We start from the raw sequence: 288358 nt of genomic DNA, 5'->3' as shown, positions 1-288358 counted from the left end.
TTATATCACTTACATATCCCTTCAATACATCTATCGGGGCGGATACTGAGATATTGTTTTCAATTTTATATCTTTTTTCTAGGTAGTTCATATAATTATATAGTTATATCAAGATATTATTTTGTACCTTTAATTTCTTAAAGGCTATTTTATCCAACCAGATTAAAACAATTGAATCTACATTTTTCGATAGTCGTTCTATGTTTACCCAAGATTTTTGTTCCGAGTCTTTAAACTTTGAATTAATTAAGTGCATAATCATAATTGCATTGTGTCTCATTATTAAATCAGGAAAAGATACCCCTCCTTCATTTTGTCTACGGCTTAACATTTGGTGTGATGTTCTTGGCTTTTTAGATCCCCAGACAAATTTCAGGAAGGTATCATGAAACTCAAGCAGTATTTTTTTTGGTATCTTCATTGGGATTGATCTCATTAAGTATTCAAGTTTGGGTAATACATCATCTTTAATAACACTTATTCTCCCCATCCATGAAATATATAGAGGTTTCCATATAGATAATATATTTTTTATATCCTGAAGAAGAGGTAGATAATATATCTCAATAATTTTGTTCCAATTAAAACCCAATCTAACTCCCAAATATTCAATAAATTCAGGTGACCACTTACATTTATACTTCTCTTTTAAAATATTGAGATCCGATTCTAAGATGTTATAATACAGAACAAGAGATTTTGACATATTGATTTTATAGTTTGAAAATAGGCTAAATTGATCAATACACGTAATTACTGCTGGGATAGATGTATTAGGTGAGGATAATGTGAGAATTACATCATCAGCATATAGAGAGATCTTATATTGTGAAGCTGCAATGTTAATTCCCTGTATCTCTTTTGTTTGTCTGATCAATGCGGCCAGTGGTTCTATGGTGAGAATATACAGCATTGGAGCCAATGGGCATCCTTGTCTCGTCCCATTGTTTATCATAAATCCTTTAGAATTCAATCCCCCACCACATACATTTGCCGATGGTAATTTATATAAACTCATTATTCGATCATAAAAAATATCTTGTATACCAAAAGTTGTTAAGACCTCCGACATGAATTCCCAGCTAACCCTATCGAAGGCCTTTTCGGCATCTAAAGCAGCAAAGACTGCAAGATCATTATCTCTGTTTATTTTTTGTATCAGATTCAATATTTTACGAATATTGTCACTTCCGCTCCTTTTAGGCACAAAACCTGTTTGATCTAGATAAATTAGGCTGGGTATTATATGTTTCATTCTTTCCGCTAAGATCTTAGAATATAGCTTAATGTCAATATTTACAAGAGAAATTGGACGATAATTGCTAACATAGTTCGGGTCTTTACCTGGCTTAAGGATTGGAATTATATTAGTTTGCAACATTTCTCTAGGAAATTTCGTCTGATTACCAATTCCATTAAATAGTTTATTTAATATTAAAAGAACCGAGCCCCCAAATCTCTTAAAAAACAATGGAGTAAACCCATGCCTGGAGGCCTGGAGCTTTACCTGTTTTTAGTTCCTTGATATTCCTCTCTATCTCTTCGTTAGTTATGGGAGCATTTAATCCTGCTAGTGCTGTACTATCCACCCTTGGGAGTTTAATCTTCTTCAGAAAATCTCTGATGTCGGATGCTGATACCTTAGGAGTATTCAAATTATATAAAGATTTATAGTATTCTTCAAAAGCGTTACTAATTGATTCGGGTGATAAACTTACCTCATTTCCTACGACTATTTTCTTGATTAGAGAAAGATTTTTCTTAGATTTTAATTTATTTGAAAATGCTTTCCCGACTCTATTATCTGCGTAATACCATGTTTGATTTAATTTCAAAATAGCATTTGATGTTTTAATTTCTAATCTCTTTTTTATTTCGTTTTGGAGATCATTTATTTTTTGTATGTTATATTCTGTTACCTTCTTTTTGTTCTCTTTTTCTAATAGTGCTAAAGAAATATATAAATCCTGTAATAGTTTACCCATCTTTCTCTTTTGTCGAATCCCAATTTTAATTAGAACTCCTCTTATATAACATTTAAATGTACACCTTAACCCCTTAAGGACACATGACATGTCTGACACGTCATGATTCCCTTTTATTCCAGAAGTTTGGTCCTTAAGGGGATAGAGTGCCTATATTTACCTCCCCGTTATCGTTATTTTCAAAAAATTCATCAACTGTGATTTGCAGGAATTTAAGATTCTCTTCTGATTTCAATATAGCTTCATCTAATCTCCATTGAGGTCTATTTGCCCCTTTATTTTTCTCATTTATCTCCAAGGTTATTGGGGCATGATCTGACCAAGTAATAACTTCTATCTTAGAATTTACAAACATTCCTAAATTATAGGCATCCGTAATAAATAAATCAATTCTTGAATAAACCTTATAAACCAGTGGCGTACACATGACCTATGGGGCCCCGGTGCGAAAATTGATCCGTGGGCCCCCCCGCACGCTTACTCTGCGCAGGCAGGGGGCCGCAACACATGGCGGCGGGCACCTGGTCGCAGGGGTTGCAGGGTTGCGACCCCTGCGACCCCGGTATGTACACCAGTGCATGCAGATGCACACACACTTAAAGGACCACTACAGACACCCAGATCACATCAGCTCAATGAAGTGGTCTGGGTGTCAGGTCCCTCTAGTTTTAACCCTGCAGCTAAAAGCATAGCAGTTTCAGAGAAACTGCTATGTTTCACGGAGGGTTAATCCAGCCTCTAGCGGCTGTCTCACTGACAGCCGCTAGAGGAGCTTCCGCGATTCTAAGACACTGAACGTCCATAGGAAAGCATTGAGTAATGCTTTCCTATGGGCGGTTTGAATGCGCGCACGGCTCTTGCCGTGCATGCGCATTCGGAGCTGAGCGGCGGAGGGAACCCCAGCGCCAAGGGAGTCCAGCGCTGGAGAAAGGTAAGTGCTGAAGACACACACACACTCTCACGAACAGACGCATACACACTAGCTAACAGACACACACATTTACGGACAGAGACACACTTAGCGACAGACATACATATACACTCTCACTGACAAACACACACTCACTAACAGACATCAAACAGACTCACTAACACAAACACACTCAGTAACAGACACACACAGTAACACACTCACTGACACTCACTAGCAGACACACACTCACTGACACTAACACACACACTAACACTCACAGTAACACTAACACACACAGTAACACACACACTAACAGTCTAACACTCACAGTAACAGTAACACACACAGTAACACTAACACACACACTAACACACAGTAACACTAACACACACACTAACACTCACAGTAACACTCACATTAACACTCACAGTAACACTCACAGTAACACTAACACACACAGTAACACACACACTAACAGTCTAACACTCACAGTAACAGTAACACTCACAGTAACACTAACACACACACTAACACACAGAGTAACACTAACACACACACTAACACTCAGAGTAACACTAACACTCAGAGTAACACTAACACTCAGAGTAACACTAACACACACAGTAACACTAACACTCACAGTAACACTAACACTCACAGTAACACACACAAACACTAACACACACACACACTAACACATTTTTTTTTTTAAATTTAAACCCCTCAGCCTCCTTACCTTTTGGAGTGCTGAGGGGATTCCCTGGGGTCCAGTGGTGCTGCTGGGCTCCTGGGGGGCCGGTCACCCGGCGGGCAGGCAGGCTGGCCGGTGCGCGAGGGAGCACTCTCCCCTGAGTGCCTTCTCTTCAGCTCCCTCGCGCGCCGCGTACTGATACCGGCGCCGGAAGATGACGTCATCTTCCGGTATCAGTGCGGTGCGCGAGGGAGCTGAAGAGGAAGCACTCAGGGGAGAGTGATCCCTTGCGCACCGGCCAGCCTGACTGCCCGCCGGGTGTAAGCAGGGCCAGCCTTGGGGGGCCCGGAGGTGGCCGGCTCCTGGGCCCCCCAGGAGAAGAGGCTGGCCCAGAGCATACATACCGGGTCGCAGGGGCGGCCGGTCCGCCTGGTGGGCCGGGCCCGGTCGCAGCCGCGACCCCTGCGACCCTGGTATGTACGCCACTGTTATAAACCTTAGAAAAGAAAGAGTAATCTCTTTCTCTAGGATGATGCACCCTCCATATATCATAATAATTAAATTCAGACAGGAGAGCTTGAAATTTTTAAATTTTCTTCCTGTCCCCTTGGTTTTTATTGTTCATTAACTGTTTTTTTGTTCTATCTATTTTATCATCTGGGGCCACATTCATGTCTCCCGCTATTAATAATCTTCCTTTTTGTATTTTAAGAATATTTGAAAAAACCTTCCTAAAATTTTTTTGGGAGTATACATTTGGGGCATAGATATTTACTAGTGTGTACGTTATGTCATTAATCTTGCAAATAATTATAATATATCTACCTTCGGTATCCTTTTGTTCTAGTATCAGATCAAATTTTAATCGTGCAGCTTTCAATATGGCAACCCCTCTCTTCTTTTTTTTTGTCTTGTCTGGATTCGAAAACAAGTGGAAATTTTGCATATCTCCATCTTCCATATCTCCATCTTCCAATGTGTCTCTTGTGTAAAACAAACATCTATATTTCCATTTATTAATGAGTTATATAAGCAACCCCTTTTCTGAGGTGAGTTTAAACCCTGGGAGTTTATTGAGAGCACCTTAATCGTCACAATTGACGATGGGTGCTATATTCTTATCAGAGGCGGCCCAGGCCATTACCCCTCTCCCAAACCGACAGCGTTCTTCCTTCATCCCAAACATACATACTAAAACTTTCAAACCAATTGAATCCATGCCTAGTCTATACTAAGCAATTTCCTAGCAAAAAAAATAAGGATTCAAAACAAAGTAACAAATAAAAAAAAGAGTTTCTCAGCTAGATACAGTTGCTGGCGCGATGAGGAGCTAAGAGCTAATTTAACATGCATGTGATGAGTATGTAAATCAGGTGAATATATTAATATGTCGTCCAAGTACACTATTATGAATTTGTGTATGTACTCACGTAGGACATCATTAATAAATTCTTGAAAAACTGCCGGGGCGTTACAAAGACCAAAGGGCATCACAGTATATTCGTAATGACCACTCCTGGTATTGAATGCGGTCTTCCATTCATGATCCTTTTTGATACGTATGAGATTGTAAGCATCCCTAAGATCCAATTTAGTAAACACCATGGCATGTTTAAGCCTATAAAATAGTTCCGTGATCAAAGGTATGGGGTACGCATTTTTGACGGTGATTTTATTAAGGCCCCTATAGTCAATACAAGGTCTTAAATCGCCATCTTTCTTGGATACAAAGAAGAAACCAGCCCCTGCCGGAGAAGAGGATCTTCTTATAAATCCCTTTTGTAACGATTCTTTAATATATTCCTCCATAACAAGATTTTCTTGAGGAGACAAAGGATACACTCTCTCTTTGGGAGGTATAGCACCAGGTAGCAGATTAATAGCACAGTCGTAGGGTCTGTGAGGTGACAACTTTTCAGCCTCCCTTTTATCAAAAACAGATTTAAGAGACAAGTACTGAGGAGGTATAACAGTAGACACAGGAGGAATATTAGTAGAATTCAAAGGGGTGATTTTAACAATACAAGACTCTTGGCAAGCATCACTCCAAGATACTATTTGTCCTGACACCCAGTCAATAGTGGGATTATGAGTACGCAACCAAGGACACCCTAACACGAGGTGAGAGGAAGGAGAAGTAATGATCTGAAACCGAATGGTTTCTGAGTGTAACACCCCTGTAGACATATGCAATGGTTCAGTTTCATGTGTGATAACTGGGGAGCATAATGGTCTACCATCTATGGCCTCAACGGCCAAGGGTGTCTTCTTCTCTCTAGTGGGTATGTTATTTTCCTTAACAAAACCGTATAACAAAATCTATAAAGTTTTCGGCCGCACCGGAATCAACCAGGGCTAGTATATTCCCTGCTATGCAGGGAAACAGGGAGAAGCAATTTATTAAGAGGCAAATGTGAGGACTCTGATGTCACACCCAAGGCCTGTCCCCTATACGGTCTAAGGTGCGATAGTTTTCCGGACGCACGGGACATTCTTGTCTCATATGGCCCCTCCTACCGCAATAAAGGCAAAGTCCCTCTTTTCTCCTATATAGTTTTTCAGCATCAGTAAGTTTAGCAACCCCTAACTGCATGGGTTCTTCCTCTGACCCTTTAGATCCCTCAGGAGTTTCAGCTCTAGGTGAATTAAAGGAAACAAAGCGTCTATTTCTAGACTTGGTATATAGCCTGTCACGAATCCTGTTATCTATATCGATGAGATAGTCGATAAGGTCCTCTAAGGGTACAGGATTAGCTGCTACCTCATCCAACATAGTTTTAGATAGGCCTTCCATGAACGCAGTAGTAAGCCCATTGTTAGTCCAATCTACCTGTGAAGCAAGGGTACGGAACTGAATAGCATAATCAGCTACAGACTTAGATCCTTGCTTAATTCTCATTAACGCCCTGGCGGCATTTTTTGACCTTTTAGTCGTGTCAAATGTTCTACGAAAAGCCGTGAGGAAGCTATTGAAATCATGTACCATAGGTCCATTAGCCTCCCAAATAGGATTTGCCCACTCAAGTGCTTTATCAGTAAGCTGGTGCATAATAAAACCCACCTTAGATCTATCAGTGGGAAATGAACATGGATACATCTCAAAGTGGAATTCCACTTGATTAAGGAATCCCCTGCATGTCTTAGCATCCCCTCCATACCTAGGTGGAGGGGTTAGATGTGCTGAAGCATTAGGCATATTAGCTGTGTCTGGTACAGGGGTTACAGGAGGAGCTGGTACAGGTACCGGAGCTGTTCTGGACAAAAGTGTCTGGATGGCTTGAGCCATCTGATCCATACGGTGATCCTGTTCTGCAAATCTAGCCTCATGAGTGTCCATCTGTTGTCCTAAACCTGCGGGGTCCATGGCCCTATCGTAATGTCACGGTAATATACCCCAACACGCAAGAATAGTCCAGATAGTCTAGAGGCAAGAAAACAAGATACATCTTACTGGACCTTAGAATGGCCGGACTAGACGAGGACAAGAAAAGACAGAGTCCAGAACAAGCCGAGGTCAAGGGGACAGAGAGACAGCGTAAACTAGAACAAGCCAAGGACTGGTACACAGGAGAGCAAACCGGCGGACAAGACAAGCAAGGATAAAGAGAAAGCAGAGTCAGGAACAAAGCCAAGATCCAGCACCAAAAAAACAACTAAACGATACAAGCACTAAAGGGAACTGAACAGAAACCACGATAGGGCAAGGTACTAAGGAACAGGTGAGTATAAATACCCTAGACTTCACTTTGATTGGCCCCTGTCATATCCACGCCCTCAAAACGTGAGTGTATAGGGAATGTGGCATGACAGGGGCCAATGGGAGACCGTTTCAAATTTCGGCTCCCACTGTCCCTTTAAGAGCGCGCCCGAGACACGCGGCGCGCTCTTAGAGTCAGGCGGGACACGTGACCGCTTCTCGCGGTCACTGCCCGCCTTCCTGATTTCGCAGTCGGATGAGCCGCGCGCAGCTTGTGCAGAAGCAGGACCGCGCGGCGAGAACAGAGGACCCCGGCCGGCCCCTGGAGAGGGTAAGTACCGCTACAGAGGTTCAGTATGGGAGTCCAGCACAATATGAGTGTAGGTGATTATTATGTCGGTGATTTCACGCCCCGCGGCGTCCGGGATCTCATTGTGCCCTCATCCGATTCCTAGCTTAGGGGGAGGCTGCAAAGCTCTCAGTAGGTGATTCCCAACTGGTGGAGTTTCGCCGGTGCGGAGTGCTGCTTATGTGCTTTCACCACACTGCGACTTGGTCTGCCGCTGTTTGGAGTCGCCATCCTGAGATGCTGTGGGAGTCAGTGCCCCAGCACCATGGGCCTTGTTATGATTTCCCGCTGCAGCATGTCCCGTGCGCCCTAAATGGCCAGCGCTCCGGTAACTTCTTGATGTCTGCCTCATTTGTACAGAGCAGGCACATTGCATGAAAGCCTTGAAGTTGCGGCAGCATCTTGTGAACAGGTATTGAGCTTTAGATCTTCGGGGTAGGCTGGTGTAGATGTTTGGTTGCCATTAGCGGTGTGCCCCCCCCCCCCCCGCCTTCTGCTGCAGTGAGCGGGTTTGGTGCTGACTTAGAGGAGTGCATGGGAGTTTGGCCCGGAAGGCGGGCTGGTGCATGCCGGGCTGCTGGGTTGGCGACCTGGCTGTGGTCAGTTCACACGTTTGCTTAGGCTGTTGCTTAGCCTCCAGATTTGCCCAAAAGTTGGCGAAGTGATAGTCCAGTAAGGCTAAGAATAAGTCGATGTAGGCCTCGGCTGAGGGAACGTCTGCAGCCATCTCACTATTGCTCGCGTGGCGCTTTTCAACGCTAAGTACAGGAGGTTTGGTGTGTGTTCTCCTGGGACCGGGATGACCCCCACCAGTCCAAAAGGGGGGGCGGGAGTGGGAGGTGCAGAAGTCCGCTTGACAAGTCGTATTTAGCTCCCGGAGAGCGGCCGTTCCTCTGTCACCAGAAGTGCTTGTAGGCTGCACCGAGTGTCAGCGTGGCTGCACCGAGTGTCAGCGTGGCTGCACCGAGTGTCAGCGTGGCGGCACCAACTGCCCTCAATTTTGGTGTCAATCGATTTGTCCTGATCTCTGCTGTGCTGTTTGCTGTATTTTGCGGTATGAACTGCTGGCTTAATTTATGAGGAGTTTTGTCGTGTCGAGCCCAGGAGCTCATGAATCATGCTTCCTTTCAGCCCGCCAGTCAGGCTCCGCCCCCGAATGGTGATGTCTTGAGTAGCCGCTTGATTTCTTTTTCTCTACTGATGCTGTCGGAGAGATTTCCAGCACTGAAACTAGCTTACACCATGCTAGCAAGCCGCAGGCCGGAAGGGCAAAACTGCATTTCACTGCTTCATTGAGATGCTTATTTGTGCAGTATAAATGCCTATTTTATTTACAAATTTGTGCTACACAAGGGTAGTAAGGAAGTATGACGAAATAGCAGTGAAAATATGCCTAACAGCAGATTTTGGGGACACTAGTGAACTATCCCCAACAATCATAGCACGACACGTCATTAGATGCTCTAGCACAGGGGTAGCAGAGGGGGGGGTCAACCTGGTCCCTACCGCCCACTACCAGGTGGTTGGTGATTTCAGGTGGGCGGTGGAGGGTTCTGCAGAAAATGCCCAGTGGGCCTTGATGGCTGTGGATCAAGGCCGGCAGGGGAGATGCATTCATCTCCCCTGCCGGCTCATGAATTAGGTTGGTCAGAGCATTGCCACGTGTTACCATGGCAATGCTCCGATACACTGCTGTTCTCGCAGGAGGACAGGAGAATCAGCCTGCAGCTGGAGGAGCTGCAGGCTAAAGTGAACATGCCAGCACTGGACCACCATGGCTTGCAGCATTATGTCCCCCCTCCCTAGCAAAAGGTAAGAAGAATGGAGGAGGGGTAGACATTAAGATACATTTTCACATCTCACACACCTACACATCTCAAAGACCCTATGCTCCCTTCACACACAAACAAATACTACACTCCTCACACACCCTCCACTTCTCACACACACTGCCCCCTCACACACATGCACAGCACCCTTCACACACACTGCACCCTTCACACACAAACTACACACACTACACCCTTCACACACAGCACCTCAAAGACACACATAAAAAGTAGAATAGAAAATAGAAAACAAAAAGATACATTTAAGCACATATTTAAAAAACAAAAACAAAAAAACAACAACTCCTTTTCTAAACAAAATAAAAATGTTTGTAAAAAATTGCACTTGCGCACTAAAATTAGTTACTGCAGCACTGGTGGGTGGTAAATTTTACCATCAACAAAGATACAAAAGTGGGTGGTAGGTATTAAAAGGTTGACTACCCCTGCTCGAGTACTATGTTTGGAGAACTAGGACCCTGCAGGGAGCACTTAACACTAAAATGACTGGCAGGGAGCCTTGTATGTATTCACACCAGGCTGACCTGCCAGTAATCTGGACGGATACAACTCCCTTTATGGGTGGGTCCACACGTTTTGGGCGGAGCCAGTGACACAATCACATCACTAGCCCACCCCCTTTATTCCCCTCCCACTAGCCTCCTGATTCTGGGAAGGCTGATGCTGGGAGGTATGTGACTAGCAGGAAAAAGTGATGAGGCACCTGTCTCCTCTTCTTCCAGCAAAGCCCTCGGCTCAATAGGGAAGCCTCAGGCTTGACTATGGTAACAGGCTGGATCAGCCTATTGCTAGGAACTGTGTGTTCCTTTAAAAAAAATTTTTGTAAAACATTTTCATTGAAATTGTTTCCGATGAGAAGGACAATAAAGCGTTGCACAATAAATGACAACTGAATTCCAGACTAATAATGCAAAACTATAGCACCGACGAAGATTTTCCTTGCAAGGGGGTGAGGGAGCAGATGGGAAAGGGGACGGGAGAGAAACATGTACAGGAGACAGATAGCTAGTAAACACCCACTATTCCAACCATACACTAAAATAGCCCAAGATACAATTGTTTAGTCCTGTCCTAGCGGTTAATATCAACTGTTCTAGATAAAATGATAAAGAGTATAGTCTAGTAGGCAAAGAACAAACGTAAGATGAGAAACATTTAATAAATATGTATCCAGCAAATAATACTTAAAAATAAGATGATATCTTATACATACAATATATATCCGGTTTTGATACAGATTATTAGAGGTTAACAGGCATCCTCGCACAGGCAAAACAGTAGACTAAAACATTGTGTACTCCTTCACCTGACATCTTAATGTGTTACTCTCACATCAATGTCCTATTCTCTGGGGAGATGTCCAGGGAACCCACCACAGTGGGTAAATGCCATTGGAGGTCGTCTATATGAGCAGAATTGCATCAAGCGTCCAGAGAACTCTACTCAACGTCTGCCAGTAATAGATTATATAGTAATAGAATTTTAAGCGCATAATACACTTTTCTAATGATAACCAATAACCTAATATATTATGAAATGTTTGTGTATGAGCAAAATGTATAACACAAACAACACACCCACTTGATTTCTACAAGAAATGTTAACTAATAATTTCTTGTTAGTCAATTACAGTAGCTAAAGAACAAATAAGCACTGCAAAGAAACATTAACTTGCAAAATCTATAACATAACAAATTTATATTTGTGTACCTGAAATGTCTATTTAGATTTACCATCAAAAACAGGCACACTGCAATGTCTATATGGAACATAGTTTAATGACACGCCTTTCACCTATTATCATTAATGTAACCATAGACGTGATATAAACGTACCATTTTAAATTTTTTGTTGGCCATATCATAATTGGCTGGTTGAGCTCAACATCTTGAGATTAACACAGGTGCGTAGTGTGGGTTGTCAGCACCCGGGGCAAGGCAAGTAATTTGCGCCCCCTAACCCGTGGATTTTAGCACTCGAGTCTCTTCCACTAGATTAGTTAAAGAAACCCTTACCCCCCAAGCACATGTATTGTTTGTTATGAAAATACTTATGTAATTAAAGTAAAATGCATCTAAATACAAGTTTATTTTCCAACACTTTATTGAGTGCGAACATGCATTACACATTCTCCACATTTTCAGCAGGTCTATGAATACAAATATACAAATGTAGTAACCTAGCATGGGCCATGCTATTATATGTCGTCTCACAACCATCGTAAACGACAAAAAATATCAAGAACAAAAACTAAACATCATAATGTTTATTCACCTTCATGCCTATTGCCTTACTCTTTCAGCAAAAAAAATAAAAAAAAATGAAAGGTTGCTAGACTTATGTTGAGCTGGAGCAGCTACATATGGATCGAAATCTGTCTCGTCACTGTTGAACCAACCAAACTTCAATCCATCTGGTCAGCTCAACATGCCAGTCTTGACCTGCAGACCGGGAACATCCCAAAGAAACTTCAGTTTGGGAGATGCTCTGCCTCTGCTAGCACTACACAGCCAGCCCACTGAGCCCAGTACTACTCCAGTCAGTCCTGACTCCTACCTTTTTTTTCACCGGCTGTCCCGGACCCGATCACAGCAGTCAGCAGGCTAGGTTTTCTCCTCCAGGTCCTCCTAGGTTTTCCTCCTGCAGCGTCTGTCACCACTGGCTCCCTCTCTCCTCTCTGGCCTGTGTCACCTGCCGCCGCTGCCAGCTTCTTCTTGCTGCTGCCTGGGCTGGTCTGGTGTGGTTCTCTCCCGCGCTCATCGCTGCGCTGGGTGGCCGCTGCACTGTCCCTCCCCCAGATAGTCCCTCGCTCTCTCTTCGCACCCACCGCACCGCACGCCTGGCACCCCCCCCCCTCCACAGTTGGCGGCGACCCGACACAGCCAGCACTGCAGAGAGAGTGAGTGAGCCAGGCAGGGGCAGAGAGCTGCGAGTGCGAGCGCGCCCCCCCAGATGTTGCGCCCGGTGCGGCCGCCCCCCCCTGCACCCTCCACGCTACGCCTCTGGATTAACATTCTCTGACTTTGATAACTGTTGTTATCATACAAAAGTCAGAAATCTTTTTTGAGGGGTTACCAATGCCGGATTGTAATGTGAGCGAGGGGCTTAATATTTCAAGTCTTAGACTACTAGTCAGGTTTTATAGTCAAGTCAAACTTGTAGGGTCCATGTAGCACTCACCAGAGGTGAATTTCTATTTGCCACGGCTACATTTTCACTCACCAATGGCTATTGGTGAGTGGGAATTTTGAGCCCTGTTTAGGCTATGGTCCATTACATTATGCCTTGCTTTACTACAACTGAAATACCTACCATAAGAACTTTAATTCAATTATTTTATTTATAAAAAGGTGAAACGGTCATGAGAGCAAACAAATACTTAGTTTTCTGTGTATAGCGTGGCTTCCAATGTTAATTTTGGGCGGCAAATTTCAATTTAGTTTTAGTCATAGTCTTTAGTTGATAGCCCTGTTCTTGGATTCAACAGTGGTTTAAAGAAAGAGTGTGGAGATTAATAAGTAATAAAAATATTCAAATTGGACAAACGTAATAGGTAGAATCCCTTAATGCTCAAGTCTCTGCCACTTAGGAGTTAAAGCACTCGTTTCTGTTCATGCCACCATAGCTACACTTCCACTGGCTGTGACTCATACCCTCCATGAAAAAAAAAATCAATCAGATGTTAACTTACTTTAGTTTTTATCTCCTGCACCGTAAATTGAACTTTAATCCCACGCAGGAGGTTCCTGCAGGGTCTAGTTGACTATTAACTGTACAGGAGATAAGAACTTCTAGATTAAATCTCTTTTCAGAAGGTGTTTAGGAAGGCTGTGAGGTCACATGTAGGGAGGTGTGATTAAGACTGCATAAAAAAAAAATCTATCTATTGAAGTAGTTCCCAACCTTTTTTGACTTGAGTACCCGTTGGCAGACCATTTCCATAACTTGTTCCCCCATATTAGCAAAATGTTTGTAATTAATATAGTTGCTATTATTTCAAATGTATACGTTTTTCTCTGCCCAATTTCCCATTTTCTCTGCCTGCTCTTCTTCTGACAGTGGGTGTGGGAGTGTAACAGTGTGAGGGCAGTGTGTGGGAGGGTGACATTGTGGGTGGGGGGCAATGTGTGTGGAAAGGTGACATTGTGAGGAGGCAGTGTGTGGGAGAAGTATAATGTGGGAGGGCATGTGACAGTGTGGGGGAGGTGGGTGACAGAGCATGGGGGCAGTGTGTGGAGAGGGTGTCAGTGTGGGGTGACAGTGTGTGGAAAGGGGATTGTGGGGGGACAGTATGTGGGGAGGGCAGTTGGGGGACAGTGTGTGGGGAGGAGGGCAGTGTGGAAGGAGAATAGGTGACAGTGTGTGGGGGAAGTGTTTCGGGAGGGTGACAGTGTGGGGAGGACAGGTGACAGTATGTGGGAGGTTTACAGTGTGTGTGGATGTTGGGGAGGTTTATGACAGTGTGATGGGGGTGACTATGTGGATGTGCGTGACATTGTGGAAGGAGGACAGGTGAAATAGGAGGGAGCAGTGTGTGGGGAGGGTGACAGTGTGGGGGTAACAGTGTGAGGAGGGCAGAGGGCAGTCTGGGAGAGGGCAGGTGACAGTGTGGGAAGGGGGGATATGACAGTGTGTGGGAAGGAGGGTGACACTGTGAGGTGGAGGGGACAGACATTGTGTGGAGGACGTGTGACAGTTTGGGAAGACGGTGGCAGTGTGGGGGTAGCGTGTGGGAAGAGGACAGGTGTCAGAGGGAGACAGCGGTGAGGGAGGCAGTGACAGTGTGGAAGGGTGGTAGTGGGGAGGGGGCAATGACAGTGTGGAAAGGAAACAGTGGGGTAGCGGGGAGTGACAGTGTGGGAGGATGACAATAGGGAGGGGGTAATGACAGGACTGAGTGACAGTGGACTGAGGCAGTATCAGTGTGGGAGGGAGACAGTGGTGAGGGGGCAATGGCAGTGTGTAAGCATTACAGTGAGGAAGGAGCAGAGGTAGTGTGGGAGGGAGGGAGGCAGTGTCAGCGTGGAAGGGGGGCAATGGCAGTGTGGGAGAGTGACAGTAGGGAGGGGGGAAATGGCAGTGTTGGAGAGTGACAGTGGGGAGAAGGCAGTGGCAGTGTGGAAGGGAGACAGGGGGAGTGTGGGAGGGGACAGTGGCAGTGTGGGAGGATGACAGTAGGGAGGGGGGCTGTGGCAGTGTGACAGTGTGGAAAGGTCACAGACATACAGATTCAGACACTCACACAGACATACAGCTTCAGATACTCACACATAATTACAGATTCAGACACTCACACAGACATACAGATTCAGACACTCACAAAGACATATAGAGATTCAGACACTCACATACATACATACAGATTCAGACACTTACACATACATACAGATTCAGACACTCACACATACACAGACATATAGATTCAGACACTCATACATATTCAGACTCTCACACATACATACAGATTCAGACACTCACACATAATATACATACATACATACATACACACAAATTCAGACACTCACAGACATACAGATTCAGACACTCACACAGACATACATACAGATTCAGACACTCACACATAACATACATACACATTCACATTCAGACACTCACACATACATACAGATTCAGACACTAACACGTGCATACATACAGATGCAGACACTCACACATACATACAGATTCAGACACTCACACTGACATACAGATTCAGACACTCATACATACATACAGATTCAGACACTCACACATAACATACATACAGATTCAGACACTCACACATAAAATACACATTCAGACACTCACATACATACAGATTCAGACACTCACACATGCATACATACATACATACATACATATTCAGACACTCACACAGACATACATACAGATTCAGACACTCACACATGCATACATACATACATACATACATATTCAGACACTCACACAGACATACATACAGATTCAGACACTCGCATGTACATACATACATACATACAGATTCAGACATTCACACATAACATACATACATACAGATTCAGACACTCGCCCAGACATACATACAGATTCAGATACTCACACATAACATACATACATACACATTCAGACACTCACATACATACACATTCAGACACTCACATACATATTGTGATAAAGTGAAGGCAGAGAGGCCTTTTAACCCCAGGGGAAGTACGTGTAGTTTGTGTGTTGCACAACACAAAGCTATGTTTAGTTATGGGCCCCTGGGGTGGAGCATTTGGAGAGAAGGGTGGGCCAATGCTCCACTCCACATTTTAGTGGTTTTCTTGGGAGACATAGATCCCGGCCAGGGTTTTTTGGACTGTCTCCAATCCACTGCTCAGCTGCAGATAATCAGCTGTAGCAGTGGGAATAAACCACTCCCTGCTAGGCAGGTACAGGGGGGATTGCTGGCTTCCTCCCATGAAGCAGGTAGGAGAGAGGCTGTTCTCTCCAGTGAGAGAGTCAAGGAGACTAAGCACTAGGAGTGCAGAAAGGAAGCAGTCAAGGCTGGCTTGGAGCACTGGGAGTGCAGGAGGAAGCAGTCAAGGCTGGCTTGGAGCACTTGGAGTGCAGGAGGAAGCAGTCAAGGCTGGCTTGGAGCACTGGGAGTGGAGAAAGGAAAGCAACAGGCTAGCTAGCAGAGTGTTGCTATCTAATAAGGTTGGTGCGATATGTTTTTGTTAGTTTAACCCTGATAGAGAGGGAAAAGTGAGTCAGTGCTCAGACGAGCTAGGTTTTTGTTTAAAGGGGAAACCTGTTATATTTATGTTTTAGTTGTGTTGCTGTGTGGACTTTATGCCAATAAAATTGCCTGGATTATATGAAAACCAAAGGACTGTGCCTGTTGTTTACCCTAGAGGACCGTGCTACCTGCTGACAAGGATCACAATATTCAGACACTCACACATGCATACATACAGATTCAGACACTAACACATGCATACATACAGATTCAGACACTCACACAGACATACAGATTCGGACACTCACACATACATACACATACATACATACATACAGATTCAGACACTCACACAGACATACAGATTCATTGCAGACACTCACACATACATACAGATTCAGACACTCATACATGCATACATACATACAGGTTAAGATTTTAGCCAAAAGTGTTTAAATATAATCACATAGGATATTTATAAAAAAATAGGGCACCACAATCACAGTGGTGTGACAATAATTGCCATTTAGATGATGAATCCATATATAGGAGGAAAAAAAATATATATGATCATAGTATAGTAATTTATTAACCACAAATAATTTTATAAAATAGTTAAAATCACACTCACAAAAAAACATGGCACAATTAGAAAAAACTCCTAAATTGTGCAAAAGATCTTATAAGCCACTAGCTGGGCTAAGTTCCCTTGTGTAGCCTATGGTATGTATGTCCTGGCATCAATAGTCTCACTTTCTCAAATTTCCAGTTAATGAGGGTCCATAAAAGAGTTCCTTTGATGGAGGTAAAGGCTGTGCAAATCCTTTCTGGGGAACAGCTTAAACGGTTGTTGCTCAACGCGCGACGGCTTCTGTGGGTGGCCAGGGCTGCAGATAGCGCGTAGCGAATGGCAAGGGAACAGGTGGGCCGCCAGGGTCGCACCTTGGTAGCTATGGCCGGCTGCGGTGAGCAGGCGGACCACGGGGGTTGCGCCTTGCATGGAACGAGAGACGGGCCGAGGGGCCGGCGGCGGTCGTGCTCGACCTTGAGGAGGTCACGCAGTAGTAGGTCCCCGAGACCCGAATGGGATTCCTTTGGTGTCAGGGAATGATGGCTCATCGGAGTCAGGTATCGATGAGTCCCGGGGGTGTCTAGTAGCTCCTCTGGGGGGGGCGCAGCGCAGGCCTCGTCATGGCCCAGTCGTAGCCGTAGCGTGGCTCCTTGGTCCCTGGTTGGCCAATACCGTGGGCGGACTCCAGTCCGGCGATCTCAGGGTGTGACGAGGAGGGTGAGTACGGAAAAGTGCAATCGCAGAGGAATTCTCCTTCTTGTTCCAGGTCCTCCAGCGAGTCAGCCCACAAAGACGTCCGGCACCGGGGGGTTCCCCCGGTTGGAGTGAAGAGTCTGGTTGTTTCCCCTTCTAATCCTCTGGATCCTCAAGTAAAGCCCCAGGGCCATTGCAGGCGGAGGGCTTGGTCGGTGAGTCTAACAATGCACAGTCACTGAGCTTACTATCCTCTTTATGACACATTATTGACTCTTGGGGCAAAGAGGGGGCTCCTCAGGCTCATGCGGGACAGGTCTGGGCAGCAGAGGGGACTTCGTAAGCGGGTACAGGGTCTGGGGCGCCGGGTACGGCAGGGACGGTCGCAGACGATGCTGGGGCTCGGACGTCAGGATCGGTAGCCGTCAGGGACGGGGTGCTGGTGCCGGTCGACTCGATGAGTGACAAGGTGAGTTGACAGGTGGTATCCCTGATGCAGCTCGGCAGAATGCCTACGTCTCATTAGCAGGCCCCTTAGGAGTACATCTGAAGCAGGACATCAAGGAGCACATCTGGAAGGGTGAGTTTGTGGAGGTCTTCGCGCTGTTGCCTCTGGAGGACTATATTGACCTTAAGAAGGAGGACAAAAAAGATGCGAAGAAGGACGAGGAGGAGAAGAAAAAACGGTATCGCAAGATACCTAAGTCCTTTGGGAACTGTCTGCGCACCTTTTGTATTCTCACCAGCGTTATTGGCGAAAGGTCCTCTGGAATCTGCTTGTCTCTGTTTTGCTACCTGCACGGGGTTTGGGAGGCATATAGAGGCATGGCCTGGTGGAAGTATGATGAGCAATTCCGCCAGCGTCTCGTGGCCAACCTTGGCATGCGGTGGGACCAGATGGACCTGCCGTTATGGATGAAGCTCATGATGGCCCAAAAAGCATCGCCCTTTAAGCAGGCGGCCGGCACGGGGGGCCAGTCCCCTGCATCGGCTTCCCACAAGAAGGGTTTCTGCTGGCTCTTCAATGAAGGCCAGTGCAAATGGGGAGCAAGTTGCAAATACAAGCACAAATGCTCCGGCTGCGGAGGGGGACATGGTCTCCACCGATGTTTTAAGAAAGGAAGAGCGCGGCTCTGCTGGGGATGGGCCCGCTGCCCAGGGGGTGAAATTCAGTGAGACTCACTGCGATGCTGCCGTGGCTAAACCTTTACGGTAATAAGAAAGACGCTGGGTTGTTGGCCATGATTTTCCGGGAAGGGTTCGCTATCCCTTTTCGGGACAGGGAGGCTACGACGACTTATCAAAATCTGAAGTCAGTGGGGGATTCCCAGAACGTGGTCCACGAAAAACTGTTCAAGGAGGTCCAGTTGGGTCAGATGGCGGGGCATTTTGAGGACGCCCCCTTGTCCAACCTACGGGTGTCAACCTTGGAGGTGGTCCCCAAGAAAGAGGTGGGGAAGTACCACCTCATCCATCACCTATCTTACCCCAAAGGGGCATCTGTCAATGATTACATTACCAGGGAGCTGAGCTCATTCGACCAAGCGTCATTTGACCAAGCGGTCGAGTTGGTTAAAGGGGCCGGTGGGCACTGATGGCCAATGTGGATATTGAAGCAGCGTTACGGTTGTTACCTGTGCACCCAGCGAGTCATCAACTGCTGGGTTGCTTCTTTGAAGGGCGGTACTTTGTAAACCTTTGCCTTCCCATGGGTTGCTCCATTTCTTGCTCGTACTTCGAGAAGTTTAGCTCGTTCCTGGAATGGGTGGTGAAGTGGGAATCTGGTAGCCAGGCAGTGGTACACTACCTGGATGAGTTCTTATGTGGGGGCCTGGCTGAGTCCCCAACTTGAACTTGTTGCTACTTGCTGAGGACAATCGAGTGGGTGGCCAGCACGTTTGGGGTGCTGCTGGCAGCAGACAAGACGGAGGGCCCGTCCACCTGTTTAAGTTTCCCCGGGCTGTAAATCGACTCCCAGTTAGGGGAATGCCGTCTCCCCTTGGCGAAACTCGTGGGGTTGCGGGAGGCGGTAGCGGCAGTTGCGGAAAGTCACATTGAAGGAGCTGCAATTGCTTATTGGCAAGCTCAATTTCGCGTGTCAATTCGTTCCCATGGGGCGGATATTCAGACGGAGCCTTGCCAGGGCTATGGCTGGGGTGCGGATGCCGCATCACTTTGTGCGCGTGTCATCGTCAATGAGGGCAGACCTGGGAGTTTGGGACACGTTCCTGGAGCATTTCAATGGCATGGTGTTCTTCAGGCGGGAGGCAGTGTCAGCTGCCAAACTGGAGCTGTTCACCGACGCCTCGCGTAGCGTGGGATGCATGGGAACGGTAGCTGGAGGGTTTGGATAGGGTCGTGGCAGGTGGCACTGAGCTGGATGCGTTGCTTTGGGAAACATTCCGACTGCTTAGCAGGGGGTCCTCCCTGGCGGTAGTGGATAGGCACATGGCTGCGCTGGCATTCTGGTTTAATTTGCGCGGGTGTGTAGACTTCACTAAGCACTTTGTGATAAGGCAAGTGCTTAAAGGTTTACGGAAAGACAACACGAACCGGGATGCCGGTTTCCATCGCGCTCCTGGAAAGTTGGTGAGTTCACTCGGTGACATCTGTTTCAACGCATATGAAACAGGGTTATTCAAAGTGGTCTTTTTGTTGGCCTACTTCGGCGCTTTCTGGATAGGAGAGCTGGTCAGTGCTAACAGGGCGTGCCAAGGGGGGATATTGCTCTTGGATGTTCGGTTGGAGATCACTCGGGTGGAGATCTACCTTGCCCGGTCTAAAACTGACGTCAAAGGAAATGGCGTTGAAGTAGTGCTGCATGCGTTTCCGGGATCCCCATTGTGCCCGGTAGCTAGTACATCTCGATATTTGTCCCAGCGGCCGAAGAATGGCGGTTCGTTTTTATTACACATGGATGGTTCCTCACTCTCCCGTTTCCAGTTCCTCAGGGTCTTTCGGATAGGGCTTAGCAGGTTGGCCTCCGGCTGAGCCAGTTCGGGACACACTCGTTCAGGATAGGGGCTGCGATGGAGGCTACATGGTTGGGACTGGGGGATGAGCTTGTTAAAAAGATCGGTAGGTGGGAATCGGTCCGGTTCTGGTCTTACGTTTGCCTTGACAAACTGATGTGAGGGTTGGCTTGGGGGGGGTGCAGCTTGGGTGACGGTGCCTAGGCTGACATGTTTCTCTTGTTCCCGTAGATCAAGTCGCTTGGATCGTGGGCTATTCCTTCATATTCTGGGCCAAAAGGAGAGCTGCAGCTCATTTTCTGGGTTAGCAGCTGGGCTTCCCTGAGAACCGGATGAGGTTGCTCTGGTTTGGCTACAGGTGGCAGGAGGTTTGCAGTGAGGTGTATAGGATGGTGGCGGGTGGTAGAAGACCGGGTCTGCTGGTCTTACACGCAGGTGGCAATGACCTCAGGCTTATCCCGCTGCGTCTCTTGGTTAAGCGGATGAAGCAGGAATGAATCAGATTAGGGCGAGGGTCCCTGGGGTACAGCTGGTCTGGTCGGAAATGGTTCCCCGGCTCCGTTGGCGGCATGCTCGGCACCTGGCAGCTGTTGATCTCTGCTGGGCTAAGGTGAACAGGTTGATGGCTAGCTTTATCAGGAAGGTGGGGGGTTGGTGATCCGGCACAGGGAGATGGAGGAGAGGTTAGCGGGCTATTTCTCCCCCGACGGGGTCCATCTCAGGGATGTAGGGTGGGACCTGTTTAATTTAGGATTGTATACCCCTACCCGGTAAAATTGATCAATGCTGGTACGTTACATGTTATATTATATGATTGTTATATATTGGAAATGTATTATGTGGTGGGTCATTGCCTTGATGTAAATATGGGAAAGATGATACGAGGTTGGGGGTGTGGTAGGTAATGACCCTTATATATATAATTGTAAATCATAACTAGTATCATTATTATCTTTATTATCATTAAAGCTGTTGACTGTTTGACCCATACCTCTAAGTGTCCGTGTCTTATTGGGTGGGTTGGGTTTAAGTAGATATCCTTCCCCTTGCCCATATGGCGACATGCACCTGTCATGAATAAGGTAATAAAAGGTGTTAATTATGTATGATATTGTCTCAGAGGGGATATGATACAATGTACTAATGTATTCAGTGACCAGTACAAACAGATTCATCAGAAGATCGCAGATTTATTATTTTTTTATTTTTTAAAATCTTTATTTTTGCAATGGCAGATCGTATGGTAAAGTAACATTTTTAGGCTTATGCAAAAGCCATATGATAGTACATATGTCAATTATATATTACTGAAAGGAAAAGACAGTAGAGAGTTATTTTGTTGAGGTTTTTCTTCCTGTTGTTGTGGTTGACATGGTTGCTCTCTGCCAGATTAGTTTTTTGTTGTCAAAGGAGAACAATAACCGAAAACAAACAAGCAAATAACCTTGTGGAGTGTTGCTTTCAACATGTTGTGTTGGAGTGGGGTTGTGTTTGTTGCAGTGGTGTTCAAGGGCTTTGTTAGCTCTTTTTATCGTGGGGTGTGATCAGAATCTGAGTGTGTTGAGTTGGTAGAGCAATGAAAGAGTGGTTATGTAGTCGGCGGTACATGTCAGAATGACATTTTGTACTGGAAGTCATACAAATTTAGCTGCTTTACTACATTTAACAGATTTGCTTTAGGTATGTTTATCTAGTCACCGTGTGCTCTTTATGTCTACCTTGCTTTGATTGTTCTGCATCCCCTAAATCTATATAGGTTTGCCTTTCACCCCTCCCTCCCCTCAGATTTTTGCAACGTCAATAACTATTTACAATTACCGGTCCACTGGACATCCCCACCCCCCAGGAGCCGTGTATAGGTTTATGGATAAGTGGCACTGGGCAGCACGCCCAATGGATCCATTCCCGCCACCAACTAGGTCGAGAACCATGCCATGTACTCCAAAGTTGCTCTAACTCTAGATTGGAAGGAGGTGTCAAGCGCAGAAACGTACCATTTCCATGTGAGAAAAAACAATTTCACCAGAAGTTCCTTGTTGGTTAGGGTATGAAGCCATTCCATTTTAAAAAGGAACTTACGTTTGGTTAAGAATAAAGTGAGTGTTGGACTGCCCGGCTGGTTCCAAACCTGAAGAATGGTTTTGCGGCCCACCGCGGCTATGATCATAGAGAAGCGTCTCTTAGATATGGGGTCACCGCGTACAGGTCCCAACAGTAGGAAACTGGGATTTAATGGTATGGGCGTCATGTTGTTGTTCGTTAAGTATTGTTTAACCTCTCTCCAGGAAGTCTGGATCATGGGACACTCCCACAGACAGTAATACATATCTGATTTGTTGTGGGTGCATTTAAAGCAGGTAGAGGAGTCCTTCCTTGCCATGAGATGCAGTCGATGTGGCGTGAAGTATGCGTAGTGTGTGGTTTTCTGGAACATGTCTCGATACGAAACCATGGGGAGTAGTTGACTTTGAGTGTTGTGTGAGACCTGTTTTTAGTGTGTTCCAATCGGGTGTGTATCGTAGAAGGGCATAGAGGGTAGAGATGGAGTAAAATGCTGGGTTTGTGGTACATAAAAGACGATCCAGAGAGTTACTCCAGTCGGAGGGCGTGAGGCGTTTACTGACTTTGTGAAAATAGTGTCGTACTTGAAAGTATGCGTACCAGGGTATGGGAAGGTCCGGGAAGCGCCCCCTGAGGCACCCCATGTTGAGAAATTTGTTTGTGTCAAAATCTACAAAGGAACTGAGAGACCCGAGACCCCGCCTTGACCACATTGTGAATGGGTATGTGCTGGATCCGTCCTGGAACCCGGGGTTCCGAAACAGGGGTAGGTGTATGGAGCATAGCGGACTTGCCCCCAAGCTGGCCCGAGCCATCTTCCAGGCTTTAGTCGTGACAGCCAAGAGAGGGTTTGACAGAATGTCATCCGAAAGTAGGTTGTGTGGTGTGTGTAGGAGCATTGGCAGGGAATACGGCTGCGCCAGAAAGGATTCCAGGGCTAGGTCTGAGTATCGTGACTGTGATTGGATCCAATCGAGCTCATGCCGGAGTTGAGCCGCCATATTGTATTCACTGGCATTTGGGAGATTAAGTCCTCCATTGCATTTGGTTTGGTAGATTTATCTTTTTAAAGAAAATAATGTGGGATGACAAATAGTTGATCCAAGGAGACATCTGACTGACATTTTAAGCACAGGAAGGATTTTCTGGAATCTCTTTTATGTGACTGTGCAACTACATGTTATAGTGTGTAAAAAAAATCACTAACCCATTGTACAAATCTACTTATCAGCAATTCATCTTTTTGCAATTCCAGGAATTAACTCAAGAGTCAGCATCTTTTCTTGATAAACGTTTCAGCAGCTGGATTGTGGAAAGTCAAGCAGATTATGCTGGTAAGAGCAATGACTTCCACCCTTATGGTATTTATATTGGTCAGTACACAAATTTATTTTACTCTGTTTTTGAGACAGGCCTAAGATGCCAATCACTTCCGAGCACAGATTCACAAGAGGAGGCTGAACTCACCTATGTCGTACCACATCCACTGCTTCAGCTCAGCATATCTTCCTCTAGTAGTGAGTACCAGAATTTCCTCACTGCCTACAGATCTGTCATATACAGGGCCAGACTGGGGCTTATTACTTTGAAGAGAGATTACATAGCAACATAATACGTATACGTATTTTTTCCCCCTAAAGGTTAGGGTAAGGTCATTAGTATTAGAAAGCAAGGTATTATTATATATGATGTATTGATTTATATTGTGTTTCTAATACTTAGCAACAAGGCCCAAAATGTATTCCAATTGAAGGTGCTAAACACATATTATGCATTTCTCACATTACAAAATATTTATATTGTAAAAAACAATGAAAATTATTAGTACCTTTGATTGTGGTGCTTTTTTCCATCTTAGCCTTCCAAATAACACCATCATTGTTTTTACTGTATTTATCAAAAAAAATGTATGACACATTAGAAGGGAGCCACAACTATCGATCTCCTATATCAAATTAAGTTCAAAAGATTTTTAACCTGGAGTTTGAAATGGTATTGTAGAAAAGGAGATTTTTACAAAATTAAAAATTGTACTTAATGCAGGACAAGTACGGTATGTTATATCCTAAGTTACCACTAGAGGCAGCACAAAAGCAAAGACTTGTTCTAGCTTATTCTGGATATAACACTCTTTACACTACATAGTTCACAACCAGCAGAGGACAAAGAATGATAAATAAGGACAAGCATATAAAAAAATTAAAAAATAATATCAAATCCTACAAATATGAAATTATGGCCTACAAATACCAGAATATTTTGAATGCAATAGATGGTCAGAGAAGGGAATTGTGGTTCAGCAACATCGTGGGGTCCAGAGATGTCTGGTGTGGGATAAGGGTAAGGGGGCAATCCACACCACAGCTTAGAACCAAGAAAGCAAATCAAAATATTTCATAATCCTGTACATTTATTTGAGACCAATGTAATACATTGATAAATGGAATGATTTACCATAATAATAGAAAACTTTTGCATGCCTGTATGAATTACATGATTGAATTTTAGTATTTGCTGAATTGCTTGCATTCACCCCTATCATACACAAGGAAGTTCTTGTTCAGGTGTTTATTTACCTCACCAACTATTGTAACGCTCTTCATAATGCCCAAACTGACCCTTACAGCAAGCATGTGGCCCACAATGAATATATTTGCGACCCACCTGCCCTGGGACCACTGTGTGCTGTGGCTGCGACCAGCCGCAAGATAGGAAAGCTATTTCCTGTCTTATTCTTGTCTTCCCTCCCACGGCCACAAGAGGGCAAAGTGTCTGTCTGTCTGCAGAGCAGGTCAGGCACTCCCCCTTCCCTCCTGCTCACAGTGCCAGAGTAGCCTGCTCACAGTGGCCTGCTTGCAGAGTAGAGCTGGAACTGGAGGATGGTTGGATCATCTTAAGGTAGGGAAAGAGGGGGTTGGGGGACCTTCCTATGTAGTTGGGCAGGGGGGGGGGGGGGGGGGGGGCAATGTATTAATTAGTGGAGGGTGGAGGCCAGTGTATTAAATTGGGGGAGGGAATGGGCACTGTGATAATTTGGGGAGGGGGCAAGTGTTTTAATTTGGAGAGGGAGAGGGCCAGTGTGTTAATTTGAGGAAGGGAGTGGGCAGTGTATTAATTTGAGGGAGGCAGGGGGACAGTGTATTAAATTGGGGAGAGAATGGGGCAGTGTATTAGAGTGGTAGGAGGGGGGCAGGGTGTTAAATTGGGCGGTAGGGTAATGTATTCATTTGGGGAGGGAGTTTATTAATTTGAGGGAGGGGGCAGTGTATGAAATTGGGGAGGGGGCAGTGTATTTGAGAGAGGGAGGGAGCAGTGTATTAATTTTGAGGAAGGAATGTGCACTAAATTTATTTTTTGAATGTATTTTATGTGTATACAGTTTTCTGTTGAGAACACTATAATCAAGAATGACCCAAAGGTGCTATTTAATTAATATAATCACGTATTGCCATTCCAGTCCACGTGCATATGCCATTTAATAAACTGCAGGAACATACACTTATTTGCTCTAGATAAATAAATTTTCTTGAGCTCTCTTAAAATAGGCTTTTGGAATGGATAAGGCATCTAAACCAGAGAGAGTGATTTGTCAATCCCAAAATGCAGATAAGTTGTGATTCTCTCCATATATGACCCTTGAATATATCACAGTGGGCTGGGACCAGACAAATATACATTATTTGAATTACTCATGTTTACATCCTTATGAAAGTTGAACACTTGTAAATGTAAAGGCTTGTTTATTTTTATTCAAGAGCATTTATAAAAAAAGATATGACATTTAAACGCAGCAAGCGCCCCCAACAACAACCTTGGCACACCAAGCTGACTCGATATCTCCAAAAATGCTCTAGAACTGCTAAACGCTGTTGCGTCTGACTTTCTCCACTATAAATTTATGTTGCGCTCATACAGCTTGGATCTTTCCTCTGCAAAAGTAATATACTTCAATACCCTCATAACCACACTCTCCCATGAACCCAAACGACTATTTCACACATTTAACTCTCTTCTTCGCCCTTTTGTTCCTCCTCCACCTACTAACTTGACCGCCTTAGCAGCGGCGTACATACCGCAGTCGCAGGGGTTGCAGCTGCGACCGGGCCTTGTACAGGCCTGCTGCCACATTTTGCGGCCCCGTCCGCATATGGAGGGGTCAATCGGGTGGCCCATGCTGTCAGGGCCACCCGATGGACATGGATTGTAAGGGGGCCCGGTCTGCGCTGGGCGCATCAGAGCTAGGAGGAAGTGACTGCACGTCAATCCTCCCAGCTATCAGAGCCCGCGCGGGAGGGAGGAGGAGGAGGAGGGAGTCAGAGTGGGAACTCTGACTCCCATCAGGCTGAGCCCCCACTGGACCCCAGGGAAAGTAACAAGGTAGGAAACATTTTGTGTATGTGTGTGTTTCTCTGTATGTATGTGTGTGTGTCTGTGTGTCTGTATGTATGTGTGTGTGTGTGTCTGTATGTATGTGTGTGTGTGTGTGTGTGTGTGTGTGTGTGTGTCTGTGTCTCTGTATGTACGTGTGCGTCTCTGTATGTGTGTGTGTCTATGTATGCAGTGGCGTACACACAATCCATGGGGCACCATATGTATGTGTCTGTGTCTATGTATGTGTGTGTGTCTGTGTCTCTGTATGTATGTGTCAGGGGGGATGGGGTGGCACGGATCGGGGGAGAGAGGGGAGGCCCACGGATCAGTTTCGCACCGGGGCCCCATGGATTGTGTGTACGCCACTGCGCCTTAGACTTTGCAACTCACTACACTGACATGATCTCTACAATCAGGGAAGAGATCTCTCATCTTTCTTCTTTCCCTTACAATACTTCCCCTAATCGCAATAACGGAAGAGGTTTCTGCTCTGCTCCAGTCCTCCTGCCCCACCACCTGCTCTCTAGATCCAATTCCCTTGCATCTCATCCGTACTCTGTCTTCTTTTCTTTCTCTACCCCTCACTAAAATTCTCAATCTCTCTCTCTCTCCTCTGGCATATTTCCATCGCCCTTTAAACATGCAACAATAACCCCAATTCTAAAGTCCAACCTTGACCCTAACTCCCTGTCCAACTACAGTCCTTGCCTTTTACACCCAAGATCCTTGAAAGAGTTGTATATGCAAGACTGACAGACTTCCTCGAGTCCAATTATCTGCTAGACCCGCTTCAGTCTGGTTTCCGCGCTAAGCACTCCATAGAAACGGCACTGACCAAAGTATCCAATGATCTACTCGCTGCAAAATCTCATGGTCACTACTATTCAAGTTCTCCTTGACCTTTCTGCGGCTTTTGACACTGTTGATCATCAACAGCTTCTTCTCATCCTCCGCAATATCGGTCTACAAGATATTGCTCTCTCCTGGAGCTCCTCCTACCTCTCCCATCGCTCTTTCAGTGTTTCTTTCTCTGTCTCTACTTCTTCTCCCCAACTCCTCTCTGTTGGTGTCCCCCAAGGTTCAGTCCTTGGTCCCCTACTGTTCTCAATCTGTCAGGATCGGGACAGGGATCCAACACGCAGAGTACAAAGAGTGGAAAGGTACGTATACCGGGCCTTAGAATGGCCGGACTAACGTACCGAGAGTAATAGAGAATAGTCAGAGACAAGCCGAGGTCGAGGGAACGGGAAGACAGATAAGCGAGAGACAAGCCGGGTCAAGGGAGAACAGAGAAGCAGGGTAGTACAACAAGCCGAGTCAAAACCAAATAGAGTAAACAAGAATACCAGAGCACTGAGTGACTAGACAAGCTAGAACCACGACAGGGCAATGAGCTGAAGAGAGAAGTAAGCTTAAATACCCTGGCTCTGGATGGTAATCACGCCTCTGACAAGTACCGATTGGATATCGGACACTTGAGTGACAGGTCGCTCGTGATAGCGTCATGACGTCACGTATTGAGCGTCCTGCTAGAAAAGGACGTGGATTCCTCGCGGCCGGTGTTTAAGTGACTGGATGAACCGCGAGGAACGAAGGAAACAGCTCGCCTGGACGGGCAAACCACCAAATCTCTACCTCCCTTAGAGGTAGAGGCCTCAGGTACCCTGACACAATCTACAGGTATACTGCCTCCCTTGGTAAACTCATTAACTCCTTTGGCTTCCAATATCATTTCTATGTGGATGACACTCAAATCTATCTGTCCTCTCCTGATCTCTCCCCATCCCTCTTGCCTAGTGTCTCTGACTGCTTCTCTGCTATTTCTAACTAGATGGCTGCCCTCTCCTTCACACCTCATGTTCAGTCTACCGCCAAATCCTGCTGCTTCCATCTCAAAATCATTGCGCACATCTGACCCTACTTAACACCAGATACGACTAAGGTGCTGGTCCATTCCACTGTCCTCTCACGCCTTGACTACTTTAACCCCTTAAGGACCAAAGTTCTGGAATAAAAGGGAATCATGACGTGTCAGACATGTCATGTGTCCTTAAGGGGTTAATCTGCTTCTCAGTGGTCTTATGCTGCTTATTACTACTACATAATGATGCTCCCACCTTTCTATCCTCCATAATACACAAGTATGTCCCGTCTAGGCCCTTATGCTCTGCTGAAGACTTACGTCTTCTGTCCGTACTCCTACCTCTGATGCTCGCCTTCAAGACTTCTCGAGGGCTACACTATTCCTGTGGAACTCACTTACCTCCTCTGTTAGATGCTCACCCAGTCTCCACTCCTTCAAAAAATCATTAAAAACTCACTTCTTCATGAAAGCGTATAAATTAAGCTGTTAATAGCTTCCGACTGATTCCTCTCTTGTAACTGTCATTAGTCTAATACTTCCCTTACCTTTTGTGTCACTTTACCCCACTCCCTCTACCATGTAAGCTCATTGAGCTGTTCCTGTGTGTCCAACTTGTCTGGTTACAACTACATGTCTGTTCGTCCACCCATTGTAAAGCGCTGTGGAATTTGTTGGTGCTATATAAATAATAACAATAATAACATGTAAAATACAATTAATCTCATTACCTGTGTACCTAATACCTTTTTAAATGTTGTCTGTATAACACCAGATTTAATTATACCTGTTCTTTTAAATCTATAAATGTTTATATAAACATTAAACATTTAATTACATGGTAATTGTGCTCATATATAGCAATTATCAGAAATGAATTGCATTCAAAAAATTAAATGGTTGTTCAAAGCAAGGGGATTTCTGTTTGAAGCCAAGTCAGTTAAAGGTCTCAAATGTGTATAACAAAGTGTTAGAGAAGATCTAACAAGAACATTCTTATAATTAGGTCAATTTTCTGACTTAACTAGAATGGTAGTTAATTAACCAAATGTGTGTAACTGCTGTGAGGCACACAGACTGGGCCCATACACCCTTCCCTAATTGTATTCCCTCTACATTTATCTTAACATCTTAAACTTTTGCAAACCATTTCACCGATATCATCAGTTTTCCTTTACTGGTTGACATTTTGTACTTTCATTCATCCTCATTTGTCCCATACCTTCTTCATAGCATTCTCTTTCATTGTATATCTTCAACAACCATCAATCATTCCAGATTCCATTAATCTCTCCTATATCTCTATTTACTTAATTTCATTTTCCCTAATATATTTTGTCCTTCTATCCCTTAATTCATCTACAATCACTTTGTGACTCACCTTTTTTCAGTCCATCTTTCCTTAATTTAACATCCCTTCCGTTCTATGCTTTCTTATCCCCTTAAAGCAGTGTTCCCCAACCCCCGGGCCGCGGACCGGTACCGGTCCGTGGATCAAACGGTACCGGGCCGCCCAGGGGTGTGGGGTGTGCGAGCCTGCCGGCTAATGCAGGGCTGGCATTGCCCAAGTGCCAGCCCTGCAATGTGCCTGCGGACCGGAGGGGAGATCTGAGATCTCCCTCCCCGGTCTGCAGGCACATTGCTGGCAGCCGGCAGGGGAGTGAGAGAGGACCCGGAAGCTCTTACCTGCAGCTCCTCCGGGTCCTCCTCTCGCGAGATTTGGAGCGTTGCCGCGGTAACCACGGCAACGCTCCAAATCTCGCGAGAGTGAACTCTAGCCCTGTAACTGGGCTAGAGTTCACCTCACCACCACCGGACCACCAGGGAATCCCCACCGGACCACCAGGGACTAAGAAATGTCCCCCCTCCTCCCAGTAAAGGTAAGAAGGGAGGGGGGACATGAATATATTAATTTTAATTAAATAAATTTAAAAAAAGCCTCCTTACGCCCCATACACACACTGCCCACACACACACACTACACACACTGCCCCACAAACACTGCCCCATACACACTACAAACACTGCCCCATGCACACACTACACACATTGCCCCACAAACACTGCCCCCATGCACACACTACACACACTGCCCCATACACACACTACACACACTGCCCCACAAACACTGCCCCATACACACTACACACATTGCCCCACAAACACTGCCCCATACACACTACACACATTGCCCCACAAACACTGCCCCCATGCACACACTACACACACTGCCCCACAAACACTGCCCCATACACACACTACACACATTGCCCCATACACACACTACATACACTGCCCCACAAACACTGTCCCCATACACACACTGCCCCACAAACACTGCCCCATACACACACTACACACATTGCCCCATACACACACTACAAACACTGCCCCATACACAGACTGCACACACTGCCCCACAAACACTGCCCCATAAACACACTACACACACTGCCCCATACACACACTGCCCCATACACACACTGCCCCATACACACACTACACACACTGCCCCATACACACACTACACACACTGCCCCATACACACACTACACACACTGCCCCACAAACACTGCCCCCATACACACACTGCCCCACAAACATTTCCCCCATACACACACTACACACACTGCCCCACAAACACTGCCCCATAAACACACTACACACATTGCCCCATACACACACTGCCCCATACACACACTGCCCCATACACACACTACACACACTGCCCCATACACACACTACACACACTGCCCCACAAACACTGCCCCCATACACACACTGCACACACTGCCCCACAAACATTTCCCCCATACACACACTACACACACTGCCCCACAAACACTGCCCCCCACACACACACTGCAACTCTCACACACACTGCCACCCTCACATACACACTGCACCGCTCACACACACATACACACAATTTTGAGTCTATGTCTTTATGTGACTGTGTTTGTGATTTTCTGACTATGTATGTGTCTGCGTGTTTTTTTTAATATATGTGACTTTGGTTTTTTTTTGTCTTATTAAATCAAAACAAGCGGGCCACGGAAAAATTATCAAATGTTTACCGGTCCGCGGCGATAAAAAGGTTGGGGAGCACTGCCTTAAAGGACCAAGCTTTTGGAATAAAAGGGAATCATGACATGGCTAACAGCGCATGGCTGGGCTTAGCTCAATAACAGGGGTTTCTGGTGGCAGCCTCCTGAAAATTAACCCTCTCCCTAGTCAATATTAATAATCACATAGGCCTGCAGTTTACTTCCCAAAAACTGGAAGTCCTTATTTCTTTGAAATTATACCCTCCCAAACTAAATTACCACATTTCTTTGCAATGTACCCCTTTCTCCTCAATTCACATCATAATATAGCTTCCCATAGAAATTGGGTCAATTAACCACTTCCAGGTTTCCTGTGTGCACCCTTTTAAAAGCTTTTCCAGCTAATTTTGCTCGACACTTACAGAGTAACAGTCACACAACACTCACTCACAGACACAGACACACTGTCACAGAGGAACATAAATTCATAGAGATATGCGTAACAATTGTAGATTATGCTAACGTAGTGTACAGATAATCTTAATTTTAATAATGACAGGAGGCTTCCTATTTTGCATAAACTTTCTTTACTTTATGCCTCCAGCAGCACAAGTCAATCAATCAAATGAAAAAAGTTTTAACCAATCAGAGTCCAGCACATACAGTATATAAGTCCCTGACAGGCTCTCCATTTCCTCTTTCTTTGATGTATCCATGTCTGGAGAAAAAACTTCCGAAGCTGTGTTGAAGAACTTGAACAGTAGAACTTGATAACTTGCGGTATAAACTGTGAATACTTGGAATCGGTGTCCGCTTTACCGTGCGATGTTAACCATCGTGTGATCACCGTGTGATGTCAAGCTGAAAAACATAGAAACAAATGAAAAGTTGTGGAAGACAACTGTTGGCCATACTCCACATCTTCTTTAAACTGTCCACATGAAAATTTACAGTATATGTGTATTGTTGAATAATGTAAACCTGAGCCTATCGTATGATACAATTATAATCTGAGAGTGTTGTGTCAATAAGTTATTGTCATGTCAAAAGTCCTTTGGTTCCGTTTTTACCGTCTTCTACAGTATGTGTCCCTCGAGTAGATACTTACCGGTGGACACCCCGGCATCCTCCCAAGAGTATAGGGCGGGAGAGAAAGTGGAGGGAAAATACTCGCCTCCTGTCATTATTAAAATTAAGATTATCTGTACACTACGTTAGCATAATCTACAATTTTATTACATGACAGGAGGCTTCCTATTTTGCATTTTTAACGCTGTGGTAAAAACGCAAAGGACGTGTGCGATGATTGGCGAAAGTAGAATACCCTGAAGGTACTTTCTCGTGTCCAATCCGCAGTACGTAAAATATCAGTCAAAGAGGCTCCCGTCAAAAGGGCTCTAGATGCCGCTGCCCCCCTTACTGAATGGGCCCCAAAACTAGTGTCAATTCCCGCTAATAATAACCATCTAATCCACCTGGTTAGTGTAGTTGTAGTAACCGGTTTGTGAGGTTTGGTGTATGAGACTAATAAGTGTCCGGATCTCGAAGCCCGTAGGGGCGCCGTGACCTCAACATACCTAAGTAGTGTATCGACGACACAAAGACAAAGAACCGCCAGAAAAAAGGGATAGGACACGGATTTGGAATCCGTCTTTGTCCTGCGTGAAATCAAAAACGTAACACCGACGGGGGTTATGGAGAAACCATCTATGTCGAATGCCCGAATATCCGAAACCCGACGGAATGATACTAAGCATAATAACAAAGTGAGTTTGGCTGTCAATTGTCTGAGTGATAGGGCCGAGTTATCAGGCCAGTCTCTAATGAAACGAATAACCACGTCTACATCCCATAGACGTTGATATTTCGGAGCTGGTGGTCTGGCTAATTTTATGCCCCTTAAAAGTCTGCACACTAATGCGTCTTGTCCCACTGGGGTATCATTGACAGGGATGTGCGCCGCTGAGATAGCGGAGCGAGTAACATTAATCGATCTGTATGATTTTCCGTTGGAGAAAAGGTGTGAAAGGAAATTTAATATGGTTGAGACAGGTGCTGTAAAGGGATCGAGACCCCGTCCCAAACACCAGCTGTCCCAAACGTTCCATGCTGCCATGTAGCTCCGTCGTGTACCCGGAGCCCATGAATCCCATAGGAGGTCTTTAGTCGTTTGCGATAGATCTGGGACTGTCCAGGATCCCCTGAAAGAGTCCAGACTGTTAATTCTAGACGGTCCTGCATTATCAGTGGATGCGGTTCCGCACCCGGGTTCGTGAGAATCGTTGGAAAAGTTGGTAGTACTAGTGGATGGTCCTGTGACAATGCCAATAGGTCCGGGAACCACGCTTGGCTTCTCCATAGTGGTGTCACTAGAATCAACGATGTTTTGGACATCCGAATTTTGTGTAGTACCCTTGCTATCATGGAAAAGGGTGGGAAAGCGTATGCTCCTACCGATGGCCAGCGTTGTAGGAACGCGTCTACCGCTTCGCTCTGCGGATCCGGTAGCCAGCTGTAATACCTTGGTAGTTGTGCATTCGTGCGTGATGCGAAAAGGTCTATGTGGAGCGGACCCCTGAGTGTTCTCACCATGTCGAAGATCGCTGTATTCAGCTGCCAAGCGCTGTTGTCCCGCCAGTGACGTGAAAACCAGTCCGCTGTGAGATTGTTGAGACCTGGTAAGTATTCCGCTCTGAGTGTTATATTGCGTGGAAGACAAAACTGATATATGTCCTTGGTGGCCTCTGTCAAGGCCCGTGACCTGGCTCCCCCCAGGTGATTCACGTACTGAACCGCCGATATGTTGTCCATACGCAGAAGTATGCAACAATCGGACATGTTCTTGGCTAGGCTATGGATAGCAAAGGAACCGGCTATCAGTTCCAGGCAGTTGATGTGAAGTTGTTTTTCTTCTTCCGACCATGGTCCCCCTGTGGATGCGTGTGCGCAGTGGGCTCCCCAACCCCATAGGCTGGCGTCCGATTCCACGACGTAATCCGGGTTCGGACCGAAGATGGCCCTGCCGTTCCAAGCTTCCATGTGGAGGAGCCACCAACGGAGTTCCGTCCGTACCTCCGCAGTCAGTTCGATTTCCTGATCGTATGAGTGTCCCCGTCTGAGATGAAGAGCTTTCAGCCTCTGCATGGCCCGGTAGTGAAGGGGTCCCGGGAAGATCGCTTGTATGGAAGATGACAGCAGACCTACTATTCTGGCCAGAAGCCTCAGAGAGACCGTGTCTCTTCTCAGAAAACATCTTATCTCTTTCCGGATGTTCGCGATCTTCGCCTTGGGAAGACGCAGCGTGCATGACACTGAGTCTATCTCGAATCCGAGGAACTGAACAGTCCTTGACGGGGAGAGTGATGACTTCTCTTTGTTCACTATGAAGCCTAAAGATTCCAGAAAGTGTATTACCAATTTCGTTTGAGATCGAAGTCTGGATTCGCTCTCACAGAATATCAAAATGTCGTCTAGGTAAATTAGGCACCGAGTACCCAAAGTCCGTAAATGTGCCACTGCCGGCTTGAGTAGTTTTGTGAAGCACCACGGAGCGGAACTGAGTCCGAACGGGAGACATGTGAATTGACATGTTCGATCTTTCCAGTGGAAGCACAGGAATGGCCGGCTGGATTGGGCCATCGGGACTGACAGATAGGCGTCTTTTAAATCCAAGCGGGTGAACCAGTCATGATCCAGTAGTAGATCCCGGAGGAGATGGATGCCTTCCATTTTGAAATGTCTGTAGGCTACGAATGCATTGAGTTCTCGCAGATTGATGACGGGTCGGTAGTCCCCCGTCTTTTTCTGAACAACAAACATATTGCTGATGAATCCCGCGTCGTCCGACCGCTCCGACAGCGAATTCGACCGCTCCTTTGAGGAATAAGGTTCGAATCTCTTCGTCTATGAGTTTGGCGTGTTCCGTCGATGTTCTTATCGGTTGTGGATGGCGTGTCTGGAAAGGAGTGTCCGTAAAATCTATCTCGTAGCCCTTGACCGTACTTAGGATCCAGGCGTCTGAGGAAATCTTTTCCCAAGTCTGTGAAAAAAGAGACAATCTGTCAGCAGTTAAATGAGAAAGGCAATGAACTGGTGTTTGAGTGCTCACCTGAGTTGATGCGCCCGCGACCACGGGTGCGTGCCCCTCTGGGGTGGAAGGTGCCTCTGGTAAACGGTGGTCTTGATGGGAAGAAAGCTTGCAACGTTTGGGTTCTGGGGCCTGTTGGCCAGAAGTGGCTGGTGGCTCGGCCCCGTTGGCGACCAGCCCTGCCGAAAACCCCTCTGTATGTTGAGGGTTTACGGAAAACTTGTTTGATCGAAGTTTGAGCTTTGCTTAGAGTGGTGAAGAGGTTCACGTGTTTCTTCAATTCGCCAATGAAAGGTTCCCCAAACAATTGGCCGTTGGCTTGCGGGCCCAGTTCCTTTTTCCCCAGTTCCAGCAGTTTAGAGTCCATTTTTAGCAGGGCGGCCTTGCGTTCCTTCCGTGCAGAGGGCTGCGTTGGCATTGCCCAACATGCAGATCGCCCGTTGAGCCCATTCCCTGATTGCATGGGCGTCAAGAGTACTACCCCCAGTGAGGGCGTCATCGGCCAGATACAACATCTTTGCTAGTGGTCCTAGCATGTCTAAAAGCTTATCCTGAGACGCTTTAAGGCCCTTCTCGATGCCTTTGCGTGGATCACGGCCCGCTCGTGACATGAACAATACTACTGTAGCGTCGAATTCTGGGGTATGGGCAATCTTGTCCGGAAGTATGGGTCTCGGACACTTGGCCTTCAGTCTTGCGCGTACTTCTCTTTCCATTGGCTGCCGCAGCCAAAAATTAATAAATTGGGCCAAGTGGTCCGGGAGGCCCCACTCTGATGACCTTGGGTGGCGTATAGTGCGTGGGTCAAACATCGGCGTGCCCTGGGGGTCCAGGAACATACCCTCTTCAGATTCGTCTGTACGGAATCGGGGTTTCCTCTGCCCGTGACGGGTATCTTTGTCTTCATCTGGGTCCGACCCAGAGTCGTCTTGGCGTGCCCGCCAGTCTTCCTCCTCGGACGGTGAATCCTCCACCTTCCATTCATCCATAACCTCTAGTGTCTGAGGTGGGTTATGTTCTTCCTCATCGGAAGATGATAGTGGAAGGGTATAAGGGTCTTGGCGTTCCGCCTGGCGGCTCCTTTTTAGTGGAGCTTTGCCCTTCGATTTCCGTGGGGCTGGTCTATTACCTTTCCAATGTCTCTTGGATGAAACCAGGACCTCTGTAGACCGTTCCAGGTCTTTAGTCTCAGGATCCTCGCCTGAGTTATGGGACCATAATTTGGTTATAGCCTTTTCCATGGAGGCCGCAACTGCGGAGTTAATCATTGACTGAAAGTCGGGTTGTGTGGGTTGAGAGGATTCGCTCATGGTGCCACGGTCTGTCTGTGGGAGATAGGACAGGGTCAGTTACCGAAATACTGAGTAAACGGTAATGAGTATAGTGGCCTTCCACTTACGACTGGGGTTCCCCAGTGTATGAGAATGGACCCAAGCGGTTCGTAGACCGGTCCTGCAATTGTTGCACCGCTGGCTGCAATTATGGGCTGGTGAGGGGGTCACCCTCTGTGAGACCGGGATAAGCGGTCATAAATGACAGGTGAATTAGTTCAGCCTGTGTCGTCCAATAATGAGTTTGTAGGACGTGTCCCAATAATGGCAGCCCAATATAAATATTTTATTGTATATTTTGCCTCCGTTGTCTGGAGGATTGTTACGGGTCACCTGAGTCGTAATGTGGAGGGTGCCGGTGTCAATATCTGCAGCTTATGTATAGGGGGGTCACCCCAATGATTGTACAGCTTGGTGCAGTGTCAGCACACGCCTGGGGGTCACCCAGTGCAGGGGGGTCACCCCTATAATAATAATAAGTGTGCTAGTGGGGGGTCACCCCACTCAGAGGGGTCACCTCTGGAGAGTACACTTCTGCTGAGAAAGTCAGAGTGCCTCTTTAAATTGTATATTTAATTATTGTATTTCCACAGTTGACTGTTCCTTTAAATCCAAAAATCGGAGTATGTCTCTTTAAATTGTATGTTTAATATGCAATTCTTATATCCACAGATTGTTTCAACGTTGGAATCCACACTTTAGGTAAGTATTTGTTGCTTATGGTTGGCTGGGTGTAATGGGAATAAATGGCCGACCGTTTGAATGACGGTTTGCCAAACACAAGATGGCCGACTTGGATCTCGCGGTCTTCCGCGGGATCCAAGATGGCCACCGTTCGCGCCAAAAAAAAGCTGAGCGATCGTGGCCGCCAGCTACAGCGCTAGGAGTCTGATCTCCGCACTCCCACCTCCCCACACGAATCCCCCCCCCCCCCTTCCAGAGGCAATCTTAGCACTTGGGATTAAGCGCGATCGCGGTAGCTACCCGCGGTCGCGCAGAGAAATGAAGGAAACCGGGAGGGGAGTGGCAGGGAGGGAAAGCAGGGGAAAAAACTGTGAGTAAGGGAAAACTAACCTATGAGAAAAACGAAATACGTTTAATCCCCAGATAAAAACTAAGAAGAAAGTAATCAATGTGTAAATAAAAAGTATTGAATAGTAAAAGATATAATTAAAATAGTATAACTATCTAGAAAAAACTCAATCTAATAAACTAGAAAAAATGATTAGACACTTATGAAATAATAAGAGCTATTGTTTAAATAAAATATGAATAATAGCAATAGGATATGAATAAATAGTAGAACTAGCAGAAAAAAATCAATACTCTGACCTGTGCCTTGGCTGGAGCAGCAAAGAAAGAGGAAATGGAGAGCCTGTCAGGGACTTATATACTGTATGTGCTGGACTCTGATTGGTTAAAACTTTTTTCATTTGATTGATTGACTTGTGCTGTTGGAGGCATAAAGTAAAGAAAGTTTATGCAAAATAGGAAGCCTCCTGTCAAAATTACATACAAACATATTCAGTGTGGCAGGATGGCCGGGCTCTTCACAATAAACTTCAAGTGCAACAGTCAGGATAAAATAGTACTGCAGTTTGTTGTCACTTTCCACAATTTATACAAGGTTGTGCTCTCCCACAAAATAAAACAAAAAGAAAATAAATCCTACTCCAACTTGGAGACTTACTAAACAACAGTATTACTAACTATCCAACTGGCCAGCTAATCTAGTTCCCAGTTTTAAACAAGATGAAATACAGCACTTTTAGCAGGTTTCACACAGTACCTTTTTCTCAGAGTCTCAGAGTCTCAGGCTTAACTACCTCCTCTCTCTCAGCTGTTAGACTCCCTGATGTCTTCAGAGGCTAACCTTTTAAAACCCTAGGGCTGGTTAATTACATTCACCTGGTTGATAACATTCAAGGGGTGACTCCCCCCAATTAACCCCATCATGCTGGGAATAGAGATCGCTCTCTGACCTTGCCACATCAGTTACAGTCAAATAAAATCACAATCAGAAATATTTTCATACACATACACATTTACAGTGATACCTACACACTCACAGACATACACCTACAGTTACATTAATAGATGCTCAAAATCACACAAACACACAGACGCAGACTTACAATTACGCATGCAGGACATGCACACTCACAGTCAGAAATGTATACTCTGACACACACAGACAACTCACTTTTCCAGACCCAGATACCCACTCACTTTTCCAGACCCAGATACCCACTCACTTTTCCAGACCCAGATACCCACTCACTTTTCCAGACCCAGATACCCACTCACTTTCACAGACCCAGATACCCACTCACATTCACAGACCCAGATACTCACTCACAGTCAATCATGGAGACACAACATAGGTGATCCACCCTCAGTACTTTTAGCTCCTCATGCACACTGAGCTCCTGTTGCTTAGAGCTACTAATTATTTTCTGCTCCATAGTACACCTCACTGTACCAAGCTTCCCCCTGGATAGTTAAGGAAGGGGGAGCATAACTGTTGCCCACAGTAGATGGACTGGATTAAAAGTTGCAACAATGTTTTAAGTTATGGAAGATTTTGATATGGAGCAGAGGGAGCAGTTGAGGGACCCTGACTGAAGTTTTCTTCCCTGACTGAAGTTTTTCTATTCTGTGCCTGAAAAAAAAAAAGGAATAGTAGCACCTTTTCGCTGCTGACAGGCTGTTCAGACTACCACTAGCATCATGGCCACCCCATCCAAGGATTCTCTCGTCACGATCGCCAACATCTTGTCGGACTGTTATCCAGACAAAGCGCCTGCTTTGTTAGGTTATCTGGATTTAATTTGGGCGTGTACAAGAAATATGGGGACAAATCTGGTTCCGTTATGACCAGCAGTTCCGTCAGAAGATGTCAGCCAGATGGGACTTGGAGTGCAGGACGGTAGTTTGTGGCTACTGCTGATGACACCGCGTCGCCCGTCCCCCATTCAAGGAGCAGCTGGGGCTTAGAGTGGTGTGTGTCGGCAGGACAGCGTAAAGGAGTTTGTTGGCTCTTTAAAGAGAGCCACTGGAGGTGTTATTGCTCCTGCAGATTCTGGCACAAGTGCTCCCATTGTGGCGAAGCGAACCCAGCCGTTAGATGTTTCAAGAGAGGTAAGGCTGGTACTAAGTCCGGTAAGGATGACATTCCTCGATCGGAGGACGCCGGTGAGCGCCGCAAGGATGCCCCCATGGCTTGACCGGTACCCTAGGCGCCGTGAAGCAGAGACTTTACTTGACAGGTTTTCTGTGGGTTTTTGGATTCCCTTTGTACATTCTAAATTGCCGTCTTTTGCGGCTAATTTGCATTCTGTTGTGGGAAAACAAAATATCTTGGCTGAGAAATTGGACAAGGAACTTGGTTTGGGGCGCATGGCGGGCCCTTTCAACAATCTCCCGTTTCCCAACTTATGGGTCTCCCCCCTGGGCTTCGTGCCCAAAAAGGAACCCGAGATTTTCCGTCTCATTCACCAACTGTCGTACCCGTCGGGCAGGTCAGTGAATGATGACATCGACAGGAGGTTTCTAGAGTTCATTATGCCTCCTTTAACAGTGTTTTAGATCAAACCAAGTGTTGTTTGCTTGAGTATCTACCCCCTGTCCAGATTGTTTGAAACAAGATGCATGCATGCAGAGGTAAATCACACTAAGACACAAGTTTGCCATTTAATGAAAAACTTCGGAATGTTTTAATCAGTGGGGGGGCTGCGAGCCCCTTATAAAGGCAGAAATACATCATATGCAGAAAGCAAGATAACAGAGAGAATACATCTTTAATTGGTCAAGTGTTAAGTGTCTTATCTAATGCACTACCTCCAAAGTGTGATGTCACCATCATCCTGGGTGCGGCTCTCTGGACGGAGACGCCATCCTAATACATGACATTCTTTGCATTCTTTGGTCGATGGGAGGGGGTGCTCTAGCAGCCATTTTGAACAACTACTGATTACAGGCATACACAGTAAATAGACATTTTACTAACATTAATTTCTATCCACAACAACAGAGCACTAGAATTGGTTCGGGAGGTGGGGTTGGGGGTCCTTCTCGTGAAGTCTGACATTGCTTGTTCCCAGTCCACCCACACTGTTTCCACTTGCTGGGTTTTCAGCTTCGGGGAAGTTATTTCTTTGACAGGTGTTTGCCCATGTGCTGCGCCATTTCTTGTGCCTACTTTGTAATGATTGCAACATTGTTGGAATGGGTGGTTTCTCAGGTGGCGGGTCTGTCGTCCTTGACCCACTACCTGGATGATTTTTTGTTTGTCGGTACAAGGGAGTCAGAGAGCGGCTCTCAGTTGTTGATGGCCTTTCAGCGAGTTTCAGTGCAGTTTGGTGTTTCGGTGGCGGAGAGTAAGACGGTGGGACCGACGGATAAACTTACATATCTTGGTATTGAAATAGATTCCGGCAAGGTGGTATTTCGACTGCCTGATGACAAGCTACGGGAGTTGCTGTGGATGGTTGATCTGGCTAAGGGTTCCAAGAAGGTTCAGCTACGGCAATTACAGTCATTGTTGGGGCATTTGAACTTTGCTTGTCGGGTTCTCTCTATGGGTAGAGCTTTCTGTCGGCAATTGTCCCTCGCCACAGTCGGGCACTTTATATGCATTACAAGATGGCACAAGGAGGATCTGCAGGAGTGCCTTCTTGGGTGCGTACAACAGATAGTCTTGCTGGCTGCGTCTTGCAGTGGCTAACAGTAAATTGGATCTGTTCACTGGGGTTCTATTGGGTTTGGCACGTATTTTCAAGGTCATTGGTGTGCGGCGTCATGTCCCCTGAGTGGCGTGGATCTGAGCTAACTGGTAACCTTACGTTCCTGGAGTTATTCCCCATTGTGGTCACAGTTGAATTGTGGGGATTAGACTTCACGAACAGAAAGGTAATTGTTCACACGGACAACATAGGTGTGGTTCATGTGATCAATCGGTGGGACCTTGTTTAAGACGTCTGAGGCCCTTGATATGGGGATCCTTGTCACAGGTGACGAGGAAGGCATATAGCGTAGTCTGTGTTCGTTGGTGGGCACTAGTTAGGGCCCAGGAGTTTTCTTCTGAGGCGGGTAGGTTGTCGATGATGCTTGCTTTACTGGAATCTTTGTGTGCCAACGGTAAGTCTGCAGCAGTGGCCGAACGGTCTTGGTCTGCTCTCTCATTTCTGTTCCATTTTTTAGGCTGGATGGATGTTTCCAAGGCTTTTTGCATTGCACAGACGTTAAAGGGCTGGAAAAGGGGTCACAGTCCTGACTGACGTCGTCCCGTCTCGGGGGCTATCATGATTCAGATGTTAGAGTTTCTACCACAGGTGTACAAGGTGTTACTATTTCGGGTGGCTTTCTTTCTGTGCTCTTCAGCTCCCTTCGTATTGGGAAACTGGTAGCGCCTAGAGCCGCTTCTCTAGCTGCATTGCTGCTCTCTGACGTCTCGTTCTACGCTCAAGGAGTTCTGTCGGGTATCCACCATTCCAAGACAGATCAGGCAGGTATGGGTGCTCAGGTTTCGTATTGGCTTTTCAGGAGGGCCATTCTGCCCAGGTCTTCTGCTCTGGGAGTACCTGGGGGTCCGAGGAGGTCAGGTTGGTTCTCTGTCAGTTCATCGGAATGGTTTGCCCTTAACCCGTTATCAATTCTCCAGTATTCTTTGGAAATGTATCAGTGGGACGGGCGGTGACCCCAGGCAATACTCCTCACATTCATTTCGGATTGGTGCAGCTACTCAGGCCAGTTTACTGGGGCTTTCGACCGAAGCGCTAAAACGGCTAGGGTGTTGGGAATCGGGACAGTTTCAGCTGTATGTACGTCCACACTTGTTGTAAGGTTCAAGGTGGGTATATTAATGTTCTAACAAGTGTTGTTTGTTTTGTAGGACCAGTTACGCGATACGTTTGGATTGTGGGACATTCATATATATACTGGGCTGCCAAGAGGGCGGAGGATAGAGTGTATGGCTGCAATTTGGGGTTCCCGTATCATTCAGTTAGGGTACGTTGGCGGAGGTTGAGGGGTTTGTGTTTGGACCAGCTGTATGCAGAATGCGCAATGCTTAGCCACTGTGTTTCGGGTCCAGTGACCCTGGTATTACATGCGGGCGGGAATGACATCGGGCGACGGTGGTCAGTCGACCTCGTTCATGCTGTGCGACATTATATAGCGTGCTGCTTTGCACTGTTTAGAGGTCTAACACTAATTTGGTCGCAAATTGTCCCAACACCGGTTTGGAGATTAAGTGGTAATGGTAAGGCCTTAGAGCTCTGCAAGCGTAAAATCAATATGACTATATTCCGGTTTGTCAGGAGTCTCGGTGAGGTGGTAGTTAGACACCTTGAACTGGAAGGTGATAACTAACGTCATACAGAGATATGGGGTTCATTTAACGCCAATTGGTTTATACCTTTTTAATATTGGATTGCTGCCTTGCATAGAGGTCGTGCTGTCGGCGGGGGGGAAGGGAGGCGCTACGTCGGAGAGCATAGCGGCGATAGGGCAGCATCATGGTGGCGGGTTCTCTGGACGGAGCAGTTAATGGAAGAAGTATGGAAAAGTGGTATCTGGGGAGACGACAGTTTGCACAGGGCTGATTGCTAGTGATAGCTGTGCTGGGTTCTTGGAAAATGTAATGAAGAACTGTCTGTTGGGCTCTCACCCAACAGCTGACAGGTTTTATAATGTTAATAAAGCTGTGGCCGTTGCCCTTATCCACTTAAAAAGGTGCCCATTGTGTTATTGGGGGCAACGGTGGGAGGTGTAAATGGGTCAGCAGTCATGTAGTATTGTGTTGTGGCAGCTCCTACCCAGGGCCACCATCAGGGGGTGACAACCATAACGGTTGTCATGGGCTGGGGGGCCCGGCCGCCCGGGCCCCACGTGTAGCGGCGGAACTGCCGCCAGTGCAGTTCCACTGGGGCCCGCACGCTGATGGGTGGCCCACGCACTTAGGGCCACCCGATGGGCCCTATATCCGCCATTGGGTGGCCCACGCACTTAGGGCCACCCGATGGGCCCTATATCTTCAGGGGCCCGGTCAGCGCTGTGGTATAGCGCGACCAGCCCCTTTAAAAAAACAAAAAAAACGCAGCCGCAGCAAGTGCTGCTGGGAGGAAGTGGTCACTTCCTCCCAGCTCACTCCGCGTATGTCTGTATATATGTATGTCTGTTATTATGTATGAATGTATATCTGTATGTCATTATGTATATCATTATGTATGTCTGTATGTATGTATGTGTATGCATGTATGTAATTATGTATGCATTTATGTCTGTCACTATGTGTATATATATGTATGTCTGTCAGTATGTATGTCATTATGTATGTATGTATGTATGCAAGTATCAATGTATGTCTGTATGCATGTATGTTTGTCAGTATGTATGTATATATGTCTGTCAGTATGTATGTCTGTATGTATGTATATATGAATGTATGTATGTCAGTATCAATGTATGTCTGCATGTCATTATGAACGTATGTCTGTATGTATGTATGTCGGTGTCTGTATGTATGTCAGTGTGTATGTATGTGTCTGTATGTCCTCATGCAAGTGTGTCTGTATGTATGTTAGTATGTGTCTGTCTGTCACTATGAATTCCTGTGTGTCTGTATATGTGTGTATGTCTCAGTATGTGTGTGTCACTATGTATGCCTATATGCGTGTATGTCTGTTTCAGTATGTGTCTGTTAGTGTGCGTCTGTGTCCTTTTGTATCAGGGTGTGTTTGTATCTGTGTGTGTATTCCTATGGGCGGGATTTGGAGGCGGACCCTGTGGGCAGGATTGGAGGCGGGCCCCAGACCCTGAGCTGAGTTAGGGGCCCCAAAATTTCTGGTGGCAGCCCTGCTCCTACCTGTAGTAGATGGAGCCATCCTTCAGAGTGGAAGCTTGTTTCCCACTCCTTCGTGGTCTAATGACATATGCCATGTTATGGGAGGACTGATTTAGAACAAGGGGCAGAGCTTTGCAGACAGCAGACAATTAAACTTCTGCAGGGCTGTTACAATGCCTCAGGGAGGTCCTGCAGCATCCAGGCTTCCATAGTGTGTCTCCATAGCAGCAGCTCTGCTCTTCAAAACAGCGGCAGTGTGTGAGTTGTGAGGGGCGGCTGCTGTGGGCTTAGGGTAGCTGCTAGTTGCATCTTTTACTAAAGTAGTGCCCAATAACTGTGTACGGCCAGAAATATTTACAAATCCAAGTCTCTGGCCAGGTGCCAGAGATTTGCATTTTTGTGGCACCCTAAGGCGGCTGCTTGTGCCGCCTTATGGATGCGCCAGCCCTGCTTACAGTGCTGGTGTGTGTCTGTGTTTGCAAAGGGGCAGAAGGACATATAGTGCAAGGAATACAGATTTGTATTACTAGCACTATAGTATTCCTTTAAGCATATAGTTCAGATACATAAAAATTTGCTGCAAATATGGCGTGCCTAGCAGGGCAAGTATCACTGACAGAAACTGATGAGCAACATATATTGAAATTGCCACCCTGTTGTATGTGGACGTCAAATGGTACAGGTAGTAGTTAAATGGTTATTCTAACCACCATGACTTGGGCTAGTTGCACCCCCTGATCCAGGCTACCGAATGTCAATTATGTGCATAACATACATCAGTTTTCAGCACACACTACATGTTGGCTGAAAACAGATGTATACAAGGGGTGTATTGACTGCAAGGGGAAGGGTTTTCTCCCCAAAAAATTGCTAGATTGAAAAAAAAACAAAAAACCCAAAAAACAGCTTTGCTCTGACAGTGAAACGGTCCAATAACACTTTAGGCTTCTTTATGAGATCTGTGATTACAGGCATACCCCACTTTTAAGTACACAATGGGACCAGAGCATGTATGTAAAACGAAAATGTACTCAAATTGAAGCAATACCTTTTTTTTTACTTCCCAATGCATGTACTGCATTGCAATAGTCATTTACAGGCATAACTGATATAAATAATGCATTGATAACTAAAATAAATTTCAATGATCAGTCTTAAGTTCCTCAGGGAACCATTAGTACTGTACAGTAATACTGTAATGTGTTAGGGCTACTCTTACATTTTATTGTTTAATGACTATCTGGAGGTGGTTATGTCTATCTGGAGTTCTCCCATTGAACTTCCTAAATAGAATTCACAATGATACTTTTCTTAGGGTCATGTTGAAAGCTTTTGCATTCAAAAATATTGTCAATTTCTGTGTCCTTCAGGAATATCCAAAATGTATTCAGAAGTGAATGTACACTGTTTGTATAAATCAAAAAGCCTTATACTGTACATTGTTTTATTTCACATGTCTCTCATTCGACAGCTAAGGAAAGTTTGTAATGAGCTGTGACTCAATTCGAGAATGACTAAGCGGGGTATGCCTGTATACTGCACGAGGCCGTGGCTGATGTCACGAGCGGGTGTTGGGTTAGTCATGTGAATCAGGAATCCCGCAGCATATAAATTCTACATACTACAGGGCACCATTTTCATGTACTGCCAATCAACATAATGAAATTATGTTTAATCAGGAAAACATGGTAGATCTGGCACGTTTAATAAATTAAACGGACACCATAGGCACTGTATCTGCTTCATCTTGTTAAACTGGTTCTAGTGTCGTTGAGCCTGCCACAACGTCAATGTACCCCATCTTTGGCAGGTCCTACTCTCACAGCCTAATGTCTGGGGTACATTGACGTTGTGGCAGGCTTATGCAATGTATGATCATATAATGTAACTAAATCCCCGTTATTTTTTTGCCTAGATTAGGTATTTTTAAAAAAACTTTTAAAAACTAATAAAATCTGTCAACATTGAAGTTGCTGTTTAGTAGATAGGAGAGTGTGCTGGATCTTGTGTATTGTTTATATATATATATAAAGAGAAAAAACTGTAAATCTGACACAGTCCTGAAAATATAAACGAGAAAACTTACACCAAGGTGCTTCTCTGCGCTGAATATGTAGAAAATAATGGAGATGAGAGCACTCAATGGATTTTCAAAGTGAAAAAGTATATTTAAATGTTGCCAATTCGGATCAATGTTTCGACCAAACAGGTCTTTATCAAGATGTTCATCTATATATATGAGTTATTGCAAATTGAATTTACTAGAAATCAGAATTTAGTAAAGACCCCATGTGTGTTTGCATTTCTACAGGACTCATTACTATAACACTTACTGAACATAAGAGTTCTACAGCAGTAAAAGTATCATATCACATCATCATTTACCTACTATCCTTCATTACTCTGTACCTCTTTCCATATTGTCCCATTCTACAGTGGTGTCCTTTTCTCCCACACTTTCTGTCCTTCTGTACACATTTCCCCCCTTAACTTTTGTACCTTTTCTCATTTAACCCTCCCACACCTTCAACTTTGTACATATTCTCCCCACACACTTTCTCCATATTCTCTCACCTCCAACTTCTGTCCCTTTTCTCATATACCCCCTTCCCCCGACTTTCTACATAATGCACACACAATCTGCCCCTCTTTCCCTTTCCCTTTCCCTTATTAACAATTTAAAATAAAGTGATGCTCTGCCTACCTGCCCTGGTGGTAGTGTGGCCAAGCTGCATGTGACTGATGGTCCTAGCAGGATCTCAGTGCTGTTTGGCGCCACCTGCTGGTAGGAGGTAGCAGTGATATAATATAAAGTCTGTCCCTGCTCCTATTGCAGCTCAGGCACGAGTGAAAAGTCCTGAGAAGGACTCTGACTCCCATGCTGCTGGGCTGTTCAGTGTGGGCAATAGCCCTGTTGCCTGCGCTCCCCCCTTCCCGATCCCCAGATCGATTTGATGGCCTCTGCCAATAATACTCATATTCCCATATATTTATCTCTGCTTCCAGATCCTCTATCAGGAGGACAAGATGCCATATCTCAACAATGGGAATTTGATCCGTGGTATGCATTCCCTCCCCTACCAATGATACTTAAAGGGACACTCCAGGCACCCAGACCACTTCTGCTCATTGGAGTGGTCTGGGTGCCAACTCCCACTACCCTTAACCCTGCAAGTCTAATTATTGCAGTTTTTCAAGAACTGCAATAATTACATTGCAGGGTTAACTCCACCTCTAGTGGCTCTCTACTAGACAGCCACTAGAGGTCACTTCCTAGTTTCTAGCACAGGAAACCTGTGCTAGAGCGTCGCTGGACGTCCTCACGCTGTGTGAGGACCTCCAGCGTCGCTCAAAATCCCATAGGAAAGCATTGAAATGATTTTTCAATGCTTTCTTATGGGGAGACGTAATGCGCATGCGCGGCATTTCCACGCATGCGCATTAGGTCTCCTCGGCCGGTGGGCGAGATCACTCTCGCCCACCGGCCGACGCAATCACAAGGAGGAGCGTCGCGGAGGAGGAGACAGCGGCGAGGGACATCGCCGCTGCCTCAGGTAAGTCACTGAAGGGGTTTTCACCCCTTCAGTAACCGGGGATTGGTGGGTGTGAGGGAGAGGGACCCTCCAGTGCCAGAAAAACGGATCGTTTTTCTGGCACTGGAGTTTCCTTTTAAGACTATTAAAGAAAATGTGTAAGAAGGTTTATCACCATCAGTTTTGCCAAGAAGTCCTTGGTTCCCTCTCTTGAACAGTACGAGTTTGGACCATCCTTGGCCACTTCCTTGGAGACCAGATTTACTGATTCAAGGGCTGGCAGTTCACCCCAACCCCAACCGAACTTGGGGGCCTGGCTCTTCAGAGGGAAAGACTCTTAAATCAATGATTATCTGAAGCTGTAATAGAAACTCTTAAAATACAGAAATAAGTCCACATCAGCATGGTACCATATGATTAGGGAAACTTTCCGATCATCGGCCAAGAATAATTCCATTGACTTCCTTCATCCTAATAATAATAATCATATCTTGAATTTCCTTCCTTCAGGATTGGAAAAAGGATTGAGTCTTAGTACTCTGAAAGTACAATCATCAGCTCTATGTAATGTTTTGTGGGCCTCAGATCCCCTAATTAGGAGATTTTACAAAGCTGTTTCTAAATTAAGAAGTGACCTTCTCCTATCTATCAATTCCTTTGCAGAGTGCAAACCACATGTAGAAGAAAATGTATTTTTGTAAAATGTACCTTTATTTTTGTTTCTCCAACAAGTTCACACACATCTCTGTAAAACAAAATATTAAAGGGACACCAAAGTCAACCAGACTACTTCATCTCAGGGGAGTGGTCTGGGTGCAATTGCCCTAACCTTTTGACCCTGCAATGTAACTTATTGCAGGAAAAAAACCATCTCTAGTGACTCTCAGTATGGCAGCCACTAGAGTTGGTTCATCTGCACAGAGAAAAAAAAATGGTCATGTGATGTACAAGCACCTATAGGAAAGAATTGAGTAAAATACTTTACTACAGGGAAGGTATAATGCGCGCACTGCTGAGCATTGTATTGGTCCATCATGGAGAAGGCCGTGCTTCCTCTGTATCATCATGAAAGGCAGAAAGGTAAAATGTATTGAGGGAGCCTCAGTTATGGAAAAAAGTAAAAACTTTAAGTAAAACTTATTTTATTCATTTTTGTTGGGAAGAGCGTCAGAACTGGTCGATGGAGGAATGGAAGAAGATTGCCCGATCTGAAGAATCATGTTTAATTTTTGATCGGGTTAATGTAATGGCTGGGTGTATTTTCTTTTACCTGGGGAAGAGATGGCAGCAGGATACACTACAGGAAAAAAAAAAAGCAGGCCAGCGGAGGCAATGTTATGCTCTACTCAATATTCTGCTGGGAAATCTGGGCAACAAATCTGATCCATTGAGGCCCACCTCACAACTTGCAGAACTTAAAGGATCTGCTGCTACTGTCCTGGTGTTAGATCAATTAAATCATATTGCCTCAAAGCAGTTTTAGTAGCATGAGGGTGGTTTTAATGTAACTGATCAGTGTATGTGAATGACAGCCATATGCACGCACCTTTAGTTGAACAGGTTGAATCTGACAGTTCGCCTCTATGGTTTTTCCTGCTTCACTACCTGCATGTAGTAGTGACATAATCAACTTGACAAAGATCAACCTCAGCGTCATCAGTTTAAAAAAAAAAAAAAAAAAGGATGTGTGGGGATAGAATTAGTAGGAGCTGCTTTTTCACAAGTCTTCCTTACTTAGTAGAATGTACATAACAATAACTCGTAAATGGACACTATATGCACTCAGAACACTTCAGCTCATTGAAGTGGTCTATGTGCAGTGTCTCTGTCCCACTTAGCGCTTCAATGTAAAACAGCGGTACGAATACAGCCTCTAGTGGCTCTCTACCAGAAAGAATGTTACTTGAGTTTTCCATGAACTGACACTGGATGTCTTCAAGCATGGCACGTGAACATCCAGCGTTTGCTATTTCCCCATAGAAAAAGAATAGATTCAATGCTTTCATATGGGGAGACCTAATGCGTGCGGCATTCGCCAAGGATGCGCCTTAGCACACCTTGTTGAGTGACTGAGGAAGCAGAGCCGTGACCTAGCGCCAAGGGATATCAGGGTGGGGGTCAGTTAAGTAAACAAAGCATTTTTAACCTTTTATTCACCGCGGTGGGAGGGCAGAGCTATTGTGCCATTAATACAGCTTTGTACTCCTGGCACCATTGTATTGCTATATATATATGTTTATATATAAATGTTTTTGATTCACTCTATCCTGAGGAAGGTCCCTTTGTGGACGAAGCGTTGATTCTTTTGATACATGGAATAAAACCGATTTTTCAAGTTTAATACCACAAGTCCGTGAGTGCAGACTCTATTTCTCTTCAATTTTGTACAACTTTATATCCCTAAAGAGACTGGCAACCGGCAATTCAAACCTCTGCACTGCAGCAGTACGTCGTTTAAGCGTGAGTGCAAGGATATACACATTGTGGATATATAGATTCCATTTAGGAATACTATTGTAAAACACTATTTGACGTATCAGTTGTCCTCTAACCTTTGATTTCATTCACAGCTTTATCTACTCATGGAGAGTCAGTTGTACTTATGGTCCCTCATTCAAGTCTTTGATGTGTCCTCATCTATTCCCTTAACGTCCATGCGACTAAATGTTATCTTCAGGGTGTGATAAGATTTTTTTTAAATAGACATGTTTGGTCAATTCGCTCCTTCTTTGCCACCGAATTGTGCGTGTATGGAGGCCTAGGTTATAGTCAGAGTAATAGAACTGCACCTTAAACCAGCCCACAAAGATACTGTTTCTTACAAGCACTTCTAGTGATTTGCATGTAGAAAAAACTGCTGGGGTTCAGTACTAGTGCTGTGTGTTTTAAAATCAGAAGTTAGTTTTTAAAGTGTGTTGATTGCTTACATAGAACTGTTATGTGGGTTTCAAATATCAGTAATTCACAGATGTAAGTGCCCAAACACTGCCAGAAGCAAGCAAAATAAGACTGCTTCATGCAGCACTCACCAGTAAAATTAGTCTTTGCTTCAGTTCTCACTTAAAAATAAATCAAGATTTTCTTTCAAAACCAAATGGTTCATAAATATTACTTCTTGCATTATTTCAATGTTGTCATGTAAGCAGTTTAAAAGAGTGGACTCCTAAGCTTGGGAGTTAAAACCCACAAATGGGTAAACCCAGGTATGAACAGCCACATCTTATTCACCAGGTCCTCTATAAGTTGTTTAATGCAATTACAATGCTTTTAGAAAAACAATGTTTGCCCGTTCAACCCTTACGGTTCTGCCAATAATAAAACCTCCTTACGTGTCAGGACAGTTCTGCTTAAAAGGAAACTCGAATTTCAATGCTTTCCTATGGGGATTTGAGCAACGCTGGAGGTCCTAACACAGCATGAGGACGCCCAGCGATGCTCTAGCAAAGGTTTCCTGTGCTAGAAACCAGTAAGTGACCTCTAGTGGCTGTCTACTAGACAGCCACTAGAGGAGGAGTTAACCCTGCACAGTAGTTATTGCAGTTTATAAAAAAACTGTAATAATAACACTTGCAGGGTTAGGAGTAGTGGGATTTGGCACCCAGACCACTCCAATGAGCAGAAGGGGTCTGGGTGCCTGGAGTGTCCCTTTAAGGGCTCCCATCCTAGGTTTGCTCACTTATCCTGCTCTCAGGGACACCAGAAAGCCCAGCATGAGTATATCATTACACATACTCATGTTGTGCAAAATTAACGACTGTCATGCCATTAATGGCTGGCTAGGAAAGCTGCACTGCTGACCCACCCCCTTTTTCAGGCATACCGGACTCCTTGTGGCACACCCAATCTCCATTCATGTATCCCAGTGTCAGGAGGTATATGATGAGGCCTTGTTTAAACAGCAATTGCATACCATCTCAAATGTTTTCCAGTTCTGGATTCTTGCTTTTAATGTAACATTTCCCCCCACTCGCTGTGTTTTGTCTTCATAGCCGAAAGCACTTTGGAATGTGCCCAGAACATGCCCATGGATTGGCTAAATTACAAGGATCACTTCTCAGCTCCTACAGAAATGGGAGTAAACAACTCTACACAAGATGCTGTAAACAGTGGTGCTTTCTTCGTAGAGATCTCTGCACAATCAGTAAGATCATGTATTCTTTTAATAAATTATCACTTTCTTCACTATTCACCTAAAAACTTTCCCATTCCAGTGCAACTCCATAAAGGAAAGGACATGTACAATTTTTCCAACTCATGCTGATGGCTCAAGCTTCAGCTACATCTATCACAGCCCAAGCAGGGAGATGACAGACACGCTTTATGATTTCAGGTGAGTAGAAGTCTTACCACAGTTCATTTTTAAAAATGTAGGATGCTCCTGTGGGCCAACAGACCAACCTTTAGAAAACTACCACTGGACTGCACTTTAATTATAACTTTTTTTCCCCCTTTCTTTTAGGTACCCAGCTGACATGACCCAATGGGCAATAGAGTATCTCAAATAAGAGGTGCACCACTTCAGTTCTGGGAGGAGGGGCTTAATACAAAACTAGCAAATGCTGTAAATCCTGCCAGTGTTTTTAAGCAAGATTAAAGGCTATTTAACTTTATTGCCATGGCAGTTATCCTTAAAGCCTGTGGAAGATCACCAGCAGTTTAAAGATCTCACTTGTTTTAACTTGTTTTTTTTAGTTGGATACGTCAAAACTCACTGACTGCAAGATTGTTGTGCAGGGTTAAAGACAAAGTCAACTATTAACATAACTGACATTTTCCTCTGTTAGCTAGCCCATATTTCTTCAATGGTTACTGAATGTATTTTTCTTGGATGGGAATAATAACCAAAATACAGTGTGATGCACTCTAGAATCAACCTGGTTTACCCATTACAGCAAAGGAAGCGTTAATACCAATAGAACTATTTTTTCCCCCCAAAATCATGATTGTGGGAGAGGGCAGAGAAAACAAAAGTTGATTAAAAAATAAATATATATATTTGAGCAATGAAAGAACAAGCTGAAAATGAACATATTTCATTTAATATACCCAGTTATTGAAGATAAAATCCCAAAAATACTATACATCGCAAAAATAAAAAAAAAATATCACACTAGCAGCTTGTTATGGAACACATAGTGGAAGTGCATTACAGCTTTAGAAGGGGTACTATGTATAAAATATAAAAGCAGACAACTTGGAACACCTTCAACTTCAGATGTTGCATGGCTCTGTCAAATATATATATAAAAAAAAATGAACCTTGTATGGAAGAAGTTGGTCTCATTGACTAGACATATAGGCTTCTTTCCTTTAGCATTTAAAATAAATGTAAAACCGGAAATACATAGGCTGTATCTGAACTGTACAAATGCAGGCATCCATGATGTGAAAGTTTCCTTTGTTGTTTTTAAATTTCGGTATGTTGTAAGTGTAGGCATGTCTACAAATATTTAGAGTTTTAATATGGCCAGCAACTAGGCAAATTCCTAATTTGTATTAAAAATTCACTTAAATGTTGCACAACCTTGGGGAATCTAACCAGCACAATGGAAATGAAAGGGCTCTCCAAAAATGGTCTTCAAGTGCAACTATGCTTTAACCCATTCAAAATAACCCATCAGTGTATAGAATGTATAAGTATATTAAAAATATGTGAAATTGTACAAATTCACCAACTTTAAAGTCAACACTAATTAAAACGGGATGCATCCATCCACATACGTGGATTGCACGTCATCTTAAGAGAACTCTAATCCCGCAGATCAGCAGTATTGTAAATGACAGACAAGCACATCTTGGAATCCATGTTAAAGAGAGACTGAGGAAAGGCCAACAACTTCAGGTTATTCTCACTTTATATGGAGTTCTCGGTGCTAACCGATAGATGGCTAAAACCTCTGCACCAACTAATCATGCTGGATAGTCCATTAGGTAATGAAATGTATAAAAAAAACAAAACCCCTTTCAAAAGCAAAGTAAGCATTTATCTTATTACGGTTTCAGTGGCAGTATACTTCACCCTTTACGGTCAATATACATGAAGTATATTGTATTAACATACAGTTAAATGTACAAATTTACAAAAGCATTTTTTTCTTGCACCATACATTTTCAAAACCTGCCCTACTTGATCTATGCAAATTCTTAATTGCCTTTAAGGCACACCATATCAAATTAACATACCCGGAACACCTGCACAAATTGTTAAGAGTCTCACACGCACTTTCCAGACAAAGATAAAACTAACGCAGAATTTTATTCTTCTTATATCCACTTCATTTATAATAATAAAAAAAAATAAAATAAGGAGGGGGAAAAATAAAATAAAAAATGTTTATTGGGAAAAGGAGGAATAGTAACCCCATTTGTGCCATTATAGGAAAACTATCCTAAGTAAATGGCAGGTAGAGGGTTAACAGGGGAAGGGACCCTCATTGCACAAACTGCTCACAAGTAATAAGATGTTCATATTCTGTAAATCTACATCCACAGAGAATGGAGGGGGCAAAATAGAAGGGCAGGAAATAGATTTACAGGGGCAAGGATGCCAATGGTATTTGGAAGCAAAGAGAGCTTCCAGATTCCTTTGGAAGGAGCGTATCCCATTCCCCTTTATTTTGACCAACCTCTCACATGTGGAAGAACCAACATGTTCCACTTCGCTGCCGTACAATTGTACAGAACTTTACACCTTTAACTCTGTCTGTGCTGGACAGGCCTGAAGCAGTCAGGTGATGGGGATATGGGCACAAACAGTATTCGGTCAACGTCTTCCTCCCCTATCTCTGACTGGTGTACTCCTGCTACGGCTCCTGCTGTGTCTCTTGGGATCCCGACGTTCTCTCTCACGGACACGTTCCCTGCTGTGCTCTCTCCTTTTTTCCCGTTCAGCCTCACGTGCTCTGTCTCTGCTACGCTCAGCTTCTTTTTCCCGCTCTTTAGCACGCTCTTTCCTCTCCTCTTCCTCCTGTTCCTCTAGCTCTTTGCGTCGCTTTTCACGAGCCTTTGTGCGTTCCGCTTGGTCAGCAACCCTTTTCATAACCTGCATTAAATATTTTGTATTATCAAGCTTATAGCGCCAAATTACCGAGACACAGAGCCACAACTTTTGTGTACCTACCTGATCATCTGTAAGAGGCAGCCAATATATACAGGGAGCAGCTTTGGTTTTGTGGAACAAATCATCCAGAAGTTTTGCCGGAGGTTCCTCCTGAACTTTCTCTGCAAGTGTTTGGGGGGGGAAAATATTGTTTTTTTACATAATGTAATAGATATATTTGTCTATATGTATCTTTGCTACAGGGGAAGTACTATGAAGAGAACCCATTTCATAGTTCACTCATTAATAATTCTATACATCGTGCACTCAAAACACTCCCTAGCAGTTACCTTTCTTCTCATTTTTCTTCTCCTTTGATTTGGCATGCTCTTTGCGCCTGCGGTCTCGAGATCGTGACCTAGGACCTTCACGAATTTTGTCTCTGTCCCATTCCCTTTCTGAACGAGTTCTCTCCCGCCTCTCCATTTCTCTTTCTCTCTCTGCCCATTGTTCTCGTACTCCTCGTTCATGTTCTCTGTGCTCACTTCTTGAAGTAGGAACATGTGCATGGGAGTGAGCGTGAGGAGGCTCTTCTAATTTTGGTTCTGGAGGTCTTTCCACAAGAAGTCCCCTGTGGAAATCCAACTTTAAAAAATAAAAAAAAGAAGTTAGGATAGGGGATGGGCGAAAACCACAAAAAAACAACAACAACAACTTAAGCACTGTAAAGCCCTCCTCCCTTTTGTCAAGCACAGACTTTCAAATAGAGAATCCTTCAAGTTGCACATGCATGTGACTGGCCAGTAACACAGCACATACAGAATTATATGAATGGTGAAGTGCCAAGATCAGTCTAGTCCCACACTGCTATATTTCAAAACAAGTGAGAGAGGAAATACTCACGGCTGACAGCTTAGATGTACCAAAGGTGTTTTAGAAAAGTGAAAGATTCCCTTGAGTTTGAAACTTAACACAAGCCTGCAGGTACAGGCAATTTAACCCCAAGTAAAACCCCCTTTTTTGTCTTTCCTATGAATAACATTACATTTTTGTGACAATTTCTGTTCTGTTAAAGAATAGGTTTTCGTACAAATATTTCACATAACTTTATTCATGTACATTTTAATGTTACTGTGCCACCATCATATAACAAAAATATTGCTTTTTCTCTGCTCAAACTCAAATTTTAAAAATCAAGCTTCAATAACGTGTAGTGAAAAATAATAGTGGGCATTTATATAGTGCCAAATTACAGGAACAATAAGTTAAAGAGGACTCTGCTCAAACAAGCAAAAAAATGTACATCAATTAGAATTTTTTACAAAAATGTTTTAATCCATATGAATGTCATTTGGCTTACAGGCAACATGTTGGACCTTCTTGTATCAAAGTATTTACATATAACCAAATATGTACATAGTTGTTCAGTGTAGAATAAACCGTTATTTGCCATTACCTCATCTTGCTCCGCAAAATCCACAGAGAGAAATTTGGGGTTTGACTGGGGCCACTTCACACCATGAAGAGAGTTCCTTGTGGCAACTGCTTCTTCCACTGTGGAGTACTACCAGAGTAAGCAAGAGTGGGAAAAAATTAGATACTGGTATAGCGGTCAAAGGGAAGTAGATAAAAATAAGCAATATCAGCGCCCTAACCAGACATCCTGTTTGCAGCTGTCCCGCATAGGGGCCGCACGGAGTGGTTCCCAATACTGGAACGGGCCCATCCACGCTAGGAACCGCTACTGCCAGTTAATGGCTTACTGACCAACACTGAGTAAGAGAGGAGTACAGATCCGAGCGGCCCATAACACTTTCCCTTGCTCCTGGTGGGTCATAGGATCACACAACAACCCATGGCTCAGGAGCTGAGCCTTACAGTCACCTTACATTATTTAGTTCTTGCTTATACTTGTCTGAATAGTTCATGATCTGTATGTAATTTTACCCAATGAAGTGCCTCAGTTTGGTACCTCTAAGAGTACATTGGTTAATGTAATGGCCCTTAGTGGCCACAATGCCAATAAAATGAACCAGACAGGGAAACAACAAAGGAAGATAAGGAAGGAAGTGGAAAAAGGGAGAGGGAAGAGGAGAGTGAGGACAGACAGTATAGAATGGGGAACAGGAATGAATATGAGAAAAGGGGGAAAAGGAGGAAAGACAAGAGGAATGGAAAGACAACCATACTGATTGGAGACCTGCGCGTCTTCCTTTATTGGCTTTACCTTGCGGTTTTTAAAGGTCAATAACGGTTTCATTAACATGAAAAAGGAAAGAAACAAAAAGGGAGGGAGAATATGGACAAGGAACAAAAGGGAAAGGAAAGAAAAAAGTTCATGTTAAAAGCCCCGTAACTGAATTGCGACACCAGATAAAATGATATAGCCTGATGACTGTATGCTGCGTATAAGAATGTACAGATGTTTCGTGACTAAGTGTCCCTGTTTAACTATTCCTGATATTCTGCACCCAGTTTGAGACCTGCAAATCTTATGTTCCAACTTGGGAGACCTGCAAATTTACTATATAATTTCCCTATGAGACCTGCGTGTCTTACTGTTTTGATCTATGCAACTGAATAAGAAATTTCCTATAAAAAAAAAGTTATTTAGAAAAAAAAAATATATATATTTTTAAAAAGCTAAAAAAAAGCTATATCAGGGTCTGTAAGAAGAGACACGTTAAAGAATATTAAACAAAAATTTAGAAGCCGGTAGGAACTGGTAGAATAGTGGCATACAAACAATATTCTTACCGTGGTATAACAATGGGATTTAATTTTGTCAATCCAGAAATTTTCTTCCACCAACGTACCAGTGCGAGCAAGTAACTCTTTCAGTTGCCCCAAAGTGAAAGGTCGAACCTGTCAAAATAGAGTGTTTAAAGCACAGTATCAAGATCCGTGATTTTAGAATGGAGTGGTTCCGTTTTAGACTTCGTATCTTTATTAACCCATTTTTGCTACAAAATAAAATTTTGCTGCACAAGAAGGTTTAAATAAATAAAATTAAAAACGATTTAAAATAAATAAAGTACAGACTTACTACATATTTCACAAACAGCTAAATTGAAAAAAATGCTAAAAATTCTACGGTCTCCTCTGAAAAATAAATTGAGTTTACAGATCCAGCATAAAAATCTAGGGTGCAGAAGATATTTCATAGATTCCATGATACATTATCAACCACTTAATCAATTAGCAATCTACGATAGAGGTACAGTATAACATCAAGTGGAGAAGAAAAAAAAAAAAAAAAAAAAAAACAACTGCATCAATAAAAAAAAAAAATAAAGAAGTTTAAAAATTGTTTTGACTTTAGTACAATCTAGCCAAACTCTCAGTTTATAATGAATTTTGTACATTGGGTCATAAGACTTCTCTCCCAAACATTCCATAAAGCAATGCATCCCAATAAAGTGAACAATAGCTTTAAAGGACCACTATAGCGCCAGGAAAAAACAAACTCGTTTTCCTGGCACTATAGTGTTAATAGGTCCCCTTACACTGAGCTCTAGGGGGAGGAAGGGGTTAAATCACTTCCCTTTCTCCAGCGACGGGCTCCCTCGGCACTGGGGACTCTCCTCCTCCTTCCGACGTCATCGGCTGAATGCACATGCGCGGCCAGAGCCACGTACACATTCAGTCAGTCCATGGGAAAGCATTCTCAATGCTTTCCTATGGACTCTGGCGTCTTCTCACTGAAAATCAGTGAGAAGCGCCTCAAGCGGCTGTCAGTGAGACAGCCACTAGAGGCTGGATTAACCCATATGTAAACATAGCAGTTTCTCTGAAACTGCTATGTTTACAGCAGGCAGGGTTAACCCTAGATGGACCTGGCAGCCAGACCACTTCATTGAGCTGAAGTGGTCTGGGTGCCTATAGTGGTCCTTTAAGCGCTCTTTGATTCATCACTTGAGAATGAGTGTCATTCTGACAAATAGCTGCACTCAATTGAGATAACCAATATCAGACGTTGAAAGTCTGCTGCAGTACATTAACATTTTAGCAGTGGCTGTGACATTTTATGCAGGCGTACCAAGTTACAGATGTGAACGATGCAGCTGACTTTACGACGGGGTGGTGAAGGTAGCTGTGACTGTGTTCTAACAGGATCATCGATAGTGATAGAGACTCCAGTCTTTTGCTGACTTATAGATCTTCTCAGAAGAGTATCTCCCAATGTGACTACCAAAACAAAAAAATAGTTGGTTAAGATAAATTGCAGAAATCTCTAAAAGCATGAAATATACATTTGCTGAATAGCTCTGCATATTATGTTTTTTTTCTCACCTCTGACCTCTGCTCGAGCTGGACTTTCCAGAGGTGGCTTTTTTACTTCTTGTTCAATTGGTGGAGTAACTTCTGTCTCCATTGGAGGAGCTTCTATTTCTGCAGTAGCAGCTTCTTCCTCCTCCTCCTCCTCCTCCTCCTCCTTCTCTTCTGGCTCCTGGCCATTCTCCTGGACCTCTGCTGGTACCACCTTCAAATCAAAGTAATTGCATCAAATGTATAACAATATCAAAAACATGTGTGGCCTGCATACTACTTTGAACGGAATAACCACTGTACCTGTGTTACTGTCCTGCATATTTTAAGACCTTTGTCATGGGAGTTGTCATCTCCATTCCGTTCTACTTCATCTTCTGAAATGTGTGTGTCTTCTGCATGAAGATCCACCACTGCCTCCTGCTTGATTTCTTTTATCTCTGGGATAAGACTCTGGTAAAGGGAGAGAAGTTTTTCGGGTATATGAATCAAGTCCGTTATTCTTGTGCAAGTGGGGGCACACAGTACCTTGGTCCTCACTGGCCACATTTTGCTGTTCCGTGACCAACCAGATAAGCCGCTTAAAATTAACCGTTTCATGCACAGACGGAATATTACCAACAAGGGAAACTGGATGATAGACCCGAATAGGTCCTCAACACAACCCTGCTGGTCAAAAACACCTAGTCTCAAGTATACCTTTTAATTGTGCTGGAATTTCAATGAAATACAAATACAGCCAACAAATTTAACAAGCATTCTTATGAAAAAAAAATTTCAAGAGTGTTAGCGCCACTTTAAATCTTTTAGTTGTCCCACTCCGTTATAAAACAAAAAAATACCAAAAAAAAAAAAAATCTTTCTAAAACTGTCATTTTCTATGAAAAATATTTTATTTATAAATAACAGAACACCCCCAGGCTGTCAAACCGCTAGGAAAGTTTCTTCCTGCTTCTGTTATCTCCTCTGAGCCACCGAAAATAGCACATGTGCTCTACTTGAGCGTGCCTGCCTCCACCTCATACCTCCTCCCAGAGTGGAGTGGTCCTTTTATAAAACTGAAATGTAAAAGTAGGTATACAAAAAAGAGATACAAATTACAGGATATTAGGGATCGACTGATTATCGGTCTGGCCGATATGAATTTTCAGCGAGATCAGTATCAGCCTATAAAGATACCGATTTTGCAATAGTGGCAGAGCTTAGCCTGGTAATTGTGGGGTAAGCTTGGAGTTCATGCGCCCCATCTTATCTACCCCATACTCCCTAGCAACCCCAGCTCCTTATCTACCCCAGATTCCAACCCACATACACACACACACACACACACACACACACACACACACATTCTTGAAAACCTAAAAAAATTCTGACTGGCATATATATATGTTGTGCATTTACCTTAATAAAAAAATTTTAAAAAATAAAGTTTTGCTAGAACAAAATAATAAACATGTTCAGTTAACCGTAGATTTGTTTAGAAAGAATTTATTTTTTCAAAACGGTAAATATAGAGAATATCAGTATCGGTAAGTTATCGGCTATCGGTCTAAAAGTTCACAGCTTAATCAGTATCTGCTCAAAAATGTAATATACACATACATATAGATAAATTATCCGTCGATCCCTACAGGATATACAAAGAAAAGTATTTCGGACTGACAGTATCACATCTATACAACATATTCTAACTACATACCTTCAAAGACTCTGTTGAAATACTAATAGAGGGCTTTTTCTGTGTGGTGGCTGTACTAGCTCCCCAGCGCCTGCGTCTAGCTGGGTGAACACCCTCATTTTCACTGTTTGTGGTAGATGCTGGTGAAGACTGCTTGGGACATTTAGTGGCAGCTGGAAGGAGAGAAAAGGTTTAATACCAAAGACACCACATCTTCCCAAATCTGCAAAGATGGAACCCTACTCAAAATTGTGATAACATTTAACAATAGAGTAGCAGTGCATAGATTCTGCCATCTATTGCTTACAACGTAGATTAATTTTTTTATCCTTTGGCAACACAAAGCAATCCTATTCTCTATAATAAAAAAATATATATATATATAAAAAGTGTTACTTACATATAACAGAGATCTTCCTCTTGAAAGTTCGTGGTGCAGATGTACTCTAAAAAGGAGGGTGGGAAAGGGTAGACAGACAAAAGGGAGGGGGTGGTGGTAGTAATACAGCACCCCATGGGAGAAAGAACAGTTGTTAGCAAATTTAATATGGGAACCATCAAATAAAATAAAAAATAAAAAAAATAGGGGGAACACAAAATAAAGAGGGAACTAAAACCTTTAAAGTCCATGTTAACAAGCAGATTATAGAACAGTGGGAAGAGGCATGTACTCGCACATTAGTAAAAGAATGCTGAAGCTGCAGCAATGTGTAGGGAAACATACCAAAAATACTAGCTTAGCCCATCAAGAAAAAAAATACACAAATACAAGAAATTGTATATACCGTTTATTAATGGTCTTGAGGATGCGTGTATTGTGACATGGCCTTTTGTAAAGATATACTTAAAAAAAAAAAAAAAAAAAAAAAAAAAGCCCTACTGTATTGGTCAGGAAAACCTACATTTTTTTTTTTTTTTTTAAACAATCGCTACAGTACATTAACTCTTAAAGGACAAATAACTGTCTAAGTGTTATCTCACATATATATTATTATTATTCTTATTATTCTTATTATAGCCAAATTTGCCACCCTAACTCCTCCCACAGTTTTTACACTACATAGACAAAAATATACCAAAACGTGCAGATTGTTCCCGATCGGATTGCTATTACTTTGTGGAACGTTTCGCCGAATGGTTCACGGAATATGGTCGTTCTTGTGGCGAAATTTGTCCCATAGGAATGAATGGCAAAGCTAGAGTGGGAGCTGGCAAAAGCTGAAAAATCAGGACATGATTTCTAAACTGCCACCACTCCCTCATTTTCAGGCCCACCTACACAAATCTTATATCAAAACGTTCAGCTATCCCTGCTGCCACTAGAAATGCCCACGGCTAAGCCATAGTCCTGATAGTTTTCACAATATGACCATTTGTTTGCAACTCACGCCTTCCATTGACATTCATTGAAACTCCACTCTGCAAAGCTCACATTTGAAGGGCAATTTCTAAACTGCGACTGTGCCTTCATTGTTAATATCTCAGAGACATAATATACATCAAAAAGTAGGTCTGGGTCTTGTGATTCTCACAATATAAAGCTCTTCACTGTAGGATTTATAGTTTTACAAATATGACCGTTTGAAGATGGCAACCGCAAAAATACTCTGACCTGTGCCAGCCTGCAGCAGCAAGTGATGTCAAGACAAAGCCTTTTACACCTGCTAATGTTTTTATAACTGTATGTTTTAATGTAACTGTGAAGCACTTTGGGCAACAACATTGCAATTAAATGTGCTATATAAATAAATAATAACAGTTACTCCGCGCACTCCAGTTGTAGACTACTGGTGGAGGCAAGAAAACTTCACAATTTCCCCAGAAATTGTAGCTTTTCTAGTTCCAATATATTCTTTCATGGTGTATTTAAAAAAGGAATGGCTAGTTGTATTGTGTTCTTTTGAAAATCCACAATTCTCCAAAACACACATGAAACAACACAGGGTTGTCTTTATGGACCAGATTATGCTTCTTTCCCCCCCCCCTTAAATCTGAACGCATAAGTAATGGCAATTATGATTTGCAACAAGCAACACAAATGACCATAGCCAGGACACAAAATACATCTTCAATGTGCCCTGTATCTATAGGTATTTGATCTCTATGAAATGTAAAAGTAAGGTTGCACAAGTAGCCGTTGCAGATTATTTTTCAAAGGGTTGTAAACGCATACAAAATATGCAAGTAGGCGACACTGCACATTCAACAAAAGGTTAAATGCAGAGCACACATTTTGGGAATAAATATTCAGAGCAAATGCAAAAACAAGAAAAGATTCAATTGACCTGCTCACAAATGCCAAAGACTGTCTACATTTGTTGGTTTCACAAATGCAAATAGTCTGACGTGGAAATCGTGATTTGAATTTCTTTTAAACAAAGATTTAGCTATAGCTTTACTAAAAATATGACTAAATGGGAACATCAGGTCAAACTAGTCGTTTCTAACATTTTCAGTAGAACACATTTTAGCATTGCCAAAATGAACCCACTGTAACAGACAGGACTGAAAAAAAAAATAAAGGATACAGGAAAGTAAAGCCTGTAAGTAAACATTAAATGCTGACTGTTGAAAATTCATAAACGTTTCAACACAACCCAAAACAAGTATCATAGGGACTGATTTGTCTTATAGTAAAGCTAACAATGACAAAATAAATAAATGTGGAGCTCCGCTGTAAACGTTTGTGCAATCCCAGCAGCAGTTTTCAAGCATTGTTTTGCTCATTGCACAACACAATCTATGCTTCTTTAGTCTTTTGGGATCCTACAGGGACCTTAGTGTTGAACGAGCATGTGCGAGTCAGCTTCAGGTAAGTAAGCCTTACACCACACCCTGCAGCCATAGGACCCTAAGCGGAGATGTTACCGTCAGTGGTATTTGCAATATAATTATATAAAAAGGTTTTTTGATCCAGAGGAACGTCCTCAAGTAGGTCTGAAACGTTGATCTTTTTTAAAATGAAACTACAATAAAGAATTGAATTTTAATTCCACTGGATAATTCCAAGCCCTGGCTTTTACACCCAGCTTTGAATGAATGTACAGCCTAAATGCAGGGATTTCAAAATATATTTATATATTATATAAATACAATTTTAGATAGATCTGCTTTAAAACATGCCTCATTACCACATCAAATTAGCCATTTAGGTAACCTGCACTCTTTTTAAAAAACAACTTTTGGACTGTAATTTAATCATATGAGGTGCTGACTATTCACTCCTTAGAAAGCTGGAACCACACCCACTTAGAGACACAAAGCATGCGAACCATTACAGCTTAAGCAAGGTAAACTGTCTTTTCTGAGATAAACTGGTTCCCAAGGCCATGTCTAGTGGCTCCAAGTGTGGTTGTGCACTCTGAAGATGCATTGCAAGTATATATTGATGAAGATTATCCAGGGAAAAAGTGATGGCTTTGGCTAGACTGGCACACCAAGGGATACAAGGAAAGTAAGTTGTCTTTCTTCTACTGATAGTCTACCTCTAGACTGTAAGCTCGTTTGAGCAGGGTCCTCTTCAACCTATTGTTGCTGTAAGTTTCTGTAATTGTCTCATTTATTAATCCTCCCCCCCTCTTATAATATCGTAAAGCACTATGGAATATGTTGGAGCTATATAAATGCCGATAATCATAAGTAGTTGAGAAAGCACTGTAGCATTAGAAGTACATGTATGCCTCAATGTTGGGCCTCACAGTTTTACTAAATTAGTTTTTTTTCCATAATTGAGCACTGCTCGCATTACTGATGTCAGAGAACATCACAACAGGTGTCCATAAGTGTGCATGATAAATTGTAATACATTAACAAATGTATAAGAGGCCTAGGAGTCTGAGCATGCTGTGCAGTCTCTCAGAAGTGGAAATCATTTTACACTTTAAGGTGTTCATTAACCAATATGTAACATATATATAATTTCCAAACAGTAGCTGAAAGGTCCCGGAGATTCTCTACTCATTTCAATAGATCAATATATACATATAGGGGTATATACAAGAAAAGACAATTGTGTTGGTGAAAACTGCCAATGAGTATTCGCACTCCTTCGACTTTGAAAAATAGTTTCAATTCTCCAACTTGGTGGATTTCACTTCCAGACAAATAAGAAAAGCAAGCACTTCTATACAAGTAAAAACAAAAGTTTATTAAAGTGTTACTGTAACTCTTTCACCCCTTCCTTTAAATTTATAAAGCCCTGTAAAATGATGTCCATCATGTGATTTCTTATCCGTTCAGTGCCACTGAGGCACCTCTAGTGGCTGTCAGTATGATTCTTAAACATTATTTTACATTGCATGGTTAGGACAGGCCCACTGCACCCAAGTCACTACTAAAATGAAGTGCCCTGGGTGACTTTAGCTTTCCTTTAATTGAATAGGGGAAGAGGACTTAAAGGGACACTATAGTCACAACAACTTTAGCTTAATGAAGCAGTTTTGATGTATAGATCATGCCCCTGCAGTCTCTAAATTATCTGCCATTTAGGAGTTAAGTCACTTTGTTTATGAACCCTAGTCACACCTCCCTGCACGTTCCATAAACACTTCATGTAAAGAGCCATCTAATGTTTATCCTTCATTTAGATTAAATTTAGGTTTAATTTAGATTTATTTTTTTATCCCTTGCTAAGTCAATAGCTTGCTAGACCCTGCAAGGGCATCCTGTATGTGATTAAAGTTCAATTTACAGAGCAAGATATAAAATTGCTTAAGGTAAATTACATGTGATTAAAAGTGAAACCAGTCAGAGCCAGGGAAGGTGTGGCAAGCACTCTATAAACAGAAACAAAGTAATTTAACGCCTAAATGGTAGTGGATTGAGCAGTGAAACCTGAGAGGCATGACCTACACACCAAAACTGCTTCATTAAGCTAAAGTTGTTTAGGTGACTAGTGTTCCTTTAAATGAAAGCAGGGAGGAGAGATGCAAGCCAGGGAGGAGCTCATTAGGCTCGTTGCAAGCATACTGGCAAAAAGCAGAAAGGCTACACATACACGCTCCTACCACCATGACCACTTCTAAAAACAGAAGTAGTCAAAGTGGTTGAAGTTACCCTTTAACCCCTTAAGGACCAAACTTCAGGGAATAAAAGGGAATCATGACATGTCACACATGTCATGTGTCCTTAAGGGGTTAAAGGACCACTCTAGGCACCCAGACCACTTCAGCTTAATGAAGTGGTCTGGGTGCCAGGTCCAGCTAGGTTTAACCCTTTTTTATATAAACATAGCAGTTTCAGAGAAACTGCTATGTTTATATAAGGGTTAAGCCAGCCTCTAAATCCTCTAGTGGCTGTCTCACTGACAGCCGCTAGAGGCGCTTGCGTGATTCTCACTGTGAAAATCACAGTGAGAGCACGCAAGCGTCCATAGGAAAGCATTGTAAATGCTTTCCTATGCGACCGGCTGAATGTGCGCGCAGCTCTTGCCGCACATGCGCATTCAGTCGAAAGGGAGGATCGGAGGCGGAGAGCTCCCCGCCCGGCGCTGGAATAAAAGGTAAGTTTTAACCCTTTCCTCTCCCCAGAGCCGGGCGGGAGGGGGGAAAAACTAGTATGTTTTCCTGGCACTATAGTGGTCCTTTAATTTACATTTAACCAAATATAAATTAGCATTTCCACTGCTGGATGAGGGAACCGAAAAGTGAACAGTGTTTTAGACACCATCATCCAGTAATAAGGTTTTGTTTTTTTCTTAAATGTATTCTAATTATATTTTTTATTATACATAAGTGGTGCTTTTCCTTTTCTTATTGGTGCCACCAAACTGGAGGAAAATTTAGAACTATTTATCAAGCCGGGAAGAGTGAAAATACTCATAGGAGGCTATAATACACCACATTTCATATATAAACTGCTATGAACTGAAACTGCATACTGATAAGCTAGCAAAGCAAAAATGAAGGAAATCAGAAAAATCAAGACAAGAATAACGAAGGTGGGTTTTAGGTAAGCGAATAGACATAAAATTATTAATTTGCGACCAACGCCTTCACTGCCAATGTTCTATATGCTGCTTTTCTCTTAGGGAAAATGTGCCATTTTTTTTGTAAACGCCTGCACTTACCACTGGTCTTACATCCCTTTTAAATGAGTAAAACGCTTTCTCAGATAGCTAAAAGGGAGCCTGGACATATACTATTAATAAAGGGAAAAAAAATAAAAATTAGGTGGGGTGGGGGACGGACACATACCATAACGAAAAAAAAAGTAGCGGATTAGCAAACTGCTACCCAAGGCTGGATATTTTTTTTTTTTTTTTTTATTAGAGAGCATCTATTGATTCCAACAAATGTACCTGTAGGATTGTATTCTTTCAAATGAAATAGCACTCCCACCTGGGAATTCCAATTAATGCCTCACTTACAAAAGTGCAGGGATTTAACAATAAAACTGGTACACTTCCCTTCAAAATAGGATTTCTTTAAAAAAAAAAAAAGTGGAGGGTAGAAACAGAAAAAAAAAAAGCTAAGGAGAGAAATTGAAATAGATAAAAAGAAACCAACGATTAATCAGAGGAGTGATGAAGTGTCCTGGTACCCTGTGTGTCTCTCCCACGTGGCTCGGGAGTGGCCAGCCGGTGCCCCTCCTTATTTTGGATTTAGTTTTGTCGTGTGTTTGAAAGGTGAGATGGGAAGTGGTGAGCGGTGAGGAGGGTGGGTAAGGGGGGCCGCCCCATTAAAATCCATGACTGATGCAATAAAGTCTGGTAATAGTTCAGAAGGAGTTTAGACTTTCAGATAGGCCCTCTCAGCCAGCCATTGCAAGTTCCCCATGTAGTAAATATTGCTGAGGGGCAGTAGGGTATATGCAACAAACCGCAGGTCTGCAGTGAAGATTAACAATGGAGTATAAATTCACAAAATGTCTCTTAGTACCATGAGATTCTGAAACCAAAATGTATGATGTAACTTTCAAGTGTGATGATTGAACAAGTACTTTATTTTCTCCAACAATCTGATAATGTTCTTTTGTAAGGCAGACAAGAGTCCTGGGGCTGTACTTGTGCTTGTATATGAACTACATTACTTTTTTCATAAACAATCTGTAGAACAGTCCAGCATACATCATAATAGAAATGAGTATTAAACCGAAGAGCAGTCCCCTCTTAATACTTTCAGTAACACAGTAGAGAGCAGTAATGTCCTGTTTTCACCACTGACACGTTTCTTGTGGGTAAATTCAGTGTGTAGAGTGAATTCAGTGTGGTGAACCATTTTATACGAGTCTTTTAACATTCCACAGAAAGGTGCATGTGGTACGATAATGCAGCGTTTTGCCAGTTAAAGGAGTATTATGGTGTCCAAGTGCGCAGTCATTCACTACTTGATCCATAAACCTCATAGAAAGGCCCATTCTCATTTGAAAGTTCACAATTGGCTACTCTTCAGTACTGTAGGCCCTTTTGGTCAGTCTCTTTTCCAAGGCGGAAAGGCATTTAGTCGGATGTGACAAAATGCCACTTAGAATACCAGTTAGGAGTAAGCTCGCTGGGATAGGATGCCCACTCAGCCATCATTTCTGCTCATGGCAGCATCTGTCCGGCACCCTCGGGGCTGCCTGGGTAAAGCTGGGCTCTGACTGAGTGTTGCTGTGCCTGTCAGTCCGGCATGGTAATGTTGGATGCGCTGGGGCGATGGGACAGGAGTCTTTACGGAGGAAGGAACGGCACACACTTATACAGGCTTCGCTGGTGGACAAGGGAGGTGGGAAAGAGCAGGGAGCACCTTATAACACCATCTCCCCCCTCATATATAAAATACAAAAAAATGTGGAAACATCCCTTCCTTATCTGCCTGTCCCATTGTTAGCAGTGTGTGTTAAGATAAATATTGCACTACACATGAGTCTTATCACATTGGGCCTTGTTTAGGATAATCTAGGGCCATGATAAAGGTGCATGTAAGCAGTCATAAAATGAATGCCAATCCCAAAATCTGTTCTTTACCCTCCCTGTCTTTGCATTTCATGTCAAGGACCACACCTCTGAATCATGTAGTTTACCACCTAGCCAACAAGAACAATTTAATGATCACAATTGAGCACTTTGTGGCACACTTGCAACCTAGCCCCTACAAAAGCCCATTAGACCCCCCCCCCCCCCCCCCACACACAAGCAGGCCTATTAGACGACCCCCCCCCCCACACACAGGCCGGCCTATTAGACCCCCCCCCACACACGCAGGCCTATTAGACCCCCCCCCACACACACACGCAGGCCTATTAGACGACTCCCCCCCCCCCCACACAGGCCGGCCTATTAGACCCCCCCCCACGCCTATTAGACGACCCCCCCCCCACACACACAGGCCGGCCTATTAGACCCCCCCCACACACGCAGGCCTATTAGACGACCCCCCTCCCACACAGGCCGGCCTATTAGACCCCCCCACACACACACGCAGGCCTATTAGACCCCCCCCCACACACACACGCAGGCCTATTAGACGACTCCCCCCCCCCCCCCCACACAGGCCGGCCTATTAGACCCCCCCCCACGCCTATTAGACGACCCCCCCCCCCCCACACACACAGGCCGGCCTATTAGACCCCCCCACACACACACACAGGCCTATTAGACGACTCCCCCCCCCCCACAGGCCTATTAGACGACCCCCCCCCACACACGCAGGCCTATTAGACGACCCCCCCCCCCACACGCAGGCCTATTAGACGACCCCCCCCCCCACACGCAGGCCTATTAGCCTCTCTCCCCCCTCCCCCCACAGGCCTATTAGCCTCTCTCCCCCCTCCCCCCCACAGGCCTATTGGCCTCTCTCCCCCCTCCCCCCCACAGGCCTATTGGCCTCTCTCCCCCCTCCCCCCCACAGGCCTATTGGCCTCTCTCCCCCCTCCCCCCCACAGGCCTATTGGCCTCTCTCCCCCCTCCCCCCCACAGGCCTATTGGCCTCTCTCCCCCCTCCCCCCCACAGGCCTATTGGCCTCTCTCCCCCCTCCCCCCCCACAGGCCTATTGGCCTCTCTCCCCCCTCCCCCCCACAGGCCTATTGGCCTCTCTCCCCCCTCCCCCCCACAGGCCTATTGGCCTCTCTCCCCCCTCCCCCCCACAGGCCTATTGGCCTCTCTCCCCCCTCCCCCCCACAGGCCTATTGGCCTCTCTCCCCCCTCCCCCCCACAGGCCTATTAGCCTCTCTCCCCCCTCCCCCCCACAGGCCTATAAGACCCACCCTTCCCAGAGAGGCCTATTATTAGAACCTCCTCCCAGGTATAGGCCTATATAAGCCCCAGATTTCACCTTATGAGCATTAAGCCACTATTCTGTGCCATATCAACAATCTCATTCACCCAGTGGACATGTAAACCGTTTACACTTATGAAAATAAAAAAGTTCTAATACTAATAAGCATATCCTTGTTAGTGTTAAATAAGTACAATTAAGAGAGGTGAGAGATCCTGTACAGGAAATGCCCCTTTTCTGTCTGACTATTGGTTTCACTTGGTATCCCATGAAAATGAAGAATGGGGTACATATAACACTTACCTCTTTTTTGTCATCTGCCTCACCGGAGTCATCTGAAGGTTGGGGAGGCACAGCTTCCTGGGGATCTCCCTCGGTCTGATTCTCCGCTGGTTCCATCACAGCATCTTCACTCTCTGGCACACTGCAATATTAGAGAATAATGATTGTATGGTGCTGTACAGGCCCAACAAGCACACGGAGTTATGTCGCCGCAGGATTCAGATTGTCATTAAAGATCACAAAAATATATATTTTTTAAAATGCCCCTTACTAGAAATTCAGCAACCACACCAAAATGGAGTTAGTGTTATTTCACTTAATCTACTAACGTGCTACCTTTACCCTGGGAAATATCCTCAGAAATACTACATCCTGCCATTTTGGGGGTGGCGTGAGACTACCATACCACAATCCTGCCACATCAAGCAATCCCGAAGCAGGAACATCAACCGCTCAGGGATGGATCGCACTTCCTTCCGCTGGCCGTTAGCAGTAAGAGGTCACACCGAGCAATGGGCCGAGCCCAGCTCACACTCCATCCCGGGCACACACCGAGCAATGGGCCGAGCTCCCTTCCCCGCCCCCCGCCCGGTATCTCGGCCTAGTACGGCCAGCTCCCCGCCGGCCGGCCGACACACACACACATTGCGGCACATCCAGCCCCCTCCCGCTTATCACATGGCCGACTAACAAAGCCGCCTCTGCTCCTCTCTGCCGCCACAGGAAGAGAAGGGGAGAGGCGCAGGGCGCCCGAACCATGAGCACTACCCAAACGGAATCCTCTTACCAGTCTTTGTTTTCTGACAACATTTCCCTGGCAGCCGGCTGAAAGGAAAAAAGGAGGGGGAGAGGAGGAGGGAGACAGAGAGGGAGGCTTGGAGGTCGTACGGCGGCGGGAGGGGGAAGGAGAGGAGGCAGGGTGGGAGCCCGGGGAGGACAAGCAGAGCGGGCGGTACGGGGAGAGCTGGGATGGAGCGCGGGGCTCTGGCCTGGTCTCCTGTCCGGAGAACGCCGATGCTCGCTCAGTCTGCGACAGGGAAACCGCACTCAATCACGCTCTGCGGCCATCTTGTAATTACCCAGAAGCCCTCGGTGCAGGGCGGGGAGAGGGGAGCTCCCAGAGGTAGAGCGGGGAGGGGGAGGGGAAAGCAGGAGGCGCTGCTCACATTACAGTACGGACACCGAGCCTAACCCCGCCGTGTCAGAGTACACACACAGTACACACGGCATCGGCCGGCCGCACGCACAATGGGCGACAAACACGGCGGACACATAAACAACGACCGCAGAGCTCAATGTGGAGCCATCACCATGGAGATACGTGGAATGTTCTTGCGGATTCCATTGGTTTCCGTGGTGATAGCTCCACGTTTACATATTTGCGACACCGAATCTGTGTTCCTTCAATATTTAATTAATTGCACAATTAAAGCCTAAAAAGTAACTCATATCGGATTAAACAGATGGCTGCACCATTGTCACATTATAGAAAGGCGTTTCCCTAATAAATGTCACACATTGCAAGCTCAGGGCTGCGACTTTCGAAATCCAGCCACAAACCAAATAAACACTCATATGTATGCTTGCCAGCCTGTGACGGTGATATTTTCTCACCATACACTCTGGGCACCATAACAACCTACAGGTAATTTGAATAAAGTTGTTATGGTTCAAGGAGTTACCCACCCAAATGGTTTAACCTTAAATTGTCTGCCACAGTCTGGGGTTTGACGTACGTATATTTCTCAAGCCTCTGACTCCAATGGAAGATGAGAAGACTGATTGCGGTAAGACCGGAACATCTTCATACCATAACAACTTCATTCTGATGAAGTTGTGCTGAATGGAGTATTTCTTTAAAATTGAAATCACAAAATTGAAGTTAAAATAGTCAAGCTTTGAGTAGAGGAAAGTTTGGGAGAATTTTTTTTTTTTTTTTAAATTGGCTCTTTAAACAACTCAATTAAGTTGAAAATTGGGGCCGGAGACCCTGATCATCCCTTCCCTTAGGTGGCTAAACCACCGTTTTCTCTTGCGACCCATTTACTGATAAGGAAGGATTGAAGCTGATCACGGCCCTACTTTTCCTTTTATAAAAAAATATATACTTTTTATTTCGACTTTTAAGCCACCCAGACCATTTCTGCCCACTGGAGAAGTGGCTACTAAAAAAGACTGGACATACACCATTTGCAATACATTGGGTTCCCTACTTTTGCAAATTGTATGCCATCATGGGGATAATTCTCATTCCTGGGCTACCATACGGTCTCAAAGGCAAACATTACCAAACCGGCAAATTTCAACGTGATAAATGAAATGCATGCCTTATATTTGACTCTAACTTTCCAAAACACAATAAAACCTATACATGGGGAGTACTGTTATACTTGGGAGACTAAACTGAATACCAACATTAGTGTTTCCAAACAGTAAAACTTATTACAACAATATCGTTCGTAAAAGTGCCGTTCATGTGTGAAAATGGGAAAAAAGTCACTTTTACTAAAAATATAATCGTTGTAATACAATTTACCCTTTTGAAACACTAATATATGTGTTCAACGAAGTCTCCCGAGTAAAACAGTGCCCCCCATGTACAGGTTTTAAGGGGTCTTGGAAAATTACAGGGTTAAATAGTGCTTGCGAATTACATCCGCTGTAATACAATGTCACACTTTCTGCCTGGGTTGTCAGGCATGTCAATCAAATTTTTATTAATAAAATCACATCATTATGCTAAAAGATTACTTAAATATACGCGTAGAATTTTAATATATATACATATATGTATTTCAATTCTACGTGTATACTTGTGTAATCATTAATGTAATTATATATATATATATATATATATATATATAATTACATTATTTGTATTTTATATTAAGATAGAATGACATTCTATATATATCTGAGTGTATTTTGTTATACAGTTAGAATGAAATTACATATGTATGCATAATTTATTTTAATTTAAAAAAAATAATTTTATATTTTATTTATTCATTATTGTAATTATACATATATATATATATATATATAAAATATATATCATATATAGGTAACTTCATTCTAAGTGTATTTTAATACTAATATATGTACTTATATTAACATTAAAATACACTGCGTATGACGTTGCATATATATAAGACTAACACACACACACACTATTTTAAACATGTTTAATTATTTTGTTTTACACTACCCACCAGCAGGGGGACTGACAGCCCAGACAGTCCCCCTGCAGGCAGATCCACAGCCAGCTATAGGGGGCCATGTGATCGCTCTTTGAGAGCAATCACATGGCCCCCGGGCCTGATTTGCCGTGGGAGGGCTACCTGGGCAGTCACGCAGTCTTCCCAAAATGGATCGTGGCGGAGGTAAGTCCACCGGAGCTCCTGGGGTAGAAAGGCGTTACGGCGTTCTATGCCACCGCAACGGCTTTAAAACCCATTATGATGGGGACGGCATAGAACGCCGTAACAGCGTTAAAGTTCAAAAGGCAGAATTAGAAATAAAATGTATAGTTTTTTTTTGTTTTTTTTTATTTAGCTATGGTTTTTCTATTTTATCCTAAGTTTTACCATACAAGTTGTAAATGTAAATGGGCAGGTTTTAAAATGTTATGGCAAAATACCCAAAGTGAAAACATGGCTGCCACGTGAATAACTATAGTTTGACTAATTTGGCCTAAAATTTGAAATTCACTTTTCTTTTCTGACAAGTCACACTTTAGTGCCTAATCCAGTTTATGCTTGCCTGAAATATTTGTTGCAAGTTGTTCACCAATAGCTAGAAGTCCACTACTTAATGTAAGCCAATCTTTTGACAGGAGTAAAAAAAAAATATGTGGTCTATCGGGAAAGTAACTAGCCACGTAATATGAAAAAGAGAGACACTTATTGAAGATACAAGAAACATTCTACATAGGACAATGACGCCTCAGACCCCTTCAAAGTAAGCACCATGGGACCTCACACAGTTCTCTCAATATCTCTTCCACTGTTGAAAACACTCTGCAAAATCCTTTGTTAGAATCACCATTAGCTGTCTTGTCGTATTTACCTGAATCATTTGATCAGGTGATTTTCACAGTGAGAAGACGCTGCCGTCCATAGGAAAGCATTGAGAAATGCTTTCCTATGGACTGATTGCGCGCGCGGCTCTTGCCGCACATGTGCATTCGGCGGATGACGTTGGAAGAGGGAGGAGAGTCCCCAGCACCGAGGGAGCCTGGCGCCGGAGAAAGGTAAGTGTTTAACCCCTCTTGAGTCCAGCGGGAGGGGGGCCATGAGGGTGGGGGGGACCTATTAACACTATAGTGACTCGTTTTCGTGGCACTATAGTGGTTCTTTAAAATACCATGCATAACTTGGAAAATAGAAATGTCTTAATTTCTCACACTTAAAACTTTATTCCTATTAAATAGAGTTCCAAATGTAAATATTTGATGTGAAATGAAATCCCTATTTCTCCTTATGGTTGAACAGACAAAGCTCAAATTTTAGGCTTTGCTTTGGTCATTACTTGTACATTTGCATCTGCCCTTAAGGGGATAAAGGGACACTATAGCGTTAGGAATACAAACCTTTGCTATGTTATCAGCCACTTTTGCAAAATACAGGTAGACAAGCATTTATCGGATTTTAGCAATGCCTGGCGCCAGGGTATGCAGTAGATGCACTGGGACCATCTGATCAAAAGTGCAATAGGAAGCCAATGGTAAAGTGACAGCTGCAGTTCACTGCTCAAATTATCCCCTTTAGCAACCACATCTTTGGAGCTAATAACAATGAAAAATTAATAAGCGCTGCATGCTGCTCTACAGTAGGTTTGCATTTCTGATGCGAACTGAATTTCATGCAAAAGGAGAAAAAAAAAAGTTTTTCATAAAAAGCTAATGCCAGCAGTTTTTTCCACTATTTGCTCTTCATTAATCTGACACTTTAAATAAAAAAAAAATTAAAAAAGTGTTTTTTTTAATGACTTTATGTCCACTGAAATATTAGTTAGATTGTAGAATAACTAAATACAGATAATGGAAACAAGCATGTCTTAAATAATCCATCCACCTTTTCATCCAATTACTGCAGACTTAATAGTAATAAGTGTTTAGAAGTGGATAGTAATGAATAGCTATTCAAATGTTTTGAAAGCACATCCTGGGGCACAGATATGATTTACAGTACTCATTTTTGTCTGCATTCAGAGGTTGAAAGGCTGGGCAGACCCGGCAGGGAATAGAACATATAAGTCCTAAGGTGTGATGCAGCATGCACATTAGGTCTTAAATTTTCTTACTAGAATCTTTTAGCATAAACCTTTTTTCCCACCCCTATGTCCTTGTGCTATCAATTTTAAAATATGTGTTTATTTGGGTTTTCATAGGGACAATGTTTTATTTTATGTAGACGTAAAATCTCTTCTGAAATGTTTAAGTATGGTACTGTATATATGTATGGTACCATATGGAGGGAGAGAGAGACTTCCCCTACCATAATTAAAAAAAACAGTGGTAGTTTCATTTTATTTTGCCTCCAAGCTAAAATAATGGCAGCAGCTGAAAGACAAAAGGCTGAATAAACCGTGAACAGTGTAATATTAAAGGGGTTCTGGAGATAGTTAGATACCATTTAACCATCAGTCTTATTAGTGTCTGATTACATTATATTTAGAACATATTCTTGGCGTTTTTCAAGCTACTTCAATTGCTTTTGTTTGGTTTGTTCATTGGAAGCAGCTAAAAGTCTGTAAAATTTGACAATAAATCTGATCATCAATGGGGGTTAAATAATTTTGATTGCAACTGTATGTATGTGTATATTTGGTAGATCAGAGAGTAACATCAGGATCAAGCTCATCTGCACCAACAGAATTGGCTTGCGGAGTTCCACAAGGATCCATCTCGTCTCCCATGCGATTTGCAATTTACTTGCTACCACTAGGGGACATAATCAGGCAACATGTCCTAAGATATCACCTGCTATGCTGATGACACACAACTCTACTTCTCCTTTGCTCCAGATACTACAGACCCAAAATGCCACATCAACAGTTTCTTAGCAGACCTCATAGAATGGATGAATGCTAGTTGGCTAAAAGTGAACCCGGACAAAACAGAGTTACTCTTGGTGAGGGGACCCTGGGCAACAAAAATATCCCATTATCACCCAACTGGCCTGGACCTTGGAGGCTCTGAACTCATTAGTTCATCAGAGGTACAAAACATCAGAGTGCTGATTGACACCGAACTATCACCTAAACGGCAGATTTCCTCCGTAATAAAATCTGCCTACTTTCATCTGAAGAACATAGCCAGGATACAACACTTAATTCCACCGGATGATATACCAACATTAATCCATGCATTTGTATCCTCTCGGCTATATTACTGCAATGTACTTTACTTGGGCCTCCTAGAAAAATAACTCCATCCTTCAGACAGTACAAAATGCAGCAGCCAGACTAGTGACCAATCAAACTTGCTCCTGCCACATAACACCTGTTCTCCATTCCCTGCATTGGCTTCCAATTAAATGCCAAATCCTGCCACTTCCATCTTAAAAACATTGCGCGTATCCGCCCCTACTTAACTCCAGATGCGGCTAAGGTCCTGGTCCATGCCATTGTCTTCTCTCGCCTTGACTACTGCAATCCGCTTCTCAGTTGTCTTACATGTTTCAAACTTGCCCCACTGCAGTCTATAATGAATGCGGCGGCGAGGCTCATTTTCCTGTCCGTCCGCACCTCCCACGACTCACCCTTCTGTCAGTCCCTGCATTGGCTTCCCGTAAGATGTAGGGCTCAACATAAAATTTAGTTTTTTGCTTTCAAATCTCAACATAATGCTACTCCCACTTATCTATCTTCCCTAATACACAAATATGTCCCGTCTAGGCACCTGCGTCTATACTCTGTTTGTACTCCCACCTCTGATGCTCGCCTTCAAGACTTCTCTAGGGCTGCACCGTTCCTGTGGAAATCCCTTCCCTTTTCCATTAGATGCTCACCTAGTCTCCACTCCTTTAAAAAAAAAAAAAAAAAAATCATTAAAAACTTACTTTTTCACAAAAGTATATAAATTAAAATGTTAATGACTCCAAACCCCCACACTAAGTCTTTATTGAATACTATTCCACTTCCCTAATACTTCCCTTACATTTTGTGGCACTTTTCCTTACTCCCTCTAGCATGTAAGCTCATTGAGCAGGGCCCTCAACCCCTCTGTTTCTGTGCGTCAAACTTGTCTGGTTACAATTAGTCCACCCATTGTAAAGCGCTACGGAATTTGTTGGCGCTATATAAAAATAATTAATGGAAAACATTTTAAAATTGGCCTGCTGACCTCCAAAGCCTTAAACAATCAAGGCCCTCAGTACCTGAAAGAGACCCTCACACCCAATATTCCATCTCGTTCACTTCGGTCAGCCAGCAAATCCCTCCCGTCTGTGCCTAGAATAAAGACAAACTCAGGTTCCAGGCCATTCAGCCACACTGCCCCGACCTTCTGGAACTCTTTACCGTGCTCCGAGAGGCACCGTCCTTACAGATTTAAAAAAAAAAAAAAAAAAAATCTAAAGATCATCAGGACCATCAGAAACTCTTAACTTTTATGTTTGTATATTTGTAAAATACTTTGAGTCTTAACAGGAGAAAAGTGCTATAAAAATCGCTATATATATCTCCTGATGAAAGTCCGGATGAGAACAGAAACGTTAATACTGTAAAGTTACTGAACTGTTGAATAAAGTTTGCAAATTAAGAAGACCAGTGAGTGCATATGCATAGAAAATAGTAAGTCTGGCACTCAATCCTCAAATAGTGAACAAAAAAAACTTACACCAAGGTGCTGCTCTTCGCTGAGTATATGAAATATAACAAAGATGAGGGCCCTCAGTGGATTTCCAAATCCGATAAGTGTATTTAGAATGTTGCCAATATGGATCAACGTTTCGACCAAACAGGTCTTTATCATGTCAAAAGCAAATTACAGTAATAGGCATATTAGGCCATTTGGTTACCAGGCATCAAGGCACATGTTTAACCATTACTGCCCATTTTGTTTAATTATTAACGGTTTTAAGCCACCAATAGCTAGGTAAAACTTTAAAGTAGTTGTTAAACTGGTAGCAGAACTAGTAGTAATATGGGCATATATCGACTCGTAAAAGCGGCGCTGCAAATAAAAAAGGTATAACGGAGTATAAAATATTCTGAGAAAATTAGGAGTACAAGCAGAATGGAATCAGCAAGGAGGACAGATTACAGGCCCTAATGTTACAAACCCGATATGTTTATAAGGTATAGATGTAGAGGAACAGTTGAGTAGACAACCAAACTATCTATCCAAGAGGCCCCTGAAATAATTATACAGCACGCCGGTATCTAAAGGAACAATGAACTAAAAAAAAAAAAAAAAAAATAATATGTGCCTGTATTGCGGTTGCTCTTTTTAGGAGGAAAGATAGCCAACATTTGTCAAGGAAAGTTCTGATATCCGAACCCACTTCAGCCGATACCCTCCAAGGGCAGAGTACAGTCCCGTATTTGAAGGGAATATTTCATGCCCAATAGCAGGTAGATGCTGTATCTTACTGAGGCGGTGGAACAGGCCCATGAGGTAGTATGACAGCACTGGATCTTGAGGTCTCATTCTCCCAATGAGGCTCAGGGCACTTCTCCTGAACGCCATTGCCTGAACTAGCTTGGTACACAGCCTTCTCCACTGTAGCATGTACTGCCCTGGGTCTCCAAGGTCGAGCCTGACCAGGCATTAATGCTGCCTGGTCCCTAGAGGTGGATTTGGAGGGGAGACACCAGTTTGCCTCTGCAGGTAATCGATGCCTCAACTTCACCCAAAATTCTGTAAGGTCATGTCCAGCTTGGACAAAGCAGGACAGTTTCCAATGCCGGAATACAGTGAGCACAAGTTCCTTCGACTCAGTTGTGCAGTAGCACCACTAAGCCCCCTGAGTACAGACTAGGATCACCCCCACTGTCCCAAAGGCGGGACAGGGCACTAGCTAGCATTCTGGACAACTCTGGTCGTTGCGGGACAGAGGGGTGGATCGGCTGCCTCTCCCATCCTCTGGATTTACCAGGCTATAAATCAATGCGTCAATTTTCCATGAACGTGTCCTCACAACACAATTGTATCTGGTAGTGTGCTAGGTATAGTCTACAGGTGATTCTATGTCCAACTAAAGCTTAGTGGAGCTCCAATCAGCCTAGAGGCTATGAAAACGTATATGCAAATCCGGAGCACTCTTAGGACACTGCATGGCTGACATGACTCACTTATCTTTTTTTTTTTCCGCTTAACCCCTTAAGGACTGGACTTTTTTTGCGATGTTGTACATTTGCGACCAGGCATCTTTTTGACACTTTTGTGGTGTTTGTGTTTAGCTGTAATTTTCCGCTCTCTCATTTACTGTTCCCATACAAATTATATATTGTTTTTTTCAGGACAAAAGGGGCTTTCTTTACATACCATTATTTATATAATCTCATCTAATTTAATTTAAAAAAAATGAAAAAATATGATGAAAAATTGAAAAAAATACACGTTTTTTGAATTTTATGTGAAAAATCTTTTACTCATCTACAAAAGCGAATGAAAAAAACTGCTAAATAGATTCAAAATTTTGTCCTGAGTTTAAAAATACCCAGTGTTTACATGCTTTTTGCTACTTTTTTGCATGTTATAGGGCTATAAGTACAAGTAGGATATTGCGGTTTCAAAACATACATTTTTAAAATGTATCAATAGTGACATTGTAACACTATTATCTGTCATAAATTGCTAAATAACACCCCACATGTACATATTTTTTTAAAAGTAGACAACCCAGGGTATTCAATATGGGGTATGTCCAGACTTTTTTAGTAGCCACTTAGTCGCAAACACTGGCCAAAGTTAGCGTTCATATTTGTTTGTGTGTGAAAAAAGTAAAAAACTAAATTGAACGCTAATTTTGGCCAGTGTTTGTGACTAAGTGGTTACTAAAAAAGACTGGACATACCCCATTTGCAATACCTTGGGTTGTCTTCTTTTGCAAATGGTATGCCATCATGGGGGTAATTCTCATTCCTGGGCTACCATACGCTCTCAAAGGCAACCTAACCAACCTGGCCATTTTCAATGTAAAATATTTGACCGATATATTTGACCCTGTAACTTTCAAAAACGCTATAAAACCTGTACATGGGGGGTCCTGTTCTACTCAGGAGACTTTGCTGAACACAAATATTAGTGTTTCTAAACTGGAAAATGTATCACAACAATTATATCATCAGTAAAAGTGCTGTTTGTGTGTGAAAAAATTCACTTTCACTGACAATATCATCGCTGTGATATGTTTTACTGTTTTGAATCACTAATATTTGTGTTCAGCGAAGTCTCCCGAGTAAAACAGTACCCCCCATGTACATGTTTTAGGGTGTCGTAGAACGTTACAGGGTAAAATACAGTGATAGCAAATTAAATTCTCTGGTCTTTCGGCCTGGGTTGGCAGGCAGGTCCCTTAAATTGCAATCAATAAAATAACTTAATTATGTAAAAATATTACCTAAATACGCACGTAGAATTTAAATATATATGCATATTTATATATTTGAAGTCTACGTGTATATTTATATAATTATTTATGTAATTTTGTATATCGACATATGAATAGTTCGCATTCTTTTTATTTATTTAAATATACATAGATATATATACAATTTCATTCTAAGTGTATTTTGATATAAATATATATATATTAATATCAAAATACAGTTAGAATAAAATTTCGTATAGATATATAATTTTTTTTCAATTTTTTATTATTATTTTTAATTTTTTTAATTTAATTTAAATTATTTATTATTCGTATTTTATAATAATATATATATACAATATATATAGTTATTATATATATTATATATATACGTGTGCAAATTAATTATAAGTGTATTTTTATATTAATATATGTACATATTAATATAAAAATACACTTAGCATGACATTATATATATGATATATAGACATATATTATATAGGTATAATATATGTCTATATATCATATATATACACATATATAATAATATATTTTTTTTTATTAACTATAACTATTTTTTTTTTATGATTTTACACATGCAGGGAGACTGCCTGTCAGCACAGACAGTCCCCCTGCAGGCAGAGACATGGACACCTATTGTGACCATGTGGTCGCCCTGTTGGGCGATCACATGGCCCCAGGGGTCCTAAACCGCCATGGGGAGACTGTCTGGGCTGCAGGCAGTCTCCCCACACCGGGAGCACCGCCGATCGCCGCCGGGGGAACGACGGCGATCGGGTAAGTACATTTTAAATTTAGGACGGTTCAGGACCGTCGTCGGTCGGCAACGCAAAAATGCCGATGACGGTCCTGAACCGTCCTGCGTCCTCAAGGGGTTAATGATTGAAAAAATATTTGGTGGTTTAACTTTAATTTGTAAAGCAGCAAAATTAAGAAACCGTCTGAACGGAGCTTAAAGGGTAACATCAATACCATAACCACTTCAGTGTTTCCAATTGGCCATGACGCTTGGGGTCTGCATGTGTAGCGTTTCACTATGATATTTTATTTTACTGCCATGGGTGTAAATCCATCTCAGGCAGTGTAAATAGCTTACCCAGAACAAGTGTGACTATTTCTGCACATTAATTAATTGGCTAAGAGTGATCAGCTGACACTGTTAGTGAATGAGTGGATGGATATGCAGAAGCCAGATACTAGTCAGCAGCCACACCTGGAAGTTTGACGCCTGGCAGGACCCAAGTAAGTGGCAAATCGTTGCTAAATGGGGAATGGTGCAAAGTACTCCTGAAGTCATAACCACTACAGTTGACTGGTGGTTATGATGCTTGAAGTAACACTTTAAAGTCTTACTGTCGATTTGGGGGCCGTATTCTTCAGCATGTGTGTGTAAAAAAAAAAAAAAAAAGAAAGAAAATTCACGAACATCAGGAGATTAAGATGGAGAATGTAATTAGATCTCTGGATGATTCCTATGTTTAAGTAACCCTGTGTCCATTGTGGGTGCAGGGTGTGTGTGTGTAATGTGGTTGTTTGGGGTTAAATGTTAGTGTGTTCTCTTGTCTTACTAATGCTTGCAATCAACTAGGTGGATTTGGCTGTGGAGCCTGTAGAGCGCCACCTGTTGGTTGCAAGGATCTAACAATGGTTATATGCACTACCTGAATAGTAAAGCTTGCTAATTTCCATATTCGGGTAGTTTCGCATATTGCCAATTCTGCAGGCAGGAAAACTATTTTGTGTTTAATACGGTCTTCCCCACCCGTTTCTAAATATGTTGTTATAATTTCCTGTATGTTTTCTGACATGTTTTGGTTATTTGTATTTTATTAAGTTTGTCACAGCAAGCTTTATGGGACTAATCCCAAGTAAAACTAAAGCTTTGTTCCTTTTGCAACTTGTGTCATGTGTGGATTTTTAGGGATAGTGACAGAGTATTTGGACCAGTTTGTTGGCTGAAGCCCTGGGATAAGTCAAGAGAGCTAGCTGAGAGCCGCAAGTGACTTTGTAAAGGCAATAACAAACACTGTAAGTAGAGCTGCAGAGGAATAGGCAGAGGGGATGATACTTGCCTGGAAGAAAGGCTGGGATGGAATAGACAGAGGGGACGATACCTTCCTGGAAGGAGAACTGGGGCGGAATGGGCACAGGGGGCAATACCGGTCCTGGAAGGAGAGCTTTAGCCAGGTCGGGTGGAAGAGCTCCTGAGAGACCCTAGTCAAGCTTCGGTGACTGGGGTGGAAGCGTTCCAAGGTCCCTGCAAGTGGCTATGAAGTGGACTGGGTGGTGGTACTCTATCGGAGTACAGGAGCTCTGTTACAAAGATTTCCAAGCCTTTGCCAATTTTTTTTGTCTAGATACAATATATCGTCTGGAAATAGGAGTGTTAACAAACCCTTAAAATTGGGAGTGATGTATATCCATCTACCTACCTCAAATCCTCAGATTGTAACTGGTTTGTGTAGGGCCTCCCTCATCCTTTACTAGAATTGTAAAACACTGCAAAATGTGTTGGTACTATAGTTACAGTTCTCCATGTAAGAATTCTAAACTAATAAAAAAAAATGAAAGATAGATAATTGTGTACAACAAGCATGTCAAACTCAAAGTCTAGCATGGGCCACATAAACAAGGTTTAAGTTTATGTGGGCCGCAAAAAAATAAACCAACTTAAGTTTACTGAAAAGTACAGTATATATATATATATAAAAAAAGCACCCCCTCTACTAAACCCCAGTCCTCCCGCTTTACTAAATCACAGCACCCCCCCTCTAGCTAAATGGCACCGTCCGCAACCTGTGCTAAATCTGATCCTCCCGCTACTTTTTGAAACCCTGTGAAGGTGGAGCATGTCGATGTCACGTCGGAATGTGACGTGGCGTTGCGTGCCTCCATGCACATCCAGGTACTCCACTGTCCAGTCGCAGCCAATGCAACACTGACACACACACACACTTCTTTTTTGCTCCCTACCTTTGGGAGCCGATGTGGGGCCTCTCCCTGGGGTCTAGTGGGGATCTTCTATCTGCTCCTCACTGCTTCCTCACGCGCAGCTTAGTGATGCCAGGTGCCGGAATATGACTTCATATTCCGGTGCCCGGCTTTACTACAGACGGCGTGCGCGAGGGAGCAGTGAGGAGCAGGAACACTGAGCTCCCTCGCTGGCCATCCTCCCCAGCCGGGTAAGTTTTATCAGAGTAGGCACCTGCAATGTGGAGAAAGCAGCTGCCTACTCTGCTTTAACAACAAGGCATGTACTCGCGGCTCGCCAGGGCCGCAAAGAGGTCCATTGTGGGCCGCGAGTTTCACATGCTTGATGTATAACAAATGTTGATTTTTAAACACTATATTGGTCACTCTTAAAAAGAAAAAACACCGTTGAGAACTTTTGTATCTGTATAGCCGAGAGATGCGGTTTGTTGCTACACATAGGCCAGTCCATAACCAGAAAGAGACGGCACTAATCGTGAGCCTCCCGGGTCTGGTGTGTGGATTTTGATCTCCGATAAACATCAGTAGGGGATTGATGGAACAATCAGTTCTTACCGCAGCCAAAAGTTCCGCTAATGAAAGAAAGAGTGGAACTACTTAAAAAACACAAACAGTAACTACACTGCCATCAGTTTATATACATCCACGTTATAATTATTGGTGTGCATATATAATTCTAATAACATTTTCAGTGGTTTACAAAGGGTGTGCATCTACATATATCAAAAGAAAGTCCTTTCAAGTGTCATAAGTGGCTTACATCAAGCATCAACAGCTCCTAAGGCAGTAAATATATGATGATTCATAAATATATATTACATAATCATTTGACTTCTGAGTGGTTAAACATTTATTTTTTTACCTGCTGCACATTGTTTAGTGCAACTAGTCTTTGCTTGTCATGGTGTTAAGCAATATTGGATGGGGTGGGTGTTACAATACTGTTATCTCCCTCCCTCTCTGTGAATGTGTCTTCAAGGTGACACATTTTTAAAGTGCAATAAATGAAAATCTTTATACTCGTTTGCATTTCTGCAAGCACAATGTATGATTGAAATGTAATGCTCTTGAATATAAACCTTAGTTGTGTGTACGACACGTACACTTTAGACAATATAATATGTGGTTGCACTGAACAAGATAGGGAAATCAAAGTCGAAGAAAAGCATATTAAAATGACAATTACGTGTTGTCTTAATTATTATTTTAATATATATATATATATATAGCGCCAGCCAATTCCGTAGCGCTGTACAATAGGTGGACTAACAGACACGTAATTGTTACCAGACAAATGGACGCGCAGGAACAGAGGGATTTAGTGCCCTGCTCAATGAGCTTACATGCTAAAGGGATCTGCTGCAACACTAAGAATCACATACTGAAAAGGCTTACACGGCAGGCTTAGGTATCTTGGAGGAAGATATATTTCAAAGGAAAGTATACAAACAGGCCATTATTAGGTTCCATGACCATCTGGGACTTGAGTCGAAAGGAAAATGCCATAACCCCATCTCTAACAAAGATGCAATGCCTCTGTATATAAAAATGCTGTGGTTGGAAAACGAATTACAGATATTTGGACAAAGTTCTTAATGAAAAGAGGTCAGCATGCACATTCATTGGTTTTGATGAAGACTGCTCCACATGACTCCAATAATCAGCAACTGCCCGAATCTGGAATTTTGTTTGCCTGGCCCTATCAATGGCAGCATCATTATGGGTATTATCCCTGCCCCCTACACATATTGAACAGAATAAATTATAGGGCCCTCATTCCATTTGTTTTTTTTCCTGTTCACACTCCTGGGACAGGCAGCATTTGCTATTTATTTATTTTTAGTTTATCTATAGAGTTTTGGTTTCATGCTCAGAGGAGTTCAGTTTCTCTCTCATGGAAGCCTAGGATACGGTGACTGGGGCACCCCCTAAGCGACCAGGGTGGCAACGACAGCTGTATTGACCTGCAGGGCAGCAGCTTTTGAGCGACCTTGATCACTCCTTCCAAATGTTTAAAATGAAGGGCAACATAGTGTAGGCATTGCCACCTCTTCTTATTCTGCTACAGTCTTCATTTTGGCTGGCTTCTTTGGCATTTTGCGAACCCACCATTTAGTTGGGAGTCCAAATTTATCTTCTTGTCTTTCCAGTCCATTTGCTCATGTGCTCGGGGATCGAAGATATTATACCCTACGTCACTTACGGTAGTCTTTTTATTTCCCCAAAAAATTTAGTTACAATGGCATGTTTTGATTTGTTAAAGTAACAGTTACTATAACTTTGAATTTTCTTCTGTAGTTGTCTGATCTGTGAATCTGGACATTTTTGTGATCAAGTTTAATCCATTTTTCTTGTTCTAAATTTATTATATTTTCCTCTTTTACTTGTTTATTTCATTCTGTTTTCGTCTTCTAAATAGGACTTCTATTTCTCTGGATAGAAATAGGTCACAATCTGGAGGGTTGGGGTAAGCAGTTATGTCAATTTCTTATTCCTCATTTGAATTAGAAGAGTACTTATCACGTAGCGCTGTATATACATTTCCCATACTTAACAAAAGCCTCAGGTGCAACAAATGTGTGCAAGTCTTTAGAAAGCGGATGCAACCCCCCCACACCCCCACAAATTATACCTTAATTTAAGAACGTGTTTGCCACTACATGGATGTTTGCTTGTAGTGCTAAACACTGTATCTGGTTATTTGATTTATAAATATATCTACCTCTCTGACAGTTAGCTTTCTAAACAATTGCACACATTTTGCCAGTGTGCCACGCTTTGTCAGTTTTTGTGATTGCCCACTTTTTTTTTTTTTTGTCATACTCATTTATGATTTATAAGTGATACTTACACAGTGGTAATGTTTTTTTTGAAGTCTTGCTCTCTAGCATGGCTGGTCTTCTTTAGATTTTATATTTCTCTTGTATTAGTCCAGCCATGCATTCACCCTCCGCTTCTCCAGATGTCTTGAGCATTATTATACAACTGTTTCACAGGGGATCAGTAAAGGTGCAGTAAAGGTGCAGTAAAGGTGGTCAAGCACCGAAATGGCCCAAGACCTCTGATATATCTGATCGGCTGTAGGATTTCTTATTAGAGGAAGACAATTCCTCTACATTTGAAGGTATAGATTCATAATTCGATGAAGAACTTTCCAATCCTGTGGAATCATTGGATCAAAAGATAATTGATCAGCTAAAAGCTGCTGTCAAAGGATGCCTTAGTTTGCAATAGCCTCAGCAAGAGGAGCCTTCCTCTAGCAGGCATTTTGCGGACCTACATAGGGGAGTAAAACTTAAATAAAAAGAATAATTTTTTTTTACAATGCCGCCATTGTCCACTTGGCAAGGAAACCATCATTACCCGTTGATGATGCAGGTTCCCTTTAGGACCCTATGTATAGGAGAATAGATTTAAACCGCTCTAAAGCCTACATTGCGGCTGGTCTTCATCCTTCAGATGCTCCTGACATCGGTCACAAGAGCCCTATGCGTATGGTTGGCGAGATTGGAGAAGGACATTTCAGGTACATCAAGACCTCCTAGATTCCCTTAACATTTCCAAACTAGCTTTTGCACAAAGGTCTCAGTTGACCTGGTGAAATCTATTTCTCATAATAAGGTCCTTTCTGTTGCTGCCAGGAGAGCTTTATGGCTTAGGTCTTGGGGAGCGGATGTGGCATCTAGGAATAGTTTGTGTATCTTGCCTTTTCAAGGACATGTGCTTTTTGGTAAATACCTAGATGAGAGCATATTTAAAAAAAAAAGCAAACAAAACAACAAAACACTTTGAAAGGTAGAAAGGTGTCACATTCGCGGCCGGTACTCACCTGTACTAGGTCGCCCGTGATGCCCAGTCTGCAGCAGTCATACTGCCCGGGGCTGCTGCATCCCAGTCAGCATCCTATGGACCTCAATTGCCTTGGATTTTAAAGCCCCATTACTATCACTGATCCGACAAAATCCTGTTGTCAACCTCAGGATCTCTGTGAATCGTGCTTGTAAGGGATAGCTGTTATTGCACCTGAGTTCCAGGACTGAACATGAGTGAGTTATTACAAATGCTTCCGTACAGCTCATCCATCTGACAGGCATTCCTTTAGGCTCCTTCTTTAGAGACAACCATCAATACCACACAGAAACAATTTTCAAGCTCTCAACCCTGGAAACCTGGACAGTAATCGTCCAAGCCCAATTGTCTCAAGACTTCAAATTCCATTTGTGCTGGAAGACAGTTCTGATGGGTTCGCAGACCAACCTCGGGTGGGTGCTGGGCAAGGCTACTCATTTTTGCAGAGGTTTGGACACTGTCCGTACAGTATTCCTGAATACTGAAGATTCTCCTGCAAGGTTGTTTCCTGTAATTCCTGCGTCAACCTCGAGATAGGTTTCTCTATATCCCTCTTCCTCAAAATCTTGAGATGAATGCAACCTTGCGCTGCGTTCGCCTCCTCTATTCTTCACCAAGGAGTCAATACAATGGTACCTTCTCAACAATGTGACATGGGATTCTATTCCAGGATCTTTTTAACAACACCAGTGGTTAATTGTATCTTCACAACTTTTCTGAACATCTGAAGTTTGAAAGTGGAATCAACATCGTCCATAATCAAGGTGGTTTCTCCAGACAACTGGATGCTTTCAGAAGATCTCAAGGATGCTTATTGTCACATTGCAAAGTCAAGATCATCACCATCTTCTCTGGCTCACCACAGAATATCATCTCTTTCATTTCCAGGGCCTTCCGTTCAGTTTAATTACAGCTCTTTAAAGAACATTTTTGAAAATCCTCATAAGCATGAAGAGGGAGAGGTTTTTCACTACCCGGACAATATGCTGTTTCTGCCAGGGAGTCACCCTACACTTCTGAGTTGGTTCTGCAAGACCCTGGATGACTGATCAATTGGAAGGACAGTCAGCTCAATCCCTCTCAAAGTTTGATCTACCTGGAAGCAGAATTCAACACTATCACTGCTAATGTGTCCCTGTTCAAGGAGAGGGGCCTCCATCTTTAGGGAAAGATAAAGAGTCTGTTCCCTTTCAGCAGTATTTCTGTGAGAGAATTTATGAGTTTGTTGGGGTCTCTTTCACTTTTCATTGTATTGACGAAATGGGTTCAGTGAAACATGAGAGAGTTGCAATAATGGTTTCTGGATCATTTCCACCAAGACTTCATCTTAAAAAGCAAGGCAAAACATTTTACATCTTGCTTGGATGAATACCAAAGGCAAAACTTCCTATTAAAAAAAGTTACTGCTACTCTCTAAATGTGACTGTTTAATATTATAACAAAATAATAATAACAATAATAATAATAATAATCACTGTTTTGTGCGCATATTTACCACTATAGAGCACAATCTAATATGCATTAAAGTTTGTCCATTTAAACCATGTCCTAGGTTTGCTTGAGAAATCCTAGGTGCCCGGTTGCCATGGCAACTAGGAATTTTGTCCTGTCCTGGGACTTTGTCAGCCCGTACCTTCCGAGGTGGGCGGCTGATGGAGCTGTACTCTTCAAGCTATTCTTGCTCTGCTCCTTCGCGCCCTATTATGATGCCAGGAGTCGCAATATGACGTCACTCCAGCAGTGGCATCATAAACAGCGGACAAGGGAGCAAAGCAAGAAGAGCTTGAAGATTACAGGATCAAAGCAGCTCCAGTGGACTCCACTGTGTCTGTCAGTGTACGTGCGTGTGTGTCTGTCAATGAGTGTGTTTGTTTAGCTTACAGGCCCCCCTCCGATCACATGGGAAAGGTGTTTCTTCCTGACTACTGTCCCCGACTCCATATCTGAGATGGATGTCATCTGGCGTGTTGCTGAGGGCAATGACATGGCTGCTGCCAGCAGAACAAATTCCATGGAGATGTCAGCGCATGTATGTATTTTGATACACCTTAAATTATTTTTAATTGTGAAGTCATTTATTCATTCTCTATTTGCTATGGGTATATGCTGAAAGAGGCCACTGCCATCAGGTGACACCAGTGCAATGAAAGGGGGTACGTGGTCTGCAACAATGTCTAGGTAGGTAGTGTGTGTCAAAGTAACAACCATATGAATGCCTGGATCCAAGTTTTCATAGCTGAAAAATCGCCCAGAGCATAACACTGCCTCCACTGGCCTGTCTTCTTCCCATAGTGCATAATGCTACCAACCCTCCCCAGATAAATGACATACAAGCATCCGGACATCCCTCTAGCTCCTGGCCACCACCATAAAAGTGGGCATGTCACCCTGGGGTCTCAACAGAAAATGCAAAGGCCCCACAAGTGAGAGAGCAAAAACCAAGAAAGTTATGGTAAGGAAAATTTGTGATTAAAATCCCCTTCCAACTGAAGTCAGTGGATAGTCAATACATTATTAAACACAGATCTGCACACCAGTCAAGCCATAAGACTTGCTTTTCCCACAGAAATCTCTAATGTGCATTGACGTTACTACTGCAAAGGATTCTGGGTGGGAATATGCAAATTAGTTCAACATGGATTCCTTTGAGTTTGTGTTTGCTGTATACAACAGCTTTGAAACATAACCCAGGAAGAGATGCAAAGCCAATGAACCACCAATGGACAGCTGTTTGGTTGTTAATGCAACTCATCAGCATGAGGTTGGTTACTGGCTTGGCGTTATTTTCCCCCACCATAACTTTCTTATATATAGCATTACTTACGAAGCAAAAACCAAGAAAGTTATGGTGGGAAAAAATAACGCCAAGCGTAATATAAATATATCTTTGTATCATTGTCTTTAAAGATCTGCAAGCTAAATATCAAAATCTTTTGCCATACACCAGCTTGGACACAGCAAAGGAAAGGATAGAGACAACTTATGAACACGGCTTGTGCGATCATTGCACACAACCTGGTTCACTGTGACTCGGCTACTGATGGCAGTTCTAGCAATTGTTTGTTAGGAGTCGGACAGCTGTTGGGAGATAAAGTACATATCCAATAAAATGCTCCTGTTTTGGGAGGGATCTTTTTGGAGGTTATATATATTTTTTTTTTTTAATGCATTAAATAAAAAAATAAAAAACAGGGAGCATTTTTTGTTTCCTTTTAACTAACCAGTGATGTAGAAGTAAAAGATAATTGTATTATATAAAAACATTTTCATGTTTCTCCCCCCCTCTTATTCTCTGATACGTACAGCAAATATTTACTACTCCCTGTAAGAATGGTGTCTTCTTCCTCTCTTTTTATCCCTCCTACCATAATCACACCTATGTACTATCTGCTGAAATGTTGCTTTATACCCTGTATCATAACAAGTCTGAGCTGTATGCATCCTTTTGTTCAGAAACGTGTCAGATTTCATACATGGGAGGGTCTCCACAAAGCTTGTAATTCAAAAATTCTGTTAGTGCCATTGCTTACAGAATCCTTAATCATAGCTTGGAGGTCATACTGCATTTCTTTTTGTAAGAGTGGATACTGCACAGAGAAGACAAATCAACAACAGGTTAAATAACAGATTCACTAATATGATGTAAACCTGAGTGTGACTGCTCCACCATTTCTTACATAGGCAATGACCTCATCTCCAGTGGCACCTGTTTTCACTTACACATTGCTGTCTCCAGGGTTCTGCTCCTCTTCCACCTCCTGCTCATCAGGGATCTGATTTTTTTGGTCTTGATCTTCAGACTCTGGCTCTAGTCTTATTCTTTTAGCTTGTTCCTGACACCGGAGATATATTATATGGGGTAAAAGTAGCAATGGGGAAAATGTGAGAATTCCAAGAGGTAAATGAGTTGTAAGAAGGATTAAGAATGGAGAGAGAGAGAGAGAGAGACATTTAGTTCAGAATGTTATTTGGTATTTACAAGTTATCTACAAGTGTCATAATGCAAAACAACCATGTACTACAGGTAAACATGAGCCGTATCTTCTATGACAGTTAGTACAAACATGACAAGGTCTCTTCAAGCTATGATACATAGCGTATAGTGTGTATAATAGAAAATAATTTAATTGAGAGGTTCTTAAGACATCCGAAACCATATTACTATATGATACATTATTTTATCCTAGCACACAGACCACCATTAACACATCCATACACAAACCAAAAAAATAAGCATTCACACTGCTACAGATTTGTGGGTTGCAGATGTCTAGCAGTTCTTGCATGTCTGTGGCATGGCAGTGGGAACTGAATTAACAATTCTATGCATGAATTCTATAACACGCTATAGGAACTATTTGATGTTATTAACGGAGTGTGTAGAAATATATGCTTTTTTCCCCAGAAACATTGGTTACCAAGCACTACTTGTTTGAAAAACCATAGAATGTATTACTCACTAGTTCTTCAGATTCATTTGAGGGGTCATGAAACCGCCTGCGATCTCTATGGTCTGGTAGGGCTGTCGAATCCCATCGGCTTAATGTGCTTCGCTGCGGATGTACAATCTTTGAGTAATGAGGTGGAGAGGTATTTGGTAAGGGTGCCAATGCTTCTACAAAAGAAGTGTCTAGAGTTCTGGGAGGCTGGGAGTCTACAGCATCAACACTGGGAGGACTTCTGCATGAAGTTACCTTGAAGATTTGATGTGCGAAAAAGCAAAGAGACATATGTAAGAAATATGTAACATTGGATCAGTTCAAATCACACTTAAAAATAGAGAAAAAAGTCAGCTATGCTTTCAATTTGTTTACTTAAACTGCCAATATTTAACATACACGTTTTCTATATATTTTGGAAATATACACATTTAAAATGTAAACATGCATATTAGTTTATCATTTCCGCTGATATGTTTTACACACACACACACACATTATATATATATATATATATATATATATATATATATATATATATATATATATATATATATATAAAAATTGCTGCCCGTATCCATGGCAGCACAGTAATGGGTAGCTCCTCCCTATCCCCAATTAGACAGGAACCTAATTAAAACAGAAGGTATAAGTAACCCCTCCTACCCATCCCACCCGTAACCAATAATTTTCAGACATTTTCTTTGGGTACATTTGAGTTGGTCAATTTGAAAATGATGCAATAGTGGGCAATCAGTTTTTCAAGTCCTTGTGAGGTGTGTGTGTTGTTAATTTGCATTCATATTTTGGAAATCTTGTGTACTTCTTTCACTCACTTGGTTGTTGCTTGGGTATTACCCATGGTTGTGCTGCCATGCATATGGCCAAGAAAAATGAATATTTATTTCTATTTACCAGAATTTTCTTTTCCTGGTCATAGGCCATGGCAGCACAAAGATCCCGCCCTGGGATGTTGCTGGAAACAAGACTGAGGGTAGGAGAGGTAGGAGGGGTTACTTATACCTTCTGTTTATTAGGTTCCTGTCTAAGGAGGAGCTACCCATAGTTGTGCTGCCATGGCCTATGACCAGGAAAAGAAAATTACGGTAAATAGGAAATACATTTTCCTTTACATACATATACATTAAAACAAAACAGTATATTTTGTGCATAAATTATGTGTTGAACGTTGATATGATAATATGATTGGTCACATTTATTTCTGTTACAGGGCCTATAGTAGTTTTACAGTTCCTCTATATTTACACTGAGGGTGAAAACCTTTTATAATCCTACTTGTGTATTACCTTAGTCACTCCATTAAATCTAACCACCACTTATTTTATATCCCTAGATTAGTTAATCTAGTCTTTCACACTATTAGAAGACAGAGAGAGTAATAATAATAAAAAAGGAAAACAATAGTATACTATACCAGAGTCCCTTTTCCCTGTACCCCAGATAGGGGTAGAAGGGGAAGGGAGTCCGGCATTATCATAAAACTCCCCTCATTTTATATTAACCTGTAACCATAATTGCAGACCTTGTACTTCTTTAAAAGTTTCAGTTTTCTCTCTGTAAGTCAGTCATAGTCCCACAGGGAATATAGTACATTGTGAGACGTTTTTCCTGGCCATTCTTGTGCTTTTGGATAGATCATTAAATATTTTTTTTTTTTTTTTCAATTTGAATTTTATTGAAATTATTTTGCAGTAAACATCTTTACCATATTATGGGTAAGGTAATTAAGCACTGATGTAGTGGCACATTTGACTGTATACGTCATAAAGAACAATTTACAAGACATTGTGAAGGTACGTGAGGCATAGGTATGCACAATAAAAACAATATGAATGGGTGATGAAAATCTGGAAATATCCTAAATACAGGAAAACTTGGTGGGAATAGTTCTGTGTCTAGGCATACATCCGTCGATATGAGCCCGGGCGCCTGGGAAGGTTCAGCAGGCTTCAATAGCTCTTTGTGTTGATCCCGCTTGGTTTCTGGTATGTGAGTCTCTGAACTTTGAATTGTCCGTCTACATGTCGCGGTTTGCTTGAGCTGGTGTCCTTGCCCTTCATTGTGGGTTGTGTCTGTTTGGCCGGTGAGAGCAATCTTTGCCGGGACTCAGGGGTGCCGCTGGCCGTGGGCTCTCTGTTTCTCTTGGGTGACTCTACTTGCGTCTCTTCAGCGGTTGTTCGTGTACGAGGTGGGAACCCAAGTTTCTGCAACAGGGGCACAGGATCGTCTGCTGACGTCAGTGTTGTAGTTGCGTCTCCACTGGTCACTACCAGTGATCCCCCCTGCCCCCAGCGGTACCTTATGGAGTGTTCTCTTAGTTTTCTGGCGGTTGAGGCCAGCTTCCTCCTTTCCATTAGAGCAGAGAACGGTATGTCCGCATATATTGAGACCATTTGGCCCTTATGTTGTACCGGTCCCCCCTCCCTGGATCGTTTCATAATCGCTGTTTTTACTGAGATATCTCTGGATACGGCTATTATATCTCTAGGCGCGTTGCTTGGAGCCGCAGCAGACTTCCTCACTCTGAATGCTGAGCTTATGGTATGTTGTGCAGGGGTGTCTGTGATGCCCATAGTGTTTGTTAGGTCTCTTACAAAGGTAAGTATCATCTCATCCGGTATCTCTTCTGAGACGCCTCTGAGACGCAGATTTTTTTGTCTGTGGCGTGTTTCTAGTGTGGTCACTGCTTGGGTCAGTTGTTGTACCTGGGAGGAGAGGCTTTCCAGTCTGCTGTCTGTGGATTGTATGTGTTGAGCTCTGGATGCCTCTCTGTCCTCCATTTCCTGCACCCTGTGACGGATCATCCCTATTTCCGCCTGGGCTGCCTGTAGGTCCTCCTTCCAGACCTTCCTGAGGTCGGTCAGCAGCCTCCTGATGTCTCCTTTCGTGGAGGGTGTCTCATCCTCGTCGGCCTCAGATAGGCTAGACTCCGCTCTGGAGCATGGCGAGCTCGGCGGGTCTTCCTCCTCCTGGGAGGCCTCTGAAGGCTCCGGCGTCCCCTGCTCCTCCGGCGCCATTTTGGTCTGGCGCTGTGCCTGCGGCCTCTCGAAGGAAAGCCGAATATCTTGCTGCCGGGGAGCTTCTTGCTGGTGAGTTCTTTTATTTTTGCGCCCCATCGTCACTATGTGTTGGGGGTATCGTTTCTATTTTCGGGATCGCTATTTTCGCGGCTCTTTGTCGTTTTTTCTCACCGGCCCTTACGGAGCTCAAAGGAGACACGTCTGCTTGCTCGCTCTGTAGGCCACGCCCCCAGATCATTAAATATTTTAATTGCTTCATATTTTGAATCATTAACGTAATAACTTCTTGTTTGAATCTATGTGAGTGTAAACATGCAATTACATCTTTCGGGGCGTGTGCTGGAATATTACTGGCATTTGGAATTCTATGGATCCTTTCAGTACAGTATGCTCCATTACCCTGTTGTACACCCCAAAATTTGAAAAATTATTTTAAATAGTTGTCTAAATTTCCTGGTGTCACTTCTTGAATTCCTCTTATTCTGATGTTATTTCTCCTCGCCCTATCTCGCTGTCAATGATTTTGGCTTCTATTGTAGCTACTTTCTTTGCCATGCTCAATATTTTTTCCTCCTGTGCACCATATAGTACTACTGAATGTTCAATTTTATCTTCCAATACACTCACTTTTGTTGTTATTTTAGATATCTCCATCTTAACCCCTTAAGGACCAAACTTCTGGAATAAAAGGGAATCATGACATGTCACACATGTCATGTGTCCTTAAGGGGTTAAAGTCATCCACCATTAATTGCCTTTCCTTCTTTATATTTTCTAGCTGTGCTTGCAAACATGCATTTAAGAATTATTTTCCAGGGGGCATGTCCTGGATCTTGGCGATAGCAGTCGCATGTGCTGCTAGCTCCGAAGAAAACGACCCTCAAAACAAGCAACTAGCCCAAAATAACACAGGGAACAAGGCGTGGCCATAGGACTGCCTTACCCCCGCAAAGAATATGTCACACCACAAGGGGAAAAGGCACGCTGAACGGGCCGAAAAGGCAAACTTCTTCGGAGTGAAACAGGGCCTAGCAAAGGCCATGCACCTGGAAGATAGCCAAGATGGCGCAGAGGAAGACTCGGATCAGGCCCGAGATCCTCAGTCTCCAGCCACAGCGCTCACACCTGCGCTCATACAGACCATGTTTGACGACATGGCCGCCAAACTCCAAGGCACCCTCCAAAAATCGTTCAGAGACCTCAGACAGTTGGGCAAGAGAACAGCTGACCTCGAGGCCAACTGGCTGATATGGAGGAGCAACCTCTGCCTGAGAGGCGTTCCTGAGTCAGTCTCCGCGCCAGACTTGCAAGCCTACGCCACGGAGCTCTTTCACTGGCACCGGACTTCCCAATCGATTTGCTCCTCATGGATCGCATTCACAGAGTGGCGAAACCTCAATTCCTCCTGGCCGAAACCCCACGGGAACGTGCTCCTGAAATTGCATCATCACGCAAAAGACCTGGTGCTGAGGGCGAGCCGAACCAAGAAGGACCTGCTGCAAGAGTTTCACCCAGTGCGGATCTTCGGGGATCTCTCCGCTGCCACACACCTCAGGAAGACCTTTGCAACCACTTTCTTCTTGGTAGTTCACGCAGGACAGAAGCTATTGGCTTTACCCCCACACACTCCTTAAGTGCTCACGCCATATAATGGCTTTGTTTCTTATGTTTTTATTTCATGATTGTTCTAAATTGCTGTTTGTAATTACATATGTTTTATTCTTCATATGTTGGCATCAACCCATACCACAGGGGACTGGAGGTACTTTACTGTCTGCTCCAACGCACACCATATACCTCACCCCGGCCAAGCGTAACAAAGTAGAGGCCCAATGAAACCCTCAATGAAACCCAATGAAAGCTTATCTCGTGGAGATACAACTGCCACACCTACCCCCCCCCCCCCCCAACAAAGATCGGACCTCGCAGCCCCAATCACCACTGCCGAGTTGGCACGCACAATACAATCCCTGCCCTCTGGCAAATCATCAGGCCCAGACGGTTTCCCAAACACATACTATAAAAAATTCCAGATAACTCTGATACCACACCTAACAGACGTATTCAATGAAGCACTCAGAACCAAGCGACCACATTAAATTTTACTAGCCCACATAGTTACATTGCCGAAACCCGGCAAACCCCTCACTAGCCCACAAAATGTCAGACCCATTTCACTCTTGAATTCAGACGCAAAACTCTTTGATAAAATATTTGCTCTCAGACTAGGGAACATACTGCCTACCCTCACACACGACGATCAAGTGGGTTTTACCAAGGGGCGACAAGGATCAGACAACACGAGAAAGGTACTTGACATTCTACACGAGGAAGGTACTTTAATTCCTCGGGACTCTTTCTCTCGTTAGACGCGGAGAAAGCGTTCGACCACCTAAACGGGACGTTCTTAGAGGAAGTATTGAAAAAATTCCACATGTCTGACACGTTTATGTCGGTAAAAGATGCACTATAAGCCAAACCAGCAGCTCCCGTACTCAACGCAGGCTTTATATTGGAGCAATTTACGATAACAAATGGGACAACAGGGTTGCCCGTTGTCACCATTGTTGTACGTGTTGGCCCTAGAACCACTGGCGCAAATGATCCGGACCCACACTGCTATACACGGAATAGTAATCGGCGACCAGGAATATAAGGCGAACCTCTTTGCAGATGACATTTTACTTACACTCACACAACCACATTTCTCACTCCTGAACCTCATGGCCCTAATAGACACATACGGTAACCAAGCGTACTTCAAACTCAATGTTACTAAAACGCAAGCCATGTGCATAGGGATGGACAAACATATGGTAAACACGATCAAAGCCAACTTTCACTTCGATTGGAGGGAGGAATACATTACATTCTTAGGGATTAACATCACCAAAACTCCTAACAAACTGTTCCAACACAATTACACCAAGCTGTTGCAAGACTTTACTCGCACTTTCCAAGCATGGGAAAACAACTTCCTGTCATGGCATGGCCGCATAGCTGCATTAAAAATTATGCTATTACCCAAATACCACTACTTAATACGCAAACTACAAATATCTCACCCACGGTCCTACCTCAACACTTTACAGAAAAAGTATTATAAAGTTTGCCTGGGCAGGCAAAAAGCCCAGAGTGGCAGCCCGCATTCTCCACCGACAAATATCCCGGGGAGGTCTCAACCTACCGGATGTGAAGTTGTACTACAAAGCGGCATTAATCTCATCTATAATCACGGCACACGCCACACACGAAATACCCCAATGGGTTCCATTGAAAGCACACGGTACATGCTCTAAAGGCCTTAAATACATATTTTGGACTCCTAAATCCACCAGACCCCTCTGGCCGGATATGTTAGATAGCACCAAACTACTCCTCCATACATGGGATTCAATGCAGAGCAGTATATACACCGGGCACCACCACTCCCTGGCCACCCCGCTATACAGCGTTCACTTATGCAACCCCTCCTTCAATTACAAGGCCTGGCACAGTGGCGGCTGCATACACGTGGCAGACCTATACGAGGGCTCCTCCTGGAGAGCCTTTCCAGACCTTCGAGCTAAATACCAATTACCACACAACACCATTTTCTCATACCTCCAACTCAAGTCTTACTTGCAAACGACGACGTAAACTTTATCTTCCCTCACGCTCAGCACCGTAGAATCCCTATGCCTCACTACACAGAAACGACAAAAACCTTTCTCCGCAGTGTACCGGGCGCTCCTTAACACACAGCAGGACCCAACAAACACCTACATGGAGGCATGGCACAAAGAGTTGGGCAAATAATTTACTAGAGAGCAATGGCAGGAGGCATATACAGCACACACAGCATGCATGACACATTTCGAACTCGCACGCAAACTGCAATACAGATGGTACCTGGTCCCGACAAGACTGGCACACATGTACCCAGGTGCGTCGAACAAATGCTGGAGATGTCTCACAGCGGGGGGTACCATGTACCACATCTGGTGGCAATGTCCACAAATACAAGCTTACTGGGAAATAGGTCAAGATATTACATATCAAATACTAAGATCCTGCACACCAAACAGATACCGATCATAGAGCGTAAACTCCTATTCCACATTATCATAGCTGCAAACACTTTAATAGCCAGAAAATGGAAAACAACGCTTGCCCCTACAAAAACTGAAATCACAACCAACTGGAGGTATGAACTGATGGCAAACCTCCAAATTAGGGCAAGTAGTGCTACCAAGATAGTGGGAGATAGATGGCAGAGACAGTGGGCAGCACAGACGTAAGCGATAACTGAGGTGGCGGGCGCTGAACTTCCTCCATCAACACCCCATACAGCATAAGCACCCAGCTCCATCCAGGTGTTCTCCAAAACATCTTAGTATGCCATAAACACATGTGCTGAATGTGCTACACGGGGTATAGCAGGGCTAGACTATAGTCCATCCGGCCTTTCCCAATGAATGCCCCCTCGCTCCATAGAATGCCCCCTCACACTAGGGACAAGACCAATAGCGCAGCTACAAGGGCTCTACTTGACACCACAAACACATTTAGATTCTCTGACCACAGTCACCACCCTCTGAGAGGAAGCTAACTGTAGAAAAACAGATCATGCGATGAGAGTATTGCCGGCATATGGACTAACGTTACGTTATGTTATAACCCTATACCCTTTTCTTTTCTGTAACCCTACCCTCCCCAAGTTCATAATTGTGTTGCTGAAACTTGGAATACTGGATGTACACTGTTGTGTCGAAACGAGGAAACCGTGTTCACATTGTACTGTGCATGTAACAAAGTCTAACTTGTAAACGTATACTGGACAATTTTGTCTGCATACTATGCAGCCACCCCCTACCCCTTCTTCATTCTGTACCCCAAAATGAATAAAAATGGTCAAATTGAAAATAAAAATAATTTTCCAATAAATTGTGAATCTCTCGTAGAACTCTCCATCCATTCTTTCTTGTTATTCCTCTGTGTTAAGGACTGTGACTTGTCCTCATTGTAAATCTCTATTTCATGTATGCTTACTCTCTTCTGCATTTTCTCTTTATCTTGGGGTGAAAAATGGTTTGACAATCGTTTCTCAATTTTCTGGTGTAGCTTCTTTTTCTCTTCTATTTCCCTGCGTGGAATCACTTTTCTTGGTTGCCATTACCATACAGCCATTTGTATAACACTTCTAGAGAGTAAAAAAAAAAAATATATATAATTTTTTTTTCTTATCTCTTCCTTAATCTCCAGCGTAGCAGCCAAGATCCACAGGTATTTATCCAAATATCTGCCCTCGATTTCTTTTTGCTTGACTTCTTTCGTTTTTCAAGAATTCTTATATCATCTTGTATTAAGCAGCATTCGAGTAGACAATATTACTTCACTACAAACCCACACTTTTTGAAGTAATTTGAAGTAGTTTGATGTAATATCTAGCTTCCACTACGACTTTTATACAATATCAAATGCCCCAGTTATAAGCTTTTTGCCCTTACTGGGCTATAGAAGAAGTCTTGAGTGTCCTACTTTATCAGAATCCAAATACAGCGTGTGCAGAGTACATCTTAACACTTTTGTGTAATTTATATGGACCTTTACACTTGTTTTTTTCATTAAGATGGTCTCATTAGATTAATCTCTCCTTTGGGCCGTATATACTGTGAAACTCTCCATGCTCTGCAATCTTCCAAAATGCCTGCAGTATATTACATAGTTACATAGCTGAAAAGAGACTTGCGTCCATCAAGTTCAGCCTTCCTCACATTTGTTTTTTGCTGTTGATCCAAAAGAAGGGGAAAAAAAAGCACAATTTTGCAACAAGCTAGGAAAAAAATTCCTTCTTGAGCCCAGAATGGCAGTCAAGTTTATCCTTGGATCAAGCAGTTATTACCCTACTGTATATTGTCTCTCCTTTTCCCACAATATCCACCAGATGCAAGTAAATTTTATATTAGGGCTACATAAGCAACCCTAAATCTGCCGTTGTAAAACCTCACTTTATATCAGGCAATTTTTCGACAAACTGAATTATATTCTTTAACCCCTTAAAGCGGCACTGTCATGCCGAATTCCGTTTTTTTTTTAACCCCCCTCCCGCCTCAACTACATCCAATCGACCCCCTAGTCATCCCCAAATGCCCCTATGCCCCCCACATTACCTATTTTTTATTCTTTATTTTCTGCCCGATCTTTATTCAGGGCGCCGCCATCTTTGTGTGGGTAGGTGAAGTCCCTGTGGGACACGTCATCTGCCCACACTAGATAGCCCTGAGATTCCCGCACATGCCCAGTGAAACACCTGGACATGCGAACGGGAATTTCACCTATTCATTCATTCATCAGACAGACGAATGAATGAATAGAAAAAATCAGACGAACAAACTAACACTGAGTATCAGTGTTAGTTTGTTCGTTCAGTTTATTACAAGGAGGGAGCTACCGGCGTGCAGCTCCCTCCTTGTAATATGTAACTATAGAAGCGGCAGGGAGCAGAGCTCCCCACCACTTCATAAGCCCCCCAGGTCCCCCCCTCACTCTATGGGGGTCAATATGACCCCCATAATAGCACAAGGGAGATTAAAATCTCCCCAATGCCCCTACTCGCTATATCGCGAGTAGGGGCATGTCCACTAAACAGTGAGCAGCCTGTGGCTGCTCACTGTAAAAAAAAAAAAAAAAAAAAAAAAAAAAGGGTAATAAGGGGGGGACGGGGGGCCTACTGTCCTCCCCCTCCGGCCCCCACCCCTGGACGGCGGGTGGGGGCCATAATGGGAATGAGGGGGGACCTACTGTCCTCCCCTCAGGCCCCCACCCCTGGGCGGCGGGTGGGGGCCATAATAGTAATAAGGGGGGGGGGGACCTACTGTCCTCCACCCCCCGGCCCCCACCCCTGGGCGGCGGGTGGGGGCCATAATAGTAATAGGGGGGGGGGACCTACTGTCCTCCACCCCCCGGCCCCCACCCCTGGGCGGCGGGTGGGGGCCCTAATGGAAAAAAGGGGGGGGGGACCTACTGTCCTCCCCCCCGGCCCCCACCCCTGGGCGGCGGGTGGGGGCCATAATAGTAATAAGGGGGGGGGGGGCTACTGTCCTCCAGCCCCCGGCCCCCACCCCTGGGCGGCGGGTGGGGGCCCTAATGGAAAAAAGGGGGGGGGGACCTATTGTCCTCCCCCCCGGCCCCCACCCCTGGGCGGCGGGTGGGGGCCATAATAGTAATAAGGGGGGGGACCTACTGTCCTCCAGCCCCCGGCCCCCACCCCTGGGCGGCGGGTGGGGGCCCTAATGGAAAAAAGGGGGGGGGGACCTACTGTCCACCCCCCGGCCCCCACCCCTGGGCGGCGGGTGGGGGCCATAATAGTAATAAGGGGGGGGGGGGATCTACTGTCCTTCCCCCCCCCCCCGGCCCCCACCCCTGGGTGGCGGGTGGGGGCCATAACGATAATGGGGGGGGACCTACTGTCCTCCCCCCGCCCCCACCCCTGGGCGGCGGGTGGGGGCACTAAGTAAATTCCCCCCCCCCCCCTCAAGGTGACTAGGGGTGCCCAAGCCCCTAGTCACCCACCCCCCACCCAAATAAAAAATGCCCCTACCTACCCCCCTCGCCCTAAAAAATAGTGAGGGGGGAATAAAATTGCTAACCTGTAAAGTAAAATTAAACTTACCATTCGACGTCTTCTTTTTTCTAAAATCTTCATTTTTCAGCCCCAAAAAAGGCCAAATAAAAAACCATCATAGCCGTCGAACTAAAAATAAAATAAAAAACCCGAGCGCAAAAAAAAAAACCCGACGAAAAAGAAAAAACCCGAGCGCACAAAAAAATAATCCATCTTCACCCATGGAGGGCTCCGCGCAGACTGAGCTCCGCAGGGCGGGGCAAGGCTTATAAAGCCTTGCCCCGCCCTGCAATTAGCCTAAGAACACTCTGATTGGTGGGTTTAAGCCAATCAGAGTGCTCTTTGTCATTTTACAAGCGTGGGAAAGTTCTTTGGAATTTTCCCACGCTTGTAAAATGACACAGAGCACTGTGATTGGATGGCTTGAAATCCATCCAATCACAGTGCTCTGTGTCATTTTACAAGCGTGGGAAAATTCCAAAGAACTTTCCCACGCTTGTAAAATGACACAGAGCACTGTGATTGGATGGATTTCAAGCCATCCAATCACAGTGCTCTGTGTCATTTTACAAGCGTGGGAAAATTCCAAAGAACTTTCCCACGCTTGTAAAATGACACAGAGCACTGTGATTGGATGGATTTCAAGCCATCCAATCACAGTGCTCTGTGTCATTTTACAAGCGTGGGAAAATTCCAAAGAACTTTCCCACGCTTGTAAAATGACAAAGAGCACTCTGATTGGCTTAAACCCACCAATCAGAGTGTTCTTAGGCTAATTGCAGGGCGGGGCAAGGCTTTATAAGCCTTGCCCCGCCCTGCGGAGCTCAGTCTGCGCGGAGCCCTCCATGGGTGAAGATGGATTATTTTTTTGTGCGCTCGGGTTTTTTCTTTTTCGTCGGGTTTTTTTTTTTGCGCTCGGGTTTTTTATTTTATTTTTAGTTCGACGGCTATGATGGTTTTTTATTTGGCCTTTTTTGGGGCTGAAAAATGAAGATTTTAGAAAAAAGAAGACGTCGAATGGTAAGTTTAATTTTACTTTACAGGTTAGCAATTTTATTCCCCCCTCACTATTTTTTAGGGTGAGGGGGGTAGGTAGGGGCATTTTTTATTTGGGTGGGGGGTGGGTGACTAGGGGCTTGGGCACCCCTAGTCACCTTGATGGGGGGGGGGGGGAATTTACTTAGTGCCCCCACCCGCCGCCCAGGGGTGGGGGCGGGGGGAGGACAGTAGGTCCCCCCCCCCCCATTATCGTTATGGCCCCCACCCGCCGCCCAGGGGTGGGGGCCGGGGGGGAGGACAGTAGGTCCCCCCCCCCTTTTTTCCATTAGGGCCCCCACCCGCCGCCCAGGGGTGGGGGCCGGGGGCTGGAGGACAGTAGGTCCCCCCCCCTTATTACTATTATGGCCCCCACCCGCCGCCCAGGGGTGGGGGCCGGGGGGGAGGACAGTAGGTCCCCCCCCCCTTTTTTCCATTAGGGCCCCCACCCGCCGCCCAGGGGTGGGGGCCGGGGGCTGGAGGACAGTAGGTCCCCCCCCCTTATTACTATTATGGCCCCCACCCGCCGCCCAGGGGTGGGGGCCGGGGGGGGGAGGACAGTAGGTCCCCCCCCCCCTATTACTATTATGGCCCCCACCCGCCGCCCAGGGGTGGGGGCCGGGGGGTGGAGGACAGTAGGTCCCCCCCCCCCTTATTACTATTATGGCCCCCACCCGCCGCCCAGGGGTGGGGGCCGGGGGGGAGGACAGTAGGTCCCCCCCCCTTTATTACTATTATGGCCCCCACCCGCCGGCAAGGGGTGGGGGCCGGGGGGGAGGACAGTAGGTCCCCCCCCCCCTACTACTATTATGGCCCCCACCCGCCGCCCAGGGGTGGGGGCCGGGGGGGAGGACAGTAGGTCCCCCCCCCCTCATTATCTTTATGGCCCCCACCCACCGCTCAGGGGTGGGGGCCGGGGGGGGGGGGGGACAATAGGTCTCCCTCCCTTATTTTACTTTACGGCCCCCACCCGTCATTTAGGGGTGGGGGGCAATATTTTTTTTATTTTTTTTCTACAGTGAGCAGCCACAGGCTGCTCACTGCTTACTAGACATGCCCCTACTCGCGGTATAGCGAGTAGGGGCATATTATTTACTAATACCAAGTCATTTTTACTTGGTGTTAGTAAATTTGGCTGAAAGACCAATTCAGGTCTTTCAGCCTTTTAGTAGATAGCTCCCTGATACCGTGGGAATTAGGGAGTTATCTACTAAGCGGCTGCAAGATGCAGCCACAGCAATGAATAGGATCGGAGTTTCATTCATTTGAATGAAATTCCGATCCGAACAAAGTACCGAATTGCATCCTAACACCAATGGAGAAACAGTGCTCATTCTGTTAGGATGCAATTCGGCAGTTTTGCCGGCGTTCTGTCTAAGTGACAGGACTTTCGGCAATACTGACAGGAAGTATTGTGGGAACTGGGAGGAAAGCTAGGGATCATGGGAAAATTGCTCTGACCAGCGGAAATGAAGCACACTTTGCTCCTCCGCTGGTCAGAGCTGGTCAAGCGGAGGAATCCCATAAGACAAAGAGTCCCTACTTTGTCTTATGGTTTTAAAGAAAACTAAAGAAGACAGGAAGAAAAGAATAACAGATCCTGAGAGAGGGGGAGAAGAGGAAGAGATTGAGGAAAGGTAAGTTCGGCATGACAGTGCCGCTTTAAGGACAGAGCTTCGGAAGCTTGTCTTTCACTTTGTGACAACGGCATTTTTTGCTGTTTGCGTTCAACTGCAATTTGCATTTGACTAATTTATTGCACCGACGCATATTATATACCGTTTTTTAAAGGACAGAAAGGGCTTTCATTTGATGTAACATATATATATATATATATATATATATATATACACATGCTTATTTATTATAAAAAAAATACAGAAAAATGCAAAAAAAATGAAAAAATTTGATTATTTTTTTTTACAGTTTTTGCAATAATAATGTGTGCCTAATTAGTGCAGGTTAAGGAAAGTAATTAAAAATAAATTCATTTAGTTGTTCTGATTTACAGAATATATAATGTGTCTGTGATTTTCATTTTTTTTTGGTAGTTACAGGTCACAAAGCACAAGGAGTAAAATAAACTTAATATGGAGCGATTTTAGAATTTGGTATGTTTGTCTTGTAAGCTTTATAGCCATAAAAGAAAACAAAATTGCCACACAAAAGTATATATTTATATAAAGTAGACACCACAGGCTATTTACCTAAGGTTGTTTTGACACTTTCTACGTAGCCATTTTACCGACAACCTCTGCTAAATATTGGAGTAAAATTGTGTTTTTTGGGGGTTTTCGCACACAAACTTATAACAAAGAACTTCTCATGTGTATTTTGTAAAGTTGGTGTGTGCTATTCCTGTACAAAGTTTTATTATGTGTTCAGTTACTTCTGCTGAGTACAACGGTACCCCCATTGTATGTCTTTGGCACTATTTCGTGAAGCTACAGTGCCATATAGGAGACCTGTCCTTTTCAGTATTCCCAGTAGAATTTTGAGAGACGGATTTAATGAGCCTATGCTTCCATTTGAGGTATTATAACAGTTTGACTGTTCAAAAAACCCCCACAAAGGCCTACCATTTGTAAAAGTAGACATCCCAGGGTATCTCATAAGGTGCATATTGTGCCTTAACATGCCCCCATTTTTTTACCATTACATGACAAAGTATGTGGTAAAAAATAATTTTGTGCATTTTTTACATACGGATTGCATTTTTGCTGGGCATTTTGTATATTTCATATGTGCCACTAAATTCAAACCCCCCAAATTATGCTCAACTAAGTCTTCTGAGTAAAAGGACACCCCCATTGTATGTCTATGGCACTATTTCGTGAAGCTACAGTGCCATATAGGAGACCAAGCCATATCAGTTTTTACCGAACTTTGAATTTTGACGCGGGCCTAAGTGCAATTTCCAAGCATCTTCGTAGGTTTTAAATTCAAACTACCCCACAAAGGCCTACCATTTCTTAACCCCTTAAGGACACATGACATGTCTGACACGTCATGATTCCATTTTATTCCAGAAGTTTGGTCCTTAAGGGGTTAAAGAACACACCCCAGGGTATTTCAAAAGGCATATTTTGAACCTTAGCGTGGGATCATTTTTCCGCTAGCGTGTACCAGGTGTAGTGGTAATAAGCGTTTTTTTCTGCCTTTTTGACACACAAAGTGAGTTTGCACAGTATATTTTGCAAACCATATGTGTACTACCACTGTATAATACTTCATATGTTGCTGAGCTATGTCTGCTGAGTACAAAAATACCCCCGTATGTACCTTTGCCAGGTATATGTGGACATCGGAGGGGCACATTTGGGACACAGCCATTCCATTTTTTTTCAAACTTTGCATTTTTACGCTGTGCCCATGTCCCATTTTAGAGTATTTTACCAGGCTATATAATCCAAATACCCCATAAAGCCATACCATTTCTTAAAGAAGACATCCCAGGGTATTTCAAAAGGCATATTTTGAACCTTAGCGTGGGATCATTTTTCCGCTAGCTTGTACCAGGTGTAGTGGTAATAAGCGTTTTTTCTGCCTTTTTGACACACAAAGTGAGTTTGCACAGTATATTTTGCAAACCTTATGTGTACTACCACTGTATAATACTTCATATGTTGCTCAGCTATGTCTGCTGAGTACAAAAATACCCCCGTATGTACCTTTGCCAGGTATATGTGGACATCGGAGGGGCACATTTGGGACACAGCCATTTCATTTTTTTTCAAACTTTGCATTTTTACGCTGTGCCCATGTCCCATTTTAGAGTATTCTACCAGGCTATATAAACCAAATACCCCATAAAGCCATACCATTTCTTAAAGAAGACATCCCCGGGTATTTTAAAAGGCATATTTTGAACCTTAGCGTGGGATCATTTTTCCGCTAGCTTGTACCAGGTGTAGTGGTAATGAGCGTTATTAAATGTATTTTTTTACTTTTTAAAACTTTTTTTACTTTTTAAAACTATTTTTTAAACTTTTGTTTTGCTTATTAATTTTTTTAAAGTTTCCTAAACTTTCGTAAAACTTTTTTTTACAGATTTAACATTTTTCTAAGCTTTTTTTACGTTAACCCCTAACTAGCAGTAAGCAGCACTAACAGTAAATTCCCCATTTTCCCATAACTCCCACCCACCCCAGCTAGCAAAATATTTAATTATACAATATTTAAATTAGTTAATTAAATAAATTATCCCCTGAGGGTTAAAAAATAAATAAAAGTTAATCGTCAGGGGTTAAAAAAAAATTTGATCACAGTATAATACTGTGATCTGTATTTTGATCACTGTAGGCAGTGATCGACTGGCAGGGAAGGGGTTAATATTTGGACTGGGTAAAGGGTTTATTTTTTTACATTTTTTACTTAAACGTTATTAAAACTTTTTTTAACTTAATTTTTTAACTTTTTAAAGCTTATTTTTAATTTTTTTTTAACGTTAACCCCTAGTTAGCCTAATACTAAATCCCCCAATTCCCCACTAACTTCCACCCTCCCCAGCTAGCTAAATTTATAACTTTAAAAAATTTAAATTAATTAATAAAATAAATTTAACTCCTGAGGGTTAAAAAAAAAATAATTAACCCTCAGGGGGTTAAAAAAAAATCAGATCATAGTAAAATGTAATCCCTGCCAATTGATCACTGTAGTCAGTGATCAATCGGCAGGGAAGGGGTTAATTTTATATTAAAATGGGTAAAGGAGGGGTAAAGGGGGGTGGGATTTTAATTTAATTTTATTGTTTTGTCACCAGGGGGCAGGATCACTGAAGATCCGGCTCCCTGCACTTCACACAGAACCAGGAAGTGCAGGGAGGCCGAGGTGAGTATAGAGAGCACATGTGCCCGCTCTGGCATGCTGTCAGAGCGGGCACATGTACTCTGACAGCCCGATCCGGTGCTCCCGGTCTGCCTCTAATGCAGAGGCAGACCGGAGCACCATTAACCCCACGATCGCCGCGATTGCGGCGATCTGGGGTTAATTTTAACGGGTGACGGACGAGGTCCGTCACTCGTCGTTAAGGCAATCCCCTGAGTGACGGACCTCGTCCGTCACTCGTCGTTAAGGGGTTAACGGCTCTCACAGACCGATCTCTTGTGTTGTAATTATCTATTGAATCTTTGTCATTAGGAATCAAATAATTGAACACTTAGCCTTAAAGGGACACTATAGTCACCAGAACAACTACAGCTTATTAAATTTGTTTTGGTGAGTAGAATCATTACCTTCAGGCTTTTTGCTGTAAACAGTCTTTTTATAGAAAATGCAGTGTTTACATTACAGCCTAGTGATAACTTCACTGGACACTCCTCAGATGGCTTTTAGAGATCCTTCCTGGATAATGGCTGCCTAAAATGCATCCAAACATTCAGAATCTCCTCCCTCTGCATGCAGACACTGAACTTTTCTCATAGAGATTATTTTGATTCAATTCATCTCGATGAGGAGATGCTGATCTGCCTCTGTCAGTCTCAGCTATTCCTATGGGGAGGCATTGTGATTGAATCAGGCCACCACTTCTGCTGATGTCAGCAGACTGCTTGTTTTTCTGAGGCAAACAGCATGCAGATCTACAGCTTTAGGCTTGAATACAGTAAGATTTTGCTATATTTATGGAGGCATGAGGGGCCCAGGGGGACTAGATGGTGGTGTTAACACTATGGGGTCAGGAATACAAGTTTAATGGTTTTAAAAAAAAAAAAAAATCAATTTCTTGCAGTGTTTACTTCAATTTCAGGGCATTTGCACTAAGAAGCAGCAGCAGCAGCATATGAAGATTATTTCTCAATAGTGCAAATATATACTTGCATTTCGTTGAGGTTTATTTTTTGAATTAGTTTCTCTTAACCGCATGTAGCGTTCTTCCCTCCGTCCTCCTTTATCCTCCACCGGGTCTGCTTAATTTTCCAGCTGCAATGAAATTATTCAGTATCTTCAGCCGCTTGCGTTGATCTACCAGTGCTGTTGTGCTCAGTTTGTCACACGCCAGAGTCACCCTAATCAGCATACTGTATCTCGCGCCTTTTCTACACCGTGCTTCCACGGCTGTTACCCCTCACCACCCGCGGGACGTGACCGGCATGCGTCGCCACCTCCCCCCAGCCTATAGTAGCTTTAAGGTCTGGATAGAATTCACTTTAAAGTCAGGGTTCTAGAATTTATGTTGCCCAACACCGTGGCAGGTAATTTTTGTTTCCTTTAGTCTGGGCAAGCTTCAGGGCCAAGGTAGGGAGCATGTGGTTTGTACTTCTGGAAGGTGCAGGTCACTTAAAAGCAAACCTATTATGGAAAAGTCTACTTACAACGGGCCCCAAATAAGATATAGATCACAAAGATATCTGGTAAATTCAACGTAAAATATGGAGATATACTCACCTCACCTCTGTTTAAGCACCGCCATCTTTAAAGCTTTGTGGGTATTACTCTACATGTAACACTGATGATATGTTTTTCTCACACTCTATACATTTGCCAGCAAAACTGCTAGCACAACTTATAAATGAAATATCATGCTTTTCAAAAACGTTGCTGTATTTATCATATATTAATTTGTATGCACTATATGTACGAATGTAGCTGTACTAAACATATATACAATTGTGCACGCAATTTAGAAACATATTTCTTGCTCACCAATTCCTTCAAGATTTTGTTTAGTTTTTTTTCCTTCTCAATGATTCAGAAATATTGAAATGCATCTGATACTTTTGTAAGGCAGTGGGATCAATTGAAAATTTGAACTACACATACCAAATTTCCAAGATAAAATAGTCAAGTGGGGAACACAAGTTTACCAAGAGAGAAACAAAGTAAGAATAAGACCAAATCAGAGGGGTGGATGTCTAGATAAGAGTTTCCAATACAAGTGTTTTAGACATCTTTGGATGGGGGTTTGACAGCAATATTCAGTGTTGCATTATCTAACTAAAATATCTACTTGCAATGGGGTGCCATGGTAATTTAATTTATTCATCTATAAAAAACACATTTATATATTATTTCTCAAAGTGGCAATCTGATTTTGCAAAAATTACAGGGGGAGGCTAAAAAGATTTGCTAGGGCGTCTCACCTTGTCACTGTGGGAAGAAGAAGATCTTGATGAAGAAGAGGATGAACGAGATTTCCTTTTGCGATTTTCAGAAGAAGATTTTGAGTAAGAACTATTTCTGGAGCGAGATGATGAGGAAGAGTGTGATAACCGGGAAGAGGATGAGGAAGACGATGAAGAGGAAGAAGAGGAGGAGGAAGATCTCCTTCGCGGAGGATCTCGCACTATATCCTCTGGCTCCTCCTCTTCTTTTTTCTGCTGCTCCATAACTCTTGCCACCTCTTTCTCTTCATCAGGTCGTAAATCAGCAGTTGTTGGATGAACCGGAGAATATTTGGTCTCACATTCTCTACTATGATATTCTGCAGACATGTCTATCAGTGCCTCATGTACTGCAACTGTGTCCTTTCTTTCTGGGCTCTTACAAATGTGTCCTGATTCGTCAGCAGCATGAACCCAATTAGTTTTGGTAAATTCCTCTGTTGACGTTTGTTTTGCTGAATTTTCAATTAGTTCTACATTTGAAGTCTGCTCTTCTTCTGAAACTGTTGCAGAATTACTAATTGTGTTTTTTTCGTCTGTATGAGCAAGGCTGTGAATTGAACTTTTGGGAGATTTTAAATCCTGTAAATCCTGTAAACTTGATTCAAATTTTATATTTTGGGTTTCTTGTGTATTGCCTGATGGAGACACACAGCTGACAATCATTTCTTGTGCCTCTTCCAATCTCTGAGTTCCACTGCAGTCTTCAGGGGTGACTAAGGGAATTCTTTCTTCTAGTAATACAAGGTCAGTGGGTTCTCTGCAGTCAAATTCACAGGCTTCCTTGGCAATCAAAGATGTAATTTTCTCTGATATTACAAGCTCAGATTTTTCACTCTTGTTTGATGCATCTGTGTCTTGGACAGCTAAAGAGATCTCCTCCGATATTACACATCCAGTGGGTTCCCCCTTCTCTAATTTGCAGGGTTCCTGGACAAATAAAGGGGTACTTTCCTCAGATATTACAAGTCCACTGGCCTCTACCGTAGGGTGTTCATGTAGTCCCTGAACATCTAAAGAGGACCTCTCCTGTGACATTACAAGTTCAGTAGGGTGCTGGTTTACTGTCAATATCTCTGAGGCATGTGTTTCTAAATGTTCTCCATATTCTCCTGAGCATTTATGGTCTTCTTTCTGGACTTCAGAATGATCTGGGGCAGCTACAAAAACATCTGGGGCAATTGTGTTGACAGCCAAAGTGACATCTTGGATTGCTGTTGCATTTTTCTCTAATAATACATATTCACTTTGCAGCTGGTTGTCTTTAGCAATCTTCAAGGCCAACATTTCACTACATTCCTCTAGAGCACATTGATCCTCAGTTTTCTCTAATTCTGAGATTTCCTTGTCAGCTACCAAATCGTCTCTAATTATAGAGATAACCTGGGTTAAAGCTGTGCTCTCTTTTGGCACTGTGAGTTGTGCTTGGTCCTGCTTTTCTTTTGCAAACTCAGAACTCTGCATTTCAGAGCATTCTGTGTTTCCTTCTAATTTTAAGGCATCCTGGGCGATTACGGGTATATTTATTTTTTGACCCAATATAAAGGTATTTTCATCTATTGAAGTTGTTCTCTCTTTTGATACTGCAAGATGAGCAGCCTCCTGCTCATCTGCTGTGATCTCCAAACCCTGCAATGCACAGTGTTCTGGAAAATTGGCAGGGCATTCTTCGTTTTTTTTTAATTCTAATTCTTTCTGGGCAGTTACAGAGGACTCTTGACTATGTAGAGAGATGTCCTGAACAGCTGAAGTGGTTCCCTCTGCTGATATTGCTAGCGGAGAAGGCTCCAGCTCATCTTTAGTGGTATCCAAATCCATCAATTCAGAAGATTCTTGTAATTTTGTATTGAGTTCTTTATGTTTCTCTAATTCTGATATCTTTTCAAAAGTTACAGGGATGTCTGCATCTTGACTAACCAGAGTGAAATCCTGCACAACTGAAATTGGCCTCTCCTCCGACACTGCAAGCTGTGCATGCTGCTTTTCATTATTAGTGATTTCAAATGCCTGCATTTCAGAACGTTCATGCAAATCTCCAGAGCATACTTTGATTCCCTTTAATTCTAAAGCTTCCTGGGCGGTTAAGGGCAAATCTATTTTCTGACAACTTTGAGAAGAATCCTGAGGATTTGAAGTTATCCTCTCCTTTGACACTGTAAGTTGTGCTGGCTCCAGCGCATCTGTAGTGACTTTTATACCATATATATCAGAATGTTCTTGCAAAATAGGAGTGCAGTCTTTAATTTTGTCCAATTCTAAACGTTCCTGGGGGACTGTTAATGGAAAGTCAGTTTTGTGAAGAAGGTGAGAGAGATGCTCAATTGCCGACGTTGTCCTTTCATATGATACTGCAGGTTCCGCGGGCTCCTGCTTGTCAGTAGGAGGCTCCAAGTCAAGCACTTCAGAATATTTTTGGAAGTCTGGTGCATGGAGTTCACTTTTCTTTATGAAAACTTCCTGTGATGTAACAGGGACATTAGGTGAAGGGGCCTCCTTTGACACTGCAAAAAACGCTTGCTCATCTTTAGGGATCTCTGAGTCCTGCACGTCAGATATTTCTTGTAACTCTGAAGAAAATGTTTTGTTTGTTTTCTCTAGTTCCGATGCTTCCTGAACCTTCATAGTGATGTCCATTTTTTTAACCACTTGAGGGATACCTTGGAGAGCCGAAAGACTAATCTCTTCTGATTCTGCAAGTAGAACGTGTTCTGTTTTTACTGCAGTGACGTCTGACCCCACCATTTCAGAATGTTGAAGATCTGTAGAATCCTCCCCTTTCTCCAGTTTTAAAGCATCCTGGGCAGTTGTAGGTAAGGCATGTTTCCCAGGTTCAGTGGATTCCGGAGTTTCTGCATTTGTTTCTGAAATAAATATTACAGAATGTTCTTGCTTGTTTGTGCAGCATTCTGTCTCAGTCTTCTCCATTTCTGAATCGTCATGGACAACTACAGGTATGTTGGCTTTGTGAGCAGTTAGAAAAGTATCTTCTGATATATCAGTTTCAGCAGTTCTTGTCACATCCTTTGAACCATCTGCTACTGGATAACGTATCAGAGAGACATCATCTGAATTATCTAGCAAAATGGACAAATTTGATATGGTATGTTCAACTTTCTGACTTAAATTAGGCATATTCTGGACTTTTGCGGTTATAGGAAGAGTTTCAGTGATAAGGGATTTTCCATTTTCATGTATCACCAATTCAGAAGCTGTCAGAGAATCTTCATTAGTCTCTTGAACAGTAATAAATGCTCCATCTTTTTCAGGCTCTCCTTGTGCAACTAGGTTAGAAGTTTCAGGGGTGAAAGTAGGAATCATAGCAGTTTCTGTTATAGGAACAGATTCCTCAGTTGTTACAGGACTTGTATCTTTCAATGCCAATAGGTTTGGATCTTCTTGTAAAACTGGTGGGGTTTCTAAATCTTTTTTTATTACAGATTCTTCATATGGGGACACAAATGCAGAAGCATTTTGGGATTCCACATTTTCTTCCAGAGTTTTGTTACTTTGATTTGCTATTGTAGGTTCAGAGTCTTCATTAGAACAGGTTTCTTTATGAGGAGACAATGCAACTTCTGAAGTAACATTCAATACAGCTTCTTTGACACTTTCAGAGGTTCCATAATCGAATGCCATTAATGGCTCCTTTTCTAAAACATCCCTGTTCTTTTCAGACCTCACCAATGTTTGTGTTTCAAGGACATCTGATGAGACTGTTGTTTCTGATTTAAGTTCTGCTGCTTTCTGTATCTCCATAAAAGTCTTACCTTCAGAGGGACTTACAGTTACTACAGATGGCTGTTCCTCCTTTAACTTGTCCAGCAAGACTATGTCATCTTTTGTTCTATGATCAGGGAGAGAATGCATGCTGATGGGACTTTTTACCTCGAATATCTCTTGAACAGATACACATGAAACACCTGTTTTTTCTATTAGTTCACTGGAATCCAGAACAATTGTGTCTGCACCTGCAACCTTCAAATTGCCAGCCTCTGGGACTTCCAGTGGAGATGTCACTTTTGCTTCAGCTGTTTGTAGAGGTGTTTCCACTTCCCCGTGTGTTCCTATTTTTAGCTTTTTCAATTTAGAGAAACTGTGTAAGCGTCTCTGAGAAACAACTTTAAGTGGCTTTTGGCAGACTTCTGGTGCTGACTTTTCAGGTTTGCTTTGAAGAGATACATCTTGTGTGGATGTTGCTGTATCAGACTCTGATTGATCATTAGATCCCACTGATCTCCTAATCTTTAATTGTCTAATTTTTGGTATGCCTGTTGGACAAACTGGAGAAATTACTTTTTCAACTTCAGAGGAACCATCATCATCAGTAATAGTCATGGACATTCGTTTTGACTGTACAACCTCAGGTGAGGCAGAAACATCTAAAGACAGGCTATCTTTTTGGGCACATGTATGAGATTCTGGGTCTTTTTTCTCCAATATGGACATGGCCTGTACACCTCTTCCTGATGACTTTTCAATTATATGCAAGCTCTGTTCTCCCAAAGCTGTCCTCCCTTCAGGTTTTGCCCGAACTGGAGGCCTCATTAAAACCAAAGACCTTGCCTTTACATCTTTAGAGCTTACACCTCCTATTATGTTCACAGCAATCCCATCTTTTTCAGCACTTTTAGGAAGGTCCTGCAGCTTGCATTTCTGGCTTTTTTCAGTTTCTTTGTGCCAACTGGCAGTTTGACGGATTACAAGAGATGAATCTGATGGCTTATGAACTGGCTGATCTGAACCACTATCTGCCTTCTCTCTGGGTTGACGTCCCCACTTCTGAGGAGACCTGTGAACCCGTGAGCTATCAGTTTGGAAAGTCTTACGTGAAACTGCTTTCTCAGGTACAGAGATCTGTTTTTCAGCAGACATATGAGGTTTGATACCTTCATGAGAAAGCAGGGGGGGAACACGCTGTTCAGGTACTTCTTCCACACTCTGTGAAGCAGATTTTGATTTTGTTTCTGTTAACTCAGGAGGTGAAGGGGAACGCTTGACTATAGGTGATTTTTTGTGCTGTTGAGGGGTGGTTGCTCTTGTAGATCTTCGTCTTTTGGGAATCTCTTCCTCCTCTTTAACCAATTTAGTCTCCCTGTCTTCCTCAATCCCTTCTTCCTCTGCTCCCACCTCTTCTGCTTCTTTTGTAGATTGTGCATCTCCTTTAGACCTGCGCATCCTTGTGGAGGTTCTGCGTGGTTCTTGTTCCTGTGGTGGCTCTACGAACACAGCAGGTGGCTTCGGTATTTTAGTCTGTAACAAGAGTACATTGAACACTGTGAAACTCAAAGGGACACTCCATTACATTTAAGAAAAAGCAGTAGACATTCAATGAAAACATGCATGCATTATTCAACTATGGCTATATCTAAAAGTAGAAAAATGGGATATACCTAGACCTATAAAATAAAGAAAGAATACGCTCATAGGGGATTAACGTAAATTCACAAATGGCCCCTTATTTATATGTTACACTCACAAAATGGAAGTGATTTTCAGGCTCATCAATTTAGTGGATTCTCACGAATTCCTCATGGTTGGTATTACATGTAAAAGATAAAAAATATCATAGTACAGTACTGTCATGAAGTAAAAATCAGCTTTAATGGTTGCACTTACAATATAAAAGAAGTAAAAAGGCCCATCAGTACAAATCTGTGTGTCCCATCAGTGCTGAATAGGAAGATTCTTGCAGAAATGTGGGAAGGAAAAGCAAATAAAAATGAAATAAAATTTTGTAATTTTGTAATTTTATTTCAATTTTATTTCATTTTTATTTGCTTTTCCTGCCCACATTTCTGCAAAAATCTTCCTATTCAACACTGATGGGACACACAGATTTGTACTGATGGGCCTTTTTACTTCTTTTATATTGTAAGTGCAACCATTAAAGCTGATTTTTACTTCATGACAGTACTGTACTATGATATTTTTACCTTTTACATGCAATACCAACCATGAGGAATTTGTGAGAATCCACTAAATTGATGAGCCTGAAAATCACTTGCATTTTGTGAGTGTAGGTATATCCCATTTTTCTATATATATTGAGGATTGAGAGGAATCATTTGCTATACCTGACTAAAAAGGAAGTAATTATTCTGTTTATTTGCACTGCACCTGGGTGGTCTAAATTTGTATTTCTATATCTAAAAGTAGCTTGCAAGTAGCTTGCAAAAGTTGCAATCTCTCATCTACAGACTTTGCTAGCCCACCCCTTTTTACCCGAAACCCGGTCGTTCTGTGTCTATCCAATCACAGATTCCCAATGCAGCTTAATAAGTAGCCTCTGCAAAGCAAGTGTTTTAGGCAATTGCTGCCTCTTGAGTTTAGCACCCCTGAGATAAACTACCAGGAAGAAACATGGCAGGATATTTGATTGATAGCTTGGGCAAAGCATTGAGATTGGTATTGGGCAACACTTCTGATAATGTCAGCCAAGCAGGCAGATCAGAGGAAGAGCAGGCAACAGCAGACTGAAGCAAAGGTAAGATTATACAATATTTAGGGAGGGCAAGAGGGACCAGGGTGGCTAGATGAGGTTTTAATACTATAGGGTCAGGAATACACATTTGTGTTTCTGATCCTATAGTGTTCCTTTAAGCTTTAAAAATTGGTGAATGGTCATAATCACTTACCTGCTTTACTCGAGATGATCTTCTCTCACGCTTTGTAGGAAGCTCTTCCTCCGAATCATCTTGCTCTTCCAAAACTGGCTGACATTTTTCTGAAACCGTGGAGGAGGGAAGGATTAAAAAAGGAGAAAGCAATGTATGTCATACCTTCTTAAAATCCAACCTATTACTTAAAGAACCACTATGTTTGCTTGCTTTGCTCCTCAAAACACATTGTTTTACGAACACACAAGGGGTGCAGACATTACTAGATATGCACCCATTGCTCTTAACATAACACTAATCTTTGTACTCTACCACCTCTGATTTTGACTTTGGCATAGGCAAGTTTCCCCCATATAAAACATTTCTTACTTTTGGCATCTACCACCTACTTGATTCATTTGGAACATCACTTTGAGACACAGGCCACTTGGCAATGAAAACAACAAAGTACTATTTTTTTAATGTTCAAAGTTATTTGGATGGATCCCCAAAATAGCAAACCCGGTTTGCCGGAAAAAGGACAACTGTCATGAAATTTTCACTTTTATTCTAAAAATATAATTTTGAAATGAATGAAATAGTGAGTTTTTAAAAAGATGTATACTGATTTTTTTTAGTAAATTTCAAACTCTGCTGTTATCTGACCAGCTTTCCTTCTGGTGTGATTGTTCTGTATAAGACTGCAGCTGGAGGTATATTAGATTGAGCAGCAGATGGTCAGAGAACACTAGACCTAACATGGCTGCTCAGCCACATAAAAAGTGACCTTTTCAACAGAAAAAAAAAAATCGGTATACGTAATTTACTATTTATTTTTTCGTAAATTCTTTTTATTGATTTAATTTTTTTTTTTTTTTATATACAAACTGGTTCTAACATAGAACCAAATACATACAATCCAACAAACAATAGTATGCCAGTTTGTCAACATTAATAAAGAGCATTTGTAGAACAATAAGGCAGAATTTTACGACATACCAAATACAACATACTACACATAGAGAACAAACATATATGGTCAAAGAAGTCCACAATATACTAAACGTATGAAAATCCTATAACGGGAATCATTATTTATAGAGATAGTAGGATATATAGTACACGCATTTAAGACAGATCTAATTAAACATGGTAAGGTGTCTGTTGGATAGGTACAAGACTGTCCTGCTATCTATCCTGAGGACGTATAATCAGCCAGTCAATAATTTGCAACGCTTATCAACAGTAATATATGGGAATAAGTATTCTATAGATGAGAACTTCCCAAAAAATTATAAAAAAAACTGTAAAAACGGCAAAATCAAATTAGTCATGGAGCCCAAAATTAGCATACCATTACTATATTGTTCCAATATAATGGACCGTTCTTTATATAAGCAACGATTTACTAAGTTATAGTTCAAAATAGTTTCTCAAAAACATTTAATATTGTTGATGAGATTTGAGAAAGATTCAAGGTATCTACGATTGTCATAAGTGTTGGTAAGGATCAAGCCCTTCTCCATCTCTAGTTGTTTCAAAAGTTGGTTTTTGAGATGTTCTTTAGTTGGTATATCCGTTTTTTTCCCCCAATTTCTAGCAATTAGGGTCTTAAGGCAGTTGCCATAAGGCAGTGGATTATGAAATTGTCTACCTTCCTGATATCTTCCCTTTTAAATAAATGCAATTTACGCCTTTTTCTCAAGTGTTATCCCTACTATTTTGTTAATTAGATCGAAGGCGAAGTTCCAGAATATCCTAATTCTGGGGCAGCTCCACCAAATATGGATCATTGAGCAGTCTAACTGAAAACATCGCCAACAATTCTGGGGATTTGAGATATCTTGGTTAATCTTATTGGAACCATGTACCATCTATAAGTAACTTTTATATGAGTCTCCAAAATGTTCAGGCAATGAACATATTTTTTAACATTTACAAACGACTGACACCAATTTTTATTGCTAAATATTTCTACTACTTCAATAGAGCTTTAGGAATATCTGGACCTCCCTTCAGTTTTATTAGTTCTAATGCCACCAAGTACATGTTCTTCGACACAGCGCCCCAAATTTTTTTTCTCAATAAAATGCCCAAGTCTCCTTCCAGGCTTAACATGTGCTCTCTTAAAAAACTCTTAATAAGTAGATAATTAAATATTTCCTTGGAGGGTAGATTTAATAAGTTATTTAAGTCATCATACCTTTTCATGTGATAATCTAAGTAAAAGTCCTTAATAGGGAAAATTTAATCTTTATACCAATTTTTCAAATCTATTTCAGAACTAATTAATTACAAAGATTTCATAGTAACATAGTCATAGATTATATTACTAATGTTTAACTTTTTCTTTATATTTTTCCATTCTTTGAGTGTCTGGAAGAGAATTAAGGAAGAATGTTCTGTTATATTAGAGAATTTGGTGTTCTTACTAACTTCTCTCCATAGGAGTGGTTCTAAATTGTCTGAACCCAGTCTATATGCTTCTATTTTGTACCATGCTTGTTCTTTAAATTCGATTAGTTGGAGTTTACTGGCATGTACAATCATGTTAGCCTGGTACGTTTGCAAAATTAACGGATTAACCCATACCCGCCATGATAACCCTTTCTCGATAGAGTGTAAGAATTAATTCTTGGTCTTTTACCTCTCCAAATATAAATTTGTAATGCTGCTCTGTATCATATTCAGCCAATGTGTGGAGATTGGGAAAGGAAGTATGCGGAATAGGTATGCCCATTTGGGTATAATGTAAGCTTTTATGGTATTTATCCTACCCCACCACAAGATCTCGTGAACTCTCCATACTTCAATAGACTATTAGTCTCTTTCAGTAATCTTAAAAAATTAATCTCCATGGTCCGTCTAGGATCTGCAGATATCACAATGCCCAGGTATGTAAACGCCTTTTCTGTCCATCTAAAATCAAAATCCTTTGGATAAACAATCCCATGTGATGATTAATACAGACAAAAAAATACACAAACAAGCAAAAAGATTTAGTAATATATGTAAATTATATAATCTCTGTGACCCATGGCGTATTTACAATCCTTACGAGAGAGATTATACTCATTATGCAAATGTACGGGGGCGGAGCTTGACTGCCATGCGGACCAGACGTGCTCAGCAAGAGCTCCCGCGTCTGGGCCCGAATTTGGGGGACTAATCCCGGTTTCCCATCCAAATCGTCTCCTGCAAGCAACTCTCTTGTTCACGGGTCGATGCTGCATCCGGGGGTGTCCGTCACGTGCACCTCCCTAACCGGCTTGCCCGATTTGAGAATTGCGGCCTACTCGAGCTGGAGCCGTGGGGAGACGGCCGCTTCCCCGGCTCAGAGGAGGATCGGGAGGTCCCCACCTAACACTACCCCCTCCCCCCCCCTGGACCGGCGGGGGTTATCCCGGTCCCCACCGACCTGCCCCCTGTACACAGCCTGGAACCAAGCGGCTTGCTCAGCACAAACCCCAACCGCTACACAGGCCCTCAAAATGCCGAGCAGACTCACTGGGCATAAACTTCAGCAGCAGGCCCCCGCTTACCTGCCAAACATCGATGTCATCCAGCTACGCATTGCTGCAGCATTTGACCGCTTCTGGGCCCAACTACAGGCTCACCTTCCGGAGACAACCCGAAGCGGGAAACTGTACACAGCTCGATGCAGTGCAGAGAAGTGCAGGAGGGGAACAGGAGGTGGAGCGCCCCCACATCGCAACGCTACCACCATCAACAAGGGAAAGCACAGCGTCGAAGCACCCCCCCCCCAACTGACCGCTATACGAAGAAGCACAGCCCGACAAAAAAGCGCACATACACTGGCGTCAAGAAACACAGGGGAGGAATTCCCGATCACCAGCCTCAACGCTGCAGGACCGGCTACCACCACGCTCGTGGGCTGAGAGCTCTAAGGAGAAGTGCTCAGGTACCTACCACGTGTCATCAGGGGGGCCACCACACCATCACCTATCGGGGCGCAGCCGGCAGCAACAGGGAGAACAAGGGCAGCACTCAACACACACTGGCTCTGTGGGAGACCTGGACCCAGAGTTGTGGTCATCAGCATCAAGCTGAACATCGGCCCGGCAGTGGGACTACCGTGGTGAGGGTGGGGGTAGGGTGATCCACATGTGCGGGACTCGGACTCATGCCATCCTTATCCCTCACCATTCCTCACAACACGGCTTGAATATTCCTTTCTTTTATTATCTCCCCTAGGGATGCAAGTTTTAGTTCTTGTTTACTTTAGCAGATAAAAGTATGTGCCTGCCTTTCATGATATCCAATGTGCTCCCCCCAGCTCGGGTAGCCAAGAAAGCGGTCTACTCCTTACTTTCGCCAACTGAAGTAGAGCTTAATTACTAGCATGCAGGACCTTAGTTATTGCAATCACCAACCAATAGAATGGGAATGCTATACATAGGTTTACTTACTGCAACCACTACTGTACACCTGATGTTAGCTCACACAGTCAGTGAACTTATTAATGACGCAACGAATATCTACTCATGTATGTATAGATTTATCACTCTGTCAGTGCTACTCAGGTACTTCCAAGTGCCACATATAAACTACTCCCCTGTCTAGATAGTAAAGCGATGCTACTCTGTTATGTTATGTTATGTTATGGAAACACTTAAGCAATGCAAGTATACACTGTCAAAATCCTTACAAAAAAAAAAGTGCTTGACCTACTATGTACCTCTATATTAATCTGTTGTTAACACGCTGGAGGACTGCCTTTGGGGTACCTCACAAGCGAATGTCCTAAACTTATGCACTACAAAAATAAAGAATAAAAAAAAAAAAAAAATCATTTTCAAGGATAGACCTATGTTTAACCAATCCAAATTCTTTAAAAACTATCCACACAGTTAGGATTGAGCAAAATCCTTGGGCAGATCATAGCTCCATTATTATGGAAATAGGCACTGCTCCCTATCCTGGAATCTCCACGTGGAGACTCAATAATTTACTAATTGAAAACGAGAAGAATAGAAATGACCTAGAGTCTCTAATAACCCATTTTTTGAGGAGAATTGCCCCCAGGATACCTCTTGTTCGACTAATTGGTGTACACAAAAAGCAGTAACGAGAGGTTACCTGATTAAAATGATAATTAACTATAATAGTATTGTAATGATCTAAAGGTGGTGAAAAAACGGGCAATCCTTTTACATTTTTATAACCTAATGTCAAGCTATGAATGAAAATGGGCAACCCCCCACTATTTGTTAATTATAACAGTATAGTAATGATCTAAAGGTGGTGAAAAAACGGGTAATTCTATTACACTTTTATACCCTAATGTCAAGAGGAATGGGAACTGTGGGTCTGACCTACTATTATCTACTACTTCTATGTATAGAAACATTGATATAGTCCTGGACGATCATTAGTTGTCCCTCATCAAGATGTTTTATTAGATAGGACTATAATACTCAATTTGCCTAAAGGAACAACCAGAGATAGTTATTGTTATCAATGCAAAACAATTTAAGATTCAATGATGTTCACCCTAAACAATATGGCCTCCCCGTTTACTAAATCTCGGCCCATACTGAAGTAACAATATGCACAATTACTATGTACTTTTTTCTTCTTTACTCCTGACTGATGATTACTAGCTGGGAGTGATCTATCTTTCAGTCTGAAAGTATGAATGAATGTGTGAAAGATGTATTTATTTTATTAGTAAGTCAGTCAAAGTACGCTTTATGATGTATTTTTTTACGATATTCTTTATAACAGGACAATACATTTGTGATTTGAATATGATGTAAACTAAAACTAAAACCCACAAATGCTTTTGATACGTTTAACGAATATCATCTAATATACTGGCTGACTGTACAAAACAAAATTATTAAATAAAGATGATTAAAACAAAAAAATAGATAAAATCAAAATCTTTTCTCAGAGACTGTAGGTTGATGCTTCGAATATTAATAGCGAGAGCTATTGTTTTGTTCATATTAAGTCTATAATTAGAAACTCTACTGTATTTTGCAAATTCTTGCATTAAATTTAATAGGGAAGTTTCTGGGTCAGTGGTGGATATTAATATATCATCTGCATACAGACAGATCTTCAATTCTCCATCCGGCACTCCTACTCCCCTGATCTTAGTATTGTGTCTAATATTGCTAGCCAATGGTTCTATAGATAGAACATACAGCAACGGAGAAAGTGGGCAACCCTGCCTTGTGCCGTTTGTAATATTAAACCAATTAAACTGAGCACATCTCGGCCCAATATCCTGGCCAAGGGAGAACCGAGTACAGTGCTCCCAGTGCCCCTAACATCCAACCCTCAAAACCAAAATGGGTAAGAGTACCTCTTAAAAAATTCCCATCTGGGGGAACGACCCAAGACAGAACACGAGTGGCACCCCTGTTAGGGACTAGACATACTACCACGGACCCAGATAACGTATCTGGATACTCTACACCGCTGCAGGACTCCATCCCCCCTACCCCTCCCCCCCCCCTCCCCGCCTTACTTTTACATAACTTTCTTTTCTGCCTTTTTACTCATATACTCTACTTCCTACTCCTCTTAATTCTATTTCTGTATACTCTTGGAGATAACATCAATTATAATATGCTAAGCAAAAGTAGGTTATAAACCTACCTAGACACTATACACTATCTAAAGCCCACATTCGAGGCTGAAAAAATGTGACACATTTATTGATTTTTCGTTGTTGATTAAACATATTGATGGTAAAGCGCTTACAAGCTTTATATGATACTATTCAGTTATTGTTTATTTTGGGGGGAGAAAAAAAACCTTGACACAGAGACAAGAGGACCTACAGCTACACAGCTTACTGTTTATATTCTGGAAAAGCACAAGTTGGCCAGAACCGAGATTACTTGGGCTTCTGCGTAAGCCATGATGCAACAGTGTATATTCATGTTGGCGTAAGCCATTTTGCAACTGTGATTTACTTATGTCAGTGAAAGCCGTAAGGCAACTGCATTCACCTAAGCTCTGTCAAGTGAAAAATAAAGAAATTAAAAAAAAAAAAAAAAAAATTCCCATCTGACCCTGTCGAAGGCCTTTTCTGCATCCACCGACAGGGTCAGAAGGGACGTTCCCGAGCCATGTGCCCAGTCCAGGATGTCCAACATCGGGTGTTATTACATGACTGTCTTCCCATCAAAAATCCAATCTGGTTTGCATGAACTATTGAGGGCAATATTTTTTTCATTCTTTCTGTCAATATTGCAGCGTATAATTTGACATCTACGTTAACTAAAGAAATAGGGTGATAATTAGCTATATCGGTGGGAGATTTACCTTGCTGGAGAATTGGAATAATGTGTGCTCTTAGTAGGTCTTGCGAGGCACGGCCTCTAGCTGCAATTTAATTTAAAGTAGATGTTAATATCGGGAGAATATGTTTTTAAAAAACTTTAAAGAGGGGGGCGGGGCCTGGACGCAGAGCCGAGCGGGCGCGGGTCAGAGCTGCTCCCGCTCCAAATGCCAAATCTGCTGGTTAAAAAGCCTCAAAACGACTCCAAATCTCATCAAATGGGCCACCAACGAAGAGCTGCTGACAAGGGCTACGCGTTGGTGCCAAATACCAGGCACCGACTGCAGAACACCCAGCAACGCAACCCGAGGCCTACAAGCATGGCCGGCGTGGAGGAGGCGGCCGCTCCCCCGCCGCCAGCGACGGCTTACAGAAAGAGACTGGGCCCACGTTCCCCCCCCTATGGACCGGCGGGGGTTATCCCGGTCCCAGCTGCCCATTACCTGCTGCCAAGCGACGACGGGGTAACCCGAAAACGACTGACACTCTGTGCAGCCGTGGACAAGATGGCGGACTCTGCACGGACCCCCACCACACCGGACCTACTGGAGCCGCTAGAGGTCCGCCTTGACAAGCTATTCACAGCCTTCTGGAAGAGGCTCGAGAGCAGACCACAAACCGCGAAACCGCCACCTGACCCACCTTGCCCTCCCCACTACGCACCAAGCTTGATCAGCCGGCAGGCTCATGTGACACACTCCGACGAGAGGCGGAGGAGACGGGTGAAGCCCAGGGCACGTGGGCCATGCAAGCAGAGGAACAGGGGCTGCCACCAAGCACCCACCCGCAGACCTGGGGGCACTACCTGCCTTCCCCTAAAAGGAATCCGCTGGGCTACAACGGGACCACCGAAGCGAGACACCGTGAAACAGGCACCGGAACAGAATGCTGGCAGGAGGAACGCCTTACCGCCGCAGGGCAACTGGGTTCCTGCACGCAACACCGGCCTCTATGCAACACTGGCTGCTCTATCCACCGACTACCTCGTCTGCCCTCACTCCCAGCGCACATGTCCAGCCTCCAGGGAAGGGGTTGGGTGACCGAGACGGACTCTAGTCTCCAGCTGGCTAAGGACAGTGTCCCCCCCTCTGCGGGCATAAGCTGAGTAAACTGTCGACCACTCTATAACAAAGCATATCTGTATTTTGTTCTTTTTTGTTTCTTCACAAAGTTAGACACAAGCCTGCTATCCTAATGCTACGGTTATTGTATATGCTATACTGTATCCTAATTACCATCTTATACCCTATACTCTATGTTACAGAATACTACTTTCTACTATAAAGCGTACTCCCTCGCAAGTTAGACATATTTTTGCCATTATGAAACCGCAGTTGTCACATTAACATGACCCAGTGGCACTTTTATTTTATTTTATTTTATGACTCTACCTATGTGTAACTGCCCATTAAGGGAAGCCTGGACCGTAATTGCTTACTAAGCAAGTCTGTCTACAGCCTCACTTAGGTAATGTACAACTAGACCTAATCAACAGGGCTTTCTTGTACTCCACGCTTAGTTCCACGAAGGTTTGGCAGACCTATCAGTAGAGGCAATATCGGTTAGACAAGCCACACTATTTACTTCAGCCACCATTACATGTTTAAGTATCCTGGGTAATATAGCGGTAATTGCTTGCGATTAAATGGCTACTACCCTACACGCAATCGAACTGAATGTTCCTATTATAAACTTGTTAATATATAAAAATGTGCTCATTATACTACTGCTCCTAATGTAATGCTTGAAAAACGCTTGAGGATTGCTGTTGGGGCACCACAAGCTTGTATGTCTTAATCACTATGCACACCAAAAATAAAGAATTTAAAAAAAAAAAAAAACTTTAAAGAGATTGGAATAACCATCCGGGCCAAGAGTTTTTCTGTTTTCTAACTTATTTACTACATATTCTACTTCTTCTGCGGATATGTTTTTATTTAAACTTTCCCTCTGACCTGGCTAAATTTGGGGTATAATTGAGTTTTTCAAATAATTCTCTATCTCAGATTTAGCAGGATAAGAATTTAAATTATATAAATTGGCGTAGAAGGATCTAAAGCTACTAGCTAGCTCTTCTGGCTTAAAGATATTTTTACCTCTATCAGGCAGTTTGAGATTTTCTTTTCTAAGTTACGTTTCTTTAATTTATTTGTTAGCATTGAATCAACTCTTATAATATAATCTAATATTGAGCTTATTTAAATAGCGTTCTATTCTTTCTGCGATCTGTTTATTTATCTTATCTTGGCATTCCTTACGAAGAATGGCTCTGATGAGTAATTAGTTTCATTAGTTATAGATAGATTAAAAAATTTGATCTATAAATCAGCCAGGTTAGTATCTCTATTTCTATTCTGTTGACTTGCTAATTTAATCCAATAACCTCTTATAGCTGTCAGATAAAGAACAACCCTGGAAGGAAATGGATTAGATCCATCCGCCAGTGTTGTGGTGGTTATAGGATACAATGGGGCATAACCCCTGGAGATATAGAGAAAAATAGTACTACTGGTTGGCAACTCGGAAACGAATTGCCCTCCAAGTAGACCTTATATCCTTATATTACAAAAAGGCTTGTACTGCAGGTGCCCACTAAGGGGAGTCTTTGCATGCAGGTAGCCAGAAAACAAAAAACTCTTTAATAGTCCCTCTTGAGGAAAAAGAAAAAAATATATGTACAAGTGTAGATTAAAAAATAATAAGGACCTAGTGGGGTAGAGTAATAACTGTGCCTGGCTTTACTATAAAGAACACATAAACTGTGGAGATATTAATGTGGCTTCAAAGGTATGCCAAATATTTCACTAGAATAGTTGTATCAAAAAGACCGAGGGTACAGAGTATGCAGCAAACAGTTGCTAAACCATCAGGTTATATTTTGTATCTAATAATGGAGGATACAGTATATGCACCCTGAAATGCAAGATACAAACACAAAAGTACCTAGTATGTCTTCAAATATACTTGAATGAATATCACTTATTAGGTAAGAAATAGGTACAGTTGTGAGGGGTATTAACCTGGAGATAGCTTAGTGGCTGCAGATTACAGTGCAATTCAAAGTTTAGGATGAATGAAGAAATACCCTTAAATGCCATAAACTTATATCCCATGCATAAAGCACATATTGATTCTTGAGGCAAAAGGTATATGGAAACCCATACTAAATCACGAAGAAAAGCATAGTAATAAAATATGTAGCAATATGTAACAAGATGCCTAAACAGCTAAATGTGATTTGGGGGTAGGAGTCCCTAGCATCTTGTACATATCTTATACATATATACTTAAACAGTCTTTAGCAGTGCTCAGGATCGTAGGAATATCAAAACCCCAGAATTGTCCGAACATATTGTTTAGGGTGAACATCATTGAATCTTGTCAAGAGCTCTTGACAAAGGCGATCTGTATCGCCGAAACGCGCGTTGAGCAGCTCACATAGAGCGGATTATTCTATTTTAAATTTTCTTGTTTGGACAATTCTGGGGTTTTGATATTCCTACGATCCTGAGCACTGCTAAAGACTGTTTAAGTATATATGTATAAGATATGTACAAGATGCTAGGGACTCCTACCCCCAAATCACATTTAGCTGTTTAGGCATCTTGTGACATATTGCTACATATTTTATTACTATGCTTTTCTTCGTGATTTAGTATGGGTTTCCATATACCTTTTGCCTCAAGAATCAATATGTGCTTTATGCATGGGATATAAGTTTATGGCATTTAAGGGTATTTCTTCATTCATCCTAAACTTTGAATTGCACTGTAATCTGCAGCCACTAAGCTATCTCCAGGTTAATACCCCTCACAACTGTACCTATTTCTTACCTAATAAGTGATATTCATTCAAGTATATTTGAAGACATACTAGGTACTTTTGTGTTTGTATCTTGCATTTCAGGGTGCATATACTGTATCCTCCATTATTAGATACAAAATATAACCTGATGGTTTAGCAACTGTTTGCTGCATACTCTGTACCCTCGGTCTTTTTGATACAACTATTCTAGTGGAATATTTGGCATACCTTTGAAGCCACATTAATATCTCCACAGTTTATGTGTTCTTTATAGTAAAGCCAGGCGCAGTTATTACTCTACCCCACTAGGTCCTTATTATTTTTTAATCTACACTTGTACATATATTTTTTTCTTTTTCCTCAAGAGGGACTATTAAAGAGTTTTTTGTTTTCTGGCTACCTGCATGCAAAGACTCCCCTTAGTGGGCACCTGCAGTACAAGCCTTTTTGTAATATAAGGATATAAGGTCTACTTGGAGGGCAATTCGTTTCCGAGTTGCCAACCAGTAGTACTATTTTTCTCTTATAGCTGTCTTTAACACCTTAAGGACAAATGACATGTGTGACATGTTATGACTCCCTTTTATTCCAGAAGTTTGGTCCTTATGGGGTTAAAGAACACCATAGACACTCTTTAGATATGTCTTCGGATGTATTTTCTTTAAAAAATAAGTCAGAAAATTTCTCAATATGCTCTATGTTAGTCTTATTTTTCAAAAGAGTGTCGTCTAACCTCCACATCGGGGGAGTCCTGCTTTGTATCTCTAGCACATCAGCCATCACCATATCATGATCTGACCAGGTATTCTCTTTGATTAAGATTGACAGAATTGCTTTTGAAAACTTAGGTCTCCCATAATCATATCAATTCTAGCCACAGAGTTGTGAGGGATAGATCTATGAGTAAAGTTCTTACCATTAGGATGGGCTAACCTCCAACAATCGAACAAGTTATATTTCTTAATCACTCTGTTCAGCAAGCTGCCTGTTTCAACAAGTTCTTGTCTATCTGCTGCACTGGGTCTAGCTGCGTGTCCATAGAGGTATCAAGAATGCAATTAAAATCTCCTGCAATCACCAGTCTCCCTTTCTTAACCTGTTTTATTAATTTTAGAATTTTTACCAGGGTTTTAATCGGGTCTCTATTGGGTAAATAAACATTGACCAGTGTATAATCGACCCACTAATATAATAAACCTCCCATCTGAATCTAAATGCTCATATTGACATTCAAAATTAACATATTTAGAGAAAATAATCAAAACCCCACATTTTTTTCCCCTGCAAAGAGGCAGAATAAATTAATGGATATTTTTTATAGTGCCACAATTGTTTAGAGTCAGTTATCCAGTGGGTTTCCTGGATGAAACCCAACTGGATTTTCTCTTTAATTAAAGTATCATACAGAAAGCCTCCTTTAACATGGGAATTGAGACCTTGTGCATTGATAGAGATCAATCTAACCATATCCAACTCTTTCTCTTTTGGGGTCCATGACCATAACAAAGACACAAATAACAACCATATAACATGTCAATAAACCTATCACATCCATACTAATTCGAAAACTTGGATAATCTACCATGATCCAAGTTCTGGGTACCCTACAGGAACCCACAGGGAGGGGTTATCATCTCGGAGAGTAGGTGAAGAGATAAATAATAAAAGGGTATCAAAAGGAGAGAGAGACAGAGGAAAAAAAAACATTACTGAATCTTAATCTTTACCATCAATATAAATCTTGTTCATTAGGATTGACCGGGTAGTAGATAGGTTATGTGTTAACGCACCATACATGCAATTCCTTATATTAAACACTCCTTTAGTGTTCTTTTAATACTTCTACATATAAAAAATAATAATAATTTAATGAATCTTAACCAACCTAAATTATTGACCGAATTCTGCTTCCCTTTCTTTGCAATATCTATGTGATTTAACTTTATGTTCATGTGTGCAAGTATCCCACAATATCTGGTAGTACCTAGTGTTCTTCTAGTTCAATTTCTAAGACTATTAATATAGTGCTTGTTAAGTCTAAAGTTTCTTCTAACAGTGTCCATGCACCCTAGGAATTTGAGAGCACTTTCCCTGTCATTTTCCTTAAAATTAACTGGGTAGTGAATAGGATATGTAGTAATATACCATACGAGCAATTCCTTATATTAAACATCCTTTTACTTCTCCTTTAGTGTCCCTTTAATAATTCTATAATCTTAAAAAAAAAAAAAAATTCAAATTTTATTTCTTCAAGCAGGGGAAGACGGTCGCAAATAGACTTCTTCTTTGTCTTGTTAGGTAAGATACATCCATTAACACTCTAATTGCTTTAAACTTGTCATCAGATATGTTCATCTTCTTTGCTGTTTAGAAGATCTGAGATCTGAATTCAAATGATTGGAATGCTGCAATTACATCTAGAGGATATTTCTGATCTAATTTGCTTCGACAAAGCCTGTGGTAACGAGTCATCTTTGCGTCATATTGTTCTATTGGGATCCCCAAACACATGAAAAATTCCTTTAAATATTCCTGTAGTTGGATGTCTGTTATTTCTTCTGGAATATTTCTAAATCTTAAATTCAATCTTCTGGATCTGTCTTCTAAGTCGCAGAGTTTATCTTCCATTTCTTTGATTTTAACAGTCATCTTATTTTGTGATTCCTTAATCTCTTGCAACTGAAAATCTCTTGCTTCCTCTCTCTTCCATGTTTTTGGATGCTCATAATGTATTACATTTAATGAAACTTAATTATATTCTTTCAAATGTTTAAAAAATTATCAGAAGTAAATATGTGATGATAGTTGTCAGCGAATCGGCTCTCCAACTCACAATCTAAATTATTGTTCTCATTCTTTCCATGCAAAATCACGCGGTTTACAGTTAGGTTAATATAGGAAAGCTGACTATAGTAAAGTTGGAGAAATTCTCCAAATCAACTATGTATGCCTATACTTCTTTAGTTAATAAACCCCACACCTTTATGTGTGGCATCAGCAACAACTATCATCTCTCCACAACAGCAGGCAGCCTCAGTTACAAAACAGTTTGTGGTATTAGACTCTCGTGCCTGTAGTGTTTCCGTAAGTATCTTTTATTTTTAATTATTTTTTTTACGTAATTTTAAATCTATAACACATTAAATAAATAGGGGTATTAAAGAAAAACTTGAAATATAAATATATATATATTTATTTTCATATTCAAGTTTTTCTTTTGTTACACCACAATACAGTTTGTCTTTTTATTTTACTTGCAGAGCAGAGAGATTAGTGTATTTTGTCAGAAGAGAAGTAAAGGTCCATAAAAACTGCTCCTAATGAGTGCAGACACACACACACACACACACACACACACGTTTTTTTGGACCTTTACTTCTCTTCTGACAAAATACACTAATCTCTCTGCAAGTAAAATGAAAAGACAGTATTGTGGTGTAACAAATTTGTTAGAAGAAGGCTGCATTTGGATTGCAATGTCAGGTGTGGGTAATTCCTATCACCTGACAACCGGGACATGCAGTTCCGAGCAGCTTTTTGGTGCATTTAGCCCTCCCATGAGCAACCAACAAGGAGGACAAGGAGTGTGTGGTCAAACCACAGTAATTGCTCCTTCGCTGTCTGGTGCACACTGTGCACTGCATAGGATAAGACACTATTCACTAAGCTCTAAATTTTCACAAATTATATTTAAATGGAAAAATTGAGGTGAAAGTTTGTGACTGTAGCAGAGCTGGAGATTTTTTTTCAAGATCTCCAAATCTATCTTTGATTTCTATCTTTAATTCAGGAAAATTCATAGTTTGGTGAAAAACCACGTCAATGTCTAGGTTTCTATCCAGAAATCTCAATCTGAAATTATTTTATCATGATGGATAAGTATGAGTGGGTACTTTGTTCCCTTGGAAAATAATTTATTTTTTAAAATGTCCCTCCTGTGTGTGATACATGCCCATAAGGTTTATAAATATATGTCATCTTTACTGTTTCCCATTACGTTTGTATATTCGTGCATACATACTTGGTGTGCGCTTTGTCATTTCAACTTCTGGAATCTTCAGAACAGAGCGGAGAAGATCAGGAGGCTCTGGGACAATGTCAGTGTGCATCACTTCATCTTCTGACTCAGGCGTATGTTCTATAAAATAATATGCAATATATAATGCACACTTAACACAATGCAAACAAACACAGCCAGATTACAATGAGAATTGGACTTAAACCTAGGGGCAGAGGTGGCAGTCACTTTATTATTATTATGTCAGGACCCTAAAAAACAAACAAAAAAAAAACAAAACACACTGCAGTGCTCTACTTACAACAACCCCTGTAGGGGGATACTTGAATTTTAAATTTAAATTAACAAGAGCCTGTCAGGCACAAGTTAAATTAAACATTGCACTAATTTTTCAAGAACTTAACATGGATTGGCTGAAAATACAGTGAACCTCACAATAGCACTCCATGATGAATCATCCGTGATTGTGGCCCCAGGATTGGTCAGAAACAAGCTCACCAGATATTGTGTTTGCCGCACTCAGACTCGCTGAATTTCACATGCACGATTAACTGAATGAGCCAATGTTGTCCAAACACATTTGGTCACTGAGCTGCTTGGTCATTCTGGCATTTGCAGAATAGAGCTTTCATGCTTTTGTTTTGGAGGAAATTACAGAAAACTAATTTTTGGTCATTTTGCGATTCTTCTGAAACCAAATGCAAATGTCGAATAGCTTTGTCAATTCACCACAATTCCCAGTTTAGCGACTTACCTTCTTTACAGTATATGCCTAACTCAGCATGCATATCACACAATGCCTGCCACATGCAATGACCAGTAGGTGAATAACAAGAGTGTATGCTGTAAGCAGGGCCAGATTAAGAGCCAAGTGGGCCCGGTGCTGACAATTATGATGGGCCTAATTACGGAATCTTATCGACCAAAAACACTAAAGCAGCCCTACCTCCCAAGCATCATGTATCTGATGGAGATGGTGTTGGAGGGAAACTCAAAGGATGCAGCTATAAGAAAACACATACTCTATGCTAATCTCTGTATCTAATTTATGCTTTCATTCCCCCCAAAAAGGGGGTATGTCTGTCCAACGGATTACAGTGTCAGTGTCCCCATGTCGCCCAGTCCCCTAGTCTCCCAGTGTCTGTGTCCCCATTTCTCCCAGTGTCCCCATGTCTTAGTGTGTCCTGTGTCACTTGGATACTAGGGGACACTGAGAGACATGGGGACACTGACACTTGAGGACACTGCGAGACATGGGGGGACTGAGACACTTGGGGACACTGGGAGACATGGGGGCACTTGTGGATACATACATGGGGACACTGGGAGACATGGAGACACAGACATTTGGGGACACTTGGAGAAATGGGGTCACAGACACTAGGGACACAGAGACATGGGGACACAGACACTGGGAGACATGGGGACACAGACATTTGGGGAAACTAAGACACTAGGGACACTGGCTGGGAGGCATGGGGACACAGACACTTGGGGACACTGGGAGACATGGGGGCACTTGTGGACATAGATATGGGGACACTGACACTGGGAGACATGGGGGCACTTGTGGACATAGATATGGGGACACTGACACTGGGAGACATGGGGACACATACACTAGGGACACTGGCTGGAAAACATAGGGACATTGGGAGACATGGGGGTACTGAGACACTGGGAGACATGGGGACACAGACATTTGGGGACACTGGGAGACAAGACGACACTGGGAGACATGGGGACACAGAGACATGGGGACACAGAGACATGGGGACACAGAGACATGGGGACACAGAGACATGGGGACACAGAGACATGGGGACACAGAGACATGGGGACACAGAGACATGGGGACACAGAGACACTAGGGACACGGAGACACAGAGACACAGAGACACGGAGACACAGAGACATGGAGACACAGAGACATGGAGACACAGAGACATGGAGACACAGAGACATGGAGACACAGAGACATGGAGACACAGAGACATGGAGACATGGAGACACAGACATTTGGGGACACTGGGAGAAATGGGGTCACAGACACTAGGGACACAGAGACATGGGGACACAGACACTGGGAAAACTAAGACACTAGGACCACTGGCTGGAAGGCATGGGGACACAGACACTTGGGGACACTGGGAGACATGGGGGCACTTGTGGACATAGATATGGGGACACTGGGAGACATGGGGACACTAGGGACACAGACACTGGGAAACATGGGGACACAGACACTAGGGACACTGGCTGGGAGACATAGGGACACTGGGAGACATGGGGGTACTGAGACACTGGCTGGGAGACATGTGGACACTGGGAGACATGGGGGTACTGAGACACTGGCTGGGAGACATGTGGACACTGGGAGACAAGACGACACTGGGGACACAGAGACATGGGGACACACTGAGCTTTAGTCTGTCTCTGCAGGCTGGGAGTTGCTGTCTGGACTCTCTGTGCTGTGTAGCTGCTCCTCTGCGGATCAGTGAGTAGAGAGAGGCAGGGATATGCTGTAACTTCCTATCCCTGCCTCTCTCCATATACAGTGACCCCTACTGGCCGGTGCTGGTATTGCAGAGTAATCTCCATTTACACTGAGAAAAATATTTGCATTTGTATGTCCGGTATTACTGCAATACCATCAAGGCCAGGCAGCCTCAGATACCGGCTGTGCCTTAAAATACCAGTCAGGTGGCTAACCTAAGAGTAGAAAAAAGAGAGGAATACCACGGAATGGATCAAATCCAAACCTGGATTCCTAAGGGGTTACTGAGATATCACGGGGCATGAACCCCAAATTTGGTACAGAGAAAAAGACTGGAGTGAAATAGTGGCACCAATAGAGATGACACAGTTGGGCGACTATTCCACAGATTGATATCTCAAAATTTCAGTTAAAAATAATCATGGGATATACCCTTTAATTAGCCGCTTACGGACAAAACATACATACAGTGAAATAATGGTGAAGAACACTCGTGTAAACTAAAGGTGAATTAAAACCTGGGTGGATGCAATTTGGATGTTCCCCTGTAGTAGTGAGGGTGGTAGAGACAAAATATATATCTGAGAAAAAGTATTAATATATATAATACGGTATATAGTATAGTCTCTATTTGGTCTGCTTGGCACCCAAAACTAGCATGTATAGAGGACTTGGTACAAATCCCAGCTGTTGAACGTGTCAGTTCCTTTCTATAGACTAAATTAATTTAGAATAGTGAGGGACAAAATACACACAATCTCTATATCGTAAATGGTCCGTCCGAATAACGGTTAATTAAATAGAGTCTATAGTAGGTTTAGGAAGGTTGTACACTAGAGAGTGTCACTCGAAATGTACAGTATCGTGGTAGTACATACGAAACTGTTCAGTCAGTAGGGGCAGAAGTCAGTATCCATTAATCTATACCCAACTTTAGTGGATAGCAGATAGGGTCGTTTTCACCAGGTGTTGCCAGGTAAATAATGTCTCTGAGTCATAGTCTAGTAGTCTACATAGAGTAGGGGTAACCTCATCCCGACTAATCTTTATGGTTGATTTGGTCAGGATGTAGTTTATTGTACCCTGCTAGGCAGCTGATGGTACAATAAATATCTGTGGAACTTGTGCGTGGCGCACCTGTATAGGGAGTCTCCCCAGGAGGTCAACACACAATACCGGATATAAGTGTGTGGATCAACCGGTCCAGTTGCTGTATATGCTTAGTAGAGCTTAGATAGGACTGTTACTCTAAGGTAGCCTGCCATTATATAACACAGGAGACTGAGAGTGTAGATCAGCCGGTCTAGTTCCTAAGTGCACTTATTAGAGCTTAGTTTAGCTGTAAAATCAAGGTAGCCCTCCGTTCTCTAGTGCAGGAGGGTAGTCCAGCTAGCCACAATGGTATCACACTTAGATCTGACTCCTGAGAATATTAAGTAGGTAAACTGCTGCTTCACGGCAGCCTAGCGTAATGTCTGTCCCATATGCTACCTAGCTGACTCAAAGGATTCAAACTGAATAATAGACTTCCCCCAAATCAAGTAGAGCCTAATGCATCCCCCAGTATTAAAATAAAGTACGGCAACAAACGCTCGACGCGCGTTGACAAAGGCGTGTGAGCACGCCGAAACGCGCGTTTGTTGCCGTACTTTATTTTAATACTGGGGGATGCATTAGGCTCTACTTGATTTGGGGGAAGTCTATTATTCAGTTTGAATCCTTTGAGTCAGCTAGGTAGCATATGGGACAGACATTACGCTAGGCTGCCGTGAAGCAGCAGTTTACCTACTTAATATTCTCAGGAGTCAGATCTAAGTGTGATACCATTGTGGCTAGCTGGACTACCCTCCTGCACTAGAGAACGGAGGGCTACCTTGATTTTACAGCTAAACTAAGCTCTAATAAGTGCACTTAGGAACTAGACCGGCTGATCTACACTCTCAGTCTCCTGTGTTATATAATGGCAGGCTACCTTAGAGTAACAGTCCTATCTAAGCTCTACTAAGCATATACAGCAACTGGACCGGTTGATCCACACACTTATATCCGGTATTGTGTGTTGACCTCCTGGGGAGACTCCCTATACAGGTGCGCCACGCACAAGTTCCACAGATATTTCTTGTACCATCAGCTGCCTAGCAGGGTACAATAAACTACATCCTGACCAAATCAACCATAAAGATTAGTCGGGATGAGGTTACCCCTACTCTATGTAGACTACTAGACTATGACTCAGAGACATTATTTACCTGGCAACACCTGGTGAAAACGACCCTATCTGCTATCCACTAAAGTTGGGTATAGATTAATGGATACTGACTTCTGCCCCTACTGACTGAACAGTTTCGTATGTACTACCACGATACTGTACATTTCGAGTGACACTCTCGTGTACAACCTTCCTAAACCTACTATAGACTATTTAATTAACCGTTATTCGGACGGACCATTTACGATATTGAGATTGTGTGTATTTTGTCCCTCACTATTCTAAATTAATTTAGAGTCTATAGAAAGGAACTGACACGTTCAACAGCCGGGATTTGTACCAAGTCCTCTATACATGCTAGTTTTGGGTGCCAAGCAGACCAAATAGAGACTATACTATATACCGTATTATATATATTAATACTTTTTCTCAGATATATATTTTGTCTCTACCACCCTCACTACTACAGGGGAACATCCAAATTGCATCCACCCAGGTTTTAATTCACCTTTAGTTTACACGAGTGTTCTTCACCATTATTTCACTGTATGTATGTTTTGTCCGTAAGCGGCTAATTAAAGGGTATATCCCATGATTATTTTTAACTGAAATTTTGAGATATCAATCTGTGGAATAGTCGCCCAACTGTGTCATCTCTATTGGTGCCACTATTTCACTCCAGTCTTTTTCTCTAACCTAAGAGTAGTGTGTAAAAAAAAAAAAAAAAAAATAGGCTTTGGATGCAAAGCAAGATTTATTTTTAAATGGGCCTATTTCATGGGCCTGGGCCTGGAGCTACAGCTCCATCAGCCCCTATGTTAATCCGGCCCTGGCTGTAAGCAGAGAATACTTAAAGGGACACTAGAGACACCCAAACCATTTCATGTAATTGAAGTGGTCTGGGTGCAATGTCCCTGATTCCTTAACCCTAAAATGTAAAACATTGAAGGGTTAAGACTGCCTCTAGTGGTCATTAGAGACACTTCCTGCAGTTTCATGGAGTTTAACTTCATGAAACGACGCTGGATGTCCTCACTCTATGCAATGCTTTCCTATGGGAAAGGCCTAATTGGGTTCCGACCTTGCGCTGATGTCAGATGAAATGGAGATAGAGCCCATTGTTCAGTAACAGTGAACCCCTCTTACAATTAGCTAAGAGTTCTCATAAAATGTTAAGAAGTACAATGGTAAATACCAGCACATGTAAGAACATAAAGGGATAGTATAAGCTCCCTCGGCCTCCCACATTCCCCAGGGCCCCCCCCCCCCCCCCCATTAGTGAATAAAGGTATAAAACGCCTTTATTTTCTTACCTGATCCAAGCGCCATTGTCGCGGCTCAGCCTCCTCCAGACTTAGTGCTGCAATGTAAACATTACAGTGTATCTGGAACTGCTATGTTTTACATTGCAGCACTAAGTGCAACAGGGGCACTGCACTCAGACCACTTCAATAAGCTTAAGTGGTCTGAGTGCATATAGTGTCTTTTTAATACATTGTTACATAGTAACCTCTTTAGCAACATTATTTTACGTGTGGGAGGGCTGTGGCACACAGTGAAGGAGTTTAGCATGCGTGGGATAGGCATAAGGCCAGGGACTAATTACAGTATTTCGAAAATTGGGTAGACTAAATGGGCCGAATGGTTCTTATCTGCCGTCACATTCTATGTTTCTATAATGTTAGATCCACAAACATAAAATGCGTTTTCTCTCAAAATTTAATCTAGTCATACCTTCCGTTTCAACTGCCTCTCGGGCTTCTCTCTCTAGACGCTGTCGAAGGAGCTCCTGCTGTTTCTCTAGGTACTGCTTGATAAAACTGTTTTGTCCCATTTCCTCTCCCATCTGTAGAAAAAGCAAAGACATTAACATCAAGGCCTTTTATTTGTCCACAGTAGGTTTCATATTGGAACATATCCACAATCTTTAACCCCTTAAGGACCAAACTTCTGGAATAAAAGGGAATCATGACATGTCACACATGTCATGTGTCCTTAAGGGGTTAAAGCATCCAGAGAGCCACACTGACCAACTGTTATAAAAAGAAAAGTTACTTTCATCTCTTCGGCAGGTATAGTGCAGTACAGATTATATTAAAGACACCCTTTGACATCAAACAGTAGTTTTAAGGGGAAAAAAAAAACTAAATAAACAAACACCCACAAACAGGGCTCTTTGCACTTTTGCTGGGACTCACCTAATTGGATGGAAATTACAAACTTGGTACACAGGGGTTAGCTAATGGCACTCTAAGAAAGGGATATTCTCTGGTATTTGCGGCTGTCCACTAGACATTTTTAAACTTTTTTTTCCCTTCACTGAACACTAGGAAATTGCTACTTAAACGTACAATACAAGTGAAAAAGAGAGCGCATAAAATAAATTAAACTGCGTCTTTGCAGGTAGGCTGTTAAATTAAACAGCTCACTTAAGCTATACCATCCATACATAAAGTGGCAAAGTGCAGAAAATTGTACCTAAGGTACACAATAAATACCAGCAGCAGAAACAAAGAGAGTTTCCCAAATCCTTTAGATACAGTATAGATACATGATGTCAGTGCTTAGTGAATATCCCCCTTTAAAAAGTCATATAGGGGTATACAGGTTAAAGGATATTAAAATTAACTAAAACAAATGAAACAAAAAATTGTCTTTTGATGAAACTTGAATGATAGTATCCAAAGATAATCGAAGTCAGTACGTCACTTGTGGGGAATGTGGTCTAGATCTTGTTTTTATCAATGTAGAACCACATAGTGTGCTGGGTATACCTTAAAAGCAAGAAAACAAAATATAGTGTAACACTGTATGTGATAACACTGTATGTTTAATGCCCCAGTACAAAAAATACCCCCCCAAATAAGGAACTCTTACAGGATAGAAATGTGGTACTTATCTCTAAGGACCACAATGTCAGCTCTTTATACAACAGCTTCTCCCAGGATAGCAAAGGGGATACCGGTTCTCCAGAGGAGGAAGCGTCTGCCTCGTGCACAAAGGCAGGCTGTCCATGGTCTTGTAGCGGAGGAACGCTAAAGGTAAGTCCAGCTAGATGCTGGAGTCCTTTCAGAGATGGCAAGTTGTAGAGCTTGAAGTCAGACACCTTCAACACGTTTCACCCTTCTTCTGTGGGCTTTTTCAAGATAGACCTGTGTCTTTTCTCCATTCAAATGGGTAAAGTGTTCTCAGGGCTGCGAGCTGAGAGCGGGTTGTGTTCAGGGGTATTGGGTTTTCGCCACATTGTTTTTATAGTAAGAGACTTGACTGTAGCCGAGGAGCAAGTTTAGAAAGGTTTGGGAGGGAGTCAGTGGGATTTGTTAGGAAGGGGAGGATATCATCAGCAAATACCGCTATTTTTGGGAGCTTATCGGGGAGGGGACGCCAGCAATTTGGCGGTCTTCCTTGATTTTGTGGATTAGAGGTTCCAGCGCCAAGATGAAGATGAGGGGTGAAAGTGGGCATCCCTGCCGCGTGCCATTTGTCAGGGCAAAGCGTCTGGAAGTGAAACCTGAGCTCATTACCGTGGCTTTGGGAAGGAGTAGAGGGAGATAAGGCCATAACTTTTGCCGAAAGTTGAATCTAGGGAGGACTTCAGTCATGAAGCCCCAATGGAGCCTGTCAAAGGCCTTCTCCGCATCTAAGGCCAGCATTAGGCCCTAATTCTTGTCTATATTCATGAGTTCCATTATGTCTAGTGCTCGTCTGGTGTTGTCATCTACTTGGCGTCCCGGGAAAAAGTTTGACTGTACAGGGGAGATAAGTTTACAGAGTAAGGAGCAGATTCTGTTTGCAAGGACTTTGGCGAACAGGTTTGTGTCCGCATTGAGTAACGATATCGGGCGGTAATTTGCACAGGAGTCCGTGGGCTTGCCCGGTTTGGGGATTGTAACTATGGTGGCCTCTGGCACTTCTGGGGGCATATGACCAGTCTTCATGATGTGGTTAAATAGGGCAGTCAGATGAGGGAGCAGTTGGTCCTCGAAGACTTTATAATAGTGAGTGGAGTAACCATCGGGGCATGGGGCTTTGTGCCTCGGAGTGCCTTTCAGTGCCTTTGAGATCTCTCCTGCTAGGATTGGTCTGTTTAGTGTCATGACTTGGTCGCTGGAGATCTGGGGGAGGTCTACCCCCTCCAGGAAAGTGGTTATGTCAGGAAGGTTAGGTTGGTGTTGGGAGGGGTCTGTGGAGAGGTTGTACAGCTTTTCATAAAACTTCGCAAACTCATCCACTATCGCCTTAGGATTAACTATTTTTGTTCCAGCACTATCCCTGACATATGGAATTTTCGTCTGGGAGGTTTTCTCTTTGAGTTGGGAGGCTAACAGCTGTCCCACTCTGTTCCCCTGCCTATAGTAATATAGTAATCGCTCAACTTGTTGCATCTGTAAGGCTTCCAAAGTGGTCCTAATTTTGTGCACTGCCTGTCTACAGGGCTCAGTGGGTGAGGCCTTGTGTTTTTCTTCGGCCAGCTTTACTGAGAAGTGAGGTGCTTTTTTCTGAGAGTTGACGCCGTAGTTTTGCGCCATTTTTGATCAGTACTTCCTCGCATCTCCACCTTATGGGCAAGCCACGTCGTGGTTATGGTCGTATCAGTGTACTGGTTATCCACAAAATAGTTTGCTAGAGATCTCATCTCTACAGGACCCAGTTTTGGGGATAACATTATCACAACAACCTAAAGTCATTTACAAAAAGAACAAAATTTTTAAAGATATGCTAGCCCCTAGCTACGCTCTAAAGTCCACCAATCAAAATGCTTCGAATACATCAGGATCCTTTAGAGGATGCAACACATGTAAAGCTTGCACCACCAGTCTTGTATTTAGAACAAATTCTTACTTTGGTTACAGTACAGGAGAAAAGTTTAATATTAAGTTGGATATTGGTTGCCACACGGACTTTGTCGTTTATTTACTGCAGTGTCCGTGTGGCAAGCGGTATGTAGGTCGCACTAAAAGGGTTCTAAAGATAAGGTTTATGGAACATCTTAATAATATTAAAAAGAAGCTCGAGACCCATTCTGTGCCCACCCACTGTAATGCTTGTCCCCTGTTCTCTTTTTCTAACTTTAAGTGTGTGGGAATCGAAAGAGTATTACCCTATTGGAGGGGAGGAGATAGACTCAAGAAATTAGCACAACGCAAAACATTCTGGATACATAAACTCCAGACTCTTCATCCAAAGGGACTTAACCATGATATAGATCTCATGTGTTTCCTCGATTAGTTCTTCCTCTTGTCCCACAGCAGTGCCTTTGTAGGAGGGATTTTCTTCTCTTTTTTCTCTCTTATATTTTTTTATAATTTCTAATAATTTTTCATACATTCTTATACGATATTTCCCATCAATTATTGTTATTATTTTTTATTAGAGGTTTTTGCAATTTACAAGTGATCTTGATTGTTGCCTTCCAAACATGGGATATCTATATATTGTCAGATGAATTTACATTATTATACATTTTCAGGAACAGGTTTATTGAGGATATATAAAAGATAGATAGATACCACTAGATCATTAAGACACACCGTTTGTAGCATTTCACATTATAAATGATATGATTAATTCATTTATAATATATGAAACACGTGAACATACAGGATCAGAAAATAAATTCATATAAATTAATTCACACCCAAAATTAATTTAGAAATATTATTCATATTAAGGTGTGAATATAGATAATTTTTCAAATAAATCTTTAAATAGATAAACACTAAATATGAACAGCACTCCACGTGATTGATGGTTGCCTATCAATTTGGCATCACTGATTACTATTATTATTTTGGAGTACACATTTAATATGATTATTTGAGTTGTAAGACAACTCACCTATTGGGTTTATTTAGTTAAACATTTAATGTCACATTAAAGAGTCTATAACACTGATAATATATATGGAGTACATCTATTTTCATATTAAAATATTGTAATAATAAAGGGTTAATTGAGATTTTCATGTATCTAATTATAGCAATAAGGTATTAGGGAAGTAATAATTTGGTTAATGTATTTTGTGTTCTATAAGTCTGACTACTTAGATCTATAACTAATCTTTTTTGTTAGGAGATCGTTTGTTATAACATGTCCTAGTTTCATTTTTGATTAACATTAGGATCGCCATATTCTGGGCGACCTCTAGGTGGCAATATATACAATGGTCTCTCATTTTTGAGCTGGAACGCATAGGGCAGTGGAACGCGGAAGTGCAAACGGATTTCTACTTCCGGTTTCCGGTTCCACCGTTTTGCACCAAGAACGACCGTCAGAACACCTACTCCACACCTGAACAGGATCGCTGGATACTCCACAACTGAATGTGATCAAGGAATCAAGGGTAACTCCCACCAGATCCACCTATGAACTAAGGGTCCAGCCCTATTTATAGAGACTCACTGGGGGGGATAATACTGTATGCATTTCTGTATTGACTGCTTTTAATTATTATATTATTTGTTTTTGGTCCCTGAGGAAGTTCCTTTGCATAGGAACGAAACGCGTAGGACCTCCCTTTTGTTTTAATCTTATTTAATGTGGCTAATATATATAGCCTTTTTTCTATAATAAATTTGCATATTTATTTTACTCTACCTATATTGGAGTCTCATTCCATACTTTGGTCCGCTTGGAGTTCCAGTGGAGAGTGGAGGCGTTTAGCTGCACAAGTTTATCGGGGCAGGCACCTTTTTTGGCACATTATTCACTTTGATCCTGTGAGCGCATTATTATATCAGCGCATTATTATTTATTTTGCTGTATCACACTATGTATCTTTTTCTGTTCCTGTTTTAGATTATGTACAGCCGAATCTCATTTTCCTCTGTGTCTATGTATATCTCATCTCTGCTGCCTGTGCAGTACGGTCTATAAGGGACTCGTTGAGTCATCACCTTCTCCGTCCCCGAACCGGATGAAGTGTGGTGAATAAGGACCGAAGGGGGGCGTGGTCGGACTAGGTTATAGGGGCAATGGTGACCTTGTCTAGTGTATATAGGGATTTCACATCTACCAGGCACATGTCTATACGGGAATATTGGTTGTAGACTTTGGAGTAAAATGTATAGTCCATAGTGGCTGGTATCGCCAAGTATCGTGTAGGCCATGCAGGTGGAAGAGGACTGAAAGTGTCACCTAGGTGAGTGGTTCGGGGGGTGGAAACCTTGGACTACGGATCTGTCAAGGTCAGGGTCCAACACACAGTTGAAGTCTCCGCATATGAGCGCTTGTCCTTGTTTTAGTCTGTCAAGTTTTTTCAGTGCTTTCCTAATAAGTCGTATTGGTTGGTATTGAGGGCATATAGGTTTGCTATGGTCACCTGGGTGTCATTAAGTAGTCCCACCAGAATTAGAAGTCTGCCATCATTGCGCTTATACACATTTGAAATGCCAGTCAGAGTGAAACAATATAGTAACACCTCTCGTTTTGTTAGGTGTTAGGGCATGGTACGCCATTGGATAGGTGGCTGAAGAGAATTTAGTGTTTTTTTTTACAGAGTGGGTCTCCTGTATGCAAGCTACTGAAGCGTGCAGTGCGTGTAACTGGGCAGGGCCAACCTGCGCTTCTGCGGAGTGTTTAAACCATGGGCATTGAGGGACACCATGTTAAATCGAATCATCTTGGTAAGGTCGGGGGGACCCTGGGATCCACCCAGGCGGCAGCATCCTTCCAGACTCCGCCTCCGCATTGTGATAGTGGGATTTTTGTCTCTAGGTTTCCCGGTACGCCCAAGTCAGCATGTGTAGAGCAGATTTTGCAACAGTAATAATGAAAATAGTTAACATAACCAAAGTGTGTATATATATATATATATATATATCAAAAAGCTAAAGAGCATTGTGTGGAGTGGTACAGAACATGTCCTTATAGGGGAGATGCCAATATTGGTCACTTTAAGGGCCTTCTCGGTGTCGAGGTGGTAAGTCCTCTGTTCCCAGCAGGGGAGTAAACTTGTTTGTTAGGCAACTGCACCCAGTCTGTCTCAGCGCCCCACACGAGGGTATGGAATGAGTAGATGGAGGTTTCCCTCTGCCAAGTGCTACGGGTGGGCTGTCCAAGCCGCCCATTCAGGAGGAGAAGTTTTATGGTGGCTGTAAAGGGGCAGTTAAGCTCAAGGGTAGGGTGGCCAGGGTGCAGGGGAGCATCGCCGTGCAAGGCTAGGTGTATGAGTAAGTGTAGCGTTTGAGTGTACTTATGTGGGGGCTATAAGCACCTTGTGCTTGTGCCCTTATGTACACGGAGGTCGATCATCATATGGGGTCTTGGAGGACGTACAGATTGGTTTGGGCAGTCCAAGGCGGGATAGCAGTGTGAGCTTTCAGGATGTCATTTGTTACTTGACTTTGGTCCATTCCTGGGCCACTCTCCTCGGGGAGGCAGGGTCAACTGTTGTCTGCTTCTCAGGATCCGCCATTTTCTCCATAAGCGGTTTTGGTCTGCTTCTATTCTATGGCTTTTCTCCATCATTGCATCATTAGCCAGACAGAGTTCATCTGCCTTCTCTTCCAGAGCGTTCACACGTGTTCCCACTTCCAGCATTTCTTTGCGGAGGTCAGTGACCGCTGTTTGGAAGTCAGCTTTCATGGATGTGTGCAGCTCCTGGAGCATGGCTGCCAGCCGTCTCTCTGACACAGAGATCCCTGTGGGTGCTTGTCTCGTGTCAGTGTCCGATCCTGCGTCTGAATTGTGCGTAGGCGAGTGGGAGCCACTGCTATCTTCTTCTGACCGCAGCCTGTCTCATTTTCCCTGGCGGAAAAAAAAAATCAGAGGCTCATTGGGCTTTTGGGGGTGCCATTGAGAATAGGAGAGTTCCCTTTGTCTTGGGCACTTTTTTGGGACGGTGTTGTTCCGTTTGTCGCTGTTTTAGCCGCTTGTTAGGCCTTTGCGATCACGGAGCTCTTACAACATGCGACCGCTCCATTGGATTGGAAGTCGTTTCAGCATGTTTTGAGGACTTTTATTTAGACCATGCTTTTGAGGCTGAAGATTGATCTTCAAGCAAAACATCAACACATAAGTATGAAGTGTTTATTTTTTAAATTAAACTATATCACGCTCCACTACCCAATAGTTATTTGGAGGTAGGATGTATTTATAGTACAATGAATTGGGAAAATTATTATTGGAGTAAGGATTGGTGGTTAGTTTCTGCTTTCATGTTTTTGCTCCTAAAGTGGGTAGTCCTTTATGGGGCAGAGGGATTGGGCATGCTCTGGCCCTTTAGCCATTACAACAGGAAACAGAGCATCTCGTGATTTGTCTGTTATGGTAGGGGACTTTGGTAACCACAAGTTAGTTATTGCTTTTCACTCCACCACCAAGCAAGTGGACAAAGAGTATTTCGTAGGGCCACTACCATTTTGCACTTTTAAAAGCGTCATTATTATGGGATACTGCTCCCCCAAGCTGTATTGCTTTATGGGTATGGAGTGCTCCTTTAAAAAATTACTCCAAGCACTATGGCCATTTCAGTGACTGGAGACATTTTATATTGCTGACAGAGGGTGTATCTCCACCAGAGGAAGTGTAATTAGTATGTTATTAGCCAGTCTGGGAACAAAGGTTTTGTGCATATCCATTGCATAGTGTGTCATTCATTGGCTGAGAGTGCGCAGATGATGCTTTAAGCCAACGAATGGCTGGTGGGATCGTCATTTGGCTTTTGCAATTCAGCAGAAGCCAGATGCGTGTCACCCAGCGTCAGAGAAGGCTTGGTGCCCAGGTGGACCCAGGTAAGAGGGCAAACCATTGCAGTTCAGGTTTTTAAAGATATTTTACTTAACCATTTAATTTAAGGAAATTAACAAACATTGGCGTTTAAGCAAATACAAGAATATGTATGTTATATAATTGTATTTTAGTTAAATAAAAACAATTTAAATTGTTCTCCACTTATGATAACTTATTAAAACCGTAGACAGTGCACCTTGTAATGATGTCATCTTTATTTATGCATTTTGATTGGTACACAACAAATCAGTTCTGATATAACTGTTAAACTAATCTGAAAAGTTATTATTCTAAACATGAAATCTTCATCTGGTTGCAAATATTAAAATTATATCCTTCAGCAAGAATGAGTTTTTACAAATCATGAATTAAATCAAATGAATCCTGCATATGCACACACGGTGACCATTTACAGGATTACCCCACAGTAAATCAGATTAACGGTCCCTATGAGCACCATCTTTTGCTGGATGCAGTATAGAGGTATGAAAAAATGTAATAGCCGATATCAATATCCTTTAAGGTATAACTTCAAGTACATTATGGGGAAATCAATACCCGAGAAGGCATGTTTTAGATTGTTAATTTCCTCAAGAGGATTTTTATGGCAGAGGGAGTTATTTACTAAACAGCAGACTGCAATGAATCAAAATCTGATTTTCTAAATTACAAAAAGATAAAATAAAAAATCTTTAACTAAGTTTTATTCTACCAATTCAGTTAAATGCAGTCAAATGCTGCCAAACGTAAATGGAGATAATATGCAATGGTTTTGAACTAGTTGTTAAAGGTACAGTGAGGAAATAATGTAGGACATGTTAAGAAAAGGTAGAATAATAACTCTAAAATGAGGAGAAAATACATTTAAATCTAAATATAAACAAGCATGAAAATTAAATCAAAACATAAGGAAAATAAGCATAGGACTAAAATAAAAATACATTTTTTAATTGATTAGGCCCACATAATGATCAGTGTTATCACTTTTAACGGTCAAACTCAATCATTGATCCGGTCACTTGCAACCTCTTAAAGATACAACAAAAAACATCAGTTCAGTCCATTGTTAATAAAGGACTTCGCTACTGCAACTACTCTAGTTGGGATTATTGAGAAGGCTGACTTTAGGGGTGTGCATAACACATGGCTGCAAAGATTGCACACACAGAACTTTCCAACTGACCTACATGCATTATAGGATGCCACCAGGGTGAACACCCACCTCTGTTAACGGTAAGTATATCTCCCTATAAGGTCCCCTTTCACATAAGTGGACAGGTCACCTTGTGGGAATCTTTGGCTGATCATTGCAGGAAAGGTATAAAGGTATAATTTGGCTTTACTGTGAAGCTTCATACAGAGTGCCTGAAGGCCTACGGCTGCCCTGTTTAGGGCACTTACTCTGCTCAAGTGCAGTCCATGCAAAATACTATTGCTAAAAAAAAAAAAAACCCACATAAATCATGACATAAAAAATATAATTCTGCCCTCATTACATGTTCCCCAGCACAACCTTAAGGCACCATCCCTTGACTTGAAGTGCTGATACTTTGGTTAGACCCCAAACAAAAACTAGTGTACAGTTGAGAAGCAAATTGCAAGTTTATAGACAAAACCAGGCAAAACTGAATATTCTTAAAACTCTCAACGATATTCTATTGCAGGGGTAGGCAACCTTTTAGCAGCACTGTGCCGATATAGTATTGTGATGTCCCGTAGCGTGCCGATCCTATTTTTTTTAAATTGAGGTGTGTATGTTCTCGTATTCTGCTTGTGTTATTTATACTGCAGTTGCTTTGTATCGTTGTATTTGTGCGTATATGAGCTATTATATTGTATATGTTCAGGAGTAGTTTGTGGTATCGTTTATGATACATATGAATGTGGGCTGTGTATGGGGGCTGCTTGTGGAATTGTGTGTGTGGATGGATAAGTCACATTGTGTGTTTGGTAGTGTGTGTATGTGTGGGGGTTGTTTGGGGTATTGCATGTGAGAGGCTGCATGTGGGGTTGTGTGCATGTATGTGGATTGTTAGCGGGTTACGTTTATGCGGATTGTGTGTGGGCTGTTCGTTTATTTGTATGAGGGGAGGGTTATTGTGCATTTCTGTGTATATCTAGCAGTGTGGGTGGCTTCCCTGGGATCCAGTGGGGACCAGGCTGGCCAGGTACAGGTCAAGGACAGGAGCTGCAACAGCAGCTGCGGGCTGCTCTACTACAGTGTGGATTCCCATTTACAAGTGCTGAGAGGAAGTGATATGAGATAGTTATCTGAGATCACTTCCTCTACATAATGCAATGCATAAATTGAGGATTGTCCTTCACCACCTTTTCGGATTAGCAGATATCTGAAGTTTCACTGGGACTCCTGATAGGCCAGAGCCTGTTTGGCTCTAGCAGCCATGAGGGCCGTGCAAAGACACCTTGAGTGCCGTGCATGGCACTAGTGGCGTAGGTTGCCTACCCCTGTTCTATTGTTTTGTATACCATTGGTTATAGATTTGGCATGCTATCTTATCCTCCTCACAAACGGTATCTTCATCTGCACCACCACTAGTGTAGCACCTTGCTCAAATACATTATAATAATAGCCTTCCAGCTGAAGTGGTAGAGGTTAACACAGTAAAAGAGTTTAAGCATGCGTGGGATAGGCATAAGGCTATCATACAGGGAGTGCAGAATTATTAGGCAAGTTGTATTTTTGAGGATTAATTTTATTATTGAACAACAACCATGTTCTCAATGAACCCAAAAAACTCATTAATATCAAAGCTGAATATTTTTGAAAGTAGTTTTTAGTTTGTTTTTAGTTTTAGCTATTTTAGGGGGATATATGTGTGTGCAGGTGACTATTACTGTGCATAATTATTAGGCAACTTAACAAAAAACAAATATATACCCATTTCAATTATTTATTTTTACCAGTGAAACCAATATAACATCTCAACATTCACAAATATACATTTCTGACATTCAAAAACAAAACAAAAACAAATCAGTGACCAATATAGCCACCTTTCTTTGCAAGGACACTCAAAAGCCTGCCATCCATGGCTTCTGTCAGTGTTTTGATCTGTTCACCATCAACATTGCGTGCAGAAGCAACCACAGCCTCCCAGACACTGTTCAGAGAGGTGTACTGTTTTCCCTCCTTGTAAATCTCACATTTGATGATGGACCACAGGTTCTCAATGGGGTTCAGATCAGGTGAACAAGGAGGCCATGTCATTAGATTTTCTTCTTTTATACCCTTTCTTGCCAGCCACGCTGTGGAGTACTTGGACGCGTGTGATGGAGCATTGTCCTGCATGAAAATCATGTTTTTCTTGAAGGATGCAGACTTCTTCCTGTACCACTGCTTGAAGAAGGTGTCTTCCAGAAACTGGCAGTAGGACTGGGAGTTGAGCTTGACTCCATCCTCAACCCTAAAAGGCCCCACAAGCTCATCTTTGATGATACCAGCCCAAACCAGTACTCCACCTCCACCTTGCTGGCGTCTGAGTCGGACTGGAGCTCTCTGCCCTTTACCAATCCAGCCACGGTCCCATCCATCTGGCCCATCAAGACTCACTCTCATTTCATCAGTCCATAAAACCTTAGAAAAATCAGTCTTGAGATATTTCTTGGCCCAGTCTTGACGTTTCAGTTTGTGTGTCTTGTTCAGTGGTGGTCGTCTTTCAGCCTTTCTTACCTTGGCCATGTCTCTGAGTATTGCACACCTTGGGCTTTTGGGAACTCCAGTGATGTTGCTCTAAAATATGGCCAAACTGGTGGCAAGTGGCATCTTGGCAGCTGCACGCTTGACTTTTCTCAGTTCATGGGCAGTTATTTTGCGCCTTGGTTTTTCCACACGCTTCTTGCGACCCTGTTGACTATTTTGAATGAAACGCTTGATTGTTCGATGATCACGCTTCAGAAGCTTTGCAATTTTAAGAGTGCTGCATCCCTCTGCAAGATATCTCACTATTTTTGACTTTTCTGAGCCTGTCAAGTCCTTCTTTTGACCCATTTTGCCAAAGGAAAGGAAGTTGCCTAATAATTATGCACACCTGATATAGGGTGTTGATGTCATTAGACCACACCCCTTCTCATTACAGAGATGCACATCACCTAATATGCTTAATTGGTAGTAGGCTTTCGAGCCTATACAGCTTGGAGTAAGACAACATGCATAAAGAGGATGATGTGGTCAAAATACAAATTTGCCTAATAATTCTGTACTCCCTGTAACTATGAAATAAGGCCAGGGACTAATGAAAGAGTTTAAAATATTGGGCAGACTAGATGGGCCAAATGGTTCTTATCTGCCATCACATTCTAGGTTTCTAGAATATGCTAGAACTAGTTCCCTAGTTATAAATCCAGAGATCTGTGAATAACAGGTATTTTCATACATGTATAAACAAAACAAAAGAAGAAACAAGTAGTCTTCTCATTACAGTAACACATACAATGACTTCTCCACACACAAAAAATAAATAAATAAAACCACGCTGCTCCAAGAAGAAAGATGCATATGTACCTGAGAATTGGGCTGGTATCCAGTGTGGGGAGTAGAGTGCTTCTGGAGGTTCTCCAGCATGAGAGCCTAAAAACGGGATAAGAGCAAAAAAACAAAACAAAAAAAAAGTCTATTATTGACAACGAAAATGTTTTGCAAAAAACTTTTGGCTTGAAACTATTTTCAAAAAGATGTTATTCCTTTTTAAATATGCAAGAGAAAGAATTAAACACACATACACACTTTTTTTTTCTATAAAGTCACTTTCATTTATCAAGAACTCATAAAAAACACATATTGATTCAAATAGCATTTTAAACAAGCACTTTAAAATACTTTGCTAAAAAATCCCAAAGGATAGATAGACCACAAAGCAGTGTCAGTCTTATAAAATGTATTATCCCAGTTTGTAACTACATCGTCATTATTTTACCCAAGAGAGGTGATTTTATAAACTTTATAATCTTCAATGTCAGTTTACAATGGCATGCTCTCCATTTTTTTAGTGTGTGTGCACAAAAACAAGTAGTAGTACAGAAACATGTAGGGACCTAGTAGCAACAATTAAAATGTGGTTTGCGCATATACAAAATTTAGAGAAAGATCAACAGATTATTAAAATCTGTTATTTGAAATGGTCATTCCTTTGAAAACTTTGAAAACACTGCACATACAGAAATTAACCCTTAGCTGCTGGAGGTTTAACTACACCTGTGGTGGCGTCATCAGCCAGCCCCAGAACTAGACTCTCAGACAAGAATGGCGACCACTAAACCCACACCAGTTTGTGAGGCGCTAAGATGAGGAATGTGGAGCAAATGACTGCCATAACAGACATCGGCCTGATACAGGAACAAACCCTTGATGTTGCCTGAGCGAAGAGCTCAACAGACCCAAGTAAGTCCCCTATAGTGATCCTCACTGTCACAACTTTCAGTCAGTGTTTTCAACCCTGAGAGAGTCACGGGATAGAAGCTGTTGATGTCTACGAAAATACAATCTCACAAAATCTATTTTTTAGAGGACCTGTCCAGATTGAACGTCTTTGGCAGAGGGGAATGAGACAACACACGACACAGGCCTCTTATTTAATTTGATGTGGGCACTCGTAAAGGGTAGGAGATCAGTTCCTTCTCCCACCAGAATGGCCAACTAGGTATCAGCGTTCCGCAGCTGCAGGACATAGTCCAAAGTAGGCAGGGCTCAATAGCATAAATGGAGCCTCAATGGACTCTGAAGTATACAGGTATCGCAAGAAGGTAACGAATCCACGAGAGAGAGGGAGAGATATCAAAATACACGGAAAACAAAAAACATATATATATATTGCAAATGGGGTATGTCCAGTCTTTTTAGTAGTCACTTAGTCACAAACACAAACACTGGCCAAAATTGGCATTCAAATTATTTTTTTTTGCATTTTTCACACACAAATATTAACACTAAATTTGGCCAGTGTTTGTTACCAAGTGGCTACTAAAAGAGACTGGACATACCCCATTTGCAATAATTTGGGTGGTCTACTATTGCAAATAGTATGCCATCATGGGGCTAATTCTCATTCCTGGGCTTCCATACGGTCTCAAAGGCAACGTAACCAATCTGACAAATTTCAATGTAAAAAAAAAAAATTAAAAATGTATCATGCTATATTTGACCCTGTAACTTCCCAAAACACCATAAAACCTGTACATAGGGGGTACGGTTTTACATGTGAGACAATCGCTGAATACAAATGTGTATTTTATTGCACTAAAAGCAAACAGTATTATGACATTCACAGTTAAAATGTCACGTAGAACTAAAATATTTTTTTTTAACATTTCTTATTTTCTATGATTTTTTTATATTTTATTCATATTAAATTATGGTTCATTCCTAAATATTTGATGTTAAATTAAAGCCCTGTTTCCCCTGAATAAAATGATACATATTAAATGTGGGTGCATATAATATGAAAGAGATGATCAGACATATAGCTCAAATTCAAGGTTTTGTTTTCATCACAACGTGTACATTTGGCTCAGTCCTTAAGGAGTTAAAAGTGAATCTTTTGTGAATATTTCTTTTTTTCCTGTTTTTAAATTATTATAATCAAAACCATGAACAAATGTGTTTACACCCACCCCACCTTAATATAGTATTCATATAAAAAAAAGTTGTGCTATGCATGAATGTTGTGTATAAGAAGAAGAAAAAATAATAAGAAAAAAACAAAGCCCCGTCTATCACTTAAAAAAATTATATACAATATGTACATGTGCATTTAACCCCTTCAGGACGGGTGACGGACAAGATCCGTCATCCTGGGGATACCCTTAACGACGTGCGACGGACCTCGTCCGTCACGCGGTAAAATGAACCCCAGATCGACGCAATCGCGGAGTTAATGGTGCTCCGGTCTGCCTCTGTATTAAGCAGACCGGAAGCACCGGATCGGGCTGTCCCAGCACATGTGCTCACTCTGACAGCATGTCAGAGCGAGCACATGTGCTCAGTATACTCACCTTCCGCCTCCCTGCACTTCCGGGTTCACTGTGAAGTGCAGGGAGACGGATCAGTGCTGATCCTGCCCCCTGTGTAAAAAATAAATAAAGTTTTAATAAAATCCCACCCCCCTTTACCCATTTTAATAAAAAAATTAACCCCTTCCCTGCCAATTGATCACTGACTACAGTGATCAATTGGCAGGGATTACATTTTACTGTCATCTTATTTTTTTAAAAAAAATGTATTTTATTAATTAGTTTAAATATTTTAAAATTATATATTTAGCCAACTGGGGTGGGTGGAAGTTAGTGGGGAATTTGGGGATTTGGAGTTAGGCTAACTAGGGGTTAACGTTAAGCTTTAAAAAATTAAGTTTTTAAAAAAAAAGTTTTAATAACGTTTAAGTAAAAAATACAAAAAGACACCCCCCTTTACCCAGTCCAAATAAAAATTAACCCCTTCCCTGCCAGTCGATCACTGCCTACAGTGATCAAAATACAGATCACAGTATTATAAAAAAAAGTTTTAAGAAAGTTTAAAAATAATAATAAGCAAAACAAAAGTTTAAAAACTAGTTTTAAAAAGTTTAAAAAAGTAAAAAAATACATTAAAAAAATGCTCATTACCACTACACCTGGAACAAACTAGAGAAAAAATGATCCCACGCTAAGGTTCAAAATATGCCTTTTGAATTACCCCAGGGTGTATTCTTTAATAAATAGTATGTGTTTGGGGGGGGGGGGGGGGAGTTTCAATAACCAACCATCTAAACTACTCCAAAATGGAACATGGACACAGCGTAAAACTTCAAAGTTAGAAAAAAACGGAATGGCTGCGTCTCAAATGTGCCCCTTCAACATCCACATATACCTGGCAAAGGTACATACAGGGGTATTGCTGTACTCAGACGACAAAGCTGAGCAACATATGAAGTAGTATACAGTCATAGCACACATAAGGTTTGCAAAATATACTGCGCAAACTCACTTTGTGTGTCAAAAAGGCAGAAAAAATGCTTATTACCACTACACTTGGTACAAGCTAGCGGAAAAATGATCCCATGCTAAGGTTCAAAATATGCCTTTTGAAATACCCTGGGATGTCTTCTTTAAGAAATGGTATGGCTTTATGGTGTATTTTGATTATATAGCCTGGTAAAATACTCTAAAATGGGACATGGGCACAGCGCAAAAATGTAAAGTTTGAAAAAAATGGAATGGCTATGTCCCAAATGTGCCCCTCCAATGTCCACATATACCTGGCAAAGGTACATACGGGGGTATTGCTGTACTCAGCCGACATAGCTGAGCAACATATGAAGTATTATACAGTCGTAACACACATGGTTTGCAAAATATACTGTGAAAACTCACTTTGTGTGTCAAAAAGGCAGAAAAAAACGCTTATTACCACTACACTTGGTACAAGCTAGCGGAAAAATGATCCCACGCTACGGTTCAAAATATGCCTTTTGAAATACCCTGGGATGTGTTCTTTAACCCCTTAAGGACACATGACATGTGTGACATGTCATGATTCCCTTTTATTCCAGCAGTTTGGTCCTTAAGGGGTTAAAGGACCACTCTAGGCACCCAGACCACTTCAGCTTAATGAAGTGGTATGGGTGCCAGGTCCAGCTAGGGTTAACTAATTTTTTTATAAACATAGCAGTTTCAGAGAAACTGCTATGTTTATCAATTAGTTAAGCCTTCCCCTTTTTCCTCTAGTGGCTGTCTCATTGACAGCCGCTAGAGGCGCTTGTGTGATTCTCACTGTGAAAATCACAGTGAGAGCACGCAAGCGTCCATAGGAAAGCATTATGAATGCTTTCCTATGCGACCGGCTGAATGCGCGCGCAGCTCTTGCCGCGCGTGCGCATTCAGCCGACGGGGAGGATCGGAGGCGGAGAGGAGGAGTAGAGCGGGGAGCTCTAGCTGGAAAAAGGTAAGTTTTAACCCTTTCCCCCTTTCCAGAGCCGGGCGGGAGGGGGTCCCTGAGGGTGGGGGCACCCTCAGGGCACTCTAGTGCCAGGAAAACGAGTATGCTTTCCTGGCACTAGAGTGGTCCTTTAAGAAATGGTATGCCTTTATGGTGTAGTTGTAATATGTAGCCTGCTCAAGTGCTCCAAAGTGGAACACGGACACATTAAAACCCTCCATGAAAATTCACACTTAAAAACGTAAACTTGTCACGTCTCTTTTACAGCACTGTAACTTCACAAAATATTGCCAAAGACTTAGCTGAGCATAATTTGTGGGGTTTGAACTTAGTGGTACATATGAAATATACAAAATGCCCAGCAAAAATGTAATCCGTATGTAAAAAATGCCCAAAATAATTTACCACATACTTCGGCATATATTGGTGAAAAAATGGGGGCATGTTAAGGCACAATATGCACCATATGAGATACCCTGGAGTGTCTACTTTTACAAATGGTAGGCCTTTGTGGATTTTTTTTTGAACAGTCAAACTGCTATAATACCCCAAATGGAAACATCCGTCTCTCAAAATTCAGCTGTGAATACTGAAAAGGACAGGTCTCATATATGGCACTGTAGCTTCACGAAATAGTGCCAAAGACATACAAAGGGGGTGTCATTTTACTCAGCAGATGTAACTGAACACAAACTAAAACTTTGTACAGGAATAGCACACACCTTTGTTATAAGTTTGTGTGCCAAAAACGAAAAAAACTAAAATTTTCGCCAATATTTAGCAGAGGTTGGCGGTGAAATGACTACATAGAAAGTGTCAAAACAACCTTAGGTAAATAGCCTGTGATGTGTACTTTATATAAATATATACTTTTGTGTGGCAATTTCTTTTTCTTTCATGGCTATTAAGCTTACAAGACAAACATACCAAATTCTAAAATTGCTCCACATTAAAAGTTTATTTTACTCCTTGTGCTTTGTGACCTGTAACTACAAAAAAAATCTTAAAATCCCAGACACATTATATATTCTGTAAATCAGAACAACTAAATGAATTTATTTTTAATTGCTTTCTTTAACCTGCACTAATTATGCACACATTATTATTGCAAAAACTGTAAAAAAATAAATATTTTTTTTTGCATTTTTTTGCTAATAAATAAGTATATATATATATATATATATATATATATATATATATATATAACATCAAATTAAAGCCCTTTCTGTCCTTTAAAAAACAGTATATCATATGTGTCGGTGCAATAAACTAGAGAGATGCAAATTGCAGTTGAACGCAAACAGCAAGAAAATGCAAAGATTGCTTGTGTCATTAAGCATAAGACAAGCTTCTGAAGCTGTGTCCTTAAAGGGTTAATGGGCAAGAACAGCAGTACAAATAAACATGCAAACAAGGCCTCGGTTATGAATTTTTGGAAAACACTTGGTCACTATGTGGTTAACTGTCTCAGGGTAAAACAGAGACTTGATACGGTGCCAAAAAAACATTATGTAACATGGAAAATTTACAAAGGAGATTCACAATAGGAATTGCATTGCTGCACTGAAAACATTAGAAATGGCCTTGGAATAAATAAATCGTATATACTCGAGTATAAGCCGACCCGAATATAAGCAGAGGCCCCTAATTTTACCATAAAAAACTGGGAAAACGTATTGACTAGAGTATAAGACTAGGGTGGGAAATGCAGCAGCTACTGGTAAATTTCTAAATAAAATTCGATCCTAAAAAAATTATATTAATTGAATATTTATTTACAGTGTGTATGAAAACAGTGTGGGTATGAGAATGCAGTGTGTGTGTATGAGTGCAGTGTGTGTGTGTGTGTGATGCAGAGTGTGATGCAGAGCCTTGGTGGGGGGTTATTTTTTATTATTATTTTAATATTGTTTTATGTTTCATTAATATTTTTTTTATTATTATTTTTTTATTTATTTTATTTTATTATAATTATTATTTATATATATTCATTTTTTCGTCCCCCCTCCCTGCTTCCTAGCTGGCCAGGGAGGGGGGCTCTCACTCCCTGGTGGTCCAGTGGCATTGGTAGTTCAGTGGGGGGAAGAGGGGGACTGGCAGGGAGCACTTACCTCTCCTGCAGCTCCTGTCAGCTCCCTCCTCCTCCGCGCCGGTCCGGTCAGCTCCCCTGTCAGCTCACAGTGTAAGTCTCGCAGCCGCACTATGACCCCGCGGCTCTAGCGAGACTTACACTGGGAGCTGACAGAGGTGCTGAACGGACCGGCGCGGAGGAGAAGGAAGCTGACAGGAGCTGCAGGAGAGGTAAGTAAGAGCTCTGCAGCCCCCACAGCCCCCAGTCTGTATCATGGCAATGTAAATGTACAGTGACTCGAGTATAAGACGATGTTGGGGTTTTTCAGCACAAAAAATGTGCTGAAAAACTCGGCTTATACGGTAGTTACTACAATGGAAGAAGAAATAAAAACAACAAAAACATAATACACTGGTTTCAATGAAAGTAAATGTCTATAATATATTCACAATTTGTGAAAAGCTATAAACTTTAAAAGACTTTAAAAACAGATCTAAGCATTATTTACAGTACCGATGCTTCATTTTAAGCCTTATCCACAAGGGAACAATAGTGGGAGTATCCCAAAACAGACAGCCTAACATTGTTAAGTGCTAAGACTTTAGTGTATTTACAAACGTTTCCCTGGGGGTTGTTTGACTATGAAAGGGAGCGGCACATTCAAAAGTGAAATTTTCAATACATAGGCAATCTTTTATAAATCGAGTAAACATAACTTCTTGACATTCATGTACACGTGATCAAAACAAAAACAAAATCTGGAATTTGACTGTAGGTCTGTTCAATCGTAATTCACCTCTTTCATATTAAGGGACCCACACACTTTTTATATATATCATTTTATTCAGGGGAAACAGGGCTTTCATTTAACATCAAACATTTAGGTATGAAACAATTAAATATGGATAAAATATGAAAAATGGGAGAAAATAAGATTTTTTTTAATAGTTCTAATAGACAAACAAACAAAGGGATGGGACTGCTCCCTTTGTTTGTTTGCCTTTCTTATTTATTTCAAGGACACGTGAGGAAGTCCTTGCTTGAGATTGCTGCCCTTTGTACCTCTTTCTGATATATTAGCGCTGACTCTATTCTCTGTTTTTTGCGAATAGTAGACAACCCAAGGCATGTATGTCCAGTCTTTTTTAGTAGCCACTTTGTCACAAACACTGGCGAGTTCCCCCCCCCCCCCCCCCACATTTTTCAGGCAGCAGGGGGACTACCTGTAATTAAAGGCACACCCCCTGCTGGCACTGTTGTGGACAGCTATGCCGTCCATGTGATCATGATGTCCTCGCAAAGACTTCGCAATCACATGGCCCAGGAGGGCCAGAACGGAAGCAGGAGGACTCCCTGGGATGCCAGTTGAGCCCTGACCCTACAGTGCTCCTTTAAAAGGGACACTCCAGGCACCCAGAACACTTCTGCCCTTTGGAGTGGTCTGGGTGCCAACTCCCACTACCCTTAGCCCTGCAAGTGTAGTTATTGCAGTTTTTATAAACTGCAATAATTACATTGCAGGGTTAACTCCTCCTCTAGTGGCTGTCTACTAGACAGCCACTAGAGGGCACTTCCGGGATTCTAGCACAGGTTTTCTGTGCTAGAGCGTCGCTGGACGTCCTCACGCTGTGTGAGGACCTCCAGCGTCGCTAAAATCCTCATAGTAAAGCATTGAAAAGCATTTTCAATGCTTTCCTATTGAGTGGTCTAATGCACCCATGCGCATTAGGTCTCCCCCGCTGGCGGGCATGATCAGTCTCCTACGCCAGCTGACGTGATGAAGGGGAGCAGAGGAAGAAGCAGTGACGTGGGACATATCGCTGCCTCTGGCAAGTCACTGAAGGGTTTTTGACCCCTTCAGCAACCGGGGATGGGAGGTGGGAGAGAGAGGGGACCTGCAGTGCCAGGAAAACTGATTGTTTTCATGGCACTGGAGAGTCCCTTTAAGATTGTGGTGAGTTTCCCCAACATTCACACTTAAAAAGAATATATACAAAAGCCGTCCAGCAGCAATTCCTTCTGGTTTCCAGATACTTGGGGGTCTCAGCTCCGCCTCCTGATGACATCTTATGTGGCGCGTTTTGCCCACTAAACTTTAAGAAATTGCAGTTCTTACAGTGCAAGGTTAATTCCTCCTCTTGCAGCTGTCATACTGACAGGGTCCCAATGCTCCTCTATGAGAAGAGGTCAGCAGTGTCAAGGTAGTAGTAGTAAGTGACCGGAATACTATGTTAGGAATACATATTGGTTTCCCCCATGAGAAAAAAATAAGTATTAAAAAGTTACTTTTAAATGGCATTCAGAATTAATGCAGGCATGCTTTTTTTTTGTTGTGAGTGTTATATGCAAGATATATAGATTCCCAATAAGAATGTGTGCTCGGTTGTCCTATCCAAAAAAATTGAATGTTTTTAATTGCTTCAGTCAAGAAACATATCGACATTTCAGGCTGTTCACCAGATTGATCAAGATTAATTAACTAAATGTTGATCTGCTGCTTGTTGGCTTAAATTATTAGTTTATTTTGGAAACTCCTCATAGCTCCACCATGACCTATTTATTTTTCTTAGATATTAAAGGGACACTATAGTCACCTGAACAACTTTAGCTTAATGAAGCAGTGTTGGTGTATAGAACATGCCCCTGCAGCCTCACTGCTCAATCCTCTGCCATTTAGGAGTTAAATCCCTTTGTTTATGAACCCTAGTCACACCTCACTGCATGTGACTTGCACAGCCTTCCATAAACACTTCCTGTAAAGAGAGCCCTATTTAGGCTCTCTTTATTGCAAGTTCTGTTTAATTAAGATTTTCTTATCCCCTGCTATGTTAATACCTTGCTAGACCCTGCAAGAGCCTCCTGTATGTGATTAAAGTTCAATTTAGAGATTGAGATACAGTTATTTAAGGTAAAATACATCTGTTTGAAAGTGAAACCAGTTTTGTTTTTCATGCAGGCTCTGTCAATCATAGCCAGGGGAGGTGTGGCTACGACTGCATGAACAGAAACAAAGTGATTTAACTCCTAAATGACAGTGAATTGATCAGTGAAATTGCAGGGGAATGATCTATACACTAAAACTGCTTAATTTAGCTAAAGTAATTTAGGTGACTATAGTGTTCCTTTAAGGAAATAAACATAACTAAAATTAAGAAAATAGACTCACCCCAGGTGACTTGTATGACTGGCGGCGTCTAGCCGACCTCAGTGCGCATGTGTAATGTGTAACTGGCTCCAGCCGTGTATAAGACGGAAGCCGTGACTGTCCAAAAACTATTAGGCATAGAAACCGCCCGGGCGCGATATGCGCATGTGCATACCTGTCTTTACATCAACAGCCGGCAGACGCATAATATTACGTGCCGGGGACGGGGAGTGTTTACTCACAGTGATTGTTGTCATGGCGAATGTGGCGAAACCAACCTCGCCACTGGGCCCTGGAGAAGCCTGTTTGCTAGCCTCCTACCTACTGACTATGGCCCCTGGGTTATTTGGGGCATATTGTACTTTATATGGCGGCTACTGGCCCTTTAAGCACAGTGAATGGTATTTTATTGTACTGCTGCTGGCCCTTTAAGAACTGTCTGGGGACATATTGAGACTTTGGGTAACAATACCCTTTAAGACTATGGCCCCTGAAAACGTATGGACTTTTATTTGGTGTGTATGGCCCTTTAAGAACCGGCTGGGGACATCTTGTAACTTTGGTGAACAATGTCCCTTTAAGACTATGTCCCCAGACCTGTAAAATAACTTGTTCCTGGCTTTCCCCCACTTGGTTCAGTAAATAGGGCTTACTGAACCAAGTACCACACAGGCGGACCACCCAGAAGTTAAAGTGTGCAGGCAATTTACCTCCCAGGCTGTGAGGTTACTGCAGGTTAATTGCCGAGCGCTGGGTGGCCGCCATTCGGCATCCGAACACGTGGCGGCGGCCATTTTGGTCATTCGAATGCGGTCAGCGGTGTATGTTAAAGATTCTGTGGAACTAAAATCGGCTACACATTCTGCCGAACACCGCTGACCCTTACCTTCTTCCATACTGAACTTGCAGCTCCAGAGACTAAGTCCCGTTCGAAATGGGACTTAGTCATTTTTTCGCATGAAATTGACCGACCGCACAGCCCAAATCTATGGAACTGTTTTGGGCAGGAAATTGTGCTTGCGGTCGGTCATAAAGGACTTCCAGCTAACTTTTGATCCACTGGAGGGATTTGGCTGATTTTTGGAAGTGTTTATGTTTGATGTATGCTGAGTCTGAATATGCAACTTTTATTGAAATTGGATGTATGGTTTTAAAGTTACAGTGTGTATGTGAAAACTGTATTTTTATTGTATGTAATAATTGGTTTAACTGTTTATCTGAGGGGAGGGAATGTGTGGGTTGCACCAGATGTGTGATTGGTGATTTTATGCCTCCCCCTGGGTGTGGCTTGTAAGTGTACAAGTGTAATAAAAGCCAGGCTGGATGAGCCAGTGCAGAGTTCCTGTTTTACCCTCAAAGTGATGTGTCGTCTCATTATTGGGGGAAGGATTTAATGTATGCTGTTCCAGTTGACTGCTAGGAGTACAAGCCTATTCGTATGGTTCCTATTCAATGGTCTACAGCATTCATACGCTTGGGAGAATTTAAAGGTTTCTCGGATTCGGTGATTATGGTGTCTGCCAGAGTGCTTGGAGTCCTCAGGAAGCACTAGGAGCATCCATTAACGGAGGTACCTGGTCGGGGTGCCAGGTGATCCGTTACAGCGACCTCGCCATGGCAACCAATGCCTTAGAAAAAAGTGCCGTGCCTGTGAAAATGCATCACGTGGAGCAACCCGAAGTGGTCTACGGCGGTCAGGCAGGGGGAGGAGGGTGGGGTATTGCAGCGATGCCTCAACATCGAGGCATCGCTGCAATACCATTAGAGCTGCTGGAAGCGATCATGATCGCTTCCAGCGCTCTCTTTCCCTGCAGACATTATCAGGTATGTCCGCGGTCCTTAAAGACCGTTTTTTTGTCAGACGTACCTGATACGTCTGAGGTCACTAAGGGCTTAAAGGAGCTCACTGTACAAACTTCAATAGTTTGAAAAACAGATAAGAAACGTTTTTCATAAGCTAACATTCTGATCAATAGCTAACTTCATTATGTTCTGCTAGAGTATATCCTATAAAACGAATAATTACTTTTTGATGTTGGCAGTTAAGAAAAGTAAGGAACACAAGAATTAAAAACCCACATTTACGTATTAAAGAAAACAATGGTAAGGAGTTCAATCAGGTGGAGTTCAATCAGGAAAAAGGTAATATTTGGATTCTGTATGACTTTTACTCATGAGTAAAATAACTACAGTTAGGACTAATTTTCACTGGCCACTTAACAGTGACAGTGACAAGTAACTGGACATTTATAGCCCAGATTAGGAGACTATGGTTCCAGTCATAATGAAATAGAAAGGTTACAACATTCACATAAGGAGACATTCTCAAATAATAATTGCATGAGCTGCCAGATGCAGATACCAGCTCTGTAAACAAAGCAACCAGTCTATGATCATGTAAATATTAATTTAATGCCTTTGTAATAAAGGCAGACTCTTGGATAAATCAAGCAGATACCAGACGCAAAATGTGATATCTAAAAATTATACAGTGAATGTCAAACCCTTTTAAATTAAAGGCTTAGTTGCTGGGTTTTTGTTTTTTTACGTTTTTGTTCTTTAAACTCTTGGTCTGAGTTGGCTTAGAAGAAGGAATAATAAGAAAACAAAAACAGTACAAATACTGTCTGTCCCCCCCTCCCAGCCCCTACAAGTTTGTCTGTCTCCCCCTCCCAGCCCCTACAAGTTTGTCTGTCTCCCCCCTCCCAGCCCCTACAGGTCTGTCTGTCTCCCCCCCCCCTCCCAGCCCCTACAGGTCTGTCTGTCTCCCCCCCCCTCCCAGCCCCTACAGGTCTGTCTGTCTCCCCCCCCCCTCCCAGCCCCTACAGGTCTGTCTGTCTCCCCCCCCTCCCAGCCCCTACAGGTCTGTCTGTCTCCCCCCCCCTCCCAGCCCCTACAGGTCTGTCTGTCTCCCCCCCCCCCCCTCCAAGCCCCTACAGGTCTGTCTGTCTCCCCCCCCCCTCCAAGCCCCTACAGGTCTGTCTGTCTCCCCCCCCCCCTCCCAGCCCCTACAGGTCTGTCTCCCCCCCCCCCTCCCAGCCCCTACAGGTCTGTCTCCCCCCCCCTCCCAGCCCCTACAGGTCTGTCTCCACCCCCCCTCCCAGCTCCTACAGGTCTGTCTCCACCCCCCCTCCCAGCCCCTACAGGTCTGTCTCCACCCCCCCCCCCATCCCAGCCCCTACAGGTCTGTCTCCACCCCCCCCTCCCAGCCCCTACAGGTCTGTCTCCACCCCCCCCCTCCCAGCCCCTACAGGTCTGTCTCCACCCCCCCCCTCCCAGCCCCTACAGGTCTGTCTCCACCCCCCCCCTCCCAGCCCCTACAGGTCTGTCTCCACCCCCCCCCTCCCAGCCCCTACAGGTCTGTCTCCACCCCCCCCCCTCCCAGCCCCTACAGGTCTGTCTCCACCCCCCCCCCTCCCAGCCCCTACAGGTCTGTCTCCACCCCCCCCCCCTCCCAGCCCCTACAGGTCTGTCTCCACCCCCCCCTCCCAGCCCCTACAGGTCTGTCTCCACCCCCCCTCCCAGCCCCTACAGGTCTGTCTCCACCCCCCCCTCCCAGCCCCTACAGGTCTGTCTCCACCCCCCTCCCAGCCCCTACAGGTCTGTCTCCACCCCCCCCTCCCAGCCCCTACAGGTCTGTCTCCACCCCCCCCTCCCAGCCCCTACAGGTCTGTCTCCCCCCCCTCCCAGCCCCTACAGGTCTGTCTCCACCCCCCTCCCAGCCCCTACAGGTCTGTCTCCACCCCCCCCTCCCAGCCCCTACAGGTCTGTCTCCACCCCCCCCTCCCAGCCCCTACAGGTCTGTCTCCACCCCCCCCCCAGCCCCTACAGGTCTGTCTCCACCCCCCCCTCCCAGCCCCTACAGGTCTGTCTCCACCCCCCCCTCCCAGCCCCTACAGGTCTGTCTCCACCCCCCCCTCCCAGCCCCTACAGGTCTGTCTCCACCCCCCCCTCCCAGCCCCTACAGGTCTGTCTCCACCCCCCCCTCCCAGCCCCTACAGGTCTGTCTCCACCCCCCCTCCCAGCCCCTACAGGTCTGTCTCCACCCCCCCCTCCCAGCCCCTACAGGTCTGTCTCCACCCCCCCTCCAAGCCCCTACAGGTCTGTCTCCACCCCCCCCTCCAGATCTGTCTGTCCCCCCCCTCCCAGCCCCTACAAGTTTGTCTGTCTCCCCCCTCCCAGCCCCTACAAGTTTGTCTGTCTCCCCCCCCCCCCCTCCCAGCCCCTACAGGTCTGTCTGTCTCCCCCCTCCCAGCCCCTACAGGTCTGTCTGTCTCCCCCCCCCCCCCTCCCAGCCCCTACAGGTCTGTCTGTCTCCCCCCCCCTCCCAGCCCCTACAGGTCTGTCTGTCTCCCCCCCCCCTCCCAGCCCCTACAGGTCTGTCTGTCTCCCCCCCCCTCCCAGTCTGTCTGTCTCCCCCCCTCCCAGCCCCTACAGGTCTGTCTGTCTCCCCCCCCCTCCCAGCCCCTACAGGTCTGTCTGTCTCCCCCCCCCTCCCAGCCCCTACAGGTCTGTCTGTCTCCCCCCCCCTCCCAGCCCCTACAGGTCTGTCTGTCTCCCCCCCCCTCCCAGCCCCTACAGGTCTGTCTGTCTCCCCCCCCCAGCCCCTACAGGTCTGTCTGTCTCCCCCCCCCAGCCCCTACAGGTCTGTCTGTCTCCCCCCCTCCCAGCCCCTACAGGTCTGTCTGTCTCCCCCCCCCCTCCCAGCCCCTACAGGTCTGTCTGTCTCCCCCCCCCTCCCAGCCCCTACAGGTCTGTCTGTCTCCCCCCCCCTCCCAGCCCCTACAGGTCTGTCTGTCTCCCCCCCCTCCAGTCTGTCTGTCTCCCCCCCCCTCCCAGCCCCTACAGGTCTGTCTGTCTCCCCCCCCCCAGCCCCTACAGGTCTGTCTGTCTCCCCCCCCCAGCCCCTACAGGTCTGTCTGTCTCCCCCCCCCTCCCCAGCCCCTACAGGTCTGTCTGTCTCCCCCCCCCCCTCCCAGCCCCTACAGGTCTGTCTGTCTCCCCCCCCCCAGCCCCTACAGGTCTGTCTGTCTCCCCCCCCCTCCCAGCCCCTACAGGTCTGTCTGTCTCCCCCCCTCCCAGCCCCTACAGGTCTGTCTGTCTCCCCCCCCCTCCCAGCCCCTACAGGTCTGTCTGTCTCCCCCCCCCTCCCAGCCCCTACAGGTCTGTCTGTCTCCCCCCCCCCTCCCAGCCCCTACAGGTCTGTCTGTCTCCCCCCCCTCCCAGCCCCTACAGGTCTGTCTGTCTCCCCCCCTCCCAGCCTCTACATGTCTGTCTGTCTCCCCCCCTCCCAGCCTCTACATGTCTGTCTGTCTCCCCCCCCTCCCAGCCCCTACAGGTCTGTCTGTTTCCCCCCCCCCTCAGGTCTCTCCCCCACCCCTGTCTCTCTTTTGCCCCTCCACCAACACCTTTGTCTATTGGTGTACTCCAAGCCCCTGTCTGTCATGTCTGCCCCTTGCCCAACACTTTTGTGTCGCTGTATCCCCCCAAGCCCCTGTCTCTTTTTCTCCCTCCCCCCCCCCCAGCCCCTCTGCTCCTGTCTGTCTCCCACCCAGCCCCTCTATTCTCACCTTTCTCTTGTAGCATGGCCGAGCCGCCTGTAACCTCTCCCCCTTCTGACAGGAAGCAGTTCTGTGCTCTCAGTGAGTACTTCCTGTCAGATAAGGGAGAGGTAACAGAGTTCCTCTACAGTCTACACCATTCTGCGGCCCAGCCATGCTACATGCTGTGACCTGCAGGGGGGAAGCGCTTTGCTTCCTTTGCAAATGGACCCCCCTGGAGCAAGGACCTTGCAAGCTGCATAAAATCCTTTGGAGGCCCGCATGTTATGCAGACCTGTTCTAGCAAATACTGTCCAGTGTTGAATACACATATAGACAAGGTTCTTTCACTTTGGTTACAGTAATGGGCTGTTACCAACTGACATCTGACATATGGCACACTTAATTGGCTAAAGCAAGTAATATTGTCAGCATGCATTTACAACAGTAAAACTGCATATAGCTTCATAAATACACATCCATTTTGCCCCATTTTGGCAGCCACTGAAACTTACATTTATTTTTTTTATTAATGAGGCAAGAGTAAATTAGTGTTTAGTCTCAAATTCAGACAGTTGGAATGTCTGTTAGCTACAATTAGACACTATTCCTATGAGCAACAGGTTTTCTACACAACCGTGGGACAGATAAAAGTAACTCCCCCAAAAATTAAAAAACAAATGGAGCAATAAACAAATTATTTACAACTATGAATTATTTAACCCCTTAAGGACAGAGACAATTTTACAAGTTCTGACCAAAACCTAGAATGTTTATTCAACCATAATTTACCTCTTTCATATTAAGTGCACACTCATTTATTATATATATTTTTGCTCAGAAATAGAGTTTTAATTTCACAAATATTTATATATGTAACAATTTAATATGAATAAAATCAAATTGTAATTTTCTTTTTTCCCCTCAAGTTCTGCATTTCAATTTAGCGGTCAGTCATAATACTGTTAGCTTTCACTGCAATAAAATACATCTATGTGTATGCTGTGGTGTCCCCCAAGTACAAATATGCCTTCATGTACAGGTATTATGGAAAATTACAGGGTCAAATATACGGCTTGCCCATTTCAGTTTTTACACAGTGAAGTTTTCCAGATCGATTAGCTGGGTCTGTGTTGCCTTCGAGATCATATGGCAGCCCAGGAATGAGAATCACAATAGCATACCATTTGCAAAAAGTAGACAATCAAGGGTATTCAAAGTGTGGTATATGTCCAGTCATTTTTAGTAGTCACAAACCCTGGCCAAAATTAGTGCTCATGTTTCTTTTTTGGTACATTTTTCACGCCAAAAAAAATGCATTTTCACTGATGATATCATTATACACGTGTAAACAACAGTACCTGCATGCACAGGTGTTGTTGGGTTTTGGAAAGTCACAGGGCCAAATATATTAAAGGATCATTATAGGGTCAGAAACACAAACATCTATTCCTGACCCTATAGTGTTAAAACCACCATCTAGCACCCCTTACTGTATTCAAGCCTGAAAGGGACACTATAGTCACCTGAACAACTTTAGCTTAATGAAGCAGTGTTGGTGTATAGAACATGCCCCTGCAGCCTCACTGCTCAATCCTCTGCCATTTAGGAGTTAAATCCCTTTGTTTATGAACCCTAGTCACACCTCCCTGCTGACTGGCACAGCCTTCCATAAACACTTCCTGTAAAGAGAGCCCTATTTAGGCTCTTTATTGCAAGTTCTGTTTAATTAAGATTTTCTTATCCCCTGGTATGTTAATAGCTTGCTAGACCCTGCAAGAGCCTCCTGTATGTGAATAAAGTTAAATTTAGAGATTGAGATACATTTATTTAAGGTAAAATACATAGCCTCCTGTATGTGATTAAAGTTCAATTTAGAGATTGAGATACACTTATTTAAGGTAAAATACATCTGTTTGAAAGTGAAACCAGTTTTTTTTTCATGCAGGCTCTGTCAATCATAGCAAGGGGAGGTGTGGCTAGGGCTGCATAAACAGAAACAAAGTGGCTAGGGCTGCATAAACAGAAACAAAGTGATTTAACTCCTAAATGACAGTGAAATTGCAGGGGAATGATCTATACACTAAAACTGCTTTATTTAGCTAAAGTAATTTAGGTGACTATAGTGTTCCTTGAAGCTGTAACTCTGCATGCTGTTAGACTCAGAAAAACAAGCAGTCTGCTGACATCATCAGAAGTGGTGGCCTGATCCAATCACAGTGCTTTCCCATAGGATTGGCTGAGACTGACAAGGAGGCAGATCAGGGGCAGAGCCGCATGATTCAAACACAGCCCTGGTCAATCAGCATCTCCTCATAGAGATTAATTGAATCAATCAATCTCTTTTCAAATAATTTTTATTAAAGTTTTACATATTTGTATAACAACAAGAATATAAACATTGTATTGGGGGTAGGAAGGGAAGGGGAACTTGGAAAGAATCAATCAATCTCTATGAGGAAAGTTCAGTGTCTGCATGCAGAGGGAGGATATACTGAATGTTTGGATGCATTTTAGGCAGCCATGACCCAGGAAGGATCTCTAACAGCCATCTGAGGAGTGGCCAGTGAAGTTATCACTAGGCTGTAATGTAAACACTGCATTTTCCCTGAAAAGACAGTGTTTACAGCAAAAAGCCTGAAGGTAATGAATCTACTCACCAGAACAAATGCAATAAGCTCTAGTTGTTCTGGTGACTATAGTGTCCCTTTAAATGCCCATTTCAAATTAGAATTTTTTTTATTTTTTTTTAAGTGATTTTCTGGGCCTGTCACATAATATTTCCACTAATATGACATACCTTTTTCGAAAATAGGAAACCCAGAATATTTCAAATGGCGTATTTTGAGATGTTTCGTCTAGCCACTTTATCACACATTTAGTGGTTATAATCTTTTATGTGTTTTTTCCCCTACACATAAATTCACACATTTAATAATCCTGATATGAGTTAGTGTAGTAAAGACTCAATATTTTTGCTCAGCATTGTATCACCATTAGTTTTCCTCCATGTACCGATTTTCCAGTTTTTTGGAGGATGTCACAGGGCCAAATATTTTAGATACCCTTTTCAACTTGTACATTTTACAAGGTGATTTTTTTCGGCCTATGTCTCCTTTGAGGCAATGTGGCAGCCCAGGCAAAAAAAAAAATTACCCCAATAATGGCATGCCATTTTTAAGTGTATGCAACCCCGGATATTCCAAAGGCTGTAATTTGAGTTGTTTGGTGTAGCCACTTTATATCCAATACCGGCCCCATTTAGTGGTCATATGTTTTTTTTGTTGTTTTTTTTTAACCACACACATGAATTCTTTTGTCACAGGATATTTTTAAATCTTAATAGTAAAACAATGAGTCAGTATTTTTATTACACATTGTCCAATATAAGCATCCCCCACATACGTTTTTTTTCAGGGTTTGTTTTTTTTGTAAGTCACAGGGCCAAATATATTAGATGCTATTTTCAACTTGTACATTTCACAAAGTGAATATTCTGCCTTTAACCCCTTAAGGACCAAACTTCTGAAATAAAAGGGAATCATGACATGTCACACATGTCATGTGTCCTTAAGGGGTTAAAGGGAAACTCCAGTGCCAGGAAAACGATCCGTTTTCCTGGCACTGGAGGGTCCCTCTCCCTCCCACCCCCCAATCCCCAGTTGCTGAAGGGGTGAAAACCCCTTCAGTGACTTACCAGAGGCAGCGTCAGGTCCCACGTCGCTGCTTCCTCCTCCCCCGCCGCTCCTCCTTCTGCTTACGTCGGCCGGTGGGCGAGACTGATCTCGCCCGCCGGCCGAGGAGACCTAACGCGCGGCAATGCCGCGCATGCGCATTAGCACACCCCATAGGAAAGCATTGAAAATTAATTTCAATGCTTCCCTATGGGGAATAGAGCGACGCCGGAGGTCCTCACACAGCGTGAGGACGTCCAGCGACGCTCTAGCACAGAAAACCTGTGCTATGAAGCAGGAAGTTCCCTCTAGTGGCTGTCTAATAGACAGCCACTAGGGGAGGACTTAACCCTGCAAGGTAATTATTGCAGTTTAAAAAAAACTGCAATAATTACACTTGCAGGGTTAAGGGTAGTGGGAGTTGGCACCCAGACCACTCCAATGGGCAGAAGTGGTCTGGGTGCCTGGAGTGTCCCTTTAAAAGAACATGGCACCCTAAGAAAGAAAATTGCCCACATGATGGCATACCATTTTAACAAGTATTTTAAACGTAGTATTTTGAGTCGTTAGGTGCAGCCACTTTATAATGACTAGGCTAAATGTAAAGAGTGACAAGTCAAGGTCAAGGAAATCCAGAAATCAGAGTAGCCGATATAACAAGCTAATAAGTCAGTACAGGCAGTTAAAGCGTAATCAGGACAAGCCGAGGTCAGAAATCCAGAAAAAGAACAAATAGACTGAAAAAGTCCCATACGAAATGATTCAATAGTTCAGCTCTGTATGGTAGACATTGAAACATGCCGTTATGCATAGGGCAGGTAGAGATGGACATGAAGGGCTGTAATAACTTCACTAATTTCTTATAGTTTCTCAAAACTTTCTCTGCTGTGACTTAACAAGGAGAGGAAAGGTATTGGAAAGAAAAGTGCTTACAACAAAGTAATTTGACATCTGGTCCTGAAGGGAGAGGAGTGGGGGTCTGGGAAAATAAAACATTGAACAAAATTTTTAACAAAATCAAGACATGGGTATGGCATTCCTATGGCTGCATTTGTATACAGCACATAGGAATTGAAAATGGCAGTCTTGCTTAAATATATTGCAATTTTCATGTACCAGGTCTTACTTTTTCGGTTCACTAGAGAAGGCTGTAAAGCTTGATCAGCCAAGTCTATTCCCCACTCTTTGCTGTAGTCTATAAAGCACTTTGGTTTTTCCAGCTGCTTAGTTCTTCCTCTGAGAGACACTGTCACTGTACTTCCATTGTGCATTGTAGACAGCATGTATGCATCTTTATCTTGAACCAAAGGGCCAGCACCTCATTCTGGCATGAAGAGATGTAGAGCTGAAGAGAATCATCTACTGCTTCTCCCGCTTATCAGAGTTTGGGGAAACCTCTGCATGTCTTACGCACTGTGCCACATGCTAGGTTTTGAAACAAAATACATTTTTAACTAAATCAATACTGGTATACTAGTTATCAACCCATAGATGACAACCCTTATTTAACAAGGGAAGAATCAGATACCACATAATCTTGCCATTTGTGCCCAAAGAATCAGGACATGTGGTTCAAGATGGCTATCCTTCCATTGATAAATCCAAAATACCCATGTATAGCCAGTAGTGGATTCACATATTTTATAAAATGTGATGCCATATTGTGACTGCTTTGAGGGGATCTATTGTTTGAAAACCAGTCTACCTCAAATTCCATAAGTATTCACCTATATAAATGGTTTCTTCTAGGATGTAATTTTGGGAAATATTGCAAAAGTAAACTACTTCAACACCCTCATAAGCACACTGTCACATCAACCCAAACACCTGTTTCACACTTTTGATGCTCTTCTTCGCCCTGTGACTCCCCCTCCTTCCACCACCTTGTCCGCCACAAACTCCGCATCTCACTTCACTGAGAAGATCTTTACAATCAGGAAAAAGATCTCTAATCTCTCTCCTACCCCTATCAATACAACACCCAACCCCACTCCCCCTGACATCCTATGTTCATTTGCACCTGCTACAGCACAAGAGGTTTCTACTCTGCTCCTGTCCTCCCGCTCCACCACCTGCTCCCTCGATCCTATTCCCTCGCATCTCATCCGCACTTTGTCTCCCTCTCTTGCTCTTCCCCTCGCTAACATCTTCAATCTCTCCCTTTCTTCTGGCACATTTCCCTCGCCCTTCAAATATGCAACCGTAACCCCGATTCTGAACAAGCCCAACCTTGATCCCAACTCCCCATCCAACTACCGCCCTATCTCGCTACTGCCATTTGCCTCCAAGATCCTCGAGAGAGTTGTGTACGCCAGATTGACTGACTTTCTTGAATCCAACGCTCTGCTTGACCCCCTTCAGTCTGGATTCCATGCTGGTCACTCTGTCGAAACTGCTGTGACCAAAGTATCCAATGACTTAATTGCTGCTAAATCTCGCGACCAATACTCTATCCTAATCCTTCTTGATCTTTCTGCCGCCTTTGACACTGTTGATTATCAACAGCTTCTTCACATTCTCCGTAACTTTGGTCTACGGGATACTGCTCTGTCCTGGTGCTCCTCCTACCTCTCCCAGCGCTCTTTCAGTGTTTCTTTCTCTGGCACTGCCTCTTCTCCCCAAGTTCTTCCAGTTAGATATAGGGCCCAATTCAAAATTCTGGCACTTGCTTACAAATCTCTACATAATGCTGCTCCAACATACCTATCCTCCCTCTTACACAAGTATGTCCCGTCGAGACCCCTGCGCTCAGCCCAAGACCTACGCCTATCCTCTGCCCAGATCCCCACCTCTGATGCTCGCCTTCAAGACTTCTCCAGGGCTGCACCTCTTCTGTGGAACTCCCTTCCCTCCTCAATCCGACTTTCACCCAGCCTCCACGCCTTCAAAAAAATATTTGAAAACTCACTTCTTCATTAAAGCGTATCACTGTCAGCAGGTTTCTCATCCCCCACCCCATGACTCCTTTCCTGCAAATGTCAAAAATGACATACCAAGCACTCAATAAACCCTTCTCTAGCAAACTATTTAATTCCCCTACTCTAACCCTTTGTGTAACTATACCCCACTCCCTCTAGCATGTAAGCTCATCGAGCAGGGCCCTCAACCCCCTCTGTTCCTGTACGTCCAGTGGTCTGATCTCAATTAGGTGTCTGTTAGTCCACCCATTGTACAGCGCTACGGAATTTGTTGGAAAGAACACTATGGGACGAGGGGGGGGGGGGGGGGAGAGAAGGAAAGAACACTATGGGACGAGGGGGGGGGGAGAAGGAAAGAACACTATGGGACGAGGGTGGGGGAGAAGGAAAGAACACTATGGGACGAGGGGGGGGAGAAGGAAAGAACACTATGGGACGAGGGGGGGGAGAAGGAAAGAACACTATGGGACGAGGGGGGGAGAAGGAAAGAACACTATGGGACGAGGGGGGGAGAAGGAAAGAACACTATGGGACGACGGGGGGGAGAAGGAAAGAACACTATGGGACGAGGGGGGGGAGAAGGAAAGAACACTATGGGACGAGGGGGGGGAGAAGGAAAGAACACTATGGGACGACGGGGGGGGAGAAGGAAAGAACACTATGGGACAACGGGGGGAGAAGGAAAGAACACTATGGGACAACGGGGGGGGAGAAGGAAAGAACACTATGGGACGAGGGGGGGAGAAGGAAAGAACAATATGGGACGAGGGGGGGAGGAAAGAACACTATGGGACGAGGGGGGGGAGAAGGAAAGAACACTAGGGGACGAGGGGGGAGAAGGAAAGAACACTAGGGGACGAGGGGGGAGAAGGAAAGAACACTAGGGGACGAGGGGGGGAGAAGGAAAGAACACTATGGGACGAGGGAGGGGAGAAGGAAAGAACACTATGGGACGAGGGGGGGGAGAAGGAAAGAACACTATGGGACGAGGGTGGGAGAAGGAAAGAACACTATGGGACGAGGGGGGGAGAAGGAAAGAACACTATGGGACGAGGGGGGAGAAGGAAAGAACACTATGGGACGAGGGGGGGAGAAGGAAAGAACACTATGGGACAAGGGGGAGGAAAGAACACTATGGGACGAGGGGGGAGGAAAGAACACTATGGGACGAGGGGGGGAGGAAATAACACTATGGGACGAGGGGGGGAGGAAATAACACTATGGGACAGGGGAGAGGGGATGGGAGAAGGAAAGAACACCATGGAATAGGGGAGGGGGGGAAAGAAGGAAAGAAAACTGGAGAGGGGAGGAAAGAACACTGGGGGCAGGGGAGGGTGAAAGAACACTATGGAAAAGGGGAGGAGGAGGAGAGAGAGGAACATTAAGGTACAGGGGAGGGAAGGGAAAAGGAACACTGGGGTAGAGGGGGGACCACTAAAAGACATGGGAGAGGAACATTAAGGTGAATAGGGGGGAGGTAAGAGACAGGTAAAGCGAGGGGGGCAGGGGAAATAGTTCCTACTGCACATATTTACACACACTGCATCCACTACACAAACACACACACACTGCATTTACGAATCAAATACTCACAAACACAAATATTCTTGAAAACATAAAACAAATCTGACTGGCATGTATATCTTGTGCCACTTAAAAAAAAAAAAAAAAAAAAAAAAGATTTGCAATAAAAAAAATTAAATAATAATCATGTTCAGTTAACAGTAGATTTGTGTAGAAATTCTCTTTTTTTTCAAAACGGTAAATGTACAGAATATCAGTAAACTATCGGCCTGAAAGTTCCCAGATTATCGGTATCGGCTCTAAAGCGAAAAATTTCACAGCGAAAAATTGAAATTAATAAATGAAGACAACTTCCGGTAGTAGCTGGAAGCTGCTGTCCGCTTCCAAATATCCTTTCAGGTGGTTTTCAAACAAACATTCATTGAATTACATTAATTAAATGTTGGATTGCACTAAATCCACCATAAGGAAGTGCTTTTATGAACGACAGTTTGAAACCAGAAACAAGGGGGTGCCTCTAGAATGTAGGTTTTCATTAAAATTTATGTTGCAAAATGTATGCATGTGCCTCCTGCATATGCAAATACATACAGTACTGCATAATTTTCTATCTGGTGCAGTCTTGCAATGAGGTGCCTGGAATACCCCTCAATTAATCCCACTCCAAACTATTTGCTGTTTTATAGACAAACGAAAGGGCTATACCACTTTCAGCAGTGTATGGTGCCTATGCCACGTCAAATAGTTAAAAATATGAGTAATTATTTTGCATCAACCTGAGATTAAGGCTTCTATATTTTTTGCATGAAGCGTTGGAGTTACACTATGAAGATTTCAAGTGATCCAGTACTTCTAGGGATTAAAATTGTTGGATGAATTCTACATATGCGTAGACCAAACATACGCAAGGTGCTTAATGATAACATAACTTCAAGCCATAACAGATATATGACAAAACATCTATAGGCGGGTAAGCGGCATCACAGGGAGAAGGCAGATTGTCTATACAGAAACTGTGGAATTTGGAGAAAGAGTGAAGCCGTCAAGCCAAGTACTTTCCCAACCGTTTTATCCCATGTGCTGTTTGCGAATTGTCTTATGAGAAGAGTTCACAAATAAATAAATAAATGTTCAAGTTTTTCCATTTGTATTTTGTATAGAATAAATGTTTTGGCTTTATTATGATATTGGTACTACCAGCCTTTCTGTTTTCATATATATCGGTGAACATCACTGGAATCACCAGGCATACGTAGGGCGTTCCCCTCTCTCATTATGCCTGCCAACACAGAGCTGGTATCTTAGGCTCTAGACCAAATGAGCAAAAGTTCATAGGGATGCAACTGTTTTGTAAAATGTGTGTCTATGCTATTTATTTTTATTATTTATATTTACTTAAATTTAGATGCACCTTGAATACATAAGTGTCTATACAGGATGAATTTAGACACATATTTATTTTACTGACCTTTATAAAACGCCAACATATTCCGCAGCTCTCCATATTTTGTTTATTTTAAGTGCAGCACAGTTTTTGTTTAAATAGTTACGGTATGTACACGTTTGTGTAATAGTGCATGCGCTGGCTGTACCAGATTTCCTATAAGCGCCAAGCTCACTTTTGGTGGTTTATTTTATCATAAAGGATGGGGGTTACACTATGCAACTTTCAAGGGAACTAGTACTTCTATAGATGAAAATGTTTGGATAAATTCTATATATGCAGGCCAGGCTAGCTTAGTTTTCAATTCGACTATGTTTGGTCTAAAATTTGAATTTATCTTTGTAGAACTATGCATTCTTACTTGATCTTGCACAATCTAGACAAACTTCTCTCAAAACATGTTACTGCAATTGAGCAATGCAGGGCAAAAGCAAAACAAGAGCACCTTTACTATAGTCTACAAGCAGCAATAAAACACAGATACTTCAAACACTTGTTCAGCCAATGTCAGCAATTCACCTGCAATAGATAAAAACTCAGTCTTCCAGCATAATAGCAACATAAGATACACACCTGTCTTGAGAGCTATTAATGAGGCCATATTAAATATTGCATCTCCTGTACATTTCATTTCTCATTACAGTCAATCTGTCAAACTGTATACTCCATTTCCATTGATCATCTGTTGACTGTTGAACATTATAACTGTACAAGAACTTCACTGCACAACTGTTCTCTAATTCTACAACACAGACAATATGTAATTAACCAAGAAACCGTGTGTGTGTGTGTATATATATATATATATATATATATATATATATATATATATATATATTTACTGCAGTCTCCAAGCTACTATTTATACATACACATAAAATTTGTACCAGGGCTCTCTCTGTGAATAAACCGATACACAAGGAGTTACAGCATATTTCACAGTATAGTACTAGGAATCTGGGAAAGCTTATAGCAATTATTCATTACTGGCTTACATTCAAATAATTTCTACTCTACAGGTTGTACCAGTCTCTAATTAACTGAAGGAGAGAGAATAGAGTATCTTTATGGTAATCCGGCTATCCAACCTCGCTGCGCGGCCAGGTTACGCTGAGCCGGCTATCCAGCCTCGATCCGCGGCCAGGATACGCTGAGCCGGCTATCCAGCCTCGCTCCGCGGCCAGGTTACGCTGTGCCGGCTATCCAGCCTCGCTCCGCGGCCAGGTTACGCTGTGCCGGCTATCCAGCCTCGCTCCGCGGCCAGGTTACGCTGAGCCGGCTATCCAGCCTCGCTGCGCGGCCAGGTTACGCTGAGCCGGCTATCCAGCCTCGCTGCGCGGCCAGGTTACGCTGAGCCGGCTATCCAGCCTCGCTGCGCGGCCAGGTTACGCTGAGCCGGCTATCCAGCCTCGCTGCGCGGCCAGGTTACGCTGAGACGGCTATCCAGCCTCGCTGCGCGGCCAGGTTACGCTGAGCCGGCTATCCAGCCTCGCTGCGCGGCCAGGTTACGCTGAGCCGGCTATCCAGCCTCGCTGCGCGGCCAGGTTACGCTGAGCCGGCTATCCAGCCTCGCTCCGCGGCCAGGTTACGCTGAGCCGGCTATCCAGCCTCGCTCCGCGGCCAGGTTACGCTGAGCCGGCTATCCAGCCTCGCTCCGCGGCCAGGTTACGCTGAGCCGGCTATCCAGCCTCGCTCCGCGGCCAGGTTACGCTGAGCCGGCTATCCAGCCTCGCTGCGCGGCCAGGTTACGCTGAGCCGGCTATCCAGCCTCGCTGCGCGGCCAGGTTACGCTGAGCCGGCTATCCAGCCTCGCTGCGCGGCCAGGTTACGCTGAGCCGGCTATCCAGCCTCGCTGCGCGGCCAGGTTACGCTGAGCCGGCTATCCAGCCTCGCTCCGCGGCCAGGTTACGCTGAGCCGGCTATCCAGCCTCGCTGCGCGGCCAGGTTACGCTGAGCCGGCTATCCAGCCTCGCTGCCCGTCCAGGTTACGCTGAGCCGGCTATCCAGCCTCGCTCCGCGGCCAGGTTACGCTGAGCCGGCTATCCAGCCTCGCTGCGCGGCCAGGTTACGCTGAGCCGGCTATCCAGCCTCGCTGCCCGTCCAGGTTACGCTGAGCCGGCTATCCAGCCTCACTCCGCGGCCAGGTAATGCTAAGCATTGCTAGTCAGTTTAACACAGCGCCGTGCTTGTTGTGACGTTGGCAAGCAGTGTGCCCGGGGTTTAAGGTTTACAAACACTCGGAGCAGGCCTCACAATGTAAACACGGCCGGGAGCCCACTGACACACAGAGCATGTCTGACACGGCAGGGGGCGCTCACACTGCACGGGGGGAAGGAGGGGGACTGTTTATTGGTAACACATATTAGACGAATTAGCGCCCGCTGAGGCCCAGTGTGAGCGCGCGGACGGCGCCAGGGTGGGCGGGGTCTCGGTGTGTGTACGCGCGCTCGTAACGGACGCAAAGCGGGAAAGCGACCTCCTCGGACAGGTGTGCGCATGCTCAGTGCCCGGCCGTGGCTGTCTGCGCATGCGCGGTCTGGCTCCACCGATAGGAAGAGGAGGGGGAGCGGGAGCGCGCGCGCGGAGAGCTTGTTGTGGGGAGTGCGCGTTTCCGCGGTATGTGCCGTTATACCGCGGGCGGGAGGACAAAGCAACTCTCAGGCCCACTTACCCCTTTAAGGCGCTTCATAAGGGTACTCTTTTGGCCGCTTTTAGCTAGTCCTCGCTCCTCCAGTGCCGCCCTCAAATCGGTGACCCGTAGGCTGTCCAGCGGCCTCCCGTCCAGCGTCACGTCCTCCAGCTCCGCCATAATTCGTGCCTCGGATCCCCACTAACAGGGGGGAGAGCAAGACACCGGCTGCGGGGCGCTATACGACCGAGCTCGGCCGATTCCGCTGCGTGACGTCAGCCTCGGGCACTTCCGCCTCTGTGCTCGGGTACAGTCGGAAAATCTCTTCTATTTCCTACTCCTTCCTTCAACGTCACGTTCGGCTTACTGTACAGGCCACGCCCAGCTGCCCGGGGCGACTCGTGTGTTTCCGGATCTCCAGGAGGCTCGGGAAGTATTTGCTTCTAGCGACATCAAGTGGACATTGCTGGAGCTGCACCTGTGTAAGACTCAAGTAAACATCTCCATATCCCAGATTATTGTCAGGACACCATTTTAACATTGTCCCAGTGTAAACCGCTTAAGGCAATTATCGTTTACACTAGGTTTAACAACCAAGTGTTACTTTACAAGAAATTCAGATGAGCTGCTAATAATTGCATGCACACTGTGGTTACAAGCTCACCCTAATTTCATACAGCCCCCTTTTTATATCAGGGAATAGTTTGGTTCGTTAATTTCATACCTAGAGTTCTGGAATCTCGACAGCATTTTTCATTTGCTACACATTAGTATGTTCCAGAAAAAGATGCCCAAACGAGTATAGGTTGCTAACCTGCCAGGAGTAAAGTTTGTGCATGTTGTTTAATATAATAAAGCATGGTAAAAGTGTACTAAAGCACAGTTTTACTGAATACAATTGTTTAATCACATTCCAATAGTGTGCATTGACAGTGATTATACATCAAAGTGTATATGTTGCTTAGTTAATCTTTACTCTGAAATATTACTGAAGAACATGCTTACCCTGGTTATTTTATTTAAAAATAAATAAACTGCATAATGTGGTTATAAACCTTTATAGACGTATTCACTAAACTGTTTGTAAGTGATTTAGTGAAATATTTATTCACCAAATTACGTTATTTGCTTGGGTACCGTTTTTATGTTTAAGTTCAAATAAGCCAGTTATGTTTCTATATCTTCTCGTTTTTCCCCTTGAACTTGCGATTATCTGGTCCAGTGTTTGGTGAATGTTTTTTTCGATTTGTTCATAATGAGTAGAGTACCTGCAATTATTTGAGGCTTTGCACACATCCATATTTTTAAAGAATGTGTTAACGCAATGTTGACCCCATTGCCGTCGTTATGCGGTTATTTATTTGGTAAACTGTACATTGTCAGAAATCGAACAGGGGATTGCACAATGTAGGCCGGTATAATATGTGAAAAAATACTCACCGGCTATTTTATTAAAGTGTGAATATCAAATAATGCATAGCTGTTGACCTATAGCACTTTTCCAGTTCAGCTTTCTATTTCTATTGAAGTCCTAAATCAAGGCAGACTACTGACCGTTTTGAACTTAAAATGTGCTCGTTCTAGTGCAATGTTTGCTCACAAACACATCTGTGAGCAATGATTTAGGTTGAAACTGTAAAATACAACAAAAACTGTGTTACATCAGGACATAAACACACAGGAAGTATCCTCCACCTTCATGCTGTTATTTAGTGTCCTTGTTTAACCCCTGCACAGTCATTGATTGTATTTAGTCCTCCAGGGCTTTCTTTCTAATTAACACATTCTGCAACAGCCTTAACTGAGCGTTTTCTTTCACCTCAAGGATTTTGTTTTTTAGAGGTGTAGTTTTCGATCTCTTTAGCATTTGAATAAAAACCTGTGGTTCTCATGTTACTGTCACTCCCACATTTGTTGCAAACAGAGAATGGCAGAACACAGCCATTGTGTTTACCTTGGCAGTATCGTGTAAGCAATTCTGCCCCAGTGATTACTTGTTACTTCTGTGTCAGAGCAGTCTAATGGTGATATAAATGCATATATACAGCTGCAGTGCTTTATCCAACCTGTACTAGATTAAAGGAGTAGCCTAGAGTCCATCAATGCCCGTACTACAACATAAGGTAAGATGTCAAACCGTTTTAGCATGGTTTGACAACTTATGTGAGGCCCTCCAGGCACATACCCCGCATCTGATGTTCCCCAGCAGGAAAAGGTAAAATGTGTCTTTAGACCAAATCAGCGCCAATGGTCCATGTCTCTGTATATTGGTTGGTTTGTGCACCTTAACCTGATGGAGATATCTTGCTGCTCTGTTCAATACGGGGTATGGTAAATATACCTCTTTGTGTTTTGTAGACATCTTTAACATTACACCAGCAAAAAAGCACTATGGTGGAGAACGTTAAAAAAAAAAAAAGTATCTAATTAAGTGTTTTGTTTTATTGGTGACTCCAAGCACCAAGACCATTTCAAATACTTTAAGTGGTTATAGTGCCTGGAGTCTGTATCTCCAGCATTTCTATATGAAACACTGCACTCAGAGTTTAAAGGAGCACTATAGGGTCAGGGACGCAAACATGTATTCCTGACCCTATAGGGTTAAAACCACCATATAGCCACCCCAGTCTCCTTGTGCATCCCTAAATATAGTAAATCTTACTTGTATTCAAGTCTGCAGCTGCATGCTTTGTGTCTGTTTCCTTTAGACCTGCCCGCTGACATCAGCATTAGTGGAAGCCTGATCCAGTCACAATGCTTCCCCATAGGATTGGCTGAGACTGCTAAAGAGGCAGATCAGAGGCAGAGCCAGCACAATTCAAACAGAGCCCTGGCCAATCAGCATCTCCTCATAGAGATGAATTGAATCAATGAATCTCTATGAGGAAAGTTCAGTGTCTGAATGTTTGGATGCATTTCAGGCAGCCATGACCCAGGAAGGATCTCTAACCACCATCTGAGGAGTGGCCAGTGGAGTTATCCCAAGGCTGTAATGTAAACACTGAATTTTCTCTGAAAAGACAGTGTTTACAGCAAAAAGACTGAATGTGTTGCTCCATCACTGCCTGTGTCATTGGGGTGTCATCAGCTAGACTGGAATTAGAGTTTTGAGCTGGTTAATGTCAATGATGTGCAACTTGCATTGTACAGAATGGCATTCATTGTCTGAGAGCAGTCAGCTGACATTCTCAGCCAATGAATGACAATGGTATCAGCTTCCCACCCTGCATCGCCAAACCACCAAAGTAGCTTTGGCATCTGGCAGGGACCCAGATAACAACGCAAAGAATTGCTGAACAGTTCACCCCATTATTGGGGAACTGGACCAGGGTACTATTCATATCATAACCAGTACAGCAGGCTGTAGTGGTATGATGCTTTGAGTAACCCTTTAAGAGATTTTAAAGCGAAACTGAGAAATTATTCCACCGAATATAACAGTGAAAATTACCTGTAAGTTATGTTGGCCTTTTTCATATAGTGCTGTTTTCTTTTCTTTTTATGTTAATAATTAAGCAAACATCCTATTCCTGTTAAGTCCAGGCACAACTGGAGCAAACATTTAAACGAGGAGGAGAAATATAAATATTTTTCTACAGTAAAAATAGGTTTCTACATTTTAATTTTCACACGATATACATTTGTATGTGTTAAACATAGGAGAAAATTAAACATATATTAAAAGGAATGTACACACCACTTTCACTTAAAGTAGATACATGGACACCCAGGTAGGACTCCTTTTTACTAGGGATCGTCAGATTATCGGTCTGGCCGATATTCGGTATTTTTAGCAATATCTGTATCTGCAAATAGAGATACTGATATTGCCAATAATACATACCAGGACCGCCGGGCCCATGACAAGCCTGGTGGTCCTGGGGGGCCCCAGCAATTGCTTACTTACCTTCCCTTCAGCTCCCCTGTGTAAATCTCGCGAGTTGCCATGGTTACCATGGCAACGCTCCGAGTGGCACGCTGGCCGCGAGATTTACACAGGGGAGCTGAAGGGAGCTGCTGGGAAGGTAAGTAAGCCTTGCTGGTCCCCCAATGCACAGTCCATGCCCCCGGACCACCAGGAAATGACATAACCCCCTCCCTGGCCAAGAAACAAGCAGGGAGGGGGAAATAAAAAAACATATATTTTAATATTTAATTAAAAAAAAAAAATGCCTCCCCTCCCTGCTTGTTTACACAAATTACACAAATTATATACCTACAGAAACACACACACTCACACACACACTCTGCATTACATAAACACACTACACAAATACACTGCTTTCACTATACACATACTACACAAATACAGTGCATTCACTATACACACACTACACAAACACACTCTGCATTCATTATATACAAACACACACACTTTGCATTCATTATATACACACCTCTCACAAAAAAATTTTGTTAATTGTTTGGGTACCTTAATAGACACGGTGTTCTGTTTTCTAATTATATGGTCATTTAACGCAGGGATAGCGCAAGGTTGCCCTGTCAACTAGAAATTTTGTCCTGGTGCCTGGTTGACAGCCCGTTCAGCGGCTGCGGAATCAACCTTCCCGCACCGCGGCAACTGGCTAAGGGATAATGAAGGTGGCAAGTGTGCTCTGCTCCCTCACACATCTTGTAGTGATGCCAGGATACGATGTCACTCTGACCTGGACATCATTGAATGGAGCAAAGCAAGAAGATCTTTTAAATTACAGTGGCCACACTGGACCCCAGGGAAAGGATCCATTCAAGCTCTCCCAAAGTTGGGAGTCTGGGTGGATTTAAATGAAAACCAAATAATAATTTGTGAGTGTTTCAGTGAGTGTGTGTGTATGTCAGCGAATATGTATCGGTCAGAGAGTGTCAAATCTATGAATATGTGTCTCTGCCAGTGTGTGTGTGTGGCAAATTGGTCTTGCAAATAGTTACATATTCTGTCTATAACTGTTCCCGAGTCCTTCTCCACACGGCAGCCACAAGTATCACATATGTAACCTTATTTTATTTTTTTGTGTGTGTGTGTGTATGTATTTACATACATAAACACTGATCAGCCACAGCATTAAAACCTCCTACCTAATATCGTGTAGGTTCCCCTTGTGTTGCCAAAATAGCTCTGATGCATTGAGGCATGGACTCCACAAGACCTCTGAACATGTCCTGTGGTATCTGGCATCAAGACATTAGCAGCATATCCTTCAATTCCTGCAAGTTGTGAGGAGTGGCCTCCATGGATTGGATTTGTTATTACAACACATCACACAGATGCTCAATCAGATTAAGAGCTGGAGATAGAGGCACTGGAACTCTGTCGTGTTCCTCAAATTCCTGAACAATTTTTCAGTGTGTCAGGGTGCATTATCCTGCTGAAGGAGGCCATTGCCAGCCGGGAACACCATTGACATGAAGGGGTGTACGTGGTCTGTAACAATGTCTATGTAGGTGCTACGTGTCAAAGTAAAATCCTCATAAATGCCAGGAACCTGGGTTTCCCAGCAGCACATTTGTTGTCCTAAGCATAACACTGCCTCCGCCAACCTGCCTTCTTCCCATAGTGCATCCTGCTGTCACCTCTTCCCCAGGTAACAACACACCAAAATGTAATTCATCAGACCATGTACCCTTCTTCCATTGCATCATTGTCCAGTTCTGATGCTCACATCCCCATTGAAGGCGCTTTCAGCGGTGGACATGGGCTCTCTGACCAGTCTGATTTATTCACTTGCTGCCTAATGCCCAATACCCTTGACAGATTATTATTATTATTATTATTATTTTATTATTTATATAGCGCCAACAAATTCCGTAGCGCTGTACAATGGGTGGACTAACAGACACATAATTGAGATCAGACCACTGGACGTACAGGAACAGAGGGGGTTGAGGGATGCCATTGTAACGACATAATGAATGTTATTAACTTTACCTGTCAGTGGTTTTAATTTTGTTGCTGATCAGTGTATATTACTTTACATCATTTGACACATGATCATTAAAGAAACACTCCAAAACTTTAACCCCTTAAAAGTCACCATAACCATTTAATCTAATTTAATTGTTTATAGTGCCTAGAGTCCCCAGGCATTGCTGCCTCCCCTCTCATTTAGTGCTGAACCATGTTAGGTCAATTTAACAATAAATTAGTGTCCCTGGCCACCCATAGACGGGGCCCTTTCTGGAGGTGTGGCTAAGGCAGAGCTGACAAACCTTGTAGTCATACACTTAATACCATAGACATATTATACATAGATGCCGCATTGACCGCTACTGGTGCTGATGAGCCGCGGGGCCGCCATCTTGGATCGGTCACCCGTTCTACTCAGTGAACACGGAGAATGGAGCAACAGCAGCTGAGCGGACACTAACCACCGAGCATACCCACGTCCACACTGCGGGACATGGCCATTGAAAACCGGCTGGTGAGAGTCAGCAGAGATCGGGGAGTTGGGGTGCAGCTGGAAGAGATACTTGTTATATAAAGGGCATGACAGGGGTACTGTAAGTGGAATGATGGGGCATGACAAGGAGTACTGTAAGTGGGATGATGGAAGGGGATATAGTAAGTGGGATGATGGAGGGGCATGGCAGGGGTACAGTAAGTGATGATGGAGGGGCATGGCAGGGGTGCTTTGTTCACTGCAAATCACTTTGAAATGACTTATTTATGTACTCAGAGCATGTGTTCTATATATACATTTCAAGGTCCTACTATCAAGTTTTCACTAACATTGTTTTGTACCAGTATTCATTAATTTACACAACTAGAAGTACACATAGACATATATATTTTAGGGTACATGGGTACAAGGGTACATGGTCTGATGAAATATTTTATATATGTCTATGGAAGTACGACCGGCCCAAAATGGCGCCCGCATTTCTCGACCACCAGAGGTCAGTGCGGCGTCTATGTATAATATGTCAATGCTTAATACAGTCAGTTGGAGTTCTGATAGGCTAAAGCAGTCAGCTGACGCTAAACCAATCACAACTGCCCATTGCTGCTTAAGCTAATACTTCACCAGAATGCTTGGTTGTATAGGGAGAGGTATTAGCAGTAGAAAGAGGGAAGTGCTCATGCCATTGTACAGAACACTGGTAAGACCTCACTTGGAGTACTGTACACAGTACTGGAGACCATATCTTCAGAAGGATATTGATACCTTAGAGAGAGTTCAAAGAAGGGCTACTAAACTGGTTCATGGATTGCAGGATAAAACTTACCAGGAAAGGTTAAAGGATCTTAACATGTATAGCTTGGTGGAAAGACGAGACAGGGGGGATATGATAGAAACATTTAAATACATAAAGGGAATCAACACAGTAAAGGAGGAGACTATATTTAAAAGAAGAAAAACTACCACAACAAGAGGACATAGTCTAAAATTAGAGGGACAAAGGTTTAAAAATAATATCAGGAAGTATTACTTTACTGAGAGGGTAGTGGATGCATGGAATAGCCTTCCAGCTGAAGTGGTAGAGGTTAACACAGTAAAGGAGTTTAAGCATGCGTGGGATAGGCATAAGGCTATCCTAACTATAAGATAATGCCAGGGACTAATGAAAGTATTTAGAAAACTGGGCAGACTAGATGGGCCGAATGGTTCTTATCTGCCGTCACATTCTATGTTTCTATCTTTAGCAAAAGCAGCAGGGGCATATTTTAATGCATTTAGCATTAATATATGAAAACATAAAAATGTTTTAATGCTGAATTAAATCCTGGTACCAGAGGATTCCAAACCCTAAAACTAGTTTAATGAGATGAAGCAGATCTAGTGTCAATTTAACCCCTTCAGGACGGAGTCAATAGTGCACGTTCTGATCTAAACAAAAACTGGAATTTGCGCAAATGTCTGTTCAACCGTAATTCACCGCTGTCACATTAAGTGCAGCCAGACTTATTATATATCATTTTGTTCGGGAGAAACAGGGCTTTAATTTATCATTAACTATTCATATGGAACATAATTTATTATGAATAAAATTGTAAAAAAATGTGTGAAAATAAGATTTTTTTTTTAAACTTTTTATTTCCGTCTGACATTTTAGCTGTGAATGTCATAATACTGTTTTACTGAGAAAAAAAAATGCACATATTTGTAATCAGCGATGTTTCACGAGTACAACAGTACCCCCCCCCCCCCCATTAACAGGTTTTATGGTGTTTTGGAAAGTTACAGGTTCAAATATAGAACGTTCCATTTTCAAATTGAAATTTGCCAGATTAGTAATGTTACCTTTGAGACGGTGTGGTAGCCCAGGAATGAAAATTACCCCCATAATGGCATACCATTTGAAAAAGTAGACCAGTCAAGGCATTGAAAGTGGGGTATGTTTAGTCTTTTTTAGTAGCCACTTAGTCACAAACACTGGCCAAAGTTAGCATTCATATTTGTTTTTGTGTGAAAAAAACATAAAACTAATATTTGGCCAGTGTTTGTGACTAAGTGGCTACTAAGACTGGACATACCCCACTTGCAATACCTTGGGTTGTCTACTTTTGCAAATGGTATGCCATCATGGTGGTAATTCTCATTCCTGGGCTACCATACGCGCTCAAAGACAACATAACCAATCTGGCAAACTTCAATGTCAGAAAAATTAAATGCAAGCCTTATATGTGACTCTCTAACTTTCCAAAACACCATAAAACCTGTACATGGGGGGTACTGTTATTTTCGGGAGACTTCACTAAACACAAATATTAGTGTTTTAAAACAGTAAAACATATTACAACAATAATATAGTCCATAAAAGTGCCGATCGTTTGTAAACAACAATGCAAAAAACGTCACTTTTACTTAAAATATCGTTGTAATACAATTTACCAGTTTGAAACACTAATATTTGAGTTCAGCAAAGTCTCCTGAGTAAAACAGTACCCCCTATGTACAGGTTTTATGGTGTCTTGGAGAGTTACAGGGTCAAATATAGTGCTTGCGAACAGTGGCGTACACATGACCCATGGGGCCCCGGTGCGAAAATTGATCAGTGGGCCCCCCATCCCCCGCGCTTACTCTGCGCGGGCCGGGGCCGCAACACATGGTGGCGGGCACCTGGTCGCAGGGGTTGCAGTGCTGTGACCTCTGCGACCGCGGTATGTACTCCAGTGCATGCAGATGCACACACACTTAAAGGACCACTACAGACACCCAGATCACATCAGCTCAATGAAGTGGTCTGGGTGTAAGGTCCCTCTAGTTTTAACCCTGCAGCTGAAACCATAGCAGTTTCAGAGAAACTGCTATGTTTCACTGAGGGTTAATCCAGCCTCTAGTGGCTGTCTCACTGACAGCCGCTAGAGGCGCTTCCGCGATTCTAAGACACTGAACGTCCATAGGAAAGCATTGAGTAATGCTTTCCTATGGGCGGTTTAAATGCGTGTGCGGCTCTTGCCGCAATGCGCATTTGGAGCTGAGAGGCGGAGGGATCCCCAGCGCCATGGGAGTCCGGCGCTGGAGAAAGGTAAGTGCTGAAGACACACACACACACACACTCTCACGAACAGACGCATACACACTAGCTAACAGACACACACATTTAATGACAGAGACACACTCAGCGACATACATACACACTCACTTACAAAACACTCTCACAGACACACACACACACTCACACTCACACACTAACACTCACACACTAACACTCACACACTATCACACACACACTAACACTCACACACTATCACACACACACTAACACTCACACACTAACACTATCACACACACACTAACATTCACTTTTTTTAACTTAATCCCCCCAGCCTCCTTACCTTTTGGAGTGCTGAGGGGATTCCCTGGGGTCCAGTGGTGCTGCTGGGCTCCTGGGGGCCAGCCTCTTCTCCTGGGGGGCCCAAGAGCCGGCCACCTCAGGGCCCTCCGAGGCTGGCCCTGCTGTCACCCCACGGCCGGTCCTGCGGGCGCGCGAGGCAGCATTCTCCCCTGAGTGCTTCCTCTTCAGCTCCCTCGCGCGCCGCGTAGGGATGCCGGCGCCGGAAGATGACGTCATCTTCCGGCTCCGGTATCAGTGCGGTGCGCGAGGGAGCTGAAGAGGAAGCACTCAGGGGAGAATGCTGCCTCGCGCGCCCGCAGGACCGGCCGTGGGGTGACAGCAGGGCCAGCCTCGGGGGGCCCTGAGGTGGCCGGCTCTTGAGCCCCCCAGGAGAAGAGGCTGGCCCAATAGGTACATACCGGGTCGCAGGGGCGGCCGGGCCCCCTGGTGGGCCGGGCCCGGTCGCAGCCGCGACCCCTGCGACCCTGGTATGTACGCCACTGCTTGCGAATTAAATTCTCTGCACTTTCTCCCTGTGTTGTCAGGCATGTCAATCAAATTTTAATTAATCAAATCACATAATTATGTTAAAAGATTACTTAAATATACATGTAGAATTTTAATATATATGCATTTATAGGTATTTAAATTCTACGTGTATACTAATGTAATCTTTTATGTAATTATATGTATGTGTGTGTGTATATATATATATATATAATATTTGCGGTTATTTGTATTTTATATATAGATTGTCATTCTAAGTGTATTTTGTTACCAATATATATATATATATAAATAACAAAATACAGTTAGAATGAAATTACATATGAATATATAATTTAGATTACATTTTGTTTCAATATTTTATTTATTTTATTTATTATTGTAATTATACGTGTGTGTGTGTGTGTGTGTGTGTGTGTGTGTGTGTGTGTATATATATATATATATATATATTGTGTGTGTGTGTATATATATATATATATTGTGTGTGTGTATATATGTGTGTATATATATATATATATATATTGTGTGTGTGTATATATATGTGTGTATATATATATATATATTGTGTGTGTGTATATATGTATGTATATATATATATATATATATATATATATGTATGTGTGTATATATATATATAATGTAACGTCATTCTATGTACTGGTGGACGCATTTGCTCAAGCAGCAGTGATCGGCTTAAAGTGTCAGTTGAGGTGCTTAGACTATCACTGGCTGCCCATAATAAGTAATGCTTCAGAACTGTGAGTATTTCCGTGAAGCGTTAGTCGCGATGGGTGCCCAGTAATAGGCTGAGAGCTCTGTTGAAACTCTAAGCCTATCGCTGGTGCTCGAGCAAACTCTTCCACATTTGCTGAACACTACATGAATGGAAACTGGAACAGTTGACTCTGCATTAAACTGTGAAAATTGTTTAATTGAAATAAGTCTCCATATAATATATGCTGATTTGCTTCTATTATGGATGAAATTTGAAATTAGCTTTAAATTCCTACCAATGCTCAGTTCATGAATAACCCTGTCAATGCCATGCATTTCCTTCTGCTATACTGATGAGTGTTCTAATGGCAATGTATTTTACTACTGAAACAAAGTTTCATTGTAATGTTCCCCACATTTCTATTAGTACTTCATAACAAGTAATTGTTCCTTGAACTGGTGAATATTTCCCTTTGCATTATTTATGGGATATTTTACAGAATGTGTATGACTTGTAGCAAGTTTATACAGTTGAAAATGTTATCACTGTATTATGCTTGACTAATTAGCTGATATTTTTAGTTATTGTTCAACTTTTACTCCGATATAACCACTGTTGCTTATTTTCAGAGTATTTGAGTATTTCTGAAGTTATTTCAGAACTGCTTTTGCATTGACAATCTATCATTTGTTTCAGATAATGTCAGAGGAGGATAACCCCATCTCGTACATCCCTTCTCAGGAAATGCGCTGTGTTCTGCATTGGTTCTCAGGGTGGTCAGAGCCTCAGCGTAGTCGCTTCATGGAAGACCTGCTTTGCAAGGCTGTTCCTGGAAAACTATTCCTTCTACTAGAAGGACTGAACTCACTGCAGCTAAATGCTCCACCACCCAGTCTCTTTCAGTGTCAGATGAAGCTCTGGGATCAATGGTTCCAGGGCTGGGATGAGGATGAGAGGAATGCGTTCTTGCACCGTCTTGAGCTTCAGGAACCTGCGTTTGTAGCCAAATTCTACCAGGAAGTGGCAGGAACTGTGGGCAAGGACTGAGAGAAGAGCAGCCAGGAACAGAGATTGTGGCTCTTGGGAGGAATAATGGTTAGTGTGAGCAAAATATCAGCCAGCTGTGTTTGCAGAGAGTTTATGTACTAATATATTACTTGATTTGTGCATATTTCTCATTAAACCAAGGTCAGAAATTTATTTAGTGTCGATTATTACACTACATAAGAGTTTTTTGCACTTCGAAATAGTTTTTCACAGCTGGCTAAAAGGGAACTATAACAATATCTAGTAATCTATTCTGCAGTGCAGAACCCTCCCTTAACTACGTGTAATGGTTTTGAAAGTACCATATATGGAATAACTCCTGCTTGCCTTGATTATTTCCTTATGTACTATATATATCATATCCACAAGAAAGGCTGCACTTTACTGTCTTCTTTAAAATTCAAAACTCTTTTATTACGTATACATTAAAAAAGATCAACGTTTCAGCCCCATGTTGGGATTTCCTCAGGATCAAAAAAAGGACATATGTGGATATTCTATGTGAACCAGCCAGTAGACTTTGGCACCCGGCATTTACCAAAACAGCGTTAGTGCAAGAATTGTGTGTGTGTATATAATTTTTTTTTGTATTATTTTTTTTTTTGGTAATACTTTGTACTCGTTATACAAATGAACTTTGTAGCGGAATTAATTTAAATAAGCAACAATATTCTTTCCTATGCCATACAACGACACCAAGGTGTTCCCTTCTGTTGTTTCGGAATATCTTCTTCATCTACAACCTGAGATTGATAAATATCATGCACTATCAGAGATTGCTTCTTGTGTCTTTTCCATGCGAGCATGAGAATAAATATTATGGGGAAAAGTGCACCTAAACAGGCCCATGTCAGATAAGTATTTGTATCCACATTTGGATTTAAGGTGGGGCAACTGTGGTCCAAAATCCTGAAAAAGAAGAAATAATGGAAACTGTTGTGAGCTATGTGATGATTTTTGTAAACTGGTTCAATGTGGTTTTACATACGATTTCAAATAAGCAAACAACCAGTTAAACAAAATGTTAAATGACAAAAACATATTTCAGAAAAAGTTTGTCTCTGTAAAAAAAAGAAAGGGGGAAAAAAAAGGTGAGTTTTGGTGAGACTGTAAACAAATACAAGACATTACATTGGACAATAACGATATGTTTGTGTTGATATCTGACCTGATGAGAACTGTTGAAAATTGAGATGAATTGTACATTATGGATGGAGTTCCAGAACAGGCTAGTTTGAGCAGAGCTAAATGAGATGGTGTATCTAAATTATGTCCAGGGCAGTCTTCAGAACCCACAGTTGTTATAAAGAAAGAGAAGACTAGATCTGTCCTTGGAGTGCCTTGTAGGAGACATCTGTAGAAACAAAATATTGTTTTTCAACTTTGCACCTCCACTTGCAAAATATTCTCTTTAAAGAGATACTTTTTTTTTTTTTGTAGTGCAATGGCATAACAGTGCAACATTATAGCACAATATGCTAGAAAAGCAAAAAAGATGGTAAATATTGCAAACTTCACAAAACTGTAAATCTGCACATTTTGAAATAAATGAAGTACGGTAGTGTACATAAACAGCAAAGTGTCTAAATAACCAAAGAGAGTAAATAAAGACATTAATCTACGCAATGTTTCAGAATAAAGATACATTAACCACAGGGAAGCTTCCCAAAATCAGCAGGAGAATAACTGAATACATGCTACATGAGGTACCAATATCAAGCCAGCTTGCTCAAGGATATGAGACCGTCATCCTAAGCCCAGGCTAGGTAAAATGCAAGGATTTACACAGGATTACCACAACAAGGCAGGTTTATCAGGCTTAGGACAGCATCCACGCCAACCCAGAGCACAATCAGGGACTAACACCAGTCCTCCATGGACCTGGCAAGGCAATGTGGACCGTTCCATCCCCTTTGGGGATGTGCAAAGGGACCCTGGCATATCCTGTTGTTTGTTGTCTTCTGCATATGTGGGCGGATGTATTGAGGGCTTTGCCTGTATGACTTTCGGCCTAGGTCTTTGCGTGCCTCGTTTTTGCCCTGTACAGGCCCCAATAATCCTCTTCCAAGCCGCATGTTGGTGCATGCTCCAAAGGGTAAATAACAGGTTTGAAGAGGTCTTGGTGCAAAGACCGCTCATCTCAAAACTTGTCTCTGATGTGATCAAAGGTTGATAATATTGCAGCCATAGATAGGCCATGTTGCAGGGCTTTTGGCTGAGTGGCCAACAATCAACCGCTGTCCCCAACGGCATCTTGTGATCTGAACGGGCTAACAGCCTCCTCGGGGGGGTCAGGGATAATTCCCACTGGTCTGCGATTGGAAAGAGGACCAAGGCCAGTCAGGGATCAAGCAACTGCAGAAGATCGGCTACCTCCTCCACCTCAGATTCTCCCCTAGACTTCAAGGTAGTCTGATAAGATCCCTACCCACCAGCAAGGCTCAGACCAAACACCCGACAGAGTGCTCCCCAGGAAGTATACATTTTAGAGGAAAATAAGACTAAGAATGTAGATTTACAAGAAAAATTATAGGCTTAGTCTGAGGAGCTCCAACCATGTGCAACTAACTCGGGTTGGCTATCAGACCACACCACCCCAAGAGATACATTTTAATTCACCAATTTACAAACATGATTTCTGGAAATGTTGAAGCTATGCACTGCTCTTCCTTCTCTTTTAAATATTTAAAGTGATGCTCCAAGCAACAAAAACGTATTACATATGTTATGGTGCAAGGATTTCCCTGTTCATTTCTACCTTCATTACTTACAATATAGTTGGTGAAATTAAGTTGAGTCAAAAGGTAAGGTAAGTAAAGTTTAGTTTTTCAAATTACATATATCAGTTGTTATAACAAAGTAACAAGTAGTGAAATGTACCAATCTACCACAATAAAGTGTGGTGCCTTGACAGAAGTCAAGTGAAATAAAAGTAATATAAAATCATAACAGACCAGATTACTAAAATGTTCCAGTCAAAGACACCTTGGCGAACACTAAAGAAACTGGGGAGGTGGCAAGTGAGGAAAAATACAGATTAAGGAGCAGTGCACACAAGAAGGTTTACATTTTTCAAGGCTACTTAAAATCGCCCCCTCCTCCCCATTTTATTTTTTTCTGAGGAGAGGAAAGATAAGCATGAGAAGGAAAACATAAAGTAAATAAAAGTATTGAAAAGAAGTGGTGAGGCAGACTTGTGCTCTTGTTTCCATTTACACTTTCACACACAGGGCACACAATGTATGTCATGTATATTTCCTACACTTGACCAGCTCAAGTTGGTCAGATAAATTTTCCCCACAATACTCACCCTTACCTCTGTGATCTTGCGAGGCCGCTTTCACTATTCCCGACATTCGGTACTTTTAGGTCGGTTTGAAATTTTATTCGAATGAATGAAATTTCGGTCCGATCCGTGCTGCGGCTACATCTTGCAGCCACTTAGTAGATGGCTCCCTAATACCGTGAGAATTAGGGAGCTATCTACTAAAAGGCTGAAAGGCCAAGATTGGTCTTTCAGCCAACTTTACTAATACTATGTAAAGATTACTTAGTATTCGTAATTAATCTGCCCCTACTCGCTATATTGCGAGTAGGGGCATGTCTAGTAAACAGTGAGCAGCCTGTTGCTCACTGTTGTAAAAAATAAATAAAGCACCCCCACCCCCAATAAATGGCCCCATTGTGGGGCATCTATTAACTAGCGTGGGGGTGTACATAGTGTCTGGCTGGTGGGGCCCTAAATGACCCCCCCAGCCCCCATCCATGAGTGGCGGGAGGGCCCTAAATGATAATGGGGAGGGTTCCTATTGTCCGGCCCCCATCCGTCGCCAATAAGAGTGTTCTGATGGGTAAATAGTGTGCTTTACCGCTCATGGGTGGGTGCCGGGGGGGAGGACAATAGGTCTTCCCCCACCCCCATCATTGTCTTTTAGTGCCCCCACCCGCCGCTCATGGTTGGGGGTATGACACTATGTCCCCCGCTAGTTAATAGATGCCCCACCATGAAGGCTAGTTACTTTTTAAACGGTGAGCAGCCATGACAGTGCCTCTTTAAATGTGATATTCAGATTGAATTCTCACATCTGTAATAAACTGTGTGGTTAATTTTTTTAAAGTGGCAGATAGAGGTCCCCACGGGAACATTCTGGTGATTACTTTTACAGCTGTACACCACTTTTCGTAGGATACGTTTGTAAATATCTTCTCTACATGCAACTCTTACCTTCTAATGCCTGCCTTTTGAGCAATGACCACCAGAACCTCTTCCTTTAATTGCATTGTCTCCTCAGGTCTCCCTTTCATACTTTTAGCAATAATCACCTGCACGTTGAGTTTTGGACCTGAGATAAACTTGGTTTCCTCTTTTACTGCCGCAGTTGATACAAGAGGAGAACTTCCAGTAGATACTGGTAAAAGTAAGTGATTGAATCCCATACATAGTCTGCCTAATGGGCAATGCAGGAAACCATCAAAACCTGCTACCTGTGGAAACAATAATATTTTTTTAGGTCATTGAACATTTTGGGGTTTCAGTTGTCTTTCAACAATTTTCTCAATTACAGTTATCAAACAAGCCAACCTAATGGAATATATCCCTTGAGCTAATGGAAGCTCCTGCTTAGGAGCTTCTGGCTCTCTGACTGAAGTAGTGCCTGAAAGGATTGGCTCCCATCAGAATCCAAGTAAGAACTAAAAACATTCTAAAATTGGTTGACTGCTTACAGCGGGTGAGATGTTGAGTATAAATTCACCCTTTTTGAGTGTAATATGGGCCGTCCAGGCTTGCACAGGTGCATAACTTAGTCAGGCTAGTGTGTAGAAATGATAAGTCCTGTGTTGTTTAAATGTTTGAGAACATAGCACACGCATTTATCGATCAGTCTTAACAATTTCGTTGCAAAACAAATCTTTTTCTTGGACATTATTACAGTACACACATCTACATACTTTATATGTTGTTGCATCTTTTTTACCAATTCACTTTTGTGTTTTTTCAGTTTATATCGCCTTACATATTTTCATCTTTTTCTTTTATCCTATGGTCTTAAACTTTTTATCGTTCTGTAACACAACTATAAAATATTTGTTCAATTTACAGCCAACCAACATTTTATAAGAAATGTTTTTTTTCTACAGTTTACATTTTGACAGTCTGAACTCTGAGGCTGGTATAGATTACATATTATTTACTAATTATGTGTGACATTAAAATCTGGTTAGGATTTAGAGAGCCATCTCTGGGGCGGACATCAGCACTTGTACATGCTGATACACATGATAAATGATGCTGTGTAGTATGCGCCATTTTTATGCTACATAAGGAAATTCAATCCATTATTAGAAGAGGAATCCCAAAAGAACTGTCTGGAGTTCCTCCTCCATCACATAAATACTACATGATGGACATGGATCCAGTGATTCTAAAACTCCTACTACCTGGATATTTCAGTTAAAAGGGCAAAAGAATACATCTAAAAATACATAATGCAAAGCTGAGTGTACAAACACTGAACTTCAAGTGTCTTACTGATGATCTCTGTTGTAGTTTGCACCTACATAATGACCAATCAAAAGTTCAAAATTGAATATTTTCTCTACACATCTGGCTGGAGCACTGCAGAGAAGAAATTTTATTGTCCAATGATGTGCCACCACATCGTTGACTGTGCATTATTCCTTGTTGCATGATAAGTTATAGCTTTTATTACTTTCACATTTTAGAGAGAGAGCATGAAACACGGTCTGTTTGTTATGTTAATTGTTCTACAGTGATTAACATATTTTCAATATTCCATTTCTGCTTTTTACAGTAATGTTTTCCCCTCCCGCGGGTGCGATCTATATAATTTTAATGAGTTTGCTGCAAAAATTATACAAGAGCCTAATGAGTATACGAGAGAAGGTGATTAATTAGCATGTCTGCCACCTATGCAACTAACAGTGAGTTTTGCATTTTTACATGTGCATTTTCTGTGCAGTTTTGGTTAAATAAAAACTACAATGATTATTATTCTAATATATGCACTCTTATTTCAATTTTCCTCTAAAAGCTCTTTACAATAGTCAATATGTTAGTGAATAGAATAGTAAAAATCATTATAATGTCCATTTAAAATTATTTATATTTTTGTTGAGTCTTTAAAGGCTGATTTGTTTGGCAGGCTTAATGTTAGTTAATAGTTCATTATGCCATCTTGGTTTATTCACCTGTATCCATTCTCCAGGTGGACAGTCTGTCCACTCTGAGCCTTGAACTTTGACCTGGAAACTGTTTGGAGCCATGCACCGATGTAGATAGCAGCGACCTTTGACCTTTGTCTGGCGTGCTCCCTGTAACATAAGTCAGAAGCTGTGTGTGAATGGCATTGTATGGGTCAGTGTTATTCCATATTGTTGTTCCTGTGTTCAGTGATGACAAAAGACTACAACAACATTTTAATTTTCTTACTTCCTTTGTCAGATTGGAGAAGAAGCAGCGACTGTTCTGGTCATATATCTGTTCTTGTGCCCTTTCTTTTTGTGGGAGCCAACATTCACCCTGCAATAAAATGGTTTAATTATAGAGCAGTCACATGGTACAGGAAATGATTGCATACAGTTGGGGTTACTATAATATATAATGGTGTGGATGAGCAAGGTACTCACTCCACTTGAGAGAGGCTTGTATATTCGACATCCTTCTAGGAATGAATCAGTGGAGCAGACACCTTTGTCCAAGTGCAGATGATGGCAGCCAATCTCACTGAGGGTAGAGTGATGGTGTTAAAATAGGTCTATAGGACATGTAGTATATCTGAGACAGTGCCCACAATTACCTTCCTGTGCAGAAGAATCCAGTAGAGGTATCATTACATTTGGTGGGAAGGCCAAACGAATGACCAGCCCCTGGAAGAGAGAAGAGGAGACAGTTTTCAATTTACTGTAGAAGGAAGGAAGGAAGGAAGTTTAAAGGGACACTGTAGGCACCCAGGCCACTTCAGCTCATTGAAGTGATCTGGGTGCTGTGTCCCTTTTGCACTTAGTACTGCAATAGAAAACTTTGCAGTTCCAGAGAACTGCAATGTTTACATTGCAGCTCTAAGTCTGCCCACAGTGGCTGTCTACCAGATAGCAACTAAAGGGCTTCCGGAATCGCAATGGACCTCTGGTCCGTAATCTGACGCTGGACATCCTCACGCTCTGCATGAGGACCTCCAGCGTCAGATTTTTTTCCCACATAGGAAAGCATTGATTTAATGCTTTCCTATAGGGAGGTCTAATGCGTGCGCATTTGCCGCGTATCTGTATTAGAGCCCGCTCATTACGTGAAGGAGGAGGGGGCAGAGGGAGCTTTGACTCGGCGCTGGGATAAGGTAACTAAATAAAGGGTTTTTAACCCTTTAGTTACCAGGTAGGAGGGAGCGCGAGGGAGGGGGGAGGCAGAGGGATTGGTAGTGCCAGGAAAACAGCTTTGTATTCCTGGCACTAGAGTATTCTTTTATAGGACAGCCAATACCTCAAAACTAGTTTTGTATATAATAAATAACCCTTTCATTAACTATTGAAAGGAAATAGATTTATGTAAAAAAATTAGGAAAAACTCCTCTATACCTTTAGTATTTGGTTGCAGTGATCTGAGTCATTGAGAAGCACCAGGGGCTCAGAGAGCTCTTAAAATCATCTGCACCTCAGATGTAGACTACAACGCTCCCCCAATGAAGTGAGGGGGCGCAGAGCCAATCAAGGAAACCTTTTCACTTCCCTGCCAACTCAGCGCCCCCTCACAAACCAAGCAGGCTATACGTGGCTGCTTATTATGAGTAATAGAGCCCTGGAAACAACAAATGAACAGCAAGGAATAATCTTGCAAAGCACATCAGATGCTGCCAGTAAGATGCTCATCGCAAAAGTCAGATTTAGGAAGGGACTAACAACCTTCATTTTAAAGCGTGTTCCAGCCAAGGTATCTCTAGTTCCCCTCCCACACGGACATTTGTTTTCTCTTAACATTCCTTTTTTAAAGTTTATCAGGTCCCTCTTTGTTTCAAATAGTTTTCACTAAAGGATTTGTAAACATTTCTCTGCACTGCCATATTAAAGTTTCTAAAATAGCGGCGCCTGAACATTTGACCTATTGCAATTACCTGGTCGTGTAAAATAATGCGCATGCCCAACACACTAGCGGCTTCCACCAACCTCAGTGTTGATTCTCGTGATTGTGCAAGGGCCAACACAGAGGATCAGTGGTGTGCCGCTTCACGAAGTGATGCAACATTGTAGGAGGTGAGTATACACACAAAGCTCCACCCTCTATCAAAATTTTTAAACTAGTTACAAATAAGGAAAGTATATTCTCTTTAAACGCATAAATGTCAACTGAAGACAGAAGCAGAACTGTTTACCAGGCAATGCCTCATGAGAAAGCATTTAGCAAATCTGTAGAATTAATAAGGTGAAAGCCTCGCAGGGTCACAAAGGGGGGTAGAGTGTCTTAGAAGTTGTTATGAATCTGTCTTTGTCTTGTTTGTTAGTGCACTTTCTGCCATGTTAAATAAGACTTTCTCACCTTTTCCCCACACCAGCTGATCAATGATGTTTGTATTGACACCATACCATCCCATGTCTTTGAAGGCAGCCAGTGTGATAATATCCAGGTGTGTGAGATGAGGTGGGCTGAGTGAAGCTGTCAGGGTGGACCCTTGTAGGACCCGTGCCTCCCAGTGCGAAGAAGCAGAATGTGGGAAGTCCTGCAGGACAAAACAGCAAACTATGACAACCACACAATAAACTGTACTATTCACTGGATATTCTTTAGAAATCAGAACGTTAAGTTCTTTAAGTAACTATATTCATGTATGCTATAGCTCAGTGAAACGATACTGGCTTATACCTCTTTACAGATATTGTCTCCTATTCTATTTCTAGAAATGGGTTGCTCTGCTATATTACAATTGGCATATGCATCACAAATGTTTTATAATGCAGGAATGGGTCATGAAGCTAACACTATATATGTAATTTGGGTCTCTGAGAAAAAATCCACCAATCTATATAAACTGAATATGCCTTGTTGGTTGACATGGACCTTTCATTTATTTATCACCTTATTCTCAAGTGGGGCACCCACACGTCCACCACCCAGGTGTTCTCCCATTTTACGCATAACTGTAGGAGTGTAAATCCGGAATTGGCCATTCTCATCTGTATTTGCAACGCGGGAACGAGATGAGCAAATATCTCCTGTGTAAGAGGGGAAAACAGAAGAAAGATTTCTTGTTAAGGATAGAACAGTGCTACGATGTGATGGTTATTAGAATTGATTAAAGGTCTTGTTTAGATGGTTGTTGTTAGGCGTTTTAATAAGAATAGGGATGATGTAATATAGTATGTAAATACAAGTAAAACTTGTTTGGCTAATCTATTATGTCCATTTACTAGTATCTCAATTTGGCAATTGGCAGTCTCTTTTGAACAGGATTGCCTCATGCATACACAATGGAGGCTTAAGGGGTTTCATTGAGACAAAATTTATACTCCAAATTAAAGAGTATAAAATCATGGATACCTAGGATTGGTAGACATGCATGTAACAAGACAACCCTCCTAAGCAGGGATTTATTGAACAAGCTCAGTATTCCAAGTGAAAATCTGATGGCTTAATTGATTGAAAGATGTCAGCTACTTCCTAATCTGGTTATAACCCAGGGACAAAGTGAGTATTTTCGGGTTTTATGTGTAATTAATTATATAATGCATTACAAATTCCATCGTTAAGTTCAACTTGAATCTTACCTATAACATGAACCACTCTTTGAAAGAAAATAGGTCACTTGATAGGATGAAAGTTAAGATATCACTGGTGGTATGCAAAAGATTGTAGAAAAACAGATTGCACTAGACTAGTAGATTAGCAATGGTTGGTCTTACCTATGTCATAAAGATCACAGTCTATCCAACGCGAAAATAGATTTCTGGAGAATCCAAGAGCATGGAGTAACTCATGGAGAGAAACCTATGATGGGGGAAATTGAGGGTAAAAGAATTATAGATGTGGACATGGACAATTATAGAAAACATTGGAGCAGATGAGAAAATAATTTAGGACAGTGCACATTCAGTGAGTTTTGTGTATGTGATCTTACTTGCACAACATGACTGTGTTGATATCCTTCTTCTTTCAAATGTTCTGGACAAAACACAATGATTCCAGCAAGAGGGCGTCCAAAGGGGTCCAGTTGACAGTAGGAAGCGTAGGCAATGACTGAAGACTTAAATTTGATACGTAACATAGAAATGTGTAAGTTTCCATTGTAAAATAGCAACTTTAGTATTCAATATTTGTAACCTTTTATCTTGAAACCTCAGTATTGAATATATATAAGTATTGTACATGGTAAACCTTATTACTGGATCATAAATCCAATAACCAATATCATTAGCTTTAACCCCTTAAGGACCAAACTTCTGGAATAAAAGGGAATCATAACATGTCACACATGTCATGTGTCCTTAAGGGGTTAAGTAAATAAAAATTGAAGTGCGTGGTTAATATATTTAGATGACTACCCATGCAAGGATGCATCACAGAACATTTTGCATATGCACATATATTTACAACTTTGGCTTCATGTTTTTGTCCCATGCATACATTTTGCCAAAGAAGTGTGGTACTCCACCCCTACCCCCCCCCCCCCCCCCTTTTATTTCCACCGATTATAGTCCTGCAACATGAAATTAAAATTCCTTTATTTTGGATTTTATCATTTAAATTACACATCTTGTACATCACTGGTTCAAAATATTTTTTTAATTGTGATATCATGAAGACCAAGGATTCATCAAAACTAGTTTGATAAAAAAACATCAATCAGGATTATGTAATGAAAAAAAAAAATTAAACCCAAACTTTAAAAAACATCCCCTAAAGCACATTAAAATACACTCTTAAAGGGGCTTGATGGGCCCATGTGATGCTGCTTTTATTCTGTGCACAAAAAAATAAAGAATGTAAAATACACTCTTAAAAACAAACGGAAAGAATATGACACAAATTGGGGATCATGCTACCATTCTGCGTGCTGTAAGATGACAATTTTGCACAGAATATACATTAGCCATCCTAAAAATCTGTTCTGAGCTGGCTAATGACTTTGCCAGAGGTGGGGGTCAGTGGTGGGGGATGGGGGGGTGGGGAGAGGGGGCAACTAAGTGGTTAATCTCTGCATGTGCAGTGTTTAAAAGCAAAACACAGCACATATCGACTCCGCAGGATTTATTTTATAAGAAAATAATGAGTGTGTTGTAAACAGTGCACCTATAGATTAGGAAAACAAATCAGAGCTATCAATATTAATATAGTTTCAATCATTTCTGCTATGTGTGTACATCGAGTTTCTTGGTGATGACAACTCATATATATTAAAGTAGTTCACACATCATTACCAAATTGCTCTACACTTCCACACCTTTGGATTTCTAGCTTCCTTCTTAGCAGCAATGTGTGGGGGGAAAAATAACCAGTCTCATTTATGTAGAGAACAGCAGTAATATGTTCTTTACTATTTGCTCACTTGTGTGGGTGCTATTTTAGTGGTTCCTTATTGCTTGGACATGTACATAATATTTTCCTACTACCTAAATTACATTACAAGTTTCTAATAAAGGTGTTTTGAAGAATTTGGTAACTTAAATAACCTACTACCATGTAAAAATGCTTGTATTCCTGTCACAAAAAGTTAGTTGCCATGGTTAATTTAGACTATTATTATTAATATGTTATTATTTATATAGCGCCAACAATCCGCAGCGCTTTACAGTGGGTGGACGAACAAACATGTAGTTGTAACCAGACAAGTTGGACACACAGGAACAGAGCCCTGCTCAATGAGCTTACATGCTAGAGGGAGTGGGGTAAAGTGACACAAAAGGTAAGGATAGTATTAGACTAATGACAGTTCAAGGGAGGAATCAGTCAGGAGCTATTAACAGTTTAATTGATACGCTTTTATGAAGAAGTGGGTTTTAAATGATTTTTTGAAGGAGTGGAGACTGGTTGAGCATCTAACGGAGGAGGGAAGGTGCAGCCCTCAAGAAGTCTTGAAGGCGAGCATCAGAGGTGGGAGCACGGACAGAAGATAGACGTAAATCTTCAGCAGAGCGTAAGGGCCTAGATGGGACATACTTGTGTATTAGGGAGGATAGATAGGTGGGAGCAGCATTATGTAGAGATTTGAAAGCAAGAACCAGCATTTTAAATTAAGCCCTCTATCTTACAGGAAGCCAATGTAGGGACTGACAGAAGGGTGAGGTGCGGGCAGACAGGAAGATGAGCCTTGCCACCGCATTAATTATGGACTGTAACGGCGCAAGTTGGGAGCATGTAAGACCACTGATATTAGAATACAACATTTCTAATACATCAAATTACTAGATTTACAGAGGTCGATTCCTTCCCACATGGCAATTTCATAGTGAAACAGTTTAACTTTGTTTGAATTACAAGAGTAGAAATTATTTATGTACAGAACCAGTGGATATGTATTTTACAACTTCTAAAAAGAAATATCTACAACTATAAGAAAAAATTGAGCATAGAGTAGTATTGTATGTACACAAATTTATAGCTTGTGGATTATTGCACTCACAAAAATAATTTACTTCTGGGCATATTTCTCAAGACTGGGTACATAGATTCTTCAGCCTTCTCCCAATGAACTGAGCACATAAAACTAGAAGGGGCAAACACATAGTGCAGGATTGCCAAATACGAAAACACACTTTAATATCAATTTCACTTACAGGATAACAAGTGGATAAAGGCACATCAAAATAATCAGTCATCAAAAGCTCCAACCCCACGGTCCAGGAGAACCAGGCACAGGAATTACACTTTTCTTTTCAAAAGAATAAAAAAATAATGTACCCAAAATCACATAAAAAATATAAAATGAAATAGAAATTGCAGCCCTCGCGTTTTGTCCGATTCATTCAAAAATCTTCAGGGGAAATAAAAAGTCACTCCTTTTCAAAAATGACCAGCACATTTTTTTATATTTATTTTTTGACTGCAGTTTAATTTTCAGGGTCAATTTATATTAAAATGTGTTTTCGTATTTGCATGTGTTTGTGTATTTTCTAGTTTTATGTGCTCGGTTCTTTGGGAGAATGCTGAATTATGGGAGATGTGCCTACAAGTCAATAAATATTTTATAGTGTGTGGTGTGTGTACGTGTACATACAATACTGCTCTATTTTGTCTTATATTTGTAGATGTTTTGTGGTTGTACTTATGTTATGAAGATTTAGAGTCTTGATATATTACATTGGAAGGTGTATAAAGGTAAATTATTATAATCCCTCCACACGCTTTCTCACTGGGGGTATGAGTGTCTTACATATTTTACAACTTCTCCAATCTGATTTCCTTAGTTCACATCCATATTATATATGAAGGTGCATTTCCATTTTTTTTTGCAATAATTTAGCATCCCTTTTAAATAAGCCTTCGACCTATTATGTTAAATACTATTGGCATTTACAAACCAATGCTTTAATACATTGTTTACTAACCTGTGTTGCACATTTTTCTGTTTGCGCCACTCTGACATACAGCAGGAAGTCTGTACCTGGAATTCCTGCTCCATCTGGAGTTACAACACTTGGCTCCTGACCCAACTCTAGCCACACTTCAAATCCTCGTAGGTGAGAATCAGGTATCTAGGAAACAAATGGTCCAGTTAGTTACAAGATGGCAGAAGAGACCACTGAATTCTAAATCTTATTTTGCGTCACACTTACTATGATATCTAAGCAGGTTTCTCCCCGATAAGACTTATTTAAAGATCCACACCTGGGGATACAAAAACAGTTTTTTAAAGAGGCAAACATAATGTAATATTAAAAAAAAAAAATGAAATCATGATACATTTACTCACTTGTTATAGTTTGGAAGTGTACTATTTCGCCAGACAGAATGACAGAATTTCTCAATATCTCTGTTCAGCAGAAGTGGTCCTTCTACCCTATGCACTACAAAAGACAAAGAAATGTCTCGATTATGGGATTTAATGAATAAACTGAAATTCGGTTACCAATATTTACTCAAAAATATGCAAGTTGGGGATTGTATATTTTTAAATATTTTTTAGTACCCACTGTTTAGTAAAAACATAACTACTACAACATTTATAGTAGTACATGTCCCTGGGTGCTCACAATGAATCCTGCTCCTCAATACCAAGTAACTTAGAAACCCTCTGCCCTGCCTTCATGCTGAGTTCTGTAAATAATTAGTTACACTTATAATTAGCACTTCTTTATTACTACAGTCATATTTACTCTTATTTAATCCTGGGCCCTGGAATCTCTTACCTGAGAGCACACTGGAAACAGTCCTGGTGACGTCTAAGATAGCCTTTTGCAATTTATTGCTCTCGGCTGGAGTAAGCAGGACACTTTCTCCTTGAAGGTACCATGGGGTGATTCTAAGAGGAAGGAAAGGGGTGCGGTGGACATCACGGATATGTAAGTGAGAGGCATGGGGAGGGATAATTGGAGGGGACACCACTACAGTCTCTCTCTGAACAGAGTCATGAATGCAGACAGAAGAACAGAAGCCTGTAATTACAGTCAAACTCAGCGCGTACAACCAGCCTGGAAACTGCATAAAGATAGTTCTGATGACAGACAAATGTCTCTGCATTCCAAGAAAGCAAAACTGTGTCTGTTGAAATTTGCTGAGCTTTTTGTTAGGGGCAAGTCCATTAATGCACAGCTACATATCACACCGTCCAATCAAGTGACATTCACACCTTACTGCCTGCCACTATCTCCTGTGCTGAATTAAAAGAGAGTTGTTAAACTGGTTTCTGTATCCCAGGAAGTTAATAATCAAAAGAGAGATAGATGAGCAGAGGGTTTGCAAGAGCAGACAGCGTGACAGAGAGACGGGGGAGGTACCCCCCCTTCCTGTGAACATTTAATCTAACTGGATAAACAACACGCAGGTTTATTTTTTATTTTTTTCTTTGCTTTCATCCCAAACTGTGAGGCCCTGTGTGAGACAAATTAGTGCACCCTTTCCAAGAGTACACCTCTTCTGTTAGCCTGATGCAAATGTGTGCACACACACTCACTCAGATACACACATACAAAAACATTTTGGACTTATGGACCCCCCCCTCTCCCTCTCTTTAGCTGTCCTGGGGGAAGGGGAGAGATACTCCGTGGAGTTCCTGGTTTCTAGTGTTTGGGGAACAGGAGAACTGTGCACCAGGCAACCAGGCTTCTCTCCTTCTCCTTGGTTTTACAAGGGCTCATTAGGCAGGCAGCAGGTGTTAGGATATGACCTCATACCTAGGCAACTGCTGCTATTCCCAGTGTAACTCTATAGCATAGGTACCAAAAAGGTAGATCATCTGATTTAGAACTACAACTCCTTTAATGCTTTGCATGTCGTTAGATTGACAAAGCATCTTGGAAGCTGTAGTTTTACACCTACTCAATAGTGTATAAGTGATAATAACGCGTCCTGCACAGTTCACACTGCAGTCTCATTTCCTGGGCAGCTAGATATGCAAGTGAGAGAGCCAACCCATTGTGAAACTCTCATAGCTCCCAATAGTCTAAGGTTATACATGATGGTCCTGATTTTAGTGTCCTGTCCGGCAATCCCAGGTTTGTTCTCTGCATCCCAGGTTTGGTCTCGTCACTCCAAATTACAGTGACATACGTCCTTTTTAAAATATTTTGCCGGCCTTATTTCTGGTGGACACTTATGTAACAAACCACCTGACACCCCGACTGGGCACCTCCGTCAACGGATTCTTCCTAGCGGACGCCGAGGACTATAACCACGGCACCAGACACCATCAGCACCGCAGACTCCGCAACCGCTGTAGCTTAACAGGAAACTCGACGTCTTCCTCCCACCCTGGACCAACCGCTGACATCCAGGACCATGTGGGAAAGATCTCTCCTCCAGGAGAGCGTAACAGGAACAGCTCTTACAAGAGCTAGTGATTATCCAAGGGAGTATAACGAGTATAGCAATCCCTGGTAGTGATATAGCAGCTCTTTACAATAAGAGACAGAACTCAGTATTGAGGGTGAAGAGGTCTTAGATGAACAAACAGACGAACCAGAGGATAGATTTATAACCCAGAGACAGATGATCTGTCACAACTTACCTCACCTGTGATAAAAGCCTTATCACTGGCAAGCCTCCTATAGGCCCACTCACCTACATTGAAATTTCATTAACAGTCCGCTCAGATGCAAGAACAACTGTGCACATTGCCAAACCAATATTATCTATAACCTTTAAATGCACTTAACCCCTTAAGGACACATGATGGAAAAATTCCGTGATGATTCCCTTTTATTCCAGAAGTTGTGTCCTTAAGGGGTTAAAGGGGAACTGTCACTCTCCAGGATTTTTTTTTATTTTATTTACCTTTCCATATATTAAATATGTATTGTGTGAGGTTTGAAATACATACTGCTTTGTAATGGAACTGGAATCTTAGCTCCCTGTCAATCACCAAATTCTGTCCTTTGCTGGCAGTCAGCATAGAACACGTAGACCGAAGAGGAGAAATTAAGCAATTCAGAGTACCCATGATGACCTCTGTCCACCGCCAAAAGCACATTCAAAGGGGATGTGAGCACCAGAACTGGACCATGGAGCAATGGAAGAAGGTAGCCTGGTCTGATGAAACACATTTTCTTTTAGACCAGGTGGATGTTCCGGTATATGTGCGTTGCTTACCTGGGGAAGAGACAGCAGGATAAACTATGGGAAGAAGCCAGGCTGACCCCTCTCCAAACATAGCGCTTATGATTGTGACCATAAAGCTCTATTTTGGTCTTGTCACTCCAAATTACAGTGTGCCAGAAGCTGTAAGGCATGTCAAGGTGTTGTCGGGCATGTTGTAACCAGGCTTTTCTGTGGTATTGGCGCAGTAAAGGCTTCTTTCTGGCAAGTCAACCATGCAGCTCATTTTTATTCAAGTATCGTCTTATTGTGCTCCTTGAAACAACCACGCCGTATTTTTCCAGAGCAGCCTGTATTTCTCATGAGGCTATCTGTGGGTTTTTCTTTGTATCCCGAACAATTCTTCTGGTAGTTGTGGCTGAATTCTTTCTTGGTCTACCTGACAATGGCTTGTTATTAAGAGATCCCCAAATGTTCCACTTCTTAATAAGTGATTGAACAGTACTGACTGGCATTTTCAAGGCTTTGAATATCTTTTTATATCCATAGTATATTAATGATACTATACATAATGTAATAGCAAACCTAAATCAATTGTACCAGTAAATTAGAAATGCATCTACTTTTCAGCTGACTTTTTTTCTTGTTCTGTTTTGTGATTTTTGTTAAAACTATGTATATCTAATTACCTATATAAAAGTAAATATGCAAGATTTTTTTGGGGTTGAAACTGTTGTAATCCTCTTTAAATATATTGTGTTTTGTTAAAATTTTAAAACATTACTTTTTTTCTGTAAAATGTTTTTCACACAAACCATAATAACTCCTCTCTATTGCCAATATTTGTTTCTACTCTTGAACTTTAATCCCTCATCTTTAAAGATTACTTTAACTTGTGTGTGGTGAATCTTAGTTTGTTAAACCAAGTAATGTGGTGAACCCTTTGACCCTTTTAAATACCCACTACAATTTTAGCATCCAAAGGACAAAATTAAATAAGGAAGCAGGGTCAAATCCCAATACATGCCCAGGTGCTAAAAACTACAATCTTCTTTAGATCTTGTTAGATTTAAAAGACAGAAGCTGGAACGGGTTCAATTATGAAAAAAAAAAAAAAAAAAGAGTATAGAGATGGCTGTTCCACAGAGATACAATATTTCTTCTCAGATGGCAGCTACTATAAAAAGCAATTGGGACATACTACAGAGAGTCCACTTCTAATTTGCTACAATTGTTTTGGTACATATGAATCAACATGCCTTTCTTAACGGCATACTGAATAATACTGTTAGATTTGTTTTATAAATATATGCCTGTGTTACTATGCCGAACATTAGACATGTGCAATTAGTTTTGGGCCAAATTTAAATTTGGCTGAATTTCGGACATTCGGATGCTTCCGAATTGCCGAAGTTCCGAATTGCTGAAGTGCCGAAGTGTCGAATTTCGGAAGTGCTGAACCGAATTGCAGAATTTCGGAAGTGCCAAAGTGCTTCGGATTTCTAAAAAAAGTGGCAAAACAGGAGAGGGAGGAAAAATTAAGGGAATGATGACAGGAATCTGACCCAAACCCTAACCCTACTCCTAACCATATTTCTACCTCTAACCCTACCCCTTAACCCTGCCCCTAACCTTACTCCTAACCTAACCCTTCCCCTATTCCTACCCCCCAGGCTTAGGTTAGGGATAGGGGTAGAGGTTAGGGGATAGGTTAAGGGTAGTGGTAGGGTTAGGGGTAGGGTTGGGGTTGAGATTAGGTTAGGGGTAGGGTTGGGGTTAGGGGTTAGGTTAAGGGTAGTTGTAGGGCTAGGGTTTGGGTTAGGTTAGGGGTGGGGTCAGGATTAGGGGTTTGGTTTAGAGGTGTCAGGATCGGGACAGGGATCCAACACGCAAAGTACAAACAGGTACAGGATACGTATACCGGTCCTTAGAATGGCCGGGCTAACGTACAGAGAGTATAGAGAATGGTCAGAGACAAGCCGAGGTCGAGGGAACGAGAAGACAGGTAAGCGAGGAACAAGCCGGGTCAAGGATAACGGAGGTAAACTGAGTAAGGAAACAAGCCGGGTCGAAACCAAAAGGATAACTGAGAAACACCAGAGCACTGTGTGACTAGACAGGCTAGAACCACGACAGGGCAATGAGCAACAGGGCGAAGTAGTTTAAATACCCTGGCTTGGAAGGATAGACACGCCTCCGACGAAACCTGATTAGTCTGTCTCGGACTGAGTGACAGGTCGTTCCGGATTGGCGTGATGACGTCGGCCTCCGGGCACCATGCTACAAAAGGAAGAGACTCCCTCGCGGCCGGCGTTTGTGTGACCGGGTCGACCGCGAGGAACAGAAGAAACATGGCGTCCGGACGGATGAACGTCTAAGTCTCTACCTCTCTCGGAGGTAGAGACTTCAGGTACCCTGACAGTACCCCCCCCCCTCAGATACGCCCACCGGGCGGAAAGAACCGGGACGAGATGGAAAGCGAGAGTGATACGCCCTGCGGAGACGAGGAGCATGAACATCCTCCTGAGGTACCCAACTCCTCTCCTCAGGACCGTATCCCTTCCAATCGACCAGATATTGTACTTTCCCCCGGGAGATACGAGAATCAATAATAGAGTTAACCTCATACTCCTCCTGACCCTCCACCTGAACAGGACAAGGAGGGGCTGTTGTGGAGGAGAACCTGTTACAAATAAGAGGTTTCAGCAACGACACATGAAACGAGTTAGGGATGCGTAAGGTATCAGGAAGAGCTAGACGATACGCAACTGGATTGATACGAGACAACACCCTGTAAGGTCCAATATAACGGGGAGCGAACTTCATGGAGGGCACCTTTAAACGGATGTTCCTCGTGCTCAACCATACCCTATCACCCGGAACAAAGAGCGGAGCCGCCCTTCTACGTTTATCAGCATGTTTCTTAACCAGCATAGAATTGTGCGTAAGGATTTGCCGAGTTTGATCCCACAACTTCCTCAAATTAGCAACATGAACATCAACCGACGGCACCCCCTGGGAAGGAGAAGCCGAAGGAAGAATAGACGGGTGAAAGCCATAATTCATGAAGAAGGGGCTTGAATGAGTAGAATCGCAAACGAGATTGTTGTGTGCGAACTCAGCCCAAGGAATCAAACCGACCCAATCATCCTGGTGTTCGGAAACAAAACATCGCAAATATTGTTCAATTTTCTGGTTGGTACGTTCAGCAGCTCCATTAGACTGAGGGTGATAGGCAGAAGAAAAGTTCAATTTGATACCAAGTTGCGAACAGAAGGACCTCCAAAAACGGGAAATAAATTGGGAACCTCTGTCAGACACAATTTGAGAGGGTATCCCATGTAGGCGAAAAATCTCCCTAGCGAATATCTCGGCCAATTCGGGAGAAGATGGAAGTTTAGGCAGAGGAATGAAGTGTGCCATCTTAGTGAATCTGTCAACCACGGTGAGGATAACAGTCTGTTTTTTAGAGATAGGTAGATCGACAATAAAGTCCATGGCCAAGCAGGACCACGGCTTCTCTGGAACTTCTAAGGGGTGCAGGAATCCACAAGGAAGCGTATGAGGTTGTTTGGTCTTAGTACAAACCTCACATGCAGCGATGAAATCTTTAGTATCCCTACGTAAAGTAGGCCACCAGAAATCCTTAGAGATCAACGCAAAAGTCTTGCGAATACCAGGATGTCCCGCCATCTTGCTGTTATGGAAACACTGCAACAGTTCCAGTTGAAGAGCAGGAGGAACGAAATGTCGACCCACAGGAGTCTGTCTAGGTGCTAAATGTTGTAGCTTAACGATCTCGGCCAGTAACGGAGAATGAATCCTGAGATTCGTATTAGCAACAATATTGCATTTCGGAACTATAGAGGAAAGGACCGGCTCAGGTACAGTAGAAGGTTCATACTGGCGAGATAAGGCATCGGCTTTAGAATTTTTTGAACCAGGTCTATAAGTCAGCACATAGTTGAAGTGAGTCAGGAATAAGGACCAACGAGCCTGCCTAGAGGACAGGCGCTTAGCCTCCCCAATGTAGGACAAGTTCTTGTGGTCCGTCAGGATAGTAATAGGATGTAAGGTTCCCTCTAATAAATGTCTCCATTCCTTTAAGGCTTTAATGACTGCTAAGAGTTCTCTGTCGCCGATGTCATATCTGCTCTCAGGACCCGAAAGTTTCTTAGAAAAAAAACCACATGGGTGCAATGGTTTATCTACCCCCAATCTTTGTGACAGAACCGCCCCTACTCCTGTCTCAGAGGCATCGACCTCGAGCAGGAACGGTAAGGTCGTATCCGGATGGACTAGTATAGGAGCAGAAGCAAAAAGTTCTTTGAGACTCTTGAAAGCAGCTAGAGCATCAGTAGACCATGTCTTAGTATCCGCCCCTTGTTTGGTCATATTGGTGATGGGCGCAATAATAGACGAGTAGCCCTTAATGAAGCGTCTATAATAATTAGAGAAGCCAATAAATCTCTGAATGGCTTTGAGTCCCTGAGGCAATGGCCAATCTAAAATAGACTGGAGTTTGTCAGGATCCATCTTAAAGCCCTCCCCAGAAATCACGTATCCAAGAAAGTCTATCTGGGTCTGGTCAAAACTGCATTTCTCAAGCTTACAGTACAAACCATGTTGTAAAAGTTTGTGTAATACCTGTCTGACTTGTCGATGGTGGGTCTCAATCTCTTTAGAGTGTATGAGTATGTCATCCAGGTAGACAATAACACAATCATGTTGAAATTCCCTAAGAACTTCGTTAATCAAATCTTGGAAAACTGCAGGTGCGTTACAGAGACCAAAAGGCATGACCGTATACTCATAATGACCATAGCGGGTATTAAACGCTGTCTTCCACTCATGGCCTTGCTGAATTCTCACCAAGTTGTACGCCCCTCTGAGGTCCAACTTGGTGAAAATCTTAGAGCCCTTTAACCGATCAAAGAGTTCTGTAATCAAGGGGATAGGATAGGCATTCCTGATGGTTATTTTATTCAACCCTCGATAATCGATACAAGGTCTGAGTGACCCATCCTTCTTCTTAACAAAAAAGAACCCAGCCCCGGCAGGAGATGAGGATCTCCTGATAAATCCCTTGTCTAAATTCTCCTGAATATACTCCTCTAAAACAGCATTCTCTTTAGTGGATAGAGGGTATACATTGCCCCTAGGAGGCATGGTACCAGGTAATAGGTTAATTTTACAATCAAAGGACCTGTGTGGAGGTAGAGTATCAGCGTTCTTTTTATCGAATACTGCCTTTAAGTCCATGTACAAAGGAGGTATCTGTCTCTCTTTAGGCTGGGTAGTAGTGTCAGATGTGTAAATTACAGCCAACGGGGATACCTTCTGTAAACACCTCTCCTGACAACCCTGACCCCACGAGAGTATCTCCCCTAACTCCCAATCGATAGTAGGGTTATGTCTCTTTAACCATGGATACCCCAGGACTATGGGAACGGAAGGGGACGAAATAAGCATAAGAGATATACTCTCCTCGTGTAAGATACCAACAGACAGGCTCATGGATATAGTCTCACGAGTAATAACAGGCTCGAGTAGTGGTCTACCATCAATGGCCTCAACGGCCAAGGGGATCTCTCTTAACTGGGAAGGAATAGTGTGCTTAGTGGCAAAGGTTTGATCGATAAAATTCTCAGCAGCGCCGGAATCTATCAATGCCACGGTCTTAAGTACTTCCTTCTTCCATGTTAAAGAAACTGGTAGTAAAAGCCTGTGATTTTTGTAATTATGCGTAGAGGACAAAATAGAAACACCCAAGGCCTGTCCTCTAGAGAAACTTAGGTGCGGGCGTTTCCCGAGCGAACAGGACAATTCAGGCGTAAATGACCTCTGACTCCACAATACATACACAATCCCTCCCTTCTCCTGTACAGTCTCTCCTCTTCTGAGAGATGAGTATTGCCTATCTGCATAGGTTCAGGAATTAGTGAGGTATTGGACTCAGGATTTAGAAATGCGGGTGCTAATTTAAAGGCAGGTCTTAGGTTCCTCTCTCGAGTGTTCTGTCTTTCTCTTATACGTTCATCAATACGAGAAATGAACGAAATTAAGTCCTCTAAATTCTCTGGTAGCTCCCTAGTAGCAATTTCGTCAAGGATAACATCTGATAACCCGTTCAAGAATACATCCATATAAGCCTGTTCATTCCACTTAACTTCTGACGCCAGAGACCTGAACTCTAGTGCATAATCCACTAATGTTCGGTTCTCCTGTCTCAGGCGCAACAGTAATCTGGCTGCATTGACCTTTCTACCAGGGGGGTCAAAAGTTCTTCTAAAAGCAGCTACAAAGGCAGTATAATTGTATACCAACGGGTTATCGTTCTCCCATAACGGGTTAGCCCATCTCAGAGCTTTCTCAATGAGTAAGGTGATAATAAACCCAACCTTTGCCCTATCGGTAGGATAGGAGCGAGGTTGCAATTCAAAGTGAATGCTGATCTGGTTTAAAAAACCACGACACTTCTCAGGTGACCCACCATAACGTACAGGTGGAGTAACACGGGAAGAGGCACCTACAGTAGCTACCTCTAGGCCTGAACCTACAGGGGAAATAGGAGTAGGACGCGTCTCCTCTGGAGGATTATTAGCACGAGACAACAATGCCTGTAGTGCTAAGGCCATTTGGTCCATTCTGTGTTCCATGGCGTCAAACCTGGAATCAGAGGAACCAACCTGACTGTTTGTACCTGCAGGATCCATTGGCCCTGTCGTAATGTCAGGATCGGGACAGGGATCCAACACGCAAAGTACAAACAGGTACAGGATACGTATACCGGTCCTTAGAATGGCCGGGCTAACGTACAGAGAGTATAGAGAATGGTCAGAGACAAGCCGAGGTCGAGGGAACGAGAAGACAGGTAAGCGAGGAACAAGCCGGGTCAAGGATAACGGAGGTAAACTGAGTAAGGAAACAAGCCGGGTCGAAACCAAAAGGATAACTGAGAAACACCAGAGCACTGTGTGACTAGACAGGCTAGAACCACGACAGGGCAATGAGCAACAGGGCGAAGTAGTTTAAATACCCTGGCTTGGAAGGATAGACACGCCTCCGACGAAACCTGATTAGTCTGTCTCGGACTGAGTGACAGGTCGTTCCGGATTGGCGTGATGACGTCGGCCTCCGGGCACCATGCTACAAAAGGAAGAGACTCCCTCGCGGCCGGCGTTTGTGTGACCGGGTCGACCGCGAGGAACAGAAGAAACATGGCGTCCGGACGGATGAACGTCTAAGTCTCTACCTCTCTCGGAGGTAGAGACTTCAGGTACCCTGACAAGAGGTAAGCTTAGGGTAAGGCTTAGGGAATTGCCGAAGTGCTGAATTCCTGAATAGCCGAAGTCTCGAATTTCGGAAGTACCGAACCGAAGTGCTGAATTCCAGAATTGCCAAAGTCCCGAATTGCCGAAATCTCGAATTTCGGAAGTGCGAACCAAATTTTTTTCCCATGCACATCCCTACTGAACATCCTCTATCTAGGATGTTGTCTTTATTTGCTGTTTTGTTTATATATATATATAGGTCTGTCCATAAAGTATCCAGCCATATAATAAAGATCTGCGGAATATTCTTTATAAATTATGATGTAATATGAAAAATAGAGTCATTTGTTGAAGAAGATACAATATACAATAAAAATTGTGTATAGGACAATGATGCCTCAGCCCCCTTCAAAGTAGGCACATTTGTACCTCACACAGTTCCAGCGTCTCTTCCACCTGCAAAATCCTTTGTGGAAATCATCATCAGTTGTCTCGTTGTATTTACCGGAATCTCATTGAAAGTCTTAAATCTCTTCCCTTTTAAAGATGATTTTAGTTTTGGGATGATGTGTTTTGCACCACTCCGAGTGCTCTGAGTATGTTCGAAGCATGGTCTTGTCACCAGTTGAGTACCTCAGGGATCTGTACTTGGACTCATTCTCTTTAATATTTTTATGAGTGATATTGCAGAAGGTCTTGATGGTAAGGTATGTCTTCTTGATAAAACTAAGATATGTAACAGAGTTGATGTTCATGAATGGATAAGCCAAATGGCAAATGTTTTAGGTAAACTAGAAAAATGGTCAGAGTTGTGGTAGCTGACATCTAATATAGATAAGTGCAAGATAATGCATCTCGGACGTAAAAACCCAAGGGCAGAGTACAGAATATTTGAGTCCTAACCTCAACATCTGATGAAAGGGATTTAGGGATAATTATTTCAGATGACTTAAAGGTAGGCAGACAATGTAATAGAGCAGCAGGAAATGCTAGCAGAATGCTTGGTTGTATAAGGAGAGGTATTAGCAGTAGAAAGAGGGAAGTGCTCATGCCATTGCACAGAACACTGGTGAGACCTCACTTGGAGTATTGTACACAGTACTGGAGACCATATCTCTAGAAGGACATTGATACTTTAGAGAGAGCACAGAGAAGGGCTACTAAACTGGTTCATGGATTGCAGGATAAAACTTACAAGGAAAGGTTAAAGGATTTTAACATGTTTAGCTTGGAGGAAAGACGAGTCGGGGGGATATGATAGAAACATTTAAATACATAAAGGGAATCAACACAGTTAAGGACAAGACTATATTTAAAAGAAGAAAAACTACAACAACAAGAGGACATAGTCTTAAATTAGAGGGACAAAGGTTTAAAAATAATATCAGGAAGTATTACTTTACTGAGAGGGTAGTGGATGCATGGAATAGCCTTCCAGCTGTAGTGGTAGAGGTTGACACAGTGAAGTAGTTTAAGCATGCGTGGGATACGCATAAGGCTTTCATGGCTATAAAATAAGGCCAGGGACTAATGAAAGTATTTAAAGAATTGGGCAGACTAGATGGGCCGAATGGTTCTTATCTGCCATCACATTCTATGTTTCTCAACATGTGCCCCATGTTGAGAAAGCACCCAGAGTGATGCAAAACGCGTTCAGGGCTTCTCTAATCTTTCTTTAGGCTCGGCGTCTTTGATGGTCTCTACCCTGTTCAGCAGCTGTGGGTGGTCCTATGCTCAGGTTTTGGACTTTTTATACTTTTTTCACTCACAACCTTTTTTTTCGATTTCACATGCTTGGACCAATACAGCACAGCATGCATGATGGCTGCTGTTCTAGTATCTTGCCATATATATTTTCTTTTTTTACTTCAATAAATGTGCATTTTTTTCTATGATTTCTTCCTGATGTATTTTTGGGGATTCCCTATGAGTGTGGATCAACAAACATGTCCTGTGTGAAATATCATTGGATTAATGGCAGGATTCCAGCACTGAGAAGGTAACCCTCTTATTGCATCTATTGAACTGCTATAAGTATGATGAAAACCAGAATATCCATACTTATTTAATTTTGGAGTTGAGGCTATATGTTTTTTGAGTGAGGAATTTTCTTCACTTACTTGTCTGCCTTTTTACTATTAAGTAATCACTGTGTTTTTTTCCTCCTCTCTGCAGCCTGATCTGTCCTAAGTGAGTTAAACATGATCATCCGTAGTCGAGTTAGATGTTCCACATATAGAAGCATTGCACACCTATGAGATGTAAGCATCAATTGCTGTGGTCTGTCAATCCAAACCTTCTACGAGAAGCATATGAGCCGGGATCTGGCTATGTCATGATGTGAGTGATGGCAAACACTAGAGGCATCTTTTTGGCCAAATGTTAACAGTGACATTTCTAAGAAATTGTAATCTTTTACATTATCCGAAAAAAGAGGCAGAAAATACACCAAAACCACTACATCAAAATGCAGTAGGTTTTGTGTTTTGAATGTCCCTTTTGCAGTTTGACCTACAAAGGCTTATATACAGCATGAGAGAATGTGTAGTCTCTCTATTGAATAGAGTTCTACCAGAGATACTTGTTCTAATGCTAAGTGTAGGTTCATGGGTTTGATGCATTGAAAAATGGATGTGTGTATAAACAGGGAAGGTGTTAAAATGCTCATCTGCACCATGCTTATTTGAAAGTTATTACTGCACCTAATTCAAACCTTTTCCTCAAAAATATAAATGGCAGTAACTGTCCACATGTAGGTAACTAGCTATAGACGTTAATTCTCTCTGTAGACATATGTTTCACTTCTATACCAATGGCTTGTTTGTTGCAGATCCGATGGAATTCTATGACCAATGCTCTGTGCATGTCTGTGGAAGGGATAGAGCCAGATTAATGGCTTACTGAACTGTATGTTTCAATAGGCTTAAATATAGCTTAGATGTAGCCATGTACAGTGAAAACAAAGTAGATAATTGTGACTAAGTGCTTGTTATGTATAAATTACAGAACAAGTATAAACATCAAATAGCTGCTACAAGACTAGGGTGTCATCTTCTCGAGCTGCACACTTAAATAATACTACTTGAATAATCATAATACACTTATAGTTTGCTCCTTTATCTTTTGTTGTATTAGGTTGGACTTCGCCTTTTCTCAATTTAATGGTGTAGATGCAAATGAGGAACACTGTAAGGAAAATGGTATCAAATAACAATGATTAAAAAGTAATAACTTCATTTATAGGAAAAATGCATGACAACATGTTGGACAAAATATCTTCCATGGTCCATTGTGCCATACATAATTTCCACAAAACATGAGATTCTTGGATTGAGTTTATCAACTTCCATAATATGATCGGTTCCTTACCTTATCAACTTCCTCTATCTCTGATCTATTCCTTACCTTCCTTTTCCTTTCTAGCATCTACTTCCTTGCTTCACTCTTTTTCTACTTTTCCTTTTTTTTCTTTTGTATGTTGTTTTTTCTTTTCTCCTTTTTGGTTTTGTGTTTTATTAGAAAAATGCTCAGTTGGTGTGGTCCAGGACTCATTTTTTATAGCTTTTGTGTTGGATGTAATATTCTATTTAAAAAAAAAAACTAGTAACTTAGATAAAATAGTAAAATAATAAGCTTGCAATTTGTAGATGGCCACATAAAACCAATAGAAACACAACATTATGCATATACAAAATATCAAATTATTTATTATCTATGTAAAAAAAATAATTGATGGAAAGGTTGATCCAGTTCCTCTTCCAGGCTTTTAAACTATTTGCTTTTTCAAAGTTGCTTTACAGTGTGCCCACTAGATAGCACTGGACATCCATTTAGATTCAAGGCATATACTTATATCATGTAGTCCAAACATTGTGCTCTGCATTAAGTCACTGCTGGGTTTCCACCCTTTTTTTGTAGAAGTGAACATCTAGCTTGAACGCAAGCTGTGCAGTGGGATAAATCTTTCAGTTTCCTGCTAATTTCATAGAGCAGAAAAAGTTCAAAATTTTAACATTTGTATGGTTGTATATAACTTGCTGAACTTACAGCAGCAAATTTAAACACAACAAAATGGAGGCAGTCAATTCCTTCAAACTGGCTGAAGTTCCCTTTTTAACAAGAAAATTCAAGATAAAATAAACTGTATTGGGATAGACTTGGGCCGAAATATCTCAGGATGCTGTTCCTCAAATTTTTACCATGAACAGTGTTACTAAATAAATAGGAGTTATGAGAGTAACAGGGACCCAGAATTGGCTTTGTTATTTTTCCTTATTTCATTTTTGAAAGATTGAGTGGGTCCAAAAATAAAATGTATATAGAGCTAAGATTGGGTATTTAATGAACCAACTTAAGGGTAAGGCCTTAACATGGGCCAATCCATTATGAGAGAGTAAAAGGAGTATTTCTTATAATTACCAGGAATTCCTTACAGAATTTCAAATTAAAGTTTGAACCATTAGGCAGGCAGGATGATGCATCCACTGCCTTAATGCTTATCAAACAAGGGAACCGGTCTATTTCAGATTATGCCATCGAATTTCGTAGACATATAAAATTTGTTTCATTCTGAATGTCAATTTGGACGAATTTCGGGCAATTCGGACATTCAGCTGAATTGCCGAATATCAGAAGTTGCGAATTTCCGAATGCAACCGAAGTGCCGAAGTCCCGAAGCGCCGAATGTCCGAATAGCAGAAGTGCCGCATTTCGAAGGACAGAATTGCTGAAGTACTAATATACCCAGTGGAAGAATGAAGAATGTTACACTGTATACCAGTTTAAATAAAAAGTATACACACATAGCCAGGATTCAGCTGTAAGCATTTGCAACACTTCCAATAATCAAGTAACACGTTCATATAAAATGTAAGTTACTTAGCCAGTCAATGGATGGGAATGAGTAAGTAGATAACTCCCTAATACCCACGCTAATAGGGAGCTATCTACCAAAAGGCTGAAAGACCTAAATTGGTCTTTCGGCCAAATTTACTGATATTATGTAAAATTACTAAGTATTTGTAAATTCTGCCCCTACTCGCTATACTGCGAGTAGGGGCATGTCTAGTAAACAGTGTAAAAAAAACCTGTAAAAAAAACAAAAAAACTAGTGGCCCCCCTCCCGAGCCCTCACCCGTGCCACGCTAGTGGGGGCTTTTAAACTGGACCTATTGCTCCCCCCAGCTCCCACCCAAACCTGTTGTTCCTGACCTCCCGGTGCAACCTGAATCCGAACCTATGCAACTAGGGGTTATGAGATTATCAGAGGCAGAGATACAGTATAGGAGAAGAGAGGGTCTATGCTTATATTGTGGCAAAAAAGGACATATAATATATTTGTCCTATACGCCCGGAAAACTTCCGCACCTAAGAACCTTAAGGGGACAGGTCTTAGGTGTGATGGAGTAAGTAAGGCTGCTTTTTATATTTGTCATTACTTTATACAGTTTGTTTTAAATTATGGTGTGAAGAAATTACCCTTGTATTCGGTATTTCTGCATGTTTCCCTTCTATTTCTTCATGTTTCCATTCGGTAGATGAAACTGCCGAACAAAGACCACCCCTGGCTCATTTAACTTCAAAACCGGCATCAATGAAACCCTCTGCGTGTGCGGCCAGCGTTCGTACTGCCGAACGCCACACGGCTGAGAAAACCGCGGCCATCTTTTTTCATACGAACAAAGGCAGCGGGACTTGGTCGTCGAGTGTCTGGAACTAAAATCGGACACTCGACGTCCCGAACACCGGTCTCAAACACACGAACGCTGGAACTATATGTATCGATTAGCTAGAAGAGCGCTATTCGGTACGGTTGTGCATACGAATGAGGGGAACAATCGCTGCTAGGAGCCAGGGGAATCTATTCGGTACTTTTGTTTGTTTTCTCCTTTTTCTAAAGTGACCGGCAAAACCACCCAAACTTGTGGAACTGTTTTGGGCAGCCCACCCACGGTGAACCGGTCACAAAGGACTTCCATGGTTTTTGGAAATTTGAATATGTTGGTCACCCAGATCGGGGCTATCAGGGGACATATTATTTGTGGGGATACTCCATGTATAAAGGGGTGTTCCAGATATTGGGGAAAACAGTGATTTTTCTGCCTGGAGATAATCAAGTTATTACCTTATCTCCAGGGCTAGGGGAGGGAATTATGTGTTTGTGCTGGGTGTGCTTTATGTTTTTACTGTACGGGATTGGTTACATGTTGTCCCTCCCTGTGGGATCCAAGGAAGGGGACCATCCCACCGCTGCCACCAGATGTGGCGTTATACTCTCCTGAAGATGGGTTACTACTGCCTAGGTCACCCCTACCAGTTGTAATCAGCTCTAGAGTGATTATAGCTTTTGCACAGGTTACCGCGGTATCACCCAAATGCTAATTGAGACTTAGTGAAGGGTGGTCAGATGGCCCACTTATATATACAGCAAGGGTACAGTCAACCACGCCCAGAACACTCCCATAACATACCCATGAATCTCTTGTGTCAGCATGACTAAGCATAAAAATATAAACTGAATTTACTGTGTCAGAATGACTAAGCATAAAAATATAAACTGAATTTCTTGTAGCAGCATGACTAAGCATAAAAATATAAAACATTAAAAACACATATAAAACATATAGGAAACCCCACATGCCATACAACCCCAGAAAGGTCTTCCTGGATTTGTCATTGTGTCTGAAAAGCGCCTGAATCGGATATTGCTAGCCTCAATTAGGTGGAAGTCCAAAGTTCAGTGGGACATGGCTATCCCCCGATCTGGCACAGAGTTCCAGCAGGCTGAATAAGATTTCCCGGTCATGCCCACTAAACCTCAGCGGCTAGGGAAGGCTGTAAGCATGATGCCGATTGGGTGTTCCGTCACACCAATAATATGGAGCTCCTAGAAACGAGGGGCATTAGGACCAAAAAGAAGGGTAAGGGGATTTGGACCCCAAACGGGGACCGACCCTCCTAAAAAAAGTACACTTGGAAGGTATGTTTTAATGGCAGCTAATGTATAGGTTATGGTGTCTATTTAATCGGCCCTGAATCGTGTGGTTTGATGATTATGGTGACCGAGCTATTGATGGACTCCTCACACGTTAAGGTGTCTGTCAGAGGCCCCCTGACAATGTCTATTGCAGCCAACTACAAGCCTCCATGCCACAGCAATCAGATGCCCTTTCCTATAGATCAGTGGTTCCCAATCTAGTTTTTAAGTACCCCCTAACAGTCCAGGATTTAGGGATTAGCCTGTTGTGTCTAAGGTGTTTCTGGAAAAAAAAACACTTTAGACACAACAGGGTAATCCCTAAATCCTGGACTGGTAGGAGTTCCTTGAGGACTGGGTTGGGAACCCCTGTTAAAGATCATCATTGGCAGATAGAGCTAGTCCCAATATGGCTGATACAGAGCATATTCTTTATGGCTACATCATTACGATCACATGACATACGTGCACAATGAAATTTGAGGTGATGGACGATGACATGCCTACACCCCGCCCCTTCCCCCGTATAATTATCATCTGACCATGGATGAGGGTAAACTACATTTCTCCCCCTTGTATTTTAATTAGTACCCTCTATCTGCCATCCATGGGTGGGGTCTAGGGGGAGACTACATTTCCTCCTCCTCTATTGTAGACCTCACCCACCACACCCTGGATGAGCCACTGGGGGACACTATGCCCCTGGATTGCAATTAATAGTCTCCTCCTGCTGCCCGTTGGTGTGGGCTGAGGTGGGTCATTAGGTAAGACACTGTTATAATAGCCCCCAGCCAATGCCAATAGTTGGGGCTAAGGGGGAAACTAGGTCCCCCTCCTTTAATAAAGTAGACCCCTACCACTGACTGTGGAAGGTAGCAACAGGGTACATTAGTCTACCCCCACCACATTTTGTTATTGCTCTTACCTACTGGCCAAGAGTGGGGGCAAGGGGGGTGGGGGTGGACTGTACAACGCCCATTTTTTATTTAATCTCCCACATATAGCCCAAGAGCCAATGTTTTTTATAGGGGGTGAAAGGGTGGGGCGCTACTAGCAACTGGGCAGCAATAGTTGCCTAGTTGCAATTGTTTAACCCCTTCAGGACCTAGGACGGTTCAGGACCGTCATCGGCATTTTTGCCTTGCCGATCGGTGACAGTCCTGAACCGTACGATAATATGTACTTACCCGATCGCCGTCATTCCCCCGGCGGCGATCGGCGGTGCTCCCGGTGTGGGGAGACTGCCTGCAGCCCAGACAGTCTCTCCGCGGCAGATTAGGACCCCTGGGGCCATGTGATCACTCAACAAAGCAATCACCTGGTCACAATAGGTGCCCATGTGTATGCCTGCAGGGGGACTGCCTGTGCTGACAGGCAGTCTCCCTGCTAGTGTAAAAAAATAAAAAAAATAAAGGTACATGTTAATAAAAATAAAAATTATCATATATGTGTGTATATATATGATATATAGACATATATTATATCTATATAATATATGTCTATATATCATATATATAATGTCATACTAAGTGTATTTTTATATTAATATGTACATATATTAATATAAAAATACACTTATAATTAAATTACACATGTGTATATATAATAACTATATATATTGTATATATATATTATTATAAAATACAAATAATAAGTAATTTAAATTAAATAAAAACGTAAAAATAATAATAAAAATTAAAAAAATATATCTATATGAAATTTTATTCTAACTGTATTTTAATAGTAATATATATACATTTAGATCAAAATACACTTAGAATGAAATTGTATATATATCTATGTATATATACATAAATAAAAATAATACAATATATATATATATGTCCATATACAAAATTACATAAATAATTATATAAATATACACATAGAATTCAAATATATAAATATGCATATATATTTAAATTCTACGTGCGTATTTATGTCATATTTTTACATAACTAAGTAATTTTATTGATTGCAATTTGAGGGACCTGCCTGCCAACTCAGGCCAAAAGTCCAGAGAATTTAATTTGCTAGCACTATATTTTACCCTGTAACGTTCTATGACACCCTAAAACCTGTACATGGGGGGTACTGTTTTACTCGGGAGACTTCGCTGAACACAAATATTAGTGATTCAAAACAGTAAAACATATCACAGTGATGATATTGTCAGTGAAAGTGCCTTTTTCTTTCATTTTTCACACACAAACAGCACTTTTACTGATGATATAATTGTTGTGATACGTTTTCCTGTTTTGAAACACTAATATTTGTGTTCAGCAAAGTCTCCCGAGTATAACAGTACCTCCCATGTACAGGTTTTATAGCGTTTTTGAAAGTTACAGGGTCAAATATATGGGTCAAATATTTTTCCATTGAAAATGGCCAGGTTGGTTACGTTGCCTTTAAGAGCGTATGGTAGCCCAGGAATGAGAATTACCCCCATGATGGCATACCATTTGCAAAAGAAGACAACCCAAAGTATTGCAAATGGGGTATGTCCAGTCTATTTTAGTAGCCACTTAGTCACAAACATTGGTCAAAATTAGCGTTCAATTTAGTTTACTTTTTTACACACAAACAAATATGAACGCTAACTTTGGCCAGTGTTTTCGACTAAGTGGCTACTAAAAAAGACAGGACATACCCCATATTGAATACCCTGGGTTGTCTACTTTAAAAAAAAATGTACATGTGGGGTGTTATTCAGAGATTTATGACAGCTAATAGTGTTACAATGTCACTATTGATAAATTTTAAAAATGTATGTTTTGAAACCGCAGTATCCTACTTGTACTTATAGCCCTATAACTTTCAAAAAAAAGCAGGTAAACACTGAGTATTTTTAAACTCAGGACAACATTTTTAATCTATTTAGCAGTTTTATTCATTGCTTTTGTAGATGAGTAAAATATTTTTCAAGTAAAAGTCAAAAAACATGTATTTATTTAAATTTGTCATCATATTTTTTTTCATTAAATTACATGGGATTATATAAATAATGGTATGTAAAGAAAGCGCTTTTTGTCCTAAAAAAAACAATATATAATTTGTATAGGAACAGTAAATGAGAGAGCGGAAAATTACAGCTAAACACAGACACCACAAAAGTGTAAAAAGAGGCCTGGTCGAGGTGCGGGGCCATGGGCGTAGGAACCGGGGGGGGATGGGGGGGACGCATCCCCCCCAGCAAATCATGCGGGGGGGACAGGTAATGGGGAAATCCCCCCCAGCTCCGCCGGCCCCCCTTCTGCTGCAGCCGCCCGAGCGCTCTGCAGAGAGCCTCAGGCGGCTGCAGCTCTGCCCGGGCTGGTGCGTCCATGAGGACGCTCAGCGCTCCCTCCTGTCACTCCCTCAATGTAGCGTGGCCGAGCCCTGTATAGTCCGCCGGTACAGGGAGCATCTGTCTCCTGTACCCGGCCGGACTAAAAGGAAGTGAACACTGAGTGTGCACTTCCTGTTAGTCCGCCGGATACAGGAAACAAAAGCTCCCTGTACCCGCGGACAGTACACAGCTCGGCCACGCTACAACACAGGTAGGGGAGGGGGGAAGAAAGAAACAAGGAGGGGGGGATAAAGAAACAGGGAGGGAGGGGGGGATAAAGAAACAGGGAGGGAGGGGGGGGATAAAGAAACAGGGAGGGAGGGGGGATAAAGAAACAGGGAGGGAGGGGGGATAAAGAAACAGGGAGGGGGGGATAAAGAAACAGGGAGGGAGGGGGGGATAAAGAAACGGAGGGGGATAAAGAAACAGGCATGGAGGGAGGGGGGATAAAGAAACAGGGAGGGGGGATAAAGAAACAGGGAGGGAGAGGGGGGAAAGAAACAGGGAGGGGGAGAAAGAAACAGGGAGGGAGGGGGGAGAAAGAAACAGGGAGGGAGGGGGGAAAGAAACAGGGAGGGGGGGAGAAAGAAACAGGGAGGGAGGGGGGGAGAAAGAAACAGGGAGGGAGGGGGGAGAAAGAAACAGGGAGGGAGGGGGGAGAAAGAAACAGGGAGGGAGGGGGGGAGAAAGAAACAGGGAGGGGGGGATAAAGAAACAGGGAGGGGGGATAAAGAAACAGGGAGGGAGGGGGGATAAAGAAACGGAGGGGGGATAAAGAAACAGGGGGGATAAAGAAACAGGGGGGGTAAAGAAACAGGCAGGGAGGGGGGGGGGATAAAGAAACAGGGAGGGGGGATAAAGAAACAGGGAGGGAGAGGGGGGAAAGAAACAGGGAGGGGGAGAAAGAAACAGGGAGGGAGGGGGGGAGAAAGAAACAGGGAGGGAGGGGGGAAAGAAACAGGGAGGGGGGGGAGAAAGAAACAGGGAGGGAGGGGGGAGAAAGAAACAGGGAGGGAGGGGGGAGAAAGAAACAGGGAGGGGGGGAGAAAGAAACAGGGAGGGGGGAGAAAGAAACAGGGAGGGGGGGAGAAAGAAACAGGGAGGGGGGAGAAAGAAACAGGGAGGGGGGAGAAAGAAACAGGGAGGGGGGGAGAAAGAAACAGGGAGGGGGGAGAAAGAAACAGGGAGGGAGAGGGGGGAGAAAGAAACAGGGAGGGAGGGGGGGAGAAAGAAACAGGGAGGGAGGGGCGGAGAAAGAAACAGGGAGGGAGTAGGGGGAGAAAGAAACAGGGAGGGAGTAGGGGGGAGAAAGAAACAGGGGGGAGACAGAAACAGGGAGGGAGCAGGGGGGAGAAAGAAACAGGGAGGGAGAGGGGGGAGAAAGAAACAGGGAGGGAGGGGGGAGACAGAAACAGGGAGGGAGCAGGGGGGAGAAAGAAACAGAGAGGGAGAGGGGGGAGAAAGAAACAGGGAGGGAGGGGGGGGAGAAAGAAACAGGGAGGGAGGGGGGGGGAAAGAAACAGGGAGGGAGGGGCGGAGAAAGAAACAGGGAGGGAGTAGGGGGAGAAAGAAACAGGGAGGGAGTAGGGGGGAGAAAGAAACAGGGAGGGGGGGGAGACAGAAACAGGGAGGGAGCAGGGGGGGAGAAAGAAACAGGGAGGGAGGGGGGAGAAACAGGGAGGGAGGGGGGGGACAGGGAGGGAGGGGGGGAAACAGGGAGGGAGGGGGAGAAACAGGGAGGGGGGGGAAACAGGGAGGGAGGGGGGGACAGGGAGGGAGGGGGGGAAACAGGGAGGGAGGGGGGGAGAAAGAAAGAAACGGGGGGAGAAAGTGAGTGACAAGGGGGGGACGGAGGGAGAGAGGGGGAGAAAGAGTGACAAGGGAGGGGGAGAGAGAGTGACAAGGGAGGGGGAGAGAGAGTGACAAGGGAGGGGGAGAGAGAGTGACAAGGGAGGGGGAGAGAGAGTGACAAGGGAGGGGGAGAGGGAGAGAGAGTGACAAGGGAGGGGGAGAGAGAGTGACAAGGGAGGGGGAGAGAGAGTGACAAGGGAGGGAGGGGAAGAAAGAGAGTGACGAGGGAGAAAGATTGACATCCATCACACACACACACAATCATGCCACCCTTACACACACAGAAACACACAATTCATCCTTACACACACTCAATGCACCCCGTGCACACACACACAATCATGCAATCCTTACACACACAGAAACACACAATGCATTCCTTACACACACTCAATGCACCCCGTACACACACTCAATGCACCCCTTACAGACGCACACACTGCATCCCGTACATACACAGAATCACACCTTGCAGCCCTTACACATACAAACACAGATTCACACAATGCATTCCTTACACACATATCAGGACATCCCCTACACACTCCACCCCCTGTGAACAAACTCATTGGTGAACGTGAAGGTGGACCCTGGGACCCAGACCTTGAGCTGTGTAAAGGGCCCCCCAAAAATTGAGCTGATTCCCGTTCTCACAGAACATTGATTTTTGGGACCACAGTTACAAACAGCCTCCAGAGAGCCTGTTCTACACCAGACCAGTGGAGCCAGACTGCAGCTAGAGCCCATCATCATCCTCATCTGGTTGTAAGTAGGAAATCTAGCATATTATTCGTGGCACTAATCTCTAATTTACCTCACATTAAAGAAACACTATAGTCCCCAGAAGCACTGCAGCTTAATGTAGTGGTTCTGGTGTCTATAGCCTGTCCCTGCAGACCTTTTAATGTAAACACGGCGGCACTCCAGCACTGGCGTTAGTTAACATGGCAGAAAAATAATTGGAAAGGGTTAGGGGGGCTACTAATAAGGATAGGGGGAGAGGGGTAGGTAGAAAAATAATTGGAAGGGTTTAGGGGGGGCTACTAATATGGATGGGAGGAGGGGGGAGGTAGAAAAATTATTGGAAGGGGTTAGGGGAGTACTAATATGAATGGAAGAGGTAGGGTGGGTTATAATATGCATGGAAGGGGTTAGGGGGTACTAATATGCATGGAAGTGGTTAGGGTGGTACTAATATGCATGGAAGGGGTAGGGGGTTAAAATGCGTGAAAGGGGTAGGTGGGGTTCTTTTGTGCATGGAAGGGGTATGGGTGGTTCTAATATTCATGGGAAGGGTAGGAGTGGTTCTAATCAGGAGGATCCCGGCGCTGTATACGGGTAAGTAAAACCCCTTCCTTGTAGTGACCCTTTAATGTTATTATTTAATCATTTATTTTTTTTTTTTTATTTTTTTAATTCTTTATTTTGTTTGTGCATGAGGAGTTACAGGCATATATCAAGTGCCACAACAGCACACATGGATTAAGCACCAGTATTGACAATGTGGTACTCACAAAACTGCACTTTTTTTTTTTTTTTGTACGTTGTAACAATCTAGTAACAATTTTGACATGTAGTAAAAATTATGTTAGAACAGTTAGCGCATCTGTGTTTCAAGCTAAATTCAGACACAGTATTTATGAGGTGCAATAAAAAGTTGATCTCAGGCGTGTTATATTTGCTTATAGTCTCCTTCATAACATATAGTGGAATGATCACCCGGAGAGCAGGGGTAATAGGCATAACATACAGGCTTATACTGCTGGAACTGGTCGCATAGTTGAACATTTCTGTGGTTGCAAAACTTTCATCTGTACCCATCTAAGGTATGTAGTACAAGACCTGAGCTGTTGCCGTTACAGTTAGACTGTGAGGTCGCTTGTCTGGTCTGTTTATGTCGCTCTAAAAGAGTGAGGAGGCCTACCGCTTAAGGTTCAGTAGTTCGTATGTAGTGCGGCATGTATATCGCAAAAAGCATAGTGATGTGTTTAACACGGTATCAGGCTAGTGAACGCAGCATCGCACTACGCTAGACAGGTGACAGTAGGTTAAGGTTCTGCCCGCTGTTGGGCACGATTTACATAGTGTAACTAACGTGTGCAAAAAAAGAAAGGAAAAAAGGTAACTGTGCCTGGACATTTCAGTGATTACTCTCTTGGCCACTAAACGCAGTGAGACATAGCAGGATTAAGCCCCCTGTCTTTAAGTTCCCTGCGAGATGCAGTTAAGCAATATATTAAGTAAAAATAAAAATTAAAACACATTGTGCATGTACGGTACGCAGATTGTTATGCTCTATATGTGGCATAAGGGTTGCTATGGCTTCATACACAAAAAAAAACAACATGGTACTGTTCTAAGCTAAAGATCGAAAACATAGCGAGGGTGGGTTGTCTTGTAAATCACAGGCTAAGTGATAGGCTGCGGGCATGCATTTTGGTTGATTATATAGCATATAACATATTCTTACATCCAGTTGTGCATTATGAAAAAGCAATTTTCGAATAGAGTAATACATGTTAGTTTTAGCTTTTGTGCAAGAGTAGGTAACATTTATGCTGAGTTATAGGTAAACATGCTATGCTATGGTAATAGGTCGTAAAGATTGCGATAGGAGTATACTGTGCATACAGGATACGAGATAGGCATGAAAACAAATCAAATTAAATAAGCATTTGTGTCTCTTGGCGTTTAGCTAATTGCAGCACTTTAAGAACGCCTGAAACTATCAGGTACATTTATGTGCTAGCCTACGGCTGTGGTCTTATGGGGACTGAGCGTGGAACATTCAAAGTAATATAATGCAGTTGTAACTATTAAAAAACAAACAACACAACAACAACAAAAAATAAAAAAATAAAATAAAAAAAAATAAAAATAAAATAAAATAAAAAAAAACAGTCCACTGTCAGAAGAGGAATCACAATGAAAAAAAAAAGGAGAAGAGTTCTATTCGAGCCAGGCAGTGATTAGACGGGCCCAGAAGGAAAGTCATTAGCAGTTCCTCACGTGTTGGCCATGCTTGCAGGCACTCTGGCCGGTAATCTGGGTACGAATTCCGCTGCCCTGGCCGGGTCCCAGGACGGTGGGTTCTTGGGTCTTTCCGCCTGTACTGGTAGCGGGTCCGTGGGTAGGTCCAGCTGCCTCAAAAGTGCCGGTGCCTCAGTTATACAGCGTGCTGAGAGTGTGGTGTCCCCCTTAGTGACCAGCAGGGTGTGTGCCGGGCCCCAACGGTAACGTATGTGGTGAGCCCGCAGGGTGGAAGTTAGCTGTTGGAAGGTCCTTCTCCATGCTAGGGTCGCCCCCGAGAGGTCTGCGTAGAAGGTAAGATGCATATCTTCGAAGAGGTAGGGTGAGTTGTTGCGGACGGCCGCCAGGACTGCAGCCCTGTCCCTGTAGGTATTTAATCATTTATATAGCGACTGCAAATTCCGTAGCGCTGTACAATGGGATAAACAACTCCTAGTTTACGGAATAAGAATATACCCGGTGAGTAAAAATGCTATCCCCCCCAGATTTTTTTGGGTTCCTACGCCCATGGGCGGGGCTTGACAGCAGAGTGGCTGACAACCTTGGGAGCTCCTGCACTAAACTGTAAAGAAAGCCACCTTTCACAACCTAAATGGCAACCAATCGTGCCACGAAGGCCAGCAATCGAAAGTGGACATCAAACAGAGCAAAATGATACCCCTTAAGCTACTAAACGAGCAGTTTTCATCGGACAAGCACCTGAGGCCTACTCAAAAGGCGGACGCGGGAGAGACGTCCGCTCTCCCCCCGCCACCACCGGATGCCTTTGTGATGAAAGGCCACTGTTCCCCCCCTTATGGGGCGGGGGTTATCACGGTTCGCCAGCCCAAGGAGAACTCTCACCTCTGGGACACCTTTCAGCACAACTCCGACCAGCCAACCCCACAAGGCCAAGCCAAGATGGCCGACGGGGAGGCTGACAACGCAAAGCAACAGATCGCTGACGAGTGGGCAGCAGCATTCCGTGCTAAATTCGACGCAGTATGCCAGAAATTTTGGGAGCAACTAGAGGAGAAAAACTCACCTCCGGCTCCGATGCCAGCCATAAAGACATTGCGCCAACGTGCACTCCCTCGCGGGCAGCCAGTGCACCCGATCAAGGCAACAAAGCTACAGAAGCGGGGAAACAGCACTGTAGCCAGACGGAAAAAGCGACAAAGGGGCACTGCTCGCCCGAGGCTGACAAACGGAGTCCGAACAACAGCGCCAAAGCTGCACACAAGAGGCTTACACAGACTCCCCTCAACCCGCAAGACATCACCTGCCCGCTACACCACCAGTCCCGCCACGACAGACCGGAGGGGCAGCGGTTCCCAGCCAAACACCGTGCAGCCAGCAAACAACGGCTCCTCACTACAGCCCAGACCGGAGACAACGCAGATGAACGACACCCACATACACGAGACCCAGCACCAGCCGCAGGCCAACAAGAAGGCGCAGGGGGACACTGCTGCACCTCCCAAACATGAGAGATACATGCTGAAAGTTGGAGTCTGATAAACCACCACAACCCTGAAGTCCCAGAGACTGAATCCCCCAAATATGGAGGATACGGTTATGATTTAAGATTTATGTTTTGCTTTCATTGTACCACTATTCTCCTTGCAGCCTACTCTTACGATACTACCTTAACTTAACTACTCTGTGAAAATAAGCATGCTCTGATCTACCATTTACTAAAGCAAACAATGCCTGTGTCTAGAACAGCCAACTAATACTCCTGTTTTAACTGTACCCACTGACAACAGGCATATGTGCCTAACCTGACTATACTTAAACATAAAATGAGTGCTATCAACGGAAACGCATAAATAAGCTTGTTTATATAATCTATAAAAAATTGCAGTCATTTTCATGCCATACATGTACACAATTAATGTTTACTTCTCGTTTGACCAAGCTGTTGTGTCATTTTCAAACGTTTGTTTATCCCTGCATAACGAAAAATAAAGAATTTTTTTTAAAAAAAGAGGCCTGGTCGCAAATGTACAACATCGCAAAAACAGTCCAGTCCTTAAGGGGTTAATGTTTAGTACCTGCCACATAAAAACCTCACTTATATTTAATATGGGGGTCATATTGACCCACCCCCAAAGGTCTTTTTTTTTTTTTATTTGTTTGTGACACTGGCTGCAATTGCATTCATCATACTGTTAGGTAACAGCAGTAAGAATTTGAATAGTATAATATACAGATCAACATTTACTTTCTATGCAAATTAGTTATACCATTATTAATATCAATATTAACAATATAAAGGGCAAACAGAAAGCGCAATTTACACATGTAATGCTTTTTTTTTTTCATTCCAAGGATTTTTATTGAGCGTGTATGAATATTTTACAAACATGTTTAAGTATTTCTTCAGTTATTACAGAATTTTCATAACATTCATAAAACATATTAGTCCAGCGTTAATCATTAGATAGAGGAACATGTCGTTATAGAATCGCTATGTTCTTTTGTAGTACCGTGTCATTGGAGAGGATGTCACATTCCCAAGAGTGTTATGCATAGCATCTCTGTAACCTTGATTACTAGGGGGTTTTGTACGGAGAGCGCCATTTGTTTAGAGGTCTCAGGTGATCGTCAGTGTCTCAGCTCTTTACATGCTCAATGGGATAGTGAGGTTTTTGGGCTGTGCCTACTTTTGGTGTGCTCATACCTCTTTTCTCGTCTGGGGGTAGTTTCCCATTCTTTGACTTGGTCTCTCTTGTTGTTGTCTCTCCTAATGTCTAGTGTGCTAGTGCCTCGTACGTCCTAAACTCACCTTTTTCCATGTTTCTTCTGGCGTCATGTATATTATCTATCAGAAACTGTTGTGTTGCCTATCTAGCTATTTGCTCCAGTTAATCGTCTCTAGTCGTGGGTTTGCTTAGGCCCCTTTGTCTCCCATCTCGTTATTCTTTTGTTTCCTGCTTGGGGTTGCTCCCTGTGCCAGGGATGTGTGTGCTGTTAGTGGGTTGGCAGGACGACTGATGTGGCTATGTGGAGATGTCTTGGGTATTATTGTCGTATTTCTTCTTGTCTTAGGGAGAGCCGTCCCTTGTTTGGGTTTGTGGTGGGATAGTGGGGCACTATGGTGGGCATCAGGGTTGTTTGGGGTCGGGCCACGTTTCTTCCCTGACGTGTGTGGTATGTGAGTCTCTGAGCTTTGGCTGTGAGCATGCGTGGGAGTGGTGTGTGTCAGTTCGTTGATGCGCGGGGTTCCTGTGGTGGGGCAGAGCTGGAGTTGGTCGCGCTAGGGTATGTGGCTGGGCTAGGAGTTCAGGGACCAAGGCCATAGGGGGGGGAGGAGGTACCCGAGGGTCTCCATCCCCGCACTCTGCCAGCGAACCCGTTCCCCGGCCCGGGCCCCCACGGGCACACGGAGACCCTCCCCCCGTTTCCCCCATCATGGTCGATGAGGTCCTTGTGTCCATCTCTGTTCGTGTCCTTGGGTTTCTCCCTTGGTTCTCAGGGTTGGTTATCTTTTGTTCCTCATCTTTTCGACCTCCGTTTTCTATTCTTCAAGAATGGGTATTTTATGGTTGTCTGGTCGTTAGCCATTGGAGCCAGTGGAACCATATCTTTTGGTATCTCTGGGTTTGTCCTCTGGCTATTAGGATTAGTTCTTCTATGGTTCTCATGTCTTCTACCCTCGTTATCCAGTCCGTCATGGATGGGGTTGCGGTCTTTTTCCAGAATGCTGGGATCAGGCTGCGTGCTGCATTGATTAGGTACGGTGTGATTGTTTTTTTGTATGTAGCTAATGGTAGGGGTGTCAGGTGTAGCAGGTAGTTTTCCGGTGTGAGTTCGACCGCGTTGTCTGTTAGCGTGGTGACTGCTAGATGAATCTCCCTCCAGAAAGGCTGGATCCGGGGGCATGTCCACCAGATATGGTATAGTGTGCCCAATTCGGTTCCGCATCTCCAGCATTCCGGTGCGCTCGTTGACTGCATGGTCCCGAGTTTCTCAGGGGTTTTATACCAGTGTGATATCATCTTCTACCCCGATTCCTGGTATTTAGTGCTTATGGAGGTTTTCTGTGTCATTGTGAACGTTGTGGTCCACTGGTCCTGGGTTAGTGGGTGTCCAAGATCTCTCTCCCAGTATCTTGCAAAGTATGGCAGTTGGGCGTCTCACTTCGGTGTGTTCAGCAGTTGGTATAGTAGTGATATGGCGTGTGGCATGGGTGTCGGTTGGGTGCATAAGTTCTCGAACGGGGTTGGTGGTCTTGCAGCAGTTTGGAGGTCTGGTATTTTTTTAGTGCGCTTACTAGTTGGTAAAACCTGAATTTAGTCATTGGGGTTGGGGGTTCAGGTGTGGGTAAGTCCGTTAGTGGGGGGATGTTCCCGGTTGCCAGGAGATGTTGTAGCCTGCATGGGGTCGGTAGGCCTAGGCTCGTCATGGTTTGGTTGCTGTTGATCATGTGAAATCTAGGGTTGTCTGTGATATTTTAAAATGGGGATATCGGGGGGGCGAGGTCCTTGTTGTCTACTATTTCCTTCCAGACTGTTAGGGTGGCCGATATTGTGGGATGTCCCCTTTCGTGTCCCCTTATCTGTTGTGGGGGCATCCATGGTAGTGTGTGGAGTGGGAGTTGGGTGAAGCTTGCTTCTATAGCGATCCAGAGCTTATCTTCTGTCCTTAAGGTCCATTCGGCGATTTGTTGGAGGTGGATGGTTTTGTGATATTTGTTAAGATTGGGGAGTCCCAGGCCCCCTTGCGGTTTAGGTATTGTGAGGATGTCGTATTTTATTCTGGCCGTTCGGTTCCGCCAGACATATCTCGTGAAAGCTGTGCGTATTTGGGCTAGGAAGGCCAAAGGGCTTTTTTTTATTCTTATTTATAAAAAAAAAAAAAAAACTAATAATGATATTCTTCCTAGCAACATAGTTAACCCTTGATGCACTAAGGTTTTTTTTACTATGTGTACAATGGCTACTAGTGCTGTTAGCAGGCAAATAGTTTGGATATTTTAAATCCAGGCCCAGATTTGAAGCATTCAGGTCTGAATTTCAGCCATGCAACGTTTGGCCGCGATGAAATCCAGACCTAATTCAGATCTAGTTGCAAAATCCAGAGATTGTTAGTGTGAAGAATGTATTGAATTTACACTCCGAAAGATTTTGCCCCCATTAGTATCATTTGGGCATTGTGAATAACCCTCTGTATATGATATGATGTCATCATTATGAGTCAAGATAAATTTGTTAAGTTTTCTGTTTTGCACACATCTCATATCTTTAATTGATTTTTCATAAATCACTTTGCACGCTATAAGTACGGTTGATGTTGTTGTTGATCTTAGCTTAAAAAAAAGGCCTGTGTGAAATGAAACATTGCACCTGCTTCTCCAATAAAACTGCCTTGGACTTCATACCCAATTTTGCACCCAGTCTCTTCTATGATCAGGCTTTTGCAGAATGTTTGAAGCATGAGACATCCAACCATTCAGTTAACAATCTCTCATTGGAATACTGTGACAAGGTGACATAGTATTCTGATACTGGATAAGATCAGCATGTATCAGGCTATTACTGGCTGCCTCAGAAGTCAGACAGTCCAACAATAAGACTAATTAGCTCCCATGCTTTCTGTTTGTCCTAAGAGACAGTTACTGTGATGATAAATGTTGCATGACAGTGAAGGCAATGCAATTGCTGTGATTGTTTGTCTCATAAAGCAATCACTCAGCCTGAAGAACAATATTCTACATTATCTGTTAGGGTTAGGGTCAAATTATTGTAAGCAAAACTATAGGGAAAAAAAGAACATTTTCAAGAAATAGTAACAGAATTCCAAAGTTATTGCTAACTAAAGTTATCTGAAACTCCTTTATGGTTTCAGATGGTTATTAAAACCCCAATTACCTGGTAAACATCTCAGAAACATGAGTATTGGAGAGGTGGTTCACCATGCTAGTCCTTCCGTTGTAGTAGTAAAATTAATTGTTTAACAATAAGTAATAAAATGGCATGTACTAAAAGTTCAGTACCATTGAAATTTTAACCTATTTATTGCAATGTTGTTCTTGTTTAGAAAAGCATTACATTTTTAACCATGGGATGCATAGGTTGCAGAAAAACGCAAGATAAAGCTGTAATATTATGTGTAGATGACTGTTCAAGCATACACAAAATGTCTAAATTATGTTCATTTTCACAATATTAGTTTTTAATTTATTAATAGAAGTACGCCAATCCATTATACTCATAAATATGGGCATTTAAAGACCTTAAAGAAACACACACACACAAGTGTAAATTATGAACACAAAAGTTCAATGCCTCATCTTTTATCATCACTGCTGTAAATAACCTTCAACCTGTGATGTAGTAGCAAAGTCTGCAAATTTCCATATTGTTTGCCAATTATCTTGTGATCTTGATCATTACCGATAACAAGAGTTAAGCCCAGTTTTAAGCTGATAGTTGTCCAGGCCGCCCTACCATGCCAATTTCAGAGGGACAGTCCCACCTTTAGGGTGCAAACCCGACTTAGTTCCCTGGTGTCCTGCTTTGGGAGAAACTAGGGAGCTATCCTCAAAAAGCCTAGCACAATCGAAACACCGGGCTTGCAAGCGCTATGCTCACTGCTCTCTCTCTTTTGTCTGTCCTTATTGGGCTCGCCTGGATGATTGGAAACATCTGTTAATATATGCAAACCGTGTTCAGTGTTTCTTTAGTTTTGGGGGGAAAGGAGATGGATGTTTGCCCCCCCCCCCCCCCCCCTCCCCGTCATTCATGAGTATGGACTATGTTTTATTCTTATTCACTGTCCATTTGCATGTACTTGGTCTGAGCTTGCCATGTTTGATTCTTTGAAAAAAACAGCATAAGCAAGGATATGGTGGTCTTTTGGTGGTGTTAGTGAAACAATTTACATCACCAGCGTCACTCATCATGAAATTACGATTTTGAGTTGTATACATTTTCTGACTTTGGACATTACAGGCATTACTTTGGACATTTTTTGAATTATGGCCAATCACAAATATTATTCAATGAATACCTATGCAACACGAAATATAAAAATGCAAAGGTGTTTTTTCCCTTTATTTATTTATTTCTGGGGGGTCAAAAAATAATTAGTTTAACTGTATGCCACTCCCATGCATCAGTGTTTGACATTTTTTTTGCTCTAGAAATAATGCTATATGTGATGTCGTGATTTCCAACAGCGTAGTTCAGTTATAAGATAGATATGCTTTCTAAATAATTTAATAGTTTTGGATAAACTTTTCAAATGATTTTTTTCAGCATATTAAAATATAAAAAAAAAATTACATCTATATAAAATATATCAATATATTAAAAATATCTAAATATTAAAATATTAAACTATTTTTCATAATATAAACAAAAATTGATCTAAAAATACAAAAAATCATTTAAAAAACCTATTCAAAAATCTAAATTTTAATGTTGTCTAAATACAGATACTTAGGAGATCCTCCAGGTAGTAACACAGTAATATGTGACAGGAATAAATTGCCTCCCAGACAAAAGAACCTATAGGTGCTGCATAAGCCAAAATAACAGCATGCAAGTAAGTGCAAGGATTATTTCCCCAAATCGTAGACGATATAGGGGACTATCGCCAAAATGAAAACGTCCCTGCTATGTTTAGTAATTCTAGTAAGTTGTTACTGATCAATAATTGCTGCCAAACATAGCAGAATGCTAATATAAAAAGCAATAGTTCAAAGTCCCCTATATGTTTTGGGGCATTTTTGGGCACTTGGAGGATCTCCTAGGCAACTGTATTTAGGCGACATTCCGTTATCACCTTTTTTAGATTTTTATTTGAGATTTCGATCTTTTTTTTGTTATTATTTTGTCACCTTTGGTCTCTATTGTTTTATCTATGTAATAAAAGTTAAGCTTTAACAATTTACTGGTGAATTCCGATTTACCTTCGGGAGACACTCCAGTCCTCGTTTTAGATTCTAGGTTTCAGGGTTAATCCGTATCAGGAGTGTCTCTGTTTACGTAGCTCATTTTGTTTTGTGTTACTGCTCCATCTTTTGATTGGTTCTGTATAGCTATGTATGACTCCAGGGTGTCTGTATAATACTGTATAAATGATTTGCATATTTAACACTTTCATTAATGTATGTGTGTATATATACCAATAAATTTTACTGTAACTCTCATAATGACCTCATGAGATAGCTGTGTCTGAATATGACACAGGTTGAATGATTTGCTATTGAGAAGCTACATATATTTGTGCGCTCAAACACATAGGAGGTTATTTTCTTTGAGAACGAATTCCAGAGTAAATCAAGCAAATTTCTGCCTTAAGGGAAAATGTTTTCAACAAAATTTGATATAAGTATTTCTGTATATTTTTCCAGATCTTGCATACAATCGGATAGTTCCACGAAATGTGCCCGAGGCTTCATCAACTTGGTGTTCTCTAAAGCATGGATCACTTACAATGTAGCAGGTATTTGTGTGTGGCGTGTGTGCGTGTGTGAGGGCCTGAGCATCATTGTGTGTGTCATGCCTTTTATTCTTTACAGAAGTTTCTCCCTCACGTGTGTGCTGTGTGTAGAAGGGGGTGGTATCTCCCTTGGATGAATTGCTTTCCAGAACAAGTCAGATGCTCTAACCCGAGACCTAGTGGATTAAACAATATTGCATAAGTTATGTTACAATATTTAGGCCCCCTATCTTAATCTTAATAAACATGTTTTTTTGCTAGATCTACTGTCAGGGTATGTTTCGATGTTATTAGCGAATACGTGAATGCCTAATTGGCAGCAGTTTTAATTTTAACCCAGTGCCATATAGTAGTGTGTATGTTTTATACATAGATAGATTCATAGTTAAAAAATGTAGCTGAATTCTGACTGCTTCGTCCTAATAGCAAAATAAAGAATTCTTCCTTTGTCAATAACACATATTTCTAGCATTCATTTAAGTAATTCCACCACTGACAATCATTTATATGTAATTATCTGTTATATCGAATTAATTGAGAATAGCTGTGAACTCATACATTTTGTTTAGTTTCATTAAAAATAAAGTGGATATCTAATTCTGATTTTTTTTTTCCTTTTGAGATAGGCTAATATTATGTGTATTATAAAATCAATTGGCATGAATCATTGTGCTTTACATTTTGAAAGATATAGAATGGTAATTAATATTCCTTATTTAACAGCTCCCTGGACTTATCAAACACACTGTGGGTGTCTTGTGAAGTAAACTGTGAATGGCTCATGACTTTCGGGATCTGCTCAGTCAGTACAGTATATGCCCTTAAGATAGATGTTTACAATCATTGTCCTGGTTTGTCAACTGATTTATGATATGGTGTTCCTGGACTTATTTTCTACATCCTTCAGACTCGGGAATTTTGGAATTGATGTGTGATAGCACAGGAGGTGATAGTGCAGTTCATGCTGTTTTTCAAGTTGTAGCCATCTCAGGCAGCTACTGGTTCTATCTTTAATAATTCTAATTTCCTAGACCAATGTACCTTCTCTTCACCCAGACCTCTATACTCTGAACATTGAGACTTGTACAGCGCCCTCTGCTAATATTGGTACCCTTGGTAAATATGAGCAAAGTTGTCTTTTTGTTTTAATACAAAGAAGTGTGAGCGCTCCTATTAAATTACCAAAGTCAGATTAAACTTAGTGATTTATTTTATATATTTAATATTATAAAAATAATGAGTATTATTATAATAAAATATTATATTATTCATAATATAATATTTTATATATATATATATATATATATATATATATAAAATATTACAATGTTTAATTTTACTATGGTATTTTAATAGGAGTGCTCACACTTCTTTGTATTTAGATTTTTTTCTTTCCAAGTTGCTCACTTGTGTGAAGCAGCCCGCATTTATTTATTTATTACTTATACATTTATATAATTTTTTTGTGACCTACTTTATAGTTCAGCTATTGTCTTCATTGTTTAACCTTTTGATCAAAAACAAATAGATTCTGTATGGAGGAATGGTCTCAGATCCCTTGCCATGTTTTCTCCAACCTTATTGGGCATTATAGAAGACTCAGAGCTCTTATCTTGGCAAAGGGAGGAAGCACAAAGTATTGATTAAAAGTATTCCAATAATTGTACCACACATATATTTAGCAAATATTTTTTTTTTATAAACCGTGTTGTGTTTACAATTGTTTGATATTGACGAGAGCATAGTATTTTTGTGTATTTTGTGAACAAAAGATCAAAAAGTTGAACAACAAAGACAGTGATTACACCTCTCTTTGCTTATATTTACCAAGGGTGCCAATATTCATGGAGGGCATTGTAGATAGATCATTTATTTTGAGCCTGCTGCTCTGGTCTCTTTTGTATCCCTGCCTTCCTTCATTCTGCATTTTCATTTCTGTCTGTCTGTCTGTCTGTTTTCCTTCTTACTATGCCTGTGTATCCTCCTCCCCCTTCTGTATATACACATTGTCTGTGTGCCACTGCGTGTGTTTAATCCTATCTCTCTTTAAGGGATTGTTTTGTGTAATCCCTTTAACACTTCATTCTGCTAATTATCCGGAGAACGAGGTACAGGATGGGGGGGGAGTGAGCAAGCACCATTACATCATGGCGAGGGGGGGTTGTAGTCAGTGTGACCCTAGAGTAACCGTACTAACTCAACAATAGGAGCAGCGTCTGTCACTAACACACTGTGACAGGGGGATTAGAGATGGATTCGCGCATGCACACACACAACTATTACACTCTGTGATGGACTCACAACTCTAGCACACAATTATTTATAAGCAGCTATAACACACATCAAACCTGCAAACACAATCCACTCACAATCAGCAAACAAGATTCATTCTCATTGCAAGAGTAATAATAAATTCACAGTGAATATATTTATATAAACCTATAAACATGAACTGGAAATGTAAAATCTAACTTGTGTTGCTAAAATGTATGTCAACAGAAGTATTATTACCAGATATGGAAACCATTTGCATGTTGGGCTAATGCAAATTGTGTAACTCACAAAATGCACCTTTGTTCTACAGGGTTTCCCATCTCTTGTGCTGTAACACTTATATTGTTGATGGCACGTAAAATCAATTTTTTACCAGGATATCATTCACCAATACTGGTACACATGTTATGATACATATAATGGTTATATACCGAGTGTTACAAGCATAATTAAAACAATAAAGGGTATGTTGTAAACTAGTGGATGGCAAGAAATGTTGTTCTACCAATTAGTTTTTTCTGTAGATCACATTTTTGGGGAATTATTTTGGCCGAATTTTGGTTTAGCTGAGCTATATTAGGCCAATCGGTGTGCTGCTAAATATTACCTAATATGATATTATTTATATGTTTTGCAGCACACCTAGGAGCATTTTGCCGACATTTGAGGGAAAAAGTAATCACTAGAGGGAAAAACAGGAGAAGCAGTAAAAGTAAAATCCATTTTCATATCCAGTAGATATAAGATATTTATTTAAGGACCATTACGGGCAGCCAGACCACATAATCTCAGTTAAGGATAAGTAAAACCCTTTATTTCCATTCTTTTTATTACATTTAGATTTTTTTTCTGATCTAAATAGAGAGTATAACACTATAGCGTTAGGGATACAGAATTAAATATATTATATATAAATATAGATTTATTTATTTTTACTGCTTCTCCTTTTTTTACCAGACTCTGCCAAATTTCAGTTCCATCCAAAACGAATCTCTAAATCTATGAGTGTTACCTACATTATTATACATATAGTGGGTATATACTGACTGTCCCGCACATTACACATATAGTGGTATACACTGAGTGTTACATACATTATTATACATATAGTGGGTATATACTGAGTGTTACACACATTACACATATAGTGGGTATATACTGAGTGTTACATACATTATTATACATATAGTGGGTGTATACTGAGTGTCCCACACATTACACATATAGTGGGTATATACTGAGTGTCCCACACATTACACATATAGTGGTATATACTGAGTGTTACATACATTATTACACATATAGTGGTATATACTGAGTGTCCCACACATTACACATATAGTGGGTATATACTGAGTGTCCCGCACATTACACATATAGTGGGTATATACTGAGTGTTACATACATTATTACACATATAGTGGGTATATACTGAGTGTCCCACACATTACACATATAGTGGGTATATACTGAGTGTCCCACATATTACACATATAGTGGGTATATACTGAGTGTTACACACATTACACATATAGTGGGTATATACTGAGTGTCCCGCACATTACACATATAGTGGTATATACTGAGTGTCCCGCACATTACACATATAGTGGGTATATACCGAGTGTCCCGCACATTACACATATAGTGGTATATACTGAGTGTCCCGCACATTACACATATAGTGGTATATACTGAGTGTTACACACATTACACATATAGTGGGTATATACTGAGTGTTACACACATTACACATATAGTGGGTATATACTGAGTGTCCCGCACATTACACATATAGTGGGTATATACTGAGTGTTACATACATTATTATACATATAGTGGGTATATACTGAGTGTTACACACATTACACATATAGTGGTATATACTGAGTGTTACATACATTATTACACATATAGTGGGTATATACTGAGTGTCCCACACATTACACATATAGTGGTATATACTGAGTGTTACATACATTATTACACATATAGTGGGTATATACTGAGTGTTACATACATTATTACACATATAGTGGGTATATACTGAGTGTCCCACACATTACACATATAGTGGGTATATACTGAGTGTCCCACATATTACACATATAGTGGGTATATACTGAGTGTTACACACATTACACATATAGTGGGTATATACTGAGTGTCCCGCACATTACACATATAGTGGTATATACTGAGTGTCCCGCACATTACACATATAGTGGGTATATACCGAGTGTCCCGCACATTACACATATAGTGGTATATACTGAGTGTCCCGCACATTACACATATAGTGGTATATACTGAGTGTTACACACATTACACGTATAGTGGGTATATACTGAGTGTTACACACATTACACATATAGTGGGTATATACTGAGTGTCCCGCACATTACACATATAGTGGGTATATACTGAGTGTTACATACATTATTATACATATAGTGGGTATATACTGAGTGTTACACACATTACACATATAGTGGTATATACTGAGTGTTACATACATTATTACACATATAGTGGGTATATACTGAGTGTCCCACACATTACACATATAGTGGTATATACTGAGTGTTACATACATTATTACACATATAGTGGGTATATACTGAGTGTCTCACACATTACACATATAGTGGGTATATACTGAGTGTCCCACATATTACACATATAGTGGGTATATACTGAGTGTTACACACAGTACACATGTAGTGGGTATATACTGAGTGTCCCGCACATTACACATATAGTGGTATATACTGAGTGTTACATACATTATTACACATATAGTGGGTATATACTGAGTGTCCCACATATTACACATATAGTGGGTATATACTGAGTGTTACACACAGTACACATGTAGTGGGTATATACTGAGTGTCCCGCACATTACACATATAGTGGTATATACTGAGTGTCCCGCACATTACACATATAGTGGTATATACTGAGTGTTACACACATTACACATATAGTGGGTATATACTGAGTGTTACACACATTACACATATAGTGGGTATATACTGAGTGTCCCGCACATTACACATATAGTGGGTATATACTGAGTGTTACATACATTATTATACATATAGTGGGTATATACTGAGTGTTACACACATTACACATATAGTGGTATATACTGAGTGTTACATACATTATTACACATATAGTGGGTATATACTGAGTGGCTCACACATTACACATATAGTGGGTATATACTGAGTGTCCCACATATTACACATATAGTGGGTATATACTGAGTGTTACACACATTACACATGTAGTGGGTATATACTGAGTGTCCCGCACATTACACATATAGTGGTATATACTGAGTGTCCCGCACATTACACATATAGTGGGTATATACTGAGTGTCACGCACATTACACATATAGTGGTATATACTGAGTGTTACACACATTACACATATAGTGGGTATATACTGAGTGTTACACACATTACACATATAGTGGGTATATACTGAGTGTCCCGCACATTACACATATAGTGGGTATATACTGAGTGTCCCGCACATTCCACATATAGTGGGTATATACTGAGTGTTACACACATTACACATATAGTGGTATATACTGAGTGTTACATACATTATTACACATATAGTGGGTATATACTGAGTGTCCCACACATTACACATATAGTGGTATATACTGAGTGTTACATACATTATTACACATATAGTGGGTATATACTGAGTGTCTCACACATTACACATATAGTGGGTATATACTGAGTGTCCCACATATTACACATATAGTGGGTATATACTGAGTGTTACACACATTACACATGTAGTGGGTATATACTGAGTGTCCCGCACATTACACATATAGTGGTATATACTGAGTGTCCCGCACATTACACATATAGTGGGTATATACTGAGTGTCACGCACATTACACATATAGTGGTATATACTGAGTGTCCTGCACATTACACATATAGTGGGTATATACTGAGTGTCCCGCACATTGCACATATAGTGGGTATATACTGAGTGTCCCGCACATTACACATATAGTGGGTATATACTGAGTGTCCTGCACATTACACATATAGTGGTATATACTGAGTGTTACACACATTACACATATAGTGGTATATACTGAGTGTTACATACATTACACATATAGTGGGTATATACTGAGTGTCCCGCACATTGCACATATAGTGGGTATATACTGAGTGTTACACACATTACACATACAGTGGTATATACTGAGTGTTACATACATTACACATATAGTGGGTATATACTGAGTGTCCCGCACATTACACATATAGTGGGTATATACTGAGTGTTACACACATTACACATATAGCGGTATATACTGAGTGTTACACACATTATTTTACCTATAGTGGGTATATACTGAGTGTTACACACATTACACATATAGTGGGTATATACTGAGTGTTACACACATTACACATATAGTGGGTATATACTGAGTGTCCTGCACATTACACATATAGTGGTATATACTGAGTGTCCTGTACATTACACATATAGTGGGTATATACTGAGTGTCCCGCACATTACACATATAGTGGGTATATACTGAGTGTCCTGCACATTACACATATAGTGGTATATACTGAGTGTTACACACATTACACATATAATGGTATATACTGAGTGTCCTGCACATTACACATATAGTGGGTATATACTGAGTGTCCCGCACATTACATATATTGTGGTATATACTGAGTGTTACACACATTACACATATAGTGGGTATATACTGAGTGTCCTGCACATTACACATATAGTGGGTATATACTGAGTGTCCCGCACATTACATATATAGTGGTATATACTGAGTGTTACACACATTACAAATATAGTGGGTATATACTGAGTGTCCTGCACATTACACATATAGTGGGTATATACTGAGTATCCCGCACATTACACATATAGTGGTATATACTAAGTGTTACACACATTACACATATAGTGGGTATATACTGAGTGTCCCACACATTACACATATAGTGGGTATATACTGAGTGTCCCACACATTACACATATAGTGGGTATATACTGAGTGTCACGCACATTACGCATATAGTGGTATATACTGAGTGTCCTGCACATTACACATATAGTGGGTATATACTGAGTGTCCCGCACATTACACATATAGTGGTATATACTGAGTGTCCCGCACATTACACATATAGTGGGTATATACTGAGTGTCACGCACATTACACATATAGTGGTATATACTGAGTGTCCCACACATTACACATATAGTGGGTATATACTGAGTGTCACGCACATTACACATATAGTGGGTATATACTGAGTGTCCCGCACATTACACATATAGTGGGTATATACTGAGTGTCACGCACATTACACATATAGTGGTATATACTGAGTGTCCCGCACATTACACATATATTGGGTATATACTGAGTGTTACACACATTACACATATAGTGGGTATATACTGAGTGTCCCACACATTACACATATAGTGGGTATATACTGAGTGTTACACACATTACACATATAGCGGTATATACTGAGTGTTACACACATTATTTTACCTATAGTGGGTATATACTGAGTGTTACACACGTTACACATATAGTGGGTATATACTGAGTGTTACACACATTACACATATAGTGGTATATACTGAGTGTTACACACATTACACATATAGTGGTATATACTGAGTGTTACACACATTACACATATAGTGGGTATATACTGAGTGTCCTGCACATTACACATATAGTGTTATATACTGAGTGTTACACACATTACACATATTGTGGGTATATACTGAGTGTCCTGCACATTACACATATAGTGGTATATACTGAGTGTCCTGCACATTACACATATAGTGGGTATATACTGAGTGTCCCGCACATTACACATATAGTGGGTATATACTGAGTGTTACACACATTATTTTACCTATAGTGGGTATATACTGAGTGTTACACACGTTACACATATAGTGGGTATATACTGAGTGTTACACACATTACACATATAGTGGTATATACTGAGTGTCCTGCACATTACACATATAGTGGGTATATACTGAGTGTCCCACATATTACACATATAGTGGGTATATACTGAGTGTTACACACATTACACATGTAGTGGGTATATACTGAGTGTTACACACATTACACATATTGTGGTATATACTGAGTGTCCTGCACATTACACATATAGTGGGTATATACTGAGTGTCCCGCACATTACATATATAGTGGTATATACTGAGTGTTACACACATTACACATATAGTGGGTATATACTGAGTGTCCTGCACATTACACATATAGTGGTATATACTGAGTGTCCTGCACATTACACATATAGTGGGTATATACTGAGTGTCCTGCACATTACACATATAGTGGTATATACTGAGTGTTACACACATTACACAAATAGTGGTATATACTAAGTGTTACACACATTACACATATAGTGGGTATATACTGAGTGTCCTGCACATTACACATATAGTGGTATATACTGAGTGTTACACACATTACACAAATAGTGGTATATACTAAGTGTTACACACATTACACATATAGTGGGTATATACTGAGTGTCCTGCACATTACACATATAGTGGGTATATACTGAGTGTCCCGCACATTACACATATAGTGGGTATATCCCCTTAAGGACACATGACATGTGTGACATGTCATGATTCCCTTTTATTCCAGAAGTTCTGTCCTTAAAGGGATATACTGAGTGTCCTGCACATTACACATATAGTGGGTATATACTGAGTGTCCTGCACATTACACATATAGTGTTATATACTGAGTGTTACACACATTACACATATAGTGGGTATATACTGAGTGTCCTGCACATTACACATATAGTGGGTATATACTGAGGGTTACACACATTACACATATAGTGGTATATACTGAGTGTTACACACATTACACATATAGTGGTATATACTGAGTGTCCCGCACATTACACATATAGTGGGTATATACTGAGTGTCCTCCATATTACACATATAGTGGTATATACTGAGTGTTACATACATTACACATATAGTGGTATATACTGAGTGTCCTGCACATTACACATATAGTGGGTATATACCGAGTGTCCCGCACATTGCACATATAGTGGGTATATACTGAGTGTCCTGCACATTACACATATAGTGTTATATACTGAGTGTTACACACATTACACATATAGTGGTATATACTGAGTGTCCTGCACATTACACATATAGTGGGTATATACTGAGTGTCCCGCACATTGCACATATAGTGGGTATATACTGAGTGTCCTGCACATTACACATATAGTGGTATATACTGAGTGTTACACACATTACACATATAGTGGTATATACTGAGTGTTACATACATTACACATATAGTGGGTATATACTGAGTGTCCCGCACATTACACATATAGTGGTATATACTGAGTGTCCTGCACATTACACATATAGTGGGTATATACCGAGTGTCCCACACATTACACATATAGTGGGTATATACTGAGTGTCCCACACATTACACATATAGTGGGTATATACTGAGTGTCACGCACATTACGCATATAGTGGTATATACTGAGTGTCCTGCACATTACACATATAGTGGGTATATACTGAGTGTCCCGCACATTACACATATAGTGGTATATACTGAGTGTCCCGCACATTACACATATAGTGGGTATATACTGAGTGTCACGCACATTACACATATAGTGGTATATACTGAGTGTCCCACACATTACACATATAGTGGGTATATACTGAGTGTCACGCACATTACACATATAGTGGGTATATACTGAGTGTCCCGCACATTACACATATAGTGGGTATATACTGAGTGTCACGCACATTACACATATAGTGGTATATACTGAGTGTCCCGCACATTACACATATATTGGGTATATACTGAGTGTTACACACATTACACATATAGTGGGTATATACTGAGTGTCCCACACATTACACATATAGTGGGTATATACTGAGTGTTACACACATTACACATATAGCGGTATATACTGAGTGTTACACACATTATTTTACCTATAGTGGGTATATACTGAGTGTTACACACGTTACACATATAGTGGGTATATACTGAGTGTTACACACATTACACATATAGTGGTATATACTGAGTGTTACACACATTACACATATAGTGGTATATACTGAGTGTTACACACATTACACATATAGTGGGTATATACTGAGTGTCCTGCACATTACACATATAGTGTTATATACTGAGTGTTACACACATTACACATATTGTGGGTATATACTGAGTGTCCTGCACATTACACATATAGTGGTATATACTGAGTGTCCTGCACATTACACATATAGTGGGTATATACTGAGTGTCCCGCACATTACACATATAGTGGGTATATACTGAGTGTTACACACATTATTTTACCTATAGTGGGTATATACTGAGTGTTACACACGTTACACATATAGTGGGTATATACTGAGTGTTACACACATTACACATATAGTGGTATATACTGAGTGTCCTGCACATTACACATATAGTGGGTATATACTGAGTGTCCCACATATTACACATATAGTGGGTATATACTGAGTGTTACACACATTACACATGTAGTGGGTATATACTGAGTGTTACACACATTACACATATTGTGGTATATACTGAGTGTCCTGCACATTACACATATAGTGGGTATATACTGAGTGTCCCGCACATTACATATATAGTGGTATATACTGAGTGTTACACACATTACACATATAGTGGGTATATACTGAGTGTCCTGCACATTACACATATAGTGGTATATACTGAGTGTCCTGCACATTACACATATAGTGGGTATATACTGAGTGTCCTGCACATTACACATATAGTGGTATATACTGAGTGTTACACACATTACACAAATAGTGGTATATACTAAGTGTTACACACATTACACATATAGTGGGTATATACTGAGTGTCCTGCACATTACACATATAGTGGTATATACTGAGTGTTACACACATTACACAAATAGTGGTATATACTAAGTGTTACACACATTACACATATAGTGGGTATATACTGAGTGTCCTGCACATTACACATATAGTGGGTATATACTGAGTGTCCCGCACATTACACATATAGTGGGTATATCCCCTTAAGGACACATGACATGTGTGACATGTCATGATTCCCTTTTATTCCAGAAGTTCTGTCCTTAAAGGGATATACTGAGTGTCCTGCACATTACACATATAGTGGGTATATACTGAGTGTCCTGCACATTACACATATAGTGTTATATACTGAGTGTTACACACATTACACATATAGTGGGTATATACTGAGTGTCCTGCACATTACACATATAGTGGGTATATACTGAGGGTTACACACATTACACATATAGTGGTATATACTGAGTGTTACACACATTACACATATAGTGGTATATACTGAGTGTCCCGCACATTACACATATAGTGGGTATATACTGAGTGTCCTCCATATTACACATATAGTGGTATATACTGAGTGTTACATACATTACACATATAGTGGTATATACTGAGTGTCCTGCACATTACACATATAGTGGGTATATACCGAGTGTCCCGCACATTGCACATATAGTGGGTATATACTGAGTGTCCTGCACATTACACATATAGTGTTATATACTGAGTGTTACACACATTACACATATAGTGGTATATACTGAGTGTCCTGCACATTACACATATAGTGGGTATATACTGAGTGTCCCGCACATTGCACATATAGTGGGTATATACTGAGTGTCCTGCACATTACACATATAGTGGTATATACTGAGTGTTACACACATTACACATATAGTGGTATATACTGAGTGTTACATACATTACACATATAGTGGGTATATACTGAGTGTCCCGCACATTACACATATAGTGGTATATACTGAGTGTCCTGCACATTACACATATAGTGGGTATATACCGAGTGTCCCGCACATTGCACATATAGTGGGTATATACTGAGTGTCCTGCACATTACACATATAGTGTTATATACTGAGTGTTACACACATTACACATATAGTGGTATATACTGAGTGTCCTGCACATTACACATATAGTGGGTATATACTGAGTGTCCCGCACATTGCACATATAGTGGGTATATACTGAGTGTCCCGCACATTGCACATATAGTGGGTATATACTGAGTGTCCCGCACATTACACATATAGTGGGTATATACTGAGTGTCCTGCACATTACACATATAGTGGTATATACTGAGTGTCCCGCACATTACACATATAGTGGTATATACTGAGTGTCCCGCACATTGCACATATAGTGGGTATATACTGAGTGTTACACACATTACACATATAGTGGTATATACTGAGTGTTACACACATTACACATATAGTGGGTATATACTGAGTGTCCCGCACATGACAGGTGTATAGTCGCCATTTGGGCAGTCGGAATCCAGGACAAACCACCCCCATAACCTAACCCAATAACACACGGACACTAAGTATTATGGGGAAATTTGTCCACAGCTTTATTAACCAATAATTATAATAATAATAATAATAATAATAATAATAATAATAACAATAATAAATTAACATATTAAACATGGGTCATTGCCCCCCATACTCCGCCCCCTGGCATCCTGTTCCTTCGGCTACCATACAAAAGGCAATGACCCCCATATAATAACACCTATACATATTTATAACATATTTATAACATACACCAACATTCCAAAGTGCCAACCAACCATTAACCACGGCAGGGGTATACCCGGATACCCCTGCCCCACCAGGTTCTGAGTCACCTCCAGGACTCGAAACCTCTCAACCACCGATGACCACAATCTGTTATTCCACCTCACGTTCATCCAGGGGAGCCTATTTTCTCTCCTTCGGCTCCCCGTCCCGCCACAAGCTCAGACCTTGACCCCTTAAGCTGTCTGAGCTCCGCCACCCCGAAGAAACAGAGCCATCCGGATACCATCCTGCCAACCCAAGTTGAGCAGGTCCAAACCAACCTCCGAGAGGTGAACACCATCCGAGCGGTAGTATCCTGGCAACCCTTCCTCCAGCTCAAGGTGCCGTACTACAACACCCCCAACCTTCCGCACAAAGCTTGCCATCAAGCTATTCACCTTCTTCCTGCACCTATCCATAGCTAACGGATCCCGAGCGTGCCGCCACCGGCGCCTCGGGACAATCTCCGACCACACCAACATGACCCCCGGAAGCAGGCCCCTCAACTTATTAATGTCCTGCTTCATCCACTTCACCAGCCGTCGTTGCGGCGTAAGGCCCAGGTCATTACCCCCAATATGCAGGACCAGTAAGTCTGGCGCGTATCCCGCCGCCAGCATCCCAAACAGTTTACCACAAACATCCCCCCAGCAGAAACCCCGATACCCAAACCAGCGAACTGCCAACTGGCCCCTCGGAAAACCCAGCTGCTGGCCTTGCGCTCGAGCTGCGGCCCTCCTCTCGGCCCAGAAGACAAACGAATGGCCCACGATCCATGCCTCACGCCCTGGGGGGAAAAAACAAATGATGAGGGAAGTCCGACAGAGACCCCCACCCCAGCCCAAATAACACAGAGAACCGTTACAGTACAGCCAGTTACAAGTCGCTCATCCCCAACATATATACAGTTTTTTTTAAATTTTTTTTTTATTTTTTTATTTTTTTGCATAAAACGGTCCCCAAACTCATTAGTCCAACAGACCCAATCGGACATAGGAACGGAATCTTACTGATTCCCACCTCCCGATCCGTTTCACCACCTCGTCCCCCAATCCCAACCGAGCCGCCTCCGTGGCAGCCCCAATACGGAACGAGTGCGTTCCAAATCGTTCAGCATGAAACCCTAACTTGCCCAAGCCCAACCGAAAAACTTTCGTGAACTGAAACCGAGAGAGGGAGGATCCGTCGGCATGCACCAACAAGGAACCCCCCATCACTGGCCTCCGTGCCAGGTATTCTGCCGTAGCAGCCAACGGGCACAAAGCCGAGCCCGGCAAGGCCCCCAGTGCCACGTCCCGGCCCATGCCGCGGACATCCGTTTTGGAGCTGCCAAGGTGCACCACCACCTTCCCATCCAAGACACGAACCCCCGAAAATTGCAAGCCCCCTTGCACCATCTTATTAGCGCTCACCAATTCCCCAATTCGGAATGCCCCAAAAAACGCCAAAACAAACGCCACCTTGAACAGAGAAGCCTCGAACCCATCGAAACAGATTTCGGGCAACAAACCCACCAAATCCCCCAGTAGTCGAACCGACACCGGGCGCCTGGTATCCGGCGACCTGCGTCCCTTGCGATAGCCCTTCAGGGCCTGCCTGATAATGAAGGTCTTAGTAAAGTCCTCCTTCCCATGCCATCTGAACCAAAACGCCATCGCCGCCATGGACCTGTCCACCATGGCAGGCGACGCCCTCTTTGCCAGCAACTGACAAGTGTACCACAGGAAAGCATCCCGCAGGGCCTCCCCGCTGTCCATGGCCAGCCCGTCCAGCGACCGCTCCCACAGGCCCCAAACCTTACTGTACGAGGCCCAAGTGGCCGGTGCCAGAGAAGCCTTCACAAGTCCTCCAAGCAGGATGTTCCCAGCTGCCAAATCTCGTCCGGGCAAGCCTGCCCGTCCTTCGAAGCCCCCGGCGCCACCAGCCAGAATCGGGACCACTGAAAACGAGACAGAGCGTCAGCCACCTCATTCAAGTAACCGGGAACATGCCGCGCGCGAAAAACAACATTCCGAGACATACACAGCAACACCAATCGCCTAAGCAGCCTAACCACCGGCCTCGAGGCCGCAGACTGACGATTCACCGCGTGAACCACCGCCATGTTATCCGAGAAAAAGACCACTTTCCGATTACGCAGCCTGTCGCCCCATAGTGCCATCGCAACCACTAACGGGAATAACTCAAGGAAAGCCAAGTTGCGCATAAGAGGGCTCGAACCCCAAGAGTCCGGCCACCTCTCCGCACACCAACAGCCCCCAAAGTATGCCCCAAAACCCACACTGCCCGAAGCATCCGTGAAAAGCTCAAGCTCGGCCGATGACTGGCCCTCCTGCCTGAACAACACTGTCCCATTAAAATCCCGCAAGAAGGCATCCCAAATGCCCAAATCCTCCTTCATGGCCGCCGACACCCTGATGAAGTGGTGCGGAGACCGAACCCCCCCAGTAGCAGCCGACAGGCTGCGACTGAAAACCCGTCCCATCGGGATTACCCGACACGCAAAATTGAGCAGCCCAATCAAAGACTGGAGCTGCCGCAGAGTAACCTTGCGCGCCCCCGCTACAGCGGCCACCGCCCCTCGAAGCCTGTCCAGCTTATCCCGAGGCAGCCTGCATTCACCCAACCCAGAGTCAATCTCCAGACCCAGGAAACTCAGACACGTGGTCGGGCCTTCAGTTTTATCCGCCGCCAGCGGAACCCCGAAGTGGCCCGCCACCCACTCAACCGTTCGCAGTAGGCGCAGGCATTCCAAGGAATCAGCCGGCCCCACGCACAGAAAATCATCTAAATAATGTACAATAAAACGATTCCCTGCTTCCACCCGTACCACCCATTTGAGAAAAGTGCTAAATTTCTCAAAATAGGAGCACGAGATGGAACAACCCATGGGCAGGCACAAGTCCACGAAGTAGTCCCCTTCGAAGAAACACCCCAGCAGGTGATGACAGTCCCGGTGGACCGGCAGCAGTCGAAACGCGGCCTCAATATCCACCTTCGCCATCAGAGCCCCACGCCCGGCCCGCCGGACCAAATCGACCGCCCGGTCGAAAGACGCATAAGACACCGAGCACAAGTCCTTATGAATACCGTCATTCACCGACTCACCCTTCGGGTACGAGAGATGATGAATGAGCCTAAATTTACCCGGCTCCTTTTTGGGAACCACCCAGAGTGGGGAAATCCGCAGGCCTCCCAGTGGAGGCACTGTGAACGGGCCCGCCATGCGGCCGAGCCCGACTTCCTTGCCCAGCTTCTCCCTAACCACGTCCGGGAAGTCAGCCACAGACTTCAGGTTGCGCAGCCTTCCCGATCCCCCCTCCCGCTCCTGAAACGGAATGAAAAACCCCTTCTCAAAACCCGCCCGGAGAACAGCGGCATCCGCCCTGTTAACGTAGCGGCTTAGCCATGGCTCCATCGCGCTTAGCCTCACTGGGGTTAAGCCCAGGGGAAGCGGATGCTCCCCCTCCACCGGCCGCGGCCGCAGCACCGGCGCCACCGGACTTCCCTTTCTTGAAGCAGCGGTTGAGCCCATGAGCGCCTCCGCAGCCGGAGCACTCGTGCTTGAAGCGACAGGCGGTCCCCCATTTGCATTGGCCCTCATTATAGAGCCAACATAAGCCCTTTGGTAAGGCGGCCGACGAGGCGGACTGCCCCCTAGCGCCGGCCGAGCTCTGAAAGGGCTGCGCCTTTTGCGCCATCATTAACTTCATCCAGAGCGGCAGGTCCATTTGGTCCCACCGCATCCCCGGGTTAGCCGCCAGCCGCTGCCTAAACTGCTCATCGTACCGCCACCACGCCAACCCACCGTAAGTCCGATACGCTTCCCAAATGCCATCCAAATAACAAAACAGCGAGGAGCATAACCCCGGCGATTTCTCGCCGAGCACGCTAGCCAGCACGCAAAAGGCCCTCAGCCAATTCCCGAAGGATTTCGGAATCTTGCGATACCGCTTCCTTTTCTCCTCTTCCTCCTTCTTCTCGTCCTTCTTATCCTCCTCCTTGAGGTCTATAAAGTCCTCCAAGGGGAGGAGGGAGAAGATCTCACAAAACTCCCCCTTCCATATTTTATCCTTCACTTCCTGCTTCAAATGGACCCCCAACGGGCCCGCAAACGACACATACGCGTGCTGTCTAGCCGCGTCGGGAATGCCCCCTGACAACTCAGCCCTCTCGCTCCCAATCTCCCCTACCTCCTGCGGCAACACCATATCCCCGCCCGAACTAGGCCCTGTGGAGTTCCCAACCCGCGAGCCCGTAGCCCCAACGCCCGGGGCCCACACCTGACCAATGCCGCTAGTGTCACCCCCCGCCCCCAATGAGTGGAGTAGTGCCTGAAGTGTGGTAATTAATGCATTCGAGTGTAATGACCCACTGGACTCACCGGCCAAGCCCCCCGAAACCGGGACGGCGGGGGCTGCAGTGCGGATCGCCCGACATCCAGGAAGAGGAACTTCCGCTGCTGTCACGCCGACCGGGGAGCCCACCCGGTGATCAGCCTGCGAGGAGGCGGAACGGCTCCGAGACCTAGGACAAGGAGAAGAAGTCCTGGGTAGGGTGTAACGGACATCAATACCCCTCCCGTCACGACCCCGGGAGCGCCTGCTCTGTACCGAAGCCTCCCGCTGACCTCTACCACCACGTGGCACCCTGGGACCCCTGGGGCTACGACTCCTCCCGTCTCTACTAGCAGGCCGCCCCTGCCGACCATACCTAGGGGCTGCCGCACATTCCCCTGCCGAGCTGTCCGAGGGGGAGCAGTGCCGACCCGACCTCCCCCGCGCCTCCCGGGACCCCTGCGACCTAACGGGTGATGGACTATCGCTACCACTCTCAGAATCCGGGCCCCCCCGCCGCCCGCCCACTACCGAGGATCCCGATCCCCGACCTCCTGCATTCTTCCGACTGACCGCTTCCGTAACCCCTTTTCCTGCGCCTATCCCCACCGCCCCTTTACCCTTACCCCCCTTCTGACTAGACCCCGACAGCCCGGACCTACCCACCACCCCTACGGGGGACCCGCTTTCCGACCTGGCCACCTCTCGAGACCCCCCCCTGCCCCTGGAACTCACCCCTTTCGATCTACGCTTACGCTTAGGGGCCCCGGGACCCTCCCCCCTTAGGACTAAGGCCTGGGCACCCCCCACTGGCCTACTCCCGCCTCTCTCCGTGGCAGAGCTCCCCTTAACAACCTTCCCGCCAAGAGGGCCCCGGCCGGAGCCCCCTGCACTTGCCTGCTGCCTCCCAGGCCGGCCATGCGGTCTCCCGGATCTGGCCTCGTCATCCTCGGTACACTCCGATGGGGGGGAAGCCCGCCCCGACCTCCCCTCCGTGGATCTTGCAACGCCAGGGGGCCGCCCGGCCACGTCCGACCCGACAGCAGCAGCGCCCCCGTCCATGACATCCTTCTGCCTCCGAGTGCTCGTCCGAGGCTCCGTCCGCACGCGGGGAGGCAAGGCCTCGACCACGCGGCTCCCGGGCCTGCTGCCGGACGCAACCGGAACCCCACTGCTACCGGGGACAACTTCACCGGGCCCCGTGCCCGGGCTCAGCCTCCTCGGGGGCCTCCGGGCCCTGACCGGTCTCCCGCCATCGCCGTCCCGATCCGCCGCCTCCGCCAGGGCAGGGCCGAGCTGTGCCCGCAGCCAGTCCACACCCTGATGCCGTGCTGCCGACCTGATCCCCTCCAGCAATCGCTCCACGTCGTCCATTGGTCCTGCAGAGGAGACAAAGAAAAATCCAACCGAGCAAAGTCCGCGCACACCGAGGTGAACACAAACTCAACCGGGTAGAAAGTTAGAATGACTCACCTAAGATGGCTGCTCATTTAAATAGCCCATCCTACTTACCCATAATCCAACCCTTGCTTACTTCCTCCTAAGCCCGCCTCCTAACCCCTGTCAAGGCCTTTTTCCGCTTAGCTGCGCTCTAGCTACATGGGGCTACATTACACATATAGTGGGTATATACTGAGTGTCCCGCACATTACACATATAGTGGGTATATACTGAGTGTCCCACACATTACACATATAGTGGGTATATACTGAGTGTTACACACATTACACATATAGTGGTACATACTGAGTGTTACACACATTACACATATAGTGGGTATATACTGAGTGTTACACACATTACACATATAGTGGTACATACTGAGTGTTACACACATTATTTTACCTATAGTGGGATATATGGGATATATACTAATGTCAGTTAATGGGTTTATTTAGTCTGAATGTGTGCAGAGCAACAAGTTTTAACCCTTACAAAGTACAAGCAAAAGAGCACAAGAAAATGGATAAAAATACAAACGTATTAAGGAAATATAAACTTACTCAATAGCTGCTATACACACTGAAGAGTATTCCCTAAATCCTCCAAACAAATATATGCAGAAAAAAACGGTCAGCGCTTAGTGAATCAGTCCCAAATATTCTTGTTAATATTCCAATTATATTATGCGGAGTTCAAAGATTCATCTTCCCATCCCCCGTGGTGGGTTTTATATAGATGGGGCATTAAATAGAATATTTTCTTTTTGCTTTCTGTTGATATTTTGTGTCCAATAGATTTGAAATGTTCCGTTTCCCTTAGGAGACACAGAGAAGCAAAATATAGTGTAACACATTTTAAAATTTATTGATCGATAAAAATCCCAAATCCTAATTGAAAACTTTTACATGTTCAGATAGTGGCTATTGTAACCAATAGCCACTTAACAACACCAAAGATCAGTTATATATAGGAAAGCAAAGTGTTCTTGGGAATTATTACCATTCCGTTGGAGCAGTTGCAATCTTAGAAACCAAGCTGCAGTATAGGTCATCCGAACCGGAGGGACGCCATAATGTAAGACCGCTACAAATGTCTGAGATCACTGATATGCGTGCAGGCCAGTCTCCACTCTGTGTGTTTCCTCTTGTTCTTTCCTGCTTTCCATACACTGTCCTATTACCTCGTTTTGTTTGTGGATATTCACTAGGTACAAGTAATAATAATCAGTCACCTACAGTCCACGCCAGCTCTAGAACCGTTATAGAGTTTAACCATTATAAATACTATCACAGAGAGTAGCCCAGATTAATAGAATTTAATTTAAGAGAAGAAAACCAAGTATCTCAGTCACCAAAGGGAGGTCAGGAATCTACAAAACTTTGAAATAGAGGTTTTTTGTTTTTATTTGAATAAATTCATGTTTATTAGAATTTAAGCAATATAAAACATTCATATCACATTTAAAACAACAACAACGACAAAAAGAAAAAATACAGAATAACACTCTCTGGGGAGAAGAAAGGTGTTGGCCTTTGGCCCTAAAACGCGCCAGGGAATAGAGTTTTATACAGGGCGTTTACCTTGCATTCTATACTTTACTCACCAGGGTGATAAATCCTGGGACCTGCGTGACCACAAAGTAAGATAACTGTTTAGAAGGTATTCCCCACTCTCATACTCAATACCTCAATTACCATGGAAGTAGCATCTGGGACCTATTACCCCAACATAGGACTGCTATCAGGAGGAAATACCTTTATCACATAATGCCTTGCCTCACTATAAGAGAATAAAGACTAAGACTAAGATTAGAGACACACAGGAACCCTAATCAAAAAGCATAGTGTTCTAGTGATTAGAACACTTTTTTTTTTTTTTAAGAACCGCCTTTAGTCCACAAGAAATGCTATGACTACTTGGTGTAAAGATGCAGACATGTTTTTTTCAGAAACACATTCAATCATAATCTCATTGATTTTAGCATGGATACTGGTTTTAAGAATTTGACATGCCTATATAAAGAGCAAACAAAGAAAGGGTGGAAGGTGTCATCATTACAGAACTATCTCAAAAAGGGCCTCATTCCAAGGGGCCTGAGAATTCAGAATATCCAATTTGCACATATTTAGGACCTGGTTACTGACTTTGTTACTGACTGGGACAAAGCAGTGAGGGAATGTTCCCAATGTTGTATGAACATTATATGTAAATATGAAATGTCAAGGCTAGAACAAGTTAATTTCAAAGTTAAAGGACCACTATAGGCACCCAGACCACTTCAGCTTAATGAAGTGGTCTGGGTACCAGGTCCAGCTAGGTTTAACCCTTTTTGCAGTAAACATAGCAGTTTCAGAGAAACTGCTATGTTTACCTATGGGTTAATCCAGCCTCTAGTGGCTGTCTCATTGATAATGCTTTCCTATGAGACTGGCTGAATGCGCGCGCGGCTCTTGCCGTGCATGCGCATTCAGCCGATGACGGAAGAAGAGGGAGGAGAGTCCCAGCGCCGAGGGAGCCCAGCGCTGGAAAAAAGGTAAGGGATTAACCCCTTCATCCCCCTTCAGCGCCACGGGAATGGGACCTTGAGGGTGGGGGCACCCTCAGTGCACTATAGTGCCAAGAAAACAAGTATGTTTTCCTGGCACTATAGTGGTCCTTTAATGCTGAAGCTGTGGTGGAAATACCATGGTTACAGGTGTCGCAATTGTGTGTGGGCCCATTACTCCAGGGGGCCCGGCTGTTCTGTCACTCCCTGTTGATTTACAGGCAGGATTGCACAATGTTTGTGTATATTCTAATGACAGTGGCAGAAAACCCGTTAGTGCAGCTGCACACTAAGGCGAGCCATTGGGTGGCCTGTGAACTTGTCAACCCCCTTCTTATCTGCTGCCTGGGAGGAAGTGACAGGTGATCACTTCCTTCCAAAGGGATGTGGAGCCCCGCAGGAGAGAGGTGGAGAAGACAAAGTAGAGAGGGAATGGGCCGGGAGAGCCAGCCTCTAACTCCCAACTACCTCAGACAGCATACTGGATCCTTGCACCCAAAAGGCAGGAAACTGGAGAGTGGCTATGTGTCTGTGTGTGTGTATCTGTATGTCTATCAGTGTGTGTGTATATGTGTGTCTGTCAGTGTGTGCGTGTATCTTTATGTTTGTCAATGTGTGTGTGTATCTGTATGTCTGTCAGTGTGTGTGTGTGTGTGTGTGACTGTATGTCTGCCAGTGTGTCTCTATATGTATGTGTGTTTGTTTGTGTATCTGTGTGTCTGTATCTGTATGTGTGTCAGTGTGTGTATCTGTGTGTATGTGTATCACAGTGTGTGTGTATATGTGCATATATCTCAACATTCAAACGCCAACAATACACACAAACACACCCCTATATTGAAACGTCAAAACTACAATCAAACACCCCCCTGCATTGAAATATCAACACTACATGCAAACACACCTTTGTATTAAACACCAAAATTATATATAAACACGCCCTAGTATTAAAAAACAACACTACACATAAATACATGCTTGCATTCAAACGCTAATACTACATACAAACACAGACCTACATTCATACAAACATACTCCATACAAAAACATGCTTGCATTCAAACATGCAAACACTGCTCAGTGCTAAATACAGCCCTGCAAGCATCGGGAAATGGTAGATCCCAAGCTGTCAAAGCATTGTTGGAGTTGTATGAAAGATGGGGATCTACCTTTAGGCCACTCTTGCAATGGGGGGGAGTGGGGGGTCCCAAACAACTATTGCACCAGGGCCCACTCTACTTTAGTTCTGCCACTGTGGGGAGCTCTTTTCTGATTCTTGCACCGGGGCCCTATGATTCCTATTTACACCCCTGGCTGCAGTTAAGAAAATTCAAAATTAGAAAAGAACCTCTATTTGAACAACAGAGACTTAAACAAAATCTAGATAGGTTCCAAAATATGAGCCGTAAACATAAAAAATTCATAAGTGACACACCGGATTTTTAAACCGATAGATTGTATAGAAGACTTAATAAAGACATAGGGTTGACTCAGACAAAATGTATGAGTACGAGTCTAGTGATCAAGTGATCCTAAATTAGAGACATCCCTGGAAACATATTTTCAAGTATCAAATAATCCCCCAAAAGGTATATTTCTAAAAGGGGGGGTTATTTTTTTAGCCAGCTTCTCAAACAAGAAACCACAGACTTACAGGATCAGATCAAGTCAGAGACTTCCCTGGGGTCGGGGCAGAAGGAAATATTAAAGAACAAAGTCATTAACCTTAAGGACACCCAACTGACTGAAACACAGATATCTATCCTCGAGAGAGGATTGTCTTTTGTTTCGATACCTATATTTGATAGGTTTAATTTGACAAAAGACATTTGTTTGCAAGAAACATGGTGCTCCATAAGTTACATCAAGTGAACGCTTTTGATCTCCAAGTAAGGGTTTATGAGTGTGTCCAAATGTTATTGTCCTAATGGATTCTAATGACATAGGAATGACAGGCTCAATGGCTGACCTTAAAATGAGAAAAAAAACTAACCCTAAATTTGACTGACTTTAAAAAATATTGACCTTTTTGTCGAAATGGTCTCCAGAGACATATCTGGAATGAATGAGAATGACTCACAGTATAAACCAAATGGTAATCGAAGCCAACTAGAACAACAAGCAGTACGAGAACTAGTGAGAATAAGCTATTACTATAAGCCTTTTGATGAAAGGGGGTAATATCGTACTTTGAACAATGAGAGATGTATGTGGATAGCATACACTATATTGAAAGATGACCAAACATACAAAGTGTTAAAATCTGATCTGACACAAATATTCTTCTCAGAACTGAAAGACATACTAGATGTTGCCCTCCATTACAAAATAATTTGAAAATGACGATTAGAAATGTGCATTCTCAGTCCCAGAATAGCAACTTTTTATAGCCTGCTGAAGATTCATTAGAAGTATACTACCTTGACAGGCAGACCTATTGTGTCCAGTTGTAACAACCTCACGCAGAACATCAGTATATGTGTAGACAAAGTATTAGATTTTTTTGTTGAAAAAATACCATATTTTTTACATGACACCAAACAGACCCTTTTTGAGTTGACTAATATTTACGTAACTAACAACGCGTTACTCTGTAGTCTAGATGTAGACTTTAGGTTCTCTTCTCGACACCTTTACACCAACCATCATTAGTACAAGAGTAATTCCTAACTGACATTCAGGAATTAATATCCTGGACCACATGGAGGGATCTCCAAAAAGGCATATATGTATTGTGGTTAGAATGTGTATATGAGGAGCTTATATAGATATTAATGCCTTAAGTACACGTCAGAAATGTTACATCATGCTGGCCTTTTGCTTCTGAAGCTGTGTGCTAAAGGGGTTAATCCCTCATCTTGTTAGCGCTATATAATGGGTGAATGCTATATATGCCCCTTATGACCATTCAATGTATGAACATGCATCAATGAGTATGTTTAACATAGAAACATAGAAACATAGAATGTGACGGCAGATAAGAACCATTCGGCCCATCTAGTCTGCCCAGTTTTCTAAATACTTTCATTACTCCCTGGCATTATCTTATAGTTAGGATAGTCTTATGCCTATCCCACGCATGCTTAAACTCCTTTACTGTGTTAACCTCTACCACTTCAGCTGGAAGCCTATTCCATGCATCCACTACCCTCTCAGTAAAGTAATACTTCCTGATATTATTTTTAAACCTTTGTCCCTCTAATTTTAGACTATGTCCTCTTGTTGTGGTAGTTTTTCTTCTTTTAAATATAGTCTCCTCCTTTACTGTGTTGTTTCCCTTTATGTATTTAAATGTTTCTATCATATCCCCCCTGTCTCGTCTTTCCACCAAGCTATACATGTTAAGATCCTTTAACCTTTCCTGGTAAGTTTTATCCTGCAATCCATGAACCAGTTTAGTAGCCCTTCTTTGAACTCTCTCTAAGGTATCAATATCCTTCTGAAGATATGGTCTCCAGTACTGTGTACAGTACTCCAAGTGAGGTCTCACCAGTGTTCTGTACAATGGCATGAGCACTTCCCTCTTTCTACTGCTAATACCTCTCCCTATACAACCAAGCATTCTGCTAGCATTTCTTGCTGCTCTATTACATTGTCTGCCTACCTTTAAGTCCTCAGAAATAATCACCCCTAAATCCCTTTCCTCAGATGTTGAGGTTAGGACTCTATCAAATATTCTGTACTCTGCCCTTGGGTTTTTACGTCCAAGATGCATTATCTTGCACTTATTAAATGTCAGTTGCCACAACTCTGACCATTTTTCTAATTTACCTAAATCATTTGCCATTTGGCTTATCCCTCCTGGAACATCAACCCTGTTACATATCTTAGTATCATCCGCAAAAAGACACACCCTACCATCAAGACCTTCTGCAATATCACTAATAACAATATTAAAGAGAATGGGTCCAAGTACGGATCCCTGAGGTACCCCACTGGTGACAAGCCCAAGCTTCGAATATACTCCATTGACTACAACCCTCTGTTGCCTGTCACTCAGCCACTGCCTTACCCATTCAACAATATTGGAATCCAAACTCAAAGATTGCAGTTTATTGATAGGCCTTCTATGTGCAACAGTGTCAAAAGCCTTACTGAAATCTAGGTAAGCAATGTCTACTGCACCACCCTGATCTATAATTTTAGTTACCCAATCAAAAAAATCAATAAGATTAGTTTGGCATGATCTCCCTGAAGTAAACCCATGTTGTCTCTGATCTTGAAATCCATGTGTTTTTAGATGTTCAACAATCCTATCCTTTAACATGGTTTCCATCACTTTCCCCACTACTGAAGTAAGGCTTACTGGCCTATAGTTGCCCGACTCCTCCCTATTACCTTTCTTGTGAATGGGCACAAGATTCGCTAACTTCCAATCTTCTGGGACTACTCCTGTTAACAATGATTGGTTAAATAAATCTGTTAATGGTTTTGCTAGAACACCACTAAGCTCTTTTAATAGCTTTGGGTGTATTCCATCAGGTCCCATTGACTTATTTGTCTTTACTTTTGACAGTTGAAATAGAACCTCTTCCTCTGTAAACTCACGTGTAATAAATGACTCATTTATCCTTTTTTTTTAACGGAGGTCCCTTTCCTTCATTTTCATCTATAAATACCGAACAAAAATATTCATTGAGGCAGTCAGCTAGACCTTTATCCTCATCTATATACCTTCCTTCTTTTGTTTTTAATCTAACTAATCCTTGTTTTACTTTTCTTTTCTCATTTATGTATCTAAAAAAAGTTTTGTCCCCCTTTTTTACTGACTGTGCTATTTTCTCTTCTGTGTGTGATTTGGAAGCTCTTATAACTTGCTTAGCCTCTTTCTGCCTAATCTTATAGGTCATTCTGTCTTCCTCACTCTGGGTTTTTTTATAATTACTAAATGCTAACTTTTTGTTTTTTACTATTTTGGCCACATCTGCGGAGTACCACAGTGGTTTCTTGCATTTTTTGCTTTTACTGACAAGCCTAATGCAATTTTCTGTTGCCTTCAGTAGTGCAGCTTTTAAATAATCCCATTTCTTTTGGACTCCATTTAAGTTGCTCCAGTCTGATAATGACTCCTTTACACATATTCTAATTTTAGAAAAGTCTGTTTTTCTAAAGTCTAAAACTTTTGTTTTTGTGTGGTGTGACTCAGTCACTGTTCTTATATTAAACCACACTGACTGATGATCACTGGATCCTAAACTTTCACCTACCTTTAAGGACCCATAGAGGATGCTTCGAGCAGCACCTTACCTACGCTGAGTTATGTTTGTATCGGCATGAGGGAGAGTGGCCTAAAGACGAAGCATTGGAGCAATGGAAGCATTTGGATAGTTGGGCGTCAGTTACAGATGTTAGAGATAAGGATATACTTAACCCCTCTCTTTTTCCCCGCACCTTCCCTCTTCTCTCCCTTATTTTAAGTGGAGTGATACACCCCCACCTTTGACAGATGTTAAAGGTGGAATCACACACTTAGTTTATCAAGACTTGATCTAAAACATATGTATTCCAGTCTTCTAATTGTATAACATGGGGGTAGTTCACCTACCTATAGCTTTATTAGGAGGCTGATCACTCGGTTTAATTTCTTTCCATGACAAAGGTACACATTCTGAGCACAGAAATACATGTCGGGTGGTTCTTGTCCACAAGTTTGCACTTGTGCACTAATCACTAGAAAGCTGCTTTTTGATAAAGGTTTCGATATAGTTAGTTAGCCTTAGTCGTGTATTTCTTTATAGTGAGGCAGGGAACTATGTGACAGAGGTATGTCCTCCTTTAGTAGTCCTACTTTGGATTAATGTAGGTCCCAGGTCCAGGTCTCATTTACCTGGTGATTAAGGTATTGTGTTGCATGATATAGGAATGTATTATTACCAGTATCTTAAATTTGGGATAATGTAGGTCCCAGGTGCTACTTCCCTGGCATTCATTATGATAGAGTTACAGTTATCTTATTTTGGGGTCACTTAGGTTTCAAGATTTATCACCCTGGTAACTGAGGTATAGAATGTAAGATATATGAGGATATTTCCTCCCTATTCCTCTTATCAGTGTCCCCACCTTATATTCTCTCCCTTCCCGCGCATTGGATGACCATAGAATTATATTTAATCTTCTGTATTGAGGCAGGTGATAAGACAGGGGTTATTTGTGTATTTCCTATATTTACATAGTTCTGGTCAATTCGTTATTGTGAAGCCTGTATCATCTCTGTACTAGTAATAATAATGTATGGTCTCTTATTGGCACTATACACTAATAAAGCCAGAACAGAGAGACCATCTGGTTATATGCTTGCATTAAGTGACTGGGCATATAGGGAATAGTTTGCTATGAAGGTTAATTTATGTATACACGTTTTTTCTTTGCACCTCTTTTGTATCTGTTACATTAGTATTGACTGTAAGATTTTCACTAGGTTTCTAAGGTCTATTGCTATAGGACTGTTCTCTCTGATACACTTCTTGTTTGTTCCTCATTTTATTGGTTTTGCTTTCAGATTATCTCATCGTAAATCACAAATATATAACGTCATCATTTCAGATCTGGACTGCTCTTATAGATATAAACATACGTTAAAAGATCACAATAGGGTCAGGAACACAAACTTACTGTATTCAAGCCTGAAGCTGTAACTCTGCATGCTGTTTGCCTAAAAAATAACAAGCAGTCTGCTGGCATCATCAGAAGTGGTAGCCTGATCCAATCACAGTGCTTCCCCATAGGATTGGCTGAGACTGACAAAGAGGCAGATCAGAGGCAGAGCTAGCACAATTCAAACACAGCCCTGGCCAATCAGCATCTCCTCATAGAGATGAATTGAATCAATGAATCTCTATGAGGAAAGTTCAGTGTCTGCATGCAGAGGGAGGAGATACTGAATGTTTGTATGCATTTTAGGCAGCCATGACCCAGGAAGGATCTTTAACAGCCATCTGAGGAGTGGCCAGTTAATCACTAGGCTGTAATGTAAACACTGCATTTTCTCTGAAAAGATAGTGTTTACAGCAAAAAGCCTGAAGGTAATGATTCTATACACCAGAACAAATTCAATAACCTGTAGTTGTTCTGGTGACTATAGTGTCCCTTTAAAGGTTCTCTATGTAATGACACAAGTGAAGAAAATAGGTTTGAGACCTGCGTGGGGATTTACTGTTGCTGTAAGTCTTTTTTGTACTTTTCCAATGTTTTCATATTTTCTCTTTGTTTTACGTCATTGTGCTTGTTTAGTTATTATTAATATTGTTGGCATTTATATAGTGCAAACCTATTCCCCAGCCCTATACAATATATAACAAGAAATGAGACAAACTGTTGCAAGCCAAACTCTGACATTAACAAAGGTTGATGGAGACCCTGCTCAAACAAACTTAGTTAAAACGGTAATTCAGACATGGAACCCTTTGCTCCCAATGTCTAGATGGGTATCAGCTACACCTCACTGTCAAGACCCAAAGAAGGCTGGGGTGGCTGTATTGCTCTATGGAGAGGAAACTTACCCGCATTTTGTACCTGGACTGCCCTTGTAGGTGGGAGCGGTCTGATAAGCGATAGGCTATATGTAATGAGGTTCTTTATGTAATGAGACATGAGCAAAATCGAGTTCAAGACCTGAGTGGGACTAACTGAAGGGCAAGCGATTACATTTTTGTATGCTCTCAGTGTTATCATATTTTGTCTTCAAAATGTGAAGCTGGAGAATGCCTTTACACAATGCGTTCTGTATACATGTGTCACAATAAACCTAAGCATATTAAAAATAAGTATTACAATGTCTATAAACAAATAATCAATCCTGATAAGATTCACCACCGTCATTTCCATGATTAACGGTTGGTTGTACAGCATGGCTCCTTCTCTTAGAGAGATGACAACTAAACTACGGTAACTATATTCTTACCATCTGTACACATTTTTCCTATTTTTACATTTATATTTTCCACCACCATCTGAGATGGAATACACACATGTGCATGTTTTAGTCATTGGTTTACATTTTTTACTTTGGTAAATAAAATCCCCATTCTTTTCCGATGTTGCCCTAAGATCATGTTTGCATGGCATATGCACTAACCTTACCCAAACCCCATTAAAACACGGACACATGTTATAATGTTGGAAATAATTAGGCCACAGCTTTATTAAATTATTAATAAAATAATTAAGGAATAACAAATGGGGTCATTGCCAACAAATCTTATTAAAGTTAACATCCCCCAATATACATAACATACCCCTAGCAATGACCCCACAATAATAACAATAGATAACAATCTAAATAACATGTTAATACAGAAACTGGCTGCCCAATATGACCACATTTCCACCAGCTTAAATTGTAGGGGTGTACCGAGACACCATATGACCACATTTCCACCATATCGATTGTAGGGGTGTACCAAGACACCGCTACCCACCAGTTCCAGTGTAGGGTGTACCAAGACACCACCACACCCCCAGGTTCGGAGCCACCGACGGGCTCGACTCTACCAACCACGTGCAACACTGCCCAATCCACGCTAAACCTCAGGATGCCCACTTTCTCCTCCATCTACCCTCCGATTTAACCAGGCCATTCCCCGCCGCTGTGAAAAAACGGGAAATCAACTAACCTAACCAAATACAGGGAGGGTGGGAGGGACAACTGACAGGTAAGCTTAGGATCAGTTAAAATGCCCACTTCATATAATGGCTGGTATAAATACTCCCCTTATGGCTCCGCCCTACCCAGCATGCTAGCTGTCAATAACTTCCTGTGGCTGCTATGCCTACCTCCTGGCTCTGTCAAGGCCTATTCCTCTTAGCTGCGCTGATCCATAGGCTACAGTATAAAGCTTCTCCCTGATGAGTTCTTGCATCTGGAATATCTAATTAAATATACAGATTCAGAATCCATGTACTAAGGTTTATGGTATGGATCTAAAATTCTCTAACTGTCCGTCTTGAAAGAGATCTGTAATCTCTTTCTGGAATAATCTGCACACAGACATTATGGGTTATTATTTTTATGGTTATTTTCATACAAATAGAACCCAAAACATAGACACACACAACCTTAGCATGTACACACAGTGACTTTATGCACATATTGCAGACAGTATGCACACATAGCACTGTGCTGTATATACACATAGAATGCTTGCTAGCAGTGCTACAATGTGTTTATATAATGCAGACATGCAGGATGTTACAGCTAATCGAGGCAAAGGGGCCACTGGAGCTACAAGGGAAAGAGAGAGACAGACTTCCTGGCAATCTATCTATCTATCTATCTATCTATCTATCTATCTATCTATCTATCTATCTATCTGTCTTTCATGATTATTCTGATTATAATTAAATTCCATTATAACCATATATTCATTTAAAAAGCTAACATTGTGCTTTGATTGTTTTCTAGAATGGAAAGAGCTATGTATAAATTAAAACAATTCTTTAATGGAAAAGTGGGTCCTAAAAGCAGACCTATCATACATATCTTTGTAAGTACAACAATAAAATCAGTTAAAGCCCTAAATTCTAGGGATGAAAAAATATGGTTTGTACGAAAAAAAGATATAATTTATTTTGGTTGGTCCAAAATGTGTTTTATATCCATAGATTGTAAACTCGTCAAGAGACAAGACCTCTTGTCTGTTATATTCCGGATGTAAATTACTTGTCAAATATCTCCATTTTATAAATCATAAAGTGCTGCAGAATATGTTGATGTTATATAAATAATAATAATATGGCATTTTGGTTCAGCCAAATTTTATCCAGGTACACATTTCGGGAAAATGATTTTGGATGAAACATAATGGACAAGAAAAATGCCCCTAGCAGTGTATTACAATGCAGAAATGGCTAAAATATTGCATATGGCAATATCAGGCATCTTTCAATCCTAATTGTACATTTTAGTATTATATTAATATATCTGTATTAAAAATGAATTTATAATGATTAATTGTTTATACTTCTGCAATCTTTTGTTAATAAAAAAAAAAAGAGAGAAGCAGCAGAACAAGTTATTTTAAGTTGAAAAAAGGGGATTTTTTACCATTGCTGCACCTGTATGGGAGTAGGAGACAGACTTTGTCATAAATCCTAGTGTGAGACTGGTGAGATGGTTGGTAAAGTTACTTGCTGTGTCTAGACACTACCAGTGCCCCTTACAACAAGTTTTAGTGGAATATAAAAAATAAAGGAAAAAAAATGAATGGGCAATTGATGCCCCACTCACTCATTCCACCCTGAGAAGAACAAAGCTTTCCTTCACCCCCCAGTCTGTAGAATGTGTGATTGTTCTTCAGTGTGGAATAAAACAGTGCCCTATCAGTTTATACCAACGACTTCTGTGGTGGCAACTGTCATAGTCAAACTATCATAGCCAGGCAGGGCAAAAAATGTTTTGGAGGTTTAAAAAATAAAAAAAATAGACTTGAGTTTCAAGGTAATTTGTATCTGTGGAGGAAGCCGGCATAAACACACTGCAATATTGAGAGAGGCAAGGTGAAACCACTATAATGAAAGACGTTTAAAAAAAAAAAAAAAAAATGAAAGTAGAGGCTGGAGCAATTTAATTGGAAAAAGGGTAGAAAATGTGAGTGAACAATTGACCCATAAAGAGAGTAGGCGTGTTCCCAGGCTAGAAAGCTTCAGGAGCGCCAAGAAAAGGAGTTCTGCAGATGTTGTTCCGCTTTAAAGTAATGGTCTAAAAATATTTAATTGCGGGTATCATTGAAAACATGATCCCAATGAAAAATAAATAAACAAATAAAACTTAATATACCACAACCACTATATCCACTGGGGTGGGTCTGTACCACAATGTGTACTAGTAATATAAAGTGTAAATGGTGCCACAGAGGGACAGCTTACCCAGTGAAAGAAGAAGAATGTTACATTGTATACAATTTTAAATAAAAAGTATACAAACATAGCCAATATTCAGCTGAAGGCATTTGCAACACTTACAACAATCAAGTAACATACATTCATATAAAATGTAAGTTACTTAGCCTGTCAATGTAATGACAGTAATGAATAAGTAGATAACTCCCTAATTCCCACGGTATTAGGGAGCTATCTACTAAAAGGCTGAAAAACCTAAATTGGTCTTTCAGCTAAATTTACTAATACTAAGTAAAGATTAGTATTTAGGGCCCCTATTAGTATTTAGGGCCCCCACCTGCCGCTCAGGGGTGTGGGCCAGGCGGGAGGCAGTAGGTCCCCCCCCCTTATTCCAATTTAGGGCCCCCACCCGCCGCTCAGGGGTGGGGGCCAGGGGGGTGGACATTAGGTTCCCCCCCTTATTTTACTGTAGGGCCCCCACCCGCCGCCGGGGGGGGGGGGCAATAGGTCCCCCCTTTAGTTTAAAAGCTTGGCAGGCTGCTCACTGTTTACTAGATATGCCCCTACTCGTGGTATAGCGAGTAGGGGCAAAATTTACTAATACTAAGTAATTTTTACTTAGTATTAGTAAATTTGGCTGAAAGGACAATTTAGGTATTCCAGCCTTTTGGTAGATAACTCCCTAATACTGTGGGAATTAGGGAGTTATCTTCTAAGCGGCTGCAATAGAAGTCCCGAAATTCCGAAGTGTCGAAGTGCCGAAGTTCCGAAGTGTTGAAGTGCCGAATTGCCGAAGTCCCGAATTGCGAAAATCCAGAATTTCGGAAATGCCAAACCGAACCGATGGATACACATATACACAAATATACACTCACAGATGCATAAAGAAACTCACTGTCAGACACACATCTCGGGTTCATACACGCTACAGAATGCTAGACATGCACACAGGTACCAAAACACACACTGTGATTGTGTGACTGTATATATCAATGTGTGTGTCTCGTTACTTCAGTGTGTTTGTTTGTGTATGTGCGTGAATCAGAGTTAGTATGTGTATGCATGTATCAAGAGTATATATGTGCATGTATCAAAGTGTATATATCCTTGTGTGTGCATGTGTATTTGTGTGTGTCCAAATTTGCAACATGGCTGGAATGTGAGGGTGATATGGTATGAGTAATGCCATGGTAATGTGGTTACATACAGAGTATACATGTTACACATACACACACACAGGGCTCGAGTCCTGCAGGAACGCATGGGAACGGCGTTCCTGCACTTTTTCCAAAGATGGAACGCCGTTCCCACTAGTGATCCTGCAGGACCTGCCCTGTTACCTGCACACATGGGCCATCACACACACATCATCCAGCACACACACACACACACACACACACTCATCCAGCACACACACACATCATCCAGCACACACACACACACACATCATCCAGCACACACACACACATCATCCAGCACACACACACATCATCCAGCTTACACACACACATCATCCAGCACACACACACACACACTCATCCAGCACACACACATATCATCCATTCATTCCTGCATGTCTAAAGTGGAGTTCCACCACATGCTGCCAACCTATTGTAGACTGTGTATGGGAAGCCCTGTTTTCTCTAGCTTCAAGAGTTGGTTAGCCTTCGTGCTACTGTGGAAATGCCCATTAATCTTCCTGCAATGATCATGTATGGTTGCCAGTAAGGTTGGGTCTCCCTATTACCAGTACCACAAGCAGGCATCATAGCCTGCCACCAGTGTGCCATCAAGGAGACAAAGGCCAGTAGAAGCAGTCTATAAATATATAAATATGCAGCGACTGACCTACCGTCCTCCTTCAGTACTACAATGCAGGAAATGTACATTGATAGGATTATATTTATGATGAAAATGGATTGTGAAGGGATGACATTGTGAAGGACTGTATCAACTGTTAAAGGGCTCCACCTAGAGCGATAAGCTGGGCAGTCAGGCATGGTTTTGTTAACGTGCTGTTTTGACACGACACTGGAATAAAATACAAGAAAATGTTCAAGAATGGACTGGTTGACACATTCCTGGGTTGATGAAGAGTCCCAATTGTCCTTGTCCAACCTGCCTCTGTCAACTACTGGCACTATCCTAAACAGGGTGGTGTTAATGGAGGGGGTACTGTTGCTGCTACTGTTGGTCTCCCTTTTTTAAAATGTCTGTCATATTAATGATTTCACCCTGCCTTAGGTTTGTGTTGAAAAATGTGTTCCTGCTTGGTGTATTTATTACTATTGTTATGTTATTGTGTTTGAGTTTTAGATTAAAGCTGCTCTGTTAGCCCCCCCGCCCTCTCCCCCACCCTCGAAAAAAAATAGTATTTGTTTCAGTATTTGCCTATGCTTGACAAAAGGAACATTACAATTTGTCCACCTATATAGTGGTCAGAAGAAATATCCCAAATTTTGGCCAGGCCTCCTGTCCATTGTGGCTAACTAAGCTGCTTATGCCTCCCCCCTCCATCCTTAAAAATATCAGCTTCTTCTCCATTCTCTCCACTTTTTTCTAGTGCCATAACCAGGACTCAAATCACAAATCAAACATTGCAAATCATTGCTCATTTTGTTTGTTTTGTAATTTGGTCATATGGCGATTTTAGAATGATGGAATTCGGACAAGTCGCTGATCGCCCAAAGTTCAGGCAAAACCACAAGTCTACTAAATACCAGTGTATATAGTTAATGTGACTGAGTAAGTCCTTAATGGGGTAACAAATGTGTTTATGAAAAATTTAACTGTTACATGTGAGCATGCGTTGTTTAGGTGTGATTCCATGCTGCAGTCAATTTTTCAGAATTGATAGTGGCATATGGGTTATTATCTAGATTGAGTGCAGGTGATAGAACTAGAGTATATACAGTTTTAGTATTACTGTGCATTATTATGTCTTTTCTTTCAACTGTAACTGTGAATGTGAGTATCATTCGGTTACTCAATAAAAACTTTTAAAAATCCAAGATGACTTGCTGCAGACATCCTCTGCAACAGTGATTATAGCGTGTGTATTTTTAATGCTATAGTGCCTGGTGGTCATTTAGGTGACTGGCCCCCACCTGCAGGGAGAAAATACTTTCAATTACCTTTTCCCCCTTGCCCGCGCTGGTCTCCTCTGTAAAGCTCTGCCTCTATGGCTGAGATCATAAAGATTGATTATCTAAGCCAATCCAATGTTTTCCCATAGGAAAGGGTTGATAGACTAGAGCGCATATGTGGCAAAATGCATGCTGCGCCAATCTAATCTGACATCAATACTCGGAAGCACATGTAGAGACACATAAACCCTGCAATGAAAAAAACATTGCTGTTCTGCGTTTAAGACGGACAGAGGGGGGGCGGGATGTGGCACCCAGTCCACTTCATTGAGGTAAAGGGGTCTGGGTGCCTATAGTGTCCCTATAAAAATGTATTGTGCTTCTATATCATCAACTTTATTTTTATCAAACTTTATAACATTTTGCACATAAATTGGGAGACACTGGAAATCTATCTAGCCCATATGTTTGGGATTTTGAGGGTTAAAGGACCACTATAGGCACCCAGACCACTTCAGCTGGGTGCCTGGTTAACCCTTTTTTCTATAAACATAGCAGTTTCAGAGAAACTGTGCTGCGGCTCTTGCCGCGCATGCGCATTCAGCCGAAGAGGAGGAGAGGAGGAGGAGAGCTCCCCGCCCGACGCTGGAGAAAGAAGTAAGTTTAACCCCTTCTTCTCCATCCAGCCTGGCGGGAGGGGGTCCCTGAGGGTGGGGGCACCCTCAGGGCACTATAGTGCCAGGAAAACGAGTGGTCCTTTAATATACCAAGATGTGCTAACATATACTATGTTCCCCTTCTCATTTTGTAAAGGCTAGAGACACACGTTTGAGAGCCAAACTTTCTAACCCAATCTAGGGGGCCCGGCAGCCCTGCGGACCCATGCGATCGAGGTGCCCGCTGGCTAAATAACGCGGCCATGGCCCGCGTAATAGAACCCACCAGGGCCGCACTGCAGAGGCCCATCGGGTGGCCCATGCTGTTAGGGCCACCCAATGGCAATGTATTTCCAAGGTGCCCGGTCAGTGCTGCGGCGCTTTAACAGCGTGACCGGGCCTCCTGTGATGACATCAGAGCTGGGAGGAAGTGACTGCCCCGGTCACTTCCTCCCAGCAACCACCGGGAGCCGTGCGGGAGGAGGAAGGAGAGGAAGGAGTCAGGCTGAGCCACTGGACCCCAGGGAAAATCACCCTCCTGCACTTAAATGGTAAGAACCTTGAGGGTGACTAAAACATTTTGTATATGTGTCTGTATATTTGTGTGTGTGTTTGTGTGTCTGTATGAATGTGTGTATGTCTGTCTGTGTTTCTATATGTGTGTGTGTGCGTGTATGTATGTATGTATGTGTGTTTATCTCTATGTATGTATGTATGTGTATGCGCGTTTGTATGTATGTGTATGTGTGTATGTCTGTATGTGTATTTGTATGTATGTGTATATCTGTATATGTTGCAAAATAGAACAAAAAAAGGTTGCGCCTAAAATATACAGTAAAACATATAAGAGTGTATATAATAAATAATATAAAATAATACAATTTAATATTAAATATTAAATGAAATATAAATGGATAATTGGCAATAGTCCAAAGCACTTATCATAAGTCCATAATGGTAGATGCCGTGTATAAGAACAGGGATCCTGAGGCGTAAAATGGGGTGTGTCTTCACAAAGGTGTCCTTGAAATCCAGTGAAGTAATATGTGAAGAAAAAAGCAAGAGGAACTCCAATGGCACAGTATATAGATGAGTAAAATGGTAAATAAAATAAAAGTAGTCTTACTCACACTTTTCAGAGCTAGAACCTAGCTCTGATATAACGCACGTGAAGTGGAATAATCCCCACTCAAGGATATGCGGAGTAATATTGATTGGCGAGTATCTGGCTCAGATTCAACGTCCAAGTTGGTATTATTCGACCCAGGGAGATAAAATAAAGTATATAGTGCTCTCTGTATAGTAATTAAAAGGTATAAAAAGAGAATAAATATACTACTCACAGTATATAGAGCAGGCTTGTACTGCTCAATGTAGGCGCTTGGGTGGTATCATCCCCACCTAAGGATTCTTTAGGCTTCTCGTCAGGTAGATAGTATATGTATAGTCCGGTGAAAAAGAAATCAAAATGGCTATAAAATGTTTTATGCCAAAGTATTTTCTTTATTGTAAAGTAATAAAATTAATATCTAAACGCGTTTCGCCGCAAGGGCTTCTTCAAGTAGATAATAGTAAAGAAGAAGCCCTTGCGGCGAAACGCGTTTAGATATTAATTTTATTACTTTACAATAAAGAAAATACTTTGGCATAAAACATTTTATAGCCATTTTGATTTCTTTTTCACCGGACTATACATATACTATCTACCTGACGAGAAGCCTAAAGAATCCTTAGGTGGGGATGATACCACCCAAGCGCCTACATTGAGCAGTACAAGCCTGCTCTATATACTGTGAGTAGTATATTTATTCTCTTTTTATACCTTTTAATTACTATACAGAGAGCACTATATACTTTATTTTATCTCCCTGGGTCGAATAATACCAACTTGGACGTTGAATCTGAGCCAGATACTCGCCAATCAATATTACTCCGCATATCCTTGAGTGGGGATTATTCCACTTCACGTGCGTTATATCAGAGCTAGGTTCTAGCTCTGAAAAGTGTGAGTAAGACTACTTTTATTTTATTTACCATTTTACTCATCTATATACTGTGCCATTGGAGTTCCTCTTGCTTTTTTCTTCACATATTACTTCACTGGATTTCAAGGACACCTTTGTGAAGACACACCCCATTTTACGCCTCAGGATCCCTGTTCTTATACACGGCATCTACCATTATGGACTTATGATAAGTGCTTTGGACTATTGCCAATTATCCATTTATATTTCATTTAATATTTAATATTAAATTATATTATTTTATATTATTTATTATATACACTCTTATATGTTTTACTGTATATTTTAGGCCCAACCTTTTTTTGTTCTATTTTGCATCATTTCTTATCATTAGGGGATTATAGGGGACTCCCCTTTAAGGATTGCAGCCTTACTATTATTATTTTCTTGTGTGGCAATCTAGCGCTGATTTTTTCTCTTTCCATATCTGTATATGTGTCTGTGTGTTGTTGTATGTATGTGTGTTTGTATTTATGTGTGTATGTCTGTGTGTGTATTTGTATGTATGTGTATATCTGTATTTGTGTCTTTGTATGTTTGTATGTATGTGTGTTTGTATTTATGTGTGTATGTCTGTGTCTGTGTGTGTGTGTCTGTATGTATATCTGTATGTATATCTGTGTGTTTATGTCTGTGTATGTCTGTCTGTCTGTATGTGTGTTTGTATGTATGTGTGCGTATGTCTGTATATGTGTGTCTCTATGTGTGTGTTTGTATGTATGTGTCTGTATGTATGTATGTGTGTGTTTGTATGTATGTATGTGTGCCAGTATGTGTGTATCTGTGTGTATGACAATGTGTGTGTTTGTCTGCATGTGTGGGGGGGAATGTATGGGAGGGGGAGGGTAGACATATGGGGGGGGTGGCAAGGGGTAGATGTATGGGGGCCCCCCCGTGGTTTCTAGCTATGCCTCTGTTACTGGGTTATACCACTGTAACCTATCACACTGTTTTGTTACACTCACCTTGGTCCTGCTTGACATTCACACTGCTTCTAGTGTTCAAGCGGCAGAAGGTGAATGTCAGTTTTCTGCAAGATTTGAGCTCACTTACTGACTTAGACACTATCAGACACTAACGCTATCAGACAGTGAATGAGTTCCTATCTAGCATACCACCCAACAATCCTGACAGGGTAATCGGAATGGGATGTGCATCACCAGTGGCATGACACGCTTCACTAGCGGCACCCATAATGTGCAGGAACACCCGGAAAAGCGGTGCACTTGCCCACTGACAGGCTGTCTGGCTGACCCCTTGTCTTTAGGACCATACAGTGTGCACTGGTTAAGCACTCCTTGCATGGTCCTAGTGCCTGCTACACAGTGCATTTAAAGATGCATGCACACTGTGCTGAAGAAGGACACCAAGGACTGTAGGACAGGACTCTGATTGGGACTGTCCCACGTAAACTGGACTATTGGGAGGCCCGATCTTGCATAGACATATGGTGTGAAGAATCCCCCTCCATTCATTCGGTACTTTCCCTCCCTGCTACTTTATTCATGGATTTATTACTGTGATGAAGTGCCCTTCGCCACTTGTGCCTGGAGAGGACTGCTTGCCCGCCTCTTGCCCTGTGACTATGGACCCTGGGAGATTTGGCCCGTTCAATTCAGTATGATAGGAGTTATGTATTTTTGTATCCTTTTGTGTTTTACTGGTAACATGTGCTCAATGGAGTCTGCCTCTATCCCTGGATATAATTGTATTATTTTCCCCATTGTCTCCAGGATAGAGGGCTCTGTAAAACCGGTTTGGGCCAGATAGCCATGCTGCCAGCCAGGCCCCAAAAGATACTTTACTAACTTCTGAACCCCTGGTCTGATTCATGCCATTTTTTGATATGTTGTTCCCCTGAATGGATTATGTGAATGTGATGTATATTTTAGAAGTTATGAATATGCTGTAAAAACTGTATTTTTCCTGCCTGTGATAATTGCATATTCTATTGTATAAGATAATTGAATCACAGGCAGAGGGGAGGATTTTGTGTGGGCTGTAACCTCTGTTTTATTGGCTACTGTAGATAACATGTGTGTCCCTCCCCTGCATGGGAGCAGGGCATAAAAGAAACTGTAGCTTGAATACCTGTTGTTGTTACTTCCAGTAAAGTCTTGTTCCAGCATTAAGCCTTGGCTCATGTGTGGATTATTTCGTGTTACCAGAGATATTCATTCCTGTGGATTATTGGGAATATTCTTTTATGGGGAAAAAGGAATCGCTGGACGGTGATATAAACTACTACCGTCACATATGGCTTCTACAGTTTTAGAAGTTAGCAATGTGGACTTTTAGTGGGACCCAAGAATGTGTCAAACCATGACAAAACTGACTAAGGTTATGGTGGGAAGGGACTAAGGCTCTCCGGGTACTATAACTGCTACAGCGCACTGCTGAGATTATAGAGATTAGAGTGTGCCTTTAAGGATCAGACAAACAGGTTTATACAGATTAAATAAAATTCTTGCACCAGGGATCTTTATACTTTAGTTCCGCCACTGCGTTGGGGTGGAGGGCGTGATTGCATGTAAGGGAGTGGGTGGGGGGTGGGGGGGCATGATCTATGGGTGCTCTAGCAAATACTTATCCAGGGTCCAATCATTATTAAAGATGGCCCTGGGTTTATAGATATATATTTTTTTATTGTTTATATAGTTTGTTATATTTATTTAAAAAGTTGTGTTTATTGACGCTGGTTTTTGTTTTTGGGAGAGTAAGTGTGTGTGGTAGCTGCCTTCAGTATGTTATGTGTGTATGAGAGACTGTCTGTGGTCTTTGTAAATTGTGACTGTGTGTATGATACAGATTAAGGAACAGTGCACACACAAAAATAAGATTCAGTTCCGCCATATTGTGTTAAGCGCACCAGTACACCACTGTACTGTGGTAATTAGTGTAGGACTCACCAATATTGGGGTACTGTGGCGTAGTGGTGGGCTTAACATGATATGTCCATATGGTGGAACTGAATCTGTGTGCAATGTTCCTTAATCTGCATTTTGCATAAGATTTGGTTTCTGCTGCAGCACCGCTGCTTATAAAGGCATGTTCTGGGTGTGTCCCCCTATTTCTCTTTTGTACTATGTGTGTGTATGATGACTATCATTAGGGGGTGACTGTGACTGTCAGGATCCCGCGGGCGGCTGCGAGGGGAGGCTGCAGTCCGCTCGCGGCACTCACCCTCCAGCCGTCCGCGGTCCCCTTCCTGGCGTGCGCTCGGCGGGTGGCATCCTCCCAGCCACGGATGCCGCCCGCGTCTTCCTCTACGTCCCCCAGCGGCAGCATGCGTGACGCTGCACGCTGGGAGACCGCCCAATTTATTAAACGCCAGGGTCAGCCACCTGACCCGGCAATAAAGGCACAGTGCTTCAATCACAGTGGGAGGTCTAGATATCTCCCACGTGTGATTGTTAATTCTGATTGGAAATTATCCAATCAGAATTAACCTTATGATTTAAATACTTACCTTTCCTGTTCCTCCCTGCCCTGTTGTGGTCTTTGCTTGCTAGTATGGCAACTGAACTTGTGTTTCTGGTTACGTACTCTCTGGCTTGCTTATCTGACTTTGTGACTTTCTCCTACCCTTTGACCTTGGCTTGTTTCTCGTTATTCTGTCTTCTTGTTCCCCTTACTCGGCTTGTCTCCTGACTATTCTTTGTGTGCTTAGCCCGGCCACTCTAAGGTCCGGTACTGCACCTGTTCTGTATGTGTGTTAGCGTGTTTGGTTCCCGGAATCGTGACAGTGACAGGGTGAGTAAAAGGGTGAATGAGACAGTATTATTTTGGGGGGGGGGGGGAGTGTGACAAATTAAGGGAGGGTGAGTATGACATGTCTAGGGGTCAATGTGTTAGGGTGAATGTGGCAGGGTTGGTTGGTGAGTGTGACAGAGTTAAAGATGAATATGGCATGGTTGGAGGAGAATGTGTGACACAGTGAGGTGAAGTAAGTATGACGGGATAAAGGGTGTTAATGTAACAGGGTAAGTGTGACATGGTTAGGGGAGTGAGTATTACAGGGTTATGGTGAATGTGGCATGGTTGGAGGAGGGAGTGGACTGGGCATGAGGATGTGTGTGTGACAGGATTAAGGGGGGTTAATGTGACATGGTGAGTGTGACAGGGTAGTGGGGTGAGTGTGATAACATTAGAGGTGTAATTCTGATAGGGGGAGTGTGGCTTAGTTTGTGAGGTTAGTGTGGCACTGTTGGAGGAAAGAATGTTACAGGATTAGGAGGTGGGATTAGAGTGACAGGATTATGGGGTATATTTGATAAGGTGAGTGTGGCAGAGCAGGTAGGGAGGAGCAATAATTGATTCCCTGGGGGTCAGGGTTGTAGACTATGAGGTAGTTGTCTTGTGAACTCTGGCACTTGTTCAGAGTGTTGCCACTCTGATGGGCCAGAGTTTGCGGACAACTAATTAACGGTCTGCAGCTCTGCACACAGCGAAGCTGCAGACTAGAGGTGGTGTTCTCTCTCTCCCCCTTAGCTGACTCACACCCGGTGGCAGATAGAGCAAGCTGCTGGACCCCTCCCAGTGTTGGGTCTGACTAATTAGTCGGCTCTAAGTAGAGCGAGGCGGCTGTGAGGCATTAGATGGCTGCTCTAAGAAGAGCTAGGCGGCTGTGAGGCAATAGATGGCTGCCTATCTATTTTGGGGGACAATTTGGCCCTGCAGAACAAATGGGTTTGACAGCCCTACTGTAAATGGATCAGAGTGTGCGCTCAGACTTCATAAGTGGATGCATATCCTTTCTCTGTCATAAGACATCTCTGAGGGTCTCAAAAACGCACCTTGCCTAAGGCACTGGGCAACCTTAATCCAACTCTGAGATTTACGTAGGAAAACATAGACATGTCCAATGTCCAGTGTCCGGTTGACATAATTTATAAACCGAAATAGAAAATGTAGAGATAATACATAGAGCCCATGTGTGGGCCAATAAACAACACAAAAAAGAGAAGAAAGACATAGGAAGAGAAGGGGTGATGCTTACCAAGAACTGTTAGTGGTATTTTTACTATTTGGTTTATACATACCTAACACTTGGAGGCATAAACTATTTTTTGTGTCATTTTTTGTTCTGTACACTCAAAGCTGGCCAAGCCGAAATGCAGGACTGGGGCCTACTACATACCGGCACCCACTGACCTTTAGGGAGCTTTTCAGCAGAACGGGCCTAAATAGAGCCGCTGACGCTCCCAACTGCCACACCACGACCCTCTCCAGCTTTCCACCAGCAATGGGACGCTGAGCACAAAGACCACAGCCCGTCCGTTCGCAACAGATCAGCGGGACATCGTCACTCCAGAGGCATGTACCACCTAAAATGGCAGCCACAGACGGCACTGATGCCCCAACAACCCCTAACTTGCCAAGCCAGCAGCACAGGGGGATACACACTCCTCTACCGCTAAGTCCAGACAGGGGCAGTCTAAGTCCTATCTCACACATACACCTAACCCCCCGGTTCCTCCCTTGGTTAGGGGTACTTGGGGAGCCAAGACCATCCTCATGGTAATCCTTGCTCTACTACCTTGGCAACCCATACCCTCTTCTCAATTTTATTCTCATGATTTACTAAACTATGAATCCATACTCAACTATCACATTCATGTAGATCAATAAGTTCACCAACAGACACCCAGTATACCAATACTCCACATCCACACAATCTCTGCTGGCCACGTATACTGCCTCAAACCGACCTGGTAGAGGAATGCTATTTCCCGAAACAATTAAGCTAGACTGTTTAATCTCTACTCGTCTGGGGCTACACCCCTGATATACATATATACAAAATGTGCGTAATATTTCATGTGCTGTTATGTCATGTTTCACTCAATGTCTTGCTCCTGTCACACTGCATTATTATGAACACGCTCATTCTTGCTGTTGTGGCAAGACGAGCTTCTGTATACCTGATTGCGCACCAAAAAAAAAGAATAATATTTTTTCTTTTTTTAAAGAATATGGCAAAAGTGTATCTGCCTAGGGATGGCAAGGTCAGAGAACCAAGGATGAAGGCAATGGAAACTCTGAAGGAGTTGGAGAGAAATTTCCCAGGCAACAAATATAACTTGGAAGCTACACTAAACTGGGTTTCTTGGATGTCTGACTGGAAGAAAACCATTCCTAAAAAACTAAGTATCAAATGCCATTTGGAGGTTTTTTTTAATATGTGGGAGACAACGCAAACACATGGTTCTCTGATTCCATGAGACCAAAATTTTACTATTTGGCCAAGACTCAGCTCTTTACAATTGATCATACTGGTACATCTAAACTGGTGGTGATGGTGATGACATCATGGTGTGGTAATGTTTTTTAAAGGCAGGGAATGTGAAAATTGGTCAAGACTGACAGCAAGAGGGAAAGAAGCAGATACAGGGCAAAGTCATATTGATAGCTCTCTAAACTGGGCAGATGTCCTTCAGCAGAAAAATAACCCTAAAAACATTATCAAGGCCACACGGAATTGGTTTCAAACCTAGAGTCTACATGTCTTATCATGGCCCTTAAACATCACTTTTCACCAATTATTAAAAATCGCAGGTTCAAAATGTGCAAATCTGGTGGAAACATAGGCCAAAAAGACTAACAGATATACTTGTAGCCAAGCAGGGTATTACCAAATATATATTGAATACTTAATCCAACCAACAAATGTGTGTTTTCTATTCTTTTATTACATTTGTGTTACAATGAAATATATGTCGCACCTTCAAAGTGTTAGGTGTTGTGTAAAACAAATGATAAAATATCCCAGTGAAATGTGTCTTACTTCCAGGCTTTTACAATGCAAATTGTGGAAAGGGTGGTGGTAGGGAGTGAATACTTATGCAACAGTTTATCATTCACTGTCTTCTGTCAGTACTGTATCTATATCTTATTACCTATCCTTTGTCTATCTGTCTTGATGTGACACTAGTCTATCTGCTGACCTTTTAATCCGTTTTTAACATATATAATACCAAAAGTTACGTTCTTCTATCTGAATCATTTTAAATTACCTTTCTGTCTGTCTATCTTTTGATTTTCTCTATTTACCAATATTTCACCAATCTGTTTCTGTCTGTTGAGATCTACCAATCTGTGAGTGATTTTCAATATATGTCTGCTTATCTATCTATTCATCTATGTATCTGTTAATTTTGTTACTGGGCAGAACACAGACATATAAAGGGCAGGGGATGTGCCAGGCTCCCCACCCCCCAAACTCGCACATTCTGCCCTTCCACCCCCCCTTTTCCAACCACCTCATTGGAGAGGTTTAGCCCTGGCTCTGACAGATTCAACACTCTGTGAATAATTTTCTAAACCCTCACCCCCCCTCCCTTGCTTTGCCCTCTGCCCTCACCCTCCCCATCCATCCCCTGGCTGCAGTCATTGGAGAGGCCATAATGAGATAAGTGTGAGCTCACGGGCCCGCTATTTAACCCCTGCACCCAGGGCATAAGCAATAGCTAGTGGCAGAAAAGGAGACACAAGGGCAGGTAAATTAGTGTTTGGTAAGAAAGGGCAGAGCAGGCTTTGCCCAGGTCGTGTATGGGGATCTGTGAAAGGGGAAAGCAGAGCAGGAGCTGACCACAGTGAAACAAACTCAGAGTAAGTTAAATACAGCTTCCCTTCACTGTTCATTCCATGAACTCTGTCACTTTATGTGCTTCCCTTGCTGTCATTCTCTCTTATTCCAAAGGTGGATTCTCTGTGACCAAATCCTCCGTTAACTTATATTTTAACCCTTACTGTTGATCCCTTGTTTTTTCAAATTGTTGCTTGTTAAATGTGTTTTGCTATTTGCACTTTTAGACATTGTGTCACCAATACTTTTTGAAACCGCATGTAAAATAAATAAATTTATTTTGTCTTATCCTAACCAATGTATGCTAGTTATGAAAGCTGCTTTAAATGGCATTGTCTAAAACTTTTAATTGATACATACAGACCAAAAACAGAAAAGTGGTCTCATCCTTAATTGACAGATTGATACACACATTAAACAGTCTGCTTACGAATTAATTCTGCCTGTCTTGTTATGGTTGATATTCTTTGTTAATTAGTTGGTTTGTACTGTGTAAGCAGTACATGTGTGTGCACGAACCTGTGATAAGACCAGGCTGTTTGAATATGGATGAGTGTAATCTTAGTGTAATGAATAAAACAGCCTTACGAATAGGTGAGTGACCAATTTATCAAAAGAAGGTTAAAGGTAATATGTGTCGCTTTAAATGTCAAAACTTGAAGGTACTGAGACATCCTGGGTTAACAGGACAAGAGTTCCTTCTCAGAAAACTCTTTTAACCCCTGCGGAATAATGTTTTAGGGAAATGGAATGGTATCATGTCGGTTATAGGACATCACTTCTCACAAGGAGTATTAGTATACATGTTTAGATGTGTGCAAGGATGCCCAAGTGGATAATTAGTATCTCCTTGATGAGGTTATAGTATTCTTCACTAAGCCGCTATCTTTTTCTGAATATGTATTTCAACTTTCTATGACTAGGTACTGTGGCCCAATGGTGTGGGACATGAATGAACACACCCAATAAGTGTTAGAGATAATGTTTATTATTAGCCACTATTCACCCCTTTTATTATATATATATTACTCCAGCTTAAAATACACATTTATATACAAATCTACAAATTTTTCAGTTTGATTCTCGTGCTCTTGATTGTAAGCTGCTTTTAATCTAGAGTTGTATTTTATTTCACATTTCCTCTTATTCATCCACCTATTTTCACACAATTATTTAAGCATATTGGAGATATATGCTCTGGGATCTGGAAGGGGAGGGGTGGAGCAAGAGTTGTCAGACAGTATCACTCAGAGCTGAGGGCTAAATCCAGGATAATACCAAGCTCAAAGACGGAATTATCTGCACGTTAAGGGACAAGTGAGGTCTTCAGAAACATATCCCTGTGTGTCCATTGTACATAATTACATAGTAGTTACAGTAAATTTTAACGGAACAAGAGTTTCTGTTTTTACTTTAAAAATGTTTTGTACTATATTGATCACATATATGCATTCATATGTATGTATATATTTATGCATATCTGCCATTCTTATGAATTTTCATGACACAAAATGGGGATTTAGTAGAAGGAGCAATCTGAGGCAAATGATAAAGATGGGAGCAAACAGCCTGAACATTCCGTTGGTTTCTGTGGTGATTTTTCCACTTTTAGAACTTGCTCCATAGTTCTTTTTATATAACCCTGACTCTGAGAGTCCAGAATTTGTATTAAAATCAAACAACTAATTCTTGAAGATTCTGAGCATAAATTTGTCTCAAGTACCCCATATTACTCCTGTTGTGTACCGAGGTGACAATAATATCTTGTTTTAGTAAATTGGCTCTACTAAAGTCTTATTGAGATTGGAAGGTTATTGCTGAATTGAAAATTCTCATCATAGTATTCAATGTTCATCCTTCCCTCCGTGACAGTAGTTAGAAATATAAATTAATTCAAATCTATAATTTAGAGCAGGGGTGTCCAAAAGGAAGATCCACCAACTGTTATATTGTATATTAGGAACCTATGTGTTTCCATTTATCTACTCACACGATGTATTATGAAACATTTGAACAATCTTCAATAAAAAGAGATTTACAAATGGAAGATCCCCAGATGTTTTAAAACTACAACTTCCATCATGTTCTGTCATTCTAAAGGCATGAGAGTTGTAGTTCTACAACATCTGCAGATCTTTCTATTGAGCATCCCTGCTTTAGAGTATATATTTTAAATCATTTATGTGACATGCGTTTAGTGCCCCAGGACCTTTTGTGTTTGTGAAAATATTTTTGTTGCATTCTGGAACAATTTTCAAAGATTGTTTGCTAGTGTCCTAAGACAGAATAACCAGGCGAGTGTTATTTGAAATCTCTCCAGAGCAACTGAGAGGCATAAGAGAGAGAACTTTCCAGGTATAACTAGCCACAGTGCTAGTAATAGAGATGCGGTATAGCAAAGAGTTTCCAGCTTGTATGTCACTTAATGTTGTCTATAGAATGGTAAATCTATCTGATTTATATAACGTTATATTTAATACAAAATTGAAGCAATTCTAGGACATAAACCGGTGTATCAATTATCACAAACATCTCATCAGTTTCTGTTATGAGTGTGCCAGAACGGTTCAACTACCTTGATAAAAGTGACACACAATGTTGTTAGAATAATTGGAGCTTTTCTGATTGCTGTTACTTTATGACCAACTTTCATTAGATGCTGATTTACAATATCTCTGTGTTTTTAAAGATGCCGTGAGTAAACCTGATGACACAGGTTACATCTAAGTTACCTATTTCCATTAGGCTCTCTTTGACTTTAGTTCTTTTGTTGAATTTAATGTTCCAAAATGACAAATTTTGCCTTACTTTGCTCTGATAGTTTTTCTGAATGTCCCCAAAATACCTGTTCACTCTCTTCTCAGATGATATCTCTGTAATTATCTTATCCTTTCTGCCCCAACATATTTTATCTACACCTGTAGTTCTCAAAATTTCTCCTACACCTGTAGTTCTCTCTTCCCAGAAATATTTTAAATTCAATCTTCATTTTGTTCCTTTCTTTCCACAGATGTCGCTCTCTGATCTCCCCAGCACTCCTTTGGCACTCGAATACCTCAATGACTTTGATCTGATGAAGTTTGAGGTGAAGAGAGAGCCTCCTGAACCACGGGCCACCAGAATGGCCCCTCCACCTTCCCTTGGGTCAACACCTTGCAGCTCAGTGCCACCTTCACCCACCTTCAGTGACCCTCCTGAGTCAGCAGGACCCCCTCGTCCTAGTTTGGAAGAGCTTTATTGGATGGCAGCTTTACAGCAGCAGATGGGTGGAGAAGGACTACCACTTACCCCTGAAGATGCTGTGGAGGTGCTGATGGGAGGTGCTGGAGCACCCGCTCTTCAGGGGCTGGATGGTGGGTATAGGACAGGAGGGCCCCACCCA

At 42.6% G+C, this 288358-nt stretch overlaps 6 protein-coding genes across 8 annotated transcripts in view; 3 read left to right on the top strand and 3 right to left on the bottom strand.

Moving 5' to 3' along the window:
- The first annotated feature begins 19900 nt into the window (after positions 1–19900).
- On the top strand, positions 19901–53091 carry LOC134612163 (uncharacterized). Its single transcript, XM_063456519.1, has 7 exons — positions 19901–20041; positions 20656–20727; positions 23741–23819; positions 23898–24002; positions 52551–52702; positions 52773–52891; positions 53021–53091. The coding sequence occupies exons 1-7, from the start codon at positions 19901–19903 to the stop codon at positions 53064–53066; spliced, it is 714 nt and encodes a 237-aa protein (XP_063312589.1). The 3' UTR covers positions 53067–53091.
- Positions 53092–54523: 1432 nt separating this feature from the next.
- ACIN1 (apoptotic chromatin condensation inducer 1) lies at positions 54524–72068 on the bottom strand. The gene is made up of 12 exons (XM_063454857.1): positions 71815–72068; positions 71049–71169; positions 61948–61993; positions 61569–61720; positions 60173–60322; positions 59894–60083; positions 59640–59788; positions 58358–58465; positions 57057–57164; positions 55951–56245; positions 55682–55782; positions 54524–55603 (listed from the first exon to the last, which is right to left on the bottom strand). The coding sequence occupies exons 1-12, from the start codon at positions 71835–71837 to the stop codon at positions 55325–55327; spliced, it is 1722 nt and encodes a 573-aa protein (XP_063310927.1). The 5' UTR covers positions 71838–72068; the 3' UTR covers positions 54524–55324.
- A 19902-nt stretch (positions 72069–91970) lies between these two features.
- Positions 91971–179878, bottom strand: LOC134612162 (microtubule-associated protein futsch-like). The gene is made up of 9 exons (XM_063456518.1): positions 179741–179878; positions 152347–152412; positions 139827–139938; positions 133390–133506; positions 118286–118374; positions 111630–116900; positions 92890–93123; positions 92150–92262; positions 91971–92016 (listed from the first exon to the last, which is right to left on the bottom strand). Exons 1-9 carry the CDS (start codon positions 179876–179878, stop codon positions 91971–91973), a joined length of 6186 nt encoding a protein of 2061 aa, XP_063312588.1.
- A 164-nt stretch (positions 179879–180042) lies between these two features.
- On the top strand, positions 180043–192164 carry C5H14orf119 (chromosome 5 C14orf119 homolog). 2 transcript variants are annotated; one of them, XM_063454858.1, is made up of 2 exons: positions 180043–180180; positions 191397–192164. In XM_063454858.1, exon 2 carries the CDS (start codon positions 191400–191402, stop codon positions 191745–191747), a length of 348 nt encoding a protein of 115 aa, XP_063310928.1. In that variant the 5' UTR covers positions 180043–180180; positions 191397–191399; the 3' UTR covers positions 191748–192164. The 2 variants fall into 2 exon arrangements, with proteins under 2 accessions (XP_063310928.1, XP_063310929.1); XM_063454859.1 differs by having other exon boundaries at positions 180043–180191.
- Positions 192147–206606, bottom strand: CIROP (ciliated left-right organizer metallopeptidase). Its single transcript, XM_063454856.1, has 15 exons — positions 206100–206606; positions 205664–205757; positions 205527–205578; positions 205299–205445; positions 201872–201997; positions 201657–201741; positions 200833–200969; positions 200296–200476; positions 198566–198635; positions 198396–198492; positions 198199–198288; positions 197958–198080; positions 195973–196232; positions 192916–193101; positions 192147–192656 (listed from the first exon to the last, which is right to left on the bottom strand). The coding sequence occupies exons 1-15, from the start codon at positions 206428–206430 to the stop codon at positions 192425–192427; spliced, it is 2211 nt and encodes a 736-aa protein (XP_063310926.1). The 5' UTR covers positions 206431–206606; the 3' UTR covers positions 192147–192424.
- A 78165-nt stretch (positions 206607–284771) lies between these two features.
- LOC134612712 (neural retina-specific leucine zipper protein-like) overlaps positions 284772–288358 on the top strand; it is a 6886-nt gene continuing 3299 nt past the window's right edge. The window contains exons 1-2 of one of the 2 annotated variants that reach the window (XM_063457131.1): positions 284772–284999; positions 287987–288358. The exon at positions 287987–288358 is cut by the window's right edge and continues 63 nt beyond it. In XM_063457131.1, the coding sequence (XP_063313201.1) occupies positions 287987–288358 (372 nt within the window). In that variant the 5' untranslated portion in view covers positions 284772–284999. The remainder of the gene's footprint in view (positions 285000–287986) is intronic. The other variant, XM_063457132.1, reaches the window with a different exon arrangement.

The sequence above is a fragment of the Pelobates fuscus genome, chromosome 5 (assembly GCF_036172605.1).
Source record: "Pelobates fuscus isolate aPelFus1 chromosome 5, aPelFus1.pri, whole genome shotgun sequence".
NCBI lineage: Eukaryota > Metazoa > Chordata > Amphibia > Anura > Pelobatidae > Pelobates > Pelobates fuscus.
Note: the sequence above shows the minus strand (reverse complement) of the source record. Positions and strands in the feature narration are given on the sequence as shown.

What these genes read in the sequence shown, in the direction of transcription:
- CIROP (XM_063454856.1), bottom strand. Translation starts at nt 206,430, where the DNA reads ATGCAGAGACATTTGTCTGTCATCAGAACTATCTTTATGCAGTTTCCA. An exon ending in AAACCTGCTTAGATATCATA is followed by an intron (nt 205,446 to 205,526) that starts GTAAGTGTGACG and finishes TTTGTTTCCTAG; the next exon opens with ATACCTGATTCTCACCTACG. An exon ending in CAGAAAAATGTGCAACACAG is followed by an intron (nt 201,998 to 205,298) that starts GTTAGTAAACAA and finishes ATCAAATTTAAG; the next exon opens with TCTTCAGTCATTGCCTACGC.
- ACIN1 (XM_063454857.1), bottom strand. Translation starts at nt 71,837, where the DNA reads ATGTTGTCAGAAAACAAAGACTG. An exon ending in AGCTCGAGCAGAGGTCAGAG is followed by an intron (nt 59,789 to 59,893) that starts GTGAGAAAAAAA and finishes TTGTTTTGGTAG; the next exon opens with TCACATTGGGAGATACTCTT. An exon ending in GAAGAAAAATGAGAAGAAAG is followed by an intron (nt 55,783 to 55,950) that starts GTAACTGCTAGG and finishes AAACACTTGCAG; the next exon opens with AGAAAGTTCAGGAGGAACCT.
- LOC134612162 (XM_063456518.1), bottom strand. Translation starts at nt 179,878, where the DNA reads ATGGCGGAGCTGGAGGACGTGACGCTGGACGGGAGGCCGCTGGACAGC. An exon ending in TTATGAAGCGCCTTAAAGGG is followed by an intron (nt 152,413 to 179,740) that starts GTAAGTGGGCCT and finishes TCCCGTTTTTAG; the next exon opens with GCTCTCATGCTGGAGAACCT. An exon ending in GATACCAGCCCAATTCTCAG is followed by an intron (nt 139,939 to 152,346) that starts GTACATATGCAT and finishes CTTTTTCTACAG; the next exon opens with ATGGGAGAGGAAATGGGACA.
- C5H14orf119 (XM_063454858.1), top strand. Translation starts at nt 191,400, where the DNA reads ATGTCAGAGGAGGATAACCCCATCTCGTACATCCCTTCTCAGGAAATG.
- LOC134612163 (XM_063456519.1), top strand. Translation starts at nt 19,901, where the DNA reads ATGGCTGCGCTGGCATTCTGGTTTAATTTGCGCGGGTGTGTAGACTTC. An exon ending in TAGAGATCTCTGCACAATCA is followed by an intron (nt 52,703 to 52,772) that starts GTAAGATCATGT and finishes TTCCCATTCCAG; the next exon opens with TGCAACTCCATAAAGGAAAG. An exon ending in GACACGCTTTATGATTTCAG is followed by an intron (nt 52,892 to 53,020) that starts GTGAGTAGAAGT and finishes CCTTTCTTTTAG; the next exon opens with GTACCCAGCTGACATGACCC.